This window comes from Myotis nattereri, assembly GCF_964212035.1.
Source record: "Myotis nattereri genome assembly, chromosome: 16".
Classification (NCBI taxonomy): domain Eukaryota; kingdom Metazoa; phylum Chordata; class Mammalia; order Chiroptera; family Vespertilionidae; genus Myotis; species Myotis nattereri.
This window is the reverse complement of record NC_138091.1, coordinates 11069528-11357885: the sequence shown is the minus strand read 5'-3', so window position 1 is coordinate 11357885 and position 288358 is coordinate 11069528. Positions and strand designations below refer to the sequence as shown.

Here is a 288358-nt window from a genome sequence, read left to right as displayed (position 1 = left end):
CTTATATTTTTGATATTTATTTTATATATTTAAATGCCATTTAACAAAGAAAAATCAACCAAAAAAATGAGTTCACGTGTCACCTCTGACACGCGTGTCATAGGTTCGCCATCACTGCCATAGAGAGACCTGCAGAGAGAAAGCTGGGCAGTGGTCCAGATGGGAGGGAGGTGGCCACCTGGGGCAGGTGGGACAGTGAGGAAAGAGAGGAATGATGGGACCACAGTGCATCTTCAGTGTGGACTGTGATGATGGAAGGTGGGGCTGGGGAAGAGGGAAGAACTGAAAGCAGGGACTAGAACAGGTATTTGTAACCTCTTTATAGCAGCATCATTCACAGTAGCCAAGGATAGAAACAATCCAAACATCAATCAATGGGTGAAGAAATTAAAAAAAAATATTATATATTCATACAGTGGAATATTATTCAGCCTTAAAAAGCAAGGTAACTTTGATACAATGCTATTAAATGGATAAGCCTTGAAGATGTGCCAAGTGAAATAAGCCCATCACAAAAGGACTAATAGTGTATGATTCCACTTATATGACATATAGAGTCATCATATTCATAGAGACAGAAAGTAAAATGGTGATTACCAGGGGCTGGAGGGAGGAGGGGTAACTAGTTACTGTTTAATGGGTGTAGAGGTTCAGTCTGGGATGATAAAATGTTGGGAAATGGATGGTGATCATGATTGCACAACAGTGTAAATGTACTAATGCCGCTGAACTGTACACTTAAAACAGTTAAGATTGTAAATTTTGTTATATATGTTTTACAATTATTTTTTAAAAAAATAGAGGTGAGTCAAGGATCCAACCCTGCCTTCTGGCTTCCAACCATAGAAGAAGAGAGCAGTGTTCTTGATGGACCACAAGCCTCCTGATCACTGCTGCTCGAGGTGGTGTCGCTGCCATGGCCATGTCACCAGCTGCCCCGTCTGTCTCAGCAAACTGTCAACTTGTTTGACTGAGTGAACTCCATGGATAGACTGTTTGTTAGTGTTTAGACAAAGCTAATCCTACAGAAATAATGAGAGTGGCCTGGCGTGGAAATGTCAGATCATGAATCACTAAAGTTAAAGTTCTCTTCAGTCTGTGGCCAAAACACCACTGTCTGGAGTAAAAGGAAGAAACTCCTGATAAACACAAGGACATGGATAGGTCTTAGATGCAGTAGGCTGCATGAAGAAGTCAGATGCTGGAGCCCTTATGCGAGGATCACATCACATGAAACTCAGGAACTTGTGAAGTTAATCTGCGGTGAAACATTAGAACAGTGGTTGTTGGGAACAGGACTTGGAAGAGAACATGGACTAGCTGGAAGGACCATGAAAAAACTTTCAGAGGTAATGGAATGTGTTATACCTTGACTAGAGGCCCAGTGCACAAGATTCATGCACTGGGGAGTAGGGGGATTCTCTCAGCCAAGCCTACACCCTCTTGCAGTCCCAGACCCCTCAGGGGATGTCCACCTGCCAGCTTAGGCCTGCTCCGCATGGGCCTAACCTGTCAGTCGGACATCCTTAGCGCTTCTGTGGAGGCAGGAGAAGCTCCCACCACAGCCGCTGCGCTTGCCAGCCGTGAGCCCAGCTTCTGGCTGAGTGGCGCTCCCCCTGTGGAAGCACACTGACCACCAGGAGGCAGCCCCTGCATTGAGCATCTGCCCCCTGGTGGTCAGTGCACGGCATAACAACCAGTCGTTCTGCTGTTTGGTCAATTTGCGTATTAGCCTTTTATTATATAGGATAAGGGTTTGAGCTACATAAATATATTTTTAAACCTGTACAATAAATCTATTCATTCCATATATGTAGATCTGACCTCTTAGTAGTAAATAGAACTCTCTAGTGAATGCTTGCCGCACGTGCCAGAGCATCAGGGGAGAAACACACGGATGTCTGAGATTCCTTTGAAATACACTGAATATAAGGTGAGTCACTGTGTCTGGGGAGAGCAGGACAGCACATAGGAGCAAATACCAATGGTGGTAGAATCGAGGTGGCAGGGAAAGAAATGCCACAATCCTTTCGCGTTTGCTCTATGTTTAAAATCTCTCATATAAAATTATAGTTCAAACATTTTAAACCACTCACTTCTTAGAGCATTGCAGGACCAGACACTATAAGAAATGTATGGCCCCCTGATAGCACCTAGAATAGAGGTTCTTAAACTGTATTTTCAAAAAAAAAAAAAAAAAGGCTTTAGGCACCCCCTCTCCTGCAGGACAATATAACTCTTATTTAATAGGTCCTGTATCCTGGGCTTCTGTGTAAAAGTTTTCTTTGGGGAAAAAAAAAATGATCCCACAATTTCAAAATATTGGTGTTTCTCAATATGGAGTTATCAGCATTGGAGACTGCCGAGTCTTCGTTGGACTTGGGCACCCATGTCTTCAGACACTAAAGGTCAGGCACACCCCTGCCCCATTGTTGCAGCGATTTTTAATGCCCCAGATATTTCCATCTTGGAACCCACCCCCGGGACTTGCCCAACCCTTCGGAGTTAGAGACGGATCTAAGAAACCCAAGACAGCCAGTCTGCCCTGAAGTGAAGGTTCCCGCAGTGGCGCCTTGCTTCCGTTCTTCTCAGCGTTAGGCATGTCCTGGGAACGTGAGCGGCTGGCCTGAACTGTCCACGTGCAGCTCTCCTGAAAGAAGCAATCATCCTCACCTCTCAGGTCTGAGACGGGGCCCCGGTAAATGCGTGGCCACGGGTGTTTCTTGGGTACTTGTCCACAGTGACTTCAGGGAGGGAGCGGCTGTGGGAGCATGCCGACATCCGTGCAGCTGGTCTACGGGGCAATTCCACTTGCCATTGTAAGTGAAAAAATGGGAATTCTGACACCTAAAAATTAAAATTAAAAAAGACCACAGTGCTTAAAATCCCTGGCGAAACCCAATCAGGGTTATTCTTTGATCTCACGCCCTCTATCCTGGGCAATTGCCTCAGAGGACGGTGTTTAGGGAGCACCCCTTCCCTCCAACCGCTCTCACATGGTTCTCCTATAAGAGTGTGCAGATGAAAAACGAGCAGAAAGCAAGCTGGAACAGATGTCTACTATCATTAAAGCTGCCTCCAAAAGAATCCAGATCTCAGTTTGGTATATGAATGCTTTATTTATCTTTAAGAACAGATGGATATTTTTATTAGTATTACTTTGTTTATCTGGTTTCAAGAAAGGTTAGTCCAGGGGGCAGATGCCTCTGTTATGAGAGCACATTCCTGCTGAGAGAGTCGGAGCGAGGAGTAGCCTCCTCGGTAGAACTTTAATTAGAAGAGCCCACGTTACGAATGCTGGCAGCTCTCGCCTGACCTAATGAGGCCGGTTGCAACAACAAACAGAAAGCACACAGGACGTTGGCAGGCCTGTGCCTCCCCACTTCTCCTCCTCACCAACCGAAGAGGGAAGACACCGCACCCCTCACTCTCCAATGCAAGATGGACCAGGAGAGAGTCCAAACTCTCCGCAAAGGGCCACCTCGGAGCAGCTACTTATCACAGAAGAGCAGTCAGTCTGTTACTGATGTCCCAGTTATGAGCACATGGAAACTTCTAGAAGCTTCTGGTTGAAGCAATTTCTATGTGACTTATGGATTTCAAGCATTTTTTTATATGATATCCTGTGGGGAATGGCCAGTCTCTCAACAATTACTACCTCTAAGTGTGTTTTTCACTGGAGTTGATTTCTTATTAGTTTCTCTTCTTAGGGGATTTACGTGGGATTATGGACCTACATACCCAGGAAATTGCTCACTGAGATGGATTAGGAGAGCTCATTTGCTTTCTTCAGCAACAGCATAATTCTTTACTGCTCATCTTCTTCTGATGCCTTTTTCCTACCATCTCTCTATACATCAACTTGGGCCAGCGTATTAGGAGGACAGTGAAGGCTTTAAAATGCAAGGGCTGGTTCCAGAGTAAGCCTGCCTTGCACCCTGTGAGCAAGAACACTGCCACTGCTCTCTCTGTCACAGTTTTCCTACCTCTCACGTGGGAGTCCTTGCCCAACCGGCGTGGCTCAGTGGTTGAGCATCGACCTAAGAACCAGGAGGTAATGGTTGGGTTTCTGGTCAGGGCACATGCCAAGGTTGCAGGCTCCATCCCCAGTGGGGGCTGTGAAGGAGGCAGCTGATCTATGATTCTCTCTCATCATTGATGGTTCTATCGCTCCCTCCCTCTCCCTTCCTCTCTGAAACCAATACAGATATATTTAGAAAAATAAAATGGGAATCCTTGTCCCTATCCCACACACCTTCCAGAGTTGTTCTGAAGATGTCAACCTCTCTTGTTCCCTTCAAAAAAGTCACTGCTCCTCTTGGCCACCACACTGCACTCTCCTCATTGCTCATGGTCGGCTCTTAGACCCCTCTCTTCCCTCACCCCCACATCTGTGTCCTCTGCCCGCCAGCCCCGTCACCTCCTCTCTTATTTTCCATTTCTTTGGCCCAGTTGCAGTCCCGCTTCTGCTGCTACTGCGGAGGCCTCCCCTGGTCTGCCCGCAGGGGTCTCTTCCCCTGTTCACCCCGCACACCAGCCGGTGTGTCCACCTGGTCCAGAGCACGGCCTCTGTCCAGGCCGCTAAGGCTCCATTTGGAAAAGAGCTCAGTGTGGTACCCTTTGCTGGATACAAACGAAGACACAGGCATCCCAGCCCACTGGTCAAGGATCTCCTGTAGGTAGGCTCACTCCTCCTTCCCACCAGAAGTCTCCCAAACATCCCCCTTCCAAGTTCTGAATTAGCAGAGCTGACCCCTGCCCTCCCGTCTGCTCCTTCCCGAAGCTTCTCTTCTGGTTGCCTCCCATGGTGTGCACGCTGCGCTGCTGGGCTCAGTTCCCCCACAGCTTTGGGGAGCTGTCCTGTGAGGCTCCATGGAAGCGGCCGCCCCTTTCGCTCTGGTACCTGTGCTTCATCACCGCACCTCTCTCTTGCTCTCTCTTCACTTCCCTACCTCCTGCCTGTTCCCTACCTGCCTGTTTGTGCGATGAAGACCTTGAGGGCGAGGCCTGTGTCTGGTTCACTCCAGACGCCCAGTGAGTTCACCTTCGAGTCAAGATGTGCCGTCGGGAGCCTGAGCAGATGCCCGCTGCTGTGCTGCAGGCCTGGCCTGCCTGGCCGTCCCCAGGCCCAGGCGCGTGAAGACTTGGGAGTCCTCCAGAAACAGGTCGTCCTAAGGGAGACCAGGGGCCAGAAGTGCTTGGGCCCCTCCCCAAGCCTTAGTCATGTGGGCAGGGGCTGGGGTTTGGAGTAGGGCATAATGTTTGCCTTCAGCTCTGACTTCCAGCCCCAGAGCTGTGAGCTAAAACCACGTAGAAGTCACTGGGACACAAGCAGTGCCAACACGGGAGTGGAGAGGAAGCAGATATGCCTGGCCTGGGAGGGCCCCAGGGACCTGGGCTGTGACTTTGGGTCCCTAAGGATGCGGCTCAGCAAAGCCCCATGGGAGCGGCAGGAAGGAGACCTTGATAATGCAGGTGCTGCGGGAGACCTAGCCCTGCAGGGGCAGACACACTGGAGATGCAGGAGGTGCAGAGGCTGAGGCCCTGCCAGAGCAGGTGGGGTCGGGCGGGGAGGAGCAGAGAGCACAGCACCGGGGAGATAAGAGGACAGCGATGCGCAGGGAGAACTGTGAGTGCAGGGCTCCCAGGCCGCGGTTGTTATGATTCATGGGATCTGTGGGTTTCTCTGGGTTATATAAACACAGACTCGCAATCCTGAGTCTTGTCACTCTAGGATTAACCTGTCTCCCAGGACCTTTATCCCTTCTTATGCTAAATTTTTCTTTTCTTCTCTCCCCCTTCCCCCTCCCTCCCGCCCACTATGTGTTACATCTATTTGCATCATCTCTCTAAGGCTGCTGCACATAAATCTATTCAGCCATGGGGACCGGCTACCAGTCACAAGGACCTTTTGTTTGTCGTTGCAAATATTGGCTATCAGATCTGAGCAAAGAGGGGATGAAAAAGCCATGATGGATGTCCGGGAGTTTGGGAACTGGTGGAGACCAGAGGGGAGTGGGCGGGACCTGGGAAGATAGACTATGCCGCTTAACTGCTCTTCATTCCTCATGCTGATGATTATTAATTACATTTGGGCATTGATACAATTTGCTAGTTTTCTGAGTAGCCGAATTGCGCTTAGTCATCTTGGCATTTTTAAATGTAAATGAAAAATCACCCAGCACTCTGAGCCAGAAGCGAGAAAGATAAATAACCCCAGGAAGCTGGTCGCTGCCCGTCTGTCATAAAATTTCATTAGTTTTGACAGCCTGTACAACATAAGCAATGAATGAATGCTAACTACACTTCCTCATCTGTCCTCTCCCATAAGTCACTGGCTGCGCAAGCCGGGAGGTGCCACCGCCGGGTGTGGGGAGAGGACACACCAGCCTTAGCCGGGCCAGGAGGACGCACGTCTGAGCAGCTGAGGGAGATGTTTGCATTTGGTCACGGCACCCACCCTCGGTGGTGGGCTCAGCCTCCCCATCCTCACGGGACTCATTCCCTAAGCAAATGCTCCTTGATGCTCCACGTGCCAGGCAGAGCCCTGAGTGCTGGAGATGGAAGGATCCAACCAAGCAGCCGGGCCAGTGTGGCTCAGTGGTTGAGTGTTGACCTATGAACCAGAAGGTCACGGTTTGATTCCCATTCAAGGCTCGATCCCCAGTGTGGGGTGTGCAGGAGGCAGCTGATCAATGATTCTCTCTTCTCACTGATGTTCCTATCTCTATCTCCCTCTCCCTTCTTCTCTGAAATCAATATATATATATATATATATATATATATATATATATATATATATATAATTGATTTTTTACAGAGAGGAAGGGAGAGGGATAGAGAGTTAGAAGTATTGATGAGCGAGAAACATCGATCAGCTGCCTCTTGCACACCCCCTCTGGGGATGTGCCCACAAAGTACATGCCCTTGACCGGAATCGAACCCAGGACCTTTCAGTCCACAGGCTGACGCTCTATCCACTGAGCCAAACCTGTTAGGACAATAAAAATATATTTTTTTAAAGAATCCAACCAAGCAATGCAGTCAAGTGGCACTGGGGCCAGGAGGACACAGCAGAAGCGGGGAGTCCCGGCCTGTCTTGGGGAGGGCAGCAGCACAGTGTCTCCTGGACCATGGAGCCATGCAGGCGTCTGAGCCCTGGAGGTGGGGAAAGCCTTGGGGGGCCTGAGCCCCTTGCGACTCCATATGTAAACATAAAGGCACTTGTGTTTCCTTGTCCCTGCTCGTCTCTTCCCTTCCCGGAAGATGTAAAATGGGTCAGAAGGGTGGTCACCTGAGCAGGAAGGGGAGGGAGACCAGGGGCCCAGGGATGTGGGAGCAGGGTGACAAGGGCATCCCCGACAGTGGTGCCTGGCCCGGGGTCTGAGCTCAGTGCGGGCGTCGGGGACCCAGCAGGATGCGGAGGGCCTGTCGGAGTGGGGCTGCCAGCCTAGGGACCGGGGTCTGAGCAGAAAGGAGGGCTCCCTCCAGAGGGGCCGGGCACTTGGACTCAGCCCCAGCGGGGGAGGACAGCATCCACGCACAGTGTGTTTTCAGGTGTGTGTGGTTTATTGCAGGGGGAGGGGGGCAGAGCCCCAACAAGGCAAGGAGGGAGCCTGCACAAAGGGGTATCAGAGCCCAGGCAGGGGGAGGAGGGTGTCCACAGGGAGGAAGAGTCAGCTGGGGGAGAGGCAGAATGGATTACAAACCGGAGCATCAGCCAACTGAGCAAACAGATTAAGGAAATGGGTGCTGGTTTCTCACTGTCAGGGAAGGGGGTGGGTACACAGGGAGAAAGGGAGAAAAGGTTTACAAAATCCCTGGGCTGGTGGCTTGGAATTGAAGAAATCAGCATGATTTCCAGAGACAGACATACAAATAAATACAGATGTGTGTACATTACCCTGCTGTGCCCACTAAGGGCCTGAGAGCTAGGACACCCAACAGAGACAAATGCACCTTCCTTTCTCGTGGGGCGGCTGAGCTTGTAGCATAGAAGTTTAGACACGTCTGTGATTTTTCCCACCATAAGGGAGAGGATGCCTGGGAATGAAATTGGTAAAGGAGGGAGAAAGCATAGAGACAGGATCCCAACATCACTTAAACCCCTGGAGCCAGCCATGCCTGAAGCCTATTCGTCAGTGAACACATTTTTTTCCTTCCTTTGGGTAAGCCAGGGTTAGTTGAGTTATTGTCACTTGCACTGAAAAGAGTTTTGATTATTGATACCCTCAACAAATTCCTGATAATTTATTTTAATTGCTAAAAACCTCAAATGTTAGGGTCATCTTATCTTTTTAGAGGCATTTGTATATCCTTGCCATCATTCGTTTAGCAAGTGGTTGTTTTTTTCCGAAGTCGTTGATCTGTTTCATGATCTGACTGGAAAAATAGACACTCCATCAGTCCAGGGGGGATGAGGGGCCGAATCCTCCTCCTTGTGGTCACAGGCTCCAGCCCCACCCCACTTAGCAAGTATTTACTGTGTGTCTACTACGTGCCAGGTGGACATGGTGTTCTTGGGGTGCACCATGAGTAAAGGCTGAAAAGAATTCCGAAACTGTGGGATTGCCATTCCAATGGAGCCAGATGGACCATAAACAACAAGCAGTGACTACATAAATACAAGAGTACAGATGCTGTGGGAGAAATAGGAAAAGTAGAACTTGGATAGGGGGTGATGGGCATTCAGCATGGGAAGGGGGCCGTGCCATTTTAATAGGGAAGTCGGGGCAGAACACAGTGAGAACGTTACAGCTGAGCACGGCCTGCAAAATGGGGGCGTTGGAATATATTGTCAGGAAGAGCATTCCAGCCGGAGGGAACTGCCGGGGCAAAGGCCCGAGGCAGAGGCATGGCTGATGTGTTCAAGAAGCAGAAGTCGCTGTGGCCAGAGCAGCGTGGGGAGAACTGGGATTGGTGGGGTCTTCAAAGAAAAGTTGGGGGCTAGATCAGGTAAAGCTTTAAAGCATTGAAACAGTCAGCTCTGACTCCACGTGAAAGGAGCCACATCACTGTCAGCAGAGAACTGCAGTCTTGGGTGTTCAAAGGGTCACTCTGACTGTTACGCTGAGAATGGATTGAGAAGGTGGAGTGGGAAGGGTAAGAGCAGAGGGAACAGGTCGGAGCAGCTCAGGTGAGAGACGTGTATGGCTCAGGCCGGAGGAATTTCAGTGAGGAGGCCGAAATAATTCCAGGGTTTTGTGCTTGAGCAGCTACAGTGATGAACTAAATGGGAACTGCCAACAAAGGAGAGATTTGTGGGGAAAGGAGCAGATCTAAGTGGCGAGGCTGACCAGCAGTTATATACAACAATTTGAAGTTCCAAAGATAAATTAGGATGGTTTTATTTATCCTGTGCAAACCTTTACAAAATGAGCTGATATTTAATAGTTCACTGGAGGATCACTTTCTGAGTACAATACCGTAACAATCAGGCCAAAGGGTCCCAGAGCCCTAGTCTGTCATTCCCAACACTGCTGCCTCCACTGCACCCCGCCCCCCCCCCCCACACACACACACACTCACTTGTTCTCAGAGTGTGGACTGGCCAACCCTGGGAGACCTCAATACTCCTTCAGGGTATCTGCAAGATGAAAATTACTTTCATAATAATATTAAGGCATTATTCACCTGTTTCCATTCTCATTCTCTCATGAATACACAGTAGAGTCCCCTGGAGGCTATATGACATGTTTTATCTGAATAAACTGAATGTTGAAGTGGATATGAGAATACTGCTGTCATCTATGATATTGTGATACAAGAAGAAATAGATAGTATTTGGTCTTTGTCTCTAGTTCCTGGAACAAGAGCTCTTAAAATCCTTGCCATTTTCTCAGAGGTAGGGAAGAGAGGAGCATCTTGTATGATTCGTAAGAAGCCCCTTCCAACCACACATGTCACGCTAAGGAGGTGACTGTGGGTGAGCCCCCTCCATAACTTCTGGATGGGGCCCGATTGGCAGGGGAGCCAACCATGTGATCAGAGGGCTGGAACTCTCAGGCCCACTCCCCAACCAGCAGGGAGGGGAGAGAGGCTGGAAAGTGAGCGCATGACCAATTGCCAATGATTTAATCAACTTAATGAAACCTCCATATAAACCCCTAAACCACTGGCATCAGAGAACGCTGGGGTTATTGACCACATGGAGGGGCAGGGAGGGTGGCAAGCCCTCAGAGGGCAAGGAGAGCTTTCCCATTCCCTTACCTTTCCTATGCATCTCTCCCATTTGCCTGTCCATTGGTATCCTTCATAACACAGGTAGCTGTAAGTGTTTCCCAGAGTTCTGTGAGCTGTTGCAGCAGATTCTTAAACTGAGGAGGGATTGAGGGCACTGGGACCCACCTGCGCTTGGTCAGAAGCGCGGGGAACCTGTGGGATGGAGCCGACTTGTGGGACTGAGCTGGCTACAGGTAGTCAGTGTCAGACTGAATTGGAGGGGACTTCCAGAAATGGGGAGAATGGGTTGTGGGAAAGACGCACACATTTGGTGTCAGATTTCTGTGAGTAAAATGGCACATAAGCCAACATTAAAAGAGATTTGCACCCTAGCCGGTTTGGCTCAGTGGCTAGAGTGCCAGCCCTCAGACTGAAGGGTTCTGGGTTTGATTCCAGTTAAGGGCCTGTACCTTGGTTGCAGGCTAATTCATGGCCCCGGTCAGGGCACGTGAGGGAGACAACCAATCGATGTGTCTCTCTCGCATCGATGTTTCTCTCTCTTTGTCTCTCCCCCTCCCTTCCACTCTCTCTAAAAATCAATGGAAAATGTCCTCAGGTGAAGATTAACAACAACATAATGGAAATTTGCAAAACTGTAAAACAATGCTACTCTCCTCACTAAAAACTTTTGATTTGGTAAATAAAGTTACCAAAAATAACAAAACACATCATGCTCACATGTGATGTGTTTTGTTACTTTTAAATTGATTAGTTCGTACCTAATACAATCAAAGTCAATAGATTGAACCTGCGGAAATGAGAGTCTTGGGGCGCTCCGTGACCTTCAGGAGAGGAAGTGGGTCCTGACACCAAAGGCTTGAGAGCCATGCTGTTCTCTATCGACCACCTTCGGGGTTCTCCGCGGGGCAAAGGCCTCCTGGCCCAGGTGGTGCCTGGTCCCCTCCACCTCTCCCTGAGCCCCTGCTCCCTCAGCAAGCTCCCTTTGTGGACACGCAGCCATCTGCAGCCTAAAAGAAGTTTAAAAATAGAGCTGACCTCCTTTCTCTGCCACAATCTCTAGTTTGGGGTGAAATGAAAAGTTGGTCCTCACCAAAACCTTTCCCTCACAACAAGGAATTTAGGAAAATTAATCAGGTCTCCTTCACAGCTGGCTCCCCAGATGGCTGAGAGCAATTGCCCCACTGCCCCTCAAACTCTCCTTCATCAAAATAAATTTGAGGATGGAAATAATGCTCACAAATGCCAACATCCAAAATATAAGAATTATATTTAATTCTTCAAAAAATCCAAAAGGAATCGAGCATGCTAATTTTTAAAGCTACATCAAAAATTATATTGATACACAGCAAATAGATTTATATCCTGAGCAATTCTTGGGTTCCATGCAGTATTTACAGGCTTTTCCTGTTGGTTTGAGAATATTTGTGGCTCTTTTTAATTACACATGTTTTCTATTTCTACAGCGTTCTAACCCAGTATACTTTAGCAGTTCTTAACTGACATGGACTAGAACCCACAGCCTAAGCAAACTGTTCCTCCCAAATTCCTTTCCACGAAAGTGATAAAGTGATGCAGCGATTTTAAAAATCACCCACCTCCCTCATAGGACTAATGTATACACCATACGCACACTCCTTGGTTTACTTCTTAAAAGTATGCCTTACATATAACAAAGTTTGCTTTAGATATAGGGGCTTTTTGGTTCAGAAATCACATTATGGTAACACATGAGGCAGGCTTTTGGAATTTTTAGCTAAAATGTAAAGAAAGAAACATTTTAAAGGAAAACCCATACCTTGTTCAGTAAGAGTCAGACACAGAACCTAATGTAAGAATCCAGTAAAAAGCATTTGCTACAAAACAAACAAAACGGATAAGGGTTTTACCTTACATGTTGCTTTCTGAAGTAGAGATCACATAAAAAAACAAATATAAATTATAACTATAAATGTAAATGGTTTAAAAATATAAAAACCAATCGTAGAGATGCAAATAACTTGCTGTGGCCCTGAAAAGAAAGTAGATTGTAAAGGCTGAGCAACAGAAAGCAGTGGTCTCCCAACGAGTACAGTCAAGATTTCTGCATGAACCATACTCCACTCTACTCATCAGAGCGTACATGATGCAGCCTCCCAGGCATGCAGTTTAGCAAAATGCATCCACAGTGCCTTAGTATTTGATATACATGGTGACCCATTTCACTCTAAGAGTTTTTCCTATGTTCATATTCAAAAATTTTTCATATTTATAAGAAAATACAAGGGAGAAGATTTTCCTAGAGTTGTGCATCATGGCATCCTTTACAAAGCCCTCTGGAGGCCAGGGGTGTGGCCTGCCCAGCTGATTAGGAGCCCCTTTGTGGCACAGGAGGAAGTCCTGCCCCTCCAGGCCTGTCCCAGAGAGAGCCTCCTCCTTCCCCGCCATTCATGGGAAATTGGGAAATGACCTTCTATGTTCACCCCAAGCGTTGTCCATACCAGTGTAAGCCTATCACTATGAGAGTGTTGTCTTGCTTCCTCTCCAGAATTTTCCACATGTATACTAATCATTTTTGTAAATTGTCAAGTATTTCCAGTGCGCGCGCGCACACACACACACACACACACACACACACTCACGCACACACACAGCTAGAGAGAAGGGAAAAGAGGTCCACATATAAAATCAAAGAATTTAAGAAAAATAGTAATACTAACCTTGAACGTGAACCTTCAGTACTGTATGAGCCTGAACTATGTAGGTATTTTCTAGTTCTGTTCCCTGAGAGGAACGAGATACAGCCGTGGGCAAACTACGGCCTGCTGGCCGGATCCGGCCCATTTGAAATGAATAAAACTAAAAAAAAAAAAAAAAAAAAAGACCGTACCCTTTTATGTAACGATGTTTACTTTGAATTTATATTAGTTCACACAAACACTCCATCCATGCTTTTGTTCCGGCCCTCCGGTCCAGTTTAAGAACCCATTGTGGCCCTCGAGTCAAAAAGTTTGCCCACCCCTGAACTAGAAGCACTAGCACCTCAAACCCAAAGCTCATGGGGTGCCCAGACCTTGATTTCTATTATTTGCTGATAGAGTCAGGACTCCTTGGAGAAACAGGCAGGGCAGGGAGCCTCCAAGGTGAGCCTGAAAACTCCTTCCATGTCAGAAAGCAAAGAAGGGTGCGGGTGACAGGTATGTGTGAGAAGTCACAAGAACCGCTTGAAGACATTCCCACTGGCCATTTTAGGATGATTTGAGCATCAAAAAGAATAATTATTGCACTTGAATAAATAAAAATCTATAATTCCATTCTGATAATAACAAAGAAAATAAAAATATTTTTAGCTTAGATTATAAAAATATGACAAAAATGGTTTTGCTAAAAGGGGAGGGAGTTGATTAGTGGTTAATACAACTCACTCTATTGACATTTTTATGGAAGTTTCTGTATACATATATTATTTTTAATAAGTGAGTAAAATACAAACAAAAAAGCCTAATGCCTTAAATCTGCCACGAAATGAATAGTCCATTAAAAAAAAAAAAGAGGCTAGAAAGGTGAAAGATCAAAATTAGTTGCCTATACTTGATGGAATTATAGGTGATTTTAAATTATCTTCCTTTTGCCTTTCTTCTTTTTCTAATTTCTGCTGTAAGTATATATTACCCTAGTGACACAAAGAAAATAGACTATAATATAACCACCCACACTTAAAATGAGCACAATGCAGGTTGAACCATCATGGAGGGTATCTATTACTCTTTTATGATTTGATCACAGGTGCCCCTATTTTTGTTACATAGATATTTTACATTTCTTTTCTTTCTTTTATTTTTAAAGAGATACTTTGGAAGAAGAAATTTATAAGAGCATAGATTAGATGCAACTCTTTTTTAATGCCCTTGGAATATTTTATATAATCTGAGTTTCATCTCTTAAAAAATATAAGAGTAGAAGATATGAAAATGTGTAAGAATAGACTGCAAAATAATAAGACATGATTTGTTTTCAATATCAAAATGTATCTGGAACTCGAGTTCTTCAGAGTCAAAGTTGTATTTCTTACAGGGTTTCAATAACACAAATCTTTTACTTTAAGGGTGAATTTTATTTTTGGAAACAACCAAAAGTCATCCAAAGCCAATGTGATCAAGCAGGAAACTACTCGTTGGTTAAAAATGAGGTGCAATTGTAGAGTGATGAGACAGGAAATATAAACTAGCTAATAAGTCATTCCAAAGTGGAATTCGTTGGGAATTTTGAGACACTTTTATGAGAAAAAAGTAGAGCCTCACCAAAAGAATACCCGTTCATCATCATCGATCACCAAACAAGGGCATCACAGTCTCAGACTCCATATATTCTGAGCTCATCACTAATCCCACTAAGGGGACACTTTCACTCAGCATAACTCTATGCCTTCTCCTAGAAAATGGTTTAAAATTCTGTCCTCTCTTCAAGAAATTGAGTTCAATCACTCTTAAATGGTCAGCTCCCCCACATTTCACTTAAATTTTGGGATGAGCATGCTGATCTCTCTGGGTAAGATTATTAGTTATTCTAACTCCTTCCATAATCAGAATCCCTGTCTCAGCAACCAATGAGTTGGATACTCTGGAGGTGCAGTTATTTCTTGTTAACTAAAACCAATCAAAGGGCTGGTAAGCCTCTGGGTAGGTTCACCGCTTTCTAGGATGCATTTTTGCTTTGTGAGTTATCTTTCACCAGCCAGCACCACTCATGTCAGAAAATGCCTCTTCTAGATTTTGACTCAGTAGATTTTCTGAATCAAAAATTCAGCCCTCTAGTGTCTCCCGGTAACCTTTCCAACAAGGTGCTCTAAGGCAGCAGGGAGCCAGCAGCTGTGGTCCCACAGTCCTCTGGACTCTTGCTAATTAAGTCAACTAGGGTTTTGGAGTGTGGCTGAGCTGAACAGGATCAGATCAAACTAAGTCCCAAGACTCCATCACCTCCAATAAACTTTTCAAAAAAAATGTCATCATGATAACAGCAAGTTGACACACAAAAAACTCAATCTCAGCCTAAAAAACCTAGTCAAGCTTTGAAAAATTTAAGTTCAAGTTTCAAAAATAAAAAGGAATGAGTGAGGAGTATAAGATGGTTGAAAGCCACGTTGACTGCACTTTTCCTTAACCAGACTCAGTATGCTCTGTTGATTGAACTTGGTTCTAATTTCAGCAAACAATATTCACTTCAAAGACTCCCTATTTTGTCAAACTGAGTTTATAAACACAGCTAATAATTTGCTAATAAACAAGACCTATAAATCTCATTACTCTACAAACAGAGTTGCTCTTTCTTTGTCCAGGCTGAGGGGCGGGGATATCAGGGGATACCCAGAGAAAAGCCTTGAAGGAACATCACACAGACTCTCCTCAACCACTCAGGCCTTCAGCAAACCTCCAGTGGCCCATTTCTGCTCAAGATCCATCCAGTTCTTCTATTTATTCAACAAATTTATTTCTAATCTCTTGGATATCCACCATGCACAAGGTGCTAGGTGAATATAGTCAGGTCACATAAATTAATAGAATAAGGTCATTGTCTTCAATGACCGCAAGTACACGAGGCACAAACAGTTCTCACTGTGGTAGGGTTTGAGAAGTATGGTGCAGAAGATGTCAAAAAGTCACGCTTTGTGGGGGATGAGATCCATCTCTCCAGTGATGAGATGGACAGAAGGCTTTGAAGAAGCTGACTTTTGAGTTGATCCTGGAAGGACGGTTATTATTTTGAAAAAGAGAAAAAACTTGGTAGTCATTCCAAGAAGAGCAAGCACCATGAGTGCAGCTAGGGAGCAAGGGGAGTGAATGCATATGTATTAAGAACCTAATGTGTATGGGGTACTCTGCTACCCCTACAGGCAAAAAATTAATAAAAACATAAAGCAAGTTTGATCATAGCAGGTTGTATGCTTATTTAAAAGGGGAAATGGAGGTTCATAAATTCAAATAGCAGTGCTACAAAAATTGCATACAGCAGGAAAGAGTATAAGATAGCTTGATAACTGTATTACATACCATTTAAGAGACTGTAGGACCATCCGAAGCATTATCTGTGGTCTGTGATCCAAAATGTAGAAGTAGAGTGAGAAATGAGGCTGGAAATGTAGTTCGAAATAATTATATGAAGTATCTTAAATGCCCAAATTCAAAATTTATAGTTTGGTTTGAACACATTGGGAGTCATTAAGTGTTTGAGGGTGGGCATATCTCTATATGATGTTTCAGACATGGGTTTTTATTTAAAAGCATATGTACCAGTACTTTTTGGTTTATTTCAATTTACTTTCAATTCCATAGAAAATTCTATTTTTGCAATGCTTGCTTCATTTCATCATTTGTCAGCAGTCAGTTCATTTTCATGTGCCTTATTTCCCACCCGTCTTTCTATCTTATAATTTATTTCTGTATCTCATGAGGATGACTGTTCTCAGCTCTTCACATGTATGGACTAACTTCATAGGAGCCCTCTGCGGAAGGTAACTGTTCTCCAATGCTTAGAGCAATGCTTCAGCACCTAAAACAGCCTATTACATTGTAGGTGCCTAATAATTACATCTTGTTAAGCAAATCCCCATCTTACAGATGACAAAATAGAGCACGTAGAGGTTCAATGAGCTGCTCAAGGTCACAAAACCCTGAAGTTCTGAAGCTGGGCTTCCAACTCAGAAGGAAGATTCACAATTGTTACTGCAGTTCTTTATCTGTTTCAAAGATGTTCTTATTCTCCTTCTTCTGTGCAACATCTCTCTTTTTTTATTTATTAAATCTCGTCATTGGCCTAGCTTGGCATTTACCACTTTCTATCAGTTTATGAATCAAATTATCCAAAAATGTCTCAATTGTTTCCATAGCTCAGTGATGTAAAATATCTCCCTTCTCTTGGGCTTCATGCCTCCTTTTCTCTGGACCTTTATCTCTGGGTTTCTGGTTGTTACACCTGGAGTTATGAGAATCAGAAAATCATTCACTGAAACACAAATACCAGATGGGTCAGATCATAAAAAAGGTGAGTTATAGGAAATTGGTTAGAATTCCAGTTCCTGTGTGTGCACACACGCGCGCGCGCACACACACACACACACACACACACACACTCAGCCAACCTGTGCCAGCAATTAGTCTTTTGGTATTGCCTTTATGATAAACCATCTGTTTCCTTATCCCTGGCTGTATGCTTAGCAGTTCTGAAACCTTAAGAATAGGACTGATTTCATTAATGCATATGTTTTTTAAGTTTCTAGAGTGTTCCTGGCAATTTTATGCATTTAGATATTTGATAATTAATCCTCCCCAATAGATGGTACAATCTTTGAAGATGAGAATCAGATTTATTCCATATAGCAATTTCTCTTCCACTTCCCTCCATATAGGAGATGCTGCATAAATTCTCCATGTACACATATGCACATACAATCACACACACACACACACACACACACATATACACTTGCACACATGCACACACATGGTAGTGACTTGCTCTCTTTCAAACACCAGTCATCTAAATTGTACTTGGAACGAGGTGTTCTCCATTCTTGACTGACTCTCTTGTAAAAGTTCATTGAAAGAAAAACAAGTGCCTTAATTTCCTATTTAATTTCATATTCTGCAATAAGCAGGGTTTTTGTTTCTAGCATATTTGAATGAAGGCTCACATATGCCAGGACCTTTTGCACAATTTTAAAAAATGCATTAGACAGTCTCATAGCAAGCAAGATTATAATTTCCTGTATTAATCCTAAGTATAGAGATTGAGCATCTAGGGTACACTGGATTATGTAGGTCCTCCAGATAAATATCACATACAGTCCTTTAGCCTTAAAAAAAACTCTCGGATTTCTTCGAGAAAAAAATAATAATAACCCTAAAATTAATTAAAATTTATTATAAGGGACAAATAGGCAGTTTGCAAACAGCATGATAAAAGGCCTACCAGGGCTCCAATGCAAAGAGCAGCCAAAATAAGATTGTCTGATAGTAAAATGAACAAGGGGTATAAACAGGAAATTCAAAAACTATAAAACCAAAATATCAAATAAGCATATGAAAACACACACAATCTCATTGGTTATCAAAGAAATGTGAATGGAAATGATTAGCATAAAACTCACATTTAAAATGGAACAAAAACGTTTAAGATGATAAAGCCCAGAACTGCTATTTCTAAAATTCAGCACTATTTCTGGGGGAAAATATTTATCAAATCCATAATAATCTATATTATCATTTGACTCAGCAATTCTACACATAGAATTTATCTTAGAAAATAATTAGGCAAAATTAAGTTTCAGAAATGTGAATCTTAGGATTGTTTATAAAAGTGAAAAATTAAAAACTGCATAACTGTCACAATGGGCAATTAGTTTAATGGGCTATGTGTGCTCATGCAATCGAGTAAGTACTGTGCATCCATTAAGTGGATGCTTTAGGCATCAAAGATGTTCAGGACGCACCGTTTAGTATAAAAAAGCCTCTTACAAAACAGTGTGTGTGGCATGATCCCAATTTCATAAAGACAAAACAAAACTCTAAGAGGGGGAATGTAAAATAAAGGAGCAATTGTTTCAATGCTAAATGTGTCTCCGCTGTGAATAACATCTGCATGCCATAAGAATGCCAACTGAACACTGATATCAGCAAAAAGAGTGATATAAAGGTACTGCAGACAATGGGAGGGGCTGTGTATGTGTGACCAGTGCCTAAGCTAGATTCCCTTCTCCTGCAGAAGAAAGTCAACAGATAACATCTTACCTAATAATAGACAAACATGTAAATTGACCATATTTTTTCTACACTAACCAGCCAATCAGGAGAGTATGCAAATTAACCCAACAAAGATGGTGGTTAATTTGCATATGTAGGCTCCAAGCGGCAGAGTGAAGCCTGACGACCCTGGGGCCGGCTCTGGCCAGAGCCCGGCCAGAGCGAAGGCCTGGGTCCCGGGTGCCAGAGGCAAATCGGTGCCAGTAGCCAAGGGAACGGAAGGCCTATTGCATGAATCTCTTTGTGCAACAGGCCTCTAGTCTAAAATAAAAGTCAGTAAGTAACAGTAGAAGGATAATATGTAGAAATATATGCCACAATCCTATATAATAAAAGGGTAATACCCAAATTGTCCCCTCAACCGGGTGTTCGACCAGGAGGCAGGCCAGCCCACCAACTGCCCATAGCTCCTCCCTCCTGCCGGCTGGACCCCACCCATGCATGAATTCGTGCACCAGGCCTCTAGTGAATAATAAAAAGATTGAAAGCAAGTAATACACCAGGTTTTACTCTACATCAATAAAAAAAAATCTGCTTCTAATTTAATTGCATTGCTTCAAACAAAGGTTAGGGTTCTTTCTTATTTACTGTCTCAGTCCATTCTGGCTGCCATGTCAGAATACCATAGATTGTGGGGCTTATAAACAACAGACTTTTTTTCTCACTGTTCTGGGGGCTGGGAAGTTCAAGATCAAGGAGCCAGCATAGTCACAGCCTGATGAAGGCCCTCTTCCTGGTTCTTAGCCCTGTTTCCTCTCTGTGTACTCAATTGTGGGAGGGACTAGGGAGCTCTCAGAGCCTCTTTCTTTTTATCCTCACATTACCCCTCATCCCCGCACTCATGCCCTCACTCCCTGTTGTCTGTGTCCTTTGGTTAGGCCTATATGATTGCATATAAGTCCTTTGGTTGATCTCTCCCCCTTACCCCCACCCCCCTACCTCCCTCTGAGGTTTGACAGTCTGATCAATGCTTCTCTGTCTTTGTGGAGCCTCTTTTATAGGCACTAACCCTATTCATGAGGGCTCTACCTTCGAACTTAAGCATCTCCTAAGGGCCCCACCTACAATACCAGAACATCAGGCATAAAGAGCTCAGCATAAAACTCTGGGAAGACATAAAACATTCAGTCCTGGTAGGTATTTCCTCTTATGCCTTTTTGGAACTGCTCCAGCTTCTTATATCTCAGAATTGGTATTTTTCATCAATTCTGTTCATTTTAAAATGTATTAAAATATAGTTGGCATCCAATATTGTTAATTTCAGGTGTACAACATTAACTTGCCATTTATACACCATATGATGTGATCACCATAGGTCTAGTACCCATATGTCGCCATGCAAAGTTATGGTATTATTGACTATATTCCCTGTGCTGTACACTACTTCCCTGTGACTTATTTATTTTATGGCTAGAAGTTTGTATCTCTTATTCCCCTTCACCTTTTACACCCATTCTCCCACCCACTTCCCATCACCCACTCCAGCAACCATCAGTTCCTTCTCTGTATCAATGAGTCTGTTTTTGTTGTATTTGTTTGTTTTATTTTATTAGGTTCCACATATAAGTGAAATCATATGGTATTTGTTTTTCTCTGCCTAACTTATTTCATTTAGCATAATACCTTCATAATACCAAGTTCATATCTACCACATATCCATCTAAATATTGACTCTTCCAACTACAATGAGGTATCACCTCATAGTTGCCAGAATGGCTACCATCAACAAATCAACAAACAATAAGTACTGGCAAGGATGTGGAGAAGAGGGAACCCTCATGCACTGCTGGGGTGAATGCAGACTGGTGCAGCCACTGTGGAAAACAGTATGGATTTTCCCAAAAAAAATAAAAATGGAACTCCCTTTTTTTATTTTTCTTATATTTTATTGGTTTTTTACAGAGAGGAAGGGAAAGGGATAGAGAGTCAGAAACACCAATGAGAGAGAAACATCGATCAGCTGCCTCCTGCACATCTCCTACTGGGGATATGCCCGCAACCCAGGTACATGCCCTTGACCGGAATCGAACCTGGGACCCTTCAGTCTTCAGGCCTACACTCTATCTGCTGAGCCAAACCGGTCAGGGCAATGGAACTCCCTTTTGACCCAGCAGTCCCACTTCTGGGTCCCAAAACACCAATCAGAAAGAATATATGCACCCCTATGTTCATTGAAGCATTACTTACCATTGCCAGGATCTGGAAACAGTCAAAGTGTGGATCAGCAGAGAGGGGACAAAAAATCTGTGGTACATTTACACCATGGAATACTATGCAGCTGTATAAAAGAAGGAACTCTTACCCTTTGCAACAGCATGGAAGGACCTGAAGATTATTATGTTAGTCAAAATAAGCCAGTCAGAGAGAGACAAATACCATATAATCTCATTTATATGTGGAAACTAATGAGCAAAGTAGAACCAGAGTCATGGATACGTGGAACAGACTGACACATGTCAGAGGAAAGGGCAAAGGTGGGGACTAGATTAAAGAAGGTGAAGAGATTAGCCAAAGAACATATATGCATAGCCCATGGACTCAGACCATAGAGCGGTGAGGCCAGGGGAGGGGTGGCAGAGGCTGGGTGGAGGTGGGCAAAGGGGGAGGGGAAGAATGACAAACATCAATAATAGTATCAACAATTTAAAAAGAAAATAACTGTGTGTGTGTGTGTGTGTGTGTGTGTGTGTGTGTGTGTTGGCTCTTCCCCCTCCTTCTTCATTCTCTCCTCCCCTTCTGGAACTCTGATTAAGTATTTTCATCTCTTTTTTACCTCTCTACTGTAGTCTAGTATTTATTTATATCTGTTGCCTAGCTTACCAATTCTCTCTTCCACTAGGTCTTATCTGTCATTAAACTCATACAGAGAGTTTTTAAATTACATTATATTTATTATTTTACTTCTTAAAAAATCTGATTGTTTCATAACCTCTTGTACTTTGCTCATAAATTTAGTCTCTTCTTTATTTCTTTAGGTGTGTCCGTTTTGTAATGTCTGACAATTCCTGTCTCTGAAATCTTTCCATGTTTGATTCCGGTGTTTATAGTTCCTGCTGCCTCTCACTCATGGTGACTTGCTCCACTGTTATTTTGGCATCTGCTATATAATAGTTTTGGAAGTTTGCTTAGGAATTTTTTGAGACGTAATTTAAAAGTGGGTTCCTTCAGAGAAGTCCTCCGAAGAGGCTTTGTGTTTGTGTCTGCCAGGTGCCAGAGGTTATGCCCAACCCATCATTACTTAGAATCAAATTCTAAGATTGGGGATTTTTCATAGATGCCAGTTGGCATAAATGTGAGCTGAAACATGGTGGGAGGAATGCATGGGTACAGACGTGCACTCAAAGGGAAAATGTTTTCTTCACTCAGGATGCAGTTCCAGGGGAGGAAATTCTCCTTGGTGCCCCTTGAGTGTCAAGATAATTTCTAATTTAATTTTACATGGGTAGCCTTTAGGAGGGGGATCCCAGCGCTAGTGATGGGGTCTCCTGCTAAATAGTGCATCTTGGTCAGCCATAAGCAATACCTTCTGCTCCTTGAAACTGTCAAACAATACCTTAAGGTAATCACGATTCAGCAAATACCTTTTAGTACTCTGCTTATCCCAGTGGGGTTTTATTTTTTTTTAATATACTTTATTGATTTTTTACAGAGAGGAAGGGAGAGAGATAAAGTTAGAAACATCAATGAGAGAGAAACATTGATCAGCTGCCTCCTGCACACCTTCTACTGGGGATGTGCCCGCAACCAAGGTACATGCCCTTGACCGGAATCGAACCTGGGACCTTTCAGTCCGCAGGCCGACGCTCTATCCACTGAGCCAAACCGGTTATGGCAAGTTGGGTTCTATTTTTACTTAATTTCAGCCTCTAAGGAATATAACAGCTTCTTCGTACAGGCTTTGAAAAATGTTATTGCATTTTAGTTGTTTTCAGAGGAACAATAGCTCGGAGCCTCATGTCTGCCCAGTCAGAAAAATAAGTATAAAATTCATGTTTTTCACCACTGCCCCCTGGATACTGAGCCCTGTGGACAAGAGACCATGTCTTCTTTATCCATCACCTGCTGCAGTGTGAGGAGCTCAGTAAGAGTTTGCTGATTAAGATTGTGAATGAATACAATTTTTATTAAAGCAACCATTCAAAGGGAGACAATTTTATTTTCTCTGAGAACTAGAAATTTAATAAAAGAGTAGTGTTCTTGATTTTTTTTGTGTGTGTATGTTGTTGTTGTTGTTGTTTTATTAGCCAAGAATGCCTTTCTCTGCAACTTGCCCACCCTTTTCTCTGGAAGAGGAAACTTTTTAAAGGTAAGATGGCAGTAAGTTCAAGAAACACTGTGAAGAAAAGAGGATATTGTAGAAGAATTTACCATGTTCAGAGAAATTCACTGAAGTTAAAAAGCTCCAGAAAAAGAACTGGAGCTCATTTACCTCATAAAGGAGGCTTAGAAAACCCATGGATAGAAACACACCTGGAATGGACACATAACTTAAGTGGATAAAACAACCCTGAGCCTTGTGATAAAATATCTTTTTACATGGTAACAACCCAAAACACTTAAAGTGAAAGAAAACCCCTTCACAGCAGTGGTTCTCTCAGACAGAGGTACTTTCCGAATTATCAAGAGGAGTCACCACCACTGCACCCAGTTCCACCAGCCACACCCATTCTTTGAAACGTATGGAGAGAAAGGGAAGTGAGTATATATATATAATTTTTTTCACCTGAGCAGACCCATATTAGTTTAGCTATTCTGGAATGCCTATCTGGGACCTGAAATAGTCACAGAAAGATCTTGGTAAGAAAAAAAAAGAAACTATATGAAAACAAAAAGTGATATCAGCTACAGCGTTTGGGGAAGATAGCAGACTAGGCTACCATGCATAGCCCACCACTAATAACATATGGAAATGCAGGTTAAGATATTGCAGCTCTTTAAACATCTATGGCTGTTGCTATGGAAAATGGTGTGGCAATTCGTCAAAAAATTAAACATAGAATTACCATATGATCCAGCACTTCACTTCTCGATATATATACATATATATATACATGTGTGTGTGTGTGTGTATATATACACATATATACATATATACAGATATATAAATATATACACATATATACATATACATATACATACACATATACATATACACATACACATATATATATTTGATAATCTATATATATAAAACCTTAATATGCAAATAGACCAAACAACAGAACAACCAAACAACCAGTCGCTATGATGTACGCTGACCACCAGGGGGTGCACACGGAACATGCCAGGCACTGGCAGCAGTTGGCAGAGCGTGGAACATGGCAGGCATCAGCTGTGGTGGAATGGTGGAGAAGATGAGTGGGGGTGCCAGACCAAGGTGGGGCACCGGTCGCTGTCATCGGGGCAAGCCTCTGGTGGTTACTGAAAATTCTTTGCTCCTGCGCACCATGGTCCCGCCAGGCACTCACACTTGCTACTGGAGCCAGCCCCTCTCGCACCTGATGCCGGTGCCAGAGCCACTGCTTGCACCCGCTGCTGGCGCCCAGTTCCAGTCCTGATTTCTCAGCGCCATCAGCAGGTACACGCGGGGCTAGTGCTGTCCGTGCATGGGAATGGCTGCGGCTGGAGCAAGGCTGCTGGCAGACGGGATCAGGGGCCACAGTGGGAGTGGCTGAGCAGGGGTGCAAAGGATGGGAAGAGATCCGCCCCTGTGCCTACCACAGCCTCACAGCCCACAGTTCCTTTCAAGGTGCACAAATTGATTTGTGCACCGGGCCCCTAGCATATATATATATATATATATATATATATATATATATATATATCAATAAATCAATTTGTGCACTCGGGGGGGAGGGGAGGGTCGCTCAGCCCAGCCTGTGCCCTCTCACAGTCTGGGACCCCTCAGGGGATGACCACCTGTGCTGGCTTAGGCCTGCTCCCCGGGGGATTGGGCCTAAGATGGCAATCAGACATCCATCTGGCAGCCCGGTAGCCCTCGGGGGATGTCCACTTGCCAGTGGGGAGCAGGCCTAAGCTGCAGTCGGACATCCTTAGCGCTGCTGAGGAGGCAGGAGAGGCTCCCACCACACCGCTGTACTGGCAGCCATCAGCCTGGCTTGTGGCTGAGCAGAGCTCCTCCCATGTGAGAGTGCTCTGACCACCAGAGGGCAGCTCCTGCATTGAGCATCTGCCCCCTGGTGGTCAGTGTGTGTCATAGTGACCAGTCATTCCCAGTCCTTCTGCTGTTAGGGTCATTTTGCATATTACCCTTTTACTATATAGGATAGAGGCCTGGTGCATGGGTGGAGGCCTGCTGGTTTGCCCTGAAGGGTGTCCCGGATCAGGGTGGGGGTCCCTCTTGAGTGCCTGGCAAGCCTGGGTGAGGGGATGATGGCTGTTTTCAGCTGGTCACACCCCTTCAGGGTGGGTGTCCCCACTGGGGTGCCTGGCCAGTCTGGGTGAGGGGCTGAGGGCCGTTTTCAGGCTGGCGGGTGACTGAAGCCCCCAACCTCTCCTTTTTTTTTTTTTTTATTCTGGGATTTATTTACCTTCTATGACTGTCACTGGAACTGAGAGCTGGCTTTAGCTCTGAGGCTCAGCTCCAGCTCTGAGACCTCGGCTGCTGAAAGCAGGTATCTGGGTTTGTTTGGTTTCTATAATTGAAACACTGTTGCAGCTCCAGCTCTGTGGCCAGCTGGCTGAAAGCAGGTTTCTGGGGTTTGTTTAGCGTCTATATTTGCAACATTGTTTCTTAGAGTGCAGCTCAGAGGCCGGCAGCGGCAGGTGGGGAACCTTGGCTTCCTCCATCACTGGAGCAAACAAGACTCCTGTTCGCTTAAGCTGCCTGGCTACCGGCCACCATCTTGGTTGGCAGTTAATTTGCATATCACATTGATTAGCCAATGGTAAGGGTAGCGAAGTTATGGTTAATTACCATGTTTCTCTATTATTAGATAGGATATATATATATATATATATATATATATATATATATATATAGAGAGAGAGAGAGAGAGAGAGAGAGAGAGAGAGAGAGAAAGAGAATTAAAAGCAGGGACTTAAACAGATATTTGTACACCCATGTTCATAGCAGCATTATTCACAATAATAGCCAAAAAGTGGCAGCAGCCCGAGTGTCTGTCAATGGATGAATGGATAGACAAAACATGGTATATACATATACTGGAATATTATTCAACCTGATAAAGGAAGAGAATTCTGACACATGCTGCAACATAGATGAACCTTTAGGACATCATGCTAAGTGAAATAATCAGGGTACCAACGGACAAATACTGTATGATTCTTCTTCTGTGAGATTCCTAAAGGAGGCAGGTTCATAGAGACAGGAAGTAGAATGGTGGTTCTGGGCTCTGGGGGTGGTGGGAAGAGGAAGGGAGGAGGAAAAGGAGGAGTTAGTATTTAATGGATAGGAGTTTCCTTTTGTGAAGATGGAGAAAGTTCTGGAGATGGAAAGTATTAATAGCTGCACAGCATTGTGTATGAACTTATGCCACTTATGCTTAAAATGGTTTAAATGCTAAATTATATGTTATGAATATTTTATCTTAATAAAAAATGTATGGCTGTGGTCAAGAGAAGAAAGGGAAAACTCCCATGTTGGAAGCCAGGAGACAGCTGAGGGACACCTAGGTAGGTAAATGAGCTGATGCGTTAGCCATTGAGGGAGTTACCTAATCCAGTTAGGTAGGAATTTTACCCTTGATGAATTACTAACCAGGACTAATAACCTCTGCCCACTCCTCCAGAGAGATAATGTGGAATTTGTCTCAGCACTAACTCTGACAGGGAAATGAGAGAACTAAATCAATAAATAATTCTCCCATGAAATCTCCAGATCCTAGACCTGTTTGTCTAGAATTTGGTCTACACGACATTCATGATGTGAGAAATCCTTGAGCTGAAAAAAAATGTAAAACTGCTCTTGGTTTGGCTCAGTGGTTAGAGTGTTAGCCCATAGACTGAAGGGTCTTGGTTTCAATTCCAGTCAAGGGCACCTACCTTAGCTGCAGGCTTGATCCCAGGCCCTGGTCAGGGCACAAGTGGAGGCAACTAATCAATGTGTGTCTCTCACATCCTTGTCTCTCTCTCTCTCTCTCTCTCTCTCTCTCTCTCTCTCTCTCTCTCTCTCTCTCATCCCCTCCCTTTCACTCTCTCGAAAATCAATGGGGAAAAAAATCCTTGTGTGAGGATTAAAAAAAAAAATCTCTCTTGGGCTGCTGTTGGCTCCATGGTTGTTCAGAGGAAGCAAAAAAAAATGCACTGGAGAGATTTCTTGACAATTCAGACTTTCCAGATCCCCAAAGGGAAAAAAAAGTCCCTCTTATCATGCCATATTGCAAACATACACAAGGAAATTTTTCATTGGGAATGAAAGTCAACAGAAATTTCATTAAAACTATAATTATTTTATATAATTTAAAATAAAGTAATTTTAAAATAATCTGAAAAAGAATATGATGTGACATGAATAAATAGAAGTACTAAATAGCACAGAAATAATAGCAAGGAAAGAGAATTAATGAACTGGAAACCCAACCTGGCTATATTACCTAGAATCCAGATTAGAAGATATCAGAAGACAGGAAATGTAAAAGAGAAGTTAAAAGACGTGGAATATAGATTGAAAATATCCAACATGTATCTAATAGGAATTCCAGAAAGAGAAAATAAAGATAATGGAGAAGAAACAGTGTTCATAATGATAATAGTTGAGAATTATCCAAACTTGATTTTAAAAATGACTCTTCAGATTAAAGAAGCACAGTGAGTCTAAGCATAATATATACAAATAAATTCCCCTTGGATTCATTGAAGTGAAATTATATAAAATCTAAGGAAACCAAAATATCCAGAAAGAAAAAAATAAATTATCCATAATAGGGAAGCAACATAAATAGCAACAGAATTTCTGACAGAAATATTAGAAGCTGGAAGGCGTGGAATAACACCCTCAAAGTCTTGAGGGAAAATAACTGGCAACTTAGAATTCTATTATCAGCTAAATTATAATGGAAGAGTCAGGGTGGAGTAAAGTCATTGTCAGAAAGCGCCTATTAAGGTTTGCCACTGGAAAAGCAGAGATAATATGCTCACAATTGGGCAAACAATGCAGCTGGTAAACCTATAGGTAAAGCTAAATAAGCATTGGCTTAAACTACCAACAGTAGAAACAATGAACAATGCGGAGGATATTATTCAAAAATGAACTACTGGACAACAATACTATGCAAGTCGGACGGGCGAGAGAGGTTGGAATCACAGCACTCGGAGGTCCTCCCAGACATGGATGCAGGTTCACAAGCTGCTGGCTGCCACTGTGAGAAATAGGAACCAAACTTGTAATTTCCAACGAGAAGATAAAAAATATGGGAATAAAGTAATATTTCCACGAAAAAAAAAAGTTTTGAAACAAATGTGGTGGGGTGTCACAGTTCTATCTAGCTGGGTACTAGATACATGGAGTTCATTTTACCTATACTCATCTCTATTCTTATTTGCATGTATAGAATATTTCATATAAACAAATAGAAAACTCATCATCAAGCCAGGAGAAGGCGCAAAGTTAGAGTGAGTGTAAAAAACCTGATCAACCACAATAAATGTAAAGAGGTTGTCTTATTAATTAAAATATAAAAAAACATAGAAAAGAAACTTAACTTTATGCTTTTTTGAAGAAACATATCTAAAATATATTGAAAAAGTGAATTATAAAGGATGGAAAGATATATACCAGGTAAATATTAACTAAAAAAAAAAAAGCCACGGTGCTGACATAAGTATTAGATAAAATAATAAGACACTTATTAAAATAATAAAGGACACTTAAGGATAAAGAGGACACTATATATTAATGGAAGGAAAAATTTATCAGAAAGATGTAATAATCGTATATATACCTAACAATTTAGCCTCAAAATATATAAATCAATAATTCATGGAAAATAAACATAAATTTACAAATCAACACAGTAGGTTATAATATTTCTTTCTTAAAATTGACAGATTAAACAAACAAAAAATTTGTATTGATAGAGACAATTTGGGTAACATGATTAACAAGTTGAACAAAGGGACATATGTAGAACCCTGAGAACTAAAGAATGCACATTTTCAAGTGTACATGAACTCTTTTAAATAAATTGACCATATAGTATGCACCAACCAAGCCCAAACAAATACCAAAGAATTGATATTCTACAGACTACACCACAATAAAATCAAAAACAACAAAAATGACTTAATATGCTTGGAAATTTAAAAATAATATTTCTAAGCAATCAAATATTAAAGAACAAATAAAAGAGTTTTAGAACCAAATCATAATACAAACACCAAATCTGGAAGACAACCGGCAGCGTGTTGGTCAATGTTTTCCATTGGGCTCTCTGTGGGGATGTGAATATTGTGTGAGAGCATTTGCCAGGGTCCCTAGCATCAATATCCCACCAGGTCTATTTCAAGCTACCAACATAAAATGTGGAATTGGCAAGAAATACACAAAATTAGCTCTCACAAGCCAGTAGGACGTGGCTATAGTTGGCTCTGGCACACCACTGAAAACAATTGAAATGTACCTTTAAAACCAGAAAGGTTAAAAATGATGGTAGTATCTAAATCAAAGGTTAACAAAGAAGAGCATAGCAAATGAATTAGAAGGAAGGAAATAATAAAGATAAGAGCAGCAGATAATAACATTACAGACACAGACATAGCCAAGAAGGTTCACATGGGGAAAAATGGCTCTTTTAGAAGCAAATGAAATAGGCAAACATCTGGCTAACATATCAAAGGAAGAGAAATTAAAAATAAACAACACTCTGAATAGAAAGAACATTGAGATGCACTAGGAAAATAAAGGGAAAACTTATAAACAATGCGAATAATTTGAAAACAGATTAAAAGGGCAATTTTTTGGAAAAAATGTAACAATAAAACTGGCTTAGGAAGAAATATAAAATGTGAGCATACATATTACTGTCAGCGAAACTACCGGACCTCTGGGCCTCCTGCTGCTGCCCTCCCTCCACACACACACACACACACACACACACACACACACACACACACGATGGCCAAGCCTCGCTGATTTTACAGGTAAGTTCTGCCTTCAAGAAATTGCTTTAGAAAGAGAAAAAGGAAGAAAGCTAGTCAGCTCATTTTATGAGGCCATAAAACCTTGCAACAAAACTGGAAAGAAAAACTGTAAGCCACTTTCATACATGAACAAAGAGACACATGTATTAAATACTACATTATTTTTTAAATCCAGCCATGTAATTTCTTTTTTTTTTTAAATATCTTTTATTGATTTTTTTTTTTTACAGAGAGAAAGGGAGAGGGTTAGAGAGTTAGAAACATTGATGAGAGAGAAACATCAATTCAGCTGCCTCCTGCACACTCCCTCCTGAGGATGTGTCCACAACCAAGGTATATGCCCTTGACCGGAATCGAACCTGGGACCCTTCAGTCCGCAGGCCGACGCTCTATCCACTGAGCCAAACCAGTTAGGGCTTAATTTCTTAACTCATTGCTAATCACGATCCAAGAATGTAAAAATGGCTTAGATCAATGAATATAATCATTACATTAACATATTAAATGAGAAAATTTATTTCAATAGATGCAGAAAAGGCGTTTAATACAATTCAATGATCAATCTTGATTAAACAAATATACCTTCCCCCAAATAAATCCTGTTAAGCAAACTGGGAATCAATGGAACTCTGTTAACTTAATAAAGTATTTTTTCAACCCAGCTGGTGTGGCTCAGTGGTTGAGCATCAACCCATGAACCAGGAGGTCACAGTTGGATTCCAGGTCAGGGCACATTCCTGGGTTGCAGGCTTGGTCCCCAGAGGGGGCGTGCAGGAGGCAGCAGATCAGTGATTCTCTCTCACCACTGATGTTTCTAATCTCTCTTCCTCTCCTATCCTCTCTGAAATCAATAAAAATATATATATTTAAAAAGCATTGCAAATATTGAAATGAACAATGTTAAAAACATAAGGATACCCTCATCATTCTACTCTCATTGTTTTACTATAGGTCCTTGTCAGCATAATGAGGAAATAAAAAGAAACAGTTGAAAGGTTGAAATGTTGATAGCAGCCTTATTCATAATAGTCAAAAATTCAAATTAGCCTACATATGTGTCAACAGGAGAATGGATAAACAAACCGATGAATACTATTCAGTCACACAAGAATGGAGTACTAATACAGACCACAACATAAATGAATCTTAAAATGACACTGTACTAGGCAAAAACAGCGTCCCAAAGTAAAATATACTGTAGGGCTCTATTTGCATGAAGTTCAAGAATAGGAAACACTAACTGATAGCCACAGAAAGCAGAGAGCTGTTTGTCTAGGGTTCGGAGGTAGGAACTGACTGTAGGGAAGCAGGAGGGAACCTTTTGGAGAGATGAAAGTGTTCTGTATCTTACTCAAGGTGTTAATTTACACAAGTGTATACAGTTGTCAGATCTAATTGAACTAAATAATTATAACCTGTGAATTTTATTATGCGGGAATTATATCTCAATTTTTAAAAGCACAATAGACACACTCAAAAATTAAAGATGGGGAAAAGAGAGTAATGTAATTATACATAAAATATATGCTTAGATAGAATATCCAAGAGAATCTACAAATAAATATTAGTGCTTATAAGAAAGTTCAGCAAGTTTGCTAGAAATCAATATACAAAAATCAATAGTTTTGTTCAAGGACATCATTAACCACAGCAGCAAAAGCTTTTAAAGTGCCCAGAAATAAATCTGACAAATGGTGTGTAAGCTTTTTATGGAGAAAGCAACAAAACCTTATTGAAGGGGGAAGAAACAAGGATTCACTATATTCATGGATGGGCTGGTGCAATATTTTAAAGATTGCAATTTTCCCCAATTTACTTATAAATTCAGTATGATCTCAATAGAAATCCCAGTAGCGTTTTTCAAAGAACTTGACAAAAATAAGCTTAAAAATTGCAAAAGAAAAGGAGGCAGCAAGGAGGCTTCAGAAGGAAGAGGAGGGGAAAAACAGGGGGGAGGGCTTATCCTTTTGAATATTGGCACTCGTTATAAAGCCACAGTAATTTAAACAGTGCGATACTGCCACAGGGATGGAGGGCTTAGAAATAGAAGCACTTAGATATGGAAATTTGCAATATGACAGAGGTAGCATTGCAAATCGCTGGGCACAGAGTAAGAGCATTCAATAAATGATGCTGGGCCACCCTCCTATAGAAAAAGACAGGTCCTGCTATTCACATAAAAACAGGTAAAATTGGATATCTACCTCATATCATACACACAATCACCTAAATGTGAAAAGAAAATTTTATAAAAGAAAATATAGAAAAATATCTTGATAATGTCTAAGTACTGCCATATTATTTATGATGCCAAAAGCGTAAATCATATTGAGAAAATAGCTATATGGCACGCAGAACTTCTGTGGATCAGGAGGACACCAACAAGAAAGTCAATATCTACCATGGGAAGGGATTTACAAACCATATAACTGGCTTTATATAATCGTAATATATTAGAATTCCTTAGAAACCAGGCAAGGTCATTAATCCAAGAGAAAAGAAAGCACAAATAAACATATATAAAGATGTTTCCACCTCTCTAGTAATCAAAGAAAAATGCAAAGTAGAACAACAATTGAACACCACCCTATATCTAGCAACTGACAAAAATCAATCATTGATATCCAATACTATATCCAATAACACCAAGAATGGGTGGGGCTACTGGGAAATGAATAGTTGTACGTTGCCAGCATGGCTGGAAACGGGTATACCTACTTTGAAGGAGAATTTTGGAATAACAGAAACAAAGGCTGATAATGTGCATCATCTACCAGCCAGAGATTGAGCTCCAGGAGCTTGCCAGGAGCTGCACCTGCCCGGGAAACATGTGCCAGGCTGTCCGTTGCAACAGGGACCGGAATCAGAAAAACTAGGGGTAAACAGAAATGTTATCAAATAATATAAGTTTAAAAAATATACAAATAACCCCTATGTATATTTATTATTGGTGCATATATATTGAGAGAAAGTATATCATGATACACAGCAATGTGGGTACAGGCAAACTTGGACTCCTGGTTCCTCTGATTGCCAGCTGTGTGGCCTTGGACAATTTATTTAACTAGTCTTTCCTCAGCCCCTCCTTTATAAAACAGGGGACAACATCTACTGTGGGCATTAAAGGAGCTGATGTATATAAAGAGCTCAGAATAATGGCCCTCATACAGTGGATATGCTGTTTTTATTACCATCGTTATCATCATCGTCATCATTGTGATCATTACTGTCATCATCAAGACAACGGTTACCTCTGGGAAAAGCGGGGAAGAGATGGAGAGAAATTTATAGCTTTTTCTTTAAGGAAATGTGGCTACATGCTAGCATATGTTCAGCCTGAGTTGAAGGTGAGTATGTGGCCAGGGGTACATCAGCATTTGTCATATAAATTTTTGGACTTCACTGTGTATTTCAAATAGTTTATATATTAAAAGGCTTTTTGAATAAAAAGAAACATAGTCTGTGCAATATTGAATGACTGTGGGAAGGCACTGTAAAAACATTTTCAGATAGATGCCTACAGCTAGCTAACTGCTAGCAACAGCAAGTTGCCAGCTAACAGTTGAAGAAGAAAAAGGCAGAGCGCTAAAACTAATTCTTTCCAGGAACATCCAAGGTCCCAAAGCAGCAGAAAAATGTGCAGAAATGCAGTTTCTAGTGAGGACACAAGCACAGAGCTCCTAGTTGTGCCAAAGAAATACTGTTAGTTGATATAAGTGTCCAAAAATAATATGTTCCCTGAGAAAATTATTATAGTAACCTGTAGAACATTTATTCATTTTTAAATGAATATTTATTGAGTTTCAATTATGTATACATATGTGTTCTCTGTTTCTTTTTGCCTGAGACAGACTTCAGCTATTATTTAAAAAGAAAAAAAGAAAACCACTCTTGCACTTATTTATGCAGATATGTCACAATAAAAGGCTTTGAGGTTATATTCCTAGAAAGAAGATTACCTGTCAGGATGGTTTCAGCAGCAAGTAGCAGAGCCATCTAAAAATAGCCATCTCCATCTTTTAACGTGGGTTTGCTGCTATCCCCCGGGGAGAAGGCTGGAGGTAAGCAGTCCCAGGGTTGAGGCAATTAATTGCTCAATGACATTCACAGGACGCAGGCGCTTTCTCCTCTGCTCTGCCAACCTGTGTGTTAGGCATGTTTCCACTGAAGGTCTTGAGGCGACTGCAGCAACCCTGAACGTCGCGTCTTCACACAACCAAGCTCCAAGGCCAAGAGCAAGTCGGGAGCAGACCCCTTGCTCATCTCCCATTGCATGGGGTAGAAAAATATTTCCCAGAAACCCCTCAAGAGAATGTGTCTTCCATCTCAGTGACCAGAACTGGGTCACATGGACACTCCTAAACCATTCGCTGGTCAATGGAACAGATTACATCACTGTTAGGCTCATCACCGGTTCCTCGCCGAGGGCTGGGACCATCTTCCTTCAGCAGGTTACCCCGGTATCTGAACGAAACCTGAGTTAGGTTACCAAGGAGGAAAGCCACCAGGAGGACATGGGCCACACTCCCCTACTGGAGAGGACCCAGGCAAACAACAGAAAGCGCAGAGTTACATGGTACCTATGCTTTTCCCTAGGAAGTTGTGTGCTTGCAGCAGACACCGCTGTCTTCCCCAGCAGTTATCACCCACCTCTTCCTCGAGGGAGAACCGGTTTTGCTTGTGTTGGAGCAGCCAAATGTTTCCAGAGACCCGGCCCCTTATGGCCCGAGGGGGATCTTCGTGGGTCTGCACGCAGGGTGAATCCATTCTCCTTGCAGTGAGCAGAGAGGAATGGGAAGGAGCTATGAGGGAGGTCCTCTGGGGAGCTTTTGGGAAGGCAGAGAAGAAAGGAGGCCCCCCTCTGGTCTTAGAGCACAGCTGTGCCAAAATACCTCGGGGGCAACGGCTGCACCAGCTTGCAAGCCTGAAGGATGAGGGTCTGCCACAGTGAAAATGGGTCCTGGGTGTCACAGTCGACGTTCTAAGTCAATCAGCCTTTTAACCACTCAGCCCCCAAACGTCCTGAAATGTGAGATAACACATCTTCTTCCTTGTTCAGGCCCTTTTCATTTGATTATTTGTTACTTGCAGTCCAATCATCCTGATACTACACTGACGCTGACAACTGTAAAGCCAACAATTTAACGAGAGGTTTAAACACCTGGGTAGATAAGAAACTAACAAGAGCACATCTGGCTGCTTTCAGCTGGCTTCAATCCACATGGTCAGGATAATCACGTCTGATAATATTTACGGAAAATTATACTAAGCATTTCCTACGTGTAAGGCATATTATTCACGAGCCCCATCGTGAAGCAGCAACTGAGAGAGTGGGTTAGGGACATGAAACACAGAAGATGCATGATCCTTAAATTCAAGGAGCTTATTATACAAACGGGGAGAAAGTTCAGTTTGACAGTAAAAATTTAAATCATATGCCAGTTTGAAAGAAGTGATTCCATTATGGTCAAGAATGGTACCTATGATCAACCAAGTCATAAAGTGTACCGTCACACCATGACATATCAAATCTCAAAATTCCTTACCACAGAAAAGCCTCTAAATCCTAAAGCAGATTATACAACTCACTAATTTCATAAGATCAATCCTTCTTTTGAAATAGCAACTGACATCGGAATAGATTTACTTTACCCCCGAGCAAACTGAAAAAAGACATAATGTCTTCTTTTTTTTTTTTACTTTAAGCATTTTACCATTCATGAATAATCATTACAGACTTGGAATTAGTGAGCCTAGATTAATGAGTCTTCACTGTAGTGGAGTACAGTAATTTCTGATCTGCTAGTTTACCTTTAAATTTACTGATAAAAATAAAGCTACCACTGAGACGGTGGAGAGCAAGTAGGCCTGCTCACACTTGGGTGATGGCATTTGTTATGTGTGGAGAGAGTGCCCAAGGCGAGCAGGGTTCTGAGCAGTGACAAGTGTGCATTCTGCCTCGTGGGGACTGCGAGGAAGATGGAGAGCGCTAAGCCTTGGCAGGAAGGCAGCAGCCCAGCTATAAAACACTGGGCTCTGAATGTGTCTACCAGAGCATACATTTATTAAAACCCCATTTTAGACCATAAAGCAACTGCACCAATAAAGCAGCAGCTCCCACTAGCTAAGTCAGCTTTGTTTTGTGTTTTGTTGCAGTGTGTTTTTTTCAAATAAAAGTGGGTGGTTGGCATTAAAAGAAGTATCTTAAAGGTAGGGGTGGGAGGGGAGTGATATAACCGGGGAACTTATATGCATAACCCAGACAATAGAGTGGTGAAGGCCCTGGAGGGGTGGGTATGGGGTAGAGGGGGCCAATGGGGGGAAAAAACCATAGATAAGCAAAGGGGACATCGGTAATAATTTCAGCAATAAAGATGATTTTTTAAAGAAGTATCTCAAGCCCCAGCCCCATGGTCGGCTGTGGTAGAGTTAGTGGGCTGCTAGATGCAGAATGGCCAAATAGTGGCCTTCTCCATAGAGCCATCTGCAAGCCCTTTACTACGGCTGTGTGTTGTGTTTTCCTTTTCAAAGCTAGCAAGTACCAACGTGGCCTCTAAACAGAAACTCTTCATCAGTAGAGGATTGTTGTTTCGGCTGAATCCTAAATGGAAGACCTTAATTGGGTTGGAAAGAAGAAGGGAAGCAGGTGGAGGGTGAAAGAAGCTTCAAGAACAAGGGAATGCTTCAGCTTTTAAAACTTCATCAGACCAAGTACTGCTGTAAGGACTATCTGCACCCCACTTTCCACGGTCTACTTCAACCCTGGGGGAGGGTATGATGCACTGATTTTTAAATGTGTGCATTTCAGTGTCAAGCTCAGGAACATCAAGGGAAGATGGAGAAGCTGTCACATCCTAGAGGATACTGAGAAGATGTGAAAACTAGATGCAGTGTGGGGTCCTGGATTGAACCCTAGATTTAAAAAAAAAGAAGACATTAGTGGAAAAACTGAGAAAATCCAAGTAAAATGTATAGCTCAGTTAATAGCATTGTGCCATGTTAATTTCTGAGCTTTGATGAATGCATCATGGTTTTATAAGATGTTATGGTATAGTGTATAGGATAGAGAAACATTCTGTGTAGATTTATAGTACACTGGAGGCCCAGTGCACGAATTTGTGCATGGGTGGGGTCTCTTGGGGTGGCCTGCAGGGATTGGGCCAAAACCCATAGTCCAATACCACCTGCCCCTCCTGCCTGCTGCCCCTGCTCATCCCGGCCCCGGTGCACCTACCGCAGATCCCGCCTAGTCAGTCCCGATTTGGAGAGGCTCGTGCTGCCGTCACAGTAGCGCTCACCAGCCATGAGCCCTGCATCTGGCGCCTGCCCAAGGGGGAGTAGTGGTGGGGAGGGAGTCTGTATGCGATCAGCCCTCCAGGCGGGTGGTGGCCCTTGGGCCAGTTGTCAGGAGCCACCTGGGGGCCGCTTTTATATTGTTTCATCTTTGTGGAGTATCTAGGGAGGGGAAGCAGCCACGGTGCCTGAGGCCAACTTCCAGGAGGCCAGCAGTGCTGTCGGGATCCTGCCGGCGGCACTGGTTCATTGGTGCTTGGCCTGTTCTCTGGAGATTGGACCTGCAGGTCTACTGTGGGAGTGAGTGGCTGCCACCGAGCTGGTGGGCCTCCAGAGGGTCAGTCAGCCAAGCAGCGCTCCCACTGTAGGAGGGCACTGACCACCAGGGGGCAGCTCCTATGTTTAGTGTCTGCCCTCTGGTGGTCAGTGCACATCATAGCGACCGGTCGACCGGTCGACTGGTCCACTGGTCAGCCAGTCGTTCAGTCACTTAGGCTTTTGTATATATAGATGGTTATTTTTTTCTGGACACTGAAATTAACTACCTAAGGCCAAATTTTAAAGTAAAACATGTTCAAATTATTGCCTGCATGACAGAAATTCAATATGTTTTTCTCCAGTGAAAATGGTGGTGGCAAAATGATTATCACCTTTAGAACATGATGTCAATTACTTTAAAGAAATCCTTGGAACTCCCTTGACTGTACTTGATGGTTAATATGAAAAAATGTCCAGTACCGGGCTATGTGCTCACTGTCTCTTGAAGGAGATCAGTGGGGTGAAGAGAAAGTTAAAGTATATACCTGGCAATGCTATTCCTCATTACCACTTCCCACATGTCTGTCTACTTACCAGCAACATTCTTTGAGAGAACCAGAGTTTGGGGAAGTCAAGAGGCAGGGATCCCAGCCTTATACATACAAGAAGAACCGTTCTTCAACCTATACTTTGTAGAATGAGTTTCCACACCAGATTTTATTGGTTAAAAAAAAAAAAAAAAGTTATATTGCATGAATTTAGCCAAGAAGACAGGGAAACACTATTTTTAACTTTTATTATGGAAAATCATAAACACTAAAATACAGACAGTCCTTGGGTTACATTGGACTCGAAATATGTCGTTTTGTGGTTACATCACCATCTCCCATTTATTTATTAAAAAAAAAAAAAAGTTCCGTCATTTCGACATATGTACATATGTGCTTTATGTTTTTTATTATTTATTTACCACAAGTAAAGGTCAGGAATTGTTATCTTTCTTTTAATTTTTTTTTACTGCTTCACTTCATTACTGCTGTGTATGTGCTCCCTGTGAGTGACATAGATGCTTACGTAAGTGGGTTCTGACTCACGGCGAAAATCGCATTACATCACGCCATGAGAACAGATCTCCGATGTAACCTGAGGACCTACCGTAGAGAGAACGGTTCAGTGAGTCCCCATGTACCCATCATCCGGGTTCAACAATGATCAACTCCTTACCATTCTTGTTTCATCTATACCTTAATCATTCCTCCACTCTCTATTCCTCCAGATTATTTTACATTAAATGCAAGATATCACATTACTTTATCTGTCAGTATTTCTATATGTATCTCTAAATTTTTTTATAAAACATAACCACATTATGCTAAGTGAAATCACAAGAAAGTCATGAAAAGACAAATACTGTATGATTTCACTTCATGAGATATTTTCACAAGTCAAAGCCATAGAGACAGTGAGAAGTACGGTGGCTGCCAGTGGCTGGGGGAATGAGGAAATAGGAGGTTAGTGTTTAATGTTCATAGTTTCAGTTTTACAAGATGAAAGAGCTATGAAGATGAATGATGGTGATGGTGGCCCAACATATGAATGTATTTAATGCCACTGAAGTATACACTAAAAATGATTGAGGTGGTAAATTTTGTTATGTTTATTTTACCACAATAAAAAAAAATAGAACAAAAAAACTATAAAAAATAACTGCACTGGTTCTATCATACTGAAAAAATTAACAGTAACCCCCCCCCCCCCCCCCCCACACACACACACACACACACACATTAAATATCCCGGAAGTGTTTAAATCTCCCCAATTACTCATAATTGTTTTTATAGTTAGTGCATATAAATGAGATCCACACTTCACATTTTATTTTTACGCCTCTTAATTCTTGTATAAGCTTAAGGTCTGCAGAATTTTCCCTTTTCTGAGTTTCATTGATTACATCCTCATGGTGTCATTCAGCATATTCTTTGGGCTATAGGCTTCTCTTCTGCTGACTGTTCCTTGAAGATGTCCTTCTGTTCTGGGTTCTGGTAGGCTGAGCACTCCCCAGAAGCAATCTCATTTATTGTGGTGGCTTTATTCCAGCCCACTTGAGAGCTACACACTCAGCTGCCTGGTGAACATCTTGACTTCCAATGGCAACAAGTATGTCTACAACAGAATTCCCTGTCTTCTCTCCCTTCTTCTACCTCCCTATGCTCCCTTCTCTTCTGTGACTAGAACCACAATCTGCCATATTGGCCTCCCCATTCCCCTTCTCCTCCTCCACTCCATCCATTCCAAGCCCATCAATTCTACCTAAACCGTCTACTGCATTCTCCTCTGTCCATCTCCAGTGCCAACACCTTAGATAATACCACTGGTATCTCTTCTCTGGATTGCTTTAATAGTCTCCTAACGAGTTTTGCTGTCACATTTTCATCATATTTCAAATTATTTTTCATTCCACATTTAGAATTGCCGTTGTAAAACAAATCTGATCACATTTGCTGTGCTGCTTTGAACCCGTTATCTTATATAATAAAAGCCTATGTGGTCATCATGCCCTCATGCCATGACGCCCTCAAGCAGTAATGAGTGATCACGAGGAGGCTGTGTGTGCAGTGGTTATGCGTGGGTGGGCGGGGTCTGACACTGGGGGCTTGACACTGGGTGCACGGCGTGGAGACGGGTCCCGCGGCTCTGGTCTACCTCTTTGGGACAACCCATTGAGGAGCCCCAGATGGCTTGGCGGGGCCTACCTCTTTGGGGTGATCGATCGCAGGGCTCCCGCACTGTGAGAGGGCACAGGCCAGGAGGGGGAACCCCCCCTGAGTGCACAAATTTCGTGAACCAGGCCTCTAGTTTAAAGATAAAATCCAAACAGTTAAACATGGAAAGCCCTTCAGAAACTGGACCAGCCATGGGCAAACTACGGCCCACGGGCCGGATCCGGCCCGTTTGAAATGAATAAAACTAAAAAAAAAAAAAAAGACCGTACCCTTTTATGTAATGATGTTTACTTTGAATTTATATTAGTTCACACAAACACTCCATCCATGCTTTTGTTCCTGCCCTCCGGTCCAGTTTAAGAACCCATTGTGGCCCTCAAGTCAAAAAGTTTGCCCACCCCTGACCTGGACCCTTCTTAACTTTTGAGACACTTCTCCCCTACTTCCTCCACACCCCTCACATTGCACCCCTGCCAGCAAGGGCTCTTCCTTTAGACATGCCTCCAGCTCGCTGCCTCTCCCCACTGGCCCCCACCCTCTCCCTTCACCTGTTGAAACCCTACTTGTGCTTAGAACCCTGCTGCTATGTTCCTTCAGTTCCCTTCACTGTAGTCCAGCTCCCCACCCAGGGATGGTGCTACTGTTCCTTTCAGTGCTTTCATGGTCTCTGGATTTATCCCTAACAGCACTGCCTGTATCCCCGAATACACAATTTCTTTAAATGCACAGGACCTGACAACAGCCTAGCACATAGTAGGCATTTAATCAATTGACTGAATTGATAAAGGCGTGATTTAATAAATGAATGACTTGATCAATGAGTAAAAATGCTCATGTAAATGGTCTAACCATTCCAAGAGCAAGCTAGATAGTTCTGATTTTCAAAAACGTGTATCGATGAAAATCTTTAAATCTAAATTATACAGACTCATCTAGTACCAATCCTTTATTCACTTTATCTTGCATGATAGGGCTCTTTTTTTTAATGTGGCAAAGGAAAATTATCTTCAAAGCATTTCCCACATAAATGATGAGGTGTAGAATTTTATGATAAAGCTAATGGTTAACATGCTTTGAATACTTGATAACTCACCGTAACTGGTTTGGCTCGATGGATAGAGCATTGGCCTGTGAACTGAAGAGTCTCGGGTTTGATTCTGCTCAAGGGCACATGCTCAGGTTGCGAGCTCAATCCCCAGTGGAGGACATGCAGGCGGCAGTCAATCAATGACTCTCTCTCATCAATGATGTTTCTATCTCTCTCTCTCCCTCTCCCTTCCTCTCTGAAATCAATAAAAACAAATTTAAATACTTGATAACTCTTTTGTGAGTACAGAAGATGAAAGATCGTGAGGACCCTCTGGAAACAATTTCTATTTTTAAAAAAATCACATGTAGTAGTATATTATTTTCTCTCAAAATGACAAAAGTGTTCAACACTCCCCTTTGTAGGATATTCCTACTGATGTGATGTTTCCATGACTCTTTATAAGGCATTTCTCTACATAAAAGGAAACATGCCCCAACTCTTTTAAAACTAGTAATTAGTGCACCTAGCAAATATTTGTATTCCTAAAGAAGTCCATACTCCTACGTTCTCTTTTAACAGACAGGCTCGGATCCTTTTCTGACTTGTCAGTAATGCAGCCATGAAAGGTTGGTTCTTGGAGACTGACTGACAGTGAGTCCTGCCCCATGCCCCCTGTGGCCTCAGCACTCAATGTGACACACAAGAGAGATGGGGCTGGCCTGCAGAGCTTAGAGACTGGGAGAGTCTGATGTGCTTTTTAACACCAGTTCTAAGGAATAAACATGGAAAGATTACTGATGTTATTTATTCCCGTCAACAGCGCCTCCCTCACTATCCCCTGTCCCTACCCTCACAAGGCCCCTTCCCTAAGGATGCTCTGGGGAAACCAGGACAGCAAACCTGCAAATCCCACATGAAATCCCAGTTCCTAGTAGTCTGTCCAAGTAGTATTTCTTTTTTGCAGAAATATTTGTAACTTATACTTTCCAGTTTCACAAGGGAAAAGTGCACATTTTTACACACACAATTGAATTTTGTCACTTGGGCACACGTCTTCAGAACATTCACGCCACAGTCACCTGAAACTGCGCAGGCGGTAGAGCACGCAAATACCAAAATGTATTTTTTAACCAAGTGGTGGCCGAAGGCCCTGCCTCAGCTAGACAATTCATATAGATGTGTGCCTACACATACATAATTTATTCTTACCCTCTAGACCTAACAGCAGCTTTTTAAGAGAAAAGAAGGATGAGAAAAACATATCTTTCTCCTTTAAACTGCCTGAAGCGTGTCACTTCTGTGTGCATTTCAGTGTGTTCCATGCTGTCCTCAGGGCAACCTGATGCGTACAGTGTCACACTGACCGTCACAGCGTATCCACAGGCATCCCACCCGGTGACGTCAGAGCCCCCAGGGCGCTTTGGCCAGTTAGCAACTTAAACACCACCATCTGGGTCAGTGGTCGGCAAACTCATTAGTCAACAGAGCCAAATAGCAACAGTACAACGATTGAAATTTCTTTTGAGAGCCAAATTTTTTAAACTTAAACTATGTAGGTAGGTACACTGTTATTAACTTAATTAGGGTACTCCTAAGCTGGCCTTTGCTAAAAACGTCCTCAATCCAATTGAGGTACGTTCGCTGAGGTCAACCCCTTCCAACTCTCCCATCCTCAACCCGTGCATGAATCGCAGGCGCCTCCCCCTGCACTGCGTATCCATATCCCAGGGTCCATCTGTGCTGCGTCTCCCGTCGCCCGACTGACCACCACCCCCCACTTCTTCTAACGCCACTTCTTCAAAATAGACTCGCCCAGGCCAAAAACCGACTTCTGCGCATGGGCCACGAAGTTTCAATCGCAGTGTACATGGGCTCCTGCACGTGGTATTTTATGGAAGAGCCACACTCAAGGGGCCAAAGAGCTGCATGTGGCTCACGAGCCTTGGTTTGCCGACCACTGATCTAGGTGGTTCTCCCAGGTTTCAGAAGCGCCGTGATCCCTTCCAGATACTGCAGGAGCAATAAGAAGAGTCACACACGTCCTGTCCTAGCATCCATGAGAAAGGCCAGCAGCAAATAAGAGGTGAAAGGCTGCTCGCATTCGTTGGTCACAGCCAAGTCCACGGCCACGCCTGAAAGCAACTGAAAATATAAGCTGAGTTAAAATCTTAGTCCAGTTATCCTCATTATACTTAAGGTGATGAAGTTATCTGTGAGTGCAGCTTAGTCCGCATCTTATTCATTGTGATGTGTCATTTGTAAATTGCCATTATTTGCTAAGTGCTCCAGAATTGCTGCTTGGATTCTGCCCTTGCCCCGGGTTATTCAGAAAGTTTGAAATTGCCAAGAAGTTTTATTTTTGTGTATTTATACTTGCATTAAAATTTTAAGTTTCGTTGCATTTTGTGTCTCTGTAACTCTTATGATTTGGAATTTATAAAAAATGCATGGCCTGTAACATAACCAATATTTGTAAATATTACATAACATATTATGTAATTTCTTTCAATATTTCATTTTTTTGTTTTTATTCCTTCTTGACCATAATAGCAACCATAACTTCAGTTGTACTTTCATTATGTTTCACCATTTCTTTTGTGCAATAGTTTCTTATTCTTGAATTCTTTATTATAAGTTATTAATTGTATCATTTTCCATACAAACAACTGTAAAACTACTTTTGCCCTTGCTATAGTTAGTTTTGTGTGAAACTATCAAACTGTCTTCCAAAGTGGTTGTCCCATTTTGCATTCCCAACAGCAATGATTAGAGTTCTTGGCGCTCCACGTTCTCACCAGCGCTTGATGTTGTGGTGGGTTTTACCTTCACCGTTGTAACAGTTAGGTGGTGGTGACGCCTTGTTTCAGCTGACATTTTCCTGGTGACGTCCGATGGTGAGCATTGTTTCCTATGCTTATTTGCCATCCACACAACTTCATTATGGAGGTGTCTGTTCAGATCTTTGTCCATTTTTAAGAGGTCTTTTATCTCATTTTTTAGTTGTATGAGTTCCATATATATTTTGGATATCGGTTATTGATCTATGTTCTGCAAAGATTTTCTTCCAGTCTGTGGCTTGTCCTTTTGTTCTCTTAACAGTGTCTTTTCTTCAGAACAGAAGTTTTTCAACGGTGTTTTATCTAAGAAATCACAGCCAAACCCAAGGTCACTTATATTTTTCCTATGTTATCTGCCAAGAGTTTTATAGTTCTGTATTTTATGTTTAGGGCTGTGATCCATTTTGAGTTGATTTTTGTGAAAGGTGTAAAGGCTGTGTCTAGAATCTTATCTTTTCCTTTTTCTTTTCTTTTCTTTTTTTTAATGTGGATGTTCAGGTGTATTAGCACTATTTCTTATTACTTTCTAAATATTTTTTTTTAGAATTTATCCTGTCTATGAGTTTTTTCTCAGGTCACTGATTTAATATTCTATACCCTCCAGTCTTCTGTTCCACTTGTGTTGGCTTTTATTGATCATTCCTAATTCACTGTTGGCTTTTTATCTGATTCTTTCCTTACTTCAGATTGTTTTGGATGACGAAACAACAATCTCTCCAATTTTCTTTGAGAATGAGTCGGGTGTTTTTTCCTGAACAGGATGCGAGGGTGGTTTCTTTCCCAGGTTCTTGTCCAGGTGGATTCAAAGAATGAAGCCACAGACAAAAGGTGGTAGATGAGAAGAGTGGACATTTATTGGAAACAAGTACAGGCTCCCACGTAGTGAGGGGGTCCCAAGGGGGTGACCCACTACCCCCTTTTTCTAAGGTTTATAAAGGCTGCAGCTCTTTGTTTCTTGATTCTGCCTTCCAATTGGTAGAATATCAACTTCAAAGCTCAAATCCCACATGGTGTCCTCCTCTCGCTCTCCCCCTTCAGTGGTAGAATTCTCTGTCTCCTGTGAAAATCTCTTTTCCTCTTTCTCCCATTTGTCAGCATCTCTCTATCCCCTGTGAAAGTGTTTCCTCTTCCTTCCCATGCCCTGTCCCTATCTTCTGTGAGCGGATGTCTCCCTCTCCCCTTATCCTGTGGCACCTTTTTTCTCCCTCTGTGAATGTATGCCTTTGGCAGCTCCAAGGCCCCACCAACTATGCCTTCCTCCTCCATGGACCCCCTAATTCCTAAAACTCCCTAAACCTGCCTGTTTTACCGCTAAGAACTCCTTTCAAGAATATGAACCAGAGATTTTTTTAACTTAAACATCTACATGTAAATTAGGGGAGCATGCAACCTATTGAGAGAGTGTTCATACCTGTTGTCCTGCCATAGTTATTAATAACTAAATGTAGAATTTTTAATGTTCAAAAGTGTTCCAGTTTGGACAATAAATTGTATGGTTACTCTCTACATAAAAGTTATGTTTCCTCAAGTTTTAACTGAGCCTTGTTTTTATCATGCATCTCTTCAGAGTTCTTATTAGCTAAAATAAATGTCACCTTCATTTTTCTACTCATTTCACACATGATGTTATTTAAACCTCATAACAACCCTATGAGTTAGAACTATCGTCTCCATGAGGAAACTGATACTCAGCGTTTGGGGCAGGGGGCGGAGGAGAGTTCTGTGCTTTTCTTAACTTTCCCTCCGTGAGCAAGCCCGAAGATAGGAGGTAGGAGAGGGAAGGGAGATAGGAGACAGGAGGTAGGAGAGGGAAGGGAGATAGGAGATAGGAGGTAGGAGAGGGAAGGGAAATAGGAGATAGGAGGTAGGAGAGGGAAGGGAGATAGGAGACAGGAGGTAGGAGAGGGAAGGGAGATAGGAGATAGGAGGTAGGAGAGGGAAGGGAGATAGGAGACAGGAGGTAGGAGAGGGAAGGGAGATAGGAGATAGGAGGTAGGAGAGGGAAGGGAGATAGGAGACAGGAGGTAGGAGAGGGAAGGGAGATAGGAGACAGGAGGTAGGAGAGGGAAGGGAGATAGGAGACAGGAGGTAGGAGAGGGAAGGGAGATAGGAGATAGGAGGTAGGAGAGGGAAGGGAGATAGGAGATAGGAGGTAGGAGAGGGAAGGGAGATAGGAGACAAGAGGTAGGAGAGGGAAGGGAGATAGGAGACAGGAGGTAGGAGAGGGAAGGGAGATAGGAGATAGGAGGTAGGAGAGGGAAGGGAAATAGGAGATAGGAGGTAGGAGAGGGAAGGGAGATAGGAGATAGGAGGTAGGAGAGGGAAGGGAGATAGGAGATAGGAGGTAGGAGAGGGAAGGGAGATAGGAGACAGGAGGTAGGAGAGGGAAGGGAGATAGGAGATAGGAGGTAGGAGAGGGAAGGGAGATAGGAGACAGGAGGTAGGAGAGGGAAGGGAGATAGGAGACAGGAGGTAGGAGAGGGAAGGGAGATAGGAGATAGGAGGTAGGAGAGGGGAGGGAGATAGGAGATACGAGGTAGAAGAGGGAGGTTGCTTCATTGGTCGGCTTGTTCCATGGGGAGTGAAGGGGAGCCCTGTGAGCCAGGCGGTCTCTGCAGGAGCTCTTTCTCCAGGCTCCCTGGAGGGCACTCTCCATGTGGGGAATCTCCAGGTGGCAATGGGGTTAGGAATGAGGAGGAGCAGAGGCCCAACCCCCTTTTAACAGGCTGAGGATGACTCCCATTGCAGGGCAAGTGGCCAACCTAGAAAGATCATTCGAGGGCTTTAGAAATCTGACCTGCCTGCAGAGCATACCCCTGGCTGCTGTCCTGACTTGGAGGGCCACCCAAATGGCCCTCGCTGGGGCTCTGGCGTGGTGTCAGAAAAATACAAAGGCCAAAACCTTCACCTGCCCAGGTGGACCGAACGCTCTAGACACACGGATAGCCCAGATGTACTAAGCAGTCAGCAGACTGAGGACATTTTGATCCTGCCAGGTACACAGCCCAGCCCCGACAGATTTCCCATCCAATCACAGCCCAAACTGTGTCCTCAGGAAGTAATCGCCTGCAACCGCATCCTGGCCCTGTGGGAGGCGCCGCCCGCTGGAAACAGGGTGGGGATGAGAGGAAGGAGGCCGCCCTGGGGCTCCCTGGAGTCTCCAGCAGAGCGCCTTTGATCTTGTGGCCATCTGCAACCCTGCTGCCTCAACTGTGGTCCCTGGACCAGGGGTCTGGGCATCACCTGGGCGTCTGCTAGGAAGGCAGGCATTTGGGCCCCACCCAGACCTGCTGAATCAGGATCTGCATTTAACAAGTTTCCCAGGTGGCTCCTATGCACTTAAAGAACGAGAAGCACTGACACAAATACTTAAGTATGCTTCCAGAATTTCGAGCTGGCCATAAATTTTATGGGATCACTGCAGCTAAGGACATGCATTCATCACTCATATGAAAACATGCCTGATAACTCACCAATGTTATGGACAGATGACATAGCAAGTAGATGGTGATGATTAACAGGGAGTATATGTTTTGAAAACTTTATTTTCTTAATCTTTGAAAAAATAATCTCAGGATAGCTACACATTTCTTTACCTAACCCAGTGCTGAGCAGGTTTATTTAAAATACATATGCTGTTAAGTCTGTGACAGGAATAAACTTTCAGCAGATTTGAATCTTCCCTTCAAAATCTGAATATAATCACAGTCAGGTACTCATTCCTCTCTCACTGGACTCAAGAGCAAGATTATGAATTACAATAAAATAGACAAAAAATGGCTGAAATGTATTGCAATTTTACGAACTACTTCCCGAAAACCTGTTGGAATGGCTTCAGTTTCCTTGTGCACCTCGTTCCTCACAGGCACCCATTCCCCCAGGAAATGTCTGTGCTGGCTGCGTAGCCTGGTTCCCTAATTTTGAACTTCTGTGTGTGTGCTGATGTTTGAATTGTTGTGTGTGTGTGATGTTTGAGCTGCTGTGTGTGTGCTGATTTTGAGCTGTGTGTGTGCTGATTTTGAGCTGCTGTGTGTGTGCTGATTTTGAGCTGCTGTGTGTGTGCTGATGTTTCTGTTTGCTCCTCCCAGCGCAGGGAGTGCGTTTGCCTTGCATTGAAAGCTGAGATGGGCTCTGTCCGAATTGTTTACATTCCCTTTCAAACTTTTCAGTCCCAGATGAAGGGAGAAGATAAAAGTTTCTATTTTGTCCTTTTTCTTCTCCAGATTAGAATTCCAAATGCCTGGAAAGATGAGGACATCAGCGGTCACCCCTTCTCCAGCCACCCCTGGGACACACACATTGCAGCGGCAGCCAGGCAGCTCTGGGCGACTTGCCTCAGAGAAGTGATGTTACGAGAAAAAAGAAAAAGAAAAAGGAATCTCTCTCTGGGTGTCGAGCTTCAAATGCCCACATTCCAAAAACATAGCTTTTGGAAAATTTTCTTCCTTGTGATCAGAGAAGCAGTGAGCTCTCAGGTGAGCAACGCCAGTGCCGCCTCCACCTCCACCTCCCACCCCTCCAGCAAGAGAAGGACACGTGTTTCTCTACCAGAAGGTTCCACTCGCGGAGCGGTGACCCTGCCTGGCTCTTCCCAAGCACAGGGCTCACTGTTTCTACTCGGCCCTCAGAGGGAGGGCCCCTTTATGATCTTATGATCTGCACAAGGTCAACACATGTGCTCGAAGAGAACTGGGGGAGGGGGCGGGAGGGCTGCGAAGGGGGCCCTGTTTCCTGCCCCAGAGGAGGTAAGGAGGGCATGTGGGTTTGTGTGATGTGGGTTACATTTTCCACGTAGATTCCTGGGGAGACAGGAAGACCCTGGAGAAGAAACTGCTGTGGGACATTTAGACGGGGGGCCTCACCTCATGCAGTTGCTGTGCCCACGCAGAGAAACTGCTGCACCGGGTGGGGCTAACGGGACAGGGGCACACCGCAGCTGTGAACTTCACAACCAAGAAACTGGAGGAAGGAGAGGGCAAGGACAGAAGAAGCTGGGTGGAGGGAAAAGTCATAACCCATGCTGCTCCCTGGCTCCCCACCCCTCCTGATTATATATATATATATATATATATATATATATATATATATATATGATAATATGCTAATTGGACTGGACAGCCAAATGACCTTCCAGATGCCCTTCCAGACAACCTTCCTGACGAAGCTGCAGCTGCGAGGGCCAAGCCCCTTGCACAAATTTTGTGCATCAGGCCTCTGACATATATATATGTCAGAGAGGAAGGAAGAAGGAGAGAGAGATAGAAACATCAATGATGAGAGAGAATCATTGATTGGCTGCCTCGGCTGCCTCCTGCACACCCCACATTGGGGATTGAGCTCACAACCTGGGCATGTGCTGTGACCTCCTGGTTCAGAGGTCGATGCTCAACCACTGAGACATACCAGCTGGGCTAAATGCCCACCTTCTTGCCAAATATGCTTAACAGCATTTAGGAGGTCAGGGGACAGCAGAAGGGGCCGTGGGCCAGCAACTGACTAAATTGGCTATGTTTCCTCTATCATGATAGAATAGATAGAAGCTTAGGTTAGAAAATAGGCTGTTCCTGGGAAAAACAAAATCCTACCTAATAAAAGCCTAATATGCAAATTGTTCGACTGGGAGTTCGACCAGGAGTTTGACCACTTGCTATGACATGCACTGACCACCAGGGGGAAGCCCAGAACATGGCAGACGAAGCAGTCCTGGCAGTGGTGCTGGCAGTGGGCAGCAGTGGAGGTGCTGCAGGTCCTGATGGGCCCCAACAAGAGCGGGATGGCATTGGTATGGTGGAGCAGGTGAGCAGATGGCACCAGGCCAATGTGGGTGCAAGCGGGGGCCTGATCGCCCCACTAATCCTCTGGCAGACAGTGACCAGCAGCGGCAGCAGCAGGGGGTGAGGGGGGTGGGGGGAGAGGCAGGACTGAAACCCGGCTCCCAGGTGCTGAGGGAGCTGGGCAGGGGGCCTGGCCTCAATCAATTGCCCTGCAGGCGGGATGGTGGAGCAGGTGAGAGGGTTGGCACCAGGCCACAGTAGGGTGCCAGGCGGGGCTGTAGGGCTTCGAGCCTGGGGTCATGAGCTAGGGCCCGATCCCCACAGGCTACCCCAAGGGAACTCAACCATGCATGAATTTGTGCACTGGGCCTCTCGTAAAATCATAAAGAAATGTGTCTTGCCTCCCTGTCATTGTGCCCAGAGAGGCAGACCTGCTGCAGTTTCTTCTGCTGCCCAAGTTGTACTAGAATGTTTCTGTGTTTAAGACAATTTATCTTTGAGACAGGGTTTCTAACTAAACCATGCTTCTAATCAGGACTCAGTGGCTACTTTTTAACTCTCCAAATGGAACCATTTCATCCGAAATGGGGTTTTTTTGTTTCTTCTTTTCGATAGCATAATTCTCAGAAACAACCTGTAAGAAGTTCTTGAGAAAAGTCAAACTTTCCTGATACTAGATAACCAAGATATCCTGAATGCTTACATTCTGACCATAGTTTTCTAATAGTTTAAATATTTCATCATTTATTGATAAAACCATAAATTGTATTAAGCACTGATTCTTCTTTCAATGTTCAAAACACCTTAAGCTAGCGAAGTTCAGTGTGCTTGTCTTCTCATGTTTAGGGGACATGTTAGTTTTGGGTCTAAATGAAGAGGTATTTGAAATTGTATGAAAAGGGTGTTTAAAACAAAATAGGACATTTAGTCCCTTTTTGAAAGCATCAACCCAGTAAATAAATACAGGCTCGGTAAATAAAGCTCTCTGGCTATCTTCTCCATGAAGCAATGGTTGGAAGAGTTGAATAAAAAATGCTTTTAATACAGTAATTTTCCTACCTGGCTCCTTCTCTGAACTCTCTTCGGCTCTCAGAATTCATTACCGGGTTTGCCCTTGTTTGAAGGGCACAGTCATGGAAAAGTCCTGAGAAGTTTTAGAAAGTTTGTTACCGAAAGAAGATAAAATTTATTTCTAATGGGCATTTTTAATGTTTTCCGTATTTAAACGCCTCTGCTATACAAACAGAAACCACCTCTCTGGTTTACAGGTAAAAAGCAAGGACACATTATTTAGTTTTCTCTCCCAAAAATGCACACCTCCTGTGCACACAGGCTGACATACACTCTGAACCCTAAAGTAAAGTCAAACGGTGGTCGTTAGTCACTGTCATTAGCACCAATTTGTAACCTACTTCAAGTCAGACGTGGTGCAGTTTTACTTTTGCTCTTTTAGTTCTCCCACCTCTCACTCCGCCGTACTCTTGTAATTCCCTACATTCTTTCCATTAGGCCGCATCCTTCGCCTTCTTGGAACTGGAGTGGGAACAGCCGCTTCCAGAAAACCTTCCCGGGAAACGTATATCACCCCCCTGACACAAACTCAGCACAAGTTACTTCTCGCCTCCCACATGATTCTTCGGCATTTACCTTCAATTGCTCACTTATAGGAACCACGTGATGCCCGCTGTTCTATATTCAGTTCCATGGTCTTTCAAGGCACGGATGTAGCTCAGACTTCAGGACTCACGTCCTCACATTTAGGGCTTCACTACCTCCCAGACTTCATTTCTCCTTTTCTCGGTAACAGAATCCCCTGAAGTAATGAGCTTCACTCCATTGCTCCGCCTTTCCTGAAGTGGGTAGATGGGATGGATGCCAGGGCAGAGTGGACGGGGCTTCGGGGGAAGCGTCCTCTTGTGGCTTTCTGCCTCCCCCCATTTCTGCTGGGAACAGGACCCGAGAACTGGAGTGTGATGGACGCACCTGCTGGCCGTGAGGGGGGAGCTCTGTAATAGGGGGGACTGAGCTGAACGGCAGGGGGCTGGGTCCCTAAGGACTGGATGGGACTGCGTTCTTTTTTTTTTTTTTAAATATATTTTATTGATTTTTCACAGAGAGGAAGGGAGAGAGATAGAGAGCCAGAAACATCGATGAGAGAGAAACATCGATCAGCTGCCTCCTGCACATCTCCCACCGGGGATATGCCCGCAACCCAGGCACATGCCCTTGACCGGAATCGAACCCGGGACCCCCCAGTCCGCAGGCCGACGCTCCATCCACCGAGCCAAACCGGTTTCGGCGGGACTGCGTTCTAAAGCTGTATTGTCTATTTCTGTGTATCAGTAAGGCCCCATGTGTGTGAGTGTGTGTGTGAGTGAGTGTGTGCCTGAGTGGGTGGAAGTGTGTGCATGTGTGTGAGTGTGTGTGAATGAGTATGTGTGTGATTGTGCTGTGTGTATGCACGAGTATGCATGAGTGTGTGTACGTAAATATGTGTGAGTGAGCATGTTGAGTGTGTGTGAGTGTGCGTTTGTGAATGTGTGTCTGTGTGTGAGTGACCATTGTGAACATGTGTGTGTGAGCATGTGTGAGTGTGTGTGTGAGAGAGTGTGAGTGTATGTGTGAGCAGGTGTGTGTGAGTGGGTGTGAGCATGTGTGTGAGTGTGTGTGTGTATGTGTGCCCTGTTAAAGGGACAGACCTTACACAATTGCGGGAGCTGATGAAGCAGCATGGATAAGGAAGCCCGTTGTTTTTGCACCTGGTGCTGGAAGCTGCGGACATTTGAGAAGGAAAGATGGGTGTCAGATGGAGGAGAAGCACAAGCTAGAGGCCTTGGGGACAGACCGAACCCCAGTCTGTCAGGTCTTACTGACTCTGACATTAGTGGTGTGATATCCTTTAGACTGAAGCTGAGGGCCTACATCACAGAGCTGAGTACATACACCCAGCCCAGCATAAGAGCCCCTGAGGCATATCCAAGAAAAGGGGGAGCAGTGTGGGCCCAGGTGCTGCCTCCCACTGATGAGGTGGCTCAGCAGGTAAGTGATCACACACGTGAGCTACAGAATGGCTGCTGTGAACCTTCCAACCCCCCAATCTCCCAGGGAGCCTCTGTGTGACCCACTCTGGCTGAGACACAGGAGAGCATCCTGGGATGTGTAGTTTAACAGAGTCTGGTGGATCTCTTACGAAGCCATCACATTCTGGATTTCTTTAACTTTCTCCCGCTTAAACTACTCTTTTGGGGGATGCTATTAATAGCAATCAAACATAATCGCTAACTGGTATTGGGCCCTATAAACAAATGCTGACTAACAACTGAACTACATAATGAATGATGTGTAGGTCAGATAAAACATACACAGAGACTTTTCTTGATAATATATAAAGTATCAGTTTTTAAAAACTCTTTGAAAACCTTCAAGAAAAGCAAATTTGATGCCCAACCAGCATGGATCAGTGGTTGAGCATCAACCTATGAACCAGGAGGAGGTCACGGTTCGATTCCTGGTCAGAGCACGTGCCCAGGTTGAGGGCTGGATCCCTAGTGTGTGGTTTGCAGGAGGCAGCCAATCAATGATTCTCTCTCATCATTGATGTTTCTATCTCTCTCTCCCTTTTCCTTCTCTGAAATCAATAAAAATATGTATTTTTTTAAGGAAAAGCAAAATTGAGAAAGAAAAGTTAAAAGGTCAAGGAATTGATAGAGAGAAGCAGAATGAAAGAATCATATTCTTCATTCCAGAAAGAAGGCTGGAAGGGACACGATCGTTGTCTAATTGGTCACAAAAAGCATGGCGAAGGTAAAAATGGGCTTGTACAAAATTCTGAAGTGTTAGTTCCAGGATGACATAATAGTATCAAAATGCCAAGTGTTGTTTTTTTAAATATGCCTATTTTTGTACATGGCATAAACTTTTGCAATGTAAGCATCATCTATGATTGAAGTATGCTGCCATCTTGTTCATTGTAGTTCCTTGTAATTTCTGGAGTGTTTCCACAAGCAGGTGTCAATGCCACGTGTGCCCGGTGGGTCCCCTGGGACCGAGTCAGGGCGACAGCAGGCTGTTGGGAGAGGTGGGATGCCTGTGAGCACTAGAAGGGGAAGGAGACGGAACTGAGCAGAGAAAGCAAAGTCCACACCTGGGAGGGAAGAAGGAAGCGGGATTCTCAAGGAGCGCCTGCCCCAGATCGCAATGAGATTGGAGAAGGTTTAGGCTCATTCAGCGAGGAGCCCTGGGAGAGGCCCACAGTGGGTGGACATGGCCAAGCCCTAGTTTGGTGTCATGTTCAGCCACTGGTTGGGCCTTTTCTAGGAAGAATAGGGTCTCATCTCAAAAGCTGAGGATGTGAAGGTGCTGGCATTGGAGGTTGTCAAAGTGCCCTCCTTGCAGACGAGCAGCAGGTCACCTGGTGGCGACCGGAGCAGCAGCTTCTGTGGGTGCCACAGCACCTCTGCTCATCCACACACCCTCTCTGTACCACAGGCAGACCACGTCTCAAAGCCAAGGCGACAAGGAGAACCTGAGTAGAGCAGAGTGACTTGCCTCAGGTCAGAAAGCAGTGGGGAAGAGCGATGAAGAAATTCATAGACCTCGTCCAAAATATATTACTCTTGATTCTGAGCTGGAAGCCTTTGCTGAATTAACACAGACCCCAAATCAGATGGGAACACGTGTTGACATTTATCCATGGAGTCCTCAGTCCCACGTTCAGTGACTTTTCTTCCTTCGCAGCTCACACCATTCAGGTGGACCCTGCTCTCATACTCTTCCCCCCACCTCCACCATCCCCGCTCAGGCTACCTCATTTCACTCTGTAGGTCAAACCACCCTGAGAAGTAGTTCCTCAGGCCTCATATCTTCCCTGACACCCCAGCTGCCATCAAATGTACCTGCTCTGGTTTCCACTTCCTTGGTAGAAGGATAATAACTTAGGCTGTGAGACTGATAGGAGCTCAACCATCTCCTTATTTGCGTGTGTAGAATTTAAACCCAAACAAATGGCTCGCTAATGGGGGCATCTTCCCAAAAAATTTGCTCGGGCCAATGTTGGTGAAGTTTTGGACAATGTTGGTATGTATTCGCCCTTTACACTGGGAAGGTAACAGCTCACACTGACTATAATGGGCAGTTGTTTATTTTACTCATTCCTGACTAATGACCTCGGCAAATGGGTAACAATGACTTGTCACCCTACTTGGAAGTTTTAACATCACGGAGGACTTTCCATGTTTTAGATTTTATGCTCTAGATCGAGAAGTAGAAATAGTCATAAAATAACAATTAAGTAAGTAGAATAACAAAGAATGCTAGACACAAAGAATGGTGCGTGGTACTTAAAGTGTATGATGAGTATAATTTAGTTTTCCTATAAATTACCTCTTATTATTCCATTTTACAGATGAGGGCCACAATGGTTAAGTGGCATAAGATCAATCAACCAGCAAATTGTGTGGGTTGAGCCTGAGAAAGGTCAGGTCTATCTGGCTCCCTAGCCTTTTGCTCTGTCTGGCTCATCCTACAATTCACAATTACATATTAGAGCCGAAGACTTTCAACTTGAACTCCACATCTGCAGAATTAGTAGTGTCTAATAGTGTGGGATGGTGGTTGGTATTATAAAGAAAATAAAATTTATACCTACCCATATTTGGGGAGGGGCATCATATAAATCTCTCTGCTTTTTATATACTTGAGAATGTCCATAATAAAAAGAGGTGTATAGGGATTTTTACATCCCATAAGGCATTCAGTAGCTACGAATGGCTCAGCACCTCACTAGGACATTATAAAGTTTCCCTCTAACACCAACTGGACACACACACACACACTCATACACAAGTGAAAACAACTTCTAGCATAAACAAAGCAGATATTAATTAGTTGTAATGGTGCAAAAAAGAAGTGAAGAGATCTTAGCATTTCCAACATATATCAGCATCAGCAAATGTTCCCTTTCCATGTATGAATCCGAACATTCAGCTCCATTCACTGTCTTATGTTCCTTTTTGTTTGCACAAGTCCAGCCAAACCAAACCAGGCGTCACCAGTGGAGAGAACTGCAAATGTTTGCACACGGTGAGCAAATTAGGAGAAAGTTCTCGATTTAGAGAGACGTGAATTATTGTGTGCAGATATAAATAAACATTGTTCTCAGCTCAGGTTCTGTCAACACCTCAACGCTCCCTGCAACTCATGTAAAGATCAATGGGCTAGTGTTACTCATACCTGAGGAGCTCCCAAAACCACCTGAAGGGGCACACGCTGTACTTTGCTAAGCTTGTTTGCAAACTCAGCCCTTGGAACACAAAGCGACCACAAAGTATGCAGCCAACTCTGAAATACGTGTGTTTTCAGCAGCTGCAAGGCCAAAACAGACCTTCTCCTTTGTTGGCCGATGCTTCAGATCTTGGCGTGGGCACTCCGGGCGGCCCACAGTCTTCTTCCCCCCACCTTCACCGTTTCTTAATTAAGACATGCTTATTGTATAGTATTTTTAAAATGCAGACAATCAAAAAGAAGATTAAAAATTGCCTTAATTCTACCAGCCAGAGGCAACCGCTGTTCATTTTGAATATGACTGTAGAATTTTTATTTTTATTGAATTTATTGGTTGATAAAATTATATGTTTCAGGTGGACCATGCTATGCTAAATCATCTATATATTGTATTGTGTGCTCACCGCCCCAAGTCAAGTCTCCTTCCATCACAATTTATTCCTTTTATACTCTTCCGGCTTCCCCGGTCCCCTTTCCCTCTGGTCATCACCATACTGTTGTCTGTGTCTATGATGTTTATTTTTGCTTTTTGTTTTGTTTTGTTTGCTTAATCCCTTTACCTTTTTCACCCAGCTTCACAAACCCCTCCCCTCTGACAGCTGTCAGTCTGTTTTGTGTATCTATGGGTCTGTTTGCATTTTGTTTGTTAGTTTATTGTGTTCATGAGATTCCATATGTAAGTGAAATCATATGGTACTTGTCTTTCTCTGACTGGTTTATTTCCCTTAGCATAATACTCTCCAGGTCCATCCATGCTGTCTCAAGAAGTAAGATATCCTTCCTTTTTACTCTGAGTAGTATTCCATTATGTAAATGTACCATTCCTTTTTTATCTACTCATCTACTGATGGACATTTGGGCTGCTTCCAAATATTGGCTATTGTAAATAATGCTGCAATGAACATAGGGGTGATATCTTCTTGTGGTTTTAATTTGCATTTGTCTGGTAATTAAGAGCATCTTTTCATATGTCCATTGGCCATCTGTATGTCCTCTTTGGAGAAGTGTCTAATCAGTCAATTCAAGTTGTCTGTCAATGTTTTAATTGGATTGTTTGTGGGTTTTTTTAGTGTTTAGTTTTTGAGTTCTTTGTAAATTTTGTATATTAACCGCTGATCCCATATATTATTGACAAATACGTTCTCCCATTCAGTGGGTTGTCTTTTCATTTTGTTGATAGTTTCCTTTGCTGTGCAAAAGCTTTTTAGTTTGATGTAGTCCATTTGTTTATTTTTTTCCTTTGGTTTTCCCTGCATGAGAAGATATATCAGGAAAAATATTGCAAAGAGAAATAGTCAAGATTTTACTGCCTACATTTTCTTCTAGGATTTGTAAGGTTTTCAGTCTAACAGTTAAGTCTTTAATCTATTTGAGTGCATTCTTGTTAACGGTGTAAAAAGGTGGCCTAGCTTTAGTTTTTATTTTTTGTACATATCTGTCCAATTTTTTCAACACTATTTATTGAATAAACTATCTTTAAACCATTGTATGTTCTTGCCTCCTTTCTCAAATATTAATTGACCATAAAGGCATGGGTTGACTTTTAGGCTCTCTAACTGTTCTATTGATCTATATTTCTCTTTTTATGTCAGTTTCATGATTTTTTTTATTACTATGTCCTTGTAGTACAGTTTGATGTTAGGTAGTATGATTCCTCCAACTTTGTTCTTCTCTCTCAAGATTGCTATGGCTATTTGGTATCTTTTGAGATTCCATATAAATTTTTGGAATATTTATTTGTTCTATTTCTATGAAATATGCCAGCAGTGCCTTGATAGGAAGTGCATTAAATCTATAAACTGCATTGGGTAGAATGGACATTTTAATTATTGTAATTCTTCCTATTTATGAACACAGTATATGCTTCCACTTATTTGTATCTTTTTCAATTTATTTCTTTAGTTTTTTATCACTTTCTGAGCATAGGTCTTTTACATTCTTGGTTATATTTATTCCTAGGTGTTGTGCTGTTGTTGTTGTTGTTGATGCAATGGTAAATGGGATAGTTTCCTTAGTTTCCCTTTCTGATAGTTCATAATTGGTGTATAAAAATGCAATCAATTTCTGGATATTTATTTTGTCTCCTGCTACTTTACTGAATTCATTTATCAGTTCTAGTAGCTTTTTGGTGGGATCTTTAGGGTTCTCCATATACAGTATTATGTCATCTGCAAATAATAATAGTTTACTTCTTCCTTTTCAGTCTGGATGCCTTTTATCTCTTCTTGTCTGGTCACTGTGGCTAGGTGTTCCAGCACTATGTTGAAAAAGAGTAGTAAAAGTTGATATCCTTGTCTTGTTCCAGATCTTAAGGGAAATGCTTGTAGTTTTTGCCCATTGAGTATGATGTTTGCTGTGGGTTTGTCATATATGGCCTTTAGTACACTGAGGTATGCTCCATTTCCACTTTGCTAAGAGTTTTTATCCAAATGGCTGTCTGGTTTTATGAATGTATTGATATGATCCTTCATTTTGTTTATGTGATCTATCACATTCATTGATTTGCAGATATTGTACCAATTTTCCATCTCCGGATTCGCCACCATCTTGGATCACTGATTGTAGAATTTTTAATGTATATAATACTCTTCAAAATTAAAATAGGAGCATACTATAGGTAACTGGTTTTGTTTATTTAAGTATAGTCTATGAACATTTTAATACCTATAAACAACCTTACCTTTACAAAATGTTTACAAGGTGGACTTAAAGCAATTTATTCAGTCAAGACATATCATTTTGTATTTACCAAGAATTGTTACTGGACATTTAGGAGGTTGTTTTCAAAATTTGCTCTAATGAGCTAATAGATAATTATTTTTAAAAATCTATTATTATTTCCTTAGGATAAAATCTTTGAAGTAGAATGCACAGATATGAACTTTTTGAGGCTTTTAATACAAACTTCCTTCCAGAGAGCATAAAAAAAGTTACACCCTCTCATTCTGCACCCTAACAGCACTGAGTTCATTCTGTCCCTGTAATTTTGTACATTTATTATTAATTTTGCATTTTAAGAGTGGTACTCCGTTGTCTATCATATGTGATAAAATTCCTTACTCATTTTTTATTGCCTTCTAACTTGGTTAGTTGCCTTTTAATTTGATTAGTTGTCTTTTAACTTGATTAGTTGTTTTGGACACAAAAAAGTTCTAAATTTTTAGGTTAAAATGTAGGTATCTTTATTTTTCTGTATTCTATTATTTAAGACATGCTTACATTTATCCTTCCCAAGCTTATATTTTCTTCTATTAATGCATTTAAAAATTTTAATCCTCCTGAAATAAATTTTGGGAAATTGTGAGGTATAGACATAACATTTTTTCTCCCAAGTGAGATTTTCCATACTGATTTTGCATGCCACCCTTAGCTAAATGGGCCAAATACTTATATTTTCTTTGGTCTATTGTTGGACTTTTATCCTGTTTCAAGTGATCTTACTATCTACTCTTGGGCAAGTACCACCAAGATATTTTAGCTGTTGGAGCTTTAGAGCACAATTTAACACCTTAGCAGAGAGACCTACCTTATTCTGTTTTATTTTTGAACTTTTTTTGGCTATTCTTGTTCATTTATTATTCCTGAAAAATTTTGGAATCATTTTATTAGGTACTGTGACTGGGATTATGTTATAGCCATAGATTAAATTAGAGAGAATTAACATCATTACATATCTCTCCTAATATCTTTCATTTTCTTCTTCTTCTTCTTTTATGTTCCTGTGGTAGAGTAGTACTTGTATATTTCACTGCTCACCTACAGTTCAGAGACACCCTTACATTGCAGTTATATCGGTGCCATTTGATTGGTTCTGACTGATGGGCTGGAAATATAACAGACATTTGCCATTTGTGATCAGGGAATTCAGAGTAAGGTGAGTCCTTCACACTCCCTCTCCCTCTAAGGTAGTGACCGCAGAGGACACATATTGGAATGCAGGGTCATAGGAGGGAAGCTACCTGGATCTACCAGCTGTTGCTGGGAGGATGGCCATGTTGAGCATCACACAGCCCTCATCAAGCTTTAAGTGAACAAGAGGTAAAGCTTGTGTGTGTCATGTCATGTAGATTTGAGGATTTATTTGTCACCATGGTAGATTCTTTCAGTAAACGTTGCAAATTTCTTATTCAGTTCATGTCTAAATGTTGATATCTTTGATGTTCCTATGACAGGGGACATCACAGTTTGACTTGCCATATTACTGCTTTCTAGCGATAGGCGAGGAAGGGAATAGATAGGAGCTAGGGACTTCCCGGCTGTGCCTCGCAGCTTCTATTTCTGGCTGTAGTTCCAGCTCACGCTCAGCCAGGGCTCGGGGCACTGCTCCAAGGGAGTGCTTCCCCACTGGAACCCGCTTCCTCAGTTGGGAGCCAGCTTCGCAGCTGCCCTGCGTTACTGAGCCTGGGAACTCCTTCCAAGTCTGAATGATTGAACACTTCAAGCAGCCGCTGTGTCTGTACCTGAGACACTCACTCCCAGGTTCTGTTTGTCCTGGCGCCCAGCCCCTCTCGCTCCAAGTTCGAGGAGGGAAGTATTGATTGAATTTTGCTGACTTGCGGGCCCCTCTCTTTCTCCATACAAGAGTCTCATCCTTTATATGCCATGAATCATGGATGGATGGGTTTTTTTCTCAATCTGGCCTCACCTAAACTCTAATTTGCAGAAATTTTTAGAAATTACAGCCAAATGGGTGCTACCCCTGGTTTCAAATGCAGGCGTTCTTCTCAGAGAGAATTTGAGAGGGAGAATTAATGACATGTGCAAACATCCTTTTAAACGAGTGGTCCTTTCACGGATATTTTCAGGAGAACTTGGAAAAGACTGAATGGAAACCCAGATGTCGGTTGAGGGAACAAGTTATCTTCTCTCTCCCCTCCTCCAACCTCCGCATGTGGCAGGGAGTAGCACTACAGAGATTTATTTTCCCACTGAAACTTTCCCCAGAAAATGGAAATGATTACAGTCAGTTTCAAATAATATTTTTCCCTCGGTTGCATAAATCACGAATGCTAGCCAGTCACTTTCAGTGGATGTCGTCCTTGTGTCTCTGTCGGTTCTTGGTTTCCAAACACCCGTTCACGGATGAGATCTTATCTATGGAAAAAGTTTTTCACTCTTCTGGGGTGAAATATATTAAACACAAATTTTTTTTTGAAAACTAAACTATTCAATTTAAACAGCTATCAGATTATGTCCTTTTAATATTTTTGGCATTAACATTATCTTTTCTGAAGTGATTATATGTACACCACACATGGTAGTGTGATTTGTTTTAAACCCCTTTATAAAGTTAAAAGTTGGCACTCCTATGTTGGTTTCTAAATTATTCTTGAATTTTTTTCTGGTCTATATAATCCCAAACCCTGTGAACCACTGGAATGTATCTTCAAATAGATTTTCAACAAGTGGAATATTTTCTGAGCCCTTGCATTTCTGAGGATGCCTGCCTGGCCCACTGAAAGACAAATTGCTGGGTATAAAGTTCTTAGCTCATAACTTTCCCCTCAAAACCCTGTGGAGTCATTTGGCATCTAACTGTTGCAGAGGAAATATCTGAGACCAACCCAAGGCTTTGTGCTCTTGTAAATAATTTTCTAATGGATTGTTTCAAGATTATTTTTTATGTATTATACCTTCCCCTTTCTCAAGGCATTGCGATACAATTTCCTCAAGCGCAGTCCACTGAGATAGGATGTGTGGTGTCTGGTGACCAAGGGGCCAGATTCTAGCATCGCCTAAGTTCAAATCTAATTCCACACTTTACTAGCCATTGTATCCTTGGATAGTGTTATGGGATAAATTTCGCCCCCTCCCCCACAAAGGAAAAAAAAAAGATATGTTGACATCTTTACCCCAGTACACAGTACACATGAATGTGACCTTAGTTAGAAACAGGATCTTTGCAGATGTAATAAAAATTAAGATGAGGTCCTTAGGGTGAGCCCTAACCCAATAGAACTCAAGTCCTTATGACAGGGAAATGTGGACACACACACACACACACACACACACACACACACACACACACGATGCCTTGTGAAGACAGAGACTAGAAGAAAGCCATGTGAAGACAGAGACAGAGGTTCGAGTTTGCTACCACAAGCCCAGGAGGCTACAGGAAGCAGGAAGAAGCAAGGAAGATCCCCCCCTGCCTCCCCCCCCCCCGCCAGGGGCTTTTGAGGGAGTATGGGGCCGCCCATTCCTTAACGGGAGGCAAGACACATCTGCTGTTTTAAGCCACCTGGTTTCTGGTATTTTGTTACGGTGGCCCTAGGAAACTAATAGTTTTCTCAAAGACCTTGAGCTTCAATTAGTTGACCTAAAAATGTGAAGAATGTGTTAGTTATACGGCTGAAAGGTTAAATGTGATTAAATGAGATGAGATCTGTAAATTCTGGCAGGTAGGGAATATCTAATAAAGAGAATGGTTGTTATTAATATTGTCTCCACCACCATCACCTTCCTTGAGTAGCCTTCTCTCCTGGAAATGCTTGCTTTCTTTTTCTTTACTCTTGACATTTTTATGCAAAGCTTATGTGATTTTTATAAAATAATATTGTTTCTTAACTACATTCCAAGCCCACCCCCAAAGACTTTGATTCAGAAGGCTTGGGTAGGTCTCTGGAATGAGTATTATGTGAAGGTGTCCAGGAATGAACTCTCATTAAGTATTGAAAGTACAACATAATTTAAGTCATAGACCTGTTCTATTACATTGATATTGGTACTCCTGTTCTACAAATACGGAAACTGAGGTCAAAGGAAATTGAACCCAAGTCAGAAAAGGTAAAATCAAGTAATTTTTTGAGGCTGAACTTCAATAACTTTACTAGTTTGATGAAATGTGAAACTCTAGACTCATATGAAAAAATGCCAGATAATGAGGACTCTATAATACATAAAATATGGGAGACCGTCCAGTGTTAGGATTGAGAACACATGCTCTGGAATCAGACAGGATTCCATTCTAGCTGCAGCACTCACTTTCTACCGATGCAAACATTATTTAACCTTTTAAGGCCTCGAGTTCTTCATCTGAAAATGGGAATAGCTTGCCTCAGGGTTGTTGTGAGAAGTGAATGAGATATCACGATAAAGCATTTCCTACACCGTAGGTGCTAAAGAAATGGTCTATTTGCAAATATGCATTGACATTTATAAGAAAGAAATCAACATCTTCACGTTCTGCTCATCTTAAATATACAAATGCAGAGAGAAAGAGCAGCCATAGATGAGAGGTAGTCCCGAATGTTAAAAAAGATGTGCTGCCCATGCTTTCCCAGGAGCTTATGGTTTGGACAGTCACTTTCCTGGAATTCTCTTATTAATTTGCCTTTAGTAAGTCTTCTTGTATTTTGGAATTCTCCATTTTGGTAATATTGATGGGTCATTTACCAGAATATGTAAGACCCATTTTTAAGAGTTCCTGGTAGCTAAATATAAACTGTGTATTTAAGGATATTTATGGGTTATGATTTCCTCCACCTAGTGCCCAGTAGGACCTGTTACCTGCTCCCCTTGGAACATGTCACCATATCCTTCACGGGGCTCTAAGATGCTGAGGAGGGAACCAGGAAAGGGATGTGGGAAAGCGGGACATTTTGACATCATCAAGGGAGTTGGGCACAGCAAAGAACAAAGGAACAAGACAGGCAATGAATCTGCACAAAATTGCTTCTTTTATTTTTGTGTTATTTAAATCACTGTGTATCCTATCATATTGGAAACAGGCACCATATTCAGATTTCCTTTACTTTTGTGAGACAGGACATGCTTCCTAGCTATCTAACATGTCTGCAGTTGTGTCTTCATGTCCTCTGCCTCAGCGAGCTTGAGGCCAGGCTCTCAGCAATCCTGTCCTGGAGGGATGGATGGCCAGGAAGCAGTGAACAGGAAACCAAACGGTAGCCGGAGCGTAACTATATGCTGGTAGCAGTAAGCCTGCAGATGGATGTCCCGGACCTGGGCAGTGGCCCAGCCATTTCATCAGGACCGGCTCTGTTTTCCACGGTGCCATCTCAGCGTGCTTGCTGTCCTCATGCTTGTCACTCAGAGTTCAAGGTGGCTACCTCAGTGTATGAAATTATACTCTCAGCCCTGCTTCCTGAGAATAAAGGGGGAAAGCATGCCTGCTGTTTACGCAGTAAACAAATTACCCCCAGAAGCCTTGCCAGCAGGTTTCTCCTCCTAGCTCTCTAGGCAAAATTGAATAATGTGGCCACCCAAGCTGTAAAAGAACTCGGGGAGAGAATGAGGCACATGTGAACCAGATTACTCTGACGTAGAGCAATGACTCAGCTCCTGGAATTGGATGACTTCAGCATCCCTGGACGGCACTTCTCCCTTTTGGTACCCTAAGTCAAGAAGTGAGCCCTGGGATGGAGACCTAGCGGCAGGTTACAGCTGAGGTGCAATGTCTCATTGGAGTGATCGTGGACGAGTGCCGGGGTCCAACCCCAGCAGGTCCAGGGGTTCCCAAAGGCATAGACGGAGTCGGCGAAGAAGGAATGACACGGAGACAGCGTTCAGTTGATCAGCAGCCTAGCCAGGATCTCCAGCCAAGTTCTGGTCTCGATCTCCAGAGAGGTTCTGCTTAGGATCTCCAGAGAGGTTCTGTGTCCATGTTCTCTTGCTAGGTTCTCCAGGTTCTCCAGCCAGGTTCTGTAGCCATGTTCCCTCGCTAGGTTCTCCAGCCAGGTTCTGTCCAGGTTCTCCAGCCAGGTTCAGTCACCAGGTTCTAGTCAGGTTCTCTTGCCAATTTCTGTAGTCAGGTTCAGTCCAGGATCTTTTGCCATGTTCTCTCGCTAGGTTCTGTCTCTAGGTTCTGAGGCCAGTTTCTGTCCAGGATCTTTTGCCATGTTCTCTCCAGCGAAGCTCTTCTGTCTCTAGAGAATGTTCTGTGTAGGTTCTGTGCCAATTTCTGTCTCTCTCCTTGTTTCTGTCTTCTTCTAAGTTTCTGACTTGTTACATCTGTATTTATACCAGTTGATTCAATCCTATCAATCTCTATTACAAAGGTTAGGGCGTTTCTTATCTCCATTCCAGGGAGTAAAGATTATGTAGCTTAAGCATGATTGTTCATAGTTAAAGTGATTAATTACCCGCCTGGCACTTAGTTAAGAGGTTTTATTCCCTCCCTAACTTCAGGGGAAAATCCCTACCTGGGGAAACAACCTTTCTCAGAGACCTTGGTTAAAACACATAGTGCCAAGAAGGTGAGCAAACATATTAAGAACAGTATGCCATATATGCCAGGTCCCTTGAAACAGCAAGTATGGACCGGCTCCCGGCAGACGAAGATCCTATCCTGTTGTTATCGGTCACCTTAGAATTGTTACAAGATCCCAGGCACCGATTTAAGCTATTCAAGCTCAGAGGAGGCTGATTTTAAGCTTTAATCTGTACACTTAGAGTGAAACATCGATTCAAATAAGAACTCCACGGGGTTACCTGCTCTGGCTCTGAAGCCACCCTTCTACTGCATCTGGTGGTGCTGAAGCTTCCGGTCTGCACATCACACTCCTGAAAGCTCACTGTTCGCTCTGCAGATAAGGGCAGCAATGGTGCAAGGCTGGGCCATGGAGTAGGAGCTTCCTCCCCCTGCCTGCTTCCTGTCTGCTTGCAGTTCCTGTGCAGCTTCACTCCAGTAGCCATAGCTGAGCCCAGGGGACAGTTTTTCTAAAATAGAGAGAACCAGCTTGGCCAGGTCTCCCCCAAAGACCCCAGCACCAGCAGCACCTGCCCTGCTCCTGTTTCTCAACTGTAATGCTCCTGACTTCGTTTTCGTTCCCCCGGCTGCAGAAGTGGTAGCTGCTTCCCGTAGTTGTACATCTGTGACACCAGTTTTCTTTTTACCCTTCCAGTTATTTAGGTATCAACTTCTTGTGTGCTAATCTTTATGCTAAATTCTCTGTTCAGGTAATTGGTGTGATTTCTGTCTTCTGATTGGACTTGACTCAGTAGCGTTGTCATGAAGACAGACAGCCAAAGGCAGTCCTTATGAAATAAACTCTGTGCTTCCCTACCCCTAACCTGCCTCGTGTAGCAGAAGACACCTTGCCATGCCTCTAAAGGACCAGAAGGGCAGATCCCGTCTGACTAGGAGGAGCCTGAGCATCACGTTTTTCCAGGGCCCCCTTTCAAAGCAGGGGACCTCTCTCAAGCGAGAAGCATACCCAGGCCTAACTATCACCACCCACTCCCAAAAGCATGGCACCAGGGGAAGAACCATTAAAAGTCACGGGTGGGGCCCTGGCTGGGTGGCTAAGTTGGTTGGAGCATCGTCCTGTACACTGAAAGGTTGTGGGTTTGATCCTTAGTCCAGGCCCATACAGGAGGAAACAGATCAATATTTCTCTCTCTCTAAAATCAATAAAAACATATCCTCGGGTGAGGATTAAAAAAAACACAAAGTGGTGGGTAGGCGTGAGGAATATATTTCAAGGGAGGAATATCTAAAGGTCAGGAATCTCAAGAGACTAAATCCAGATGTGAAATCAAAACCCAATATATTAATCCCTTTGACCTCTCTCCAAAAGCTTCACTCTTCGTAACATGCCCATAATATCCTCGTACTTCATCAGTTAGGTCTCTTTTTTAAGGATGGGGTACCCTCATCCTGAAGAATGTCTGCTCTGCAGCAAAAGCTACTGGTGAGAAACAAGTGTGGTGACCACCAGAGTGAGGGAAGCCGGATGATCTTTAGCAGCAATCTCCACATCACAAATCTTGTGTCTAACAAATTGGGGCCTGTGGTGTAAACTCATGTGCCCTCATTCCTAAATAGCATAGAAAGAACATACAAATCCTTATTTTTTTTTAAAAAGAAAAGCTTTTATTTTTCTAGATTCTGAGATCCATAAGCTTCATCAAGCTGTTTTATTACAACACATTTTTAAATAGCACAATCCCAAATTTCCCTCTCAAAGTATTTCTTAGAAAATACTAACATTTTATTTTTGCTTTTTGAAGCATATAGGGAATCATTTAATGGTGAGAGCTATCATTTTTTGAGCTGACCATGAGTCAGGCATATTAGTTCAAAAAACCTAAAGAAACAGTGTGTTCACAAGTGAGAGTTTTATTTTTCCTCATGTAATCAGCCCAGGGCTAGTAAGGCAGCTCCATATCAAGCAAGGAGAGACTTGCTCTCCACTGTTAAGGAAACGTAGAAGTTAAACATATCACTTCTGCTTATATCCCATTGATCAGAATTAGTCACAAAGTCACACTAAGCTGCAAGGTAGGCTGGGAATGTAGTCTTTAGTCTGGACTTTGAAAGGGTTAGCATCTATCTACTCAGAAGTCCTGTCATATGGTATAAAATTTAGTACATGTAGAAAGACTCTCAAGAAGAAATTTTATTTCAAATTTTGCAACAAATCCATTACAGAACAAAGTTGGGTTCAAGAACAGCTTGGTTTTTAAATAAGTGCTGAAACATTAAAGGAAAATAAGAGGAGCCATTATCTAGGTAAAGTTTGATAACATCAATTTTTAAAAGATAAGATACAAAGCTTTATAATGATTATTTAGAATCATGTTTAAACATACATAAGCAGACCTAGCTGGTTTGGCTCAGTGGATAGAGTGTCGGCCCACGGACAGAAGGGTCCTGGGTTCCATTCTGGTCAAGGGCACAGACTTGGGTTGTAGGCTCCATCCCAGGCCCAGGTCAGGGTGTGTGTGGGAAGCAACCAATCAATGTGTCTCTCTCACATTAATGTTTCTCTCTCTCTCCCCCTCCCTTCCACTTTCTCTAAAAAAAAGTAAATGAAAAAAATTATCCTGGGGGTGGGGGAGAGGCGGAATTAACCAAAAAATAAAATAAAATACATAAGCAAGTGATCATTGTAGTAAATGACCACATTAACATAAAATTGAATGCTACAACTCAACTTTCAACAATTATAATTAAAATTATGCTGTCAGCTAAAAATGTTTTTAATTCTTATAATGTATCTCTTTTCATAGCAATACTAACAAAGTATTTTTAACAGATAGTTAAAAACATAATCTACACAATATATTTTACTTGAAATGTACATATCCAAAAATCCAAGTTAAATAAAGATGTGTAATTGTGAGACTGTACATCATTTCATTAGTGAAAATGTTACGGGTAGAATGAGGAACAATAAAGACAATGAGATGGAAAAATGCTGGCACGGATGTCAGTTTTATCACTTAGAGGAAATTACCTACCTGTCTGGGCCTCACTTTCTAAATCTTTATGAACGGAGAAGTTTGAGCTTATGGATATCAAGCCCTATTATGAGGCAGAGCTTATTTAAGGAATTTTCTAAGGGAACTTGTCCAGGAAAAGTTAGTCTAATGAAGCAAGATCGTTTGAAACCAGGAAATCTGATTCACCTTAGAATAAAAATTGTCCTTACAAATATAGTCCAACCTCCAAAATTGTTAGTTCATGTGTGTTTGTGTGTGTGCGCGCATAAGACTAGTATTTCCCAAGTTTTCACGGTCCTCAGAACAGCAACATGTCTAGGCCCCCAGTGATGGCCGGTGACTGGCCCAGGGAATCACTGCACTCCTCGTTTCCGCAGTCTCCCTGCAGATATGTGCGGTCATAGCAATGTACGTGACCATGAACCCTCTCCTTTCCAGAAGTATCTTCAGGGATTACTTTTCAGGAGAGTCTGCTTTGGTACTATTGACTCACGCTAACTACAAATATTATACAGATGAATGCATTTTCTGACCAATCAAGCCAGAATGCACTCATCTTTTAGGCATTTCTCCCATAAAACATTTACTCTGGTTCCTCTCGATAAATAATAACCCATGCATTCATTTGTGTATTTAATCAGACCATGGCCCCGTGTTTAGAAAGGATTTTAAATGAAGGAAAACTATGTTGGCCAAGGAGGAACAATGTCTATTAAACCCCTTGTCTATCTTAAGACTAGAGAATTTGGGAATTCATGATTTCTGAGTACATGCAATAAAATATTCATGTAAATCAACATTTTAGACATAACTGTGTTGTCAAGTTAATTAAAAAAAAAAAATCTGAACTCCAGTAATTCTCAGTTATGTGCCCAAATACTTGTGGTACTTTAAAAAGAAAAGTGCAAGTCCCTTCCATCCATTCCACACCCCTTCTGATTTAATAGGTCCGGAGGTGGCTCAGACATCTGTAATTTTTAAAGCCCTGTATGTGATTGTGACAAGCAGCCACGACTGAAATCCTGTGCTTTATAAATCACAGAAGCTGTGACCCTTCAGCATGCTTGGGTGCATAGGGCTGCATGGCATGGTGGAAGTGATGCTGTCACAAGCAGCTGGGTAATTCTGGACGGATCAATTAAGCCTCTTTGAGCCTTAACGTGCTGTTCACAAAGAGGATAATGTCTGCGGCAGATATAAACATCACATGTTCATAAAAACACACGGAAAATTAGGAGTTTCAAAACTTTTAACATAGTATCTAATGCTTTCTTTCTCCCCATGGAGTGCCTTCTCCCTTCCTTGCATGTAAGACAAAATCTCCTGTTCCTCCAACTGAGTGCCAAGTTTAAATCTCTGAGGCCTTGCTTGCCCCAGCTCCCCGCGACTGCGGTCTCGTCCCATCACACTCCCCACCTGACAGGCCCCTCCACCTGCTGGTCCTCTGCGAGCTCCTGCAGAATCAGGGCAACCTTGCGTTTTGTTGATCACCGTGAGCCAAAGTACCATCACTTCAGCCTTGAAGACAGACAGAAGTTGCCCTTACAAATCCCAGTTACCTGTTTCTTCTTTTTCAAAGGCTGCATCTTTTTTTCTTCCGTGTACTTTAGCTGTGGAACTCACACAGGAGAACAGAGGGGGGAGGGCTGCTGAGATCTGCCCCGTAATCACTACACGAGTGCCCATTTATTAGGTCTTATATGTGCAGGCCCCTGGAGGGACACGATTTCATTCTCTCAACCATCCACAACACAGAGTATCATTATCCCCGGTGGACAGCTATTCGGTCCAGAGGACTCGAGCAATTAGCCCGGGCAGGTCAAGGTCAGGGGGTGGAGCCAGGACTCCAGTGCGATCTCACTCCAGGGCCCCAAATCTGAACCTCTGGGCGCACCCGCGTCATTTGAAGAGGCTCAGACCACTGCCGTCCCGGGGTGTGCCAGGAGCACGCAACCTGCAGGACGTCGGTCCTCCCACCTGACGGCGAACACAGTACAGCGGGAACTGCGATCAGACAGGAGGGCGGACGCTCCGTCCCAAGAACCACCTCCTCTTGGCGATTCGGGCACCAACATGAATCCCAAAGTACCTCTGAACCGCCCGCGGGCATTCCGCAGCCGGCCCGGCCCGGCCAAGCTCTCCCGCCGCGGCCCGAGGACACCTGCCAGCCTCGGGGCGGAGGCGCGGGCCCGCCGTCCGCTACTGTCCCTTCCGGAGGCCGCAGCCGCCCGAGCGTCTAGCGTCTCCCGAAAGTCCCTCTGGCCTCCGACTTTCCGTCCTGCGGTCTCGCGCGGGTCCCAGTCTCCGCGTCTCCAAGCGCAGCCCTTGACTTCCGCGTCCCACTCCGGAAGTGACGCACCGGAAGCCCGTTTCGCGTACGGGGCGGGGAAGGAAGATGGCGGCGCCCAGCAGCCGGTGAGGAGAGAGGACACGGGGTCCCCGGAGAGCGGCCGGGCTCGTGCGTGATGGCCACCTCCCCGCACACTCTCTCCTCACGCCTCCTAACAGGTACTGCACCGCCCTCGGGCACGGCTTGGGGAAAATTCCCCTGTTTTTGGCACGTACTCTATGTGGTTGGGGCTGGCTGCAACCTTGGGAGCCCGTGGCGAGGTCGGCTGAGGTCGGTGGGGGTGTGACCTTTGGCGGAGCCTGAAGCGGAGGGACCGCGGAGCTGGGGTCCGGACTCGGTCTGCGGTGCAGGTGGCGCCCCGCGCCCCGTCCCGCCCCGAGGGCCGCTGTCTCTGCTCCTGTTGGTTTGCACCGCGTGGAGGCTGGAGCGGACACCGCGGAACCTTCGCGCTCCCCGGGCCCCCTGGCGCCCCGTGCCTGGCCGCCGGCAGTCCGGACGCGGGAGCGCTGTGCCCCGCTCGCAGCCTTCCTGCGATGTGGAGGGTCGCGGTGCTGCGACGATCATGAAAACGGCGATGACAGCTGCGGGCAGCGGGCCGCCGCTTGACTCCCAGCTTCGTGCCATTCGGCGTGGCCCCTGTTGCAACCCTCCCGCTTGAAAAGCCTGTAACAGCCTCATGTTGACGGCGGAGTGCGCCTTCTTGGTTGGCCCTTGGCGAGGTCTCAGCGCAGGTGTCGCCAGTTCAGAGGCGCCTGCCCCGCCTGCAGCAGAGCGCCTGCCCCTCTCCTCACTGGGCCTCTTCTCGCCGGGTGGCCAGCGCAGGCTCCCATTGTTGACTTATGGGCCGTTTATCGCATGCTCCTCCCAGCCAGAATGTGAACACTGGGAGGGGAGGGGCCGTTCTCCGGTCCCCCTCTTTGGCCCCAGTGCCCAGAACGGTACCTGGTGTGCGTTGTTGGCTCTCAGTCATTCCTTGGGAATGAATGACATTTGCCCCGTGGAGGTATTAGAGGGGAGTTGAGAGTTATTTTCCCCCCAGTAGTTCAGTGATAACTAATGGCTAGGTGAGGAACGTGTTGCCGCTGGTCCATAATGGGGTCGGTAGAATCCCAGGACTCCGTTCTCTTACAAATCCCAGAAACTATTTCAGGCCCCATGCCTCACCCGCTCTCTGCGGCGCCTGGCAGAATCCATCACGGTGAGTCTGACATGCCTCTTTCCTCGTGGCATTGTTATATTATGGGTCTTCTCTGGTGTGTGTGTGATCTCAGAGCAAACCATCTGACTTTTCTGGAAGTGAAGTTACTCATCTATAAAATGAAGCAATTTCATGAGATGGTTTCAAAGGTCCCTTTTGGTTCAAAAGTGGGGAAGAGGGTGGGAAGTAGGAGGGAGTGTAAAAGAGACAAGCTTGGCCTTGGTTGGTAATTGTTGAAGCTGAGGGGAAAGTAACGGGGGCTCATTGTATTCTGCTTTTGTATGTGACTGAGGTTTCCCATAATGAAAAGTGTTTTGTTTTTTAAAGTCTGTGATTCTTTCTGAATTACTTGCAACCTTCTGCCATCCTTGACTGAGTGTTCTTTGATCCTGACTATACACACTCATTCTCAGAGAACTCAGCCTTTCTTGTTGCTTGAATTATCTATCACCTCTGCATGGAGGGTCCAGTTCGGATTCCTCGCACCAGCTGGTTTTCTGCCTTTCAGTTCTGTACTTTCGGTTTTCCATAGGACAGTTCCACTGGGCAGCTCAGAATCCCCCAGGTCTCGGAAGTGGGCTTCATGCACATGTGGTCCGCATGGCTTGTAGCTGGATCAGTCTTTTAGTGTGGGAAAGGAGGAAATAACAGACAGCTTAGCTTCTTGAAGCTGTGCATATAATGGCCACAAAGATCTGTGTGACCTACTCTGATCCACTTGGAAGATCCGCCACGAGAGCTCGATATGGAAGCAGCGTGGTGAAAGGGTGGCAGGGAGGTCATCTGGGGCTATATTAGGTAGCTACTGGTCATGTCTGATTTTGCTTTTAAAAATTGGAGTATTTTATAGTCATTAAAAGAAAATTCAAGACCTTCAGTTACCTGTCTACTCACCTAATTTAAAACCCCTACAATCATGACTCATTATTGATGGTGAATAGTGGATGTGGCCACATATTTGCAGATTTTTAATGTATCTGTGGTAATGTATCTATTATATCCTGTGTATCTTTTAACCTAAGCTTGCTTACAGAGAGCTGAAATGTCGTTGACATTCTAGGCACCGATTCATACAAATGTAACATGTTTTGACTAAATGAAGTATTTTCAAAATTTAAAAGTACAGTTTCCTAGATGTGGGTGTTTTTGTTTTGTTTTTTCTTACTGCCATTCTGTAAAATCTCACTTCATCTACCTATTCATGAGAGAGAGTTTGCCAGGTGATTCTTTCCTTCCCAGCAACATGCATTTCTCACTGGACCTGAGGAACTAAAACTTGATTTTGAAATTTAAGGCCCATACAATAAAACCTTAAATGTCTTCTAGACACAATTATTTAATATTGAGGTCCTATTACCTTAAAGAACAATATTAAGGGTAAGAAGGGGAAATGTACACCATTAAATTATAAATAAAACTGAAATATTAAAGGATTGATTTTAAGAAATTTTCCCCTAAAAAACACTGCTATCCCTTTATGTATATATGTCCAGGTAAACACACGTTCACCTATGTGGAAAATAAGCATTTTATAACTAACAGGGCTGAGAATCTGATTTCAGTCAAGAAGTGACTTATCAGCAGCCTAAGATAATTGCCATGTATTCCAAAGGGCAGTGCTAGGGCCTCCCCCAGTCCACGTAGCTGTGGGCCGATACAGTCATCAACTGTTGTTTCATTGTTCTATGGAAGCACTCTGCTGTGTTATAGCAAAGTGAGTCTCAAGGAACTAAAAACAGTGGAAACAATTTGTATTTAAAAACTATAGAAAAGTGTGAAGTGATAGAATAGTTGGATGAGACTGAAAATTTGACAGGTGAGGCAGGAAGCTGTAAGCAGGCGAAGGACATAAAGGGGAACCAGTGTGGAGTGCGATGAGGAGACAGCGTGGCTGCAGTGAGGTATATTTACATGTTTGGGTGGGTAATTATGTATGTTGGGCTTCAGGAAGAAAACCGTTTGCTCTATGGAACTTAAGTTGGACAGGGAAGGAAATTACTGAAGTAGAGATGACTGTCTTGAATCCTACAACTATTACAGTAGTGCAAATGTAAGATAAGAGAATGGAATGGAAAATAGGAATGGGAAGAAGTAGACAGATTTGACATATCTTTCATAGTTGACTGGACTTGATGGTTATTAAATGATGAAGGAAGAATTCAGGCTGTTCATGAGGGAATGGTTTTCTCTTCAATGGGGACAGAGTAGAGATATGGGTGAGGATAAAGTGTTCTTAGAGGCCTATTACAACCCATCCATGATACTAAGAGAGCAGTTGGAAATAGGCATAATGACTCTAGAGATGTGTTGAAGATTTAAGTTTTGCCTGTAATTGCAATTGCTCAGGGATTAATGTGGCAGGCACAGCAAGAGGAGACACGATAGGAAACTGAGAAGTGATGAGCAGAGGTAGAGAAAGCCAGGAGCCTTTGGTGTCATGGAAGCCACGGGAGGAGGGACTCAGAAAGGGAGAGTCTGGGCCATTATACTGTGGAAGGTCTGCCTGGGAGAGACCTTGTACAGAAGCGTTGGATTTGTTGGTATTTGAAAGAAGGTTTAAAAGAATGATTAAAAGCCAAAGGCCTATACTACAAAAATAGTTTCTTCCCAACAAGATTGATAAACTCATACTTTATTGAGAACTGTTTCCTCACCCCTTACTTGGCTTACCCGACATGGCCAAAATAGTAACCGGAAATATATCTTCCAGTTTACAGTTACTTATTGAGAAAAATTATGCTTCTCATTTTATACTTTTAAAGAAGTGATTGAAATGATTGTTTTATATTTCTTCTTAAAAATATCTATAGTGTGGTCATTTTGGCATTTAATATAACAAAAGCATAATGATCCTGAGCTGAAAGATTTCCCTAGCCTGTGAAGAATTTTGCAGATTTATCAGTAAGGCTCATAAGTTGTGTTTATTTACAAATCCGGACTAGATCATTTCAAACTTATAACCCATCTCATAGGCATTGCTTACCATGGTTCAAGCATTGCTCCTGGGTAGGCGCAGTCATCCCTGCTGAGAGGCATTAATCACTTTAACATTGTTCTCCCTTCTGCTCTGTTACAGGAGGGGTAGGAGGATGTGTCTGGTATCTAGAAAGAAGAGCTGTGCAGGCATCCCCTCACAAGTTTATGCATCTTTTTAGGAACGCCAGCAAGCAGTGGGTTACATTTCAGCACTTCGCCTTCCTCAAGCGCATGGTATGTTCAGAAGACCATCCTTGCTCTGTTGCTTCAACCTTTCCTTTTCAGTTTGCGGGAATTTCAGAAATTCGCGTTACAAGAGGAGTACGAAGAAGTACTGTTTAAAAAGGACTTTTAGTGTCCTCTTCAGTTTATTCAGAACTTAAATCCCTCGCTTTATTCTTAACTGAAACCAGGATAATTTTGGTGTTTGAGCTTAAAAGTATGATCTTGAACTTACTGATTAAGTTTGGAGAAATATTGAAAATTTCTGGCGTGGTTTTACTAGGTTAAAATTAGAGAAAGCTGCACTGTTATAATACTTTATAAATTCTTTAAAATTCTGTGAATACAACAGTAATACAGAAATAATTGCTCTAATAGTGGCCCTCCTGTTTTTTTACATTAGCAGTGCATTCAGATGCATGTCTGAATCAAACAAATTGAGGTTTTAGTAGTTTGCTCAGCATTTTGTAGTGGGCATTGATAATATATTTCAGTCCTCTTGTAGGCCTGTGTCTAGTTCGGGTTCATGATATTATGGGCAACATAGTAATTTGCTCTGAATTACCAATGAGGGCATTTGACATTTTCTCAAGTAGAAAGTATCATAGAATGGAGAAATCTTAGCTAACAAATTCTTGCAAGCATGAAATAATACCAAATTCATAATCTAAAATCCTCTTTTAAATTTCTCTCATCTTTTTTTTAACTTAAAATTTAAAGTCTTATAAAAACTTACTATTCTGGTAAGAGATTGAAATTTCTAGTAATGTTCAGATTTTTTAACTTGGAGGTTTAAGGATAATGGATATTTAGAAGAGAAACTCAAATATATATTATGCCATTTTTATGTAAACAGAACTTTGGATTCATTCATGAGTTAGTAATTCCTAAGACTAGTATATGTAATGGAAAAGTCTCTTAACTAGTTATCAGGTTAGTGGTTCCATGTCCAGGGTCACCTGTAACTAACTGGTTGTTGATTCTAGGCTCTGTCAGTTTATTCCTCAGCCTTGATTTCCTCATCTGCAAATTAAAGAGAGAGATACTAATAATGACCCATCTTCTTTAACAACTTTTGCAAAGCTTACATGAGATATGTATATTATATAAACTACGACAATATGCATTCTATTGAACTTTGAAGTGCCTCATGAATGCTAGTAGTAATTACTTTTTGCAAGTAAGTAGTGGAGAGTGTGTAGCTCTAAAGCCCATGTTCTTTCCTCATGCACACTGCTGTAAGTCACTTAGGCCTGGGAGGTGCACGTCCGCTGAGCCCCGCTGCACTGTTGGCCTGGGAACATGGCACTCAACAGGTGTTTGGGCTCTTGATTATAGAAAACTTCTTCATTGTACTTGAATGTTAAACCACCAGTTTCTGGTACTATATTAGGGGACCTTCTGGAAGAGATGAACAAGAAATAAAAATATCTTCTTTCAAGGAACTTAAATTCCTAGGAATTTCTAGAAATTTGAAAACTATTGCAGAGGAATTCATTGTGTTCTCCTTATGGCTTAGTCTAGTGCAGCGGTTCTCAACCTGTGGGTCGCGACCCCTTTGGGGGTCAAACGACCCTTTCACAGGGGTCGCCTAAGACTATCCTGCATATCAGATATTTACATTACGATTCATAACAGTAGCAACATTACAGTTATGAAGTAGCAATGAAAATAATTTGATGGTTGGGTCACAATATGAGGAACTGTATTTAAAGGGCCAGAAGGTTGAGAACCACTGGTAGTGACTTCCATGGAATAAGCACTTTAGTATTAGTGCATGTGCCTGTGTTTTATAAAGTTAGAGGAAAATCTTTTAAGTACCATAAAAGTCGGACCGATAGAAGGTGTAACTAAACAACCATTTAAGAGCATTTTGGCTTTGTATACTGACATGTACTTTTTAAATTTAGTATGTCACACAGTTGAACAGAAGCCTCCGCCAGCAAATAAAGCCAAAGTCAGAGCCAGTGGCCTCTCCTTTCCTTGAGAAATCGTCTTCGAGTCAAGCCAAAGCGGAAGTATATGAGATGAAGCCTTTTGCACCCTCTACCCTATCTTTGCCCAGAAAGCCTAATGAAACCGAATTGATAGAACTAGAGTCTGCCTCAATAATTGAAGGCTCAGTAGATGTGGGAAAAGAGACAAAAGATGAAAAGCAGTGGAAAGAGATGAAGCTGCGTGTGGACGATTTGCCAGGAATTTTGGCTCGACTGTCCAAAATCAAGCTCACAGGTACTTTGTCTTTCTGGTACGGTTAGAGTCTTCCTTGCAACTTCATTTTTAGTTAAACAAAAAGCTGATTTCATTTACTCCTCCAACGGGAATATATTGAAACTGCAGATTCTCTCTAACTGAGATCTGAAGTCAAATTTCCTGAATTCTATTTACTCAGAATTGTAAATAGTATTGTATTAAACATGTACTAGAATATCCTCATTTATTTACAATTAAAGTAGAATACTTATCCTGCTTATTTCTGACTTTTGTTGTTTGCATCTGCTGTCCTTTAAAGATGCAGTGCGGTAATGAGTCTGTCTGTCTGAGTTCCGCAGCAGGACGGACGGCACTGCTGTGCGTGGTGTGCAGTGGAACCACAGTGGCCACTGGGACTCCCACTCACTGATGTTTGCCTCTTGTAGGACCTCTGGGATTTTCCCAGGTATGAAGGGGTTTTGAGTGCTTTTCTGAAAGGAGGTTTAGAACCAGATTTTTTGCCTAATTGTAGCAAACTGCACCAAAACAATTGCATGCATTTAGGTGTTAACCCATAATAATGTCATTTGGCTGCTACAGCCACGCTATGAGTCAGGAGAAGCTTATCATCCCATCTCATAGCTAACCTTAGAAGTAGCTTATTCTGAGCTCATGCTGTTTGGACTATATGTCCTGGGTCATCCTGCAGACGGAAGACCTGGTCTCTCCGTTTCTTCTGGATGAGAATAAGGAGAAGAAATGGGTAAACAGTAAAGTTGTATTTGGTACTCTGCGGACAGAAAGTGGTAAATAATACTGTTGAGTCAAAATCGGCAAGTGAACAGATGAGGCAGAGAGGCTTTGAGAGTAGAGAATAGAGACAAAGAAGGAATGGTTTCTGTTTATTTGTTTGTCTTTCAAGAGAGTTGAACCTGAAATCCAGGGGAAAAGGAGACAAATCAGACACATCTTGTTCCTCAGTGACCGAGTTCACTTACAGAAAACCTTTTAGGGAGGATGGCACTTGGACATAGGGAACTTGACGGAGAATCGTAGTAAAATGTACACCGTGCAGCTCTACAGCGGTGAGGCTGATTTCGGGTGGTATCTTTGAAGTTATGTCTCATGCTGGTTTGAGTGTCATGTTGACATGTGAGAAGGACTGTAGAGAAGGTGTGATTCTAGGATGTCACCCAGAAAACAAGGCCTCTCCCTCTGGGCGCCAGGAGTGAGCTCTGCCATGAGCAGGAGTTTCTCAGTGTGCACTCTGCAGATTCAGTCTGTCATGTCCCATTTCTGTCAGCAAAGCCAATATTCTTCCCCTCTCCTCGAGGAGAAATCTTAGCACACTCTTAGCTTTCCATTCTCCCCTTCAGTCTAACCGCCAGCTGCACCAGTAGGCCCCTTTGTGGTGCCTCTGTGGTTTTTCATCCCCATTTCTGAAGCTACCATCCTTGTTCGGGTCCAGACATGAGGACTATTATTGCTCCAGCTCCTAACTGTTCTTTCTGCCTCATTCTCCTTCCACTGCAATATATGCCACCCAGGGCTGCCGGAGGAATTTCCTAAGGCATTGCTTTCAGTGTTCCTGACCTGCCCAAGCGTCTGCAGGTCCTCTGTATTGCCTGCTGCCTCGACTCTGCCTGACTTTAAAGGGACATTATAATCGGAAATGGTTAGAGTCTTCCACAGAAACATTTGTGTTCCACCCCACCGTACTCCTTCCTCCAGGGAGACCAGTCACATCCTTTCAAGGCTTCTCCACTAAGTCCTCTTTTGCTGCGCCCAGCCCAAGTCTCCCTCCTCAACACTCAGAATGTGGCTGGGAAGTCAAGCAGACTTGAGTTCAGATCCTGGCTGTGACATTTACTAGCCTTGACCTTGCTAAGACAATTCCCTCATCTATAAAATAGAAATAACAATAAATCACTTAAGAATTTAATCATATAATGCACGTGAAGTACCCAGCAACATGACTGGCACATGGGGGGAGACCTTCAGAGGTTAGTTTTCAAATAATTACAGGTAAACACTTGATTATTCAATATAGGTTGTATTTTCCAAAGAATTTCAGGGCAGAAATCATGCCATATACTTGTTGAGCACTTCTAGCTCTCTGGGTACAGTGCTCCTCACTTGGTAGGGACTTGCTTTTTTTTTTTTTTTTTTTAATATATTGTTATTGATTTCAGAGAGGAAGGGAGAGGGAGAGAGAAATAGAAATGTCAACGATGAGAGAGAATCATTGATGACTGCCTCCTGCACACCGACCACCGGGGATGGAGCCCCCAACCTGGGCGTGTGCCGTGACCTGCAATCGAACTGTGACCTCCTGGCTCATAGGTTGACGCTCAACCACTGAGCCACACCAGCTGGGCAGGACTCGCTTTGGAGAGGGAACTGACAGACTGAAGTCCCCCAGAGGAGGGCAGCCATAAGGAAGAGGGGATGTGGAAACCTTGTCACTTGGGGGATGAGAGTGTTCTGCTAAGAAAAGAGAAGGGAGGAGGGATAAAGTGAGGGAAAGGAGAAAGACATAATAGCCATTTTTAGACATCTGTAGTTCCATTGATTTAAAGGAACAATGCTGCTCACTTATAGTCCAGAAGACAAAACTAGGAGATTGCACATGCTAACAGAGTGGCCGATTCTCTCAGTGTGAAAGAGAGTTCTTAGGAGAACTATTTAGGTGCGAAATGGGCTGCCTTGTAAGGCGACGTTCCCTGTCATTGGAACTATCTAAATGGAAACAGATCATCTTTGAGGGAAGTTGATTCCTGCATTGTGTAGTGGGTGGGACTAGATGATGACAATTAAGACCCTTTTCCATACTCAGAGACTGCCTGCCTTCAGTATTTATTGGTGTTTACCACATATCCCTTGGTGCTGGTTACTGGAGATACAGAGATTAACAATAAGTTCTAATGGGGAGATTTTGTACGCATGTACATATATAAAAATAGAACAGCTGTGGTCCGATACATCTGTGTTTCAAACCCAGTACTCTTTCCTAATACCTGTGTGATCTTGAGCAATTTCTTAACCTTAGAGTGTCTTATTTTCTTTACCTGTAAAGTAGAGATAGTGGCACTTACTTCATAGCCTCATTGTGAGGATTAAATGAGATAATGCAGGTAAAACACCTGCATTAAGTGTCTACCCAGCACTATTATGCACTTAATAAGCTATAATCAATACTATTATCATTGCTATATGCATCATTAGGGAAATTAGTGTTATAGGAATTATAAGGGATGTGTGCATGAGGCAGAGGGGGAACCCAGAGAAGGGAGTGTTCTTTTGCCTGTGGAAGGAATTGAAGTGAATGAGTGTTTACTGGGCAGAAAAGGCAAGGATTGCAAGCAGAGACATCTGGCATATTCAGAGCTGAAGTGTGCTGAGTAGTGCAGTGTGACTGGAGTGCTGGAGAGGCACTTCCTGGGTGAATATTGAAGCAGGCCATGCTGTCACTGTGGCACAGGTTTTCCACCCCAGCAAGGGAAAGACCTGGGGGAACACAGTCACTTTGTACATATTTTGTCTTATTTATTTATCTTTTAAGCAGATTTTAAATACTACTGAATTAATATAAATTTATTGTAAGAAAAAGAAATTCAAATAATACAGAAACAGAGGATCTTAAACTGGAAAAGTACCTTTTCATCCATTTTAGATGAAACTCCTACTTAAAATGTAGCCATATATATGCAGATATAAAGATATAGATAAAGTTTTATATATACATATATTTTTATTGGTTTCAGAGAGGAAGTGAGAGGGAAAGATAGAAACATCAGTGATGAGAGAGAATTGATTGGCTGCCTTCTACACCACCCCCACTAGGGATCGAGCCTGCAACCCAGTTATATGTCTCAACCAGGAATCAAACTGGCAAGCAAACCATGACCTCCTGGTTCATAGGTCAACATTCAACCACTGAACCACACCAGCCAGTCCAGAATTGCTTTTAATAGCAAAAAAACTGGAAACACCCTAAATGTTTACCTGTAGAGGATTAGTTAAGTAAATAATGGCAGTTCCATATAATGAAATGGTAGGCCACTAGTAAATACTGTCAGTGAAAGCTACACTGTTAAGAGAAAATGACAAGTTGTAGAACTGTGTACGCATGTGTGTATAATGATCCTATTTCTATTAAAATATAAAGCCTCGCCTGAACGGGGTGTCTCAGTGGTTGAGTGTCGACCTGTGAACCAAGAGGTCATGGTTCGATTCCCGGTCAGAGCACATGTCCAGGTCCCAGGCTTGATCCCCTTTGTGGGGTGTGCAGAAGGTGGCCGATCAGTAATTCTCTCTCATTGTTATTTCTCTCTCTCCCTCTTCCTTCCTCTCTGAAATCAATAAAAATATATTAGATAAATAAAAGCAATTCTGTTAACTTTTATGTATATAAATCTTTGTATACTTATGTGAGTACTTGTGTAGGATAAGTGTTTAGAAATGTAATTGCTAGCTTTAAATATTGTAATTTTGATAGACTGACCGGTTTGTGCCTAAAAAAGATAGTTTAATTTACATTCCCTCCAACGGCATGTGGGAATCTGACTCCTTCTGTACTCCATGCTTGTGAATTAGTTGTCTTTACCAGTGTTGCCTATTTGAAAACTGAAAAGATTTTTGTGTGTTCGTTTTTATTTTCTCAGTTTTGGTGGGATTTAGCATCTTTTTCTCTATTGACCATTTCTATATTTCCTTTTATTTACCTCATATCCTTGGTCATTTCTTAATGATGTTTTTAGAGCTCTCTTTAGCATTTTATCCATCATATGCATTAATTTTTTAAAATATTTTCTTTTTCCTTTATTTTACTTGTGATATTTCACTGTTTTATTTTGCCCTGCTGAGATTTTTCAAATTTGTTAGTTTTTGTTTTTTGTGTTGTTTTTTTTTGTGTGCTTAGAAATATTTTTACTGCCCTATGGTTATAAAAGCATTCACTGTGGGCGGTTCTTTTTTTTAATACTTTATTATCTTTATTATATTCTCTAAGGTGTGGAGACCATGCGGAATGTCTTTCAATATAAGGAGTAGGATGGATTAAGAAGACTGCAGAGGCAGTACTATTGAGAAAGGGTTGCCTGTTTTTGTGAAGAAAGTTTTATTGGAACACAGCCATGCCAATTTGTTCTATGCTGTTATCATGCTATGTTGGCAGAATTGAGTAATTATAGAGAAAATTTATGGCTTGGAAAGCCTGAGTATTTTCCCTCTGGCTCTTTATAGAAAAAGTTTTCTGGCCCCAGCTAAAGAGCATTGACTATTGAGACTCAAGAATGATGGTAAATAAATCATTGGTAACCAATTGAGAAATGACTTGGGCTGAACTAAGGCTGTGGTGGGGAAGGAGAAAAGGGGAGAGAAGATATAGGAAAATATGAAGGAAATAGAATTAACGGAACGGTAGAAGTGGTGGAGTGCTGAGGAGATTTGGGACCTGGAGTTGCAAAGACCTTGACTGTCATTAGGGAAAGCAAGCCTTCTCCAGTTCTTTGAGCCCTGTGCTCCTTAACTGTTCTGTACTCTAACCAGTTCTCTGGCAGAGTCCCTGCATTCATTCCTGGCTCTTACTAACTGAGAGGCCTTGAACAGTTTCCATAATCTCTCTATGCCTCAGTTTCCCCATTTGTAAAGTAGGGATAATAATAATACCTATTTCAGAGGGTTGTTCTGAGTATTAAATAAGTTAACCTTTGCAAACCACATAGAAATGACTGTGTTAAGAGCTGTGGACTTGTTCCTTAAGTTAAAAAATGCCTGGGTGCCCTCACAGGCATTTGAGTTTGCTGCCCCTACCCTAGAAAAACATCCAGCCTTCTGATATGGAAGACTGGATGAGTGGTGGTGTTGAGCCTTAAGAATGTGAATTCTGAAGAAAGAAACTGGTTGGGGGATAATGATGAGCGGAGTTTTGCACACATGGAATTTGAGTTGTCACTGGCATATCCACTGAAGAGGTTCAGTGGGCAGGGGCAGTTGGCTGTGAAGGACAGGAGCTCAGGCGAACTCTGGGCCAGAAGAAAGAGGGATCTTTAGCATGGAGTTGGCTGCAAGCCATGGTGGTGATCAAGGTTGCCAAAGGTCAGTGTGTAGAGGGAGCAAAGCAGAAGGCCAGGGACAGGACCTTGGGGTGCATCCCTTTTAAAAATTAGGTAGAGTGTATTAGGAGACTGCAAGGGAATAATATGACCAGAGAAAGGAAAACGGAAGTGCTTTGTCACAGAAACTAGAAGAGACGTTTCATAAAGGAAGTGATGCACACTTCCAGATGCTAGAGTCTAAGGTGCTTGCTAGGAAGAGGTGTTTTATTTGGCAGTTAGGAAGTCAGTGCTGATTGACTGCCAAATCGGGAAATAATTATCCATGTTTCCTCTTTTTAGAGTCTTAAAAGAGCTACTTTAAATAATTAATGTAAAGTCACTTTTTAAAGTTAATTCTCAATGCTTATTTCTTTAGGAACAGAGGAAAGTGTGATAATTAGGACATCTTACCTTCAGACTAGCTGTTGTATTGGTTTTTCGTCTATATACCTCATATTGTTGTATATCCAAGTAGGCAGATGTAGAGTTTGATATTTCAAACATGGTGTCTAAAATCTAGAGCAGTGACTGCATTACTCCTTTAATGGAACATACCATGCTGCGTGGTGCCCATTGGCTTACTGTTTCCCATATGTGAGTATGCATGCAAAGGAGCATGCACAGCACGTGGGTTCAGACAGTGCTTTCTGGCCACTGTCCCCAGGGATTCAGATCCTGTAGGCCGGGACAGGACCCAGAGATCTGCATTTTTGACAAGCATGCCGGAAGACCTGATGCTAGGTGGTCCTGGACCACCCTTTGAGAAAGTGAAGTAAGTGTTGTGCAGGCAGAGTGCCGGCCCCAGGCCCACTGGTCTGGCTGGATGCAGAGAACTCGTCCAGTGAGAGCCAGAGCAGTCCTCCCCAGCGGGCAGCAGGAAAAGCAGCTGGGCAGGACCTGGACCACACAGAGCTGTGCAAAAGCAGGATGCACCGGAGAAAGAGAGCGGCAGCCGCCCCTGTTGCTACAGATACAGAAGTCCCAGGCAATAAATTCCTCCAGCACCATTTTATATATTCCATGCCCCAGGTTTCTAGATGAGCTAATTGAATTAAAGTCATTTCCTTCTGCTCATTCCATTTATAGAGGCAGCACCCTTCGGATGACCTCTACCCTTTTATTTGACCTTTTCCCTCCCTATTTAGTTTATTACTTGAATTTACACGTCTTGGAGTCAGCAGGATTATTTTCTTTATCAGTTGATTTCTTTTGTACTCTTCAGGGCAATTCATTTATTGCTAATGATAGCCGAGGCAGAAATACTTGGGAATGAGCGATCTCTTTGATAGAACTAGTCTTTCTTTCTGGGCCTCTTTTGTTGATAGTTGTGATAAACTGAGGAAAATTAACTAGAGAAGGTGGACGGCCATATAGTGGCCATTTGCGGGACAGTAGGATAGCAGTAGCCTGCTGCCTTGGCATCGATGCCAGGATCTGGGCCAGATGTGTGCTGGTGCTAATGTCATTTAAAGACTTTTCTTCTATGAAAGGAAGTAAGATTGAGTTCATAAAGAAATAATATGTCCCCCTTGATTTTCTGTTGCCAACTGAGCTATTTACAATGTGTTTTTGGACTTTGTTGCAAGGACCACACTGGGGTAAAGAAATGTTGGATGAGGATCATAAGAGGCTTTAGTGACCAAACGGAATTTATACTTAATATAGGTCAATAAAAAGCAGAATTTTTTTCCTAAATAACATCTGTGCAGAAAAGCTACAACACATTTTCTGAGACCAGAACAATAAAATAGATTGCTTACTGGAACCAATAGGTTATGCGGTTGATGGAACTGATGTCAAGTCTGTCAGTGTATAGATGTTTACCCCCGAGGGCCCAGAATGTTGCTTTTTATTAAAAGAAAAAAGAAACAGGAGTAGAGGATACAATCTTACTTTAGATTGCTTCATAGTTTTGAGTAGATTGCAGCTATCAGATACTATACAAGAGATTTTCCACATTTTCATAAAAATATTGAGTAGAATTCTTGAAATTTAATTTATATTTTGAAATAATTACCTTGATAATTATATGCTTATTAAATGTGAAAGTAGAGTTTTTATTATATTACATGTTTACCTTAGAAAAAATAAGAAGTACAGATAAGCAAAAGTGAGAAGAGTTCGATCCTCTCAAAATAATAACCATTTTCATCATTTTGGTGTATTCTAAAATTTTTTCTGTACAACTCATTCATATAGTTTTGCTTTTTAAATAAACGTAAGCTCAAAATGTAAATATTTTGTGTATTTTTTAAAGTATTCTGTGTTAATATGTTTACCTTCTTTTGGTGACTTTAAAAAAATTTTTAAGGTCGTGTTTTCTTAAGACAGAACAAACATACAAAAAGTCCCCTCCAGGCTGTGCAGTTACCAATCTTTTGAATACAGTTTTTCAGCGTTTTCTGCCTACAGTCTGAGTTGTAACGTTAGTATTAATGGCAGCGCCACTGGAGTTAGACTGGCAGGGCTGGAATCTCTGGTCTACCACTTATTACTTTGTGAGGATGTCACACGTTTTCAAATATCTAAGCCTCGGCTGCTTCATCTGTAAACGGAGGCTACCTCTAGGATTGTTGTGAAGGTTGTAGAGGTAATGCAAAAATAATTTAGTGCCAAACCCAGCACATATTAAAGGTTCAAGGAAGGTTAATTATACCAGTATATTTCATATCATATTAATTATATTCTATTAATGAATATATATAGTTCTGTTGGGTTTGTGCTATAAAAATGGGGTCATAATATACATTTTGTTCAGTTGTTTGCTTTTGCTCTTAAATAGGCATGCTTTCTCATCAGTGTAATTAAAACGACTTCCTTTTTTGCCCTGGCCAGTGTGGCTTAGTTGGTTGGGCATTGTTGTGTGCACAGAAAGGTCAGGGCACAGGCCCAGGTTGCGGGTTAGATCCTTGATCTGAGTGTGTACGGGAGGCAACCAACCAGACACTGTTTACATTGATGTTTCTCTCCCTTCTTCTCTCTCTAAAACAATAAAATAAAATCCATAAAAAAACTACCTCCTTTTGGCCCTGGCTGGGTGGCTCACTTGGAAAGACCTCCAGTGCACTGGAAGGTTGAGGGTTAGACTCCCTGTCAGGGCACATACACAGGTTGCGGGTTCAATCTCCATATGGAAGACAACTAATTGATGTAGTTCTCACATCCATGTTTCTCTCTCTTTGACTTAACTATCTTTGAAGTTAAAGTTATGGTGATTTTCCTAGGATAAGTGCATCTGAGTGGCCTTCTTGGCTCAAAGGTATGCATACTCTGAAAACGGATTTTCACTGACAAATCCCCCTGGAGAGAGGTTTTACCTGTGTATGCTATTACCGGAGTGACCACCAACTCATCATCTTTCACCAATAAATGATAGATAATCATATATTTTTCTAAATAACTACCAATCTGATGGGTAAAAAGTGGCATTTAAGGTTTTAAGTCTGTGTTTAAATTGGTGGTGAGGTGTTATATTTTCCACATGTTAGTTGGTGACTTGTATTTCTTTTGTGAATGGCCTTCTGTTTACCTTCTATCCTTTCCTGTCTTCAGCATTTGTCTTTATTCATTGTCTATAAGAGTTCTTTGTATAGTAAAGATTTGAACCCATTCTATATACCTATTGTAGATGTCTTATCCTTATATGTTGTTTGTTTCCTTTTTTATTTATGATTATTTTATGTGCAAATGTTTATGTAACAAAATCTATCAATATTTTTTTCCTTGTGGTTTCTGGTTTGTGCATAGTTATTAGGCTCTCCCACACAGAAGGGAGAGATAAATATTATTGAAATTTTAATCTTATCCTATATATTAAAGAGCTAATATGCTAATTAGACCAAACAGCAGGACCATCTGGACGAACCAGGGCTGTGAGGGCCAAGGCAGCCAGGGCTGCAAGAGCCCTAGCCCCTTGCACAAATTTCACGCATCGGGCCTCTCATTTTTATAATTTTATATTTTACATTTAAAATTTTTGTTTCTAGAAAATGGTGTAAGGTGGACATATATCCAGTTTTTAATAAGTCATTTACCAGTGGTGAATGTCACACACATTTTTAATGGTTTGTGACGCTCTATCCCTGGACAAATCTTAATCACCTTCAACTCCCTAAAATTATATTAGTTTTTTAATTGGAATTTCAACATATTTATATATTAACTTGCGTGGGGAGGATTGAGATCTTTACCATATTCATTATCCTCATTTATTCAAGAGTTCTTTTATGCCTCTTAAATTTTATAGTTTTTTCAAGTAGATTATATACATTTATTGATCAGTTAATTTGGGGTATTTGAAAAATTGTTTTTTTCAGTTGACTCTTTTATGAGTTTTTTGGATAGCCAATCAAATAATGGTCAGGGTATCTCCCTTTTCATATTTGTACCAATTATTTAATTTTGCTGTATGATTACCTCTCTGTTAGACTCTCTCCATCTGCTTTTCTCACCATAATTTTTTGCTTCACTCTGAAGGATCCTCTGAGATGTGTTATGTACAGCGCTGATTTTGTTTTACGCCATAATACTTTTTATTCTCATGACTTTTAACATTCTACTATGGCAGTGCTTGCTTCTGTACATTAGATAGGGGTGTCTTTTTTCTACTTATTCTACTCACTCACCTGCTATTCATTGAGTCCCTGCTGTGTACCAACTGTACCCTTCCAACTGGGTAGAATGGGGTGAGTGCAGTGAGTAGAACAGGCAGAATGGGGTAACTGTGAGTCTCTGCCACATGGGTCTTACTCTTAATGAGGAGCTCAGAGTCTAGTACTGTGGTGCATCTTTGTTATAAATATATTCAACCTCTTTTTCTTCCATGTTCCTTTATTTTTTTAAATGTTGTAGAATCTTTCTTATAAGTCTTAGATTTATCTTTGTCCATTCCCGGGTGAAGAGAAAGTTCCAGATGGTAGTAAGTCCTCCAGAAGAGTATAAGCTCTACGAGGGCAGGGCGATTGTCTGTTTGCACTGTTCTGTCTATACTTGATGCAGTGCCTTGCACATAGTAGCTGCTCATTGAATGAATGCATGGTACGATTTTTCTTCATCACCTAACGGTTTAACTTGAAGATGGAAGCTATCAGTTTATGTTACTGATGTAACATTCCTATGGCCTGAAGGAGATGAAGCTGCGGCTACCAGCAGGGCAACGTTTTCTCTACAAGGTATTTTCAAGGTTTTTGAAACCACACATGCCAGTGTTCTACTTTCCACATCTCATTTTTAGTGTAGTCTGTCTATGCTCTCAGAATATAATGTGTCTCTGCCTAGCCTTTTCTCTGTGCTACTTCCTGCCGAGCTGGAAAGATACCCTGTCGTGCCAGCATAGTCAGTGGTGGCTTGCTGCAGGGGAAGGGGATGCAGAACTGCCTCTCGTTGTCTCAGTGAGTTATGTCAGGGCCAGGACCTGCTCTCTTTCTGAGGTGACTGCTTTTCCATCCCCTGAGCTGTGCTGTAGCTTCCACAGGAGGGGACTTTTCATACAGCGGGCCCTCACACCCATGGCCCACCCAGCCTCTGTTCCTGACCCTCACCTCTCACAGCAGGAAGGAGGGGCGGGTGCTGTCACATAGCCTTTATTTCTCTTGTCTATCCATTTCCTTGTTAGGTGATACTTAGGCAGTCTGCTTTTTTGGCTATTTAAGTAATGAAAGTAATAAGTCAGCTCTCAGCAACCATCTACAATTTAATGTCACCTGTACCATATTTGACAAGCATTACTTGGGAGTTTTAGTATCAACTCTCTACTTAATTTATGCTGATACAGGTTTTTCTCTGATTTTTATTTTCATTCCTTCATTCCAGTTGGTTTCTGGTAGGAGAGGGCTGTGAAGATGCGTGAGCCAGTTTTCTGAGTTAGATGAAAAATACATTTTTCTAGGGCCCAGTGGTCGGCAAACTGCGGCTCGGCAAACCACAGCTCGTGAGCCACATGCGACTCTTTGGCCCCTTGAGTGTGGCTCTTCTACAAAATACCTACTTCTGCGCATGGGCCATGAAGTTTCAGTCGCCCTATACATGCGCGCCCGCACGTGGTATTTTGTGGAAGAGCCACACTCAAGGGACCAAAGAGCCGCATATGGCTCGCGAGCCGCGGTTTGCCGACCACGGATCTAGGCTGTTCTGTTTTCTAATGATCTAATTGTTTTAAGTTCCATTTGATGTTAATTGAATTGATTGTAAGTGTAAAATGCTACAATAGGGACATGTAAAGGAATGCAAAGGTAAATTTCACGAGGATGATGATCTCAAAAAATATTGACACCTTTAAAAAAGAGAGAGGAAAAGCTGTGAGTTGAAAATGGGCTCAGCTGTACGTGACTGAAATTGAAGAACAGTGATGCAGACAGATTAAGGGTTTGTTTTTCTCTTACATCAAGGAGTCTGAAATAGGAATGAAGAACTGGTGCTAAAGGATGTTGTCAACATACCTGGTTCCTTCTCTCTGTTCTGTAATTATTAGCTTGTGGCTTCTGTGCTCAAGACCATAGGATGGCTGCCGCTGCCCCGCCATCATGCTGTCCTCCAGGCAGAAAGGATGAAGAAGGGGGCAGTGTGAAACGTCAGAAACCTCTTCACAAGAATTTGCCTTTTTATTTGGGAAGGAAAGCTCTTGATAGGAACTTCTTCTATTTCACTGGCCAATACTGTACAACATGGTCACCTCTAGCTACAAGGGAGGTTGTAAGATAGGGCATAATTCTTACCTCTGTCATTTTAAAAGCCAGAGCAGCAAAGTCCAGCCGAGTCAACATTTCTGTGTCCTCATGGCACCCACGAGGCTACCTCATTATGCAGTGCACTTCCTTCTAGGAAAGGGAGGTGAGCCTGCCCACCTCTCCACCAGCTGGCTTCCCCAGGAAATAGATCACCACCCCTCAGTCTGCTCGGCCACAGTCTCACATGTGCACTTCAGGTGCAGTGTATTGAAATGAAGACTAATTCCCAGCCCCACATTGACTTCCAGGAGTGGTTGTAGACGTGCACTGCTCTGTTAGTCATTTTCCCTACCATCTTAGTCATCAAACACACATTTTGAGACTCCTAGTTTATGTTGGGAACTGTTAGTACTGGATTATACAGCAGAGGAGAGCCAACTAGCCCATCATGCATCTGCACTGGAAAGTTTAGGTGCTGGTGAAGCTTCAGCCGAGCAAGGAAACGAGCAGGTGGTGCCATGCAGCCGTCCTCTCCGGCTTTGATGCGCTCCGGCAGTCACCAGGGCTTTGGCGTCTTGCTTCCGGTTTTCTTCTTCACCCGTTCCCACCATCAGCACAGAACGTCACTTTCTTCAATGACTATAAAACTTCACTTGCCATCTGAGATACTTGGCATGCTTGTTGTAATGCAAATTTCTGGGCCCCATCTCTACAAACTACTTTGCTTTAGGTCTGGGGTGGGCCTAGAAAGGCCTGTTAGGAATGGTCCCAGAACATACTTGGAGAAACTCTTCTAATCTGAAAAGTTCATTCAACACCCTCTCCCCTACCCGCTCTTCTCTCATCTCCTGGAAACTGTAACATTAAGCAAAACAACATAACAAAACCAATTTTACTGTAGGCTAATTGATATAAATAAAAATTAAATTCTGGTCGTAGAAATCACCAAACTTCTAAATGAAAACCCAAAACACTTCTAATATTAAACTTTGAAATAAATGTGAGCTATACATACATGTAAGCATATATACTAGCTATATTAATAAATATTAATTAAAATAAAATTAATTCTTTAACTTTAAAAGAAAATAATCATTTTTCGACTTGCTTATTCCAGTTCAGGGTCAGTGGTCGGAGCATAAAGCTCAGGGCACAAAGCAGGAGCCCACCTTGGAACGGATTCCTTTTCCTTGCAGGGTCACTCAAAACACACACACACACACACACACACTCACGCTCACGCTCACGCTCGCACTCAGATTGGGGCAGGTTAGACACATCAGTTTACTCGTGTACATTTTTCACACACACACACACACACACACACACACACACAGACTGGGGCAGTATAGACACTTCAATTCACTTACACCATCTTTCACACACACACACACACACACACACACACTCAGACTGGGCAGTATAGATACTTCAATTCACTTACGCCATCTTTCACACACACACACACACACACTCACACTCACACTCACACTCAGATTGGGGCAGGTTAGACACATCAGTTTACTCGTGTACATCTTACACACACACACACACACACACACACGCACTCAGACTGGAGCAGGTTGACACAGCAGTTCACTCCACCCATCTTTGGCATGTGGGCGGAAACTGGATTCCCTAGGGAAGACCCTGCATACAGGGAAGAACGTGCAGACTCCGCACAGACAGTGTTCCTGCTTGAACTGATTTTTTATTTTTTCTGACCATCATTTTAAGGAAAGGGCATTGAATGAAATGACCTTGTTCAAAGACCTGCTGTATTTTGCTGTCTTTAACATTGAATGCTATGGCGGCTGAGAAGTGTGTTCCAGGTGACTTCAGGCTGCTGTGCTGTGGTTCCTCTGTCTGCTTTTTAAGGTGCTGCTTTCACCTGTTGTTGTTGTATCCTGAAGTTTTTATCCGATACCTTGTTTTGTACTCAGCATAACTGTGGGGAACTGAAATGGCCCTATCGTGTTTCTCTACAAGTTATTTGAATTTGTGAAAGTTATACCCCTGGAAGCTCAGAGGGATCCTCAAAGACTTGACTTTGTTTTATTCAAAATGATCTGGTCCTCAGCCAGGAGACTTAGTGAACGTGAACATTATCAATGAATTGTCTATTAGGGTTGGCAAATGGTGATTATTGATTGTCAGTTTCTCTTAAAGAGACTTCGACACCATTCAGGGAATTCTTCCCATTATTCATCATCTTAAAAGTCCTTAAAAGATTTCTCTTGCTAAAAAATTATCTTGGATGCCTAGAATAATAACATAGCCAATATTGCATGACTATTTAGTTACCAGGAATAAGTGAAAGTATTCAGTGAAAAAGAAAATAATGATACAGTAACATATGTATGTAGTTATGTCCAAATAAGAACAAGTGAGAGGTTCATTTTACTGACCTGTTATATGTCTTGTGTAAAATAATCAAATGTAGGTAAATACTAAATACTGTCAAAATCAGAATAATAATTTAAATATATGCTTAATATTAATTTGTTATTTTAAGTGTATATCACAAAATATCTGTTCTCTGGATAGTGACACAATTTTGATACAGAACTGAGAAAAGGCCTCATTATTTTAGTGAAAACTGCCTAACTTACAGTTCCTTTTTGCCAAATGCATTTTTCAAAAGAGGTGTTTCCTCTTTAAAGTTTGGTAGGCCCTAACTGGTTGGCTCAGTGGAGAGAGCATCGGGCTGGGAACTGAAGAGTTCCAGGTTCGATTCTAGTCAAGGGCACATGCCCGGGTTGTGGGCTTGATCCCCAGTGCGGGGCGTGCAGGAGGCAGCCAATCAATGATTCTCTGTCATCATTGATGTTTCTGTCTCTCTCCCTCTTCATTCCTCTCTGAACTCAATAAAAATACATTTTTTTAAAAAATTTTGGTAGGCATCAGTTTTATGGAAAAGTTTCTTAGCTGATTACGAAGTATATTGAGAAGAAATGTTTCTTTATTGAGAAGAGAAAAAAAGAACTAAAAATAGGATGACAAAGTAGCAAAGCTTAAAAGCAATGGAAAAACATTGAAAGGACCATCTGAGGATCTCCCTCAGTGCTGCATAATTAACCTTCCTAAACCGCTTTTATTTACATGTTTACTTAAACAGGTCTGATAGCTATTTTATCTCCCTTTTCTGAATGCTGACTATAAATGCAAACCAAATGCTTCCTGGTTGACTGCCTTGATCATACTGAAATGTTTCCCTTGGTAACAGTGTTACTCAGTGCATTTGAAGTGATGAGTTTTAATTTGGTCCCAGGATTTTTCAGACTAGCTTTGGTCATTAACTATATAAGAAGAAGAAAGAGGAAAACAGGAAGGCACCATAAGTTCCTAGTTTTGCAGCTGTGTTGTTAAAAATCTCTATAACGTCTTATCTTTTAACCAGAAGTGGTTATGGTTTGTAATCAGTTACCTCTGATTGATATTCTTTAATGTGGCTGAGGAAAAAATACCGTGTCTCTCATCAATCGACTTTTCATCTGAACTTAACAATAGGCATAAGAATTACCACCTTCTTTGATATGGGTGCTGGTAAGATGACTGTGTCAGGAGGTTCACAGAGCACTGCTAAGCCACGAAGCCTAAAAAACTCAAATTAGAAATAGAACCATTTGAAGCTTAAGGTGTTAATAGAAATGGAGAGAGAGGAGGAAATCACAAGTACAGCTAGGAAGTAATAATGCATGCTCATGTGAAAATCAGAAGAGACTTAATTCCTGCCTCTTAATTAACATATAATTTTGAACTTTAAGATCAACCAAAAAAACTTATTCCATAGCTGGGACACACACATAAACCAAACCACATACAAATTTATTAACTGTCTGTTCTCTGTCTGCTTTGTGCACAAAAGAGCCTTAAAGAGAATACATCTTGGGTTTGTAGTATTTGGAATACAATGTTACATAGTATCCACTATCGAGGATAATGAGATATAATAGATCACAAGGGTAATTTAAAATCTATAGAGAACCTCAAACCCATTTAACCAGTGGTTTTAATCTTTCTGCCAAATCTTTTATCAGAGTTGATAATTACCCAAATTGATTTATTGGAGTTTTGTTTTTCACTTAATTCTTTTGAGGCCAGTGCTAAAAAATAGTGAGGCATGAAAAGACAGTTTTATAAAAGCAGGACGTAGATGACCAGTTTTTAAAATATAATCCTTATAGTTCTTTTTAATTGGTGATCTCAGAAAGGAAATAAAGTGCCTTCATTATGCTTAGGCTCAGAGACAAATAATGCTCAAAGTGTGGAGTATTTAAAAAAAACACACAGAACTTATTCTTGATAAGCTGCTTCTTCAAAAAAGCCTCTTGCATACTGGAGAAGGCAGACCCTTCCAGATGGCTGCCTGCTTCCCGGAGAGCGCACTGCACTGCGATGTTGGAACTGGGAGGCTGGCGCACCTGCCCTCCGGCCCGCGGAGCCTGTTGGTGGTGACCAGGGCCTCTGCTGCAGAAGGGTGGCAGGTGCAGTGAGGCTCCTCCCACTCACCCAGCTCTCTGCGGGGAGGGTGACACTGCAGTCCCACGGAGCCTGCGGTGCAGGCACCGGCGGCCCCATGGGTCCTGTGTAGGCACACAGAGTTAGCACTCAGCAGCCTGGGTGGTGATTGTGTGAATGTGTGCGCCTTTCTGTATTTTCCCTTCATTGCATTGAATTTTCTTCTGAAAATGAGTCTTTCGAGTACCTGTTCAAGAATATCTGTAAAGCAGAGAGCCCAGGACTGCACGCAGACTGTGTACCCTTAGCTCCTCCATGGCACTCACTGCCGCGGCGGGTCTGCATGTGGGTCTCCTGTAGAAAATCAAATGTTAAGACCTGCCATCGCTTGTCTTGCTGTTTATTTTAGAGCACGTTCTCTAAAGTTTGTTAGCCATGTTCTTTATCAGTAAAAAATTTCAAGTGCGCACATATATATATATGTATATATATATATATATATATATATACATATATATATATTTGTAATATTTACATTATTATATGTCTTACATAAGATAAAATGTACAGTTATTTTTAAATAAAATTCATGAACTGGTACACCAATGAATTATATTCATTTTAAGATATGCCAAATAAAGTGCTTTTAAAGAAAGAATTAAAAAGTGAAATATAAGTGAAAGTTTTCACATTTTCTTCTCATACCCTGAAGTCTCCACACTGTTTTGAAGCCACAGTGTTTCTGAGATTTACATGAATGTAAAAACACAGACATTGTATAATGCTTCACAAATGTGTGTTTTGTTTTTATCATTGTCATTTATAGTCCATCTTATTAAGAACTACTTTCCACTCACGCCCTAGGGCAGTGATGGCGAACCTTTTGAGCTCGGCGTGTCAGCATTTTGAAAAACCCTAACTTAACTCTGGTGCCGTGCCACATATAGAAATTTTTTGATATTTGCAACCATAGTAAAACAAAGACATATTTTTGATATTTATTTTATATATTTAAATGCCATTTAACAAAGAAAAATCAACCCAAAAAATGAGTTCACGTGTCATAGGTTCACCATCACTGCCCTAAGGGTGACAAAGAAGTAACTTAGATCATAAGACAGGTGTGTGGCGCTTTTATGAAATGTCTTGTTAGTTTCTCAAACTTCCTTTATACACTGCTTTTATATCTAAGCTTAGTAGCCAGAGAAATATGTCATGTAGAATTCTAGGAACCACATTTTAATAGTTACCAAGAATGCCACTTAATAAGCCTTATTATCTGCAGGCACTGTGCCAGGTGCTTTTGTTATAGTGAAAAACTAGCATGTCTAAAAGGTGTCACCGCGTGCACAGGGGTGTGAAAGTCAGGGGTGGGTGGTCATCGGGGACACAGCTCGGAAAAGCATGGACGTGGGGCTGTTTCTTCTGCATGATGGGAGGGTGGTACTAAGAGGAAGCTGTTGCTCCACCCACAGAAGTTACAGCCGTAGGTAGGGATTCCCAGGAAGTTGATCTGACTTGGTTTGAGGGAGAGCTGCCCAGCAGCTAGCGCTCCTCTCTACAGAAGAGGTGCCCAGGGAGAAGTCCGTTCCCGTCACCAGATTTGGAGATGGCAGTCATTGGGAATGCTGTGGGAGCGATTCTTAGGACCGAGATTAGACTAGTAGGTACTGAATTATGTTTAGCTCCTTTGCTGTGGTCACATATATTCATTCTGTAAAGTGCAGCCTCCTTCCAAGCACAGACCTACCCTCTGTTGCACTGTTGCCCTCCTTCCAGGCCCTCAGCACTCCCGCCTTGCCCTGCAGTGGCCTCCATCCACTCCAGTCAGTCTGTCCTCTGTTGTTGGTAGACTCGCCGTTCCTAAATGCCTCCCTTGTTACAGTAGGTATTAGTGTTCTCTTGCTGCAAAACAAGTTACCGCAAGCTTAGCAGTTTAAAACAACACAAAGTGACTATTTCAGAAGTCCAGGCACGGACGGCTGGATTCTCTGCTGAGGGTCTCACCAGCCTGGAGTCAGTGTGCTTGTTCAGGGCTGTGGTTCTCCTGGGGCCCGGCGTCCTCTTCCAGGCCCTCTGGTTGTTGACAGAATTCATTTCTGCGCCTCTCTTGGACTGAGGCCTGTTTCCCTTCCAGCGTCAACTGTGGCCTGCTCTGCTCCGAGGCCACCCATAGTTCACACCAGGGATGCTGGCTTTCTTCCAGGCCGGACGGACTTGCCTAATTGTGACTATTTCAAAATAATTTTGTTTTAATTACGGAGAGCATATGTAAGAACTCCTTGGAGAAAGCGGGCAGACAAGAGACCGTTTCTGTTGAATCCTGTTGATGATGGGATGGGTCAGAAGAGATTGACTGGAGAGGTTGAGTTGTGAAAAACTTGGGCCTGATAGTACTGCCTTTCACTGAGCACCCCGAAGGCTGTTAGTGAATCTTTGCATGGGGGCACTTGTGGTTCCCTGGCTGGACACCGCCAGGAGCGAGGGCGGGATGAGGCAGGCTGCACGGGGCTGGGAAGGCTCCTCCTCCTTGGGCCTCCAGCGCCATCCTCGGGCCTCGGAGCAGTCCTCCGGGCCTCCGTCAGACGGGCCATGCTTCGTGGGCAGCATTGATTTTATGTTTACTTGCGAAGGGACAGAATATGAGATTACCAAATAAAATATAATTTCAAATGTTATTAATGAAAGAATGTATTACATTCACTTTTAATGAGATCCGGGTGTTGTAAAATGATTCCCTGTAATGAATCCCAGGAAATCAATGAGGAGCTTAATTACAGTTGTGGCAGTGCCGTATGAGAGTATTGCTTTGGTCAGTTCTCCTTGCACAATTTATCAATCCTCCGCCCTTCTCTTTCTTTAACTTAATTGCTTTGATGCAGTAAGTATAATACATTCTTTGTTAGCTTTTGATCTTTTATTGGAAATGTTCTACAAAATTCCAGTTTCCTTGGCTGTAATAATCATCCTTATAATTTTGTAATGTATATTACCATTCACAATTTGTACATTTTAAAATTAGGCAGTTATTTCTGTTTTTTAAATTTATGATCATGTCAGTTTTTTGTAAACCACTTTCTATCTCTCAACTTATCGGTTGAACCCATTAGTTAAAATTTGATGTGCTTTGTATATTATTCATCACTCATTTAAACCCTAAGGTGAATGTAAAAGAAACAATGAAGAGTTTCGCTTTCATGTAACTCCATATTCTTTTTTTTATTTTAAAGTGAATTTTCTTCTTACAGCATTTTTATTTTGACAGCTTAATGATTATGGTGCTCTCTTGTCCACTAGGTGTTAATTGATTTTTCTTATTTGTTTATAAAACACTATATAAAATGTAATTTGGATATTTAGAGGTATTCTTTATTTGGATGTTTAGAGGTTCTTTATTTTGGTGACTCTAGCTTTTGCTAATTACATATCAAAAAAGGATTTTCTATGCTCTATAAGGTAGGCTGCTTATAAGGTGTTTATTTTATAAGCAGTCTACTTCTGATGTAAGGTTCAAGGCCTTAATATAGTCATGAATTATTTTGACTGACTTATTCTGTGGATAAAAGCAATTTACTTAGTTCATTTTGAAAGGGAATGCCATGCAGCCTCTTTCCTCTCAAAGTCTCCCATTGACACCATCAGCCTTTCTTGGGCAGCAGCATTTGTCTGTACAGCTGAGGGGTGGTCTAGGTGTTAAGGATGTTTCTTTCAGCCCTGGCTTGTCACACACGCAGGGCAGCGCGTGCGGAGTCGCCAGCCACCGGGAGGCCGTGGAGTGGTGCAGAGGATGCCGCAATGTGGCACACAGCCTGTCCCTGAGGCTTTGCGCTGACGGTGTGCTATCAGAGAACGGAGCTGTTTGAGTATCCTGAAAGGACTTTTGTTTGCTCTTTTAAAAATGCTGTTTTCTTGGTGCTCACTAAATGTGTGCAGGTCTGGCTGTTCCATGACAGGCTGTTCTTGTCCTGTCTCACCTGCATAAGATATCCTTTATATGCCCTCAACTACTGTTTCCAAAGCTGGAATCACTGTGGCTTTCTTTTTTTGGGCCTAACTCGTTAGAGAATTAGAGAGCTAAACGTTTCTTCAGAATGTTTCCTTTGAAATCGTGTTTAGTCTTGGATTGCTGCCCTGGGTCCATGGGGCTTTCGCTGCTGTTCTGTACGGAGGTGAGAGGGTTGTGTTCTGACTTGTAGTGCGGCGTGTGGGCCAGGCAGAGCGGAGAAGGGGGTACAGCCTGAGCCAGCTGCTCTTCTCCTGCGTGTGCCTCTGTGACTTCCAGTAAGCCCCCTGTTTGCCTATAGCTGCTCGTCTTCTGTTTGTCTCCCCACCTTTATCCAAACCTGTTTGTCTTTCCTGGGCCTTGTTCTGCAGTCTATCTGCTCAAGCCTGTACCTCTGTCCTCTTTTCTGGAGGCAACACCTCCCCGGGAGGCTCAGGTACACATCCTGTGTGGGACCACCAAGGTAAAGGAAGGACCCCTTTGCCAAATACACGCTGTCTAGGAACTTCTGGTTCCACACATGCATGTAAGTCACCTTTGCAAATTATATTGATCCCAATCAAATAAATAGAAATATGAAGAAGCCTGTGCCTGGCCTAAGTGTTAGGCACAAGGCATGTCCAATGGCAGGACTATAAAGACCCAAATATTCTTTGTCTGGGTCTGTCAGGATTCCTTTACTCCCAAAGGTAAAATTCTGATGTTTCTGATACACTCCTTTTCACTATCTTTGCTGGCTGTTCTCTGGGGCTCAGCCATGGTCTGTGGGTGCAGGATTCAGAGCATTGGGCCTCCCACCTTCTCCATCTCTTTCCTGGGCTCCAGTGTAATGTTCTGTACGCTTCTACCTGAATGGCCTGCAGTTCCTCAAAGGCAGCGCCTTTTACTGAGCCCAGCCAGCTGGATCACCTTCCCCCGATTTCCTTATTTCTGTCACTGTGGTCCTTCTTCATGCACCCAGGTGCAGCCCTTTACCTTTTTTCTTTTGTGCTGTTACTTTATCTTCCACCTTTCACAGTGAAGAAGTCCTAACAGTTGTTCCATCAAAATACCCTTTACATCTGTCTGGTTCCCACTGTTACTACGTTTATGCAGAGTGGGTTAATGGCACAGACTCTCACATTGTTTCTCTGCACAACTGTGCCTGTTGTAAGTCCTGGTGCCCATTGCTACCAGGCTAAACTTGCAGTTTTGGGTCACTTTCTTCATTAGACTGTCTCTACTGCCCATCAAATGAAATGCCAACTCCTCAACTTGATATTCTGCCATCTGACAGCCGCCACCCTTCCTCCTCTTCCTCTGGGAAATTCTGCTCTGTGCTTGGCCTAGTGGTAACCCTGCAAGTATGACAGACAACCAGGTCGGGGCTCCCGCCTTCCAGGGACCCATGTTCCATGCGGGGCCACCGCATGATGAGTGCTGTGTGATAATGAAGGACGCTGTGAGGGAGGAGTCGCTGGGAGGGCCACTGCAGACATGAGGATCAGAGTTCTCTCTACGAGGTAATACTTACGATGAGACCTGGAGGATGAGGAGTTGATGGTGAGAGAGGCAGAGGAGGTGGAAGTGCACGGACCCAGAGGCAAGAAGGATCTTGGCTTAAAAACAGAAGGTCCTGTCAGGGGAGACGAGTCAGTGAGCGAGAGAGGCACCAGTGCACTTGTGTGGCTGGGGAGAGAGCTTGCATCTCATTCCAGGGGTAGGGTCAAAGGATTTCCTATGCAGCAGATCTGTGTACATTTTAAAATATCATCCGTGCTGGACCAAGGTTGAAGAAAGAGGAGACCAATAAGGAACGAGGCCCTTCCAGTTTTCCAGGCAAGATAATAGCTTGGGCTAGATGACATGTTTCTCAGTGTCAGCATATGACATTTGGGTCCAGAAAGTTCTTTTTGGGGGGCTGTTTTATAAGATGTCTATAAGCATCCCTGGCGCCCACCCACTGGAGCACAGCAGTATCCATCCCCTCTAGTCGTGACAACCACGCTGTCTCCAGGCATTGCTGACTGTCCCTGTGGCGGCACCACCCCGGCTGTGAGCTGTGGGACGAGATGATGGCAGCAGAGGTGTGTTTGAAATGCGTTGTGGAGGAGAACAGACTGACTTTGCAATGGGTGGGATGTAGAGAAGGGAGAGAAAGGAGAGGTTCAAAAATGCTTCCTAGCTGTTTGGTTTGACAAGCTAGGCAGATGTCACAGGTGCTTTAGAGTCTTGACAGTGATCTCTTGCCCCTGTGCTGGTTCTTGGAATTATCCAGCCACCTGTAATGTTGCCCATCCCACTACTCTCCTGTTTCTACATCCCACTGAAGGCCCCGTTTAAATGCCATCTTCTTGAAGTCTTCTTCTCCAGTTAATTCACTAACAGTGATCATTTTTTCAGTTTCTGCAGCCCTGTGTCAGTACCACTCTCAGACACTTCTTGGCTCTGTAGCTTCTGCAGACCCCCAGGAAAAAAGGACCAGGGCTTAGAAAAAGGGGCAGTCACTGTGGATGCTCACATTGCATGGCTTTGCTTCTGCATCGTGCCTCTTCTCTTTCTTTCTGTTGGTGGCTGTAGTCATCCTCTTGTCATCTTCTGGGCCCTGGGGCCACCATCTGTTACAGGCAAGCCCTCTGCTCAGGTAGAATTAAGACCCACAGAGCAGGGCCTTGCTCTTTCCTGCCTTGTGTTATACAGTTATGACTCTCTGTCTGTCATCTCCCCGTCAAATAAATTCTGAGCGCAGGAATGAGACCTTGTTCAACCCTTCATCCCACATAGTGCTTAATGCCCAGCATAGTACTGGTTGTGAAGGAGGTATTCAATAAATGTGTGTTGAGTGAATAATAGAGTGGTTCAATCTAAAACATCCACCTTATTTTTTCTCTCGTGTATAATGGAATTAAAGGAAAAGAAGCATTTTTCTGTGATGAGCACACATAATGTTTATAGTGGGAAAAATGTGTGTTTTTCAGTGGAAGGTTAGACTTGGTTGGGTTCCCTGGAAGATGGCTTGTCTGCCGTTTGCAGTGTGGGGCCTGTGTTGGTAACGAGATGTCTGCTCTGCTTCTGTTTCAGCTCTAGTTGTCAGCACCACTTCAGCGGGATTCGCATTGGCCCCAGGGCCCTTCGACTTGTCCTGTTTTCTGCTCACTTCTGTGGGAACAGGCCTGGCATCCTGTGCTGCCAACTCCATCAATCAGGTGGGTTTATCGCCTTCCAGGTAGATCATGATACTGTGACTCATTCCCAGCTTGTGGTATTACCACGTTTTTAAAAAAACTTCCAAAGTCACATATGCATGAAGAGTTACTGTGAACTTGTAACAATGCACCCAAGGTGTCTTTTCTTTTGAGGTGAATGATTTTCAGTCATGTTCTGGTGAGAAAATAATAGCATATCTGCTTCAAGTAACCAGCATGCCTTGTGTTATAAAGTACTTTAAAGCTGTCAAACTTTTCCATTCTTGTCCATTTCCGGTACATTTCCCTGAGCTCATCATTGTGTGCTCCTCTTTCTTTCCTTTGATTTTGCATTTTAAGTCACTAGTATACAAAAAAGAATGCATATCCAACTTTTAAAAAATATTAGTAACTCAGTATTTAGTAAACCTGGTGTCTGGCATCAGATTATATCAAAATTAGCATTTTATTAATTAGCTAATTGTATTTAACATGTTATTTATTTAGCATATTATTTTCAATTAGCATGTTATTTCATTAGCATCTTATGTTTAATGCATCTTCCGCCCCCTCCCCCCATTATTTTAAACATCAAAATAATTCTCTAAAAGATTTTTTTCTCCTGTCTGTCATTGTGGTGTGCCCCCACGTTGTGGCTTTTTCATAAGATAACTATGTGAAGGAGCCGGGCTAAAACTTAGGGAAAGCCGCTTGCTTTCATCACAAGAACACCCAAGAGGAACTGGCACAGCTTTAAAACAGGAACTCAAGTCAGCAGCAGGAAAACAGCTGGACTGAGTGGATATATGAGTTGGTAGTCCATAAAATATGGGAATTTTAGTGTTATAATGACTACATTCATTGTGTTTTTATAAAGTCTTATCAGTTACTTGGAGGAGTATGAATCTATTTCAAGTAAGATTTATTTTTTTGTTATTATTTTTAAAGTCAAAACAGTCTATATTGAGTTCAGATAGCCCTCCCACTTCACAGCAGTATTGTCGACGCCTGTGGCCTGTGATGCCACCTCTTCCAAGTCGCTCCTTCCTTTTGCTACCCTCCCATAATTCTTGGCTAAGAGAATAATAATGGTTTCACAATAAACATGTTTTTAATGAAAATTTGAGTGAAAAGCAATATAAGCTAAATGGATTTATATGGCTGTTTTGGGTCTTTTACGAAAAAACTTTAAATTTTTACCTTTGTTTAGTTATAAATCTAGGCCATAAGATTCAGCCAGGAACTTAGTCTAGTTTCCAGGCTTGTGTGTAAAATTGAAGAGCTGTGTTTACCCTTGAGGTACTAACTGCTGTCTCCTGTTTGAATTACATAGATTTAAATGAAAGGTTTAAAATAAAAGGTTTAAAATGAATTCAGGAAAAAAAAAACAAAAAACTGTAACAACAACAAACGAATAAACATCAAATGGTTAGCAGAAATGCCAGGATTTTATAAAAGACTCGAGGCCCAGTGCACAAATTCATGCACCAGTGGGGTCCCTCGGCCTGGCTTGAGGGATCAGGCTGAAACCTGCTCTCCAACATCCCCTGAGGTGTCCCGGATTGCAAGAGGGCACAGGCCAGGCTGGGGTACCCCACAAGTGCACGAGCGGGGCCAGGGAGAGACATGGGAGGTTGGCCAGCCAGGGAGGAACCACAAGAGGACTCCAGGGCGTGTCCGGCCCGTCTCCCTCAGTGCCGCTCAGTGTCGCTCAGTGCCGATCAGCCAGGCCCCAGCAGCAAGCTAACATACCGGTCGAAGCATCTGCCCCCTGGTAGTCAGTGCATGTCATAGCGACTGATAAACCTGTCGACTGCCCCCTGGTGGTCAGTGCACATCATAGCGAGCGGTTGAGCGGCCTTAGCATTTATTAACATATTACACTTTGATTGGTTGATTGGACGACCGGACACTTAGCATTTTAGGCTTTTATAGGATAATACGGAGCCACCTTGAGTTGAAGCTGTGACACCCCCAACCTGCCGCTGCCCTAAAAAAGGCAGTTCAAAGAATTTATCATGGAAAAAAAATAAAAAACCTCTCAGTTGTAGCAAGACAGTATCTGGAGGAAAGAAATGGAGTGATTTACATTTAATCAGTAATTTACAGAAACTGAATATAGACCTAGGTTTTAGAAACTTGAAGAAGACTATGAGTTTATGTGGCACTTTATTTCAGAGTCTGTAGGATGTTTATTCACAGTAGAAAGTGGGTGGGTCTGTGGATTTTAAACGGTTCCTGAGGAAAGCCTCAGGGTACATGATGGGATTCCTCCTGGTGCTGAGTGTTTCCTGCCTCCGTGGGCTGTCCAGCCCTGCCCTGCTGCGCACCTAGCGCCTCCCTGCTCTTCCTTTGGACCACTTTCCCCTCCTTCCGCCCACAGCCCTCTCCATTATCGGGCGTGTTGTCACCTTGATTGGTGCTTGTTGGGTACATGAATAATGGCTTCATCTTCTTGTATTCAACATATTGCTTTCTTCCACTTTTCTTGGGCTCTAATTTCAGTTGGAAGCTTCACAATTGTTTAAAATTTTTGCTAATTCCCATAACTGTACAATTCTGTTGTTATTATGTTATTGATCAGCTTCCCAAATTATGATATTCTGTAAATAACATGTTGGAAATGTTTTAGTTCTAGTGTTGGTAGGCATTCTTATAAAATCAAGTTAAAGGAAGGTGAAGAGATTTTCATTAGTGCCTTTAATTAGTGTAATACTAGACAACAAGGGTTTAGCTGAGTTTTTGAATACCAGATAAAGACGTAGTCTTTGGGGAAATGGAAGCACTTACTACTTTTTTTAGGGAGCTGGTGTTCACTCAAGAATGCATATATGTGGTGGTAGGTGTAAGAGTTCTTCAGCTTCTAATAGAGATCCATGGGAGAAAAAATTCCTACTGGCCGTGTTTATAAAGGAATTCCAATCCAGTTCACATTTCTAAATACTTTTTTTTAGCTCTTATTAATTTAGTTCTGAGTGACTCTTCTTTGTACCCTACTTCTGTGATCTCTCTGTGAAAATAGGAAAAATAAAGCCTTGGAAAACGATTCTTACATTTGTTTTAAGGAGAGAAAATGAGATTCAGCTTTTGATTTATGAAGTAGTGACTAGTACATAAAGATATGTATATGAAACCACTAACATTAAACTGTAGAAAGGAATTACATGGTTTGTAAAATATACATGTGCTTAATTTGACACTATAATGTGGCTTTAAAGCAGGTATGCCTTCAAAGGATGAAAGCCATCCATAAAATGTTTTTAATTTAGCCACTAAAAGATAAAATATTGTTGATGGCTTTGACTGATTGAATCTTGAGAAACAAATGACTAAAAGTGAAAAGCTGAATAAATTCAAGTAGAATGAATGAAGAAATTTAAAAAGGTAAAAATTACTATAATTACTTTGAATATTTGACTTCATAGATGCTATAATAAACTGTATTGAGGATTATTTTACTTATGTTACATATATGAATTTTTTAAAGAGGTTAAGAGTATATGTCAATAAATACATTTCTACAGGACACATTTTAATTGTGACATACTATTCCATTTCATGGATGCGCCAGTTCTCAACCAGTTCTCTATTATTGCAAATTTTCGCTTCTAAGGTAACACAAAGTACCGGAAGTGAAACTGCTGAGAGGAAGGCTACCAGCCAAAGTGTATATGAAATTGGTTTAACTTTGAAATATATGATCTTAACAAAATAACTCATTTCTGACATCTATGCAGTGCTTCCGAGTTTACAAGGAATATTTACATAAATTATTATTTAAACCTGTGGCCCTGTGAAGTAGGTGGCATTTCCATTTCTATTTGTAAAAAAATTAGTTTAGCTGTTGAATTATTCTTTTTAAGGCAACATTTTAAAAATGTACTATGCAAATTATTTATTTATTGCAGAACAGTGAGAAAATGGAGATAAGCAAAAAGAACAAGTTTTTGTTTTATTTTTCCATTATGCCAGACACTGTTGTGTGTTAGAGCTATAGCAGAAAGCAAACCAGATTCCTGCCCTCATAGTGCTTACACGATCCCTTGTTAGCACTTGAAACCTCTATGATCTTATTAACCAGTGTCACCCTAGTGCATATATAGACTTCTTTAACATACAGGCACACATCTTCCGATATAATTTTTCTCATGAAAATGAATTATATACTATGTGTAATTTGTATATTTTTCTATAAATAGTATATCAAATAGTATATCAGAAACATCCTTCCAGGTTAGTATTTGTTATAACATGATTTTAAGAGTTATATATAAATACACCGTGATTTGTTTAATCAGTTTCTTCTTCTTGGACATTTTAGAGATCTCCAGTCTTTTGTTCAACATAAACGATGCTGAACTGCAATTCCTGTAGCTAAGTTGTTGAACATGTCCTTAACTGTGTCTTTCAATAGATTTACAAAATCATGTGGTGTGTTAAAAGATGTGTAGTTTTCAAAATAAAAACTTAAAATTTAAAAAATATGTATATTTAAAATTGATTTTAGAGAGAGGATGGAAGAGAGAGAGAGAGAAACATCAGTGTACAAGGGAAACATTGATCAGTTGCCTCCCTTATGCATCCAGACTGGGGATCGAGCCCGCAACCTGAGTATGTGCCCTGACCAGGAATCGAACCTGCCACCTTCTGGTGTGTGGGACTATGCTCCCACCACTGAGCCGCACCAGCTAAGGCAAAAAGATATGTATCTTAAGTACAGCTAAATTTCTTCTCAGAAGGCCTTTAGTTTGTTTCGTATCAACTTAAACTTCCATTTGACAGTGTGTGAGAGTGGTCGTCATCAACACTGCATGTTAGAAAGTCTATGGCAGGTTTATAGGTAACATTAGATGTGCCCTTTTGAATTAAGTTGTATTGATTATTTAGGAGGTAGAGTTAGTTTTTGTTTGGGGGATTTTTTTAATGCTTTTTGGTCAATTTATGTTTACCAGTGAGTTTTATCCATTTTGCTATTAGGCACTCACTTTTGTCCATCAGGTCTTAGCGTAGGGTATGTAGATTGGATTATTAACTATCATTAGGACTTACATATTTTCTGCAGTTTTGGGGGTGTTTTTTTGTTTGTTTGTTTGTTTTTCTTAATCCTCACCCACGGATATTTTTCCATTGATTTTTAGAGAGAGTGGAAGGGAGGAGGAGAGACACATCAATTGGTTGCCTCCTACACACACCCCCACTGGGACTGGGGACCAGGATTGAGCCTGCAAGCTAGGTATAGACCCTTGACCCTGGGGCCCTTCCGTCTGTGGGCCAGTGCTTTATCCACAAGGCCAAACCCACTGGGCATTTTCTGCAGTTTTTAGGGTTTTTTAAGTGCAGATGTTTCGAATGTTCAAACAGCCAGATCCTTTAATTTTTAAAACAGGGTTTCTCAACCTCTAAACTCTTGACAGTTTGGGCTGGATAACCTTGTTGTGGGGATCTGTCCTGTGCTTTGTAGCAAGAAGTGTTAATAATAACAACAATTGCAGCTAACACTTATTTCGTACTTGCTATATGCCAAGTAATGTTCTAAGCATTTTACATACATTAGCTCATTTGTTTAAGTCTAGGTTCATGGGATTTCAAAAATGGCTCTTTTGAAAGATCAAATACATGATGAATGAATTTATAACCTAGACTTAGTTTTAAGAAGAACCATTGATGTTCTGAGAGACTTTATTTTGGAGAAAATTACAAGAAAGGCACAAAACATAAGCAGAATTTCGCATCAGAGAGGTAGGTTATAATTAGAAAGGTAAAGCTGATAAGGTATGTTATTTTTAGGATCTAGAGTATCTTTGAATTAAGAATTTTTACGGAAGGAAATAAAATACAGGGTCAAGAAGAGACATGTTTCTTGTTTCATACTGACAATACTTGAGAGAATTTTCATGGCTGAAATAAGGTAAAAAGGAAGGGCTTTGGATAAAGAGCTCTGAATTATAGGGTGGGTTGAGCAAAATAAATTTACAGCCTTTAAAACTCTGAAGGAGAAACAGATAAAGATTTTTCAGTTTTCTCCTGAATATGAGGTTAATATCTAATGCATCTTTCTCCATTTTCCCTTTCTCTGATGTTTCTTTTGTTTTGACTCTGCAGTCTGCCTTGAGCAATAGGAATTGACTTTCATCTTTCATGTTGAACAAAAGTGGTTATTAAATGTGGTGTTGTATTCTAGGAGAATAGAACTGAAGTTAGCAAATGCCAGTGATGCCGTTTATTGAACATCATTTGAGTAAGAAAAATCAGTATGAGAAATATATTTTTCTTCTGAGTGTTGTGATTTGTTGGACTTTGATGTTTTAACTGGGGGACAACTTGCATTCCTCCAATGGCCTCTGAGGTCCGTAACTGTGGCCTTTTGATGATTTAGATTAGCTACTGCACTGGATCAGGTTGCATAGAGTCTCTGAATAGTATTCGGGAAAGACTCTCCAACTAAATATGTTCTTTGTAAAAGGAAAATCATGAGCATGACTGAACGTCAAAAGGAAAATGCATTTTAAATGCAGTCTCTTTTCCTGAATATATAACCCCAAATAGTTCCTAAATTACATTTGATTCACTCTCCGGAATGATCCATCTAAGCAGAGTGGGTTTGGCATAGATATTTATAACTAAAATAACTCTAGATGAAGTTTTGCCAGCAAATGCAGAGATGATAATTTGAACATATTTTTGTAGATAGTATTTTATAAATTACATACCATATTAACTGGTTATTATTTTATTTGCTTCTTACAGTAATTTGGTGGGTGGGGTGGTATTATTCCAGTGTTTGTGGAAGATTGAGATGAAGCTTAGTGATGTCACTGATGACATATCTGAAAATGGTCAAATTGGGAGCAGAACTTGTAGACCATGGGCTCCTCGTTTACCGCTTTTTTTCTCTCAGCCGAAATGTCCTGGTCCAGGCACCACCCTGGAATAAGGCTGTTTCCATTAGTGACTTTCTTCCACCAAATTACCTGCTGGCATTCTTGCTGCTAAGTACTGGAGGTGAACGTACCATAGTGTATGTTTCTGTAATGAGATTGGGAGGAATTAAAGCGCTTATACTCTACATGCTAAGTGCTTAGTGAATGTTAGCCTTTATTGTTGTTGTTAATATAAAAGTTTGGTCTGTTTTTGCCACACATCCCCCATGCTTTCAGAATCTTATTTTCTTCCAATTACCTTCGGTGCGAGTCTAGCAGAAGCCAAGCTGAGTTTCTTGCCAGATTATCTTCTTTTGTCAATCTTCAGTGTGTTTGGCCTTTCCCAATAGTTTGTTCTTCTGAATCCCATTCGCCGCTTGTTCTCTGCTCTAACCCCAGACCCCCTCGCTGTTTTCTAGGTGAGGTGACTCTAGGCTGACTGCTGGCACTGATGTGGGAACTATGTGGCTGATCGCTGAGGACTGTGTGCTTCCTTATCTCCTATTCCCCCTTTTTGCCCCAGTGACAAACTGCTTTTAAGGTTCAATACATTAAAAATTCCTATTCCTTGATATTTATGCTTTAAAATCAGGATAATTTGATCATTTTGATTTCCATACTGAGTTCCCAGACACTGGGTAGGAGCCAGAATTGGGGTGGAGGGTTAGGGGTGGTGAGACATTGGAGCAGTTTGTTACACCTACACTCCTTTAACCCAGATCAACTTCTGATCATTCTTTGTCTGGTGCTATTTTTACCAGTAATGGAGCTCCAAACTTCTTTAGGCAAGCTTTTGACCTTAAAATCTATGTGTAAATGGTTAAGCAAATTCTAAAACATTTTCATGACCACCTAGTCCTTTGCGAAGGTTTAGAAAGTATCGTTTGGCAGAAAGGGAAGTGACTTACCTATGTGATTAATCTTAAGGAAAACTTCACTCTGGCATTTCCCTCAGATCCTATGCCAGATGTCTCCTGGAAGCAGTGATCACAGGGAACAAAGAAACTAAGGATTTGAATGATGGCATGGAGAGATAGCGGGCAACAAAAGAGAAATTTCGTAGTTAGTAAGATTTATGTAATGTAACCTAGAGTATCCTTATGCCTTAAAATATACTTTGTAACCTTAAAATACTAATATGCAGTTTTAACTTTTATTCCAACTGAGGTTTCTTTAGTCCTGGAAAATATTTACCTGCTAGCTTATAAGAAAAGAAAAATATCACTGAAATAAAAGTCTGATGTAATATCCTAATGTTTTCATTAACATATGTTAGTAAAAGTATGACTATTCTGGTATTGCTTCTAGCATAAGTATAGTTGATCTAGAACGTACCATTGCTTATATTGCTGCTGTTAGGTGTACTTAACAAGGATTACACCGTGCTGTGGATCATTGCCTTAAACAGCTGCCTGAAACTATGTGGATAAAGACCCCTCTCTCAAAGTCCCTGATGTTATTTCCTAATATGAAATAACGCGAATTAAATGTAACGTCTGGCTTTAAGGATATAAAGAGATCTTTAGACCAGATTCCCAATACATACAGAAGTATTCGGGGGCTTGTGAATTAGGGTATTGGTAAAGGACACTGTTTTCTGAGCCTGGATTCCCTCCATGATTTTCACTTGGGTTGAGTGAGTGACTGACCGAACAGCAAAATAGGCTTGTTTAAATAAGCATGCGGTCAACCTTGAACATAGATGTGGACAGTCCCCTAATTAAAAAATCTAACGTGTTTTCCCATAAAAAGAAAACTAGTGTGTACATTTTTCAACAGATACTCAGTCATTCTGAATACTTCTGGCTTGCCTATATAAAAACTGACCCTTTTCATGGGTACTAGGTGAACATTCTGGCTCTAAGACTCTGCTTCAATGCCAGTGAAGGACAGGAAAATGTGTCTGAACTAGGTCTCTCTTGCACAGAATTTTGTTTATTCTGCTTAATTCAGGTTAAAATTATTGAAGTGGGGGAGGCTGTTGAAATCCTCTTGATTTTCACGTGCCCTTTGGAGAGTGATCCTGAGTTCCCAGCACTAGAAAGCAAGATGCTCGTAAGTATAGAAGGTGCTGATACTACACTGGGGCCATTTCTTACTTTCAGAAAGGATCCTTACACATTTATTGATTACTTTTGTTAGTGATGTAATGATTGGCCCCTACTCTGAAGTAGCTCGAGGTATGATAGAGAAAGACAGATGTGTAAAGTACAATAAAACAATAAAATATGTTGATATTGGTGTGGAATGTAGGCAGTTCCTTAGGTGTAAGCAGTGCAAGATGTGGGGAGCAATCATTTCTACCTTTGGAGGTCAGGGACGCTTCTCAGAGAAGTGACCGGGCTATCAGGTAGTTACGTGGGTATCTACCAGGTAGATGCGTGTGAGAGGGGAACTTTCCAGACAGAGAACATCATGAGTAACAACACAGAAATGTGAACTCTTGTACACAGGAGATCACTCGGAGCCTGCAAACACTGCGGCACAGCAGAAACATCCCAAGGCGGGGAGGGCGCTGTGAGGCCTGGCTGAGGCAGTTAGCAGGGGAGGTCAGCAGGGGCCCCACATGCCTGCTAAAGCTATGAGGCCTACCTTGTAGGTGTCGGGCAACCACTGATTGTTGCTGATAAGGCGATACCACAAGTAATGGCTTTCTAATACTCTAATGATAGAGAAGAGAATCCTAACTTTGACCCTACAGTTTCTGTATGGTCTGTTTCTTCTCCAGCCTCCTCTCCCTCCACTATCCTCATCTGAGACCACAGGGCTGCCTAGATCCAAGCACCTGTTATGTGCTGGAAAGTGATTATAGACACATAGCCTCAGAAATAGCATTTTTTAAAAGCTATTCTCTGTTTACAAGACACTCACCTTAGTTACCCTCAGTGATGTTTTCCATTTCAGAGGCCAATGCTCTTGGGTCCCTTCCTTCCATGTTCTACTTGCTGTTTTAGGGCTGGTGGTGATTCTGAGTTGGCGCATGCATGTGTTGGCCAGGTGAGCAGCTATTGTCATTGGCCTAGAAAAATGCAGGCCGTGTTGCTAGAACCTCCAAGTTTTCAGTATAAGCTAGATACTTAGATTTTGAGATGAAATTTCCTGAATGTTAAATGGAAAATGTTGGCTCCTTTTTTTTTTTTTTTTAATTCTGTGCATACCAAACAAAACCTGTCAGTAGGTTAAATTTGCCTTGTGCCCCCCCAACCCCACCACCACCACCACTTACCACCACCACCTCAGTTCTGGCCTTTGAAATAAAGCAAATATTTTAATGTAGCATCATTTACCAAAATTTTTAAAAAAATATTTCTGAAGAAAAGAAAATGCTTTCTATGAAAACAGAATTCTTTACAACTAAAACGAGGGGTATAGTTTTCTGTACTTATTTTCATCATGCTGAGAAAAGTGAAGCACAAAAACTCTCAGCCACTTCCATAGACTCAAGTCGTGGTGCTGAATCTTTGCTCTTAGGTGAGACTGCTGGCTTGGGGGCATGGGTATCTTCTTGAACTATATTATAGAAGAGCTCATTATTTAAAATTTAAAAGGGGGGATAGTACTGTTCTAGCATCCAAAAGGTAAAGTCAAGAAAGGTCAAATGTAAATTGCTTCAAGAAACACCTGGATATTTCAAATGTGTTCACAATTATTTCTCTACTGAGGCGTTATGTTTCAGAAAGTGCCATTAATTGTAATAGAGTAACACACAGCTCTTTGTGAAATTTAAGTCCATTGAATATCAGCCCCTTCAAAGACAATAAAAATTCCAGCCTGCATTTACCTATACCCTGGTGAGGAGTTACTGCAATGCACATTATATATTCTATGTGAAATTCTTTGACTTAATCATCCCTCATTTATTTGCAGTTGTCTGAGGTCAGTTTCCCATTTTGCAGTTGTCAAATTAAAACACTAGCTCCTAAAGTTTATTTGCATTTCGTGCCATTCCATAATAGTACATTTTTTAGCTTAATTTTCAATAGTTGTTCATATTTCTTAATCATCCCTTCTCTCATTAGTCCATTTCTTTTTCACAAATGTCCACACAGATATTAATATGATACTGTAAATTTCTGTTATTTTGTAAGCATAGTTTTAAAAAATTTACATGATTTTAAAAAATCATTTGAATTAGACAGCCAATTCATCCCACTGTTTAAATTTAGTTTTTATTGTCATGCTTATTTTTATCCTTAATTTTATTTCTATCAAGTTGAAATCTAAATAGTGGTTGAACATTGAGTTCTCATTTGCTTTTTAAATGTCCGTATAGGATGGTGTGATAGTAAAGAATCCATTTATTTTTAATAATTCATTGATCAAAGAAATATTTCTGGATATGTCATTGGTGTTTTACTTCCAAGTATCTCAGGCTGCCAGCAGGTGACTTTAACATTACAGTCTTCTGTAAAAAAGGTATTGAAAGATAAACTGAGGCATCTTAACATTTTTAAGAGTTTATTTGAGCAAAAAATGATTCAAGTTGGGCAGCACCAAACTGGAAGTGGAAAGGAGAGGCGCTGGGAAAGGCTTTCAGTGAAGATGCCATCCCAGAGCTGGGAACGTATTTGATTGACTGAAGCTTAAGCAGTGCTTTATTTGGGAAAACCTCAGTGGCTGTTTGTGGTTGACTGTCCTCAGGTTTGATTTCTTAACCAAGGCACTATAGGCTTAGGTGTTAAAAGGTTTGTTTATGGAGGCTGCCAAGGTATTGAAGCCAGCCAGCTCAGTCTCATTTAACAGCAAGTCCACTCTTAGGTGGTTGATGAATACTTTAGAGCAGCCGTCGCCAACCCTTTGGACCTCACGGACCACCAGTGGTCCACGGACCGCCGGTTGGCGCTGCTACTCCAAAGGTTTCCTTAAACCAGTGGTCGCCAACCTTTCGGACCTCACGGACCACCAGTGGTTCGCAGACCAACGGTTGGCGACCGGTGCTTTAGAGATAAGTCATTTGGCGAAAGAACTATGGTCATACTCACATGTAATTGTTAGTTATGAGAGGACACCTACAATGGATATTCTTAAGCATGGTCATTAGAAGTTAGTATATGGTAGCAGAAAAATAGTCTCAGGCTCATTGTAGTTAATCTTTCCCACTAAGGTCACTTTAATCAGTATTTGTTTTGTACTTGTTTTCCCCAAAATGTGTATGTTAGGGTTTAATTTAACCTTGTCTGGATTTTGACACCTTCAACATTGTCCTCATAACTCCTTGTGTATTTATTTCTGAGTTGCCCCTTTCTTACATTGAACTTCAATTTTGTTTTTACATGCCTGAATGTTCCACTCGTCTGGGGGCCCTTCTTGGTTGCAGAGGTGTATTTTATTTATCTGCATCCCTGGTACTTGGCAAATAGGGCTGATAGGCAGTCAGTGGATGACTACTGAATAAATGAGAAAATGAGTAAGCAAATGAGAACATTTAAGTTCATGCTTAAAAGAGCCTGAATAAACAGTGCTACATTGTTCCTTTGTTATTCTAACTTGATCAAAGCTATTATTTAAAATGAAATTACATTTTATAGGGTAGAGAGGAATATAATTTTGTGTATAAGTTTTCTTGGAAAATCATTAATTATTTTTGAAAGGATTAGCATTGAGATTGTAATAAATCAAGTTGAATTAAAATTGGGTAATACTAAGGTAAACTCAAGCTAAAGTTAATGAAAATATAAAAGTTATTTATAGAAGCAAACTAAGATTTTCATACAGTACTAAATGAAATTATGTATTAATTTTATCTTCTCTGTTATTAGAAGGCTTTTAAAAATTAGTCTTCATTAACTGGTATTCCAAAGCGACTTGGAGGTATTGTTATGAGTTATGTGTTCTCTGTGCTTATAACCAAATAGCTATTAGTGAAAATGTATTCTAACGATACATTTCCTCATCAGAAGCTTCATTACCAGAGGGGAGAAATAGGAGGTACAGAAACCCAGCTCTCCACGTATCCTGCTGCCTCCTCCACAGCTCCACTTGGATTTCTGCAAGATACCAGAAATGTGTCTAAAACTGAACTTTCTGATCTTTTCCCTCAATCCTGCTCTGACTGCCCTTCGTACATGCTGTCATTCAATCTGATATGATAGTTACTCAGGCCAGAGACTTTGAAGCCGTTTATGTCTCTGGTTTCTCTCAAACTCCACATTCAGGTCATCGGAAATTAAGCGTGTGCAAGAGTGCATGTGCACACACACACATACTCTGTCTCTCTCTCTCTCTCTCTCACTCACACACACACACACACACACACACACACACACATACAGAGGCTGTGAAGAATGCCTGGAGGATGGTTTCTTTTCTAGACTATGTGATAACATCCTAATTGATGTTGCTGCTTCCACCTTGCCCTTCCCTAGGCTGTTCTGAACACAGTGCCCAGAGTGCCCTGAAACATGAGTGAGATATTCCCTCCCCTGCTTAAATCCTCCAGAGGTTCCTGGAGCCCTGTGACATCATGCCACCCACCCCACATTCTGCTTCTTTACACTGTCAAACGCATTCTTCTATTCTTACTTATCCTCAGTCTTGAGAAAAGGAAAATGTTTTTAAGTGTATAATGCATTGATTGTAAGGATTTATTAGTCATTCCATTTTCTTCTTTGTTAGTTGCCACAATTCTGTCATGTCTCTTATCCATTTTAGCATGAAAATATTTTCCTTTTAAGTGACATCTAAGAACTTTTTATTTACTAGGGGCCCAGTGCACAAATTTGTGCACCTTGAAAGGAACTGTGGGCCTCGAGAGGCTGCGGTAGGCAGAGGGTCGGGTCTTGGCCCATTTTCCGCGCCCCCGCCTGGTCCCACCCGGCAGTGGGTGTTAGCAGTGGCTGCTGCCCCGCTCACCCCTCAGGAGCAGGGGGAGGTGGAGAAACCCTCAGGGGCGATCTGGGCCAGAAGCTGCCACTTGCATCTACTGATGGCACCAAGTGATTGAGACCAGTGCCAAGCACCACCAGGGGTTGTGAACAGCAGTTCCAGCGCCGGCTGTGGGTGTCAGCGGGGCTGGCGCTGGCAGCAGGTGTGAGCACCGGGTGGGACCGTGGTGGGTAGGAGCAAAGAATTTTCAGTAACCACCAGAGGCAGAGGCGTGCCCCAATGACAGTGACTGGCGCCCCGCCTTGGTCTGTCGCCCCTGCTCACCTGCTCCACCATCCCACTGCAGCCGATGCCCACCATGTTCCACGCACACCCCCCAGGTGGTCAGTGCATGTCATAGCAACCAGTTCAGTTGCTCTGCCATTCGGTCTATTTGCATATTAGCCTTTTATTATATAGGAAGGATGAGCTATGTAATAATTTGTTGCAAATATTTCTTTCTAGCCTGTCCTTGATGTGGCCCTTTATGTTTATGTTGAGTTGGACTATATGGAGGTCTTACATTATCAAATATCAAATTTGTCATTTTATAATAAATAGCTTTTTCCTTGAGAAGGATAATTGCAAAGGCCTTATTTTACTACTAGAAGGCCTGGTGCACAAATTTGTGTACCAGTGGGGTCCCTTGGCTTGGCCTGTGGGATCGGGCCAAAACCGGCTCCCCAACATCCCCCGAGGGGTCCCGGATTGTGAGAGGGCACAGGCCAGGCTGAGGTACACCACTGGTGCACAACTGGGGCTGGGGAAGGACACGGGAGGTTGGCTAGCCGGGGAGGGACCACAGGAGGGCTCCAGGGCGTGTCCGGCCCATCTCACTCAGTCCTGATCAGCCGGACCCCAGCAGCAAGCTAATCTACCAGTCGGAGTGTCTGTCCCCTGGTGGTCAGTGCACGTCATAGCAAGTGGTTAACTGTCTGCCCCCTGGTGGTCAGTGCACATAATAGCAACTGGTCAACCCCTCGACTACCCCCTGGTGGTCAGTGCACATCATAGTGAGCAGTTGAGCGACCTTAGCATATCATTAGCATATTACACTTTGAGTGGTTGACCAGATGACCGCACACTTAGCGTATTAGGCTTTTATTATATAGGATGTGGATTTTTTTTTTTAATAGATTGTGAGGTGGTTTTTAGGCTTAATTTGTTAGCTTGCTCTCTCAGGATTATTTTGAAATGCCACTCTTATAATCACTACATTCTGTTATACTGTTATAAATCTATACTTTACATTTATTTCTGTATTTATTCTGTTTACAGAACCACACACCCCCCCCCCTTTTTTAATATATTTTATTGGTTTTTACAGAGAGGAAGGGAGAGGGATAGAGAGTTAGAAACATCGAAGCGAGAGAAACATCAATCAGCTGCCTCCTGCACACTCCCTACTGGGGATGTGCCTGCAACCAAGGTACATGCCCTTGACCGGAATCGAACCTGGGACCCTTGAATCCGCAGGCTGACGCTCTGTCCACTGAGCCAGACCGGTTAGGGCAGAACCATACCCTTTTAAATACTGTATCTCCATTATATAATTTAATGTCTGAGAAGGCAAGTCTTCCCTCAGTGCACTTCTTCTTCGTGAGGTTTTAGGTTTTAGATGAAGATGAGAGTCATTATTTTGAAGTTATTTAAAACAACCCTTTGAGATTTTAATTAGAACTACATTGTGCATGTACATTTATTTGGGCAAAGTAGACATCTTTGCACTATTTAGTCTTCTTATCTAAAAGTAATTATTAGACTCTATGACCACTGATGAGCACATGAGAGCAGGGGGTGTCAGTAGAATACTAGACAGCATTGCACTTCCCAGTCAGCCTACGCAGGGAGCCCAGTCAGAAATGTTACAGTGTGCGGCAGAAAAGCACAGGTGGGAATTGAAGCAATAGGCTTTCCCCGATTGCTCACACTTTATATTCTTAGTAAATGTCATTTCTAAAATGTAGGTCTTATACTTTATATAAGTGTTCATTTCTCGGTTTTATTAGTCAGCTCTTAGATTTTTAGTTTCTTTAAAATAGTTCAATTTCTTGCCTATTTTTCTTTTTATATGTGCCTGTACTCATATATTTTTGTTCCATTCACATAGTTATCATATCTTCCTTCACTTATTTTATTATGGTTGCCAAAATTTACTTTTATTTTTCCCTGGTTAGATTTTTTTCTAACATACGTTCTACTGCCTGTAGGTACAGTTTTGCACTTTTTATGTTGGGAGGTTTGGCAGCCCCACTGTTGTAATTCCCCCCTGTTTATTCACCAATGAGCTAAGAGAGGTATGTTCAGTCAGAGGATTTGCCCTTATGCAGCGTGTGTAGTGTTTACTTGAAACTGCAGGGCTTGACATTATAGGCCTCTTCCCTGTGATTTGCTGTCATGGATGCATGTCTCCCTCACCTACCTCATGTTTATGGAGTGTTCATCTGCGCTGAGCTGATATTTCCTGGTCCCGCTTCCTATATTTTGTGGAAGTTGGTAATGATACCTTTATTGAAGCAGTTGGTTTATGTGTTCAACTCATGTTCAACTATTGTATCTTCAACTAAATGTGTATTATATATACTAGTCACTAGGCACCGGAGACAAGAAACAGACATCTTTGCTCTCACTGGACCTAATGCCTAATGGCAGGAGAGGAGGCAGACATAATCACACATTTTATTTGGGAAGTATTGCTTTAGTCGGTGCTACAAATGAGAGGTACCTGGTATTATTTGCGTTTGTAAAGGGATGGAAGTGGCACTTGAGCTGAGATTGTAAAGTGAGTGGGAGTTCACTAGGCAAATAGGGGAGGGGAGTGAACATTCTAGACCAGGGGTTCTCAACCTGTGGGTTGCGACCCCTTTGGGGGTCGAATGACCCTTTCACAGGGGTCGCCTAAGACCATCGGAAAACACATATATAATTACACATTGTTTTTGTGATTAATCACTATGCTTTAATTATGTTCAATTTGTAACAATGAAAATATATCCTTCATATCAGATATTTACATTACAATTCATAACTAGCAAAATTACAGTTATGAATTAGCAACGAAAATAATTTTATGGTTGGGGGTCACCACAACATGAGGAACTGTATTAAAAGGTCACGGCAGTAGGAAGGTTGAGAACCACTGCTCTACAGAGTAAGTAGTGCTAGTATGTGCCCAAGCCCATAGCTGGAGGAACATAGTTTAGAAAATCTGAGAGCACTGGCACTGGACAGAGCAGCAAAGAGGAGTGTGGAGTGAGATGAGGCTGCGTAGGAGGGCAGCCAGCAGACCATGTATATGTCCCTAAAGGTTATGTTCCGACTTTTCTTAAAGAGCATCTGGAAGCAATGGTCATGCTTTAGCAGAGAGGGATAGCTGGGTCAGGTTTGTTATTTGAGCCAAGTGGATCCAGAGAACAATCAAGAGGCTTTTCCATACGCTCAGCGAAAGGTGAAGCTGGCTTACGCCAGGGTGATGCTTGAGGAGACAATTGTGAGAAATATTTAAGAGATAAAGTTAACAGTTCTTAGGACTGATTGGTGCAAAGAGGAAGAGAAGTTGTCAAGGGTAGCACCCAGAACGTGACTTGTAAAATGAGGCAGATGGTGATAATCATTAACTTCCCAGGGAAGACCAGGTTTGGTGGAAGGATCATGAGTTCAATTTTGGACTTAACTGAGTTTGAGGTGTCTTTAGTGTAGCAAAGAGAAAATGCCAGGTAGACAGATGAGTATATGGGTCTGGAGGTCAGAATATGGGGATGTGATGCAGATGAAAATTTGAGAGTCATCTTCATACAGTTGGTAATTAGAGTTCTGGACACAAATGAGATTAAATGGCCAAGGACCAGCCTTGAGGAGCTACACTATTTAATGGCATGAGGAGAACAGTGACTGTTCAGTGGACGCTAAGAAGAAGAAAAGAAAACCACGGTATCAAGGAAGCAGGAGGGCATAGTTAAGAAGCAAGGAGTGGCCAGTCATGTGGAAAGCTGCCAAGAACTTATGTGAGCTGAAGACCAAGAAAGTCTATTGGTGATAATGATGAGGAGATCCCTGCTGACCTTAGAAAGGCTGTTTTGGTGGTCTGTTGGGAGGCGAAGCCACAAACCCAAGGTGAGGCAGAATTCCAGAGGTGTCATTCACATGGAATAAAAATGAATGGTACTTCCAGGAGTTGTGCGGCACAGTGGCCTTGGGAAGCCAGAGTGGAAAGAGGAATAGAAGAAGATGATGAAATGGAGGCAGTGAGTACAGGAAACTTCACATGAAAATGGTGAGTGGAAAGTGCACCGGAGTATAATGTCCTTAGGCTTGTCCAAGCTTGGCCTCTCCAGCTGATGGCTTTGTACCTTTGAAGCTTAGATCCTTACAAATACAGGAACTATGACGTGGAGGATCTGTATCTTTGTAACACTGTGTCTTCCCATTCAGGCATTAGTTTTCCTTCTCCATTGTCTGTCTCCCATACCATCAATTTCCTTTCTTGACATTTTCATCTTTGTTCTTTTCTCCTGTAATCTGGGTGAATGTATCATGCTCATTCTGCCTGTGACTGCCTTAATTTTCATCAGGGTGGATTTTGTTCTTTTTTATTTCTAGTGCTGATTTTAATTCTATAATTAATATTAAATTTATTTATGCCTGTTTTCCAACTCATATCTTGTCGGCCTCAGCCAGCTGTATTTTACCTCACCTTTGATTTCAAGCTTTATTATCTGAATTTTACTGTAAATAAGAAGTAAATGTCCATTTTTAAAATTATGTATTTATCCCCAGGCACTTTTTAAGAACAGTGGCAAGCAAAAAAAAATAACTGAAAAAGTTAGAAGTAAGGTTAATGCTTAGACATGTATGTCTATTATCCTGCTGCTATAGTAGCTACAACTTAGCCACTTAAGCTTTTAGCAACCTGGTAATCAAAGAGAACAGGAAAATAATCGTAAGTGCCAACAGTTGCAGTGCCCTGATAGGCAACAGGCATGATAGTTTAGAGCATGGGTTTGAATCCTGGCTGATAATAGTTGTGGGACAGGAGGCAAAATCCTTAACCTTTATATGTTTTGATTTCTTCATCTGTAAAATGGAGAACAGCAATAATAGTATCTACCTGTACCATGTAGTGACTTTGGAGACAGAGAAACTAAACATTATTTCTGCTCTCACAGCCTAGTGGGAAGTATAAGATATAAACATAGATAACTGCAGTTGAGGGTAGAAAATGAATAAGAAATAAAGTATAGGATGTGATAGAGCAGTAATGGCGAACCTTTTGAGCTCGGCCTGTCAGCATTTTGAAAAAACCTTAACTCTGGTGCCATGTCACATATAGAAATTGTTTGATATTTGCAACCATAGTAAAACAAAGACTTATATTTTTTATATTTATTTTATATACTTAAATGCCATTTAACAAAGAAAAATCAACCAAAAAATGAGTTCGCGTGTCACCTCATTTTAGCTTGGTAGAGTGTGCATGATTTGAAGATGAGAAGATGGTTCCAGTCAGAAGAAATAACCTGAGCCAAAGCAGGGAGCTGGAAAGCATGCGTGCATACGTGTGTGTGTGTGTGTGTGTGTGTGTGGTGTATGGTGTGTGGAGGGGCTGGAATGTCAGATTACAGAAAGGAAGTAGTTGGCCATAAAACTAAGGCCATATTGTTTAGTGTCAAAATTGCAAGGCAAAAGAATTTAGATTTCATTCAATGGGAAATTAAGAGCCATTGGCATGGAAAAAGCCTACAGGCATGTTGACCAGTTAGGATATTACTACAGCCCCAGCAACTATGGGCAATGTGAATTCAGAAATGATGGTAATAATACAGAATAGAAAATGGATCTGAGGAAGGAAAAGGTGCTTTTTTCTGAGAATTATTTACTTCGAGTTATGACTTTATAGTGTGCAGATGCACACATGGCTTGGTGGCGGACACTGCTTTGTGATTCAAGTCCTCTTCCTCATAGAAGCTGAAGAACATTCACATGCTTTGGCCATCACTGTCCGCCAAGTGAAGTGAAGTCACTGTCCACCAAGTGAAGTTTCTATCCACCAAGTAAAGTGAAATCTCTGTCCACCAATGAAGTGAAATTTCTGTCTGCCAAGTGAAGTTTCTGTCTTCCAAGTGAAGTCACTGTCCACCAGTCAAACATGTTGGTGTTCAGCTGTGCTCTTTCCAAACCCTTTGTTGCCTACTTCTCATAGTTTATCATAGTTTCTTTGGTGAAATTAAATAGTGACAATCAAGAGAAGTTTAATATAATTGTAAATAAGACTATGATGAGAGAGAAAAAATATTTTTTATTTATTTTTATTTGCAAATAAATGATTGGCAGTGCTTTTTCATGAAATTGGGGAAAAAACTTTTAAGAAATGCCAGCCTTTTTATTTAAATCTTTAGTTCTCGCTTATTTCTTCAGTTAATTCCCTAACTTTTGCTACATGGAATATTTCAAGAATGTTAAAATTTGGTTGTATTATAAGTGAAACAGACTTGTCTGGCTAAAAATCATTTCTTATAAATTCTTATTCTTATTTGAAGCTATAAGAGGGCTATTAGGGCACCATGAACGGTTGCTGACCTGAGGACTGTGGGCCATATCAGTGGAGAGTCAGCCTAACTGCTGCTTCCCTGTTTGGATTTAGTTCTTTCTGTACATGATTTTTATTTGCACTTGTCCAAATTTGTGAGGATGGGATAGGGTGAGGTCTGTCCCTTGTAAGAGGAAATTTGTGTGATTGTGAGTATCCTTGAGCTATTATGAAAACTAATCTCCCAGTAGGAATCTTGCCTTTGTCAGTGTAAATGTAGGGCTGAAATTTAACTGCTAGAGGCTGCTCCTGTTCTCAATCCGCTTCTGATCCACACCCTGCATTCCACACCCTGCATTCCCAATAATCTGCTCTCATCTCTCTCTAATCTGTTAGTAGAATGAGTTTATTGGGTTGGTTCCTGCCTCTACTGGAACCATATTAATGCTATAGGCCAGTGATGGCGAACCTATGACACGCGTGCCAGCGGTGACACGCGAACTCATTTTTTTGGTTGATTTTTCTTTGTTAAATGGCATTTAAATATATAAAATAAATATCAAAAATATAAGTCTTTGTTTTACTATGTTTGCAAATATCAAAAAATTTCTATATGTGACATGGCACCAGAGTTAAGTTAGGGTTTTTCAAAATGCTGACACGCCGAGCTCAAAAGGTTCGCCATCACTGCTATAGGCCATCACCAGAATTCTACATCTGCCCACTGGCTGGTGGCCCTCTACCCCTAAATTCCTGTGTCTCCTGGTTATACTTTGAACTTCCCATTTTGCTCTGCGGGAAGTATGCAAGCCCTCTAGGCCTGTGCCTTGGCTTCCTCTGTCTGTAGCTTGGCTACTCTGCAAATAGCCTTAATCATGATGATGATGACAGTGATAATAATAATAGCATTACTTTAGCTCTCCAGGCACTTTACACACATCACTTGATTTTATCTTCATAGCAACCCTGTAAACCTGGGATTGTTGTTAGCACCTGACAGGTAAGAAAATGGATGCTCAGAGAAGTTAAGCGATATGCCTGAGGTTATTGGCCCAATGACAGCTAGGAGTCATGCCAGTTTTACCTTGGCTCCTGAGCTCTTTATGTCTTGAGGCTGATTGCTAACTTTGCTTTGACCAAACATCAACGTACAGTGCACCTCTTCCAGGTTTTTACCTTCCTTTTGCCAGCAGCAGATTTCTGGATCTGACCTGCTCAGGTGATGTGTTCTCCTTGGTGACTGAAGCTGTGCCTTACCTCTCTCTGCTCCAGCCCCTCACCCAGCTGTCTGATGTTTGCTAGGTGCAGGGCTGACTGTTGGTGGCCATGATGGTTGGGAATCTCTGAGGGGAAAATGCCCTTGACTGACTGAACGATGCCCTCCAGTTGGCACATGGTTGGCAGATGGTGCTGTGATCTCAGGCCTGGCCTCCTCACTGCCACAAAATACACCTCACTGTCTCCCAGGCATCACGAAAGCCAAGGTACTAAACCGTTCTTTGGCTAAAACACCATTACTTCATTAAACCGCATCCATGTCTTTCATAATCATGCATCAGCCAGAAACCAGGTAGTCCTGCCTGTACCCAAAATACTGAGATGGTGTTTCCAGTGCGTGCCTTTGGAGAGTGGCCTCTGCATGTCACCTGCCTCTTCAAAAAGGGTGAGAGCAGAAGCCAAGGCCATTGAGCACTAGAACCAAAGAGCAGCGGAGAGAATGTGCCAGTTGGATGTCGTAAGAGGGCTAGAAGCGAGAATGGTGCTGTGGTGCCTTCATGTTTAGAGCAGCACCTTACAGTTCATGGAGCTGTTTCATAGGCCAGATCTTCCCCGCAATTCTTTGAGGCACATGGAAGAGGGGTCACTATATGACTACAGGTTGGGAAACTGAGGCTCAGAGTTAAACTCCCTTGCCTTGAGTGCCAAAGTTCAAACTCAAAGTTCCACTTTCTTCTATCCCTAAGCTGGAGTTCTGCCAACTCCTGCATCAGCTTTTGACCTGGGAATGTGATTGCTTCAGAATTTTCCTTTAAGCTGCAGATTCACAGTACATCGTACTGAATCTGGGTCCCAGAATCTTGAATTGCTTCTCACCAGCATTAACTCAGTAGCTTTCTGAAGACTACTTGAATAGAATAGACTTACATAGGCACATTATCGATGCATGAGCTGTGAAAGTTAAAACTCTTTTACAAATTCAGGATTCTTCCCAGCGTGGATAAAGTAGCCTAGAGCATGATGGAAACACATGAAACTAATTTGTCTGATTAAAAAGGAAAATGTATACAAATCATAAAATTAGAAAGGCAGTTTATAATGAAAGGCATTAAATAGAGAATGTAAATGTTATTTCTGTGGCCTATTCAGTATTACATTTTAATGTAAATAATGTATCCCAAAGAATCTGTGAAATTGATTAATAAATCCACTCTCCTCCCGTGTTAGGCAACATGAGATGGAGGAGCAGGGGCTTTCTGTCCACGAGCAGCTTTCTCATGCTCACAGGGGCGTGGAAGGGCTACCAATCTGAGAACAACAGGTGCATGCAATTTATGTTCAAGAGTAGTTTAAGCATCTTTAATCAGTCCATTTTAAGTCAAACCATATGATGTTCAAACACAGACTTTTTTCTTTCAGTATCAAGTACTTTTCCCTTCTCTTGGTGCTCCATATTAGTAGTATCCAGCTGTGAAACTAGGCTTGCCTTTTGTTACTTAAAAGCAGATAAAATGTTTACAACAGTTACAGTTGATTGCATGGTGGTTAGTTTCACATTTCTCACTCCTGTCAGTGTGACAGTGGGTCTCTAAAGAATAAATCAGCTACCTGATTCTTGTTTTCTGCTCAGCTCGGCTATAAATAGGTTAGTTGTTGCATCAAATATTGCAGGGCGACCACTCTGTTAGATGTGTACAACTCTTTTCTGGTGATGGAAAGAAGCAGTTCATCTCTTTAACTTGGCACAACACTTGTGAATGGTTAACAACCATTTTGGAGAGATTTGTAGTTAGAGTTTATGCACTCTGTTGCCATTTCATCGAAGATAGAGAAGTAGGGGGTTTTAGTGAAATTAATCCATATTTGGCTGTTTCCTAATTCCCATTACATAAAATTAAGAAGTTAAAATTTCCACAGAACAATTCAAAGTTGTTTTTTCTTACTCCATTCACAGTGTTCGAGTTTGATCTTGCTATTGCTAGTCCCACTGTCCTTTGTTGATGCATATTTGTCCTCACAGTTCACGCTGCACATGTCATTTGCTAATGGGCCTCTTGATAATTATGATGGTATTTTCATTTCATAACACCCGGTTGTTAGGTGATTACTTGTGGGAATTACATTAAGCAAGGAAAAATGACCTGTCCTGTTCTTGCCTTTGGTGATCCGGTGCAGAGAACCCTCTGCCTCAGCACACCCGCTCGCTCTCCGCCCGCTCTGCACTTCAGCTTCTCTGTCTGTCTTCCTTCGCACTGTACGGAACACTTGGGCCGGGGTGCTTTAATGCATGTGAATGTGGCAGACGTTGCGTATTATTTGTTTAATGTTGGGTCACAGCCATTTTATAAGTTATTTTTCAAACAAATGGTCTCCAATTTTAGAAGTTATTTTTGTGTGTAAAATTATTTAAATCTTATTCTCCTTTTGTATTGCATTATCAGCTTTCACTTTGGGTTGAAATCCAGTAGAAAAGGGCCAGTGAAAGCAGGTGACAAACTGATTTATGAGATGCGGGTTGGGTTTTCCTCCCTGAAATGTGAACTTCGTCTTTAAATGTATTTACACAGGTTGTCACTGATGAATGCACATCGGTAAAGTAACTGCGAGAATGTTTTGATCCTGTCACCTCCAGTTGAAACGTTTCATGGAGGCTGCGGTTTTCAGCGTGCCCTGAAAATAGGAGGCTGCCTCCTGTAGCTGATAGGAAGTGACAGCGTGCATTTCTTGCACAACACTGTCATCTTATTAATAAAAATGTAACAGTCCTGCGGCCTCTAGAATGGAAGTTTAGGTGTTATTTCTCATTTTTGCAGTGTTACATTCATTCTTTGCTGAGTTAGCCTTGTATCAAGGGGCTTCATTGCCACTGAGAGGGAAAAAAATGTGGGCTATTGAAAAATAAATTTTTACTTAAATACCAAAAACCACATTGTAAAATTTAAAACATATTCAGAGGCCAGTGTTCAGAGCCAGACGATGAAATGCAGCTCTTTGGGGAGGCCAATAAATTTGTGAGTGGATTACAAAGGGAAATGCCTATGAGTTTTAAGAACTAAAGCAGACTCCTACAAGTATTAGTAGTTGAGGCATGTGTGCATTCATCTTTATTGTATGTTCCCTGAGAAGACTTCACAGCTAATGTTCTGGGTAGTAGAAGGCATCCAATTCACTTTCAGTCTTTAAAATACATGTCAGGACTTAAGTAGGGTAGACAGCAGCACTAATCATATTAAGCACAGTGTCTGAACTCACAGTGAATGCATAATTAATGTATTGTTTTAGAGGACCTAGTATGTTAGTCAGGGCAGGAGCTTCGTGCATACTTTGTTCTGTGAGGGAGGAGAATTATTCCACGGTGCCATTTGTACCACCATGGCTAGCCCTGCTCACTAAATCTATTTTGCTACACCTCTAATACAGCCAAAGCCATCAGACAACCTCCATTAAAGTGTTTGCCATGGAGAATTCTCTCTGGGGTAGTAAATGCTAATTCAGTGTCAATTAGAAAAATGCTTCTAACAAAACACTGCGATTAATAAGGGGTACTTGTGTTGATTCATTGCTGGGATTTTTTTTTCTCTCTAATTCCTTATAAGGATACATCTTTCATTACTTTCTATTTATTATTTTAAATATGTTTAGTTTGAAAGCACTTTACCATTTCATCTTTATTTTAAAATGTACCCAAATGTTTACTTCTCCATCAATATCCATTTAAACTTAAACCATTTGGGTCTCACTAATTTAAATTCTTTTAGGCAAACCATTGAATAAAAGGTTCAGTATAAACTCTTGAATTACTGCATTCAAACACACTTTTAAAAGTTTCTGATTTCTTTAATCCTCTTCTTAGTTTTGAAGATATATAATGTATTTTTTAAATAAGTCCAGCTTCAATAAACATCCTGTTACCATAGCTAATTAACTGAAACTAGAACTCATTTTCTCTTTGCAATTTTCAGACTTTATATAGTTGTCTTTATAACTTTCTACATTTCAATATGATATTTTTTACTTTTATGTTTATTCATTTTTTAAACCATCTAATAGAACTGTGTTTGTTTAATAGTGGCAGTAGTCACAATTCTGTTTTTCTTATTTGGATGAAAATAATCTTTGGGAACTCATTGATCTAAGAGTGTTGGGGTGTCTGTTGGTGAGACATGCAGTGGAGCATAATGTAATGGGAGGACTTGGTGCTGTGCTTTTGCTAACTTGGTGTTTTATTTAATTCTCTCAAGCGCTTGCAATATTACAATCTATTTATTTTTTGCTCCATGAAATGTTTTATTGGTGTTTAGGCATTGTGGAGAAATACTTTAAGTATCAATCAGTGTGAAAATTATTGAAATATGCTAAATTATATCGATTTGGTCTCTGATTTGTTTTTAACTTTAGAAAAAATAGATTGTTAAAAACTATAATTCATGCTTCTTTGAATAACAGAATCATAGATTTGGTGCAGAGAACTGAAAGTCCTAGGCTTCATAGTTAAATCTTTGAAATATAATCTTGAAAGAAAAGAGCTTAATTTGACCAAGATTGTGGTACAACATTTGAATTAACGTTAGCTCTTTTAAAGAGAGTTAATTTTAAGGCAGATTATGGAGCAGTGTGTAAATTTATGCTATGTACTTTCTTTACTAAACCAACTTCACTATAGTTGTATGTTTGTTTGTTTTTAATTTAATGTTTTGAATAGATTATTTATTGAAGAATATTTTTCCTGTGTCTACTTTCTTGGTGCTACTACCAAGTAAAGTTATGCACTGAGAAATTCTGACGGGGTTGGTGACAGCTGCACCATAATAAGCATATTTCAGTCCTTTATTATTCTTACCTCAGCTTCCTCATACATTTACATGCTGGCGGCAGGGGAGTGGAGGTAAGAGACATCCTCATGTGAAGTCTCAGTGTTTATAAATAAACATTTTCTGTACCTATAGGAAGTTTTAAGATCACTTCCAAGAATTCAAATGTAATAAATTCATTCTGCTTATAATGTTTATATATGTCAAAACCAAGAAATAATATTGCACTAGTGAGTTCTGTTAAATAAAAACTTTACATAGGATGTCCCCAAAAATGTATGCACATACTTTGAATAATTTATAAAGGCAGTGTTTATTAAAATACATTTCATTTTCAAAATTGAGCTATCAGCTGTTAAAGTGTATATACACTCTTTTTGGACATTCTGCATACGTATGTGAATATGTTGCATTGAGGATTTATATATTTTGCCCTGTTAAATATTAATATTATTACTCTGTTGTTCTATATTTAAAAATAAAAAGTAGTATTTTTTGCACGCTAAGATGTTCTTCTATTAATTACATGCCACTGAGAAGTGATTATTTTCCCCTCAAGTACCAAAGCAGTCTGGCAACATGGCCACATCAGAGTTAGAACCACCTTCAGAAGTGTTTTTAGTTTCGTCAAAAGTTGCATTTTTAATAGTAATTTGAATCTGTGTGTGTGTGTGTGTGTGTGTGTGTGTGTGTGGTTTCTAAATTACAGCATAGAACCTTGAAGGCTTGGCCAGTACCTCAAATTTGTTGCAGATGCTGTATATGAATCTGATTTATCTTTTTTACAGTATAGACATTTTACATTTAATTTTACTTTTTATTGGAACCTCTAACAATTTAATAAGCAAATTTCACTGAACTGAATTTGTATTTTTTAAAAAATGTAAACTACCTTATGCTTATAGATTTTAAATCACAGGGATTATAGAATTATGTCTTTTATCTACAGCTCAATGGTAGATAAACTGAGCATTTGCATTTTCAACTGTAACCTGTTGTGTTTTATGTTGTCATGTACTTATGAGATAAAGAATGCTAGTTCTGAACCTTACAAGGAGCCATAGGTATATACCAAAGGCTATCCCAGCATTGGCCGAAAATGCTAACTATCAGATATGTAAGTTCTTAGTTATGACTTGATATCTGTGTTATTTGTAGTCTATTTTATATTTCTGGACAGAAAGTAACTTTTTTAATATTCATTTGGTCATAATAAACTATCAAAATTTAGTGACTTATGGTGCAAATTATCCAGATTTCTCCTAATAGAGTAGGGGTTCTCTGCTATGTTTTTTTGCATGCATGAATTCTTGTAAAAATGATTCCACCTCAAATATTTAGGTAATTAAATAAAAAGGGTATTGAAGGAGGGAGCGGGAAGCTTTGAGATGGGGAATGAAATGTGTTATGGGTGGACTTGTGATTGTACAGCTGCACTGAGTTACAGCGGAAGACAGAACCTAAACAAAGTGTTTCACTTTAAGAGAGCATACCTCAAGGTACATTTCTAAAACCTCTATTTCTACATTTATTTTTTTTAGACATCCGTTTTGCATTAGTGAAAATAAATCTTTTTCTTTCTGTTTAGGATACTGCTAGGTACATTATGTTTTAATTTTTGTTTGCAGAAATGAAATTTCTTCTCTTTGATGAAATAGCACTTTATATTTCTACATCAATGTCTAAATAATGTAAACTTTCCTCAGCTGATGAGCCCCTTGCCACTAAGAACTATTGACTCAAGTTTAGTTTCTCCTACCTGAGCCCCATCGTTTGGTTTTAGTAATATGCATACTGACTGGAGCAGCTTCACACTTCTTGTGGTGTGTACCTCTTCCCCATCTTCACCAGGACGTTGTGCTGAGTGCTTATGCAGGAGAGCTGTTTTTATTTCATGTTATATGGGAAAACCAGCTCTTTATCCTTCTCTAATTTTGCTGTTTTCACTGTGTCTTGAAGGCCCCTTGAGAAAACTCATAATCACCCTGATTTTCATCATGCACTGTAAGCACTGCAACCCATGTGTCCCTCTGACAAAAGGTGTGAAGCTGCAGGCTCTTTGTGCTCAAGGAAACCAGACCTCTTTACTTGGAAAAGTATGCCTGTCAAAGTCAGCGTTTGCAGAGGGAGGCTAGCAAAAGACAGGACACTCGGGGTGAATATGTCCAAATCTGGTTGGTGGTTTTTTTATTTATTGAAAAATCAAGATTGCAAGCCTGCGTCTCCTCTTTCAGCCTCTGCATCAGCTTGTCTGGGAAACACTACAGCCACATATTAAGAAACACATAAATTAGCTTGTGACACTCCTTAATGGCAGCCTAGTGTACCTGTGAGCCCCACCATCTTCCCACGTGTCCTCTTCTGGGAGAATGTGGAAAAGCTGGAGTCTGCAGTGCCAGTCTGGAGTTGCAACAAGTCAAGGAAATGAAATCCTTGGGACATAAATGCTGAGTTTTTTATCCCCAGTTAAATGACACTAGAGAACTAAGTACCCTGGGGGTGAGTGTATCTTGTGTCCCTCAGAATAACTCCTCCCTCCCTAGAAAACATTGTTCCCATATTTGTAATATATTTTAACAGGTAAAGGCACTGGATTGTTTTGAGTAATTTTACTACAGTGGGGCCTTGACTTAAGAGTTTAATTCGTTCCATGACAGAGCTCGTAACTCAAATTACTCGTATGTCAAATCAAAAAGTGAACAAGTGAGACACGTGATGCTGGGCTGATGTGGCGTTCACTGTGACGTTCGTTGCGCCAACTAGCAGTGGGGTATCTGAAGCTGGCTCGTAACCCGAATTTTAGCTCACAACTCAAAGCAAAAAATCGGCTGAGAGCCGGCTCGTATCTCGAAAAACTCGTTAGTCGGGACATTTGTAAGTCAAGGCCCCACTGTACTTTAAGGTAAAATCTGTGCAATGACTGGAAGATTTGAAGTCTAATTACTGCCTCTGAAATGCAGCTTCATAGGCAGTTAAAATTTACTAAGAACTTCTGATCCAGTATCTATAATAGATAGGAATCTATATAATTATGTCTGTTTAAGATTCCAGATTGGGAGTCTAACAGGCCTAGCATTGATTCTAGCTCCATTTTCTAGGTGTGTTGAGTATGTAACCACTTACTCTCATTGAACCACCGCTTTTTCATATAGAAACTGCGGCCTACAACACCTATCCCATAGAATTTTTGTGTGTAAGAATTAAATTAGGTCTGTTCATTTTAAAACTTTCTCCTTTGGCATTGCCTTTGTTTCCTGGCTGTCATCCTGTGGTCACCACTGCCTTTGCCATGACCCATCCTCATAAGCATCTTCCTCTTTGTCATCCTCATCTGGTTTTCTCTCTCTTCTGTGCTTTACTTCTTACCAATCTTCCTGTTCCCATCTCTCCCTTCCCTTTGCTCCTCCTCTTCCCCACAGAGCAGCCCAGCAGCCCCTGTAATACAAGAGCTTCAGGAACTTGCCAGAACCTTGGGCCTCTCCAAATACTCCTGGGAAACCCGAGTCGGGCTGTACTATGACTGTGTCCTCGTTATGTAGCAGCACCGCAGGGTCAGGCTCCTCCTTCTCTGTTGTGTCTCCAGCAGCACATAGTAGAGGCTTAATACCATTTTTCTTAAATGAGTAATTGAATTTTTGTTGTGATATGTAATTTGGATACATTCAAGTAATATAAATGAATGGCCAACTGGTCATTGGTGTCTGGACTTCTTAAAAGGACAGTTTATTAAAGAGAAAGTCAAAGAGCATTTCTTAAATAGTTACTATAACTTAGAAGAATAAACACAAAGCAGCTTAAGGAAAACCAAAACGAGATTGTTTAAGTACATTTTGATGTGTCCATTGAAGGAAGTACTCTGCAGCCATTGCAGGTGCTGGAGCAGGCCTGTGTGTGTCTGTCTGTCTGTCTGTCTGTCCCTATTTTTAGCACAAATGATGTTCACTGTATGTCAGTAAGTAAAAGGGAATGTTACAAAGCAATATATATATATAAAGATGTAGATAAAAATATTAACCTTTTATATATATGGGTATTGATACTATGGCTTATCTGTTATTCTATACCTGCTGATTTTATAGTCATCAAACAAAGAGTGAAACTCTTCTAAAGCATAAGAAAACTGTTTCATATATCAAATAATATGTAAACAGATTGACTTGCCTATTGTTAGAGGGGTTATGAATATACCCATCAAGCTTAAAATTATCATTTGTTTTAGTTTCTAATTAAACACAATCTTTAGTGATCCATTTGTAGAAATTTTCTCTCAGTGCTTTAAAATTTTAAGTACGTATCTCCTTCACTATGGAGTAGACCATCTCTCAGCTCATCCCCTAAGTGATGCTGAAAGGTGCACACTTCAGACACGGGCCTTCCTTCTCAGTGCTCTGATGCCTAGTATTAGTGCTTGTGTTGTTTTATTTTCTACTCATCTTGTAAACATAGGAGAAGATTCAATACAGTTTTTAATTCCACTAATATTACTGTTGAAACAAAAACAGCAGTTCTGTAAAACTTAAATGTGACGAGGTAGAAACCCTACTTTGTAACTGCTCGGATTTCTAAATTGTCAGCTGATGTACAAGTCAGAACTCATATCACAAGAGACCATTTTAGGGGTATTTATTTATTTATTTATTTATTTATTTTTAATCCTCACCAAAGGTGGTTGATTTTAGAAGGGAGAGAGAGAAACATCAATCAGTTGCCTTCCATACATATGCACCGACCGGGGATCAAATCACAACCTAGGTATGTGCCCTGACTGGGAATTGAATCCACAACTCTTTTGACAATGCTCCAACCAACTGAACTATCCAGCCAGAGCCATTTTAGAGATATTTACAAGTAAAATGTACAATGTACAAGACGGAAGATATAGAAGTTGAGGACTATGTGTATGAAATTTAAAGAATGAGTTCTTAGATGTGACCCATTCTCACATCTCTTCTGTACAGTGAAATAGTTCAATTTAAACACGGGGACAAAAAGCTCTGGGCAGGGCTGATAGTCAGCAGTGACTGGTTGTTAAAATATGAGTTGGTCAATAACTGCTACCCCTAGGCAGTCCAACCCCCTTGTCCCCAGGATTCCCTAGACTTCCCGAACAGCGGTGATGGCAAGGTGTCAGTACCCCTTTGGATTGGTCCCATGTCCATGCTTTATTCGTTGTTAAATTTTGAATCGTCCATGCTATGTATCACGTACATGTTGTAGTTAAAAGATTGCGTCAACAATCATTTTAGCAAAAAAAAAAGACTTCAGTTTTAAGCAGTTAAATCTTAGCCCAAGAGAAAATCTAGAAGCAACTAAATGGTAATATACACAGAAACAAGTGGCACAGCCCTACCCCTCTCATTTTACCTGAGGTTTTACAAAAATATGTCTATGAGAAAACACTTTCAAGTGAAACAATATATGTGAAAATATCATGTAGCTTGTGAAATGCTATTTAAGGGTAATTTATTAAGTCTGTGAGGCTGAAAGATTTAAAATGTTCCATTACAATAGGTTGATTGCAACTAAAAAACTGTTGGTGATTACAGGATGGTAATAAATAAGAAAGCAATCTTTCATTGAGCACTTAGTATGTGCGAGATTTAGATGATTTACTTACTGGGTTCTTTAATCCTTATAACAACTTTGGGAGGCAGGTATGATAATCCTGTTACAGACTCTGAAACAATTAGAGGAAACACACAAAACACCCGCCTTAGCTTGTTTCCTCTGTTCCCTGGTGGATTCTTATACACAAAGGGGCTTCTGCCTCTGACTTTTCTCCTCTTTGAGGACACTGGGATGATAGGATGTTAAGCTACCTCCATGTCTGCCAAGGCCCCTTAGCAAAAACCCAGGAGTGGGAAGGGAAAGTTCTGATTCTCAACTTATTTTCACTGTGGAAGGTAAGGCGCCCATGAGGGGATTTGTTCTGGCCTGGGCTTTGCCGGGTGAAGTAGTTTTAGATAGCTGAATGTGATCAGCTGATCACTGTACCATAAAATATACTGGATAGAGCAAATAAGACAGACAAAACATGCCATTTCAAGTATTCTAATGGCAATAATTTAGAAAGCACTTCAAAAATATTATAAAAATATTTCCCTTTAAATAAATTATTATACTACAGCCAATATTGTTACCATGTGTTAGTAGCAAATGTATAGGAGTATGATGAGACCAACTCAGTGTAATAATGAATGTTGATATGGATGTCACCATACTGACGTTCATCATACATGGAGATTCTGAAACCTCAAGTCAGTAGCTTTTTGACAAAATTCTTTACATTTAGAGCAGTGGTTCTCAACCTGTGGGTCGCGACCCCTTTGGCGGTCAAAGGACCCTTTCACAGGGGTCGCCTAAGACCATCCTGCATATCAGATGTTTACATTACAGTTATGAAGTAGCAATGAAAATGATTTTATGGTTGGGTCACAACATGAGGAACTGTATTTAAAGGGCCAGTAGGTTGAGAAGCACTGATATAGAAGATTTTCTGACTTAACAAAATTTAAGGATTAAATTATAAAATGATGAACAACTGGTTGTTTATGGAATGATTTCCTGCTAACTAGACATCTCCTTAATAATATGTGCATTTTAATTATGTTAAAAATACTTAAATTTGCTTTTGTTTGGGTTTCATTTTCCACAATACTTATACATTCTGTTAGAATTTAATCATAACAAAATGCCACATCATTCCTTATCCGACATCATGAAATCATTGCAGATGAGGTGAGGAGATAAAGTAATTGGATTAGAAATGGGTGGTTTAAATTTACACCATTTTATTATATCAGGAATTTTTGATACTTGAGACGTAGATTTCCACAGCTGTGCGATCACTTGTCCGAGGATATGTATGTGAAACCAGGTTCTGCAGTTTTGTTATTTTTAAGTTCTGAAGGAGGGTAAGCGTAGATGGTCAAATCTGTTACCTAAAATAATTTCATCTGAACAACTGGTATATCCATTGTTACAACATGAGGTATGATGCTTTTATTGCTAAATATTTCTTCCCTTGATTCTCTGTTTTTTATCAATTTAATGAATGGCAATTTAATGAATGGTGGGATAGCAGTATGTGATCACAATAATTTGTGTTTTTATATTTTCTATCCATTTTTCCCCTAATCTTAAAAAATAAAATTGTATGTATTTTTCAGTATTAACAAACATATTGGCCTGTTGCAGAATGTTTTTATAAAGTGTTAACTTTTCCATAAAACATATATAATAGTTTGACCTACTAAATTATTTGAGGAGAAAAAGAAATGTTTGTTGTATTAAGAAACATCTATACCAGAGAATAATGCAGTTATGTTTTGTGTTTATAATGATAACTATATCATTGCATAAGCAATATTTAGGTAGAATTAGAGAAAAATTATGCGTTGTTACTGTAGAATTTTAACCTAGTAAATCATTATTGAAAGAATTGTATAATTAGAACTTTAGTGGTTCTTATTTTAAGTTTAGCTCATGTTAGATTTATTTAATTCGTAAATGAAACAGTACAACAATCAATATGGAGAGTTTGTTGAAACTTTAAATTAAAAATTTGTAATGTAACCTTTGTAGCTTATTTATAGAGATGATGTACAGTGTTTGTAAAGTTCTTTACAAAGTAACTAAGAAGGCATAGTGTTTAATAAAATTCCCTAGAATTTCCTTGGAATTTATGGAAAATAAGTCATTTAGTCAATAGGGGGTTTTGTTTGTTTTTTTAGAAATTATTTAGTAAAACTTTGACACTTTGTCTTTTAGCTATTAGACTTTGTATTTTAATTGGATTGGGCTGAAGTTTACTTTTGCACTTTTTATGAAAACAACAAGTAGTAACTGTTTGTAGTTTATTGAATGTATTTTTTAATAATTGAATGTATTTTAGAAATGCATATTTACATCTAAACAGGAGAATTGCTAATGAATACTTTTGTAAATCAGACATTGAAGAAAGCATTGAGGGAACATCTGGTTATCTATTCATCTGTATTATTGTAGCTAAAGTTAATTTACACTAATTTGTACTCTGTATTATTGTAGCTAAAGTTAAATTACACTAATTTGTACTAACTGGATTTGGGAAAGGTTCAAATTATGGAATATTTCTGAAGAAATCCAATATTGTTATTTTTCCTATTAAATTAGGATAATAAAGTCCTTGAAGGGTTTCCTAGTCTTAAGAGTAATCTTTGAGTGCGGTTATTGTATCTGCTTTTGTGTGCCCCATAGGAGCTAATAGTATAATTCATGGAATTAACAAACATTATTTGTAATTATACTCAGTGTGTGACATAAAATACTTGATTAAATATGCGTGAAAACAAACAGTTGGTTATCAAGCATTTTAAATGCCTGCTGTCACTAGCAGTACCTAACCAAATAGCAAGTAGTGTTAAAACTATGGAATGACACCGTGTACAATGAAAAGGTTTCCTGAATGGAGATCATTTATTTCATCCTGATTCCAATATGGTCGATGGAAAAAAAACAAAAGACTGATTAATAAAGTTTAAATTCATGAAACTTTTATCATACCAGTAAATGAAATTAAGAAACATTCTTTTTTAAAATTAGTTTTTAATTCTAGATTTTTATTAGTTCTATTGTAATCTTAAGTAGTGAAGTCTTAGGGCACAAGCGAGACTATATGTTACCATGAGAAATCCTTTTTCTCTTTTGGTAAAATACGTATAATAACATCAATGCTGAATGGCCTGACTTTTACCGAGGGGAGCCTGGTCCTCATAGCAGTTCCTTGAGTCAGTGTTTCCAAACTCTCTTTGGTTCTTCTTTGTTTTGGTGTTAAAGAATTTCTTTTTACCCCATAAATATTATTAATAGTTTTTCGGTTACTTGTAATTATAAGGTTTTGTGATATAGATTTCATAATATCTTTAGATTTAACAAATGTTAGTGCAGGAAAGAAAAAGCAATGATTCTTCATAATCCATCATAGATAGATCTTTAAAGAATATAGTTTTCCACATTTCATCAAGTTGTCTCTGACACTCATGACCTTTAGGAATATTATTAATGATGCACTTCCATGCTTGTTAACATATTCTTAAGGAATCTGAAGAGATAGAAACACACAGATGCCTTCTCTGTTTCCTGTAGTAAACAACTTATATGTTAGAAAATGTTTGTTTTCTGGAAAAAATTAACTGGGTCTTAGAACTACCTTAATGGTTGCTCATAGCGGAAGATGAAAGCATCTGCCTTTGCCAGATAGTGTTTCAGAGAGCACGGAGTAAAGACTGTTAAGATGCCTAATTTTGCTTTGAATGTGGGACACAGATGTTTTCACCTCCAAAAAGGGATAGCAAGCACGTAAAAAGAAGATTAAACCTGCTCCCCAAAAAACGTGTATTGTAGTACACTATGGGATAGGATTTTGAAATCAAGAAGCTTAATAATCTAAAAAAACCAACAAACAGCAATGCCATTTAACTTCATAGCAGAAAGTATGCCTTCCAAAGTAGTACTTCCTTTACTGGACCTGGCTAAATCAAATGTTCTTGGTGTGTTTTTAATTAAACTCTTTATTTTGACATCATCGTGGGTTTACATGCAGTTCTGAGAAAAAATTCAGAGAGATCCCATGTTCCCTATTCTTTACCCAGTTTCCTCCAGTGATAACATCTTACAGAATTATGGTCTAGCCTCACAGCCAGAATGTTGACTCTCCTTCATGTTTAAAAAATGCTTTTTGAGTCTTTCACATGGCCAAAGTATAGCACTATACTATATTCTCTCTTATTCTGTTTAATAAAGGACAACGGTGCATACCTGTACATTATATTTAAAGTTTCACACTTGAAATATATGATGAGATTTCTTTTATTACTGTGTGGGCACAAAGATTCATACTATGAAGATGTTAATTTTTGAATAGTTGGATCTTAATAAATTTTATGTGGACTTTTTTTGTTTTTCTATGCAGTTTAATGTATTCATTTCATTGCCAAATTTTGTTTTGATTTTTTTTTTATTAGAGTACATAGTATACAGATTATGCTAAGTGGAAATCTTTGGATAATTTTGATAATCGGAATAACATTTCCTTGGAGTTACTGAAACTATTTCAGTGGAACAAAAATGTGTTAGTATGTAGCAAGCACACCACTGATTTTATTAGATATTGAGGCTATCCAGCATTATACTGTAGAATCAAAAGAGTGTTTATAATTTTCTCTAAGTGTGTATAAAGGACATTGTTCTTATTTTCCAGATTTTTATACAAATGTGGAATTACTGTTTTTTATAGCCTTATTACTTAAGCTCTTAGAATTTTTACATTTTAGCATTGCAATTCAGTAACGCCTCTGTCCTCCAATTCAGATCTTTTTCAAAAGTATGGCCAGGAACTCAAGGGAAGCAAAGGCATTGGCATAGTAGAGAGAAGACCTTGGGAGAGAGGTCGAGAATCACCCTAAAAGCGCTGCCTCCCTTTAGGTTGGTTGGGTTTTACCTTTCCATCAAGCTTTTTAAGTAATGACAAAAAACTAAAAGTAATAAGCTGAAAATTAGAGATGAAGGTAGAGAGGAAGAAGACATTGGCAAAGAACAAAGTAAAGGAAATGAAAAGGAGATTTATTTTTAAAAGCTGAGGAGTTAGAGCAGTCTAATGTGAAGGCAGACTTCCCATCCCAGTCATCGAAAACAAGGTGAAATGGTGCTCAGTAAATTCTTTTGAAAATTGAGAAATAGAAATTTGAAAACATTTTCATCAAAAACTGATCTGAATTTTACAAATATGTTTATTCAAAGTGGAAAATAACTTCGTTAATCTAGAAAACTCACTTGTGTGCAGCTTTTTATTATTCGCTTGACTTCTGAATAATAGGCATTTCTAAGAAAAAGATGGGTGATTATATATACCTTTTTTAAAAGACTTTTATCTTGCTATTAACAAAGAAGTCGACATTTGCTTTTGCTTATTTCCAGTCAGCTTAACCTTTTACATTTGCTTTGGCTGTGACATCCTGAGGTTTCAGGAAGTTCTCACTATAAAGCACAGCTGAGACACTGATTACTTGGGTTCTCTGCTTATTTGTTTTCTTGATATGCACATGTCAGAACTTACAGGGTCTCTTACCTCAAAATACATTTTTCTGTTAGGGTATTTCTTTTTAAATTACCTTATTTATGAGATTAGCAGAACAAGAACAGCCCGACTCTCGGTGTTAGAAAATACAGCAAAAAGAAACAGGAAAAGACATGAGTGATTTCAGTTTGTTCATATGTGTGCTCATTGCTTTATTTTAAAAAACAACACTTTATTCACCTAAAGGTTTTTATAAAGTTGTAGGGTTTAGTCTATATCCTATGTTGGGATCTTTTTGCTTGTTTGTTGATATTTTTCACTTAAATGGTTTGAACTTCACGTTTACTTAGAGTATCCTAAGAATTTTGTTTTCTGTTTTTGTTTTTTTTTGCTGTTAAATCAATAAGAAGGCTAGATGAAGTTTTGTAAGATGATGAGCAATTAGATGGGTAAAGAAGTTTTTAGGTTCTCTCCCGTTTTTTTTTTTTTGTTTTTTTTTTAGTTGTTGTACCTAAAGTTAGTGAGGATGTATATTGGAACAATATTTCTTAAGGGAAATTTTGGAAGTGTAGTGTAAAATTCTTAAAAATGTATGTCCCCTTCAACCCAGCGTACTATTTCTAGAAATTTTTTTTCTATATAAGTTATCAAAATATATGGAAATATTTTATATATTATAAATACATGAAGTATAATTTCAACATACAAACTCAGTTAAAAAAATTGTTTTATCCATATAATGGAATACTGTACAGTATCATAAAAATCACATTTCCAAATAATAATGACACAAGTTTGTGAGTGTTAAATGAGAATATATCAAATTATAATAGTGTATATAATACATATATGTCTAATTGGTAGATCCAAAACTATTTATACCTTTTAAACCAGCGATTCTCCTTTTGGAAATCAGTGTATCTAAAGTGAAAGTAAATAACTATTTATACTGCTTTTTTAAACACTCAATAAAGATGAGGAGAGTAAAAATAATTCTCCCTGTGAGAATTATTATATATTTAATGTTTTAATACTGAAACTTTTAAGGATAGTGTTAAATGTGTATGGTTTGGCATTCCAGTTCATGTTTACGGACTAGAAGAACGTTCTAAACAAATCATTTAAAATAACAAATGAGTGAATGGAGGAAAAATAAATAGCACTAATGTCAACTAGAAAGGCTACTATATTGGGTGTCAAAAGGATGGAAGGATCTGAGTGCTAACATTTTGGGGGGCAAAAATATCTTCACTTCAGTATTGGGGAAATCGTTGCTGTTTTCAGTTGTCAAGTGCAATTAATTTATAAGTATAGATTAATCGGCATGTCCTTGAACACATTGCCTGTATTCCTGGTTTTTTCTATGTGGATTCAGTTTTGTGATTCGTTCAGACCTCTTTAATTCCAAAATGTTCCTTAATGGCAGAGCCAATTCAATACATGTCTTTAACATTTCCACAACCTAGCAATCTTGCTACTTTAAAATAAACTAAGTATTGGTTCTCTTCCTTTCAACCATTTCATAAAGTGGTAATGGGACACACATGAATAAAATTTCCTTAAGAGGAATAGCTCTTGTCCAATCTTTTGCAATACACACACACACACACAAATAGGCATTGTACTATACATCACATAGTATAATATGACTTTTTTATCTTCATAGGAAGTCATGAACTTCCCAGGTTACTAAATATTATTTGCTTTTAAAGAGCTTTTAAAATTTTGAATATTTTGCCATTAAGTTCATATTGTTGGGCATTGGAATTAGGTGTAATGATTTATAAGTTTTTCCACCACAGGTAATCATACCGGTGGTTCTTTTTGAAAATAATAAAATCATTTGAAACATAGTCTTCATATTACCCTCCTAATGATAATTGCTGCATTGGTGGCAAAACTTGTATTTTAAGTTCACAATTCTTCTTGTGAAGGGTTCCCCCAACCAGGTCTTGAATAGCTGCAGAAGTAAAGGTAGACTTTTGCTAAAAGTTCTCAAGTGCCTGGTGGGCCAAATTTGGGGTGTATCGGTATTGAGAGTCATAACCTGTCCTTCCTCTGAACTTATTGGCAGTTATTATTTGCATTTCTGTGAATCTTATCATACTGCCTCTTTTTATAAGTACAATGGGGCCTTGACTTCCGAGTGTCCCGACTAACGAGTTTTTTGAGATACCAGCTGTCTCTTCGCTGATTTTTTGCATTGAGTTGACAGAGTAATTTGAGGTAATGAGCTCCTTAACGAGCTCAGTCTCGGAACGAATTAAACTCGTAAATCAAAGCCCAAGGATGGACCCGCTCCCGGCACACTGGATTATCACCTGAGCTAGACTGTGAACTGGAGCCAGGGTCTTCATCTCGCTCTGCCTCGTCATATTCTCATCCTAGCCTAGTCTCTTGTTGGAGCTGTGTGGTGTATGGGGCAGTGATGAAGCACACGGACTCTGAAATCAAACAGCCTGGGTTCAAATCCAAGCCTTACAACCTTGGTTAATGACATTTCCAGGTCTCAGTTTCCTCATCTTTCAAGTGAAGGTAATGATGATACGTACCTAATGGAGCTATGGTGAGGATTACTCAGCGAGATAATGCTTAATGCCCACACAGCCCAGCTTGGCAACAGTAAACTTTCAGTTGCTAAGCCTTCAGTCACAAGGACCTTGTTCCTGGTTTTTTAAAAAGAAATCACTGCATTGCTATAGTCTTTCCAGTATTAAAAAAGGCACTGTCCCACGGTGTTCTATTTTCTGCTTGTCTATTATATTCATTCAGTTACTAGACTAACTATAGATTTTCACCTGCTTTGATAAAGTTGTGAATGGTTGTCACGAGAGACTCCCATTTTAACAAATCCTCACAACACTAGCCAGGATCTGTCAGTTACCTATTCATAACAAATTTTGCTTCACCTCCTAGGAAATATATTCTCTTAATTCCTAAAGCTACAGCTAAGAACATGGACAAGTGGAAAGCCGATCAAAGTAAACGGTTTTTTAATTTTATTACTGAAGTTTTCATTAGGAAATTTCAAATGAAGCAACCTAGCTAAAAGATTTTTGTTATTGCTTTTGCCTGGGTAAGTAAATGGGATTTTTTGGCGATAAAATGAAATTGCATGATGATTGCACACTTAGGTATTTTGTTCGACATGGTAGCTCAAAGTGGAAAGCTGCAGGTGTGCATATCTGAGTCTTTATACCTAGGAGGATCCTTCTGTTGCTTCCAGAACTTAGTGTCAAATGGTCTCAGCTTGTAGTTACTGGATCGCCACCTCGCTTGCCGGAGGAATGCCTGTGAGTGCTTGAGCAAATTAGAGTATGCTAGAATAATAGTCCCAGAGAAGAAAAATCCTGAGAAACCTGGGCTTAGCGAGCTGCCGCTCGGCATAAACAAATAAAGCTGTGGAAAATAGCATTTTGAAAAGAGTTCTTCTTAAAAGTGAAGAAGCCTTTTCTAAAAGGAGCTTCTTCTATAAGTCTGTTTGACCTGCCATCTTCAAAAGGGCTTCCCTCCCTCAGACTAACCTTCAGAAACATTGATGATGAAAAACTTACATTTCTAATGTGTTTTAGAAAACCTAAAAGTTTTAATGTGGTTTGGAAAATGTGATGTAACATTTAATTTTTAAAATATTTGCAAACTGGGTGCAAATCGTTTATAAAGAATGTAGTAGCCACATCTATCTGTATAATTTATACTTTTTGTTTATTTTTCTTATTATTATTACAATAAAATAAAATTCTGAAAAGATTAAAAAAACATAGACCCACTACTCTTAAACAAACAAATTACAATATTAGTGTTTGAAGCATTTTCCATATTTTTAGTCTATTTTTTTAAATATATTTGTATTGATTTCAGAGTGGAAGAGAGAGGGAGAGAGACATAGAAACATCAATGATGAGAATCATTGATCAGCTGCCTCCTGCACACCCCTAAATGGGATCGAGCCCGCAACCCAAGCATGTGCCCTTGACCAGAATCGAACCTGGGACCCTTCAGTCCACAGGCCCAACACTCTATCCACTGAGCCAAACCAGCTAGGGCTAGTCTTCTATTTTTAATGACTGCCTGATATTCCCTCAAGGTGTTTTGCCACATTTTAGCCATTCCTCTTAACCATTCCGCTGGTGCTCCTTCCAGTTTTTATCTTTTTAAAAGCAGCGCTATAGCAGGTCTGTTTCTTATTTTCAGCTTGTCGTTTTTCCTTCTACTTATGGATTATTTCCTTAATATGTAGTTTCAGAAGTGGAATTTATTAAAAATGAACTAAACCCATTAAATTTAGAGTTCCTTATTGTTCTTTATAAGACCATTTTCTGCCCTACCGGTTTGGCTCAGTGGATAGAGCATCAGCCTGCAGACTGAGGGGTCCCAGGTTCCATTCTAGTCAAGGGCACATACCTGGTTGCAGGCTCAATCCCCAGTAGGAGGTGTGCAGGAGGCAGCTGATCAATGATTCTCTCTCATCATTGATGTTTCTATCTTTCTCTTCCTCTCCCTTCCTCTCTGAAATCAATAAAAACAATTTTTTTTTAAAAAAAAGAACATTTTCCCACTTTATTTGTAAATGATATTGAAATACTGTATTCTATTTTCATGGTCTTTATGTTTTTGTGTTTAATTTTAAGCATTTTACATTCTTAATGGTAATCCCATTGATTATGAGGCAGTGAAAAATTTAGATTATTAAATATCATGTAATGTTTGTGATTAATATTATTCCGTGAGCCTGTTCTTCATTAATCGCAGTGTTATATCTGATTTCTTGGTTGCATAGCTTTCAAAATCTTGACTAGTGGTGGTAATTTTTTAAAAAAATACTTTTAATCAAATTAATTTTTAAGTCATCACATTATGATAAATGAAGGAAATGATGCCTCAAATATACTTAATTATTAAAGCTATCATTTTGAAAAATTATATTGACATAAATTAGATGCTGCTTTATTGCTGTTCCTCTTGCAAAAATTTATACACGGATAATGTCTAGGATTTCTAAGCCTAACTATAAATTAAAGTGCTAATTTATTTGTCTGTTTAAAATCAGTTGAAAAAAAATCCCAATCACTTTCCCCAATGTGACTTGTCTTATTAATTTGCATTGTACCTATAAAGACTGCCTTTTGTAAAATGGGGACTATTTTAGACTATTCTTATTATGGAATAAAAGTAACTGTGAAGTGGATAGGCTAAAATAAATGTAGTAATAGTGAGCATTGCAGACTGTTTTCTTGGTTTTTTTTTAATCCTCACCTGAGGATATTCTTCCATTAATTTTTAAAGAGAGTGGAAGGGGGGGGGCGGGGGGGAGAGAGAAACATCGATGTGAAAGAGATACGGCGATTGGTTGCCTTCCCACATGCCCCGACAAGGGCCGGGGATCCTGCCTACAACCAAGTAACATGCCCTTGACCGGAATTGAACCCAGGACCCGGTACCCTTCAGTCCACAGGCCGACGCTCTTTCCACTGAGCCAAACCGGCTAGGGCCAGATTATTTTCTTATAAAGACATTTATTATCTAGCATTGTTTTATATTAGTACAGATTTAATTATAAAAGGTCTGTTTACCTTTTTATTTGTTATGGATTTGTGGGTGTGGAAATGGTTCGTATTACTTTGTGTTTTATGCTGCTACATGTAATTTTGAATTTTTCTGCCTCACATAAGAGAAGGAGCACATGATCTGGGAGATATTTTAAATAGATGATTATGTTAAATTGAGAATTGTGAGCCATTTGACATTTATGAAGTAAAATATCTGATTAGAAATACACTCAAATAAGTTTTTTTAATGTTTTGTATGAAAAATCTGACTTTGTGTTGTTTGGAATTTAGTCTGGCACCAGCTTGTCATCATTTGTTATTTTACCAAACCCATGACTAATATCAGCCCTTCGCTCTCCTGTGCTTTTACTTTACTCTACTCTTCTGTGCGTTTACTGTTTCCCTTTAACGAAAGTAAGAAAGGAAGTGAGGGGCTCGCTGAGAAGACCTGCCCTTCCTTCCACTAGCCTGTATTTAAAAAGAAGCTCAAAAGAAATGTAGTCAGTACAATTAAAGCCTTTTTTTTTTTCTGGAAGTACTTCATTGAGACATTAACACTCTTAACTCATATCTGTCAGGAAACTACATTGCTACTTTACATGGATAACTTGTGGAAACATAGAAAATCATAAATACATAATTAAGACATATATTCTAACAAAGGGCCCATTTCCTCTCAGTTTGCTCTCGACAGGACTGAAAAGATTGTGTGTATGGGTTGCCCACTGTGTTCCATACAGGCTGTTCTGGAAGGTGGGCGAGTGCGCGTCCTGCCCTCAGCACACAGTGGCTGTGTTCAGAGCACACTCCAGGGTGTGGTTGGGATTCTCAGGAAGAAGCGTAAACCTTTTTTTTTAAAAAAAAAATATATTTTATTGATTTTTTTTTACAGAGAGGAAGGGAGAGGGATAGAGAGTTAGAAACATTGATGAGAGAGAAACATCGATCAGCTGCCTCCTGCACATTCCCTACTGGGGATGTGCCCGCAACCAAGGTACATGCCCTTGACCGGAATCGAACCTGGGACCCTTGAGTCCGCAGGCTGACCCTCTATCCACTGAGCCAAACCGGTTAGGGCAGAAGCGTAAACCTTTGAGGTTGCTGGGAAATTACCCGATATCCTATCTATTGTGCATGACCAGTGTCTTGCCCTACTAAAAGAATTTTCAGCTGTTTCTTACCTTTAAGCAAAGGAGCTGTAGGCCCTCCTCTTGTGGATGGCCCAACTCTGTGCTTAGATACATATTCTGAATGTAGCAGACACAGGAATAAGGCATTCTTAGTAAGCAAGGTGAAAGGAAAGCATTGGGGATATAGGAACAGAAACAATTGTAAAAAGCTGTGAAAAGTACTCCAATTAACGTCTACTGTCTAGCACCTGTGTTTCCTTCTGACTCTTTAAAAATGTCCCAATACAGTATATTTCTGTGCTATTTTTATCCTTTGATGCAAGTATTATTCTTTCTATTATTATGTATTCATTGTTGTTTCATGTAATAGTCATTGTTTTCATTTACATTCCATTTTTTCCACTTAAATTCATAAAGAACATTTTGTAATAGACTATTTGCTTTAAACATGGAGATTGTCATAAAGTTATCTTAAAATAATTTTAGGGAATCAAGAAGAGAGTATATTAGGATTGTGGGGGAAGTGGGCAACAGAGAAAATTTAACTAAAGTTGAAACACACATAATTGTACCCCCATCACAGAAACTCAGGTTCATTAAGGGGAGGTTGCAAATCACTTTGCTAAGACAATATAGTAGAAAGTTGGTGTTTCTTAATAAATCTAATCTTATTTTCCTTTCGATTGTTGGTATCTGAAGTTCAAATATTAATCTTTTAATATTAAAGGCCTACAGAAAGCATGTGTAACTTTATTTTTTTAAACTTTATTGATGAAAGTATTACACATGTAACTTTATTTTAAGTGTATATTCTCTGATAGACAAAATGAATGAGACTTATTTTTTCCCGGTTCCTTCCGGCCGCCTCCTCATTGCTCCCCTCTCTGTTTCTCTCTGCTGTGTAGAGAAATGTGTTGATTAAAGCAACAGGTGCCCGGAGTGCTGGAGCGAGCTGGCTGCGTGCCACGGGGGGCGGCAGCGGCGATACTGTGTCACTCAGCCTGGTGGATTGCTGTGTCCTCACAGGGAGGGGCGCCCAGTGAAACACACACTGCAGCTCCTGAGGGATTAAGTGTGTTTCCTTTGCTTTATAGTTCAGAATTTTACAGTTTCTTTGTTTGGGAGTTCTCAGATTGCTTAATGATTTTCGAGCCTCTACCCCCACTGCATCGGGACCAGATGTATGTAATAGCAGCATTTGAACCTCTCGATTTGCCAGTTTTACTGCTCAACATATGGCATAACCTTTTCTTTATGAGTGTCGGGTCCCTCTTCTGCCGTGGAGGCCTAGACAGGGATGATCTTACTTATTTCTTGCTTTTTACAAATGTTGATGTTCTGATTTTTTTTCCCAATAGTGGCATTTAAACTCTTTGTAGTATTTTAGGGAACTGTTTCAGAGTGAGACTGTTGTCATTATTTTATCACTGTAAATGTTGTCAGCCAGCATGCCTGTTTGTTTTATAGTTGTGGAGGGACCCACAAGAATTTATGTGTATGATGGTCTTGTGTCCACATTATATTATGATGACAGAGCACTAGTTGAAGAAAGATTCTCTAATTTTTTAAGCCCTAGTTTAAAAGATCTTTTCTATTTTGCAATTTAAAAAGTCTGTTTATATGAGTACCCTTTAATGGGCTTTAATGCATTTATGTGTTCTTAAAAGTGGCCTTCAGAATTAACCTTTTAAAATACTGTTTGCAAAAATGGAAGTATAGCCCTTGGCAGCTGTTAGAGAGGAAATTCCCTTGAGCTTATTTGGAAATTTTCAGAAGGCTCTTAACTTTACCTTGGACACCCTGTTTTACTGAACATGCTGGCTAAGATGTGGGCCCCAAACTTCATGTATATTAAGAGACGCAGCTGTTTTCTCTCTTTTGCAAATGCTCACCTTATGCTAAAGTTAGATAAGGACATTGGGAGCTGTGTGGGGTTTGGGAGAGGGGTTGGGATGGGGAAAATTAAGCATGCGTGGTTATAGATGGGAATAATCCAGCTAAAAGACACAGGCTGAATATGCTGTGTAGAGAAAGGGGTAATTGGTGGAACTGTAGGATGGGGAGGGAACAGGATCGCCAACGAAGGGGAGGGTCTAAGTAGTCCTGGGCAGGAGAGAAGGAGTGTTTTGTTAGAGGACTTTTGTGTTTAGTAAAGTAGAAGTCCATGTCTTGTATGGAAGGGAGGGTGTGGAAATAGAGGAGAAGTCAGATGCTCGCACATGGACCAGATGTGAATCCTCCGTGTGGAGAGGAGCAGAACAGGTCCAGTTGACTGGAGAGGTACAGTAAGATTGCAGGGACTGGTAAGAACTCATTTGAAGTTGGATATAGTCCTGAGATCATTACTACGTGGCAAGGGGTAGGGTATGTGAAGAACTGCCAGCGTGTCCTTGAGCTGAGAGGTCGTTCAGAGTGCTTAGAGAGGAGCATGAAAGCAGGCCGAGCAGCAGAGAGCCTGGAGAGGTGGAAGGGGCCAGGCTTTTGTGAAGAGCTTTACCGGCCACAGTAGAGCATGAACTGTATTCCGGGGGCAGTGGGCCGCCCAGCGAGTCTTACGCCGGACAGTGATGTGATCAGGGTTGCATCTGCAAAGATCACTCGGGCTACTGTGTGAACATTGGTGGGAGGTAGGAAGTGGGTAGGAGGCTGTGCTCATCTGGGCAAAATAAAACAGCAGCCTGAAGGAAGGAGCTGGCACTGAGCATGCTCAGAGGGAAAAGGGAAGTATTCCAGAAATACTTAGCATCATTTTGTCTCTCTGTGGCTTTTTCTGGGGGCAGAAAGGTTCTAACTGGCTCGGCCTTCATTAATGTTGCTTTTATACTAGGTCAGTTTAGTAATTCCCAATTAGTTACCTAAAAAGTGTTTGTCTGGATTCTGTGTTTGTATCCTTTAGGCCAGCGGTTCTCAACCTGTGGGTCGCGACCCCTTTGGCAGTCGAACGACCCTTTCACAGGGGTCGCCAAGACCATCCTGCATATCAGATATTTACATTACGATTCATAACAGTAGCAACATTAAAGTTATGAAGTAGCAATGAAAATAATTTTATGGTTGGGTCACAACATGAGGAACTGTATTTAAAGGGCCAGAAGGTTGAGAACCACTGCTTTAGGTAGACTTTCTTCCCTTTCTTCCCTAAGTATAAAATACATTGACTTTATAGACAATTGAAAAATACAGTAGGTAAGGAATAACAGATCATCCCACACTCTCTACCCAGGGACAAATATTATAAGCATTTTCATGTGTTTCTCTTTATCTCCTTCGGAAAGCAGAATTACTAATTGAGATCTTCCTGGAAGAGAAAGGGTAACCACATGGCGCCCTTTTTGATGCTGGTCCAAACCAGTGTGACTTTCTGAGTGTATCACTTACCGGGCGTGGCACTTTGGCCTCCGCTAAGTGCTTGGTGACCTTTGATGCCTTTTATTATCTTCCTTTAAGGCAGGGGTCCTCAAACTACGGCCCGCGGGCCACATGCAAATACAAATATTGTATTTGTTCCCATTTTGTTTTTTTACTTCAAAATAAGATATGTGCTGTGTGCATAGGATTTGTTCATAGTTTTTTTTTTAAACTATAGTCCGGCCCTCCAACGGTCTCAGGGACAGTGAACTGGCCCCCTGTCTAAAAAGTTTGAGGACCCTTGCTTTAAGGGGAAACTTTTAAATGCAGCTTAGTGAGAGGTGGCTGAGTAGGTTAAGGGAGAATGTTGCTGCAGCCCCCACGTAAGGGAAAGCCACTCTGAGGATGCCAGAGGTCACGTGCACTCGCATTCCAAATGCTCCAGGGAAAATCCACGGGACCAGTGAGTCTAGTTAATTTGTTTACTCTAGGCATGGGAGTAAAACACTGGTGACAAGGACAAAGTAATGGCTGACCAGGTATGTAACTGATGTGTACACTGAAATGTGTTGTGCGAGGCCTGCTGGGAACGGTGTCTCTTCCTGCTTATTTATTTATTCTGTTCAGCGTCCCTTTAACTTGGTCTGAGATTGATTGAGACATTGTCTTGGACTTGGAAGATGGGAGACACGTTGGAATGACAGACACATGATGGATGGAACAACAAACTCTGACAAGGTTCAGTGTTTGGTTTTCTGTTCAGTATTTAGAAAGAATGTTGCTGTCGTTGTTTAGCATAGGGAAAGAAAAAGTTTCACCTCAGTATCAAATTAAATATTTTCGGAGCCTGCCAAACATCTCTAGACTACATCTGCTTTTTCAGAGAGTATAATTAATCAAAGTAGGGACAGAAAGTTCATCCCTTGGGCCAAGTTACATTCCTGCCCACTTTAGGTATCTGTCATTTTAGCTTACAAAATGTGATAGTATCATAAGTGTATATTGTCTTTTAGAAGGGTTTATATGCATATGCTATAGCTGAGCATCATCTCTTTGGAGTAATAATAATTACCTACTAATCCAAAACCACAGTATAATAGAAAGCAAAAATATTATAATAGGTATCTAATAAATATATATCCATTGATATTAATAGTGTCCTATGTCTTAATCATGTGACTGTAAGGGGGGGGGGATGATCCATTTAGTACTCTGTTAAGTAGGACTGTTAAACTGCCTTAGCTGGTTTGGCTTACTGGATAGAGCGTCGGCCTACAGACAGAGGGGTCTCAGGTTCAATTCTGATCAAGGGCACATGCTTGGGTTGCGGACTTGATCCCCAGTAAAGGGCGAGCAGGAGGCAGCTGATCAATGATTCTCTCTCATCATTGATGTTCCTATCTCTCTCCTTTCCTCTCTAAAATCAATAAAATATATTTTTTGAAAAATCACTGTAAACATAATTTATATTAACCTCTCTCATAAGGCTGTTTACAGTGATTAATGCCTTACAGGTACTTAAACTAAGAATACTCCCACGATAGGCAAGCTATTTTATAGGTGTGACACATAAGAAATGAATTGACTTGGGGCTGTCAGCTTTACTCTGAGTTTTAAATAATTTCACTACTGTCTGCTTGATATCTTCCCACTTCTGGTAATAGAACTTTTCTTTTCTATAGAAAAAATAACACTTGTGGCTTTAGTGGGAACCGTGTCATTGTATCTTTCCATCCACACCCTTCCGTGCACACTGGACCGCCACTGGTGCCCTGGCCAGGATGGTGTGTGCCCGGGGTGGCTCTGGACTTCTCTTTTGGAGCCATCGGGAGCCAACCCCTCTGCTCGGATTGCTCGAGGAAGGGCCTGGGCCTGCCTACGACATCTCTCCTGCTTCATGGAAAGAGCCTGCGTACAGGAATACACCGTGCAGATTCAGGCCTGGAAGGAGAATCCAGTCGTTTCTAAAGCCGGACAGCCTGTTGTAAGAGATGTAGCCCCAGTTTAATTTGAGCTAGTTTGGGTTGTTTTCTGTTTGTGTGTGTGTTTATTTGTTTTTGCTGTTTGCAACCCAAGAGCCTGAGTAATAGATGTTAGGATTGCTGGAAGGCAAGAAATGTGAAGGATTATCTCACTGATTGGAAGGAAGATGGTGAGGCAGTGAAATTGAATAAAAAATGAAAAGAATTCAAAAAGATTGATGGATTTTTATGAAGAAAGAGATGTGGAGAAAAACTTTTTCTTTTGAAAATGTAACATAGAAAATAAGTTGTGTGCTGACGGGATGGAGAAAGCATGCTGTTCATTTCTGTGCAGTATGGTGCTCAGATGTTTGAAATTTTAGTCTTCACGTATTAGGACTTTGGAGGCAAGAAGTGTAGACCCATATAGGGTTGACGTAAACTGGAAAAGGCAGAGGTGGAGCCATGGACCTAACTTGACCCAAGGAATCAATGTTGGGTCTCACCTCCACTTCTTTTGTATCCTAAGAGAAGAGTCCTGGGCTTTCGTGTGTAAAATCCCCAGGAAGGACTCTCATTGGCCCAGGTTGAATCAGATACCTACTTGGTAAACCAATCACTGTATCAGGGGAAGGGGACGCAGAGAAACAGTACCAGGCAGTAGGCCATTGGGATCCAATGAGCAGAGCCTCTAAAACAGTGGTTCTCAACCTTCCTAATGCCGCGACCCTTTAATACAGTTCCTCATGTGGTGACCCCCAACCATAAAATTATTTTCGTTGCTACTTCATAACTGTAATGTTGCTACTGTTATGGATCATAATGTAAATATCTGATATGCAGGATGTATTTTCATTGTTACAAATTGAACATTAATTAAAGCATAGTGATTAATCACAAGAACAATATGTAATATTATATATGTGTTTTCCGATGGTCTTAGGTGACCCCTGTGAAAGGGTCGTTCGACCCCCAAAGGGGTCTCGATCCACAGGTTGGCGACCCACAGGTTGAGAACCGCTGCTCTAAAAGAAGGCAGACCAAGCACACGCTCGGCCCTGACCAGTGTGGTGTGAGCACTGTCCAGGTGGGCTCACACAACATGTTACCTCTGATACCATGCGAAGTCGTGGGGAAATAGTAAAAGGGAAAGAACAGTATATTAAATTCTAAGGGTTGGTAATAGTGCACTTGTATTTTATTTTCAACACATATAAAAGGAGTTTTACTTCGCTCCTTTTATGGAAGTAGTTGTATCCAACTGAAATAATAATCGCATTATTATAAAGCACAGGAAAAAAATGTGAATATCCCAAAGCAAACTATAGGTTCTAAAGTGCTTAAATTTCTCATCTAATATATTATGTTTGTGTTTTAGAGGTGTGGTTTAAATATCCAAACCAAAGCAGTAAACTAACCGTTAGAAGGCATTACAGAGAACACCTGAGAGACAGATGCAGTAACGTGGCGAGCTCTGGCCCCTCAGTGCCAGGAAGCACTGCCCAGCCCTCGCTGGAATGAGTCCTCAGTCTCGGTTGCGTGGTCTTTCTGCCCCGAGGTTGCTTGTCCGAATAAATGTAAGAATTCGTGGAGTCAGAAGCGGCTGCCAAGTGATGGGCCCTGCAGGTCGGTTGACACAGTCGAGCCCTCAGTTCCCATCTTTGGGTGGCTGATTTGCCAGAAATGTAGAAAAAAATAATATATTTCTTCATCCAGATGAAATAATTCATTAGAATTCCTGAACTAGGAACTTGCATGTACACACACACACACACTGACTTGAGAATTGCCAAGATAGTTATTAATACAAGAGTTTCTGTGTTATATAAGTAACATCTTACCAGCATTTAAATAATGTTATTTTTCATTGCAATCCTCATTAGTTCTGTGAAATTGAGTTAATGTTCAGGAAGGAAAGATTATTTGAAATACCTATAGAATGTGTTTGAATATTGGGAAGGGAGGGAGTGTCAACAGACAGAACATTTTAATTACGTGTAACTTGAACTAATTCAGTAAGGAATAAATATTCTTACAGGCAAAGAATGTTTTAACACATAAATTATGTATTATTTTTAAATGAATGTAAGGCGATTTGCAAACATACATATTTTTGCACTGATGATTTATTTAACGAATTTCTTCTTGAGTAACTATTTGCATAGCTCTCTTTAACAAGAATATATAAATTCAACCCGACTGGCGTGGCTCAGTGGTTGAGCATTGACCTATGAACCAGGAGGCCATGATTCGATTCCTGGTCAGGATACATGCCCAGGTTACAGGCTCAATCCCCAGTCAGGGGGTGTGCAGGAAGCAGCCAATCAATGATTCTCTCTCATCATTGATATTTCTATCTCTCCCTTTCTTTCTCTGAAGTCAATAAAAACATATATTTTTTAAAAAAGAATATAAATTCATATATCTCAGGAAGCCTGCCATTTAGATCATTATATAAGATGAACATATTGAGAAGTTAAATATGTTTAAATAGTGGCCTTATTGAAAGTATGGGAAGAAGCCTGTATCAGTTAGGGTTTGATGAGAGCATCAGGACCACGAGGAGTGATGTGAGGAATGTGGTCCTGGGAGGTGGGCGGTCTCTGCAATGTTGTTGGACCTGTACCTGGTGCTGGTCTGACGTCAGCAGAGCCATCATCAGGAAAGCAGAGGAAAGCGAGAGCGACTGCAGTCTGCAAGGGTGAGCTGAAACTCGTGAGAACAAATGGAACCGTGTGTCTCAAGCTTTCAAGCCTGCAACTTGGATGATACAGGGACTGCAGAAAAGCTGGTGCACTTCATGGAGCAGCACGGGGACTCGTCCCAAGATAGGGAGACGTGGACGAGCAGGGATTGTTGGAAGCCTGAGATCTGGCCAGAGCTGGGAAGGCTGCAGCCTCCGTGCTGCAGGCAACACAGCAGACCCACGCGTGTGTGTGAACTGCTATAGTGCCTGACCTTACCCCAGTTTCCCTGCGTAAACACGGCTGCCGCTTGCTTTCCACCTGCCAGGTCTCATGCAGCATCCCCTGTGGCTGTCCCTGAGCTACAGGTAAACAGGAACGGGCATTCTGGGCAGCGTAGTCCGGCTTAGCTAACCTGACAAAACGTGGCCATCATGGTTCACCCGTGTAGGCTTGGCACTTGGATACATCTTTCAGTCATATTTAACTTCCACATAGAGCAGTAGCAAAACCGTGCTTGTGTCAAACAGATTCAAGTATCCCTCTCCCAACCTGAAACAGTGGCTTTAAGGCATGCAACTGTATGTTTACATGGTTTCAAAGTAAATAACCGAGGACCTGTGTGTATTCCTGACAATTAATGCAGATAATGTTTACATGCATCTCTTCAGGAACTTTTCCTCCAAACAGTACCAAGAGGGTTAATGTGTCCCATCAAAGTTAAGTGGAATTCACTGTGGATATTTACTGTGGGAAATTTATAGAACTAAAGCAAAAGAGAATTGTTTCACTTTATAGTTAATACTTTTTATCTTTTTTCAACTTCTTTGCAGTTTTTTGAGGTGCCGTTTGATTCAAACATGAATAGGACAAAGAACAGACCTCTGGTTCGTGGGCAGATCAGGTAAAATCATGAATACAAGTCTCACATTGCAGAATATCCCTTTGCTTATTCATCCAAAATCATTCCCCGGTCTTTGCCTTGAGTCGTGAATTGAAAATAACACACCCCAAAGGGACATACGGGTTTGGATACATAGTACTCTTAACTCTAACCAAAATGTGTACAGAGCACTTAGAGGGGATCTAAGCTTTACAGTTTTGTTGTGGGGGTAACTCATGCAGTAGACTTCTTATTCAGTTCAAATTTGAGACATGAACTGCTTTCACTTATAGTGGCTGTAAGTAAAATCATTCCGTTAACACAAGTGATTTCCAACACATCCATATGGGGTCACACAAGAAAGTAATGTCTGAAGCCTTATGTTTTCACATAAACAGATAATGCTGTTACATACCAAGTAAATTACTGCCTCCATTACTCTCCTTTTCACTGAATTCAATTACGTAGAACTAAAAGGCATATAAATATTTTAATATCACTAATGATTAATAATTAAATCCTTTACTTTCTGGAGGCCTTGAAACTGGTATTTAAAATATTTTTAATCTAATGCCAAAACCGGTTTGGCTCAGTGGATAGAGCGTCGGCCTGCGGACTGAAGGGTCCCAGGTTCGATTCCGGTCAAGGGCATGTACCTGGGTTGCGGGCACATCTCCCATGGGAGATGTGCAGAAGGCAGCTGATCGATGTTTCTCTCTCATCAATGTTTCTAACTCTCTCTTTCCCTTCCTCTCTGTAAAAAATCAATAAAAAATATTTTAAAAAAAAATATTTTTAATCTAATAGATTATCATAAGCTGAGAAGAATAAAAAGAGCTAAGTGGTTTATACTAAGTCAGTGAGGCCTCTCTTCCTGTGTCCAGGCAATGCCCTCATGGAGTGTCCCATCTATTGGGGATCAAACAATCACACATGTTAACTAACACAATACAGGAAACAAATGCAGGTATAGTCAGTAAGTCTGTAAAAAAGGTTCTTAATATTAACTGTTTTTAGCCATACAGTTCTTTTTTTTTTTTTTTGCATATACCATGCTCATTGTTAAAAAGAATTAACATAATTAAAATGTCTATACTACTTAAAGCAACCTACAAATTCATGCAATTCCTATCAAAATACCAATGTTGTATTTTATAGAACCAGAACAAATAATTTAAAAATTTATATGGAACCACATAAGACCCCAAATAGCCACAGCAATCTTGAGAAAGAAGAACAAAGTTGGAGATATCAAACTATACTACAAGGCCACAGTAATCAAAACAGCATAGTACTGGCATAAATGCAAACACATAAATCAAGGGAATTTAAGATACCATTTTATTGAAAAGAGCAATAAAGCCAGATGAAAATATGTAAGAACAGAAATCTCATCTACTTATGTTTTATTTCCCTTTCGGAATATAAATAACGCTTCCTCCTGTGACTATAGTTAGAAAATGCCACAGTACTTTTATTTGAGACAAGTTGTTTTAGGTGGGAGAATGCAAATTCTGTAACCCATCTCAAATGCCAAACGCTGCTCTCGCCACAGGTTAAGTCACGAGTAGGTTCTTACTACTTTGGAAATTCTTTTCAGTCACTTTTCCTCAGTCACATTGTCCTCTTCTTTAGAACCAGTGGGATGACGGGATAGACCCAGCAAGAGGTCCATAGGCATATAGCATGATCAGATGAAAGCCAGCCGTACTCCTAGGAGCTCACCTTACTTTGCCCAGTGTGGTCCTTTCCTGCCCACAGGAGAGCAGAGTGCACAGCACTTCCAGGGCAGCGCGTGGCCTGGGGATGGTCAAAGACGAGGCTACGGTACAATTGTTAGTCTCCTAACTTCACCTTTTTGTTTGCATAATAACCTTAATTGCTGTTTCATAGAGCAAACTATAGGCCTGGGAAACAGACTCAAACTTACTTTTATATGTAGGATGTATTTTATTAAATGTGTACAAGGAGATGTTAAGAGTCTGGGGCAGAAGTCTTACACTAACTGAAGACTTTATATCGTGTCAGTGTGTATTATAAAACAGTGAATTACTGTCACTACACAGAGTAGATGGCTGTAGGGGTGCACTAGAAAGTCTTACAGACTATCCATTAACATTTATTTCTCAGTTTCGGTGGCTCTCACATTCACAGTGGCTATTGAACATTTAAGCTCACAGGATAGCCAGTTTGTTTTCAATTTTTTTTTTTTTTTGGTGTTTTTGGCCCCATTTCACTTGGGCTGGTATGCCTATTGAATCTATACAACTTCGCAGACGTCATTTACAATCTGGCATGTAAAATGTGAGTCCCTGTCATTGTTGATGGGCAGTAGTATAGTAGGTCTGGGAAAGAAATCTTTGAAAGTCTTTTGCCATTGAAAACTATTTCAGCCTTTGTACGTAGCTTGGTTTCTATTCATTCTAAAGACATTTATAAACATTTATGGAGAAAATATATTTCATTAACTTTTTCAAGTGATTGCAATTTACTTTGAAAATTTTTATTTAAGAAACATGTGCCTGGACTAGTTGGTCTGAGATTTCCTGAGGCCCCGGGGAAATGCCCCTTTGCGCATGTGGACCCATCTGGCACGTCCCTTCTCTGAGCTCTCAGTCCTCTCTTCTGGAAAGACGTGGCACGTGGGCACACACTGAACGCCTTCCAGAGCTGACACAGAAGTCAGTGCTTTTGTTTGCTTGTTTAGTTTATTCTTTACTCCAGAAAGGATTTGGGGGATCATAGCACTGTAATAGTTAAATAGAGAAGTAGGCAATAAGGGATACAAAACATAGAATTTGGGATAAATGATAAGGTCACAATAAAAGCTTATCAAATGCATATATATATATATATATATATATATACACACACACACACACACACACACACACACATATATATGTATATATACCTAATATGCAAATTGTCCGGGAGTTTGATAGCTCGCTATGAAGTGCGCTGACCATCAGGCGGCAGCGTGGAATGAAGGGAGGCCCTGGCCGGCAGCCAGCAGCCGGGGAATGGAGGCCCTGGCTGGCAGCCAGAAGGAAGTCCCTGGTCAGCAGCCAGAAAACCTTGATTGGCCCTTATCACTGGGCAGGCCTAGGGACCCTACCCGTGCATGAATCTCGTGCACCGGGCCTCTAATAGTTAATAAGGTTGGACTGTCCATTTCATTGTGCATTTCCTGGTAACATCACAGCTACATACAGCCTATTGCTAATCCTAAGATAGATGATGTTCAATTTCCCCCAATATTCAAGTGAGAAAACTGCGGGTCCAAGAATTATGAATAACTGACAGAACAAAAATTTGGCCTATCCATTTGACTGCTCACCCTGAGTTCCTAATGACTACACAAAACTTTCTCTAAAAGTGTCTTGTCCCTGAGAAGAAAACAGCATTCAAGGGAGACCCAACTTCTACCTCTTCTTAAAAATAAGGGACACTTGGTGAGGATATTAGAAGAATGTCCTCCTGAATTCCGTAGACCAATGAAATAGCAGATTTCTAAGCCATCCTGGTGCAAGCCAGAGACAAACTATCAAAGAGCAAACAGCTCCTAGTGAGAACCATCGATGGCCCTGAAGCAGTGGAGGAATAGGAGGTCCTTGGCCAAGCACAGCAGCCCAAGAATGCATCTCTAGCAGCTGGTCCCAGGTCAAAGTGAGGCAGTGGAAGGAAGAGGCGGTGCAGTGTTACGTGTGCATCAGGTGACGGCTGGAGTCTAAGAGACGATGTAGGATGAGTGCTGTGCCACATGATGTGATTGTAAAATGTGCTCAGTCTATTGGCCATACACTTGCATTCGCTCAGGGGAGTCCTGGTTTACACCTGTTGTCCCAGCAGAATTATTATTATTTTTTAACATTTTTATTGATTTCAGAGAAGATGGGAGAGAGAGAAAACAGACAGATAAACAGAAACATCAATGATGAGAGAGAGTCATTGATCGGCTGCCTCCTGCACACCCTACAGCGGGGATCAAGTCCACAACCTGGGCATGTGCCCTGACCAGGAATCGAACAGTGACCTCCTGGTTCATAGGTCGACACTCATCCACTGAGCCACACCAGCCGGGCCCAGCAGAACTATTGATAGCGCCCCCCCTCCCTCTCAGCAGTGTCCAGTTTGGATAATAACTATATGCCATCTGATGGTGATGATTATAATCACAGAATTTCTTATTTTTAAGGCTTTTTCATACAAACTCCAATTGCTTATTTTGCACAAAAGAGGAAGAAATACATAAATGGAAAGTATGATGTATCTAAATCAGTTTGTTGGTAGACAATGCAATGCAGACGTCTTTAAATTGCTTTTTAAAAGTGACACTCAATAAATATCTTTATGTTTTCTTATAAATTGGAAAAGATGAATAAGATCAACTGACTTGTTTGGACGTTTCTGGCAAAAGTGTCATGGCTTTGAATGATTGTTTTGAGAAAAATTGGGCTTAGAGCTCCCTTTTATTCTCTGGCAAAGAACACGCCTGAGATTGCTTATGTCACATATCGGGAACTTACATTGAAGGTGAGGAACCCACTGAAGAAATCGTATTCGCGTAATGTAATGAGGATGAATATCAGAGAAGCTCACCTTCTTATCAGACAGTCAGATTTGGTGTAATCCAATTTTAACTTGGTGCCTGGAGGAAGTTAATTAGGGACTTTTAAAAATGTATGTACTAGGAAACATCTCAGTCTTCAGATATTCTTCATATTGTAACTAAAAATGTTATGTGACTCTAAGCATGGGCAAGCCATTGAATTAATCTTTCCACACCACCACTTTCTCACACATAGGGGTCAAAATTCCAACCATGTTCCTCTCATACATAACATTATTATAGGGATAACAGTAAGAGCAGTAAAATCCTGTAAATAAAAGTTCATTGTTGAAGAATGGGTTTCAAACTCCAGAGAAATGTAGCGTTTGCAGAACCGTTATCTGTTTTCAAAATTTTCTTTAAAATAAGTATTTCCATGTTTATCAGGCAATTCAGATTAGTTTCAAGGGAGAGGGGGAAGAAAGCAAAACACTTGGCAAACCAGAGAGCTTGGAGAGGAAAAGTTCCATGTTTGCATTGTCATGCTTGAGTGGGCCCAGCCACGCAGGGGCAAGTAGGCGGTTCCTGAGTCTTCATTCCTGCTGTCCTCATCGGGCGCTTACGGAGGGTGTTGTCCCTGTAGAGATGTGTGCTAGTTGCTAAGCTTCCTCAGAGGTAAAGGAGACGGTCTCCATCCTCTTGGCATTACCTGAGGAGGCGGCAGTGCGCATGCTTGAGGACCCTGAGTGCCTGCAAAAGTTCCTCCACTCAGTGCGTGTTTTTAGTGCGCCTGCCAGCCAGGCTTGCGGGAGACACCAGCGGTGCAGTGGTGAATACCAGGATAGAGGCGTGCCAAGTGACGGGGGCACAGATGGAGAACTTAACCCAGACTGAGGAGTCGGGTAGCTGGGAGGGCGTGACGTCTTAAAACTTGAACCAAAGGATGAGGAAGAATGAGCCGCCCTGGCCATGCCTTCCCAGACTCCTTTCTGTTCCTCCGCTTCCTGCTCCTTTGCTGGTGGTCCTCGACCTCCTCCCCATCTCCCTCCCTCCAGACACTACATTCTGTCTGCTGAACCTCCAGCCCAGACTGCCCGGACCCTGTGAAAATCTCTTTTGGGGAAGGAAGCCCCTGTCGGCATCTCAGATTCCATGATATAGATCCCAATTCATCATGTTCTCTCCCAGACTTTTTCCTTATATTCTTGTTAATTTACATTAGAAAGTCGAGTGCCTGTAAGTCATTCTGGGTGTTCTTTTCTGTTTATTCCCTTCACCTGATTATCCTACAGCCATGTCTTTTCAGCCCCTGTCACCCGCAGTCTGCTCCCCGGCCGGTGCTGCCGTCTCGGACCGTCAGCAGTTCTCTGCTGGTTGTTACAACAGCATCCCAGCCGGGCCTCTCCTTCTCTCGAACCCTTCTCCTCCCTCCCACTCAGCTGGCAGATAGGGGTTCCTTAAACGATCACATTTCTGTCTTAAAAGTTTTGAGGGCCGAAACCAGTTTGGCTCAGTGGATAGAGCGTCGGCCTGCGGACTGAAAGGTCCCGGGTTCGATTCCGGTCAAGGGCATGTACCTTGGTTGCGGGCACATCCCCAGTGGGAGATGTGCAAGAGGCAGCTGGTCGATGTTTCTCTCTCATCGATGTTTCTAACTCTCTATCTCTCTCTCTTCCTCTCTGTGAAAAATCAATAAAATATATTTAAAAAAAAAAAAAAAACTTTTGAGGTTTCCTAAATATATTTAAGAAAAATACTTACTTTAAATTCTTCACCGTATCATAGCAGGCCTCCTTCCCATCCTTCCCACCTCATCCCCACTCTGCTCACCTTTCTCATTCATTCTCTTCCTTACTTTGTGACTGAGTGGAACTGCTGGTGTTGTCACTGAAGGGCCATGCTTTCTCTCGTCTCCGCCAGGTTTGCTCACCTGCCCTTTCACTGCCTGGCTGGGTTTTATGCCGAGTGCTCCTTCCTCTGAAAGGACAGCTGTCTCCATACTTGGGTGAGGTGGTGGTTTGTCTCTGTTCCTTGAGCGCCCTGTCGGAGCACCCCTGAGCACGCTGGTTCCGTCTGTGTCTTCTGCTCTGATCACCACACTGCAGGAGCTCTGCCAAGGCAGAGAGCGCGTATTCTGCACCAGGGACTGCGGGGCCCCAGGAGTGAGCAGAGACCTGCCTTGGGTCCAGCGGGAGCTCATGACAGCTTGGACCAGGTGGACTCGGTGGAGGTGAAGTCTTGCAGTCCCTCAGTTCAGAACTGAGGCTGGCCCCTGTTGCCTACAAGTTCAGTTAAATTGTGTCTGCTTTCCAACACCTTCCCCATGGATCACCAGTCTCCACAAATGAACTCTGCCCCTCCCCCCCAGCCTCTGCCTTTTCCCTCCTCTGCAACATTTGTTCCTTAGAGAGTATTTCTGTACCGTCTGCATGTATGTCCACCTTCCTTAAATTCTGCAGCTCTTTATATAGGGACCACAAAATTCATCATAAGGCAGAACAGCAAAGGGGACATGAGAAACTGACCCCTAGGAGACGCAGCCCAAGCCAGTCGAATCCTCACAACCAACGCAGCAGAAGTACTCGAGGTTAATCAGGCAGAATGGCGAGAACCCTGCAGGGATGCACCCTTTAGAATTCTCCATCTCCTCCCGAGAGTCAGGCCAACGGCAGGAGCTGTGAATGCCCAGCCACTAAATATAGACTTTCCTTTTGTTCCCCCTATTTACGTAACTCAGTGATTCTCAAACTTTAGTGGATGCAGTTATTTTTTTTTCTTCCTTTCTGGAATTGTATACACATAACCTTATGTGTCCTTTATGAATGACTTCGGGAGACTTTGTAGGAAATGTTGAGTATAATACACATCCACCTTAGAACCGACCTAAACAAACTCCGTGGACTGCAGCTCTTCAGAAGATGCATGTGCATCCAGCCCATTGCGTTTGATTGCCAGTCTTGGGCTGCCTGCCTCTCCTTAGATGGGGCTGCTGCCATTTGTCTATATTGTTTCAGATGATGGAGAAACTGACATTGAATATCCTATATAATAAAAAGGTAATATGCAATAGACCGAATGGCAGATGCTCTGACCGGTAGGTTAGCTTGCTGTTGGGGTCTGGCCGATTGGGACTGAACGAGATGGGCCGGATACGCCTGGAGCCCTCCCTCGGTCCCTCCCCAACCCAGTTGTGCACCGGTAGGGTCCCTCAGTCAGGCCTGTACCCTCTCGCAATCTGGGACCCCTGAGGGGATGTCAGAGAGCCGGTTTCAGCCCGATCCCACAGGCTACATCCCTTGGGATGGCACCAGACGTAGGGCTCATGGCTGGCGAGAGCTTCTGTGGCAGCGTGAGCCTCTCCCGATCGGGACTGATTGGGCGTGAGCCTGCGGCAGGCACAGTGGGCTGGGATGAGCAGGAGCGGCAGTTAGGAGCTGCAGGTGGCATTGGGCAGCGGGTTTCGGCCTGATCCCTACAGGCCACCCAGAGAGACCCCACCCATGCACGAATTCCTGCACCGGGCCTCTAGTCCTATCTAATAAAAGACAAAAAGGGTAATTGACCATACCTTTGCTACGCTTCCCATTGGCTAATCAGGATGATATGCAAATTAACCGCCAACAAAGATCGTGGCCGGCAGCCACGCAGCTGAAGCGAGCAGGAGGTGTGCTTGCTCCAGTGATGGAGGAATCCAAGGTTCCCCGCCTGCCGCGGCCTGGCTCTGAGCTCCGAAAGCAACAAAGTTTCAATTATAGAAGCTAAACAAACCCCAGATACCTGCTTTTAGCAAGCCATGGCCTCAGAGCTGGAGCGAGCAAGAGCCAGCTCTCAGCTCCAGTGACGGCAACAAAGTTTCAATTATAGAAAGTAAATAAATCCCATAACAAAAAAGAAAGAAAGAAAAAAAAGAAGAGGCTGGGAGCTTCAGTCGCTGGCCAGCCCTCAGCCCCTCACCCAGACTGACCAGGCACCCCAGTGGGAACCACCACCCTAAAGGGGGTGTGGCCAGCCTGAAAACAGCCATCAGCCCCTCATCCAGGCTGGCCAGCACCCCAGTGGGGACCCCCACCCTGAAGGGGGTGTGACCAGCTGCAGACAGCCATCAGCCCTCACCCAGGCTGGCCAGACACCCAAGCAGGACCCCCACCCTGATCCAGGACACCAGGGCAAACCATCCGTCCCCCACCTGTGCACCAGGCCTCTATCCTATATAGTAAAAGGGTAATATGCAAACTGACCCTAACAGCAGAAAGACTGGGAATGACTGGTCACTATGGCACACACCACCAGGGGGCAGATGCTCAATTCAGGAGCTGCCCCCTGGTGGTCAGTGCACTCCCACAGGGGGACCTCTGCTCAGCCACAAGCCAGGCTGATGGCTGCCAATACAGCGGTGGTGGTGGGAGCCTCTCCTGACTCCTCAGCAGTGCTAAGGATGTCTGACTGCAGCTTAGGCCTGCTCCCTGCTGGCAAGTGGACATCCCCCGAGGGCTGCCGGGCTGCCAGAGGGATGTCTGAGTGCCAGCTTAGGCCCAGTTCCCCAGGGAGCAGGCCTAAGCCAGCAGGTGGTCATCCCCTGAGGGATCCCAGACTGCAAGAGGGCACAGGGGCTGAGGTACTCCCTCTCCCCTGAGTGCACAAATTTTTGTGCACCAGGCCTCTAGTATATAATAAAGGAATAGTAAGGTCATTGACTGTTTTTGAAATAACCAATTACAATATAAACATACCTTTTATATTTAGGCAACATAAATTTTTACAACTAAAATGCCATTTAATGAGAATAAAATCTATGAAATTACATTGTAATTTGTTTCATTTTCCCAAGGAGAATTCAGAGGGCAGTACTTTATATCTTTATTGCCTACATAAAATGCCAATTCTGTATGTCTAAAGTATCACAGTAGCCCGGCTTGCATGGCTCAGTGGTTGAGTGTCTACCTATGAACCAGGAGATCACAGTGATTCCCAGTCAGGGCACAAGTCCCGGTTGTGGGCTCTATTCCCAGTGTGGGGCATGCAGCAGGCAGCCAATTAATGATTCTCTCTCATCATTGATGTTTCTATCTCTCTCTCCCTCTCCCTTCCTCTCTGAAATCAATAAAAATATATTTTAAAAAAATAAAGTATCACAGAGTAAGGAAAATAGAAGGAAAGGAAGGGAGGGAGGGAGGGAGGGAGGGAAGGAGAGAGGGAGGGAGGGAGGAAAAAATTGTCTCCTTTATCAACTACCTGGGGAAATACTGCTTTTTCAGATTTTAACTCATCCTGATTTTGCAGGGACATGAAGTTATCAGTTACTCTGTCTAGTCTAGGGTTTTACTATGCGTGCAGGTGGTTAATAGAAACATCCTTCTGCAGCTTCCATTTAGCAAATGGGATTCCTATGGAAACACTTGACCCCATGGCTTTCTGCTTTTTACGTCGGCTCTGGGCCTGGGTGGTAGAATTATTTATCAGCCTTTAATGGCTTGGGCCACTTGGTGGATTGGAGCTCATGCCCCTCACATCGCTCCGGAAGCCCCCGGGTGCACGGGGAGAAGCTCGGAGCCAGTCAGGCACATTCGGCACCACTAGCTCCAGCGTCTGCAGCTGAGGACGTCTGGAGAGAAGGGCCCCAGAGAGTCAGGGTGGCGCTGCCCTGCCTCTGGTCTGGCTCCTCACCCCAGGCCTGCTACTGTACACTTGGAGCCAAACCACTGCCAGGGCCCTGCAGCTAAGCATAAGCACCACAGCAGCCTAGCCGGAGGGCCCCACTGCTGGCAGAATGGACGTGTGCATGGTTGGTAGTAGGACTAGTCACGGGCAAATCCAGATGTGGTTTGTCTGACACCTCACATTTCTCTGCCGTTTGTACATCCTCACCAGTAACTTCCTTCCTTTCACCCTGTGTATCATGCCGGCATCCGATTCCTCCAACTGCTCCACCTCAGGAAGCTCTGTGGTAATTGCAGCTTTGGCTAATGGGATAAGAAGGATTTAGTAGTTTTAGGGTGGCCCTGGGGACGGGTAAGAGCGAGGTGTAGGTGCAAGTGAATGTCCCCACTAGTTCTCCCTAAGATTATAGCTGCAAGATTCTAACACCTGTTTTGGAAGTTGTGGGGGCCCATGGGCCTATGGGGCCCATTTTTGCGTTACGTTCTGTGTGCCTGAGACCTGGGCCCAGCTTGTCTGGAGCAGGTGTACAGCTCAGCCTCACCCTGGGGTCTCTCGGTGCCTCTTTAGCCCCAGTGGGTCCTTTTCTTCAGACAGTACTTGAACAAGTGGTCCCCTGTCCTGAGAAACGTCTACTAATTAGCTTTCTCCTGTTCTCTCTTTGTAGGCAGGCTGCTGGAAGGAGTGGTCCACGCACCATTCCTTGATTTCAGTTTAGCCTCCCACTCACTGTGCACCTCTGCTTCTCTCTGTACTTGCCCTTCATTCTTCTCTCTCTGACTGGCTCTTCTGACCCACTTTCACTTAAACTGACGCATCATCAACATGGTGGCCTCGGCCATAGCCCCAAGGTCTTCCAGCTGAGTCCTCTGTCCCGTTCCAAAGCCTCTGAGAGAAAATAGGATGGCTCGGGCTCGGGCCAGACATTTCATCCCGGTGCAGTCAGTCCCTGTGGCAGTGGAAAGGGTGTGGGGACAGAGTACCCAAGGCTGCCCCTGCCCCTGCCAGGGCTGCTTCTGGGGAGGGGAGCCCGCCCTCAGCCAGGTGTGGACTCAGGCCCTGACTCACTTACTTATCCCCATATTTCCAGCTACGATCCAGCTTCCACCCCAGTATACACACTTTACATCCAGTTCTTCCGTGGTTTGCAGTCAAAGGTAGAAATTCTTAAATTAACTGAGTCCTCTTTTGCCTCAGACATACAGAAGTATGTGTCCTCTCTCAAGCCTTCCCTGCAATTTGTGGGAAATTTGGACTCTGTCCTGGTTCTTTCAAAGTGGAAATTTTCTGTTTTGTGTCTCTGTTTTTGGTCTGTCATCTTTATCTAAATTGAAGTCCCTCAGACTTAAATTTGTAATGTATTTTACACATGTATTTTTTTTAAGTAATAACCTTTTTTCTGGTCTAGCCTAATTAATATTAATCTTTCTTAAGAATGTCAAGGCTTAATGTCTCCTATATATTTTAGAATTAATAATTCCCTTGTCTAATTCAATTCATTAAAAATGTATTGATTACCTATAATGTTACCAGCACTGTCAGTTCTGTTTTTATAATGCTCAGAAGGCTCATAATCGCAGTGAAAAAATTAGCCAGATGCATAAAATGCTTAGCAGACAGGACAGAGGAGCCCATAAACACGTAGTGAATGAAATGAATGAGTTGGCACAAACACGGAGTTCTCTGCGAGGTCAGAAAGAGACGGCAGGCCTGGACAGCCTGGACAGGGAAAGCTTCCCGAGGAGGGGCCTGCGCTGGGCCATCTTCCTTGTTATTTTAAAACATCTTTATTTTGATTACGTCTCCTTTGATTAGCTATTTTTCAGCCTGGTGATGTTGACAGGGAAATAATACATGTCAGCATTAGTTTTTCCAACTTAATGGATCAGATGGGAGTGATGCATAACTTCTGAGCTTTGGGTGTGGGCTGTAAGCAGGAGATAGAGCGATAAGGCAGAGTGAAAGGTTACTTACAGGAGAAATTTAAACACTTGGAATTGGGGTCGGCCACTACCTGGAGTTCCAATGAGTGACGAAGATTGAGTTTTCAGAATGAAATGGATTATTTAGCTGGCATTATTAACGCAAAGCACAGGGTTTAGTCTAAGTATTATAGGGATTTGCAGGAGACATTTTTCAAATTTACTGAAGGTTTTACCAGTAAGCACTTAAGCAAATGTAAACGTTTTGCGGGCTGCAGGGGAGCCGTGAACATTAGTCATCGGCAGTCACACTGGCCTCGCAGACGTGCTGGGCCAGGCTGCCGCTCGGCACCGCTCCTGAGGTTGTTGTGATTAGACTCCTGGTGTGGATATGTTGCAAATGTAATAAGAACATAAACATTTTATAAGTATAGGAATTTCTGTTTTTACTGGTAGCCAGTCATTTGAAGTGTCAGGAAGAACAAATTTGATCTCGACTTAAATCATAGTGGTGCTGGCATAGAGAACTTTGTCCTTAAAGTGAAATCTTTCAAGGCTATGAACCACAATATGAAGAGCCAACAAGAAGGTTTTGTGCATGTCAGCCGGGCCTAGTTGTCATAGGGGGTGAAGGAGAGGAGCACCGAAAGGCATCTCCCTCTCAGATCAGAGAGGAGAGAGCATGTGTGATTATTCTGAAGCATCGTGACTTGTGAGATGGAGGTTCTTCAATTCTCATGACCCTTTTTATAACCATAAAATAGTCAGGTATTTTAATAAATATAAAGAATTACCTATCATATCATAGTAACTAAATTGATCATTTGTAACCACTTGAGAAACAAGTTGTAGCAGAAATACCTTTTACTAATCCGGAGCTATTTGGTCTAATGTCCTATCACTTTAGTTCCTTCTCTTTTCAGTAACATGATGATCAAATGCTCTTCTCATTGACCGGTGTTATGTGAGCTGGTGAGTCTGAAGACAGTGCTCTCGTTTGCATGGTTGGTTAAGGTTTGTTTCAGCAACATTCCAGGCCCATCTTGGGTACAGGGACTGAGAGATGTGCACAGTAGAGGCGCTGAAGAGGTTGGGTGTGGAGGGCAGGGAGGAGAATGGCCCAGGGGAAACATTCTGAGAGGTCTTGTTTGGATACCTGGGCTGATTCTTAGAGGATGAGGGGGAAATGCTCCCAGGAAAGACAGGGGACTGTTGGGGGGGTGAGGTGGGAAGGCTGCGTGAGTTCTGGGGCAGAGGGGCTGGTGCAGGGCGCAGGGAGCTCTGGCACCTGGACCAGGGCTGCAGGGCGCAGCAGCAGGCCAAGTCCTGAAGAGGCACTTTTTGTTTGGCCTGCTGTGCTGTTCTACATTTGCCAACATTTAAAAATAGAAAAGTTTAACATAAAACCCCAGATTTCTGGGTTTCTTGGCACATTCCTCCATGGTATCTGCCAGCCAAACCTGAATAGCAGTTCCCACAGTCCTCACCATTCTAATTTTTTTCAGTAGGCCCACTTTTTACTCCTTTCTATCGCCAGCCTGGGCCCTGTGGTGTCTGCGTTTGCACACGTTGCCCTACACCAAGGCCCAGTCCTGAGTGGGTGCAGGAGATGGAGTTACTGTACCTACATTTTATGTAGGTGAACTGAGCGGCTCTTTTTTTTTTACGTAGAATCTTGTAAATTAAAAGGGAGAGAGCTAGAGAATTAAACCATCTGGCTCAGCGCGCCAGGAAACGGAAACGAACGTGCTTCCCTGCGGCAGGTGTCACGGAGCTGGGCCAGTAGAGGCCTCCGGAGGTGGGCCCGAGCAAGTGCCAGGCGCTGGGAGGAATCCTTGAGACCGGACCGCTGGCTGGAGACAGCTGTCATGGGTGGATTGAATGATGGGAGTCCCCTCTGAGAATCCCAGAGTCTTTGTGCATCGCTGACCCAAAATTTAAACTGAATTGATGTCATAGACGTCAAGAGTCACCATCGCTTCCTCCTGAATTAGAAGGCTGGACCTCAGAGGTCAGCAGTGGGGTGTCATCATAGCTATTTTTTTTTACCTCCCTCTTAGATTAATAAGATGCTTGTAATTTAAAAAAAAACTCATCAGCTCAGATCTGCTTTGTTTTTTTCCTTGAAGAAAGTTTTTCTAATATAATACACAGTCCCCATGTTCTGAATATAATCATGCCCAAAATACTTCCTTATTCTTGGATTTCTTTTTAACATGTTTAGACGTTTAATTTAATTTCTAAGCAGGTTGCCATCATTTTTTATATAATTGATATCTTTTCAAGCATTGCTGTAATCAATTTTCTTTTAAAATATATTTCATGTCCTCTCTTTCTTCCTACATTCCTTAAATTACAAATATCCATCAGTCCTCTGCTGCCTGCAGTACCTATCACTTGAGTCGTCTTCAGAAATAGAAGATTCCTAAGTAAGAGTCTGGGGAGATGTTTTTAGAATAGGTATCTCTAGAGACTTTCCCCAAAAACTCAAGCCAAAACTCAAATGTCAAATTTACACATGAAATTAAAGTTCAGTTAGCTCGGTTTGATTAAGGTTTGGGGTTTTCTTTTGTTTTTGAAGAAAGGAAATTTTATTTTGTAATTAAAAAATCATTTGTGCTGAAATAATGAGCCAGAAGTATGAGATTAATTTTTGTGTAAACCAATTACCTGCAGAGCTGCTTACAATATAAAGCTTTATTGATTGAACATAACATTTCCTAGCCCTCTCTGACACGTTGCTTAAACAGAAAGGCCATATTTCCCCAGCAAGTTATTTTAAAAGTCAGGTAATTTAAATTACATTTATTAAGTGCAATAAATAGAAATCAAATTTAAAAACTTGTATGTTTATTCTCATTTGTTCCTAATTTTTATAGAAAATTCCACTTTGATCAGGCTACTAAGGATTGGTGTTTAGTAAGCAAAGAAATATTATGTTTTAAAAGAGGAATAAATAATTCATAGAAATGTGTTGACAAATTTCTCCTCCCTCATAGTCTATTAGTTTCTTTCCCGCAGTCGCCTTGGGCAGGAAAGGCGGACGGGGAAGGATCTTGGGCATTGATGCTCAGTGGGAAGATACGCAATTTAAAAAGTAATTCCGTTTTGGATATGAGTTGGAAATAGGTCATCACTCAACCCTCAGCATGAGCCATAAACCTATTTGCATGAGTGACTGAATGAATATAAATTGTTTTTTTACTTCAAGAAAATTATTAGATTTTTTTTCTGCCACCATTTCCCACCCCCCCCCCCCACCAAATAGAACTGTTTTCTTCATTCACACATTTATTCTATTTTATTAAAAATTAGAATATTTTTGCAATGTCATCATGCCCCATTCACCTGCTTTTCTGATCTTTCCTCTATACATTTCTTCCAGTGGAACTCCAGGGAGAACCACTCAGAGACATTAACTTCTCTGTTCTTAATGAAGCCATCGCAGCAACTGCTGCAGGGACGCAGGAGCAGCCGTGTTCTCAACAACAGTTTGCATGTGACAGTCTATCTGTTCTCATGCTGATTTATTTTTCTGTAACTTGATATAATAAAATTAAATTCTTAATTTAAAGTTATAATAGAAAATAAAAATAGTTTTGCCACTTTAATTCACAGCCATCATTTATAATTTATAACTGAGAAATTACATTCTTGAGTGTATATATATTTTTTCATATTCTAATATAGATTCATAAGTCTTTTTGAGTTTAAAAAAATATATCAGTGGAAACAATTTATTTCAAGTTTGTCTGCCCCTACTTCCTTCCAATTTTAAATAGGCCCACCTTATTTAAATACATAATTCTGTATTATTTCACCTGTTCTTTTTCTTATAGATGAGTTTATCATTTGAGAGTTTGTAGTACTTGTGTTTATTTGTTTAATGTCTATCTTCCTTTCTAGACTAAACTTTGCTTCTGTCTTGTTCTCAGCTGTATACCCACACTTAGCGTTATGGCTAACTACTAGTATATAAGCAATGAGGAATTCGAAGGAATTAACAAATGGACACTACGTAGCTTTATTTACATTATTGTATTTGATTTTTAGCTATGTAGTAAGTTGTTCCTATTTTACAAATAAAGAAACTAACACCAACTTGTTAACATTAAACAGCTAAATAGGGGAGAACCCCGCCTCCCCTGTGATCCTGTCACCGAGTTGTTTGTGTAAGCCAGTTTGATTTGGGGTTCAGTCTTGACAAATAGCAGAGCCCTAATATATCCCTTACTTTTTAATTGAGGAACCCGAGAGTCAGAGAGGTTCGGTAAGTGGCCCAGTTCTACATTCCCAGCTCACACCAGAGTCAGAACGTGGCCCCAGCAACCTGCTTCCTATTCAGCATGCTTATTCAGGCTACTGCGTGCCAACCCCAGCATAGCAATGCTAATGAAGAACATGAAAGCATTTCGGAATGTTGTTGTTATGAAAGTGTTCCAGGAGACACATGGTGACCGTAGTACAATGAACACCATATCCCACCACCCAGGGTCTGCAGTTGTCAACGGTTTGCCACACTTGTTTCATCTCACCCTTGAATGGCCCAAGCACTTTGAGCTATATGGCCACATTAAATTAGGGCAGATGAAGCAGAGAAGTGGGGGGACATACCTGTTGTCCCTCAGCTGATAACAGAACTAGTTTGCTGCCCTGTGTTCTTCCCACGTGGAATATGTCAAAAGACAACTGAAAGTGGGTGACCTACCAGGCCAGCCATAGTCAGCAGTGAAGTGGAGTGACAGTGGAGGGCTCAGCTCATCGGAAGTGGCAGCTGAAACCAGCCTCACACTGGCAATGGGGTGCAGTGGGTCTCCGACTTCAGCAAGCCTCAACATCGCCTGGATTCCTAGCAGGTTCCCAGGCGATGCTACACTGTGGGTCCAGGGACCACACTTAGCTAGAACCATGGATTCTTCCAGGAAGTTTGTGCTCAGTCCTCTCCCCACAGCCCAGGAAACACAGGTAGCCTGCTTAGCCTGCCTTCATGTCCTGCTCTAGAAATCAGACCTTTGAGTAGCATCTGAAAAGGGAAGTGAATTTACATGGTAAAAGAAGCAAAAGGAATTAAAATGGTAAAAGGAACAAAAAGGCTAATGAAAAAGAATTTTTTTTTTAATTTTAAATGAAGAATAAATGCCATAGCCGGTGTGGCCGAGTGGTTGGAGCGTCAGCCCAAGCACCAAAGGGGTTCGATTCCCAGTCAAGGGCACATACCTGGGTTGCCCCCTGCCCCCAGTGGGGGCACGTGCTGGAAGCAACCAGTTGCTGTGTGTCTTTCACATCTATGTTTCTCTCCCTCCCTCCACCCTCTGAAAAGCAATTGGGAAAAAATCCTCATGTGAGAAATTAAAAAAATAAATAAATGGAGAAATAACTGGGTAAGTCTGTCTGTCAGTCTGTCTTCCTCTATTTCTCCGCAGGTTTGGGATACTTTCCTTACCCATTTAGGAGCAGAGGAGCAGATGCGTTTTTGATCAAGGGCTGAGCGGTGTGACTGGGAAGAAGGATGCATGTTGGGCAGTTGAGCTAAAATACCACATCAGTCACTGATGAAATCGCCGTCAGTCCCTTGCGCTCTGTCCCTGGCTTTGGTGAGTCAGTTGTGTTGGACTCAGTTGAGGGAAGAAATGAGCTTCTCTCATTCATCTCTGTATCAGGAATAGATTTCTTTTAAAACAGTGAAACTTAACTTTAATCGCCACCTTATTCAAAGATTTCATTGTAAATCCAACTTGAAAAAATAATCCACTCTATATCATTTCTCTTTGTCCCAGAACCATTATTTCTGCAAGTCCTCCTCCTACTTAGAGTTTCACAAAGAATTTGCTTCTATTACTGACGTATTTTCATTATGTACAAATCCTGCCATTTATCAAGATAAGCCCTTTGTTTAACTCTTGTACTCTACCTTATTTTAGACAGAGCTTCAGTTAACTTGTAAAGCTATGTGAAATATGACAAAATTGGTCAAAAGCCCAGCAGACGTGGCTCAGTGGTTGAGTGTTGACCTATGAACCAGGAAATCACAGTTCAGTTCCCAGTCAGGGCATATACTGGGGTTGCAGACTCAATCCCCAGTGTGGGGTGTGCAGGAGGCAGCCAATGAATGATTCTCATCACTGATGTTTCTCTCTCTCTCTCTCTCTCTCTCTCTCTCTCTCTCTCTCACCCCTCCCCCCCCTTCCTCTCTGAAATCAATTAAAAATATATGGTGTTTTCTTTAAAACCACCTCATAAAAAGACTTGGGAGAGATAAAATAGAGCCAAAAATAATCAATCTAAAAATGCAAACCATGGCCACCACCTGTGATTCTACCGAAGCGCCTCCGGGGAAGGGCGCCTGCTCTTTGCTGCCTTGCTCTGCACCACCAGCAGATTTGGGAATATCAGATGGCAGATCAGAGAGCTGGCTAGGCGAATTCTGTTCCTTTCAGCTAGCATTTGATAAACATTGCGTGGCAGTGTGTCCATGATTCTCCTCAAAATGTCTGACGTGATTTCCCTTGTGAGGCGGACGATGCATGTCCATCGCTGGCCGTGCTGGCAGGTGGAGCGATCCTTCTGAAAAGCAGGTGTGCTCTTTTCTGCCCCTAGTTAAAACTGCTGGCTCTGCCTGTGCCCAGAGGCAATGTTAGGTGTCTGACCTGGCCTTCCTGACCTCTGCTCTCTGCCTCTCCCCACCCCACACTGCACTCCAGGCGGTGGCCCCTGCCCTGCTGGCTCCCTGCCTGGACCCCGCCTCTCCGCCCTTGTTGCCCATCTCCCGCCCACCCATCCGCTAGGTCACAGTTTGCAGGTCAGCTTCCTGGAACCCTTCCCTGTGCACCCTCCGCCCACTCTGTCCATCGGTCTCCCAGGCTGCCGTGTCCTCTGCTGACACTCCCGACTGTGGCTGCCTGCTACCTCTGCCAGCTCCCATATTCTCTCCGGGCTTTTTTAGTGCTTTCCAATCATTTTTGTCTCAGGGAGTGCAGTAGAAAGTCAGGCTATCGGTACAGTGGGGTGAACTGAAGGAACTTTTCTTTTGAACATATTTTTATTGATTTTAGAGAAGAAGGGAGAGGGAGAGAGAGAGAAACATCAATGATGAGAGAGAATCATTGATCGGCTGCCTCTTGCACATCCTGCAAGAGCCTGCAACCCAGGCATGTACCCTTGACCAGAATCAAACCTGGGACGCTTCAGTCTGCAGGCCGACGCTCTATCCACTGAGCTGAACCAGCTAGTGCTGAAGGAACCTTCAAACCCAACAGGAGTCTCCTCCCAGCTAAAGGAAGCTGCCTGAAGGTCCCAGCTTGCAGCAGACCCAAGAAATAAGTGAATCAGCAAGTCCTGTTGCACCAGTGCCCGCCTCCCCCCCCCCCCCCCAGACTGTGGGAGCTCTGGACCAAATGAGGGAGCCAGCAAGTCCTGTTGCACCAGTGCCCCCCACTGGGGGAGCTTGGACAGAATGAGGGAGCCAGCGAGTGACCTGAGCCCAGGTCCTGCTCCTGAGCTATTCCTTAGTGAGTCTCAGTGTCTCATCTGTAAAATGAGGGCAAGATTGTCTCAATACACAGGCTTCACTTGGTTCATTTTTGTTTTGTGTTTAATGCCATTCCCAGTGTTGACACGGGTCCTGGAAACAGGCTCCTTGTGATGCCGCCCGTGGAGTATAAACCAGTGTACACTCCGGAGTATAGATGGGTGGTGCAAGTCCGAACCCCTAAAACGTGCAAAATGCCTAAAGTCTGGCTTAACAATCGCACATCTAGAAACTTACCCTCAGAATGTATCCTGATCGGCTCTGTGAATAGCAGTCTGTCTGTAAGGTATTCCTCCCAACATTTTTTCTATGTAAAGAAATGGAAAAATACCAAGTATCCAAACAGAGTCTAGAGATGGAATTAATTGTGGTATAGCCATAGAATAGGCCACTGTGTAACTAATGATGATGATGTAAAAGAATTCTTAATGGCATGGGGAAATTATTAAGATATATTGAAATTAAGTAAGTAACAAAACCACAATTCAGTATGTTCTCGGTTATGTTTTAGGTAGATATGTTATTAAGAAAAGGCTAGAAAGAAAGAAACCAATATGTTTCCCTGAATAACCAATTTAGAATTTCTTCTTTGTGATTTTTTATAGTTGCAGTGTTTCCAAGATGAACATATATTGCTTTTAGAATACATGTTTTAGGAAAAATAAAGCATCATGAAAATAAACTTCACAGAGTTTGAACTGGCGCACCTTTGCCCATAGCGTGCGGAAGCCCTGAGGTTCCAGGGTCAGGCCGGCCGGGGGCGGCGGTCTGTGAGGGCTGGCGCTGGAGCGACCTGCTCCCCGGGAGGTGTGCTCGTGCCTCCGCAGGCCTCGCCAGCCTCCTCTGTTCGTACTCGTGTCCCTGGGCGCGCTGGTTCGCTCACCAAAAGTAAGCCCATGGTTTCCTGTGATGTCCGGGAGGGTCAGAAATTAAGCTTCCACATACAGTTGCCCATCACGATAAATTAGATTCAGGCATGCTTTTCTAAGGGTGCTTTTCACAATTCGAATACAACTGGCTCCCACAGACCTTGGAGAAAGAAGGAACAACCTTTTTTTCACACAAGGTCCAACTGAGGAAAAATAAAAATGTTTATGAGCCACATTTTTCTCCCACCCAAAATAAAACTTGCTTTGTAGAATCCCATAGGAAGGGGGAAATCTGTCCTTATAAGCTATAAAACACATTATGAAAGAATAACAGTTATAATATTTGCACTGCTTTTTAGCCATCTCCGTCTGGGCACACGGGGTGGAACAACACAGGCACTGTCCTAAACTTGACTCTGAGAAATTATGTCACCCACCATATCTGAAAACCAAGTGAGAAGTCGTTTCAGGGGGTGGGAGAGGAGGGGTGCGGGCAGGTAGGAAGCCAGGCTGGAGACATGAGCCCTGTGCAGTCGCTTCATCAGCATGTGTGGGTTTGAAGAGGTACAGTAAGAACTTTGGGGGAAATATGAACAAAGTAATTGTTCAGAGGATGCAAAAGGCCAATAGTGGAGATAGAAGATAAAGACAGGTTTGGGAGGAGATTAAATTAGAGCAAAAGTAGAGTTTATCTTTAAAAATGGAGATGGTGTCCCCTCCTCCCCAAAATGGAAGAAGGGTCAGGCAGTAAAGATGAGGATATTTGCCACTGCCGAGGGCATTAGGGGCCAGGGTGAATCTGGAGACTTGAGAAAGGGGAGAGGAATTGGTCGGTTATAGGGTTTTCTCTAGCAGGAGTGGAGACAGTGGGCCAGAAGGCGGATTCAGAAATGGCACCCAGAGTGGGAGTGGTTTTGGGGGGTGGGGAACAGAATAAAGACTGAGGGTGCCGAGCGAGGGCTGAGGAAGTAGCTGACAAGATTTAGGAGTGGTGGCCGGGACAGAGGAAGTTCTCCCTCCGACTGCATGTGCCGTGGAGTCTCGGGGTAGCTCACGGGCCTTCCATCTCAAGCATCTGGACAGCAGCGCATCCCTGGTCGGCTCTCCGCTCCATCCGGACTCCCATCTGCTGGGAGCTGCCTCCAGGCCCAGCGCTCAGCACACCAGTGGAAGCTGGACTTCTCCAAGCCCCTCCCAGCTCTCGGTTCTGCTTCCCTGACTCACCGGGCATTCCAGCTGGCGCTCTCCTCACTCCCAACCCCCTTCCCAGTCCTGACTTGTCATAGTCTTTCCTCAAGGGGCAGGGTTGGGAGCACAGGGCTTCCCTCCGGCCATGGGAACCTGCAGCCCTGGGAATGGAGAGTGCTGCCTCCCGTAGGGGGAAGGTTCTTCCTGGGGAACTGGCCGTTGCCAGACCTGAGCCCCCGAGAAGCTGCACACCCGTGACTCCCGCCTCCCAGGGGGCGCAGTGTGGGGCCTGCCGGGTGGTTTCCTCAGAGGCCCCGGCCTGACTTCTGTAGGGAGAGGGCGCAGTGGAGTGACCTCAGGTTTCTTAAAGAATAAATGAACATGCATGTTATCAGAAACTAGTACGTCCCATTTATGTTCACTTCAAAGTCTTCCACAAGGTTCTGCACAAAGTGTACTCTGAAAAAGTAGACTGTTGAGAATGAGGCTTGCGGTCACCATTGCCATTGCAGTTTTCCTTACATTTCCCAGTTTCGTGAAGAAGATGCCCAGACAGGAAGGAGCCAGCCCTGCTCCCAGCTGGCTTCCTCGGATGGGTGGGTGCTGCTCGTCAGCTCCGATCCCTGCCGGGTTCACGCTGCAAGTGACCGCTATGCTCTGCTCTCTTGCAGCCCGCTGCTCGCTGTGACCTTTGCCGCTTGCTGTGCCGTCCCAGGAGTCGCCCTTCTGACCTGGGGGGTGAACCCCCTCACAGGAGCCCTGGGGCTCTTCAACATTTTCCTGTACACCTGCTGCTACACCCCGCTGAAGAGGGTCAGCATTGCCAACACGTGGGTCGGAGCCGTGGTGGGCGCCATCCCCCCCGTCATGGGCTGGACAGCAGCTACTGGCAGCCTAGATGCTGGTGAGTGTGTCCCGCCCGCGCAGCGGGCACGTGGACAGGTGCGGGGGCCGGCGCTCAGGCTCTCCCCGCAGCATGAGCACGCACTGGTCAGAGGCTCTTCCTGGCCCAGGCAGCAGGACGTGGTGTTCGAGTCCATTTCACTGGGCCCTGTGGGCAGTGCGCGCAGGGGCAGGCTGAAATAGTGTGCGCACAGCTCACGGAGGCTGCCCTGGCTTCTCTGTCAACTGGAAGAGGGGGATGGAAACCAGAGGCGAGCACCTCCGCCTGTGGCAGCAAGTGCCATGGAAAGAAAGTGCCCACGGAGCACGAGTCGGGTTGGCCCGGGGACTCACTGGGGGCGTCCTACCAGGAGGTGCCTGGCAGGCCTGGCTCGCTGGGACCGCCGCCCCTCGCTGGCAGGCCTGAGGCACTAGCTCCTTCCTCCCACAGACCCGGTGTTTCCCCTCTGAAAGAACAGACTATTTCCATTAGTTTCTCATTTATTTTTATATGGTTTGCTTAAATTGTTCATGCTGTCTACAGTAAAACCATTGAGACATTTCCACATTTTTTTGGTGGTATGTCACAACTAAATTTGTGGGGTGAATAGCCCATTTTTACCATCTGTAAGGGAAGTTTCATAGTCTAATTAGTCAAGTAATTAGTGTTTTTGCCCGACACTTAGGAAGTGGTGAGGTTTCCTGCAATATATGTAAGTACATATTTTTCACATGAGAGATCAAAAGGCAATTGACCATAAACCGTTGCCCCATAAGCCACATTTCTGAAACTTTATAAAAGCTCTGAGGCTCGGATTTGGCAAGCTTACAATGATGCTTACACCTTTGCCATGATTGTCTCTTAGGATGGTTTTAATATCCTGTAGATGTCGGGCTTCCATGAATCTACAAATGCAGCATTCCAAGAGGCACATGCTTGTTTGGTCTGTGTGGAGCCGGCCAGTCTCCTCCCCACAGAGCACCGTGCCTAGAGCGGGGTGCCGGGGGGAGCCCAGCTCCACCTGACACTGGTCCCTCAGAACGTACTTGACCCCTTTATGCCGGTGTCTCCTCATCTCCCCACATGGGGCCAATAATGGTCCCTTCTCATCGCGTTGTGAGGATTAAATGAATTATGTTTGTGTTCCTCATTCATACAATGGGCAGGTTCATACAGACCAAGAAAGGTCATGAGATCTTATTGGGATGCAAGCGGAGCAACCGTTGTCACCTGGCTGTTGTTTGAAGCCTGCAAGGGGCTCCTGGCTTGGTGGGGTGCATCGTCATATCTGCCTGGGTGAGGCGGGCAAGGGGAGACCTCATGGACTAGATGACAATGTAAATTTAAAGGGTAGCCTGCATACACCAAACTCCTGGTCAGATTCTTCCTCCTCAGTTCTTCCTGGAGTCTCAACCTTGACTTGGTCCAGACTTCCTCGGCCCCCTAACCCAGCTCCCCTCCTGTGCCCTCCATACCTTTCAAGTGGTTTCCCAGTCATGCCAGGTGGGGCCGGAAAAGAAAGTCAGCAACTCGCAGGCTCTCAGCCTTCCGTGCCACCCCATCCACACCAGGCAGTGCTGCTTGCCACTTAGATGCCCGGCGCCAAGCCACCTGCCTGGCCATCCAGGGATGCCAGGCCCTCCTCAGTTTCCTCTCACCTGCACGAAGGAGCAAGCCACCTACAGCTGCCTTTTCCGTCTTGGAAATCCCAGGTCAGGCGGCACCAGGGTCAGGTATGACAGCTGCAGGACAGGTATCATTGGAGACGGGAAGCAGTCGAATCCAGGTCAGGAGAACTGGGTCACTCGGTTGTGTGGGGTCTTGGACCCAGGTTCTTGCTGAGGGCTCGGTGCCCCTGTCACACTCCCAGGCAGCTTCCTGTGAGAGTGGGAGCCTCAGCAGAGTCGGCCAGAGAGAGAGAGCTTTGCAAAAGCCCTCCCTCCCGCTTCAGTACACACCTTCCGCAGGAGCCCTTGTTCAGGGACGGTCTGGACTTGGCTAAGCTGCTAATAGACATATTTTAAATAAAACTTGGGGTATGGTCTTTCTGTGACCCAGATTTAATCATTTACATACAAACTCATTAATGAGGGGCAGCTAAGAGCCAGGCTATGCCTTGTTTCAAGTAGCAAGATGAAAATGCATATTTCTCTTGAAAAAGGAGACCCTTCATCTACCTGAAGTGATCCCGGCATGCCTGAGAGGGCTGTGCAGCCACAGAGCGATTCCTCAGCAGCGTGTGAGGTTGACGTCTGTCACCCTTTTTCTATAATTCTTAATGATGCGTGCGGATCCCGCCGCACTGCGGGGCTTACTGCCCCCAGTTCTAATGCACCAGGGGTCACACTGTGCACCTAAAGCCTATCAAGTTGGCACAGAAAGAATAATGCTACTTTACATTATGCTTCAAACAGCTTCAGAAAGTGTTTCAAAGCACTACATTGATAGAGAAACTTGAGATAAGCAGGGACCTTTGAATGAATGAATCGGTGCGTAAATGCCTTCTGTTTAACAGATGACAAAACTAGGTTAACCCACAGGCAATTGCCAATATTTACTGAGCATGAGCTGTGTAAAGGCACCACACAGGAGGAAGCGATATGAAGAAGTAGGCATCGAGGGATCTAATTTAAAGATCTTTGTTGCTAGGATTTTAGGAATGAGGTGGAATGCGATTTTCAGGTCGTTTTGCCATCTTCTAGGACTGCACTGTCTAATATGGCATCCACTAGCCACATGTGCTCTTTACTTTTCAATTTAAACGTGAGAAGTTCGTTTAGTCCCTTTGTCCGTTCCAAACGCCCACAGCCACGGTGGCTGACAGCTGCCGTGTGACAGCGCAGGCCTGGAGCATGCTCACCCTCCGGACAGTTCTGCCCGGAAGGACAGATGGATGTCCTGTGAACCTGCGCTCCGTTCCTCAGACGAGTTTGCACTGTAATAATAGGCACTGTGGGGTCTGTACTGTGGTCTCGCCAAAGTCAAACACAGCGGTCCTCACACCTCAGTGCCCGGGGAACCCCTGGAGGGTTTGCTGAGATGCCTGGATCAGGACTTCCCATTCGGGTCCGGGGCCTGGGAATGTGCATTTCTAACAAGTCCCCAGGTGGTGCTGCTGCTGGTGCCCCATGCGGAGACCACACTGAGACAGGACCCAGAGGGCTCCAGCTGGCAGAATACCTGGAAATACCCAGGCGTTAGGCAGAGGGCATGGGCAGATGGCATTGAGATGCACCAGTGGTGTCATTTGTATTAAGCCACAGAGGTTACATCTCTCATCTGAGTTCCTATCTTAGGGGACTTGTTTGCTTGAAAAAGCCCTTCTTCAGTGGTATCTCCAAGCCTTGTTATCTTTGAACCTCCCAAGACAAATCACTTAGGAGAAGCCTGTGAAGAATACTGTGTTGAGCTACCCTGATAGTGAGGAAGAGGAGGGTGAGGAGTGTGTGAGGAGGCTGGGTGATCACCTCTCAGTGGACTAGCGTGGGCTAGGAATTGTTGGGGCCTCCCCCTTCTTATGCAGCTTCATTGTGCAGGGATCAGTTGAGGACCTACTGTGTGCTGGGCACTGAGAGACACAAATATTACTACAATCCAGTCCTCACAGAAACCATGCCTCACTCCATCCTCAGGGCGAGGCAGGCAGGTAATCAGACAGTTGAGCGAAGGCGTAGCAGGAAAGGGGTCTGCAGAGGGCTGCGAGCTGGTCTGAGGCAGCCTTGGAGCACAGCGGGTTCTGGATTAAGTCATGATGAGCTCACCTGCGAAGGAGACGTGCTTTCCAAGGAGAGGGAAGAGCATGTAGCCATGGGAACCAGAGCAAGCAGGGACATGATCTGAGGAGCTGATATGTTATCAGAAGGAGGTAGAGAATCCCTGGAGGCTTTCCCAGGAAGCAGCGGGTTTCCACTGGAGGGTTAGTTCACCGTGTGCAGCAGCTGGTTCTCCATGGGGTTGGGCATCTGTCCCTGAAGCCTGTCACTGAAGTTGCATCTTCTCCTGCCCCTGCCCGCTCCTCCCCTCTCCAATAGGGTTCCACGTATTCGAGGCTGCCCCATCCTCGTGAGGCCTCAACCTGGCCGCTGAAAGAGCAGCTGGCGAACACCAGTGAATGCACAGGTGGGAGGGAAGGATAAATGAAGGACAGCGATTCCCTGAACACGTCCCATTCCTTTGCCCTGTTTCCCTGGCTCTCAGCCAGGGCATCAGAGGCCCAGCACCGTCGCTTTTGCCACTTGGTCACGTGGGCCTGCAGAAGCCCTCTCCCAGGGTCAGCAGACGGCGGCAGGATGGGGAGGAGGCAGCCCAGCCCTCCTGTGGACGGTCCTCCTTGCAGAGCTGACTATCCAATTGGCAGAGATAAACTGGAGGTCAATCGCTGTAGAAAACGGTGCACCCAGGGGTTTGTGGAGCAAGGAAGTGGGTGCTCAAAGGCACCTTCCCCGACGTGGTGGCTAGATCTGTGGGTTGTGGTGGCTGCTGGGCCAGTGAAGCTGCAGAGCACTGAGCACTGAAGGGCCTGCTGCCTCCATAAAACACCAGTGAGGCCGGATGGTCCTTCGGGCCCTGATTTTTCCCCACAGCTACCTCATTGCTTTTGTTTGTTTCCCTGTCAGACAGTGAAAGACGGTCTCTCCTTGTTTTAGATGCCCAAGTGATGTGGGTCCAGAGCCTGTGCTCCCTGGGTCTTCCCGGCAGGGCGTCCAGCTCAGGGGGAGCAAGGCAGTTACGGCTGGCGTGGGAATGGTAGGAATGGATAAATGTTAGTGGCTCTTGGTATTTGCTACTTAATAGCTGCTCAGGAGCCATGAGCACTGCTTTCCCTCCCAGGTGCAGCACAGACAGCTGTCCGTGGAGTTGGATTGGAGAGGGCTACGTTGTCAGGTACCGGCCTAGCCCAGGGAGCGCTCTCTGTGGCTATCCTGTCGGTCAAGGTCATTGTTAGAATAGGTCAAGGTCATCATTAGATTGGTATTCTACCTGCGTCCCTTTCCCTCCAAGGCTCGGCCTTGGCCTCCCACTTGCCTAATTGCTTTGCATTTTATATATATATATTTTTTTTAAATATATTTTATTGATTTTTTACAGAGAGGAAGAGAGAGAGATAGAGTTAGAAACATCGATGAGAGAGAAACATCGACCAGCTGCCTCCTGCACATCCCCCACTGGGGAAGTGCCCACAACCCAGGTACATGCCCCTGACCGGAATCGAACCCGGGACCTTTCAGTCCACAGGCCGACGCTCTATCCACTGAGCCAAACCGGTTTTGGCGCGTTTTATATTTTTAACTTAAACTGCTGTTACTAGAAAATATTAAAAATGCTTACCAAGTAAAACTCAGGAAGGCCACCGCAGGGGACTGTTCTGGTCCCTGGTCCCTGGTCTGGCCAGCTGGTGCCTTAGGGGTGGAGGTACTGGGTTTGATTCTGCTCTCAGTGGACAACAGAGAAGGGAGTGGCCTACCAGGGCCCTAGCAAAGGAACTGTGAGGGGTGGGGGGCACTGCAGACAAGTGCGGGCAGCGGGCAGCCCAGTTCCCCGCGGGCCTGGACCACGTGCGGCAGGCCTCTCCATGGGGTTTATCTGGAGAGGCTGTCTAGTTCCCCGTGGCTTCAGGTTAAAATCTCATCCCTCCTCCTTGCCAAGCCTACCTCTCCTTCCATCACCCCCATTTCTTAAAAAGGCTCAGATTCTATTTTATAATTTTCCTGAATTTGAGTAAATCCCAGTCTTGGGCTTTTATGGCGTGGGCCTGGGTGACAGTCTTGTGGAGCTAATTCCTAAATTGCCTTTGGTTTGTCACTCAGATGTTGTGTGGTAAACATTATGTCAGACAACATTCAGTCACAAATGAGGACTTAGGTGTGGGCGCTTATCAGGAGATGATATTTCACAGATGGATGGTTTTAGAACAAAAAGAGAATGAGTGTTTTTAGTCTCAGCTGGTAAACTACAAAATGTTCAGTCCTGTTTCATTTTATTTACCTCCTTCCCTCCAGGATAAGGAAATAGAATGGAGAGAATTTATTCACTCATTCTCCCAGCAAATACTTGCGGGCTTACCAGGCACTGTTGAACCCAAGCACTTTTAAAGATTTTCTTTAAAATAACTGCCTGTTAAAATCAAACTCAGAAATGAGTGTGTTCATTTTGTGTGAGAAATTTTTCGTAACTAGCCTTAGAGCTCAGATTAATGAAGACGAATGATATTTTAAAGACAGAGGGAACAAGGGATGTTTTCATGGGAGTGTTAGCACAGCAAACAGTGTTCAGAGCCCTGTTCTCAAAGGCGAAAGCAGAGGCTGAAAAGGGCGTTTTGGAATGCGTTGCTGGAGCCCAGGCTGGCGGTGTAAGGAGGCCGGCTTGGGGCGAAGGTGTGCTGGTCTTGTCAGTAGACGGAGCGTTTAGGGGGAGCGTTCAGGGCGCAGGGCCGGTGCCTCCTGAAGGAAGTGTCAGCGGGTGCCTGGTGGCCGTGGCCGCGCAGCTCAGGAGCAGGCTAGTGGTGTCCCTCGGGACCACCTGAGTGTGTTGGACCCACAGGTGCTCGAAACTGCCCTCCGGGGGTAAGATGGAGAAGGAGAGGAGCACTTCGTTCAGAGTCAGAGCTTGGTGGTTCCCTTACTCTCCTCTTTCCCTTCAAAGGAAACCGGTGCCCGCTGGGCATAAGCTGTGCAGTAGGCGAGGCCCCTCCGGGGCCTGGGCAGCTTCCCAGGAGCCGTGGGAGGGAGCAGGCCCTGCGAACTGTTTCCATCGCAGAGGACGGGCGGCCTTGCCTAGTGGCTGCGCAGCTGATAAGCCGGCCCACGTCCTCTCCCCTTTACCTGCGCGCCTGCCCTCCCACCTGATGTAGGACTGAGGCCTCTTTCAGGGCCCCTTCGTGCTCCCCTCAGAGGAAAGGCTTCCAGATCCCTGAGCACCAAGCTCTGGGTATGGCGCTGCTTCCCAGCTGCCCCTCCCCCATTTACATGACCACACCCAGGTAGCCAGTCATGGACCAGAGGCTGTGAGGGCCATGGGGAGAGGGAGCCTACTGTATGGAAGGGAAGTCCCCCGAACCCAGCACCAGACTCGCTGGAGCCCCATCCTTTAGCCTCTTCAAGGCCATGCTCCCACAGTGAGTGACAGTGGCCTGGGGGGAAGGGTGAGTGTAAGCCCCCAGGCAGCAGAGAGTAGAGCCGAAGCTGCCAGAGGAACGCTTCTGGGAAGAACGAGTTGGAGCTCCATTCTCTTAGGAAAGAGTCAGCTGGGTTGCCTGGGCCTGTCTGCCAGCAGAATGCCAGGAGCACACCCAGCAGCATTCCAGGTTGGAGCAGAGGTGGCCACGGAGGTTCTCCCGGCAGAGTGGGGACGTGACTGACAGGTGCTCAGAGTTCAGAAGGCCGTGTATGTTCAGTCACCAGGAAGACGCTCTGAGCCTTGTCCCCTGGTCAGAGCCGGGTGCCCGAGGTCAGGGTCCCCCAGCGGCTGACCACAGCCCTGCAGGCGTGCTCCTGAGTCCGCTCAGTGTGGAGGGCAGTGAGCATGCCCGCACTCCCGCATCGTCTCTGGTGTGGCCTGTGGCTGGGACTCTGGCACCGTGGTCTCAGGAAGCTGCTTCCTTGGGAGAACCTTAGCCACAGACGTGCCACCATTTCGGATTCTCAGTATTTTATGTATTCACAGACCAGCAAATACCCGATTAAAATGAAGGAAGCAGACTTTTCTTCCAGATACGGTTAAAGCAAGTATGTACAAAGATTCCGCAGTTAGATAGGAAGACGAGAAAATACATTTAATAGTTGCAGAAGACACACAGTGTGTGTGAATGCATTGAGCCTCCAAGACCATCCTCAGGTCCGCTGTACACATTGCTTCTTCCAGGAAGCCTTCCCTGACCTCTCCCAGGCTGACCTTGGTCGTCCTCCCGGGTGCTCGCCACAGCACCGCCTCTGGGCTGTAATCCCTTGTGTTGTCTCCCGCACCAGCGGAGGCCTTGGGGACAGACTGCACCTAAGGCGTAGTGGGCGCACATGAATATTTGTTGCTACAGCAGATCGGCCCCATAAAACCAGACCCCTCTGTGGGCGTGAGGCTGAGGGGAGGCCTTTGAATTAGTAACTGAGTGCTTTGTGTTCACCGCACAGCGAAGGTGGGTCCCCACAGCCCCCGACTAATTCAAGTCTTCCGGTTGCAGCTCCTTATCTTGATGAGAGGAATTTGTCTTCCGTCCTGTGGATGAGCAGCGGCAGTTGCGGCCGAGGAGAACTGTGGGGGCGGTGGTTTTCTGATTAGTCCATTAAGGCTGCGCTGTGATTTCTAAAGCGCTTTCATTTGTGACATGAGCCAAACCCATACCCATTTCCTCTCACATAGAAAGCAGCGAGCTACTCTTAGGAAAATGATTTTTTAAGTTGTTATTTTAAGGAGAAGCATAACTGAGAAGTGTGTATTGAGCACAGCAGAATCCTGCAGTTGGCACACTACGAAGGGGGCTTTGGAGAACGAGGAGAGAAATCCATCTGGATCTGATTTTAACCCTTTCGGGTCTGGTTTCCAGACGGAGTTGCCCTTTCTTGGCCACAGATAAACAGATCCTGGGCTCTGACTTCTGTTCCCTCCTGGCTTCTAAGCCATCGCTGACGTTCTGTCCCCTGTGCATGGCTGTGTAGCTGCACACCGTCCTGCGCTCAGACCTCCTGGCCAGAGGCTGCACAGACGCTGGGATGGCCAGTCCACGGACTTCATGCTCAGAAGCCTCCAAGTGGCCCGGCCCTGAGAACCGCTGAGAGCACTTTCTCTTCACTGGTCCCTTTAAAGCCCAGAGATCATTCTGTTTTCCCATCAAACTGCAAAAGGTCTTCTTCTCTCCCCCTGTGTCTGACTCAGTTGTACCTGGACGATCCAACCTGCCCTTCTGTGCCTCCTGATTCCCCAAAGGTCCTCACTGTCCACAGCAATACTTTAGTCTGTTGAACGCCCATTGGCATTATGTCTACAAAGCAATGCACATCCCTTCTTTTAAAGATGCTCTATTGGCCAGCGTGTGGGCACAGCCGGGAGCCCAGCACAGAGCGCCCAGGGGCAGCCCCTCCCAAGGCGTTTGCTTGTGCTGTAGGGGCTTCTCTTGTGGGAGAGGTAGAAGAGGGGGGGCAGGAGCCTCAAAGTGTGTCACTCTAAGCCCTGCAGCCGGGCACCCCGCCCCCCAGTGCCAGCGCCCTGCCCACCCAGATGAGAGCTGGGGCGGGGAGGTTGTGGAGAGCAGGCTGGGCGGGCTGAGCGGAGGTGAGACCCAGGCTGGCAGGGCCTGGGGCCCCGTGAAGGTGGAATCGGGCAGAGCCCCTTGGGGCCGGAGGCCTTCGGGTGGGAGGTGGTGCCTGGTAAAATCCCGACGTTCTCTGCTTCCCTGTCTCCACAGGAGCCTTTCTTCTGGGCGGAATCCTCTACTCCTGGCAGTTCCCGCACTTCAACGCGCTGAGCTGGGGCCTTCGGGAGGACTACTCCCGCGGGGGCTACTGCATGATGTCGGTCACGCACCCCGCCCTGTGCCGGCGGGTCGCCCTGCGCCACTGCCTGGCGCTGCTCGCGCTGTCCGCCGCAGCCCCCGCCCTGGGGGTCACCACATGGACCTTCCCCGTCATCGCGCTCCCCATCAACCTGTACATTTCCTACCTCGGCTTCCGGTTCTACAGGGACGCGGACAGGAAGAGCTCCAGGAAGCTGTTCTTCTGCAGCCTCTGGCACCTGCCCTTGCTCCTGCTGCTCATGCTCACCTGCAAGCGGCGGGGCGTGGACAGGGACAGCGGGGAGCCTCAGAGCTGAAATCACACTGGCCTGTGGGAAGCACAACAGGGAGCACACACGTTTTTCCCTCTGCTGTGAGGCAAGAGTCGTTCGGGATTCCGGAGGAGGAGAAAAGAAGGCACTGGGCTCAGTACAAGGTGCAAAGCGATTTGGTGCTTCATGATCCTGCAACAAAATTTTGAGTGATATACAAAACCCTCCCAAATAAGAATTGGGCTGGCTCAGTAGGTTAATACAAAGAAAGACTATTTCCCTTCGAGGGCCTTTACATATCTCTTCCTGCACCTCCACCCCATTCTGTCCTTCCTCACTTCCATGAGCAGGTGCGCCTCTTCCGCCACCCCCACCTTCTCTGCCCATCCATCCCCACCTTCTCTGCCCATCCACTCAGCCGCATAGTCCCTCCAGCGACACTGACACGAGGAAGAATCCCAAACGGTTGCCTGGGGTCCCAGACTGGACTGCCAGCCCCGCCCTCCCCACAGCAGCACCTCAGCATTTCCAAAACCCAGGAATCCAAGGCCTCCTTACTGCAGGGTCGGAGCATTTCCTTCTGGAAGGGCAGCGCTAGGCTTAACACCCAAACCCCCCGCTCGCTCCACGCGCCCCTCAGCCAGTGTGCACAGCCCCCCCCCCCCCCTTTGCTGGGGGCCCGCTCAGGCCCGTAGGGAAGGAATCAGAAGGAGTGAGCTGAGGACTCTGGCTTGTCCTTCTGCTCACGTTCTTGGTCCCCTCAACGAGAAACACATTTCCGTCCTCCTTCCGAATTCAGAAATTACCCCACACATTCATGGGCTTTGGGAGCTGAGTCGGAATCCGGGGCGCTGCTTCCGGTTCGGGGCGCCGGGTGGGTTTCCCTGTAGCCAGGTGTGACCTCATCACCTGTGGGCTCACAGTCCTTCCCGTGCGCCCCCTTCCCCTGTCCAGTTCCATTTGCCTGAAGGTCTTGAAGCTTAACGGTGTTTTAATTGCCCAGTGTCCAGGGCAAGGATTCATGTGGAAAGTTTAAACGGCATTTACTTATTTTTTTAAATACATTTTTATTGATTTCAGACAGGAAGGGAGAGAGAGAAACATCAATGATTAGAGAATCATTGATCTGCTGCCTCCAACACGCCCCCACTGGGGATCGAAACCACACCCCAAGCGTGTGCCCTGACCAGGAATCGAACCTCAACCTCCTGGTTCATAGGTCGATGCTCAACAACTGAGCCACCTCCGCAAGGCCCAGTGGCATGGAAACAGCCGTTGCAATAGGCCTGTTCTCCGAGATTTCTAAAGCGGTTACACTCAGCGTCTGGCCCTGTCTCTGTGCATCTGAAATGTTCCCTCCTGGCCGCAGCCAGGTCACCTGTGGGGGACGTGGCCCAGGGGTGACTGGGAAGAAAACCTGTTGCAGCCCTGAAATGTGTAAAATGCCTCGGTTCTCCTTCCTGCTGAGTAAACGAGTATGAGAACGGGAGCTGTGCTGCTTTTATTTGTCATCCTGGGCTGAGTGTGGACGGTTTCTGGTAGAATTGATAGCATTTGACTCATTTTCATGAGCGAGCAGAGCAGAGGTGGACACATGGGCAGTTCTCTGCAGGGAGGGAAGGAGCCCCCTGTGCACCCAAAAGAATAGTAACAAAAGGCCGTGACCCGCTGCCCCGTCCCACCTTCTCGGACTCATCGCGTCTTCCCTTCTCCTTCCTTCCAATCCATCGCCGAAGAAACCCCCCTTGGGGACTCTGGCTTGTCCTTCTGCTCAGGAAATTCCCGGGGCTGCTGTCCCCCAACATCGGAGGACTGCGCCTCCTGGCCCTCAGACCCAACACCCCGATTTCTCTCGGGGACACTGCAAGGTGAGGCCCTTCACACCTTATCGCTGCTTCCCATGCTCCCTGACCCCCGTCCTCTGTGTCCCAGGATGGACCCCAACAGCCCCAGCAAGGACAGTCGCTCGATCCCCCAGACCCGCCTAAAGGCTCTACTTTGACCGCCTTTCCCACGGACCCCATGCCCATCAGCATTCCCATGGGGTGAGCATCTTCCGGAGACGTTCGCTGCCACTGCTCTCGGGGGATCGCTAGGCACAGGTCCATAGTAAGGCCTTAGTCTCAAGGTTAGAAATAGGAAATCTGAGTTTGCTCACCTTGGAGTTCCCAGACCTGCCAGCCCCTCCCCATGCAATAGATGGAGTTGTTGGTCGGAGCACAGCCTGGGATGCTGTCCGCACCTCCTCTCCCTCCCCAGCTTGCTCGGTCCTCCGGCCTCTGGGCTGTGAGTGCAGACGCGGCCTGGAGGCCCGGCTCTGTGGGGGCCACGCCTGCAGGAAAAGGGCTTAAGCTTTGGAACAGGACTCGCTCGGAGTTTGGTTATTCTAAATAAACCAGCTAAGGAACAGGAAGAGGGACACGTCTGGGCCCTTAGCTCCTTTAAAACATGGATTTTAACCTTGAATTCCTCTGATGCTGGGAATACTCTACCAGCTCCCTTTACATTCAGTGAAGCCACTGGGTCAGGAAAGGATAAAAGCACACGTCCCCACAGAGCTGTCTGTGCTGCCCTGTGGGAGCGTGGCAAGCCTGCCGGGACGGCCCGCCCCAGCGCGGGAGGGGGGGTGGTGGGGGGGGGGAAACACTGGCAGCCGCTTTGCTCTGGGTTTGTGCAGGGTGGGGTTTCCCTCTGAAGCGCATTCTCCACGGTCCGTCCTGCCCGGCACCCTCCCTGGCCCTTTGCTACAGGAGCAGCTGGGACTCAGCACGGGTGCCCGGTGGCAGTGCCAGGCGCAGAGCAAAGCTTGTTCTGCTCGCCGACTCTGGTGCAGGGACACTCCTGAGTTCAGCGGAGCGAGGGTCTCTGTCCGTCCGCCTCCCTGCCCTCCCCTTCCCAACATGCTCCAAGTGGTGGGCTGTATGGAGCTGAGCAGGACTCGACGGGAGGGCTTGGCAATGCCCACTCGACCCCTAATCCTGCTCACTGCCAGGGGAGCACCTCATCTGATGGGGTGAGGAGTCAGATGGGGTGTGGCCTTGGTCTTTCCCTGGAATCAGAGCCCAGGTGTGGCCACCACAAAGCTCCTCACCCTGCCCTAGGCTCAGTGGTGTCAGCCACCCAGGCAACCAAAGGGAAGGCAAATGGACGACAAAGGGTCCGGCAATCCGCTTGGGTGTTCCCATGCTGCCTGTGGTCAACCCATCAGCTGTCCAGCTTCCCAGATAAGAGTATATCTACTAATGTGGCTGGAGAGGAGCTACGCGGGCGCACTCTACCGGCTGCTCTGTTGGAAATCCAAGTGTAGCGTCCCTCACGCTGGGCAGAGTGCAGTTCCCAGCGTCTTTTGGCCCCAATTTCTAACCAAATATAACATGTAAAGAGATGTTCTGGGTCAAAGAGCCCTGGACCTCACTTCCTAATTCTGGTTCCTAGTTCCAACCACTCAGCTGCTGGGCCTCGCCCTGCACGTCCCAGTCCGTCCGGAGGCCCGGCATCTGGCAGCATCCGGCCACCCGGGCCTGCACCCTGACAGGCTCAGCCTGGGCCCCACTCACTCTGCATCCACCACCGAGGCCACCAGGTGGAGCCCCATCCGACCCCGCCCACCTGGTCCGCTGCCACCAGCGAGGTTTAACCACCCATCTCCCTGGCCCACAAGTGTCATTTACCCCACTTGTTCCCCTGCCCCTGTCTGTTCCTCACACAGTAGCAGCGGGATCCTCCTAGGGTACCAGGCAGACCCTGAGATCCCTGTGCTCCACCCGCCAGCGCTTCCTGTCACACCAGAACACCACGCAAAGTCCCCAGGAGGCCTCACCCCACCCCACTGTCCTGCCCTCAGGTCTCCTGGCTTTCCCCCACACTGGAAGTACCCCCCACGGGGAGCCTGCCCACCTCTTGTTTCCTCTGCCCGGCGTCCTCTCCCATCTCCTCAAGGATCCCCTTCTAGCTCCACTCCATGACACTATTAGCCCTTCAATGTGCATCCATGTTTATCTCATCACCTATTTATTACCCATCTCCCCATAGATATAAGCTCCATGAAGACAAGGACTTCATCTTTGCATCACTTTATCCCCAGTGTCTACAACAAAGCTTGGCAAGCGTAGGCCTTCAACAAGTCACACCGCCTGGGCCGTGTGCGTCCCTGTGGTCAGAGTGACAGGGCCTGCTGGCCCGCAGTCAGGAATGAGCTGACTTGGAACGGCGTTTATGAGGTGGTTACCTGAGAAACAATGGCCTTGAAGCCATTCTCCTGCGGCTGGTACAGTCCGAGTTCCTGGGCTGCACCATCCAGAAGGCACTTCCGGCCTAGACTTGCTTCTGGGGTTTGCCTTCTCTTTCTTCAAAACCACCACCCCCACCCCGTGCCTGCATTCCTGCCATGGCAGCCATCAACGTACAGCCTGTCCAATGACTGTTTCCCTGCTCCCCGCCCCCACCCTTAGAAACAGACTCATGAGGCAGTCTGCTTCTCACTGGGTCCCAGGCGCCTAGAACAGAAGGCGCTCAGGAAGCGCCAGGGTAGATGCTCCCTCAGAGGAAGCAGGAAGGGAGGAAGGGAGGGAGGGAGGGAGGGAAGGAGGGAGGGAGGGAGAGAGGGAGGGAGGGAGGGAGGGAGGGAAGGGGGGAGGGATGGAGGGAGGGAAGGGGGGAGGGAGGGAGGGAGGGAGGGAAGGGGGGAGGGAGGGAGGGAGGGAAGGGGGGAGGGAGGGAGGGAGGGAGGGAAGGGGGGAGGGAGGGAGGGAGGGAGGGAGGGAGGGAGGGAGGGAGAGTTGGCTGCCGGACTAGATCAGCACTTGAGTGGGGGTCGGGGGGATTGCACACCCCTGTGACTGCATCCAGGTTAGATGTAGCTCTTGGCCTATTTTGTGAAGAAAATGGCCAGAGTTGAGTCAAGATGAGTTACTATTATTTCTTCCTGATTCGGCTAGCTTGGCTCAACTACTGAGCAGCAAAGAGTCCTTAGTCAGGCTGGCTTCCTGGCCAACATTCCTCTCGCCACCCCTTTCCCTCGCTTCTTTTTCTAATGCATAAGCAGAAAATCTAGCACCGAGCTCATCATCTCCCAAGCTCATCATGTTCCACTAGGTCCTTGTGTTGACTCATTCCCCGCAGACGGGAGCCCAGCTCTTGCCTCGGGGTGTGAGAGCCAGCATGTATCAAGCTCAGCTTAAATGAGTGGCCCCCAACCTGGTCTATAAATCAGGTCTGCCGAGGAAGCGGAAGCCCAGAGAACGGGGCCCCCAGTGCCGAGAAGGTCAAGAAGGCAGATCAGCCAGATTGGGTGGGTGAAGGTGGGGTCCAGGGTCTTGGTAAAAGCCTGGCTGATCACCTCCCACTCGATGCCTGCAGGGAGGAAGAGAGAGGGAAAGAGAGATAGAAACACTGGGGATCAAGACCTTGGCATGTGCCCTGACCGAGAATCGAACCATGACCTGGTTTATAGGTCGATGCTCAACCACTGAGCCACACTGGCCATCCTCGTTTCTCTGAGGAGCAGCCTTGTGTCTACATCAGCTCCACTGAGTTCTGTGTTCAAAAGAAAGAATTCATTACAGGCCATTGGTCATCAGGCCAAACGAGGGAGAAGGGGGTAGCGGGAAGGAGGTGTCGTAGGCAGAGGGCCTGGGGGCGGGGGGCAAAAGTCCCTGTGAAATGGCATGGAGAGGCTGGGGGTGCAGACGCAGTTGTTCGGTGCTCGAGGATGGAGCAAGGAGGGACGGGGCTGGGGCTGAGGCTGAGGACAGGAGCCCAGGGACCGGATGTGGCCGCTGCACACCCGCCTGAGTGAGCAGTGTGTGCTCTACCCTCGCGGCGTGGGCAGTGCTGAGGACCAACGGGAGAGCAGCGTGAGCAGGTTTGTGCTTCAGCAAGAAACTGCAGGCATCGAGTGGGAGGTGATCAGGAAAAGTGGGAGCCCAGGTGAGATGCAGGGTCTGAATCCAAGCTGAGGAGGGAGAGGGAGGGAGAGGCCGAGGGAAGCCATAGGCCTGGCAGGTGACTGACAGAGAAAGCCCTGGCATCTTCCAGGGTCCAGGCCTGGAGACAAGGTGGCACCGAGTCCGGCTTCCCCAGACTGTGCTGCCTGGAACCGCCCCCCCCCCCCCCATGCCCACCGGTCCAGGCCGCAGTCACATGACCTGGCGAGGTGCCCTGAGCTCTAGGAGCCAGCTTGCTCAAGACCATGTACATTGCCTTTGGTGACAGTATGGCCCCAGGGCCCCCTCTGTCCGGTGCCTGTGCCCAAAAGGCTCTGAGCAGGGACTTACTCTCACCCTCCTGTCCTGCTCCCCCCTGACCCGAGCCTCTCCAGTATGAATAACGCATCGACCCATTCCACTCGCCTAATCAGAATGGGATCCTTTACCCTAAACCCACCCGCATGGTGGCGGACATGCATGCTGTCCCTTCAGGGTGCCACTTGCACTTCATCTCTAACATGTAGGTGATCTCCCCAGGACGGGGCTAGGAGAGAAAGTCACCGCTGGTCTCATGGCAGAGTATCCTCATTAGTGAGCCACTAACCAACCTCCTGGGTCCGTTAGGACTCATAATTGCAAGAGACGGGAAACTCAACTGAAACTGGAATCATCAAGAGAAGAAACGTATTGGTTCATGTAGTGGGAAGGTCCAGGCATGGCTCGATCCAGCAGGCAGGTTGCTCTCTCCACCTATTGTTGGCACCATTCTTGGCAGGCTCTCTGCCCTTATGATGTAGAAATCCTCTTAAACAATTACTTATTTTTATTCCCAAATATTTATTGACTACCTGTGCGAAGCAAGTGCCGGGCCAGGTGCTGGGGCTGCGGCGGGGAGCTGAGCACTCCAGCACCCCTGCCCTCATGCCTAGAATGTCCCAGCAGAAAATGTAAAATCCTGGCAGCTTTGGTGGCTTCTGCAGTGGGGAGCTGGGTGGCTGGGAGGGAGCTTCTCATTCCAGCCTCGTAAGAAGGAAAGTCTTGGAGTGGACATGCGCCCCAGTGTCCTGAGTTAGGGGGCACCCACTCCTGAGCACCCCAGCCTGGCCCAGGTGATCCACGTGCAGGGGGCAGGAAATGTGGTAGGAGGTGGGTAGACGGAGGGAAACCCCTCTAGTTTGGTCCTCAGAGAGGCTTTGAAGTCAGGTCTGAAAAAGGGGGCCCTCAGCTGGAGCCCCGGGCCTTGGGGAAGGGCCCCAGCAAAGGTAGAGCCCAACTGCTCTGTAGACCCGCAGACCCTCCCACCCGAGACTCAGATGGCAGCCGGAGGTCTGGCCCCGGCAAGGTTGTCCTGACCATATTACACCCACGGTCCCCAACCCATTGTCAACAAAGACCACATTGACACACAGGCCCGGGTGAAGATCAGCTCCTCACAAGGCCGTCGACAGAAGGAAGTCAGGGTGTTCCCTCCTGCTCTTTAGACACCATGTCAGCCTCGTGCCTGGCATTCCTTTCCCAGCCGGCACCTCTTCGGGAAGGCAGGGCCCCCTAAGCCAAAGTCAGTCCCCGGAAAGCATGGGAGCCAGACCCTTGAACTCCAGCAGCCTCCTTCTCCCAATCAAATGCTTCTTGGAGGACACTCCCATTTTCGTAGGATCATCTGGGGGAAACGCTCCTGGATTGAAGAGCCGAGATGAGCCGGCGGGTCGGTCATCGTTCACAGTGGCCCCGACCCCAGTGCTCCACCCGGGCCGGGGTCCCCTCCCGGGAACTGTCCCTGCCCCGCATCTGGAAAGGGACACGGCGTTCTCTGCCAGGGGCTTTAATGCTGATCTGTTTAGTCACAAAGAGGAGCCCAAACAGGCCTGGACCACTTGTGGGGGTGTAAGTGCTCTGGCTGAACTTCTCGTTTGACTAATGATTTTCCTGAATTGCCCGACTGTGTTGGCCTCATGTAGACACAGCCGACAGCTGTGAGGTAGAACAAGACGGAGAACAAAGTCCTAACACCTTCAAGTGCAGGCGTAGGCAGGTGTAGGCAGTGTCGGGCCGGGATCCTGTGTGCTCTGCGCTCTCATTCTCCCACCTGGTCCTTCTGGTTCCCCGAGGCGCTCAGTTCATGATCCGCACCCTCCCCCCCCTCCTCACACACATACACACACTGTTCCTCTCTTCACACAGCAGTGCCTCCTACGGAGCCCCAAATCTCCTCGCCCTTTCTCCCAGTGTGCACTGCGGCATTCAGTGCATCCTGTTTGTGTCCTGTTTTCCAGGGTGAGCATTTGCATATGAGGGCCCACAGGGCTGCATAGCATGGTTACCCAACTGAATCCTCTCGCCCCAGCTTCCCTCCCCTCTGCTCATCCCCAACTTCTCCTGTGGCTCCTCCTGCAGGTACCTCCCCAGCCTTGCTTCCCCTTCCCCTTGTGGATTAGTGTCCTCGGGCTGCTGTGACCAATGACACAGACTGAGGGCTCAAACAACCCAGATTTGTTCTCTCAAGGTCAGAAGGTCAGAGGTCTGCAGCTGGTGTCAGTCACTGGGCGGAAATGAAGGTCCTTCCTGCTCCGTCAGCCGCTGCCATCCTTGCTCTATGGCTCGTGGCCAGGTCACCCGAACGCTGCCTGCTCTGGCCCATTGCCTTCGTGTGTGTGTGTGTGTGTGTGTGTGTGTGTGGCCTTCCCCTCCACCTCTCTCATATTCTCTCATATAAGGAACCCACAGGGATATCCAAGGTAACCTCCATCTCAGAATGCTCCATCTAATCCCATCTTCTGCTATCTAAGGGCATCATGACAGTTTCTGGGGGCGGGGCCTGCGGAGGGCCAGGCTGCGCTTCTAGTTCCTCTGTGATGAGCCAACCTTTGTTTCTGACCCTGGACATCGGAGAGGTTAGGGCTTGCGTCCTTACAAGGGGAAAATCCCACCATGTTTAGAGTCTAAGTCGGCTGCTGTTCTCGGCCACCATTAGGCCCCCGACCCTGATCCCCTCTCCCCTCCTGGCAGCCTGCGGAGCCCAGTTCTGCCCAGGCATCTCCTCTCCTACCCTCCCTACCTCAGACCAGGTGTCACCCTAACGGAGACCGCAGGGCTTCTCTTCACAGTCACACTGACGCCCTCTCCCTTCCCCACGTGCGGGTCAGTCACTCTCCTGTTCCCCCAATTACCACCTGACACACAGGACACCCCGCTGCTCCGTCCTCACCGCCATCACTGCCGCAGCCCCTTAGCACAGAGCTCACCTCCCCCTGAGCCGTCTGCACTGTGTTTATCCATGTAGCCTGCTGCTTCTCTCCACCCCCTGCCACAGCCCTCCTTGACAACAGCCTCCATTTTTAATGGACAGAACTCCCCCTGATCTCCTCCCAGCTCCCAGCGCCCTGAGATCCAGCTCTGCTCCCACCTGCCACCACCAGCAGGGCTGCCCCAGATCTCGCTGCTCCCTGCTCTCAGGTCTGCAAGGGGAGTGTGTTCTACACAAGGTTCCCTCACCTCAAGTTCCCTCAACTGCCCTCTCTCCCTCTCTTTGTGGACAGCCCCACCCATGCCTCCCCACCCCTTGTGGTAGATTCCTAGGCCTGCGCACAAATTGCCTCCATCCTGGTGGCTTAGAATAAGGTTTCTTCTCTCACAGCTGCATAAGGCCTGGGAAATCAAAGTGTGGGCAGGGCCTACAGGGAGGCTGGGGGGACCCCTTCCTGGCCTCTAGGGGGGATTGTTCCTGGCCTCTGAGGGGATGGGGGGAATCCCCTCCTGGCCTCCAGCAGGAGCTGGGAGGATCTGTTCCTGGCCTCCAGCGTGGGGGATCCCTTCCTGGCCTCTAGGGGGGGCTGGGAGGATCCATTCCTAGCCTCTAGAAGGGATGGGGAGATCCGTTTCAGTCCTCTAGGGCAGTGGTTCTCAACCTTCCTAATGCCGAGACCCTTTAATACAGTTCCTCATGCTGTGGTGCCCCCCCAATTTCATTGTTACAAATTGAACATAATTAAAGCATAGTGATAAATCACAAAAACAATATGTAATTATATATGTGTTTTCCGATGGTCTTAGGCGACCCCTGTGAAAGGTTCGTTTGACCCCCAAAGGGGTCTCGACCCACAGGTTGAGAACCGCTGCTCTAGGGGTATTGTTCTGGCCTCTGGGGGAGCTGGGGGAATCTATTCCTGGCCTCTAGAAGGGACGGTGGGGGGGGGGGGATCTTTTCCTGTCCTCTAGGGGTATTGTTCTGGCCTCTGGGGGAGCTGGGGGATCCATTCCTAGCCTCTAGAAGGGATGGGCGGGGGGGATCTTTTCCTGTCCTCTAGGGGGAGTGTTCTGGCCTCTGGGGGAGTTGGGGGGAATCCATTCCTGGCCTCTAGAAGGGATGGGGGGATCTTTTCCTGTCCTCTAGGGGGAGTGTTCTGGCCTCTGGGGGAGCTGGGGGAATTCATTCCTGGCCTCTAGTGGGGATCCGTTCCCGGCCTCCTTTAGCTTCTGGTGGCTCCAGGCGGCCCTTGGCTTGCGGCCTCATCACTCCAGTCTGTCTGACTTCACATGGGTCCCCTCTGTGTATAACATAAAAGCTCTGCTCCTATATAGCTCCTTCTCCTCCTCTTTACGGTATGTTATTGATGCTACATTTTTATACATTGTGGGTCCAACAACATAGCTTTAAGTATTTGTGTTTTAAATCATGGAGAAAATAAAAATAACAATACTGGCTTTTATATTTGCTCAAGTATTTACATTTACTGAAGATCTTTATTTGTTTATACACATTCATGTTGCTGGAGCATCCTGTCATTTCGATCTGAAAGACTCCCTTGAGCATTTCTTTTAGGGCAAATCTAGTAACAAGCTACCTCAGCTTTTGTTATTTGGGAATGTTTTTATTTCTTCCTCCTTTTTGAAGGAAGTCTTGCCAAATATGGAATTATTTTCTCTTTCAGCACTTTATTTTTTTAAAAATATTTTTATTGATTTCAGAGAGGAAGGGAGAAAGAGAGAGAAACATCAATGATGAGAGAGAATCATTGATCAGCTGCCTCCTGCACGCCCCACACTGGGGATCAAACCCGTAACCTGGGCATGTGCCTTGACTAGAAATTGAACCTTGACCTCCTGGTTCATGAGTCAACGCTCAACCACTGAACCACACCAGCCAGGCTCTTTCAGCACTTTAAACATACTGTCACCCTGCCTCTGGCCTCCACACTTTCTGATGAGAAATCAGATCATGATCTCATTGTGGATCTCTCATATGAGTTGAGTCACTTCTCTCTTTCTGCTTTCAAGATTCTCTCTTTGTCTTTTGCCCACTTAATTATAATATGTCTTTGTCTGGTCCCTTTGAGTTTATCTTACTTGGAGTTTATTTGGCTTCTTGGATTTCTATGTTCAAATCTTTTATCAAACTTGGCCTGGTTTATTTGGCTTTTATTTCTTTAAATAATCTTTCTGCCCCTTTCTTTTTCTCCTCTCATTCTTCAGCTCCCATAATGTGATGTTGGTTCATTCACTTTATGTCCCGCTGGTTTCTTAGGTTCTAGTCACTCTTCATTCTTTTTATTTCTGCTTCATACTTGAGAATTTCAATTGTCCTATCCTCAAGTTCACTGATTATTTTTACTTTTTTAGCTCTAGAAGTTCTGTTTGATCTTTTTTTTTTATAATTTCTGTCTCTTTAGTGATAATCTCATTTTGTTCATACACCATTTTCTTGATTCCTTTATTTTTTTTCCATTTTTCCTTTAACTCATTGAGCATGTTTAAGATAGTTATTTTAAAGTTTTTCCCTAGGAAGTCTGGTGTCTGGCATTCATCAGGGACAGTTTCTATCCACTCACTTTGTTCCTTTGAGTGGGCCATCCTTTTTTTTTTTATTTGCCTGGTAATTTTGTTGTTGAAAACTGAAATTTTGACTCTCAAGATCATATTCTGTCTCTTCCCTAGAGCTTTCTACGGACTTCCCAACCAAGTCCCCTGCTTCACCAGAGCTGTGGTGTGGGGAAGATGTGGCAGGACAACCTGCGGGACTGACCGGGCCGATGAGGTGGGCGTAAGGACTCAGGGATAACGCCTCGTTTTCTGTAGGTGATGAATGGATGATGGTGCCATTTACCGTGGTGGAGGAATGAAGAAAGTGTTGGTTTACTTTGAAATCTCTATAGGATCTCCAAGTGGGAATATTGAGTAGAGCGCAGGCCATGTGAAACTGTGATTCAGAGAGGACAGGACTGGGCTGGAGATGTAAAATTTAGAATCATCAAAGCATAGATGATGTTCAAATCCATGGGAATCGGCGCAGCCACATACAGAAAGCATGGAGAGAGGAAGGAGGGAGAACTCAAACCTAACATTTAAAGACCAAGCAGACGAGGCGAACCAGTAAAGACACTGTCTGATGTTAGCCGGACTATGGGGTGTTCACATCAGGCCCCTCCCCACAAACCTGGGGTCGCCAAACAAGCTTTCTCTGGCATCACCATGGGGTCTAATTGCTCGAATCACTCCTTAGGAAGTACCTGGTTCAGACCCAGGTGTCCTTGAAGCCAAAGACAGATGGAAGGCCATGAAATGCTGCGCTAAAAGGCCGGCAAATTCTTCCTGGATGGGCGGAGGGGTCCCCCAGCCTCTCCCAGATCTGTGCTCCTGTAACACTAACTTGCTGTGCAGAAATTGCACAGGTGTCCGCAGTGCCTTTAGGAAAAACTGTGTTTCTGAGCCACCAAAATGGGATAGGAGCCTGGGGGAGGTGGGGAGGGGGGTGTGGAAGCGATTCCTGACATACAACTCTTCCAGTTCCCACCTGCATTTCCCTTTTGTATAAATGTATTAAATTAGCATGTCTTTTCACTTTTATAATGGACAGATGCCTCCTACACTTCGTTTTGTCAAGATTGTTCTGCAGATGGTGAGCTGTAGAAAGGCTTGGGCTGTGTTTTTGTTGCTAACACAGCACCTGGCCCTAGAGGTAGCGCAAGAAGCTGAACAAATGAATGAGTGATGCCTACTCATGAGAACCGGGCTTACTGCAGGGAAAGTGCCAGGTGAACACGTTTCACAATTCAGGAGGGATGGCAGGGATGCACCAGTGGGTTGGTTGGAATAATCCCTGTGTGATGTTAGCAAGTCTGTGGCTGTTACCAACAAACACTGTGGCCAATAACTTCTTGCTGCTTTCAGAGGAATAGGGCCGAAATCGCTGTTAAATATCCGCAGCCTTTGGGAGGCCACCAGTTCAGGAGCACAGCAGCGCGACTGGCCCCCTAGAAGGGATGTAAAAAGAGGTCACACCCCAGGGGCCAGCTGCAGGAACAATAGGCCCTACTCCGTGGAACCTGGAACCTCAGCGGCAGGTGGACTGAGGAAGGAGGAGAGAGGTTAGGACACTGGAGTGCAGTGCCAGGCCAGTGGGTTTTTTAAAAATATGATTTGATCTAAAAATTTAGTAGACGAAGGAGAAAATGGACACTTGTGAATTCCAAACAAGTTGCTTAGACGATCAAATGAAAGAAATAGCTCAAGAATTAAAGCAAAAATCCAAAGAAAAAGAAAATAAGAAAGAAAAAAATAGGAGACTTGAAGTTTGATCCAGGAGTCCGGAGGGGGTAAAATAAACAGAAAGAGTTGTAATAATAAACAGAAGGAGAGAGGAGTCCAGAGCCCCAGAAATAAAGACAAAGACCTACACGTTTCTAGACAACATGCTTGCATGAAAGGACAAAAAACGTCAGAATGGCACATCGCCAAACGATTGCGAAAATCACCTACAGACAGCTGACCTTCTGAAAACATTAGGCGTTTCTTGCACATGGACATAGCAAGTTCACAGCTATCTATGGTTCCTGTCATCAGGTGCTACATAGCAAACCAGCTCAAAAGCTAAAGACACTTAAAGTGACGTTTTACTATTTCTTGTGAATCTGTTGATGACCTGTAGTTTCTTTCCTCATTGAGCGTAGATGACTTGTGTTACCTAGACGTTGACCCTTGAACAGCATGTGTTTGACCTGCACATGTTCACTTATATGTGGATTTTTTTCAATAAATACTGTAAATGGTTTATCTTTATGATTTTCTTAATAACATTTTCCCTCTAGCTTACTTTATAGTAAGAATACCGTATGTAACACATGTGACATAAAAATATGTATCAATCAATGGTTTACTAGTATGTTATTGGTAAGGCTTCTGGTCAACAGTAGGCTGTAGCAGTGAAGTTTTTGGAGAGTCAAAAGTTATGTGTGGGTTTCAACTATGGGGGTTGGGTGTGCCCCTACCCCATACACTGTTCAAGAGTCTTTCTGTGTTCTTGCTGCTCTGGCAGCAGGGCCTCCCTAAGCGGAGGGGGAAGAGAGATCTCCTCTGTGAGTAGCCAGCTCTTGGAAAGAAAACATAATTTGCCCCGGAGGGTGCCCTTCCTATGCAAACCAACCGATCTGAGCACCAACTCCTGGCCACCTCCCCTGACCGGCTCTCACACTCTGGGAGGCAATATTCCTCTGTCCGCATCGCCACACGGGGGACTAGACAGCTAGAGACAGTCCCTGTGCCCAGAGCCCACTGAGCTTTTCAGCTGGGTGTTCCTAACCCTGCTCACCTGCCGCGCATGGCTTCCCGTGGAAACCAATGCAAGCTCTTGCCTGTGCCTTCCCTTCGCTCCCCCTACGGTCTGGCCAGCCCTGGTGCTTCCCATGTGGCCTGCGTGGTGGCCATGCCTGCCTTGTCTAGGGAACTGAACTGTGAGCCAATTGTTTCCTCCTGGCGGCCATGTCCATTCTGCATGTCCTACCACACCTGGTGAAAATAAATACGCTTTAAAACATGGCTGAGCTGAGCTGAGTCCCAGGCAGATGGGATTGTTGGATCTCCCCTGTGTGTGATCCTTCATCCCAAAGGTGATGCCAACACAACCTATAATGTGACTGCTCCCGAAACCTCTGCTCGTCATGTTTGCTGATGTCTCGCTAGTCAGAACAAGTCGCGTGGCCAAACACAGCATCCGTATAGGAAAGACTGTTCAAGGAAGGGGTTTCAGGTGGATGTTTCCTGAGGACCATCATTGTGACAGGCAACCCAAACCACTGAAAGAACATAAGGGGAGCATATCCATACAGTGGGACAGTGTTCAGTCATAAGATAGAATGAAGCACTGAAACATGTGACAACATCAAAGCACCTCAAAAACATGCCAAGTGAAAGAAGCAGGACATAAAAGGACAAATATTGTATGATGCCACTTTCATGAATATCTAGGATAGATACACCAACAAAAGCATTAATGTAATTACTCGTTGACAGGGGATTTGGGAAAGGAATGGGAGGAACAGCCAACGTATATGGCGTTTATTTTTGTGGTGATGGAAATGTTCCAGAATAAGATATTTGTGATGGTTATAAAACATTGTGAATATGAAAAACCACTGATTGAACACTTTAAAAAAGGTGAATTTTATTTTATGTGAATTATATCTCAATTAAAAATATTGCAAAGGAAAAATGAATATAAGAATATATGTTCAATCTATAATATCCAAATCAGTAAAGGATAAGGAAGGAAGGACATATCAAAAACCCAGTCCAACAGAAGATAGTAAATGAGGTAAAAAAAAAAAAAAAAAAGTCTAACTGTATCATTAATTAAAAGGGAAGGCTCATCCCACAGCCAATTGGCCTGGAGGTCAATTCCTCCCAGTGATCCTACATCAACCAAGGCACCAAGAGTGCACCAAGAGTGTCCACCCCAGGTAACTGGGGAGGCTGAGCCACTGGGCCCTACAGGACACCTGGTGCGCAGGGCCACTCTATCAACACAGGGAAGCAGCCAAAATGCGGAGACAGAGAAACAGGTCACAATTGTCAGAAACGGAGGAGGACAGACGACTGGATATAGAGTTCAAGGCCACGTTTATAAGGTTTGTCAAGAATTTTATGGAAACCGCCGATAAATTTAATGAATCCCTCAAGGAGTATAGTGAGACCATGGAGGACATGAAAAAGGACCAACTAGAAATTAAGCATACACTGACTGAAATAAAGAATATTTTACAGAGATCCAACAGCAGACAAGAGGATCCCAAGAATCAAGTCAAAGATTTGAAATACAAAGAAACAAAATATACCCAACCGAAAAAGAAAAAAGAAAAGAGATTCAAAAAGTATGAAGATAGTGTAAGGAACCTCTGGGACAACTTCAAGCGTACCAACATCAGAATTATAGGGGTACCAGAAGGAGAGAGAGGGCAAGATATTGAAAACCTTTTTGAAGAAATAATGACAGAAAACTTCCCCCACCTGGTGAAAGAAATGGACTTACAAGTCCAGGAAGCGCAGAGAACCCCAAACAAAAGGAATCCAAAGAGGACCACACCAAGACACGTCATAATTAAAATGCCAAGAGCAAAAGATAAAGAGAGAATCTTAAAAGCAGCAAGAGAAAGACAGTCAGTTACCTACAAGGGAGTACCCATCCGACTGTCAGCTGATTTCTCAACAGAAACCATGCAGGCCAGAAGAGAGTGGCAAGAAATATTCAAAGAGATGAATAGCAAGAGCTTGCAACCAAGATTACTTTATCCAGCAAAGCTATCATTCAGAATGTAAGGTCAGATAAAGAGCTTCACGGATAAGAAAAAGCTAAAGGAGTTCATCACCACCAAACCAGCATTATATGAAATGCTGAAAGGTATTCTTTAAGAAGAGGAAGAAGAAAAAGGAACTCTTACCATTTGCCACAGCATCGATGGAACTGGAGAGCGGATAAATACCACAAGATCTCACTTATTTGTGGAATATAATGAACAACATAAACTGATGAACAAGGACTGATCCAGAGACGGAGAGGCTTTGATTGGACTGTCGGGCCTTGGAGGGAAGGTAGGGGAGGGTGGGGGCAAGGAGGAAGGATCAACCAAAGGACTTATATGCAAGCATATAGGCCTAACCAATGGACACGGACAACGGGGGGGTGAGGGGATGAGCGGGGGGGGGGGGGGTAGAGGGTACACATATGTAATATTTTAATCAATAAAAAATATTTAAAAAAAAGGGAAGGCTCAGTTATCTCTGTAATATTTTATTTAAAAAAATAAGTTATATGTTTTTATCTCCTCTCTCCCTAACTCTCTGAAATAAATCAATTTACATATATGATTTGATCTAAAAATTTAGTAGATGAATTAATTAATATTTTATATTAAATTAATATAAAATAAATTATGCTAAAATGTATAATGGAGTCATAGATGTTTCTCATTTTCTTTGCTTTTTTATACATTTGAGACATTTCCTAATTTTAAAATATATGTTTAAAGGAAAGTAAAAGAAAAAACTATACCTCAGAGGAGGAACTTTAAAAATGTTGTTAAGAAATGAGAGGTAGATAACATCAGGTGCTGGCAAGATGGTGAGCAGTGGGAATTCCCAGTCATCGCTGGTGGAAATACAAAATGGTGCAACCACTTTGGACGACAGAATGCAGTGTCTTACAAAATAGACATATTCTTGCAAAATAGGCACACTCCCGAAATTGCACTGCTTGGTATTCACCAAATTGCAAAGTGAAGTCCACACAAAAACCTGGACACAAATGTTTGTAGCAGTTTTATTTCTAATTGCCAAACCTGTAATTAACCAAGGTGTCCTTCAGTAAGTGAATGGATAAACAAACTGTGATACATCCAGACGATAGATTATTATTCAGCATAAAAAGAACTAAACTGTCAAGCAACTGAAAGTGGAAGGAACTTAAATGCATATTATAAAGTGAAAGAAGCCAAGCTAACCAGGATATACACTGTGATTTCAACCACAGGCTTCCCCGCCACCCGAAAGTAGAGCATTCCTATGACTTTCCAAAGGGGGAAAAGGGAAGAATTAATACCATTCATTTGTAAGTCTTTATTTTGCTGACCACGATGGAAACAATTACGTCCAGTTTTATGCTAAGTGTATACATCCTTTCGACTCTTTTTGGCTTTTCTGATACCTTAGGACAGTGATGGTGAACCTTTTGAGCTCGGCGTGTCAGCATTTTGAAAAACCCCAACTTAACTCTGGTGCCGTGTCACATATAGAAATTTTTTGATATTTGCAACCATAGTAAAACAAAGACTTATATTTTTGATATTTATTTTATATATGTAAATGCCATTTAACAAAGAAAAATGAACCAAAAAATGAGTTCGTGTGTCAGCTCTGACACATGTGTCATAGGTTCGCCATCACTGCCTTAGGACACCTTGCTAACTGATGAGCAAAATAAATCAGGATAAAGAGGGTGCTCACAGACGCAGTTCAAAGCCGGAGGCTTGGTGCTGAGCTGCTGGGCGAGGTGCCTCAAGGTGCGCTGCTTCTGCAGCTCCAGCCGAAACAAACGCTAAATGTGGTTTTCGCTTGTTGCCATTTTTTCATAAAAGTAAAAATCCTCTTCAGATGTCTTTTTCAGTTAGTGAAAACAGATGCTAATTAATTTAAGTCCTTTGTTAAAGTAAAGCGGCATGAGGCTAACTTTCAAAAAATGGGGGATGCCTACACAGAGGTGGGCAAAAGGAAGTCCACAGTCGTTCTTTAAATTACCAGTCATTACCTAAAAGAAACATCATAAGTAAGGACATGAAATGATAACAACAATAATAAGACAAATATTACCAATGATGCAGCAATTACATAAATAATAATACAAGAATAAACTCTGTATTTCATGTACTCGCAACTGTAAGCCTACAGTTGCCCATGCCAGTATATGACATTCTTGAAAATGTAAAACCATGAAACAATAAAAAGATTAGATCAGTGGTTGCCAGGTGCTTGGGAGGAGAGGAGAGTGAATAGATGGATATGTTTAGGGCAGTGAAACTATAATGTGTGGTATTGTAATGGCTACATGTCATTATGCATTTGTCAAAACTCACTGAATGTGAAACACAGAGTGAACCCTAATGTAAATTATGGACTTTAGTTAATAATAACCTATATATATAAAAGCCTAAGCGACCAGACAACCGGACAACCAGACGACCAACTGGTAGCTATGACATGCACTGACCACCAGGGGGAAGACGCTCAACGCAGGTGGTCAGTGTCTCCCACAGCAGGAGCGCTGCTCAGTGGACAGACGGGCATTGCTTACAGCTGGCGAGCACAGCTGCTGCAGCGCAAGCCTCTCCCGCAAACACTCGCTGAGTGGTACAACTGGGCGGGATGAGCGGGAGCAGCACGGTGCCTAACTTAATGCTGTGCGGGATCGACGCAGACAGTGGGTTGGAGCCCAATGAGCAGGCAGCACAGAGGTCCACTGATCCCCACAGACCAGGCTGAGGGACCCCACCGGTGCACGAATCGGTGCACTGGGCCTCTAGTATATTAATATTGGCTCATCTATTGTAACAAATGTACTATATTGATACAAGGTGTTAATGATTGGGGGACCTGTTTATGGAGGTGATAGTGACAGGATATATAGATCTCTCTGTATTTCTACCCAATTTTTCTATAAACCCAAACCTTATCTGAAATAGTAAAGCCAATTAACTTAAAAAATGAGGAATAAGAATAATAATTCTCTGGGGGGATGGAAGGACAATGGGGGGATAAGGATACATTTGTAATACCTTAATCAATAAAGGGAAAAAAATTTAAAAAGAATAATAATTCTCTAAACTATTAAAGAATTACAACTAATACAATCCTTCTAAAGAACAAATGAGTTCCAAAAATAGATTGAATGTGTCAAATAAAATGCCTTAAAAAATAGAAGAAAAAGAAAAGCAGGCTGCTAATAGAGATCAGAAAAAGGTAGAAGAGAGAACAAAATAAAGAAATAACAAGAAATGAAAAAAATTGAATTTAATTTCAAAGATCTAGCAGACAGGCTAAAGTAAATTATACACTCATGAAACTTGGAAAATAAGATTTAAAAACATTATAGAGAAAAGTGTACTTATGAAAAACAAAGGAGATATAATGTACTGTATACACAATCAGTATTGTTTAAAAATAGAATAAAACATTGGAATAAAAAGAATGCTCAATGTTACAAAATAAAAATATGTTCCTGAAAAGGTGAAATAAACCATAAAGCTGGAAACATGTTATGTTTCAATTAAAATTGATACAGCAAGGCCCATATTGAGATCTAAGCCAGTGAAGTTTTTCAACTTTAAAAATAGTGAATAGCCCTAGCTGGTTTGGCTCAGTGGATAGAGTGTCGGCCTGTGGACTGAAGGGTCCCAGGTTCAATTCCAGTCAAGGGCATGTACCTTGGTTGCAGGCACATCCCCAGTAGGGGGTGTGCAGGAGGCAGCTGATCAATGTTTCCTCTCTCATCGATGCTTCTAACTCTCTATCGCTCTCCCTTTCTCTCTGTAAAAAATCAATAAAATATATTTTTAAAATGGTGAATAATTTGAGTCAACATTTTAGATAAGCATGTGATGTATGCAGACTCCCCCTTGAATCCAGTCCTGAGGACACCACAGAAGCAGGAGACTGCAGCGCACAGGGTGGAGGAAGCCTGAGGAAGCGGGAAGGCTCTTCTGTTTCATGGTGGGGGAGGAAAGTGAGAGCCGAGGTGGAGGAGGGACAGGTGCGACAAATGGAAAATCGGCTGGGGAGGCCCTTCTTCCCTTGCGTCTGTCTTCTACCACCGCCATTCACATAAAGTACAGCACGTAAAATAACAGTGTCCTGAGCTACCCTGAGAGGTGGGGTCAACTGAAGTTGGGAGGGCAAGAGGCTAAACAGGCAGTAGTCAAACCCCGTTTGTAACGCCAGAGAGTCTTCCCACCCTGAAAAACACATGGAGGAGCACAGGGCGGGGCCTGTCTTGTCCTCCCCAGCTACATATGATCAGCTGATAGCATGTGCTCACTGAGAAAAATCATACAATTGAGGCGTGCAAATAGGCAGTTAAAAAAAAGAGAGAGATGCCTGATGTAACATACACAATGGTTGAAAAAATGTACAGTTAACCCATGAACAATGTGGGGTTAGGGACACTGACCCCTGCAGTGAAAAATCCACCCATAATTTAATTTAACTACTTAACCCCAGAATTTAAATACTAAAGGCCTTCTGTTGACTAGAAGCCTTACCTATAACATAAACAGTTGATTAACACATATTTTATGTAATATGTATTATATACTGTATTCATACGATAAAGTAAGCTAGAGAAAAGAAAATCATAAGGAAGAGAAAATACATTCATAGTATTTATTGGGAAAAAAATCCACATATAAATGGGCCGGCACAATTCAAACTCATATTGTTTAAGGGTCAACTACACTCAGTAAATGTGTTGAACTGCAGAATGGATACCACCAACGAATAACTAGCACCATTCTAGGCCAGTGGAAAGCAGAACACGTTTCACAAAATTCTAATTGGAAAAATTTAGTATAACCCAAGAATTTTATACCCAGCCAAATTTTTCTTCAAGTCTAAAATGACAATAGACAGATATTCTCAAAAATTCAACAGCTATAGCATCCAGAAACATTTCTCAAAGCATCAACAATAATCATTTATGACTTCCAGCTAACAACATTATGTATAAAAAATGAAGCTCTCACATTTCTTGGCCTTCTTGAGTCACATAAAACTAAGAGTAAACAACTTATGCAATTGTGTTAAGAGTGTAAGTAAAACCCTGATGAAGTGAAATAAAATATATACTAGTTAATTTTTTTAAGCTAGCGGGGTGAAAAGAAGTATAAAAAATGTGCTAATTTATCCATTTTTCAAACAAAAACTTAATAAATACTGCCAAAAAGTAAAAATATGTAGTTTTTAAAGAAAGAATGATTCCAACACTTTAAAATTGAAGTACTTTATAGTTGGTAATTTTAGAAGCACACACACATACCGATTGATATGCAATGATCACCCATTTCATGATAGAAGACTACTATTTAGTGCGCCCATTTGAAAAAAAAAATTAAGAAGCAGGGTAATATATACTGTTCGCTTATATTTTCATAAAACATTTATCAAAAGTGTTTACCTCTGAAGAGACACTTGGGTTTGGGGTCAGAGAGTCTTATTTACTCCACTTCTTACAAATTTGATTTTTTTTCAGAGTTTGTCCGAATGCTTCCATCCTTAAAGAAAATGAAGAAAAACCTAGCATAATAAAGAGGAAGTAAGAGTGAGGAAGAAGAAACTGTGCATGTAGTTGACGATTAAGAGGAACAGAAAACTGTTGGAAGTTTATGTGAATCATCCCAGAGAGAGAGAGACACACGGGGCGGGGGCCCTGGAGAGTGAGCAGAATGTTCATTAGGAAGTGCCCTTGGGACCAGCACCTGTAGGAAGAGGAGGCGGAGGAGGAGGCCGCCTTGGGCAGAGGAGAAGCACAACTGTGAGACAGGCCCACCACCCTGTGCCAAGCCCACAGGAAGCTCTGGAGTGGCTTGCCCTGCAGGGATGTCTGCAGTTGGCTGGGATGACCAGGCCTCTCCCCTGCATCTGCCAGTGGCTGGGGGCCACTTGGGGAAGGCGCGAGCTGCCAGCCCCGCAGTCCAGAAGGGCTGACAGCTGGCAGCTGTGTGCGGACAGACCGTGTCCCTCGCGGAAGGGGTCTGGGTGTCACAGCATTGTCCATACAGGGAGAGAGCATGGCACAGAGCTAAGCAGGTGGGAACAGAGATGTACTTGAGGCGAGAACGGCTGAAATCCCTAGTGCCAATGGGGCCACTGTGTGTCCAGCTGGCCTGCAGCTGCCTGCAGGTGACAGGAGGGCGGGAGGAGGGAGCTGGGGGTGCAGGCAGCATGGAGGTGGGAGGAGGGAAGGTGCAGACAATCCCCTGGCAGCATCTGTTCTCCGACAGCTTTGAGAAGTGCCCTCTCTTGCGGGAGAGCAGGTACGAAATACTTGTCTCTGGGACTGGGAAGTGGGCCTCCCGGAGACATTTCAGAGTCCAGGCACTGATGGATTTGCCTACAGGAAGTCTGTGTGGAAATGAAAGCAGGCAGTCTCTGTGGCAGAATTTCCTCAGCGCAGCGCCCAAGGCTAGGAAGGTTGAAGACAGGATTGGCCTTGGGAGATGTCCACTTGGGGGGAGAGTAAAGGACGAAAGGGGGGCTGAAGCCCTGGCAGGAGCGGGTACAGTGACAGGCAGTGGGACTGAGGCTCAGAGGGTGTGCAACTGGCTCAATGTTGCCCTGCCGGTGAGTGGTGGGAACCAGCTGCGGAAAAGCAATGCAGCCCTGGTGGCGCCCGTGCCTGGGTCCTGGCAGGAAAGACGGCACACCGGGACTTGGTCATCTGACGGCACACCGGGACTGGGTGACCTGACGGCACACCGGGACTGGGTCATCTGACGGCACACCGGGACTGGGTGACCTGACGGCACACCGGGACTGGGTCATCTGACGGCACACCGGGACTGGGTGACCTGACGGCACACCGGGACTGGGTCATCTGACGGCACACCGGGACTGGGTGATCTGACGGCACACCGGGACTGGGTCATCTGACGGCACACCGGGACTGGGTGATCTGACGGCACACCGGGACTGGGTGACCTGACGGCACACCGGGACTGGGTCATCTGACGGCACACCGGGACTGGGTGACCTGACGGCACACCGGGACTGGGTGACCTGACGGCACACCGGGACTGGGTGACCTGACGGCACACCGGGACTGGGTGACCTGAGGAGTGTGTGTAACAGCAGTCTGCTCACACAGCTGCTGTGGGGGAGAACCGACATCATGGTGCCTGGATGCTGGTAGGGCAGCTGTCCTTACCATCTCAGGCCTGAAGAGTGAGGGGACAGCCGTTGGGAACCTGGTGATAGCAAGGCCTCCAGCCTTGACGCCTCAGCCAGGAGGGAGCCTGGGCATACATTCTTCTCCCTCGCCCCCCGCCCCCCGCCCCTCCTCATTTCCCAGGGGCTAAGGAACCTCTGGCCCAGAGCAGGGTGCCCTGTGGAGGAGCAATCGACCCTCCCCTGAGATTTGCAGAGGGCTCCTCAAGCATGGCCATGGTGGTGCTTACTGCAGTGATGTGCTACACATGCTAAACATGCACGGGCGGGGCGGGGGGGGGAGCCGGGGGAGGTGCTGGGGTGCGCCTGAGGCTGGCGGTCCTCACCTCCTGGCGCAGCTGGGGCTCAGCGCTGGGAAGCGTCTTTCCTCCAGGCGGAGGCCTCCAGCCACTCTCCAGGGAACTTCTGAACCCCACGGTGTGTTGCCCAGGAGTGGCAGCCTCCGGGCTGGCAAACGCCCAGCTCCTGCCGGGAGCTCCCTGCGCAGTGAGTGGCTCCCTCGCTGCCACCAGGCATCCTGGAGACTTGGGCAGCCATCGGGGTTCTGGGACGGACGGGGGTGGGAGGCGCCACCGAAGCCCAAGCCGCGGGGGGCGGGGGGCGTCAAGTCTCCTCCTCGCGTTGCGGTGAACTGCTGGCTGTGTCAGCCCCCATCTGCGGCTCCCGCCACCCCGCAGCTCTCAGAGCGCCCCCTTGCGGGCGGGCGCGGAGCCGCGGCCCGAGGGCGCAGCCAACTAGCGGCAGCTAACCCTCAGGGGCCGGCCGCCCGGCTGGCTGCAGGGGTTGGGGTGGGGAGGTTGTTCGGTTCTGGTGACAGGACCTGGCGCACCAGCCCACCGGCTCGGCAGCCGCAGGAAATGAGGCCATGGCAGAGGGTAGCGGGGGGGACACGGACCAGGGACGCAGAGGTCGCCCAGGCGGAGCGGGCGGGGGACGCGAGCATCTGCGGGCGCCTCGCCCCAGCCCTGAATCAGAAACTCCAGGCGTTGGTTATCGCGGGGGCCCTTTGGCTCCAGTCTCCTATTTTACACGTGGGGAGGGGGTAGGATCAGAGAGTGGCGCAGGGGGAGCGTGGGAGTGGACGCCCCGCCGGGCAGCCCGGGCCTCCCCAGAGGGGCTGCCTGCGGGAGCGGGACCCTCACAGGCCCAGGGCAGCAACCCCATCAGCTAGTCCCAAACAATCCAACCGAACTCAAACGTGGGCCGCGCAGGTGGGCTGGGCCTGGATTTGCTCCTTTCTGGGTTTTCCGCGGGCGAACACGCTCACTAAGCTTAGCAGGTGAACCTTGCCCCGGGGCTGGGCGGCGGCGCTTTCCTGCCGGCCCGGCTCCGGGCAGAGACGCAAACTGTCCACTTCAGCTTCGCCTCGGCTCCGTCCAGGGTTGGGCCCCGATTCCGCATCTGCAAGAATGGGACGACGGGACCGCGGGTTTTGCCAGGGCAGGGCCCGCAGCGGCAGCCTCGCGTGGGGATTTCGAGGCTCAACCTGGGACTGGGCAGCTCAGCGGGCGGCCCAGCCAAGGCGACTGATGGGCCACAGCATCCGGTAGCGGCCCGGGTCCTGCTCCGCTGCCGCTCCACACTCCGCCGCCGGGAGCCACTCTGACCCAGACGAACCGCCGACCCAGGTCCGCAGAAGCCCCGGGGCGCGCTGAGCACCGCGCACCCGCCCTGTGCGCCCCGGCGGGGGGACTGCGCGCTGTGTGTGTGTGTGGGGGGGGGGGAGGGGGGGGAGGGGTGACTGCGCGCCGGCGGGGGGACTGCGCGCTGTGTGTGTGTGTGTGTGTGTGTGTGTGTGTGTGTGGCGGCGGGGGCGAGGGGGGGACTGCGCGCCGGCTGGGGGACTGCGCGCTGCGTGTGTGCGTGTGTGTGTGTGTGTGGGGGGGGGGGGGTGACTGCGCGCTGTGTGTGTGTGTGTGTGTGTGTGTGTGTATGTGTGTGGCGGGGGGTGGGGGGGTGGTGACTGCGCGCCGTCGGGGGGACTGCGCGCTGCGTGGACGCCCGGGCGGCGGGGCTCCGGCGCTCAGCTCCGCTGGACTCTCCCGGCCGTTTCCGACGCCCACGTCCCTGATTCCATTCCTTCCCTCCCCGCACCCGGAGAGAAAGACCCTAAACAGATCCGGTGGCCTCCATGTGTAACTGCCTACACCCCCTCCCCGCTTTACACTAGACTTCGCTAACCCCCAGACGGAGACCATTTTTATTAGGGTTATCAAAATATTTTTTAAAACTACGATTCACACCCACCCGGGCCTGAAGTTAGGCACATGGAAGCTACGACTCTCCCGAACACAAGACAAATCAGAAGCCACTACGGCCCTCCTCTCCAAACCCACGGAAGTCGGCAACTCGGGCCGCCCGACGACGGAAGACAGTAACTTCATACCCCCCAGAAATAACGTGATCTGAAGACACACTCTCTGGAGACACTAACAATTCCCTCTCCTATTTCCAAAATAAAGAGTCGGGCTAATGCTCAGAAACATTCTCATGTTTCAGAAGTTATAAATACACACACACACACACACACACACACGCGCACGCACGCAAAAAAGGGGGTGGTAAATTACTTCTTCCAAAGAACAAACACATCATCCCAGCGATGGGAAAAGAAAAGCTGGGGGAAAATTCCCCCTGCGAATGTAAAAGGGGGAGGAAAATCTTTTATCTGAATTATTTCTCCCTCAACAATTTTGTAGAAAGTATCTGGGGCTCAAAGTTGTTGCAAAAAGGTCGCGCGGAGCACAGCCGGGGAGGGGGCGGGGGGAGGCGGTCCCACAGGTTGACCGCTGGGTTATCGGAACCTCCCAGGTCATGGTCGCCGCCTTGGGGCACGTTTGCGAACCTGAGGTGCTATTGGCCGACGTCCCGGCTTTCTCCGTGTGCTCCCCGCTGAGCAGGGCGTCGGGGACTTCGGACACTGGGAGACATTTACTAAAAAGAAAAAGCAGGAGTGTTCGGGCTGGCGGCCGAGGCCAGGCGCGGGCAGCGGGCAGCGGGCCCAGGGCTCAGGTCGGTTCCGCCGTGCGGTGTCCGTATCCGCCGCGGACGGTGAACTGCAACGTGGGCGGCGGCTCGGGGTGAGTAGCCTCGTGGGCGACACTGCACCCGGGCTGCCGCTGGTGGGAGTCGGAGGAACGCTCGGTCCCGTCCCGGAACAGCCGTCGCCCGCCGACCCGCGGGCCAGGTTGCAGGCATCTGAACTTCCTGAACAGCAAGGGGTGGACTTGCGCATCCCGAGCCTCCGCATTCCGAGCGCAGGGTTGAGAACGCAGCGGGGTGCTGCGCCCCTTGCCGCGCTCCCCGCGCCAGCTCCAGCCCCTGCGCCCCTGCCCGCGCTCCCCGCGCCAGCTCCTGCGCCCCTGCCCGCGCTCCCCAGCTCCTGCCCCTGCGCCCCTACCCGCGCTCCCCGCGCCAGCTCCTGCGCCCCTGCCCGCGCTCCCCGCGCCAGCCCCTGCGCCCCTGCCCGCGCTCCCCGCGCCAGCTCCTGCGCCCCTGCCCGCGCTCCCTGCGCCAGCTCCTGCGCCCCTGCCCGCGCTCCCCGCGCCAGCTCCAGCCCCTGCGCCCCTGCCCCGCCCCCGTCCCGAGGGTATTTTTCCGGAAGAGACCGGGAGAGCGGTCTCGAGTGGACTCTATGCAACTCAGTGGTCGGTGTTTAAAGTTTGACATAAATTGGTGAGAACACAACAACACCTAATAATTAGTGTAACAGGTCAGCAAACCAAACTGTCTTCTCAATGAAGGTGAACGGGCTTTATTATTTACTCAGGGAAAAGGGAGGATTGAACATTTTCTTCAAATTAATGTCCCCAAGAAACTCGTATCCCGACAAAAGTTTCTACACGTGACTTTCACACTCACTTTTGCACCAGGAAACATTTTACCAGCCTTTATCTCCCTGTTATGCTTTCCACTTGAACTTCATAAACCGCCTACCCTCTCTTCCCCCTCCCAGCCCATGAGTGGTTTGGGGTCTGCATGTCCCTCCTGACTATTGCTTTTCCAACCTCCCTACTGCGCAACGCGCGCGCACACACACACACACACACACACACACACACACACGCCGGGAGCCGCCCACGAAACAACTGGATGGGACTGCGTCCCGACACATGGGCAACTACAGCCAAGGCTTCCGCTCGGGGAGCGAGTGCGGAAATGCGCGCGGGTGCCGAAGTGCACCACTCGGTGGGGTCTGTCCTCTTCCAGCGCCGGGTTATGCCAGCATCCTTCTTCCCTCGGCTCCTGTCACCAGTCCCTGACTCCGCCCTTCTGATCCTGCAGCCAATAGAAACCCCCGGAAGCTTTCCTCCGCCCCAAACCCTTTCCACACCCCCACTTTCCGGGAGCTGGTTGGCTGCTGCAGCCTCAGCGAAGCTGCTGTATTTGCATGGTGGTCCTGGTTTCTGGTAGGTGGAGCGGCCTGTCCCTCGGGTGGCCGGGCCCGCCCACTCCACCTCGGTCTCTACTCTTCCTGCGCAGTTCTCCTTCGCAGCCTCAGCGAGGAAGTGCCGGGGCTGCTCTCAGGAGCAGTTCGCAGGGCAGCGAGGAGACAGCCCCGGGCAGCGGCCGTACGCACCGTCCGAGCGGCCAGGACGCGGGAGCGCAGCGTTCTCCTGCCCCAGAGCGGGCCGTCGCGCCGACAGAGCCGTCCCCAGGCCAGCAGTTGCCGCCACCCGACTTTCGTTCCAGTTGCGGCTCCTCCCGGGCAACATGTCAAAAGCCGCGGCCGCTACAGCTGCTGCCGCCACCTGGGGAAGAGCAGCAGGAGCAGCAGCGGTGGCCCCGGGCGCACGGGTGCAGTAAACCCACCCACCGGGCGTCCGGAGAGCCAAGGAACCCTCTCCGCGCTCACGGCTCCGGCGGGACCAGTGCCATGTGCTGAGCCATGCCCCTCGCCGCGCCCGCGGGCAGCGCATGGGGCAGCGCCTGAGCGGCAGCCGATCCTGCCTCCATGTCCCCAGCTGGCTTCTGCCCCAGCCGCAGGCGCCCCCGCCACCGGTGAGGAGGAAGCTCGCGCTGCTCTTCGCCATGCTTTGCGTCTGGCTCTACATGTTCTTGTACTCGTGCGCCGGCTCGTGCACCGCCGCGCCGGGGCTGCTGCTGCTGGGCTCGGGGTCCCGCGCCGTCCACGACCCGCCAGCCCTGGCCACGGGTCCCGACCGGGCTTTCCCCAGGCTGCTGTTCCAGACAGTACCAGCCACCCCGTTGGCTGCGGCCCAGGAGAAGGCCGAGGGCGCCACGAGCCAAGAGGAGCAGAGTCCCGAGGCGCCGGACTCCCCCAGCCCCATCTCCAGCTTCTTTAGTGGGTCGGGGAGCAAGCAGCTGCCGCAGGCCATCATCATCGGCGTGAAGAAGGGCGGCACGCGGGCGCTGCTCGAGTTCCTGCGCGTGCACCCCGACGTGCGCGCCGTGGGCGCCGAGCCCCACTTCTTCGACCGCAGCTACGACAAGGGCCTCGCTTGGTACCGGTGAGTTTCCCCGACAGGGCCAGGGCCAGAAGCGCCAGCTGCTACCCAGAACGGGGGAGGAGGGAGACGTGGCTGGTGCTGGGGGAGTGACAGGGGTACCGTCTTGAACCACCGAACCCCTGGGGGCGAAGAGGGGCAGAGAACGAATGGGCGGTGCTGGCCCGCCCCACCCCAGCGCGGTACCGAGTGTTTGGAGGGATCGGGGAGATTCTTGCCACAACCCATAGAAACTTCTCGAGGAGCTCTGGCAGCTCAGTGGCCCACGGTACCCTAGAAATAATCAGGAGAGCTCTCCGCAAAGGAGGGGTACAGCGACTGAGATGGCGCTTCGGGAAGCTCGCAGCCCTCTAACGGTGGCACCCCGCGTCCCGAAGGAATCAATGCAGTGTTGCTGGCGTTTGCTTCTGGAGCTCGGGACGTGCTGCGCCCCGCCGGCCGCGGCCTCCGCCCTAGACCAACTTCTCAGCAGCCCCTGCTCCCGTTATGGGGCCGTGGGGTGGGAGGGACGGCGTCCCGCTCAGGCCGCGGGGAGTCTGGTCGCGTTTTGATTACAGTCCTCCCTGCCGGAATCCGAACCCCAAGAGGGTCAAACTCGCTTCTCTGGAGAGCAGCTCGGGCTGGGCGGGTGAGCGGCGGGCGGATCGTGGAGCGGTGCTGGTCCCTGTCGGGCAAAGGCGCGCACTGCAGCGGCCGGAGGGAGCGGCGCGCGTCTGGGCAGGCATCCGGGCGCCCCCGGCACGGCCGCCGGTTTCCGCCTTCCCGGCCTGGGTGCTGGACTCCATCGGCCCTTTACACGTCGGGGTGCGAAGAATATTGGGGGTCCATTGAATAAGAAATGTGGGTTGCCCGGAGATCGGGGTTTCCGGAAACTCGGCTCTTGAGTTGGGTCATGGGTCTGGTTCCAAAGGGACGGGTAACCAGGACCTCCGCCAACGCCTCCCGCCGCTGCCCGCTTTTGGGGTGAGCGGTTGGGTCGGTCCAGCTTCCGGTGAGACACGGGAGAACCGAGGGTCCAGACTCCCTCCTTCCTTCGGAAACTTCTTCGCCAGCCATCCTCTTCCCCCACCTCTTCCCCCACCCGTCACAGGCAAGACTCAGTCGTATCCCAGGCAGCCCTCCAGGCCGGAGGAGCCTCCTAGAGGCTCGGGACTCAGAAAACCAAAGGGGAGAATCAAACCGAACTCCACTCCCGGCCCCCAACCCCCTTTCGGCCCCTGGAGAGGATGGGAGATAAAAGGGGGCTGACCCAGGGGATTAAAGCCGCAGTTCCCACCCTCGTCCCCTGCCCTCCACCCCCCACTCCCTTTTGTCCTGGATGTTTTCATTGTCCGCAGTTGCCCCAGTCCCGAGGTTTAGCCAGCCCGGCGGTCACCCTTCCCACCGTCCCCATCCTGGGCACCGGCTGTTCAGAAGGACGCCCGGAGTCCCGTCTGGCTCCGGCCGCTGGCTAAGTCGGGCCGAGCCTCAGCGCTCCCCGAGGCGCCGCGGGGGCGTGCGGTTTTCCGCGGAGCGGAGCGCAGAGGCGGGTGCGCTGGGGCGGGCAGGTGCTGGCTGGCACGTGGGGCCGCTCGGGCTGTTAGCTATTGTCATCGATCCTATTGTTATTCTTCCGCCGCCGCTCCACTCCGGGTGCCGACCCCGGGCCGGCGGCCGGGGATCGCTGGTGCCCTTCCAGCCGGAACCCGCCGGAGGCCGGAGGCGCCCGGAGTGCGCTGAGATCAGACACGCGGGCGCGGGGCCGGGCCGGGCCGGGCCGGGAGGACGGGCAGGAACCTACAATCTTCCACGTCAGCCGGCTTTGAAAGCACCTGGCCGGCTGTGGAAATCCCCACAGGAAGATTCAGTCTCTTAGGCTGCTGCCCGCCACCTGCTCCGCTCCTTTTGATTGACTCAAAACCGCGGAATAAAGAACGAAGTCGCTCTGGAAACCCGAGCGCAGCCGGGAGTCGGGCGGGACGGGTGTCCCGGGCCGCGGAGTGAGCGAGGCCGCCGGGGCGTGGGGGTCGCAAGGGCTGGGGCCGGGACGCCGGAGGCGGGAAGTCCCTCAGCACCCCCCCTCCCACCCCTCAGTAGCTACCTAAACCGATGAGCCGGGCTGGACGGTCCAGGAGGCCCGCGGCCCGCGGCTGCGACCCCTGGCCCGCGCGGCGGGAGGCGCGCCCTGGAAGCGCCGCGGTTCCCCTCCAGCCCCGCGCTCAGGGCGGCGCCAGCACACGCCGGCCTCTGGGCTAGTGGGTGTTTTTAAGGAAAAAGAAAAAACTATTTTAAGTGCCTTGTTTAATGAACACATTTTAATTAATGAAGAATTTTCGGGATGTCTGAGCAAATGTGTAGACTTACAATTATTTTGAAAGCGGCCGTTTTAAGTTTCTGTAACTACACCGGAGGAGACGTCTGACCCAGACGCTTTTGCTCAACCCGGTGCCAGGGCGCACCCTGCGCCCTCCCGGCTGGGCAAGCCCTGGTGCTCGCCAGAGGTGCGTGTCCTGGTATCTCCCCGCGGTCCCTACAGGCGGGCAGCAGATTGGAGACGAGCACAAATAATAATTAACCTGAGAGGTGCAGTCAGACACGTGGTTCAAACAAGTCCTCACAGCTAGAAAATAGGAGAGGGGGAAACGTTTTGAAAGCATTTCGGCATTTCGAAGGCGTGATAAAACTACGGGCATGGATGGCTGAACCCGAGTGTCGGCATCATAATGGGCTGGAGGAGCAGATCTTGGCTCTGCCTGTGCCAAGTCCTGTATGGGTTTCATCGATTGGTGCCCAGTCCTTCCTGTGGCCTCGCCAGCAGCCTGGGCCTGCGCGGATTTGCCTAAAGTCTCCGAAACTGACTGTAGTTCCTTCCTCGGCCAGAACTGTTGTGGGATTGACGGTTGTGGGATGGAGGCGACCTTGGTCACAGCGACGCGGAGCTGACCTCGCCACCAGCCTGAGAGCAGCAGCTTTCTGCCGCTGCCCTACCTACTTACAAGTCGGTGCGCCCTTCCCCTGGCCCATCTGCCCCGGAACCTGAGTATGTCTTAATCGGGGCTAAGACTCATGGGGGTTTGCTTCTCCAGCTTACGATCCAGCTCTCTTCCTCACTCAGGCCTCTCAGACTCGGCATGTGCGGGTGAGCACCGGGTGGGGTGAGGTAGAGGCCTGCCCCTTCCCTGGCAGGCTGTGGTGGTGGCTGAGAGCTCTGGGGCTGTGAGCCTCCCAGATGGCAGGGAGGAGAAAGCACACACCTGACATTTAGGCTCTGAATATTGACTTACACTTAAATAGATACATACTTTAATATCTCTCCTTTGGACTTGGTGTAAGTTTGGTAGCAGTTTGGGAATTAAGTTAGCCAAATAGTGTGATTATTAATTTTTACCTAGAAATGTGCCTTAAACTTTCCAGAGCAGAAACTCATTCCCCGTCTTGACTCTTCTTTTCATTTTTGGTTGCACAAAATAACCTGACACTAATAATGTGGCCACGTTAAAAAAAAAAAAAAAAGTGTGTGTGTGTGTGTGTGTGTGTGTGTGTGTGTTTATAATGCTGGTAGGTAACATTCCTGAATGTTTTCCCAATGTGCCAGGTATTGTTTCAAATTTTACAGAATTAGCACATGTATTCCTTAGTACAATCCTATGAAGTAGGTACTTTCATAGATGAAAACACACAGGCACCGAGAAGTTAAGCAACTTGCCCAAGTTGTCCCAGCTAGCACATGGCTAGCTAACATACTAACCTCGGCAGTTCTGCTCCCTCACTTACGTGAGCAAAAACATGATGGTGGTGACATATGACATATGACATATGACAAGCTCAAAACTGGGTTTGCTGTAAAAGAGCTTGAGCTGCCCAATGGACTCCGTGACCTCAGTGTGCATTGCTCACTTTGTCATTCACTTTAAAAAAATATCAGCTTCAGAAGAGGCTCCTTGCTTGACCAGAGTGGGTTTATGACTAGAGTGAGGGTAATTACATCACCATGGCAGTTTCTTTTCTCTGCCTGGACTGGACAGTTAGAGTCAAAGGAGTCATTAAAATGACAAAAATATCCCTCAAGTGTAAAGGCTGAGAAAACAACATAGGTACCTCCTGAGAATAGATTTATTCTCTTCCATTTGCCCCCTTGTAAGGCTGGGAGGTGTGGAGGACATGGGGTCAAAAGAGATGCTCTAAAACTTCTGGGAGTGAATTTATTCATTTAAAAGAAATACAGTGCCACGAGTCAAGACAAAACTTACATTTAACTAGGAAACAACTGTAACCAAACTTTGAGTAGATTTCTTTAGACTTAGACTTTGAAACCCAGTAACTTCAGAAAAACTCCCTCCTGAAAGCTAATAGCTGGAAGTAGCAAGTTTTCCTACCGTTTTAATTTAATAAATGCTGAGAAATCTAACTTCTTCCCCATTTTCCTAGTCTGTTTCTAACAACTTGGTGGCAAAGACTGTTTTCCTCTCCATGAAGGGATATTTGAGATAAGATCTGATTGGGGATAATCCTTTTTGAAGTAATTGTATTTTCAGTCCTGGAGCTTAAACCAAGTATGTAACTCACTTCAGGCTCCTGGGTGAAGATCAAAATTCTACATTTATATGCAACAATTTGAAATATGAACCATCATGTTACAAAGCTGTCAGGATTTATTAGCAAGACGGTGTAGCATGTGTTGAACTCTGTTTTTAATTAGGCACCTAAATTAGACCATAAAATGGTTGATTAATCTTTTACAAGTTGAGGGGAAAATATAACATAAATTAACCTAATCATAAGTGTTTTCCCAGATGTGCTCAGTTAATAAAATAGTCAATATTTAATGGCAACCTATTTGTTTTAAATAAATAAAATGCTGAAATGTGTGAATTTAAATTACACGTATTATTTTCCAAATGATATGTTATTATTGAACAGGTTTCTAAAAATTAGGTTGTTCCCATGTCTTAAAAACTATTAAAAGAGAGTGCTACAAATTGACTAAGCTGACAAGGGTAAATTTTGCCTTTTTAAATGGAGCCTGATTATTGAAAATTTACAATTTAATAGAGACTAATATTTACAAAAGACATTTCCAGTTAAAGTTTTTTTATTTGAAATTGTAAAGTGACCTGTCACAGCTTCTGTTTTTCTAGTTTGGTGTTTTATTTTTGTTTGCAGGAAAACTTTGAGCTAATTTGAAAAACCAGTATGTCACAAAACCTCATTCCAAATTTGTATGCTGGTGTACCTTTTTGTTTAAAACACGTGGGACATAAGGTTTTCTGGTTCTATAAGAATCAATAAAACTCTTTAGAATTAAAAGTGCACCAAAAATTTTAAAGCAAACCCATCCGTCAGTCAGTGCTATGAATCAGGGAAGTGGCATTTATTTAAAGCTCAGAACTGAAATGCTACTTGACTAGACTGCTTGTCTGCTGTGTTCTGTCAGTAGTTGCTGAATACTTTATGTTCTCACTCTATGAACATGGAAATTAAGTTGACTGACAGAAGCACAAAATGTCCACTTTACAGGCAGAGCATAATGAACATTTCTTTTGCTGTGAATAGAGTTAGTTTCCAAAAAGGGTGCTATCTCTCTCACTTAACAGTCTGTGGTTTCAGACAGTAAGGGACATTTCATCTGCGGCTGTTGGGATAGCCAGGAATCCCAGCAAGATGAATTCCCCAAGTACGTGGCACGTTTTCAAGGGTAATGAATACAAGATGCTGCCTACCTCAAATGAAAACACTTCCCATGCTGGAAAAGAAATGAGATACTGATATCTTCGAAAACTACTTGTAAGTAGAGCATGAAACTTTAAAAAATATTTTAAACATTACCTGCTTGAACTCTCATGTTCTTCTGAAATCTAACAACAAATAAAACAGATGTTAGTGTTTCTTGAATTTTCTTTCTGATTTTAAATTTGGGGAAGAGTTCAGGAAGTGAGGAGCAATTACTAGCTTAATAATATGATGATAAATAATTTTCATTGCAGTCAGAGGCTCTGTGTTAAAACACTGCCAAATGCTAATAGACCCCCTCATTAATTTTCTTTGTAGAGATACAAGTGCTGGTAATTTCCTATAAGCTATATCTGTATTTTAAATTCTTCCTTTAAATGCCCACTTCTGTGACTTCACATATTAAAAAATAGCATACGTTACTGGGTCATTAAACATTTTACGCCAGTGTGTCATGGATGAAACATGTTTAAATAGTAAAGCTGTACTGACAAAATTTGTTTGCCTCCTGAAGAAAGCTACTTTTAAAATTATTTGTGTAGATCTGTGCAGAGTTGGTTAAAGAGTTTTTGCCAGGGAGGAATTCCTATCTTTAACAGTCGTTATAAAATTATGTGTATATACACCACATGTATTCACCGTGGCTGTAAGTTGATAAATTAGTTACAGAACAGATGAGCTCTTGGGATAAAATATTTTTCTTCTAAATACAGCAAATGTGTTAAAATAAGTCTCCGGTTTAACATCAAATTGATTGTATGTAAGCCGAAGCTGGACTGTTTCTTGAGGCGAGATCAGCACTTTTAAACGCTTTTGGCCAGAATGTGAATTGTTGCACGTGCCTTCGCCAAGCAGCTTGGGGGCCGATGATGCAGAATAGCTGTTTCCTCCCAATGGTTGGCCCGGACTTCAGAACAAGGCCACCCTGGCTTAGAAACCCATCAGATGCCGGAAGGTTCTTCTGGGCCCCGCGGGGCTTGGGAAGCAAATGGAGAGTGAAAACGTGGGGAAGGGACCGAGAAGCAGCATTGTCACGCGCACTCTTCAATGAATGGGGCCGAGAAAGGCGTGGGGACCAAGTGGCCAGCATGGCCCCAGCAGGCCCGGCGCGGCCACGTGTCTGGGGCTCTCCTGCCGCGGGAGGGAGTTCGCTTTCACCGGCTCCGGAGGTGGCCGAGCCCGCGGCAGAGAAAATGGCTCCGCGGCCCCGGCCCCGGCCCCGGATCAGGCTGCACAGCCCTGTCGCGTGGGGCCGCGGCATCTGGTCGCGGCTGCGCCCGGGAGACAGATGGTCGCGCCGCCGGGCGTTGGGGGCGGGGCCCGAGACCTGGCCTGGGGCTGCCCTGGGTCCCGGTCGCCGGCCGCGGCCACGTGACCAGCCCGAGACGCGCTCTGGCCTCACCTGTTGGGCTGAGCCGGGTGTAGCGGCCCGCGCTTGCGGTGGGCGGGGCCCAAGGGCCATGCCCTGCACCGATTGGCTCTAGGGGCTGCGGGAAACCAATGGTGTCCCGCCTGCGCGATAGCCCCGCCCCGGCCAGAAAGGACTTCCCTGCTGCACGGCCTCCGGTTCTCGGAGCTGAATTGGCCCTGCACCGCCCTCGCCTTCCGAGCGGAGCTTATCCCCAGATCTGTTGTGCTTCCTTCCTTCCTCCCTTCCTTTCCTCTCGGCCTCTTCTAACCCCCTGCACAAATGCCCCTGCCTCGTGGAGGGGCGGTGCTGCTGGTCTGAAGTTTGCTCCTGTTGGGCAGAGCAGTGAGGACTCACGTTCCCTTCCGATTCTGGAATCTCCGCTGTGGCTCAGGTGCCATTTCTCCTCCCAGCACGTCTAGTCTGCATCCCTAGAACCCCTGGGACACACACTCCCTGGTCACTCTCCTTTCCTCAGCCCTCGGCCCACAGCCTGAAGCTGCCCCCTCCTCAGGGGCATGGATGGCTCCCCTTTGGACAACATAGAAGCCCCTTTCTGCACCCTGGGCCTCCAGGGTGGGCTGGAAGCGCTCTCTGGGTACTGAGGAGCTCACCTTCTCCAGTCCTGTCCAGGAGGAAGGACAGCCTGAATAAACGCCTCCAGCCAGGAGGGGAGTTACGGCTGGCCCTGGGAATTGATTCTGTTGTGGATTTGCAGGAGACAGCCTTGCTTTCTGGAAGGTTTGCAGCGGTGCAGGAGGTGGCCTGTGTTAAAGGGCAGGAAGCTCACACGGGACATCGCTCATTACTGCAGGAGCTGTTGAGACAATGCAGGATTTGGTCCACACATCCATTAAAGTAGCTCCCCCCAGGAGACGACACACTGAGCCTACAATTAGAGAACAGTAATTCCCCGCCAGAGCACTCCTGGTGCCTTCCCTGGCTGAAAGGACTCCTCCCCCCTCCTGTCTCTCTGGCTGCAAACTCATCCTGGTTCAGCCAGCCATTCCTCTGATGTGTGCTGTTCACTGGGTCCCTGGTGCCCTCCTGTCTGATTGTTTCAGAGTCTCCAGGCACTTAGCATATGCTAGTGCTGCCAGTTAACACAGATGCACAAAAAAGTAAACATCCTGTCCCCAGCCAAGAGCTTTTTACAGAAGACCCAAGCAAGGGAGTGGGTGTGTGTGTGTGTGTGTGTGTGGGGGGGGGGGGGGGTTAGCTCATCATTTATGTCATTGACCTGAAATGCTTAATGGAGGAAGCGAAAGGTGACCATTTGAAGTCTTTTTCTATAGTCAATAAATAATACATTCTTACACATCATGTTGACCTACTTTTTCACTTATCTAACAAAGACTTATAATAGTTCTTACTTTAAAAAACATACAGACTTTATTTTTTAGAGTAGTTTTAAGTTCACAGCAAAATTGAGTGAAAAGACAGCTCCCATATACGCTCTGCCTTGCATAAGCACAGCCTCCCCCACTATCAACATGCAGGATCAGAGGGGAACATCTGTTACTATCGATAAACTGACGGGGACATGTCATCATCATCTGAAGTCCATAGCTTACATTAGGGTTCACTCTTGGTGCTGCACATGTTACTGCTTTTGACAAACGTATGATGGCAAGTATCCATCATTATAGGCTCATACAGAATAGTTTCATGTTCTAAACATGCCCTGTTTGAGCACTTTCACCATGTGCTATACCGGGCAGCACTTGAGATGCTAAGGAAGTACAAGACATGAACTTGTCCTTCAGGGGCCTGCTAGTCCATGAACTAAAATCTACAGGCTCAAAGCAATGTAAGAACTGACTTAAAAAAAAATCATTAGTCCTGCCGAATCCCTAATAAATCTAACGATGGAGAAGAGGAAGCATGCGATAAAATGATGCAACAGTACAAATAAGAAATGTGACTTTATATTTTAATTTTCCAGGAGCTTCCAAAGAGAGCTAAGGAGGTAAGGAGAAGGAGAGAGGATACCGGTTACTCTGATGTGGTAGATGAGTGAGCACCTGCTGTGTGCAGGCCAGTGGCTGGTGCTCATGGCATCTCAGCAGTGGTCCTTTCTGTGCGATTTCCCCCCTTTTGCAGAGCAGCCAAGGGAAGCTCACAGAGGTTGCCTAGGGTCATCAGCTGTCTCCATAGGTGGCTCAGCCTCTTGAAGCTACTACATCCCTGAGGGCCCTTCTAACTCCACAATTCAATATAAAAGTATGCCCAAGATCATGTATTTTCTCTCTTTTTTGTCATTTCCTTTAGTTCTCCACACTCAGTCCTCAGCCCCCTCTGTTGCTACAACATCTGCATTGATGATGCAGCCTTCATGATGTCATCCATGCACCAGCCTGCCACTGTGGCATCTTCCCTGTTGCCCCTGCTCCAACGACAAAATCTGTACATTTGATGCCCCTTGGTGACCAAAGCCTCCTTCCATTTCCTCACTTGCCAGCCCATCTCTTCTCTCTCACCTGTTTCTTGAAGCTGCCCACCATGCCCACACCCTCCCCATCATGCCCACACCACCCAGATCTCCGGATCACACTGAAACCCTCAGCACTCACCCCAGTGGGTCTGGGTCATTGCTTCCTTAGCTGACACCTGAACACCCTTGCCCCGCCCTCTGGAGACATCCTATTTTGTCCCAGTTGTGTAGAAGGTCTGGTCATAGAGTACAGCTGGCCCACTCCAAATTGTGTCCTTGTCCAAGAACTTGGGCCTTGCTCTGCAACTTGGCCCATGCCAGGCCCCACGATGTACACTGGCCCTTCTGGTGGCATACTGTGCCTTCAAGCACTGGTCCATAGCGCTCCCTTCACACAGGGTGAAACTCCAGCAAGATCCGGCATTTGTAAGGATGCCGCTCTCTTAACTACGTCTCAATGTGGCCTTATTTCTACTTTTCCCAAGACTTCCTCCACCATTTCTAAAAAGTATCGTGTTCTCTCTTTTCTTTATTATTTAAAGAAAATCCGACATCAAATTTTACTTAAAAATATGGCGTGTGGGTTTTTTAGTCAAATTTGTATGCACATAACTGTAAAAAGTGTGCAACTCAGAAGTGTGCAACCTGGTGAATTTCACAAAGTAAACACACCCGTGTAAGAGCCATTCAAGAACCCCAAGGCCACCCTCATATTCCCTTCCTGTCGCTGTCCCTGTTCCAGGGATAACCACTATCCTACCTTTTACCACCACAGATGAGTTATGACTGTTTGGACTTATTGTAAAGGAAATCCGAGAGTGAATATTTGTATGTTTTTAAAAACATGTAAATTCATCACCAATATTGACAGATTCAGAGATTTCACAACAAGCAGCTTTTCTGCTTCTTTTATTAAGGCAGCAACTGGCTGGACCTGAAGAGCAGCAGCAGTGACTGGGAATGGGGTGCGTTCTCTTCTGTTTGCTAGAGTCCCCACTGATCCTTATTGTCTCACACATAGCGAGCTTCACTTCCTTGTTACTTGGCTACTCCCAGGAGGTCTGGGTCCATGCCAGACAGTGTGGGAGTTACAGACTGGTTCCCTCCCACCCCCTTTCTTTAGGCATGCACTATTTGAGGATTCAATTTCCATTTATGATGGACTTTTTTGTTAGATTTTGGAATGAAGTTTTTTGTTTGTTTTTTCCTATTTGACTAAGTTTTTACTTTACAACTCTGTAGCGATCCTGGGAGAGGCTGCATAGAGGTCGGCTAGTTGGATGCCAGTTAAAATTAGAATCACCATCTTAAAATCATTTTCAATGACATGCTTCTCCTGTCTTTAATTTTATGTTTGTTTGTGCTTTTTAATTGGCTCTTCTCCCATGTGGCCCCCAAATGGGCTCGGCCTTTGGCTGTGGATGCTTTGTGACCTTGGGCAAGTCCCTCTATCTCTTTGGTGTCAACATCCTCAAGTGTTCAGTGGGGATGGCCCACCAGTGCTTCCTGAACTGGCACTCAGCAAACCCGGGCACAGGACTACCTTTCCCCACTCACTGTGGACGATATGCTGTCCTGCTGCGGGTGACTCCACGCACCCTGTGCCCTTTACCTCCTGCCACAAATGTGTGTCACCACACTCCTCTGTGCCCTCCAGGGAGTTCATTGATAAGAGCCTGGATGTTGGAACGCTGTCGGTCACTTATGGTGGCTTTAAACACCTCCTCTGCCTTCTTGAAGACAATGTGGGCAGACCACACTTTGAGAAGCACTATCTCAAGTTTCTTCAGGGAACAAAATGTCCTAAAAAATGTATAAGTGATTTGTAAAAAATATATATCTAAATCGTTCCATGTTAGCATAGTAAAGGCCCTTAGAAGCACTATAGCTCAAAACAAAACACACAAAAACCTGATTAATTTTGTCAAAGTTTCCTTGAGTACCATCCCTTGTCATTCAGTACCTGCCGGTAACCGGAGGAGGCTGCTGGGTAGCGGCCACCTGGGGCGGTTAGCAGAGCAGGTCTCCAGGGTTTCCTGCCCTGTGCCCTTTCTGTCCAGCCTGGGAACAGGATTAGACTCCATAGTCTCCCTGAGACATCATCTCACACCCATGTGTCCGCACCCCGCACCCACACCCGCACCCGAACCCGGGGGGATTGTGCGAATGGAGTAAAGGGAGGAGATCGGGGTTGCAGTAGATCAGGGGCTCTGGGCAGGGGGTGCAAGGCCAGGCCTGCCGTGGGTCTCAGGCGGCTCCCACCTGCTGCCCTGCCCGGGCCGGCTAATTGCGGTTCCGCTTTCCTCTGAGGAGCCGAGCTGGTGCCCTTTCTCTAAGGTAAGGGCTCCTCTCCGAGCTGTTTACAGAGCAGGCCGTCTGCTGTGTTGGAAGAGGCGAAGCTTTGATCCCCGCCTGCGGGCACAGCCTGTGGTCTGTGTGCGTTTTATGGCAGCACCAGCGGGACTGCTCACGGGCCTGATGCAGAGGCCCCCCCCCCCCCCCCCCCGCACACACAGCCTGAGCCTGGAGCTGTGCACCCAGACAGTCGCCTTATTTTTTCAACATGCACTTTCCCTTTTTGTGTCTGGGGCCAAGGGCAGCTATGAAAGTGCTCCTTAGTCACACCGGAAGCGAAGGAAACTTTCCCATTAGGTGTCACTGGAAAAGGCGAGTGGAACCTTTTACAGAGAGATAGGGATTCATTTACCTATTTGCACAAAACTTAAGTTACAGCAGCGTCTGGGTTTCCCTCCCGAGCACTCTGCACTGGCCACAACGATCTTGTTATCTCCTGATAACTTCCCAGGACTCCTCGTATCTGGCGAAATTCTAACGTGTGTTCCGATGGCCCCTCTCCTGGGCCCCGGCCCCCTCACGGCCAGGTGCTGGCCAGGGCGTGCCACACGGTGCGGAGAGGAACAGTTTCACACCACAGCAGGGTCTTCGGTTGCCTGGACCCGACTAGCTTTTCTTTCTTATCACACTTCCCTTCCTATAAAGTTACGGCCCTTTTAACGGGACATTTAATACCCACTCTCTCTTTCTCTGGCCCTTGTGAAAATCAGGCAATAATGCACAGCCTTGTTGCCAAGTCATGGCCAGAGCATCCGGTGGTGCTATTCACGGAATAACGCAGCGTCTGCCATTCATTCATTCACGATGTGATTTCATCTCCCAGGGTTGGAACACCTAGAATGGGTCAGAGGGTGTGAAAGTACTTGGGAAATAGGATGTTAAGCACTTGTTAGACGCCTTGAGGAGATCACTTTCTTGGTCAAGAGGCCATCGTGAGAAATAATATAGAACAAAGTGAGAAACTGTGGGAGCCAAGAGGAGGGAACTCAAAGGAGACACAACCATTGAGCTGGGCTTTGAAGTATGGGTAGGAGTTTGTCAGCCAATTGTCCCAGAAAGCAAATAAGGGTGTTCAGGGCAGCACTGTGGGGAAGGCCTAGAGAGAGGCATAGCAGAGACCTGGCGGTTGGAGGAGGAGAGGAAGGAAGTGTTGGGGATTAAGAGAAACTGGGCCCGGAGGCTGGCTCAGAGGTGCAGTGTTCTGTGGAGGGCAGGGCCTTCATCTCCCCGGCGAAGGGGTTTTCTTGGCCCAGCACTGACTCCTGGACCAAAGAAATTCAGAGACTTTACACAAATTATGCATTGGAATTATTTTCATGTATTGTTGAGAAAAGTGAAATAATTTGGTGTTCAAGGTAGAGAAAGCAAGAAAACATGCAGGTGGTTTCTGAGGGTACGACACAGCCCTGCTGGGTGCTTTGTGCGCGGCTCTCAGTTCTAGAGCCAGTGTTTGTCCAGACGGTGCTCTCGAGAAGGGATGGACACGCTTCCTCTCTCATCACAGCACCCACTCGGCCCTTTCCTGTTGTCTCTTTGGTAACTTGGATGGCACCCCAAACACAGACTGTCCCTCTCAGGGTTGAAGTTTTGGGCGAGAGAGAGCCATTCTTCTCCAACTGCCAACTAGGCTCCAAACGCCAGCTTCCCAGCCCAACACCAGGAGGAAACAGCTGGCGAAGCCTGTGGGCCTCCTGACCCCCATCCCCACTGGGGGAGGAACCCTACCATTCCTGGGAGGGGCTTCTGAGCAAGCCCTTACTGCAAGGTGGAGAGGGGACCCCACGGGCCACCATTCTCTGGCCAGGGGACAGGCCTCCCCGTCCTGTCTCAGAACCCTGCGAGTAGAGAGAAGCCATGTTTGTGGTGGTCCGAGTCTTCCCAAAGTGAGCCTGTTTCTCGCCACCGTTCACTGTGGAGGAACTCGGGTAAGTTGGGGAGCATTCCACGTGAGCGTGTAACAGCGACTGCGCTCCCCAAGGAAGTGTGGCTGAGCCCTGCATCCCCTGGTCCAGAGCCACTTCTTTTTAGAAGAGGGAGACCAGAGGCCAAGGGTGTTGGGCTCCGGAGGGAACAGCCAGGGGCTCCTGGTTGGGGGGCAGCCCCTGCGCGGGGCAGACCCTGAGCATGGCAGCCTCCTCCTCATCGGTCTCCTCTGGTGGGACATCCAGTCAGGCACAGGGGTTTTCAGGGTTGTGTTTTCTTTCAGTCTCAGCTGGAAGGAGAAGTAGAGACAGGCTCGCGGCTCTTGTGTTCTGTCAAAGGAGCATTTGCTGAGGGCACACATGCCAGCTCCCCCAGACTTAAGCTTTCATTCATTCCGAGGACTTTCATCAGAGCCACCTCATCTTACCTGAATGGTGTCTTTTGGGGACATCAATTTGGGGGATGGGACGCACAAAGGCATGCCACCTATTGGTGGGTTGCTCAGCCCCCAGGTGGGGCAAATAGGTCACAGGTCCCAGAAGCTCAAGGTGGGGACCCAGCTCAGAAGCCCCTCCCAGGAATGGTAGGGTTCAGGAATGGTAGGGTTCCTCCCCCAGCGGGTCTGGGCTGCAGGGAAAGGCACTTCCCAAGTGACCACACCAGTCAAATTCGGAGTTGGGTTTAGGTCCTAAAGGTCGGACCTAAACTCATGTTTAACACGTGAGCCCCATAAAGAATTTCCCAGCCCCTGGTTGCTTGTCAGTTATATTCGATTTTGGATTTGGTGCGTTTTGCTTCCATTGTGAGATTATTTGGCTTCTCTCTACTCAGTGGAGTGTGTTGAGAAGACAATCTGGAGGGGACCGGCATTGGGGACCTTGAGGATTAGACTGTCTGTCCATTGGGATTCAGCAATAGGGACAGAGCACTGGGGAGGAATCCAGTCAATTTTGCGTAGCTCTTAGTGTCCCTGTATTTGTATGTCCACTAGTATCAGTGTTATTTCTTATGGTTGCATATTGATTTTATTAATTTTTTGAGCATCTATTCTATTCCAGGCTCTGCAGATGCAAAGCTTTATTCATTTCATGAATTTTATTGCCTGTTTTATTGGCACTGACCCTGCCCTCATGCTTCTGACATTCTATTGGAGAGATGGTCAGGAAACAAATAAACAAGTAAACTAATAAAAACGGAAGGTCTCACCCAGTGATGGAGCCATGACAAGAAATAAAACAGAGGAAGGGGATAGAGTTATGGCAAAGAGGGTGGCAGGAGAAAAGGACTGTTAGCAGGAGGTCTTGTCAAAGAGAGGATGTTGAGCGGAAGCCTGAGTAAGAGGATATATATGGGCCTGTGAGATGACACTGTGACCAGAATGAAGACGTCACAGGAAGAAGGAGGATCAGAGAGGCAGTTCTGTGTGTTCTTGGAGTGAAGGGGCACCAGTGGGGACTCTGCCTTGTGGAGACTGACTCTGGAGAGTGAGAGTGAAGGCAGGTAGAGACGCCTAAGTACAGTAGGGCATGGCACACACAAAAACAGGGAGTTCCAGGCATAGAAACACTGCGGGAGGAGTGATTAAATGTCTAGGTGGGGGAGGGTCCCCCTGGGAAGGCTTAAGAGAGGAGGTGACAACCGAAGCAAGGTTCTGACAAATAAATAAGAGTTCATGTGGAAATCAAGTGGGGAAGGGGTCTTCTTGGCAGAGGGAACCCGAGGGAAATGGCAGAGAGGTTGACATGAAAAAGTGTGTTGGATGCCGGGAAGGACCCTCAAAGGAAAAATGCAGGTGAGGGTGGACAGCATCGCGGGATTGATGTCTTGTGAGTGCTTGCCATCATGGGGTAACAGTTTATCCTGCGCCTTTTTCTCTCTCGAGTATTTCAACTTGGAAGTGGGATTTGTAAGATGCCGTTGAGTAGCGTTCAACAGGAATTGCTTTTGCTGGTGATCAGAGGAGGTGCCACTCAGAAAAAAGGCAAGTGCTGGGATCCTCTCAGGATGTTCCGGGGCCCACGTCCTCAAGCTGGTTGCTGTTTGCCTGCCCGGACGGAGCCTCTCATTAGGGTACAGCCTAAAGCCATGTAATTAGAAATTCCACTTCGCAGCTCCTCGGACCTACGCAGGGAGCAGCCCTGTGGACGCTCCGTTTCAGCATTCTTAGAGGCTGAGAGGGCCCGGCTGCCAGTGCCAAGATGCCAAACCTGGTAATTAAGTGGTGGCTCTGCAGGCACACACCTGTTCTGAATGTGCAATTAGTGCCTGCTGCCCTTGTTACGGCGGCTTAGCCCTCTGTGCAGGCCATTCGCAGGGATGGCGTGTGTGCAAGCATGAGTGTGTGCGTCCGTTAGTGTGTGTGTCTGTATGTGTGCACATGCATGAGTGCGTGTGTGTGTGTGTGTGTGTGTGTCCCTCCCCTTTCTCTTCCTTATTGTTCAGAAGAGAAAATGCAAAGGAGGAGCCGTGTGGAGGCCTGGAGGATGCTGCTGGGAGGGTGCGCGGGTGCTCCCGGGACTGCTCTTCAGACACTTAGCGCTCTGGTTCCTGGTTGGCAGCCAGGCTACCTTAATGCCCAGCTGCACGGCTGCTCCCGCGTGACGCGGAGCGCAAACGGTTAATGAGCTGGAAGGGGAGCTGCCTCCTGGCTGGGCTCCCGGCTAGCTCAGTGGCTTCACAGTGCCAGTGGGGCAGCCTGCTTGTTTCTTGGTTGGAGAGGCTTGTTTGGCCTGGCACACCTTCGGGAAACTCCCCGCTTCTAAAGATTGAGCTGTGACTTCCGGCCTCTGACATGGAGAACCAGCTCGCTTTTCCCTTCACACACCTGGATGCTGGGAAGGGAAGAGGGAGAGGGAAGAGGGGGCAGCCGTGTGTCAGCCGTGTGTCAGCCATGTGCCCATACCTGTATGCAGGGTGGAAAGCCCGCGCCTCCCACCCCTCCCCTCCGGCTGGGTGTGTGTCACCAGCGGCTGCCCGCTGGGCATGCTGTGTGGCAGCCCAGGGTGGGGTAGGGGCCGTGCTCCCTCCTGCAGGAGCCTGGCCCAGTGGAAAAGGGCGGACTCAGCGAGCAGCAGAGAACGGGAATAGGGACAGGCCTCGGGGAGGTGGGGAGGGCCACTCTGATGATTTCCGTGTTGTGAGGGTTGGTTGCAGGGGGCTGAGTGAAATGAAGCCTGAGGGCAGAGGGGCCGAGAACAGAGGTTTAGTTCCCATGTTCGAAGGTCATCTCTCTCTGTACATGTTTATATGATATTTACCTAAGTGTATTTCCATGCAAGTATATACAGCCCATATAATCCCCCAAATTAATTAAACCAAACCTTTTTCATTGTCAGAAGGGAGGGAAGGCGAAGGTCTCCTTAGAAAGGAAGCGGGTGAGAGGGCGGGGCTGGTGGGGTGGCTATTGTACTTGAGCATTTTATCTTGGTTCTCACAAGTGTTGAGAAGCAGGATGACATGGGACTCTGAGTTGAACATTCTGAGTCCCTGCTGCGCCATTGCCTGATCTTTGATTTGGGGCAGCTCCGTCTAGCCTCAGCCTCCCTCTCCCCATCTTTGAATCAGAGCAACATGCCTGGAGAAGGTGGGTCAGTGAGCCAGCGAGGCCTGGGCGTTCGGTACTTTCTCGTGGATAAAGTGTTAGGAAGGTCTTCGAGTTGACCCCGTGGCCAAGGAAGAGAGAGGACCTTGGGTTTTTCCCAGAGGCACACCTGTTCTGTTGCATGAGCTTGGCGTGTGCGGCGTGGTGTCTGTGGCTTCCCAAAACCACCTTTAGACCCTTCCCCTGCCGGCTCCCTGTCTCAGTGCTCACCGAGCTCTGAGGGTAGCTCGGGCAGAGCCTCGGAGGTGAGCAAGGCTCATGGCCTCAGTGCGGCGCTGCCCTCCTCTGTGATGGAGAATGCGTGTCCGCCCTGCTCTGACCTCCTGAGGACCTTCTCGGCCAGGCCTCAGGCCTCAGGCCAGGACAGCCTGGTGCCTGGTGGCGGCTAGTGCCCGGTGGTGGCCGGTGCCCGGTGGTGGCCGGTGCCCAGTGGTGGGCGGGGCCAGATGGTGGCGGTGCCAGGTGGTGGCCAGGGCCAGGTGGTGGTGGTGCCAGGTGGTGGCCATACTAGGTGGTGGCCAGGGCCTGGTGGTGGCCAGGGCCAGGTGGTGGCCAGGGCCTGGTGGTGACCATACCAGGTGGTGGCCAGGGCCTGGTGGTGGCCGGGGCCAGGTGGTGGGCAGGGCCAGGTGGTGGCCGGAGCTTCTGGGCTGTGTGCACCTTTGCTGCACCCAGGGGCCATCCCCTTCTCAGACACCACAGTCCCTAAAAGCTGAGGGGTGCTGCGCTGTGGGATTTCATGCTTGTTTTGCAGTTGGCGAGGGTAACAGTCTTTTGTGATATTTAATAAGCTCCATTTCTGTTCTGAATATGAAGAGAACCGTCTCTCACCAGAGAAGGAGGGGCCCAGGGAAGGGTCTTTCCTTGGACGGATGCATTTGTGTCACAGGGAGAAATCCGGATGAATTCATGGGACACCCTGAGATCCCTGGGACACAGCCTACAGCATCTCGCACAGCCCTGACCCCTTCCTCAGTGTGTCACCTGGTATCCTGCCGCCTCCCAGCACAGTTTAATCTGTGCAGTTAGCTCGCCCAGGAAAACTGTCCTGCAGGGTCCGAGCTGATGTCCCCAACAAGCTAATGGGGCAGCAGAGGCACCTCCTGTTCTCTCCTTAGAGGCTGTTTGCGTAGGGGCTTAGTGCTGTGTGTTCCCAGCCCCAGGGCTGGGCGTGGACTCATTTGGGAAAGTAGCAGCTTAAGATCTTTATTTGGCTTTGTCAGCGCAGGGAGAATGCCCCTGAGCAGCTCAGAGAGGCAGCCATTCTTCCTGGCACCTGCCTCCGGTGGTCCCCACCCAACCCCACCCCACCCAGGCTGTCCGGAGCTGGCTTTTCCAGCCCAGGGAGCCTCTCTCACCCAGGATCTGGGGCTCCCCTCCCCTCAGCTTCTGTTTTCACACGTGGACAGGAAAACCACAATCTTCATTTGTTTATAACAGCTCTTGGGTGAGCACCCCGAGTCTGCGCTGACCCCCACCCTGTGGAAAGCTCCTGGAATTCACGTGGCTGATTTCAGAGCCCTTTAGTGTCACCTTTGCTTAGAAGCAGAAGGCGGTCCTTGCTCCTACTCTTTCCTCACATCTAACCTGTCACTAGCGGTACTTTCTTCCTTCAAAATGTGTTTGAAATGAGCTGCTCGGTCATTGTCACTCCCCCTCCTGGTCACATCTCCAGAATGGCATTGATTTGTACCCACCTTTTTGAAAAGGTACTTAGGGTGGCCTTTAAATGAGACCTAAATGTGAGCGTCAAAGAAGACAAGGAAGACCTGAACCATAATATGGAGCCAGGAGTTGGCCTAAGAAATGGCTCTCAGATGGCTGGCCACGATCCTCAGCTTCCTGTCAGCCTTCGCCCAGAGGCCAGCCTCAGTCACACAGCACAGAGAGAGCAGGACTGCCCTGGGGTCCCAGAGAGAGGGTGGGCGGCCATGCCCCGGCGTGGAGAGCACGCTTCTAGGAAACGCACGGTTAATCCAGCCTTTTTGGTAAAGAACCCTTTTCTAAAAACAAAAGGTAAAATTATGACTCTCATCCAGATATAATGGTAAGGATTACATCTCCTTAATGATCATTTCACTCATTGTTAATGAGAGAACCTTTGGTTCAAAGGAGAAGTGAAAAGAACGCAAGTTTACTTGGAATAAAGGGATGTCGAGATGAATATAAAAATAGGTAGGGCCCTACCCCATTTGGCTCAGTATGTAGAGCGCTGGCCTGAGGATTAAAGGGTCCCGGGTTCCATCCCGGTCAAGGGCACATGCCCGGGTTGCAGACTCCATCCCCAGGGGGGCGGTGTGCAGGAGGCAGCCAATCAATCATTGATGTTTCTATCTCTCTCTCCCTCCCTCTATCTTCCTCTCTGAAACCAATTTTAAAAAATTAAAAACAAAAATAGGCAGGAAGTATGTGATGGAAGATGGAGAACCAAAGCTCCAGAATCTCCACCCAAAAGCATGTATTCTCATGCCCATGGTCAAGAATGTTATTGCACTGCTACCTTATCTATAATTTACAGAGTTGCAAAATATCTCAGAGGCGATAAAAGGCTGGAGTCAGGTAGCCAGCAGTGCACGGCTTCTGCTGGAGACACCTAGTAAAATGTCTTTATATTTCCTTGTATCAGTCTTCAGTAGGCTCAGGAAGTTTATCACCAGCTAAGAGCCCAAATGGGCTTCATCTGTGCTGCTGGGAGCCCTGCCTCCCGCTCCTAATACATTTGCATGCCACTCATCTCCATTCACATGTGGCTTCTCATGGCCTCTGAGACCAAATTCAAATTCTTGCTTCATTATTCGTTCACCCTTTATTCACCTAACAATCATTTGTTTTTGCCACAATGCAAATAAGACACAATCCAGTCCTCAAAGCTTCCAGGACTGTAACAGCAGATAGATAAAGGTTGTGCTAACTGTGTGAGTGTGTGGCGCAGGGAGAATGTTGAGGGTGGTGGTCGGGAGAAGGAAGCAAGGACTGCTAACCCAGATTGAGAAAGGGATGAGTCTCATCGAAATGTATTAGACCAGTGGTCGGCAAACCGCGGCTCGCTAGCCACATGCGGCTCTTTGGCCCCTTGAGTGTGGCTCTTCCACAAAATACCACGTGCGGATGCGCACGTACAGTGCGATTGAAACTTCCTGGCCCATGCGCAGAAGTCGGTTTTCGGCCTGGGAGAGTCTATTTTGAAGAAGAGTGTGGATGGGAGAGTTGGAAGGGGTCGACCTCAGCGAACGTACCTCAATCAGATTGAGGACGTTTTTAGCAAAGGCCAGCTTAGGAGTACCCTAATTAAGTTAATAACAATGTACCTACCTATATAGTTTAAGTTTAAAAAATGGCTCTCAAAAGAAATTTCAATCGTACTGTTGATATTTGGCTCTGTTGACAAATGAGTTGGCCGACCACTGTATTAGACGAAGGAGGGCTGGAAAGAATGCTCTCGGAGGAGGGAAGTCTATGGGGAGGACAGGTAGGGAACTTCAGGACCCACTTGAGGAATCATAGGGCCTTGTCTATAGCTGGGGTGAAGCAGAGTTGGGTGCAATGGTGAGAAAGGAAGTGGGGAGCGCAGAATTCACTTCAATGGTAGGCTCAATATTCTGAGAGGTGGTGCCGATTTGGCTTCTGGGTTTTGCTTTTGGAATGATGTCTGTGAGTGGAAGCTGTGTAGATATAGGGCAACCCAGCTTGTTTTCCAGTCTTCCCAGTATTGCCCACCATTCCTAAAAACACAAATACAGACAAAAATCTCCAGTCCAAGCTAAATGGCTCAATTACTGCCGTATAGTCCTAGACTGAGGTATATTTTGTCCTTGACTTCTTCATTTCCACCTTACCTTTAGGACCAGCTCAAGGAAGCTTCAGTTGTCTCAAAGGACACAAATTCTGGGTACTGCTTTCCCACAGATCTCATTTTGGACCAAGTAAAAAATACCTATGGGTAAACTTCCTTGGTGTGGAATCTCTTTCTAAATACACAGTATGTCCCAGGAGGGCAAGAATTATCCCTATAACCATACACACCTGCCTTGTCACTGATTCCCTGACCACCCCTGAGAGAGATTACATTTACATTTTTAGTCGGCTTTCTTCCTGCTCCCTGTGAGAGGCGTTGGGGTATCTTACTCCATCATCACTTGATGGACACCTGGGAATCAAGACAGAATTTAATATTCATTAAATCAAAATAATAAGTAGAATAATAATTAATATAAGTCAGCTAATTAGAGTCATTTTCTCATCATTATTAACTGCAACCACTTATTAGTTTGAATAGGGAAGATGGTTTATTACCCGCCACCAGAGGTGGGGCATTCAAGGTTTGTGAGTGAGATATGTCACAGCTTGCTTCTGTCCCACAGGAGACATAAGGAGCACTGGTCTCATGCCATGCTTATTCTTTGCTTGAGCTTCTAATTCAGGTTCAAGACCTTCTTTATGGGAAGGGCCTCTTAATGTAATTGTGTCACTTAATGTAATAGGTCTGATGACACATAAATGTTGCTCTAGAATTAACTTTGGGCGTTGGGATACTGAGATCATCACCATTTTCAAACCTGGCCCAAATGGCAATTTATTATTCCAGGTTGCCCCCAATTCTCTTTACATAGTTACACTCTGACCCCTAGTCATTAGCTTCACACATTGCTCACTCATTCCCTTCATTCAACAAATATTTTTAAGTGTGTCCTATGCCTGGTGTTTTACTGTTTTTCTCGTATTCCTTTTGAAGATAAAAATCTTTAAGATTCACAGTGCCAACAGATAACAAAAAAAAACATAGATGGCAATACATTTCAACCAAACATTTTTTTCTTATAAATAGTCATTAGGCCAACCAGTAAGAATAGTTACAGGGTTAGTTATTCATTCAGGCTAATGCAGGGTAAAAGGCTAATCTTACTTGCAATTCTTCACAGCTCTCTCACTAACCATTTAGTTATTTGATCTCCTTGGTGCTTACAGTTTTGTCCCCTTGTGGGAGTAGTGGGGTGGGGAGGGAGCGCTCCGTCTAAAGTATATCATCTGCCAAAGCGTTCTCATAGCATGTACGGCATAAAGAAGGGATGTCCTCAAGTAACAGTATTTAATCATTGCTTCAGCCTCCAACACGTCCATCTTCTCTTCTTAGACATGAAACACACAAGGCAAGCAGTTCTCTGTATAATAGTCTGTTGCAAATTTATAAGAAATGGTTGACCATACAATGAATGAGTGAGGATTTGGGGAAGACAGTCTTCCTTTTCTCCTACTGAAAGTGGACTCTGAGAAACTTCCATTACTTCCCCAGCCGAGAATTCCAAAAAGGGTCTGCGAGGGGGGCTTTGATGGATGTCCTTGGAAGACCCATTGGCATTGCCGTGTCACTGATTTTCTTTGGACACCTTTTGGTCGGCTTCAAACACTGGGTCAAGCCAACTGGCAAGAGGAAGTACTGAGGATGAAGAGGAGGGCGAGATAAGAAACAGCAGCTTTTTCTTTGTCAGCAGATCCTCCAAGTTCACAAATCCCTTGGATGTTCTCTCCTGGTAGAAAGTACTTCTTTTCTCCTCTAAAATGTTCTTGAAGTATTTAAAGCCTGTGATAAGAAAAGTTTATTTGCACTCATTTCCCTTTGTTTTAGCTTAACTCAAACTTCTGTCTCAAGATTTTTATTGACCTAATTTACTTTATACTGTTTTCAGTTGATAACCATAAAATGGGGTTGTTTGTCGAAGGAGGAGGGAAGCGGGGAGCAGGACGGAGCCATTATCTTGGACTTAAGTCAAGAGTTGATGGGTTTTTCTTTTCCCAAACTCCTCCCGGCCCCACGGTGAGGAGGCAGGAAGGCGAGTGATTCTATCAGGCCTTGCCGGTGGGTCCGGTTTCAGCTCTTGGGCTGTTTCTTTTCATCAGCCTAGACGGACCTCTTCCCCCTAAACTGTGGGGGGTTTGCTCCTTGTAAACCCCGTTCTCTGCCATGTTATAAAAAGGAAGAGTCCTCCAAAGTGGGCTGTGTTTGTATGAAAGATCGCCTCCTTTCCCACTCCTCTTCAGCTTGTAAAGGGGACCACAGTTTTGTGACCCCAAAACGATACCTGTTGGGGTATTGATTTTTATGCTGGTTGTTAAGACACAAAACACTCAGTAAGAACCGTTAACCCTCCCCCTTTCCTGCCTAAGGGATTCATAGGGAAAGGCCTGCTCCGGGAGGGAATCTGGCCGCATGCACCTTAGAGGTAAGTAGGGAGGCTCCAGGCAGGTCTGGTAGCAGGATTTCCTTCACCCCTCTCACCCCCTCCAACCTCCCCCCACCTAATCCCATCCCCCCCCACCTAACCCCCCACCCACTGTGCCCCATTGTTTCTGGGCTGCTGAGCAAGAATTTGCCTGCCACGGTGTGCTGTTCTTTTTAGCTACCTGTACATTGCCTGTTCTTCCTTCCGAAATTCCGTCACTGTCCCCTTTTCCTTTGTCCATAAGGGCATATTCAACCTCAACTGCCCAGTGCCTCTGTGGGTCTCATACCTTTAGCACCCCTGGCATGTGCATCTGTAGTAAACTTTGTACATTTCCTCAGTCCTCTGTCTGTTCATTTCCTAGCCCAGCCAGAACTGGAAGGTGGGAGGAGAGTATTTTTTCAGTCCCCACAAGGGGACCATCCCATTCATCAGTGACAGGGATCCAGGAGAGAAACTGGGTCTTTGTCTTCAGGGTCCTACTGGGTCCTAAGAACAGTCCAAATAGGGGGTTCTCCATAGAGCAAGTGGTGAATTTCAGGAAACGAAGACTCTTTCAGATACTGGTTTTTGCACGAGACTTTGGGTTTAAGAACCAATTTAGTGTTTCTTTTTCTTTAGCAGTATTTCCCTTAGATATATGCCTGGTATTTGGAGCCATATATCAAAGGAGATAATAGAGGGGATATAAATGGATTCATTCCACCTTACTCATGGGTAGGGTTTTGTGCTGTAAAAGCATATTCATCTACAAATTACATTTGAGTTTCAGTGTGTGTGTGTGTGTGTGTGTGTGTGTGTAAAATAGGACAAATATTTCCATTTTACAGATGAGGAAAGACAGCTCAAAAGTGTTAGGAAACCTACCCAAGGCCACACAGCCTGGCCTACCCACTTTTCTTTCTACTCCACCCAGCACCAGGCTACTTAACAAATGGGTGTATGGTTTAGGGTACACTTGGCATTGATCTGTATCTGAATTATGCTCTGGGGTTGGTCTATACCAGTGGTGGGCAAACTCATTAGTCAACAGAGACAAATATCAACAGTACAACGATTGAAATTTCTTTTGAGAGCCACATTTTTTAAACTTAAACTATATAGGTAGGTACATTGTTATTAACTTAATTAGGGTACTCCTAAGGCTTAGGAAGAGCCACACTCAAGAGGCCAAAGAGCCACATGTGGCTCGCGAACCGCAGTTTGCCGACCACGGGTCTATACTAATGCCCCCGAGATACACATACAAATTCAGTCATCAAGTATTTATAGAGGTTCTCCTTTAACTCTGCCAACTTGTGTCAAACTGCTGCTGGCTGAAGGAGGAGGTGGAACAGTGATGATGGGAGAGTGGAGATGGTAGAGGTCATCCTAGAGAATTGTAGAGCTGAAGAACACCCTTTTAAACCAGTGCACTGATTTTTACACACAGGGAAACTGAGTTCAAAGCTTGAAGTTTTGGTCCAGGTCAGGCTCCTGGCAGGGGCAGGTCAGGCCAGGAGCCCACAATTTCTGGTGCCCAGTGCCCTGCGCTGTCGCTGAAGGTCTGGAAGCAACCCTCCCCCCTCCCCCCCCCCCGCCCCCTGCAGTGTTTTCAGTCACTCTGGGTTGGCTGGCGGTGCTCAGTGGTTGGAAGCTCCTGGGTGAAGGTCTTACAAACATCCGCACTGAGTGCCCAGAGCTGTTCGGGGTGCAGCAGGAGCTGGGAGAACCTGCGGGAGCACGGGAAACACCGGGTGCCGCTGTGCAGGCGGAGGGCTGACCCTTTGTTGCAGGGAAGGAACCTACACAGAGCCCGGCTCCCACCATCCCCGGGGACAAGGCGCCGGTTCCAGACAGAGCCAGCACTGAGCAGCCCGAGGGGAGGCGGGTCCCCGCGGCGGGGGGCCTGGCTGAAGGCTGCCCTGGGGCCTGGTGCCCCTTCTCCTTATTCCTGGGCCCTCTGCTCCCCTCTGCCCAGTGGCAGCGCTGATTCCACTGTCTAAAGTCTGCTTCTCAGAACACTTTTTTCTTCCTTTCTTTCTCTTTTTCTAATGATCAAAACAACAACAAGATTTTTTTTTCTTTCAGGAAACGGACGCATTACTCTGATTTCACTGATTTGTCCCGGCACAGTGATATGCAATAAACATGAGCGATGCCCCGGAGAGCTCCCACACAAAAGGCTATTAGCTTTTAATTGAAGCCCGCCCCCCATCCTGCCTCCCTGCCCCCCCCCTTTCCCCACCCCAGGAACAGGAACCAGGCCTTTGTGCAGCGGGTCTATAAGGGAGGATTCTGCCCAAATGAAAGGAGTCTTGAGTTGACCCAGAGGAGCGAGATGCTCTTTTGTGCCCCACCCCCTTATGGCATTCACAGGCCTTTCATTTTCTGAGCAGTATTGAAAGTCTGGGACAATGGAGGCCAAATCCTGGTGCTGGAGGTTGGGGGCTGGGAGTGGAGAAGAAGGGAGGGCTGGAAGGGGAGGAGGAGGGCTGGGGGATCCCATCCTTTGTTATTTTTCTTCTTTCCTACCCATTACCTTAGAAAAGGGGGGGGGGGAGGGCTGGAAAGTTTTAATGAATGATGACATCACTTCCGGCAGCCCACTGCTGGGCTTCAAGACCCAAGAGGCATTGGGAACAGACTATTTACAATTTCATTTTAAATGATTTTAAACCCTCCCAAAGGAGTTCTTTGATATGCAAACATCTCCCCCAAATGGAGATAATTATTGATGGAGAGTAGCCCTTTGAAGAGGAGCTCAGAACTGGTGGGCTGAGTCTTCCCACCCAAGGAAGGAGGTTCCCCATGAGAAGGGACTGTGCTGAGACACGTTATCCTCCCGCCGCCTCCTGCCTCCGGGGAAGAAAGCTGCTTTCAAGAAGAAGCTTCCCAGGGTCCCAGCTCACAGCTGCAGTGCCGACTCAGGAGCAGGCTCCTGCCGTGCTCTGCATCAGGTGTTCAGGGAAGAGGGTCGGTCTTGTCCCTGTGTCTCATCTGGGAGGAGAGAGAATAGGCTGTAGTGTTTGTATTTCCCGCTGTGATGAATAAGGCCAGGAGGTGGAAAGACACCCAGCAGTGTTTGGGGTGCCGATTGCGGTGGATACTTAGGGCTGGTACTTGGCTTCCACAGAAGATGAGGATAGGCTGGCCCACACTTGTCACCAGAGAAACTCCTGTGAGTGGACCTGAAATGACCGTGCACCCTCTCTCTCTCTTCCCCGGGCTTTTCCTTTGAAAAACCTCTGGCCTGGAGTTCCAAGTGCCCCCTCCCACACCTCTAGGCCTCTCCCCTCCAGGGCCTGCCCCTCTAGGACTTGCACCCCTAGGACTTGTCTGGCAGCTTGGAGTTCACCTCTTGGAAACATCACCTCCCTCCATGTCACACATCACCTTCCCTCTAAGTCACCTTTCCATGCCCAGCTGTCCCCCCTCCTGTTCAAGTGGCCATATAAAAAATGTCCAAATCTGTAGAGAATTTCCATGAGTTTATTTGAGCCAAGCTGACGACAGTTGCCAGGAAGCAAAATCCCAATGGGTTGAGAAAATGCTCCTGAGAATGTCAGTTTTGCAGCTTATTTTATAAATTGCAATCAAAGGAGAGGCATGGGGACAGTTACATGAAACCCACTGGTGGTAGTTTGAGGAGGTGGGAGAGAGCAAAGGGGGAAATCTCTGTGATTGGATAAAGAGTAAAAGGAGAGACACACACTTCCCTCACGTTGGTGGGTACAGCATAGTTAATACAGCTCATAGGGACGGTATGTGGGGAGCAGGATAACAATGAGGGGCTCTGTGGGCTCCTGCTCTGTGGGAGGTGGTGCCTTGAAGGGTCTGGAAAAGGGGTTACCCTGACATTCCAAAGGTATGCTATCCTAGATGCAAAAAGACAGTAGACAGACTCAGTTAAGGTAAAGACTGACCTTTGTCAAGGAAGAAACTGGCCTAGGACATAACCACCCCCCTGACTTGCTTTTAGTCAGGAAGTTTTCATTTCAGACCTCCTGTATGGTTCCTTTAGGTCTCTAGTTTGTAAGGCCACCATGCAGGCCTCCCCTGAGCTTCTCAGGTTTAGTATGTGGCCTGTTTTTCGTCCACACGAGTCAGCCAGCTGAGTGGGTTTCCTGACCTCCCTGTGCTGGGGAGACTGAGGCACTCAGCTAAGGTTGAGCCCAAAACAAAGCCCTGGCTTCTCTCTGGTCCCAGTCCCTCACTTCCTCCCCGGGGACTCCCAGGGTGGCTCCTGAGGCCTCTGGGTCCTGGAAGGGAGGGGTTTGGGCCCCAATTCTGCCAGGTAGTCAGAAAGCTCCCTAACCCAAGGGCATCCTTTCATCAAATAAGACTTTTAAAAATTTTCAAAACAGAAAGTTTGATTTTTTTGTCCTTTGTCCTGCATATCTTAGGTTAAGACATGCTACCTTATACAAATCTCATTTTTACCTGGGAGTGAAGGTTTTCTTTCTTCCCAGTGGTTGGGGGAAAGGGCCAGTGGGTTAGGCAGAGCAGGCGATCTGAGCCCAGGCTGTGGAGGAAGCTGAGTCTGGGGAGAGGATGGGATGAGATTGTGCACTGCTGGTGGTGGCGGGGCTAAGGGCGCGAGGGCATGAGGCCTGTTCTTCCCCAGAGAAAACCAGAGTTCATAGAAGAGATTGTGTTTTCAGAGTAGTTTTAGGTTCACAGCAAAGTCAAGCAGAAAGTTCAGAGGTTTCCCACATGCCCTCTGCCCTGCACCAGCACAGCCTCCCCTACATCCTCCTCCCCAAGCGGTCCGTCGCTGTAATGCCTGCACTGCAGTCCACTGTGGGTGCATCATGCCACTCACAGTCCACGGTGCACGTCAGGGCTCACTCCTGCTGCTGTGCACTCCGTGGACTTAGACCAATGTGTGAGGGCGTGTCACCATCGTAGCCCCCTGCAGACGGTTCCCTGCCCTCAGTCCCCTGTGCTCTGCCTGCTCTGCCCCTCTCTCCGAGCCCCTGGGCATTCCAGTGCTTTTGAGTTTTGCTGCTGATATTTAAGAGGCTTACAGGATCCTCAAAAAAATGGCACTTTCTTTATTTTGCCCTTTTTAGGGGGTGTGCTTATTTCCTAGCCCGCTTGGGACTGTGGATGTGAGGAGCGAGCTTGGTGGCTTGGTTGGGTTGTTAGTTTTTGCGGGGGAGAGGGATGTAACCCTGGGCTCCCCATTCTGCTGTCGGTGGAGACTTTCCTTGTTGCACTTTGGTTTTGGGAAATCTTGGCGGCTGGACTAGGGCTCTGCAGAAGCTAAAGCTGAGCCGAGGGCCGTCGCCAGGCCAGCTCCTCAGAATGGGTCCGCCCTGCGCAGTTCCAGGCCCGGCCTCTGAGGCCTGGAGAGGCTGAGGGGCCAGGGACACGCCCAGGAGAAGCAGAACTCCAAGTCCTTCCGTTTCACCAGCAGTAAATAACTCCATGTCAACACTTCTAAGTCTCTATTGATTATTTTTCTCATTTCAATCAATATTTTTCTCAAAACTTTATGGAAAGGAGGCCTTGGCCGCCCTGACTATGGGTGTGGTGCCTGTCCTGAGGAGCAGCTGCTGCTCGGCCTTTGCCCAGAGAGCACATGGCAGAGGCTGCGGACAGTGGACCTGCCTCCCGATGGTGGGGGTGCTGCTACACAGCCCTGTGCGTTCGTCAAAATTCACAGAATTGGATTCCAAAAATGATTATTTACTATAGGGTAGTATAGGAGGTTAAAAAGTTGATTTAAAAAAAGAAAAATACATCTTTGTAACCCAGAACATATGGGGTTTTTCTGCAACCAAGCAAAGAAGTCATCTCCCAAAGCAGGAGGGGAAAGGGGCGCCCAGTGTCCCTCGGCATGACCCCCCCTTCCGCCCCCAGCATGGCAGTGGTGTGCCTCCCCTCTGAGGTTCATCCCCTCTGACATCTGTTTTGTGTGAATGTCTCTGCATCTCTTTGGCTGTGGCGAGGTGGGTTCCAGCCATTTCAGCCTTCTCCCCTTTTCCTTTGCAGTTTGCCACTTGCCTAAATCCAGGTGCTGACTGGGCGCAGGCATGTGGCCCCAGGAAAGAAAAAGAGAATTAGGGCAACGTTTGCTGCCGAGAGCATCTGCATCACAGGGCTTTTTACGTCGGTTCATGTGAATTTCCTCCTCACTGAGGCCTGGGGCTTGTTTAAAATATTCTGCTTCCCGTGGTCACACACAGGCCCCGGGGACCTGGGAGGTTCCGTGTAAACTGCTTCTGGGAAGCCCCCTGACAGCCAGTCCTGGTGAGAATTCCCCTCCCATCCCGGCCCTGCTGCCTGGCGGCCTCTCCAGCCTGGCACCCCGGGAAAACCCGCTCTGGGACTGAGGCTGGAGATTCCCACCCTGACTCTGGCTGCCATCTCCTTAACTCACCCGCCTGGAGAGAAGAGAAGGGGAGAAGGGCGCCATGGGCATATTTGACATCAATTCATGTTCGTTTCATGGGCTCTTTTTTAAAATGAATTGGGTTGCATTGTAAGCCACAGACCCTGGCAAAGCAGATGTCAGAGAGTCCGGGGCTGGCCCTGCTCTTCGTTGGGGAGCACTCCTGTTGGTGTTGGTGTCTAACTTTTGATGATGAAAGAATTAGATGGATCTGTGAGCCTTTCACTATCACGGAAGTACAGATGGCCGTACCTTCCTTCAGGTTCCTTCAGTTTGCCCCCTGTGTTTTGCTGGTAGCTCCATTTGTATTTGATCACTGTGTGTGTGTGTGTGTGTGTGTGTGTGTGTGTGTGGCGCCTGCATTCGGCTTGTTCTGGCTATTTGTCCTCTGCAGTTTGTGGACCACCGACCAGGTATCCCCTCACTCCCTCTGGGACCTGGTCCGCTGTCAGCTGAGAGAGTATGACCTTCACTCTCTAGATTTAACTCTAGTCCTTTGATTCAGTAAGTCTTGGATTAGCTGAACAACATTAAGTTTCATTCACAATATTGTTTTCTCAATTCCCCCACCCGCTGCGATGGTGTCTCCTCTGAGTGGCCATGGGTATCAGCGGAACAAACGACCGAGAGACAGGGCAGACACCGCAGAATACTGACCTCACGCCCTGCTGCGCGCCATCCTCTCAGAGAATCTGTGTGGGGCCTCGCCACACGGGCCTGACTCAGGTGGTCTGGGGCCAGGCCCAGGCCCAGGCATCTAGTTCAAATGCCCTGAGATTCAGGGTGCAAGCAGGGGTGAGACTGGCTGCCACAGAGGGCCCGTCACTTTCCCGTGAATATCCTGGAACACACTGACCGCCTTCACACCCCTGTCAACCTTCCCGGTTCTCTGCTCCTAGGCTCTGAGATCCAGTGTTCCTGGGCGTTCCCTGGGCTTGTCATCCCCAGGCCCAGGCGGGAGGACCAGCCTGCTCACCCGCAGGTCTTCCTGAAGCAGTGGGAGCTCCTCTGCTCTCCGTCCTGGGTGTCACCTGCATCGCTGCCTAGCATCTTGTGGGGAGCACTAGAGACACTGTGCAGCCCCCTCGGCTTCACCAGCACCCAGTGGTCCTATGTGCCAGGTGCCAGAGAGGTGTCCCACTTGGTAACGAGGGAGGAGGCCGCGCAGGGGCGTGGGGGGAGGGCTGGGCAATGACTGCTGAGAGTCCAGGCCCCACAGAACGCAGGAGTACGTGAACCTCAGAGGTCTGTTGTTCCAAAGTCTGGCTCATTTCTGAACAATTATGATTGCAGTCATCTGATTCTAGCACTGAAACACCTATTATTAAGATCCTAATCTATGAACAAGAGAAAAAATAGGTATTTAAAGGGAGGACAGGTGTGCGGTGCTGTGTGCTCCTCATCGTATTAAGAAGAAAAGCACGGGAGGTTGAGAGGAGAGGGTCATGGCAAAAGGAAGGGGACGCCTCCCGTGGGCTGACGCTAGGTCCCAGCTCCTGCCGCGCAGGCCAGTGACCCCCCCTCTAAGCAAGTCACTCTCTCTTCTTTAGCCGCAGTTTCTTCAGGAGCAAGTTGGGGACTGCAGTACCCACCTCAAAGGCTTGTTGTGCTCGGTTAAATCAGATAACGTGTGAAAAGTCCTCTGCGAGCTCCAAGCACTAGCTAATTACTAGGTATGGCTATCAGTTTGAGAAATTGGCTTTCATAATGAGCAGCTCAATTAACCTGCAACCTCCCTGCTGGCTTGCTCTGGAGGCTTCGCTGAGGCCGGACCGCTGCTGGGATGGGCGTGTGAGGGCCCACGTGATGGGCTCACCCTTGGCCACCGCCTCAGGCTTCTTCTCTGAGTCACTGTTGTGCTCAGAGCAGCTTTGAGTCTGAGGGCCTGCGAGTGAGGCCAGTGGAAGGAGGGGAAAGGGAAGCGAGTAAAAAGGAGTTTGCTCCAGGACCAAAAGATGGGTGGTGGGAGAAGAGCGGCTGAGGGGAGAAGGGGCTTGCGGAGATTGTCCGCAGGTTCTGTGCCAGGAGCAGTCCCCACACTGCTCAGTCCGCTCTGGGTTCCCCGGTGTGGGGGCGGGGAAGGGGAGGGGGGCTGAGACACCAGCTCCGTGGGAGCCCAGCACCTGTGTACAGGAGGAGAAATAATTCCCCTCCACCCTTCTGAGCTCTTGGCTGAGATCTTTTCTAAGAAAGGACAGATTAACAGGAGAAAAACAAACAGAAGCTTATTAACATGTATACCTCCTGCACATATGGGAGAGACCCAGGAACACTTATTAACATGTATGCCTGCTGTACACATGGGAGAGTCCCAGGAACACTCATTTACATGTATACCTGCTATACACATGGGAGAGTCCCAGGAACACTCATTTACATGTATACCTGCTATACACATGGGAGAGTCCCAGGAACACTCATTTACATGTATACCTGCTGTACACATGGGAGAGTCCCAGGAACACTCATTTACATGTATACCTGCTGTACACATGGGAGAGTCCCAGGAACACTTATTAACATGTATACCTGCTGCACACATGGGAGAGACCCAGGAACACTTATTAACATGTATACCTGCTATACACATGGGAGAGTCCCAGCAACACTCATTTACATGTATACCTGCTATACACATGGGAGAGTCCCAGGAACACTCATTTACATGTATACCTGCTGTACACATGGGAGAGTCCCAGGAACACTCATTAACATGTATACCTCCTGCACATATGGGAGAGTCCCAGGAACACCTATTAACATGTATACCTGCTGCACACATGGGAGAGACCCAGGAACACCTATTAACATGTATATCTGCTGTACACTGAGCAAATCCCCCAAATGGCCTAAACCACCAAGTTAAATGCCCTCTCCAGCTAAGACAGAAGATGTTGGGGAGGGGCAGTCAGTTACGGAGGTGAGGGGAAAAACAGGAAACAAGGCTAAGGTTGCTCTGCAGGTTGCAGTCCTGCCTTCTCCATTTAGGGGATTTCTGCAGATTTACTTGTGTCTTCTTCCTGCTACAGAGAGGACACCCTCACTAACGGACATTTCCCTTGTAAATGTGAATTTCTCCTACGAAACAACTTCTACTTGGTTTTCAGAGCTTCTCCGTGTCTGCTGTGTCTTACACACAACCAACCTCAACTGATCCTCGTGCCAAAGACACACATTTTGGGGTGGCGTGTCTGTTCCTTTCACCTGCCTGGAAGCGTCCGGGAAGCCAGCAAGGGGGCATGGGAGGCATTTGCGGAAATGATGGGAACCTAGCTGTGCTTCTCACCCATCAGCCACTCGTTGGCTGCCACCAAGCATGCCGAGGGGACGGACAGTAGGGCCTCAGGTGGACCAGGCTGAGAGTTGGTGTCACAGCCATGGTTCCCTGGCTGTTAGTGTGATGATGAAGGAAAGCCCTGAGGGTCCCTGAGCTTTTGGATCTATGTGGACAAACGCAGACCCTCCTGGGGAGAGGGGTCCCCTGGAGCTGGGAACCAGGATGGCTTGGGTGGCTGCAGGCAGTCAGGCACAGGTGGTCTGCCCACGGCTCAGAGAGGCTGGTTAATGGCTGAGGAGGCTTTGCCTTTGGACTGGCGGCCAGGGAGGCTCTCCCGTGTCCTTTGCACCAATCCTTGGGTGTGGTTTTTATTCCCAGCTGCCTGGGTAGCCATGGTGTGCACACCTGCCAGGCTTTTCCTTGACGCTGCAGGAACGCAGGCGGCGAAGGTTCTGTGGTTGTTCTGGAGCCCGGGCCGGCTGAGGGCAGAGCCCGCTGTCCCACATCTTTGCCTCCACGGGAGCCGAGCCTCCCCATTGCCCATCTGTGAGGATGGACCGTGTGAGGGACCAGTGCATGAACCTTGCCTCCTTACTTCCTTGCCCAGATCCTGCCAACAAGAGACCACTGAGTACATTTTCTAGCACCACCTAGCTACCAGGCCTGGTACCAAGGCTAGGCTCACAGTCGTCTTGAAAACAGTAATTGGTGGAAACTATTGTGTTTCTCATATTTCTGATGAGAAAGCTGATGTATGGACAGGTTAATGACCTATGACCTATGCAGGGCCACACGCCTGAATCAGGGGATGCTGAGGGTCCAACCAGTGGCCTGGCTTCAGAAGCTCACGCTGGTCAGATGGACTCTCTGAGGACAGAGCCAACCCCCCCACCCCCACCCCCCCCCATCCCTGGCATGGCTCTGAACAACTTTGGGGGTTAGGCTTCCTTCAAGGAGGTGTTAGCACTTTAATTCTGACTATTAGCCTCTTGTAGGCTGTCCAGTTGCAGAGGCTTAACATGGCGAAAAACTTGGACTTTATCTGAATCGCCCTGCTTTGGAGTGAAATGCAAAATAAGTTGAGAGTCGGATTCTCTAATCCTCCATCACATTAGCTGCTGACATGGCTGCATTAATCTAAGTGATTAATGGGCAAAGTGGGTCAATCAGCTTAAGCTAAAGCCAGGGCTGCACGGCAGGCAGAGCTCCAGGGCTAGCGCCTCCTCTGCTGGGGGTGGGTGGGGAGGAGGGAGTCCCCTAGCTGGCAGTGAGAGTGAGTTTATACCATTATTTCCGTAAATGTGTGTACTATCTGAGTTGGGTCTCAGTAGATTAGGAGTGGCTTGAAGCTGGAAGTTTAGAATGTCCTGCTGAGAGGTAAATATTTGCTCAAAAATGATGTGGAAATTGTCTTTTTTTCTCTTTTTTTTAAAAAATTCCTGGGCTCAGATAGGAATCAATCAATGGGGAAAAAAGAGGGCATATTAATATTTTCAACAATAAAGATTTTTTTAAATTGTTGCTTAAAAAAGAAATCTCTGTCTCATAGGTAATGGAAAATTGTACATTTGTGACCAAAATCGAGTACCCACTTAGTTAACATCTCCTTTGGATGAGCCTGTTCACCCCACATGCTCAACTTTGCTCCTATCATGTGCAAGAAACTGTGTGTTGAACACTATAATGATGATTATATATCAAGTATATACCATATGTCAGGCATGTTCAAAACATGTTATGATCATTAATTGTTTTGATTTTAATTAAACTCACCTGAGGTAGGCATTAAGGCATCAGCATCTTCATTTTTACGGAGGAGGAAAAGAAGCCCAGAACGGTTGAGTAAGTTGTTCAAGGTAACACAGCTTATAAGTGACAGGGCTGGGATTTGAACCCAGGCGTCTGATTGCCAAGCCCGCATTCCTTAACTGTTAAGCCAAACTGCTTTGGTTTTATAAATCTCATAACCACTGAATAAAGTAGGTGGAATTATTCCCATTTCATATATTAGGAAGCAGAGGCTCAGAGAGCAAATAAAATACAGTCTTCCATCCTTGAGCCTTTATTTATTTATTTATTTATTTATTTATTTATTTATTTATTTATTTTAGTGTTAATTGCTACCGTAAAGCTGGATTTTGGCCCAGTTGTCATGGCCTGCATCTATTGCAGGTTGTAACAATTTGTCTACACATTTTTGCTTAAATTAGTGCTGCATTTGGATATCACACAAGTCCCTGTTTAAAAAATGGAATCTATAGTGTTTTTGGAATTTCTTGGCAAGTTTGCACAGTTTATGCTTCCGCTGATTGCACCCAGTGTTTTGGCTGCTGTGCCTAGCTGCCTTCAGGGATACATTTCCGGGGAAGGGGGTTTTGTCTGGTCCCTGTGATGAAGCCGGTGCAGCCTGGCAGGTGAGGGGGACATGTCCCCGCAGCTCATTGGCCCAGGCTTGGTGAGCCCCTGGAGGCGGGCCAGTGAGGGCTGTGGACAGAGGAATCTTGGGGCCCCGGGTGCTACTGTTTAGGAAAGGCACATACCCAGAGGCCCTTGGTTCTGACATCAGAGTTTGGGACCAGGTAAAAGCAGGGTACCCTGGGAAATGAGGGGGAGGTGATAGCAGGAGGGGACCTTAGAGAGATGGGTATCTTACTGCCCATCTCCTAGAACAGCAGTTCTCAACCTGTGGGTCGCGACCCCTTTGGTGGTCGAAGGACCCTTTCACAGGGGTCGCCAAGACCATCCTGCATATCAGATATTTACATTACGATTCATAACAGTAGCAACATTACAGTTATGAAGTAGCAACGATAATAATTTTATGGTTGGGTCACCACATGAGGAACTGTATTTAAAGGGCCAGAAGGTTGAGAACCACTGTCCTAGAAGGTGTCTTTCTGTTTCAGGACATAGTGTCTGGCCTCCAAACTTCAGGTGGGACAGTAATGTATCTTTCAGCTCAAAAATTCTGCTTGCAATTTTTTCGTATTTCTACAGCTGTTCCCAATGAGGAGGGAGCCGGGGTTAGAAGACATTGAGAGGTGAGGCCAAAGAGGTTCACCTTCTGACTTGCCTTCGGTCTGTTCTCTTTCCTCAGGGACCTGATGCCCAGAACCCTGGACGGGCAGATCACCATGGAGAAGACGCCCAGCTACTTCGTCACCCGCGAGGCCCCCGCGCGCATCTCGGCCATGTCCAAGGACACCAAGCTCATCGTGGTGGTGCGCGACCCGGTGACCAGGGCCATCTCGGACTACACGCAGACGCTCTCCAAGCGGCCCGACATCCCCACCTTCGAGAGCTTGACGTTCAAAAACAGGAGCACGGGCCTCATCGACACGTCGTGGAGCGCCATCCAGATCGGCATCTACGCCAAGCACCTGGAGCACTGGCTGCGCCACTTCCCGCTCGGCCAGATGCTCTTCGTGAGCGGCGAGCGGCTCATCAGCGACCCGGCCGGCGAGCTGGGCCGCGTGCAGGACTTCCTGGGCCTCAAGAGGATCATCACCGACAAGCACTTCTACTTCAACAAGACCAAGGGCTTCCCCTGCCTGAAGAAGGCCGAGGGCAGCAGCAAGCCCCACTGCCTGGGCAAGACCAAGGGCCGGACCCACCCCGACATCGACCCCGAGGTGGTGCGGCGGCTGCGCGAGTTCTACCGGCCCTTCAACCGCAAGTTCTACCAGATGACCGGGCACGACTTCGGCTGGGATTGAAGGCACCCGGCCCGCGTCGCTTACCACTTGGCTTATATATTGAGAGAGATTATATGTATGTAAAATGTACAGAAATATATTTTATAATAATTTATTTTTAATTCATAAGCAATTAATTCACTAAGCTGCCTAGCCACACTCTTTAGAGTTACCTTCATAATCTGTTAACATTCCAAAGTGTTTAACTCTAATATTTTGTTCTTTTTCTCACAACTGATGGTGCTTCCATTTTCCCCTCCCTGCCCATTATATTTAAAAAGAAGAAAAGCACAACTTGAGTTTTTTGTTGTTACGGGTACGCAGCCTTCGATCGCTGTCTGAATTCACTTGCCGCCTCCTGAGTGGGTCTCACATCCCAGCTTCCTGCCTGGGTACCACGCAGGAGCTGCCTCCGCAGAGCGGCACTTGGAAATCGGGGCCCCATGAAGCGGCTTCCTCTCCACGTGATGCCCTTTCCAAGGATGCAGATGCCAGGCCCTGGTGCTAGAGTTCTCCCTGCTCAGCGCATGGGGGTTACTGCCTCGGCAGGGACACCCACATCCTTAGAGCCCGAGTGCCAGGGCCCGTGTACTTCAGATTTTGAGTGTGAAGGATGGCCCTGCCTCTTCTTGTGCCCTAGTCCCTGTGTCATTAACCAGCTTGAAGTGTATGCAAATGTTAGCCTCTCTTTCCCAGGTCACGTGTGTGAGATGATCGGGTGCTGCTTTAGAAATAAAGATGGTCTCTTCTAATTTGCGTGAGCGCACTGTGCTCCATCCTCCGGGCAGACGGTTCTGCTGTGACACACCAAAGAATCCCCTAGGCGAGCAGAGCCATAGGCACAAACCCAGGGTGCCCAGTGTCGAGACCCAAAGGGCTCAGGTGCATCCCATGCCATCAGCGTCCACCAAGGTGCTGCCAGGTGCAGAGCCAGCCGAGCGGGCACATCCCAGTGGGCTGACAGCCCAGTGGAAGAAGAGAGAAGGCCCGCAGCAGGACAGGTGGCCGGCAGGGGAGGGGAAGCCTTGCCTCCTGCTTGATGTCTGGGACTCCTCTCCTGGAACTCCTAGCTCATCTCAGATTGACAATACGGTCTGTGCAGCCAACAGCGAACAGTGAGACGCAGGAGTGGCCCCTGCAAGGACGGGCTGGGAGAGTGGACCCGTGCTGCCTGATGCGTGCGCAGCTGTCCCTGTCTTAGCCGGGCCCTGGCAGGGGCTGATGGATTTGTTGCTGCTGATGCAGAATGCTCTCCCCACACCTCTCTGTTGAGAGATGCTCTCTCCACACCTCTCTGTTGAGAGAACAGTCGGGGATCTTTTATGATGACTAGTTAATGGCAATTGGGTAACCACATAGCAATATCACATAATGACATATTCACTTTATCCTCAGTTTTTGAAACCAGAATGCTTCTACCATAAAAGAATTGTTATTTGAGTTATACATTCTTCAAGGCATATGTGGAAAGATATACATATTGTCATGATAGCTGGGTTGTGATATTTACAAGGGACACTTTTTATGTTGTAAGGCATAACTTCCCCCATAGAGCAAGACAACTTATATGAAGAGAAAAACAACTCATCTTTAGAAACTGATCAGAGATGTCACTGGTCTTCAGATGATGTCTTGTTAATGACCTAGCCCTGATCTAGCGAGGTTATGCTTAACAGCAGAAGTGTTCCCACTGGGTTCTGTGTGGGAGGAAGGGAATCGGGCTCTGCATTCCTGAGCTGTTCCAGTCATTGCCCAGCTTTGTTACTGCCCCTACCAAGTAGGGCAGCACCTGTGCTTCAGGCACTGCCATCATTGCAATATGGTTCCCCCTCTTTACTGCTTGGGTACAAAGATATCTGCATAGGGTGCCAACTGGTTGTGCATCTTTCCAGTAGAAGGCACATTTGAGCCCTGGCCAGGTAACTCAGTTAGAGCATTGTCCTGGTACACCAAGGTTGCAGGTTCAATCCCCGGTCAGGGAACATACAAGAATCAACAATTGAATGAATGAATGAATGAATGAATGAATGAATAAGTGGAACAAGAAATCAATGTGTTTTTTTCTCTCCTCCTTCTATTCTTCTCTCTAAAAATCAATAATAATAATAATAATAGAAGATGGCTCACCCAGCCAGCATGACTCAGTGGTTCAGTGTCAACCTATGAGCCAGGAGGTCATGGTTCCATTCCTGGTTAGGGCACATGCCCAGGTTGCAGGCTAGATCCCCAGGGTGGGGCATGCAGGAGGCAGCGGATCAATGATTCTCTCTCATCATTGATGTTTCTATCTCTCCCTCTCTGAAATCAAATATATATATATATATATATATATATATATATATATACACACATATATATATATATATATATATATCTCATTTGAAATAAAACTGAGAACACCTTTTCAGTTACAGCATAAGGTAAAAGTCAGTCTTCACATCTTCCACTTAATTGTGTCCTGTCTTCTTTCTGGACACTCCCATGATCTTCCCTCACGATGTAGAATTCCTCCTCCTTCTAGCCCCTGCCTTCTCTCCAAGCTGGACAATTTTTGATGAAGTTGTTTGTTCCCTGCCTTAAAACTGAAACAGGAAGTTTTCAGATAGGAGGAGGGTCATTTAGTCATACACACTGAAGTGGATCAAGATTCTATTCTGGGTCAAATCCTGGAATCCCAACAGATGTCGATAATTAGCACTGAAGGACCAGAGCAAGTTTTTCTGTGTAAAACAAATAAATCAGACTTCCTGCGCATCTGCTCATAGGGTCTGCGAGCTTGCAGTTCTGACTGATCCGGACAGGGCCCTTGCCCCACAGTAACGCCCATCCTGTGAGAGCTGTCCCAGGGCCCGCACCCCCAGGTCTTCCTCCTGGAGAAGTTAGGCAACACACTGAATGAAGCCTTGGGTTCCTTCCTGTTCTAGCAACTGCAAGGCCACCAGCTTAACCTCAGCTGCCAGAAAACAAGACAAACACGCGCTCATGTTTGGCAGTTTGTCCTGGCGTGTGTCTTGTGTGCCTTCCAGTTTACAGGAAGAACTCTGATAGTCATTGGGACCCTTTATTCCTCTCAGTTTTGTTCCTTTCTCATTAAAAACAAAAATGTTAACAAAAACGGAGGATTTTGTTGTTCCTATCTTCGTGTTTGTGCAGTGGTCTGTTGACTTGGTAGGTGGCACCTGGAAAGGCATTGAGGTGTAGTGACGGAATTGGCTGATGGAGGGGGAGAAGCTGTCTTCTCCTGGGATCCTCGCAGAAGTACTTTCGAGTGACAGATAAAGGTGAGACGGTTGGAGAAACAGTCTCAGATCCTGCCAGGGTGTTTTCATAAGAAAGGAAAGCCAAGGTTCTACTTTAACATGTATCTGAAATGCTGATGCAGAAATCGCTGTCTTTTCTTTTTCTCTTCAGTTTATCAAAAAGGATGGTCAATAAAACTTAAAGGTGTGGTTAGATTTTTCTTCACTTTTGTAACATTAATTTATGACTGCGTTTCATTCAGCCTCGTAATCTGAAATACTGTGCAAATTCGAGCAGCGTCTCCTGTAACCTGGATGCTAGAGTAGCCAACATGTGCAAAAACTAAATCACGTATTTTGTCCTATGTCTAACACAATTTAATTTTACACAGAGAAAGACGTTTCTAGGAAAATGAAATTCTGGTAATTGATACTATTTCTTTGTATGAACAAATAAAATATATTTTACCAACTGGTGGGTACTTTCATGTTTTGCTTTGTGTTGCAGACCAACAAGGAAGTGACATTTTATTTAGTAAGTAATGACATGACATGCACACACACACACACACACACACACACACCACAAAAAGGCATCTGTGGGCAGGTTGTCCACCTAATTCTGTCCTGTCCTCTTTCTGGCCACTCCCATGATCTGCCCAGCTCACGAGCTAGAAAAGTTCAGAGAGGAAGGTGTGCAGCAAAGCACTTGGAAAGCATACATGGGCCCTTCCTTCTTCAAGCCCCTGCCTTCTCTCCAAGCTGGACAATTTTTGATGAGGTTGTTCCCTCCCTTAAACTGAAACAGGAAATTTTCAGATAGGAGGGTCATTTAGGGTCAAGATTCTATTCTGGGTCAAATTATAAAGGGTCCAATCCAAAATCCAAGCAATCCACAAACATCAGGGCACATTTTTGTGAATGACTGAAGGATACAGGATGGGTGAGGCCTCCTGGCCTGGGAGGAGCATAGCTCCCCCAGAGGGTGTGCTGTGCATGCGTGAGTCCAGGACACCCTGGCCACTGTGTGTGGCAGCCTTTCAGTGCTGGCTTCTGGCCGGGGTGGGCGCATGGGGGCTGCCGTGTGCGGGCATGTACGTGTCAGGCGTGATGGAAGCAGAGCACTGGTGGCTGGGGCACTGGACAGGGTGGTGTTCCCGTCTCTGGTGTCTGTTATTTAGAGACCTTCCCCTGGAGCTAGAGGACAAAAAGCCTGCAGAGCCGGGCATTTCTGGCTCAGCTGCCTCAGTGTCCCTCTGCTGTTTTCCTTTGATTTAGCACACATTCTTTATGATTACCACTCACTAGTTTAAACACTCACCCTTTCCACTTCTGGTTGAGTTTTAAAGTAGCTGACACCAAATTAACAAGATAATGCTCAACCCGAAGAGTTCTGACGCAAAAAACCACTTTACTGAGGTATGATTGGCATACAAAAATGTATATATTTCATGTACACAACTTGATGAGCTATGAAACTTTCACCATAATCAATACCATAAGCATAGTCATCACCTCCAAAAGTTTCTTCCTGCCCTCTTATTTGTTTTTGTGATAAGAATATTTAACATAAGATCCACCCTCATAGCAAGTTTTTAAGTATTCAATACAGTCTGGTTAACTACAGGCACCATGGCGCACAGTAGGCCTCTGGGACTTAATTACATAACTGGAACTTCATTTAAAAAGGAAACATTATAATCTTAGGTGAAACGCCATGATCTCTGGCCATAAAGAGCAGGTGAGCGTAAAAAATACAATGACATCAAAGCAATGAATTCATTTCTAGCCACGCCAGCCTGAGGCTCCCCGCGTAGCAATGAATTCATTTCTAGCCACGCCAGCCTGAGGCTCCCCGCGTGCCTCCGAGGTCGTCCTGGGGGCCAGCACTTACAAGAGCTGCATCCTGCCGGGAAGGTTAAAGAACTGGGGAGGGGCCGCTTGCCCAGGGCCGCTGGTGTGGTGTCGAGTCCGCCAACGCCCCAAACAGGAGCATGATCTCCAGTAGCGCCGAGGGCTTCCTCACATTTCGGGAGACCCGTCGCACTGAGAAACCCCTGGGCGAGACCAGGTTGGAAATGAGCCTGGCGTTTCGGGAACAGCCTGCAGAAGTGGAGGTCAGGTGGGAAGCAGGTCTCCGTGAACGGTTGGTTTTCGAAAGCCAGAATGATAGAGAGACTGTTCCTTCGAGCCTCGGCACAGGCCAGCAGGTGAAATATGTGTGGGCCTTGAGTGCTGACTCAACGTTGCTACCCATCCATTTGATGCTTTTTCTACAGAATGGTAATAAAACAAATGTAACCACCACTTATCAACCCAATGGCACAGGTTAGAACAGCAATTCTCAAGCTTGGCCAAACACTCAAATGGTTCAGAGAGGTCTTAAGAATGCTGAGCCCGAACACACCTCAGATAAGTGACAGTAGATCGAGGGGAGAAGCTCCCACGGTGGACCTGGAGGGCGTATGCTAAGTGAAATAAGTCAGACAGAGAAAGACAAATACTGCATGATCTCTTATATGTGGAAGCTAAATAAGACAAACTCTGAGAAACAACAGAATGGTGGTTGCCAGGGGCTGGGGGATATTGGGAGGGGAAATGGGGAGATATTGGTCAAAGGCACAAACTTTCAGCCCTAAGCTGAGCAAGTTGGGGGATCTAATGAACAGCATGGTGACTATAGCTAAGAATTCTGTATCATGTATTTGAATGTTTCGAAGAGAATAGATTTTAACTGTTCTCACCACAAAAAATAGAAATTCTGTGACAGTGATACCGTTATAATAACCTGGTTATTACTAACAGGACAGGAGGAAAGGGAAGACTAGAGAATGTAGGCATGCCATGTACACAGCTTTGCCAGGAAGCTGCAGTTAACACTCTCCAAGTCTGTTCCCCGCAGGTCGCTGGGGGAAGGGACTGGACAATAGACGCATGCCCAGTGAGGTCTGGGTGATGTGGGAAGGTGCTTACTTGTCAGTCACACTGGGAACAAACCAGTGGCCAGAATAGGCATGGCCACTGCAAGAGCACAACACCTGAATATTTAAACTCCGGGACAAAGGAACCCCCTCTCTCTCTTTCTCTCTCTCTCTCTCTCTCTCTCTCTCTCTCTCTCTCTCTCTCTCTCTCCTGCACTCCTGGGCTCATGGCCATGTGGACTCCACACATGGACTAATGGACTGTGATTAGCCTCATGCTGTACCAGACTCAGAACTACCATGAAACAGACGCTCTGGACACTGGCCCTCCTTCTGGCTCTACTGAACCCCATTTTTCAGGACTGGATTAAGAAACATGGGACTTGGCAACCGAGAAATGTAACTCCACAAAAATAAAGCCTTTTACCACATCTAATACTCCTGGGGGGGCCTCTGGAAGTGCCCATTCCAGCAGCGCCCCAAGAACCCCACTTCTGCTACCAACAGAGAAATTCAATTCTCCGCTAACAACAGGATGGGGGCGGTAGCTAGTGCAATGGGGGCCATCATTTTACAGTTCATACATATATCCAATCAACACGTTCTACACTTTAAACGTATACAATATTATGTGTCAATTATATCCCAATAATGCTGTAAACAATTTGAAAATAAAAGAAAGAGCTCCATAGTGATTTCCACGCGCAGCCACGCCTGAGAGCATGTTCTCACGGTGTGGTTTCTGGCCCACACCAGCCTCCCCTGGGCGCTTAGTAGACATGCAGATTCTCGGGCCCCGCCTCTGACCTACTGAATCAGGAACTCAGGGTTTAACAAGCATTCCAGCTGATTGTGATTCGTGCGAAAGTAAGGTGTTGATGGGCTTCATAACATTTTAAAGCTACAGAGCTTGAATTTCTAATCCAGTACATTTTCCTCTGCACTACACTCTTCAATAAAGTCAGATACCTAGCAGTCACCCCTCATCACTCCGAATCTCCCTTAAGGGAAACCCTGGCACAGTCAACCTTAGCATTTCCAACAGTGGCCACGTGCCCCGCATCCCTCACCCCTGCCCACTGGGCCCTCTTTTGTCACTCAGCCCCCAAGCCCTCATCTATAGTGTGTTCCTAGAATAATAGACTTGTGTATCATAAGCGATTTTTTTTAATAAAGAGCTAAAATCCTTTAAATCTCTAATTTTACCTCATCTTCTAGATTCAGTCTTCAACAATATATATTTTCAGCATTTTGCATATGATTGATAATTATTTGTATCTCATCCTTCACAACTAAATACATACTGACTCCCTAAAGTCTGCTGATGGGCCATTCAAGGTTAAAGATTCCATCTGGCCATCATTTTCTCAATAATAATAAGCTTATTTAAACACATAGTTCCTATCATTAGCCTCTAGTTTTATTTTTCTATTCTCATTTTTATTATTACTAGGCATGAAAGATTGTTATGTTATTGCACAAAGTCTGCTGTTGTCACATATCTGTGGGTACAAAGCTTGCATCTCCCACTTGAGAGCTTGAGATGTTTTTGTTCCCATCCAGGAGTCTATTTTCATGGGAACTAAGTGACTTAAGGACACTAGTGCCTAGTTCTTGAGGAAGGTGAATGCAAGGCGCTGAAGACCCTGCCTCTGCCTTTATACCTGTGCCAGCACCTCTGAGGCTCCTTGTGTATCCTCGTGAGGTCCCCGTGCCCCCACTCCAGTGCCCCCCTGCTATGTAGAAGCTGTTATAGTTCCTCCAGGGAATCCTGACCTCAAAACATCTAGGCCTTTTGTGCTTTCTCTTTCCATATACTTTGCAAGAGAAGAGGTAACAGAGGACACCAAACCTCCATTGGAAGCAGTAAACACCAGCAAGGCTCTGGAAGTTCTTGAGAAGGGGAGTTGTGTGACGGGAGGGATGTTCAGAGAAGTTGATTTTGGATGTGATATTCCATATGAATTGGAGCAAGAAGAGGCTACAGTCAGAGATAGGTTGAGTCATTCAATAAATATTTATTGAGTGCCTACTGTTGCTAGGGACACAATGCTAGATAAGACACATTTTCTACTTCAAGGAATTCATATTCTATGGAGGAGCTGAAGATACAACCTGAATGCTCTGAGATAGGGGCCATGACAAGGTGCGGTGGGAAACCAGGACAGCCGTACCTAACCTGATTTAGGGTAGTGTAGGGTAAAAGTAGGGTCAAACTACAAATCTGGGAGGATGTAGCCAGATGATGATTAGAGGCAGGCAGGGAGGCAGAGGGAATTATATTCAAAGATCTAGATGTGAACAAAGACAGCCTGTTGGGAACTGCCGTTCCAATGTGGATGTAGCATGGAGTGCATGGGGGAGGGGAGAGTGATGGTTCTAGAGGGATAAGTAGAAGATTGTGCTGCACACACATTATCAGTAGCCCAACTGCTTTTGAACTCAAGACTCTTCAATCCAGTTGCTACCTGACACTTCTGTTTGGATATATTTGTAAGACTCTCAAATGAAAACATGCCCCAAATTGAACTCTTGGTTCTCTTTACTAAATCTTCTCCGCTAATCTCACCTGCTCAGGAGTGTTCCAGCTAGAAAACATGGCATCCTACCTGGCCACCTCTTTCTTTTACATTTCTCATCTCCAATCCATCACTAAGTTCTATCAAGACAACTTTCAGAAAGTCTCCCAAGTTCATTCACTTCTTCCTAATTCCTCTGACACCTCTACCTGGTACAAGCTACACCCGTCTCCCTGGACTCCTGCAGTGGCTTTACCTGACCTCCCACGTAGTTCCTCCTGCTCTTTCCAATCTATTCTGCTCACAACAGTTTGGGGGATCTTTTAAAAACTCAGATTGGACTGTGCACTCCTCCAGCTAAAAGCCCTTAAGTAGCCACCGTTATGTTTCAGATAAATCCTAACTCTTTATTTGTCTTGGAAGTCCAGCCTAATTTAAGCACTAATCTCCTTGGTCCCCATGCTTTAGCCACATAGTCTTCTTTTAGCTCCTGTGAGGGGTTACATTCTCTTTGTGGATGCCTTTCTTCCAATTCCTTGCCTGGCTAACTCATACTTTTCTCTCAGATCTCAACGCCCCACCTGTATGAATTCCTCAGGGAGGTCTTCTCTAACTGCCTGTGGTGGATGGTTACACAGTGAACCACACCTCCTGGGAGTTGTACTCTTGGGCAGTCCTCTCTCACACTGACTTGATGCTGGGACTATGACTGCTTTAACTAACGGAATACAACAGAAACAAGGCTGTGGCCATTCCAGGACAAGCCCTTGATTGGCCTGGCCTCTGCTGCTTCCTCACTAAAAACATCCACTCACTCTTGGGATGCTTCCCTTTGGAACCCAGCTGTCATTCCTTAAGTAGCCCCAAACCTTTGGAGAGATCACATGATCATGTGTAGGCATTTTAGTCAACAGTCTCAGCTGAGCTCCCAGTAGACAGGTAGCCTCAATTGCCAGCCACATTAGTAGATGTCTCGGGTGTTTTAGCCACTCAAGCCCCCGGGCCGACTGCAGCTACAGTCAATATCGTATGGAACAGAAGAAATGCCTAGGTGAGCCTAGTCAACCAATAAAATTGAGAGAGATTACTAGTATAACTGCTTTTTGTTTTAAGCCACTAAGTTTTGGGGTGGTTTGATATGCAATAATAGATAATTGGAACAATCCCCAATCTAAATGAACTTTTAGCTATAGAATGCAACTTAAAAGTTCCTACTTATCTGTTGAATGAAAGAATAAGAGGCTTAGATTATATCCTGAGGGAAAAGGGATACAAAATTTAAAGAGACGTGTGATAACACATTTTTACATGATAAAAAAGGTGATATTTTAAAATCTAGCTTTTAATGAGGGCAGAAAACTTAGTTTTTGTATGGTTAAGAAACAAAGACTTTGGGTTTTGAAAAGAGAAGGCTTTGGGCTAAGTCTGGGTGAGAGAAAATGACACAAGAAAGTTTAAGTTACTGAAAAATAATGTAAAAGGTGATTTCCTTGGACAGAGAAAAAATGAGTTACAGGATTTTACTTTTTTGAAATGGGCTCTAGAGAGGCATTGAGAAGACAGAAGCCTAGAGGGGAATTCATGGAGGCAAACTTGGTCCTGAGAGTGTCCTCCAGGGGCATGGAGAGAGGCCAGGTCCCAAGAGAGAGATGTGTAGGTTCCTTATGGTGGGAGAGTGGTTAAGCCTGGGTGTTAGCTTCCTGTAGCTGCTGAAACAAAGGGCCACAAACTGGGTGCCTAAAATTCCAGAAATGTATTGTCTCACAGTTCTGGAGGTCAGCCTTCTGAAATCAGGGTGTGAGCCGCGCCATGCTCCCTCTGAAGCCTTTAGCTGAGATCCTTCCTCGCTTCCTACAGCTCTGGTAGCCCAGGCTTCCTTGGCTTGTGGCAACAAAACTTTAGTCTGTGCCTCTGCCTTCACATGGCCATCGTCTTCTGTGTCTGTCTTCCTATGGCATTCTTCTCTCTGTTTGTGTCTGACTCCAAATTTCCCTCTTCTGATGAGGACCTCAGTCATATTAGACCCACTCTAAGCGCCTCATCTTAACTTGTTTACATCTGCATGTTGTTTCCCAATATGGTTACATTCACAAGTACATTCACAAGTTAGGACATCAACCCAATTTTTGGGGGGGATACAATTCTACCCATACACTGTTACCCAATTTAAGTTGTTACTGGGAGATGCTCTAATTCCTTTCCAGTATGCAACCCCAAAGACTTTTTAACCGCTACGGGCTTCATGAACCTTTGCAATGAAATATCAGAGATCTTTGGGAATGAAGCGAGGGTTTGGGGATTGAGTAAGAGAGAGAAGGCATGTACCACAAGGCTCCCTCAGGAAATTTCTTATTTCTTATTCCTCAGAAATGAGAGTCAAGAGCCTGGACTCCTGCAGTGCTGTCCTAGTTATCTCATTTGGCTATGAAAGAAAAGCGTGAACTTGGAAGGCTATGGAACTTGGAAGAAAATCAAGTTACAATCAGATTAGCACTTTAGAAAGATGATGTTGGCTGCTGTGTGGAAAATAGATTGGAATAATGAGGAGGAGGGACCAAGGGGTCACTTGGGGCTGTTGCAGTGACTCAGATGAAAGATGATGGTAGCTGGACTAGGGTGATGGATTGGAGGTTGGGGGAAGTCATGGGAACCATGGCGGGTCGATTGAAGGTATTTAGGGGGTGAGGAGACATCAAGGATGACAAACAGGCTTATGGCTTAAACACTTGGGTGGATATTAATGCTGAAGCTTAGCTGAGAAACTAAGGAGAAACGCTTTGCTACAGTAACATGGATGTTAAGAATGAGGGCCTGGGTGAGGTGGTGGCTGGGTCAGGACTCTGGCTGGCTGACTAACTCCTGCTTTTCCAGTTGGCCTGCTTCCCCAAATGTCACAGTATGGGCACCACCAGACTGAATAAGATCCTTAAGCATCTGAGAGCACAGAAGGCTGGGCTGAACTTGGAAGCCAGAGAAAAGTCTTAGCAGAACTGGGGACTCTGGGGAATATTGCATCCTCTTATTGAGTTTTTAATCATCATTTATTGTGTATAGGATTTTTTTCAATATTATGCCAATTTAGCTTTTTTCCCCTTAATGATCCATGGGTAGAAATATATGCTCAATGGTACCAGAACATCGTCATCTTAAATGTTTGTTTTTTAAGGTTTATCAGGCTCTTAGAGATGCAGGCATTTATGCAGTATCAGCACAATATATTATGTGTGTCAAGAGACAGGTGTTTTAAATTGGTGTTTGGTGACTTAGTATAGTGTGATACATCATTAAATTAACCCTCATCACAGCATGGTAATTGTAAAGCATCTAGTTGATAACCATTAAAATCTGACAAGCTCATTCAATAAGATGGACTATCATTTATATCTATATATCCATAACTATATCTATATCTATATCTATATCTATATCTATCTATATCTATCTATATCTATATCTATATCTATATCTATATCTGTATCTGTATCTGTATCTGTATCTGTATCTATATCTATATCTATATCTATATCTATATCTATCTATATCTATATCTATCTATATCTATATCTATATCTATATCTATATCTATATCTATATCTATATCTATATCTATCTATATCTATATCTATCTATATCTATATCTATATCTATATCTATATCTATCTCTATCTCTATCTATATCTATATCTATATCTATATCTATATCTATATCTGTATCTGTATCTGTATCTGTATCTGTATCTATATCTATATCTATATCTATATCTATATCTATATCTATCTATATCTATATCTATCTATATCTATATCTATATCTATATCTATATCTATCTATATCTATATCTATCTATATCTATATCTATATCTATATCTATCTCTATCTCTATCTATATCTATATCTATATCTATATCTATATCTATATCTATATCTATATCTATCTATATCTATATCCTACATATCAAGAATAATAAGCTCTATTCAGGACCTACAAGTGCCATTTTGATTATCCTGAATGTAAAGCTCCATTTGGGTCTTTGTCTTCTGCCCAGATGGCCATTTACTCACGTCTTGTTGGGCTGTGTCGGTTCCATGGGGACCCGGGAGAAGGGGAACCTAGAGGTCTGAGGAGGGCGAGTGCTGCTCAGCCTCACAGGAGCAGTCCCTTCTTGCTTCAGTGTTCACAGCTTGAGCTTCTTACACCTTCTCTCGGCAGGCTCAGCCCGTTCCACCCCAGGTTTGGAGCTCTGTGCCACCGCGTACCATCTCTGTTTCCTTGGGGAAATTACTAAATCTCTCTGAACCCAAGATTCCTTAACAGTTGATTGGAATCCATGGTACTGACCTAACAGGTTTATAAGGATTAAAAGAGATTTTATCTGTAAAATACTTATCACACCATCTGGCACAACCAATATTTGATAAACATTGCTTTCCTTCACTCACCCCTCCTGAGTTAATGTCCATCAAGGCAGGACGAATATCTAAGTCTCAGGTTCATTTTTGGTGAATATCCCCTTTGCATAAAGCTAGGCTTTTGTATTCCAGGGGAAATCCAATAAACCCAGTGACCTCAGAGCTGTGGGAGTCCCTCCTGCCCATTGGCCTCATTTACCTGCTTTAGGATTTCATATTTGCTCTGGAGTAGAGAATGCCATGGACCCCACTGTGTTCAGGTAACACATTCAGCTCTTTCTCAAACTCTTCTATGCACTTTCCTCTCTAGCCCGGGCCTTGAGCCCAGCAGGGTGGCCAGCCTGTGCTCTGCAGTTCTCCTCCCGCTGCCTGGCAGCTTGTGGACATCTGGTTGCCACACGCAGCACCCTTCTTGGGATTAACCCCCCAGGTGAGTTCCTGAGCTCGCCCAGCCCCGACCTGGTACACCCCTTGGCACCTCCCACTCCTGCCCTGCTCCTCACCACTGACAGCCCAGGGGACACTGGCAGGAAGGTTGCACAGGCACCCACGCGTGTGAAGAGAGGATGCAAATGGTGACTCAGACTGTGCCTGTGAAAGTGGGAAGATAAGCCTTAAACTTCTGGTCACAGAGGAAAAACAATGGACTCAAGTGATGACTGAGGTATTCTAATCACTCTTCAATTGATCCCCGTACCCCCACAAGGAAATGCTTCTCATCCCCTCCTCTCACCACCTCCCTCACCTGCAATTTCTTGCCAGGCTCCCTGGAACCCTGACCATTCCCAGCCCCCTTTCTCTTGTCCCTTTCTCCCTTGCAGCAACTCAAACCCCATCTTTAAAAAATCCTTTATCAAAGGTTTAAGTGCACACAGTCATCTCCTTTCTTTGAACGTCTGCTGCCCATTTTCCCAACAATATGCGCTTTAGCACTTGGTAGTTCAGCCCACTGCCCGTCCTCTACTCATACCCGAGAGTTTATTGTCTCAGAGAAGTTCCCGTTCTGAGGGTGTCTGTAGCCCTCTCTACCACTCTGTGCCAACACCACAGCATCTCACGTGATTACGGGAAGAACCTCCGTCTAGGTGCCTGCCCCTGGTCCCACCTGCACAGCGACCACCACAGTGCACCTGGTGGGGCATTGCAGATTCTCTGGTGGTTCCCACCATTTGCAAGAACTGATCTACATTCCGTCATGGGATGGCACACACTTTGTCATAATCTGTGCCCTTCCCACCTCTTCTCCTCTTTCCTAATGACAAGAAAAAAAATTCTTTGTAGGTTGGAATTTGGGGTAAATTTCTAGGTGGCTATTTCCGTGATTATTCTAAAGCAGTGGTTCTCAACTTTCCTAATGCCTCGACCCTTTAATACAGTTCCTCATATTGTGGTGACCCCCAACCATAAAATCATTTTCGTTGCTACTTCATAACTGTAATTTTGCTACTGTTATGAATCATAATGTAAATATCTGATATGCAGGATGTATTTTCATTGTTACAAATTGAACATAATTAAAGCATAGTGATTAATCACAAAAGCAATATGCAATTATATATGTGTTTTCCGATGGTCTTAGGTGACCCCTGTGAAAGGGTCGTTTGACCCCCAAAGGGGTCTCGACCCACAGGTTGAGAACCGCTGTCTAAAGGAAGCATAGCCAGGTGCCTCCAACCCTAGGAACCTCTGTTTATTTAAACATGAGCTTTCTGGACTTGCCCACAGCTATCCAAGCGAGCAGGCACTCCTTCCTAGGACTCCAGGCCTGCCGGGAGCCAGGTCCTTCCACCCTCTCCCGCCCCCGTTGTCTGTGATAAAGACTAACCGGTCACGAGGAAAACACCGTCTGTCCCGAAGGTCTATGGGGAGAGCTAGGGCTTATGGAAGTCTCGTGGGAGCTCCACAGGAAGAGCTCTCTGCTGACAATAAAGCTCTATGGTGCTAACTTCCCCTTCCCTTGGCGTCCTCTTCCCTGAGATAAATACCAATCACCGGTCAGAGTGTGCACGTGGTTTACCATGTCTGTGCGCTGGGTGGCAACCCCTTCTTTTTCCTGAATAAATCCTTTTAGGTGAAGAAACACCCAGTAGATACTAATTTTCAGCCAACAACTGCGAATGTAAATCCTTCAGAACAGCTTATCTCTTTCTCCCCCTCCCACTCGATGTATAAACACACCCTTGCAAAACCCAGGGACAACAGGCCCGTCTTCCCTACCTAGCCACGCCACTATGAGTTAGACTCCTTGCCCAAGACCGGTCTCCCCGCCCCACCCCCCACTTCTTCTCCTTCCCCCTCCTCTTCTTTCTTCTTTGTCTTCTTCTAGCGATGGCCTGGTAAACCCTTTCTTTTCAGCCATAAAGTTATCATTTTGTTTAGCACTGTCTTCATCAGCCTGCACCTCTGTTCACAAGCTCTGCTCTGGCTACACCGAGCATTTGTTTCTAGAATAGCTCCTTGCTTTGCATGAGCAATTTCTCCTTCCTTTCTCAAATTCTTCTATGCACTTTCATTCTGAGTTCACATCTGCTTTTTCCTTTTAATACATTTTAACATTTGTGAAGTATACCTGCAGACAAATACATAAAACATCTGTGGGCAGTTTAACAGCCACCCCGTTTATATTTACTCAGATAAGGAAATAGACCATTATCAGCACCCCAGACGCCCCCTGATGTCCCTCTCTGATGGTATCCCCTCAACTCCCCCCAGAGATGACCAATATCCTAACAATTGTGATCATACTTTTTTGACTTTCTTGAGTCCTGCCCCAGTGAATATGGGTCCCTAAGCAGTAAGGATTAGTTTTGCCCACTTTTCAACTTTATGTGATTGAAACCATATTCTTTTCTATCAGCTTCCTTCACTCACCATTGTGCTGGGGAGCACCAGCTGTGTTGTGTGTGTAGCTGTGGTCCTATCTTATTCCCTCCTGCATCTATTCCATGAATATACCGTATTTGAGTCACATCCCGGTTAATGGACATTAGGGTTTTGTCCGCTTGATTTATTCTTCTTCACAGTGTTTCTCTACCACTAGCATATTACTTAAATCCCACCTTCCTCTAGTTGAATGTAAGTTGCACGGGAACAGAGACCGTTTTGTTAAATATTGGATTTCCAGAACCGACACAGAGCCTGGAACGTAGTAGGTGTTGAATGTATGAATGTTGACAAACTTCCTGTTCCTGAGAGGTGTTCCTCACGCATTTCCTCCTCTTCCAGGCCCCCATCAGCTTCTCCAGGCAGACTTGCAGCAGCAGCAGCAACAGTAACACTCTCGTGGTTGAGTGCTTACTCTGCGTTAGGCTGTGTACGAACATGATGATCTCAGTTACTGCTCCCAAACTCGCCCGAGGTAAGGCAGGCTTACCATCCCCACACTACAGAGCCAGACGCCATCATTTAAGAAAGCTGTCACGCCCCACGTCACAGAGTTTGGAAAGGAGCAGTCAAACCAGTGATTGATTTCCGAGGTGAAGTTCTTTGTTCCAAGGACACAGTGATCCCCATGAGACTAATTCTGTCCATAGATGTATTCAGCTCGGCTCACCAGGGTTTTGACATTGAAAACAAAATTTTATTTTAAAAAGTGGAGATTTTTCACAGGGTTGTAAGAAGTCTTATCACGTAGACAAAAGCTCAGAAAGGTGACACAAACATTTAAAGTAGTTACACAGCTTCCAGGTAGCTCCGCCAAGCTTACACCCGTCTACGAAGTCTGTTCTTTCCACTTGAATATTCTGCCTCAGCACTGTTAGAGCAAATGTGAGCAAGAACAGTGCACTAAGGGGACCATGAACCACTTCCTCCTCAGGGCCGTCCTCCCAGCCCTTCCCTGCTACCCTCTCCCAGGCCTTGGGGGCTGGGCCTCTCCTTTGAAGCTGTCCTACAGATTAGGAAATCTATTCAAACTCTTCATGGGCCATTAACATCTTTCTTTTGGCTTGGCCTTCTGTGAAGAGACTGCCCTGTTTCAGAGGAAAGAAACATAAATACGTCCTTGAAAAAATAAATTTTGGCCTGAAGAGTTTGTAAAATTCACTTCTTTATCATCTTGATCATCTCCAGTCCCTAAATTGGTGAAATAACATTTCAAAATGTCATAAAATAAAGTGGCCTGGATACTCAGTGATTGATTTGGGGGGCCTGACAGCTCTAGTACTTAGCTTGGAATTTATGAATCAAAAGCTTTAAAACTTAACCCAAGAAAGTTTTTTTAAGTACTGCTATTTCCACCTAATTAAGAACTGTCATACAAACATGATTTATTTACAGCTATCATTCATCCAAGTTTTTTCTTTTTTTAATTTTTAATGACTTTTGTGCATTAACTCAAAGGGCTTTTAAAATATATTATCTTTTCCTTTCTGAATAAGAAATTAATGCCTACTTATCATATAAAATTTAGAAACTATAGAAAAATATAATGAGCACATAAAAATTACTTGAATCTTACCACCTCAAGACAATCATGGTGAACACTTATATGATTATATTTTCAATTTTTTGTGTGCACAGTTATACGTAAATTTATATATGTATATTATAAAACCTGGTTAATTATATATACACTAGAGGCCCTATGCACAAAATTCATGCAAGAGTAGGCCTTCCTTCCCCCAGCTACTGGGACCAGCTTCCCTCTCGCACCTGGGACCCAGGCTTCCCTCCCAGACAGAAGCCCTGCCCACCAGCCACAGCCTGCTGGCCAGTGGTCTGGGCCTCCCTCTTTGGGGCAATTGTGGAGTCCCCCTCCCTCCTGCCCACCCCCATTGATCACCCTGCCAGCTGGTGGCCTGGGACTCCCTTGGCGGGGCGATCATGGGGCAATGACCGGGGCCCCCAACCAATCACATCGCACCAGCCTTGGTTGGCCTGGCGCCAGTGGGTGTCATAGCATGGTCCCAGATGGTTGTCCGGATGGTCATTCCACTATTTGGCCTTTTGGTCAATTTGCATATTATGCTTTTATTATATAGGATATCCTGCTTTATTTATCTCACATGACACTGTTACTCATTAAAGATACTCCCAACCATACACACTGCTAGAAAACATCATCTTGAATGACTTCAGGGTAGTCAAGCTTGTGGATTTACAAGCTTTTCTCTGTTATTGGAAATTCCATGTTTCCAATATTTTTACTATTAAAAATAATGCTTTAAGGAAAAATTTTACATAAATACTTGTCCATTTTGGATAACTTTCTTAGTCTAGATGTAAACAGCATTAGTAAGATTAATATACAATCAAAAGTTATGGCTTTTATACAGATTTCAAAGAATTGCTTTCTCTCTTTTCTGGCAATAGCTTCATGAAAAAACATTTTTTTGTATTTTCAGGTGAGATAAGCGGGGTATGAAATTGTATCTTCATTGTATCTCAATTATTTAAAACACTTTAAAAGTATCGCTATATGAGAAGGATTTATTTTAGCACTTGCCTCTAAGCCAGCGGTTCTCAACCTGTGGGTCGCGACCCCTTTGGGGGTCGAACGACCCTTTCACAGGGGTCACCTAAGACCATCGGAAAACACATATATGATTACATATTGTTTTTGTGATTAATCACTATGCTTTAATTATGTTCAATTTGTAACAATGAAATTGGGGGTCACCACAACATGAGGAACTGTATTAAAGGGTCGTGGCATTAGGAAGGTTGAGAACCACTGCTGAACGGTGAATTGCCTTTGTCCCTCCTTTAGACTTTTAAAGGTCTCTACAGTAAGGATTCCCCGAGCTGTCTCTGCTGGCCCTCATGACACATTTCAGGGGCCACCACAGCAGCAGCCTGCGCTCACTCCGTCCAGCCACTGCTTTCTCTATTTTGCGTTCTCCATTTCCTCTTTTTTTTCTTTGTTGATGTGGTTATTGCTTTTTAAGTGAAGATTATAAATGCCAGTTAATTCTTCAAGGCTTCTTACCCAGGACCCCCTGCGGCCTGCCCCTCCCACTCCTCAGGAAGTGTGCGGTTTCCACTCCTTGGGGAGATGGCTCCCATTTTATCTCCTTCAGAGTCTTCTGCTGCCAAACTACTCAGGGTCTCATGTGATTAGTGGACACACAATTGGTGCTGAATCTCAAAAAGCAAGGTTCAGGGTAAGTTACAGTGGACTTTTCCTGGGCTAGATGCTCCCAGAGTTAGTTCAACCCATGGTTAAGTACGGTCTAATTTTATTTTATTTTATTTTTTATTGTCTAAAGTTTTACATATGTCTTCTTTTTCCCCAATTGACCCCCTCCCCCAGCCATTCCCACCCCGGGTAAGCCCCCACCGCTCCAGTGTCTGTGTCCATTGGTTATGCTAATATGCATGCATACAAGAAGGATGAACAAATTTTATTTTATTATTTATTTATTTTAAAATATATTTTATTGATTTTTTTACAGAGAAGAAGGGAGAGGGATAGAGAGAGTTAGAAACATCGATGAGTGAGAAACATCGATCAGCTGCCTTCTGCACACTCCCTACTGGGGATGTACCTGCAACCAAGGTACATGCCCTTGTCTGGAATCTAACCTGGGACCCTTGAGTCCGCAGACTGACGCTCTATCTACTGAGCCAAACTGGTTAGGGCAGGACGATCAAATTTTAAAGAGAAAAGTACTGAGTTGTGTGTAAGTACAATTATAATGACTTCAATTGTATGTAGGTACTAAAGAGTTTTAAAAAAATGTTGTCCTTTAAAATGTTTTAATTGCTGTGTTTATTCAGAATATATGATTGAAGACCGGCCTAACTCCTGGGAGTGGGTTAGAGTGCAGGCTGCTACCCTGGGAGGTCAAATATTCTGTTATCCTGGGGAGCTCTCTGTGTCCCCACCTATTGCTGGTGGAAGTGGGCTTCTGGAGTGCCGTGGAGATAAGAATTTCCCGAGGTCCCCACCAGGGAAAATGTCCCCTTTCCTCTTCAGCAGGGCTGCCCAGAGCTCCCACTCCACATCTGCACAGCCCAGGCCAGCATCTGGCTGGCTTGGCTTGTGTTCTGAGCTGCAGCCCATTGCGTGTGGGGTCCGAGTGGCCATGGGCCATGTGGCTTTTAGGGCTACATGCCTATGGAGGCGCACAGGTGCATGAAAGGAAGCAGGAGTGAAACAAAAGGAACAAGAGACAGGGAATTCCTTTGTCTGCGGATTATGCATTTCCAAGTTTTTCCCGGGCTTCCATTGGAGTCCACCGTCCCAGCCAATGACCCTGTTCCCAGGTGAGACTGAAAGGCAAGCACCTTCCCTGTGTCACCCTGAGTTCACTGTGCATGCTTCTCTCTCCCCTCTGCCCCTTGTTGGACCCCTTCCCCAGTGATCTGAGGGCAATGGTGGTTCTCCGGGGAGGGTGAAGTTGCAGCTTCCTAGTGAAGCCACCCAGATGACCGTGCTCACAATGTCTGGCCTTCCCTTGCTTCCTTCCTACTATTAATATTAATAACTAGTTAATTATAAAAGTAACCACTCTAGCACCAATTCTAATTACCAAGTAATTAACTCTATTCTGACACTATCTACCGGATCCCACAGGTTAAGGACTTGGTCCTGCAGGACTGACCCTTCCCCTTCTCTGTCTTCAGGCACCAATCACAAGTCCAGTTTGCCACTTAGGCTTTTGACTGGCTGTAGGTTCTTCATTGTTAACCAACCTGGAAAAAGACGTTTTGATTGCTCTTGGTACAAAAATTCCAAGGGTTTTCAGAGCTCTGCGCCAGGAATGGGGACAAAAATCAAATACATGTTTTTATCATAAATCACAATATCACAGGAGAAAATGGACATTTGTGGCATAACCACAGTAATTACAAATAAATATGCAATTAGAACATGTGGTAAGTATTCAGAAAGAAAGCACATTGTGAATCGAGGAGCATGATTTCATCTGAGGAACTCAAGAGAAGATTGTGCGCTAGGATCTGAACAAATGAAACAGATGAAGATGATGAGGGGAGGAAAAATAGAAAATAGTGTTGCACGTGGGTGAATAATATGTGCAAAGTCCTTCATATCCAAATAACACTGCCCAACCCATGATGTACAGTGTCAGGGCTGGGGACATTTCCCTTAGCCCCTTTAATTCTTCTAGCTTGGTCAAATAATTCAAATGACACAATGGATTAACAGGAGAAAATCAGTGTTTAATATGTGTGCACAGGGAATTCACATTAGCATGAAAATCCCCAAAACAGTGAGGCAAAATGAGATACAAATGTAAAGTTGGGGGAGGTAGGCAATTCACAGGTAGAGGAGAAAGAGCAAACATTTGGTAAACAAATTGTTGTAGGGCCACCCAGAAACAGTGGGACACGGGGACTGTAGCAAGCAGATTCTTGCTGGGATGCTTATTGTTGCCCTACTCAATCCGGATGTGCTAAGGTGAGCGTGCTAGGTAGGGCTCCCTTCCTGAAGCAGGTTTTTCTATCCTTTTTTTCCTTCTTATTAAACCAGTTTTATTGTGTGTGTGTTTTTTAAATAAACTTTTTACTGTTGATAGTGTTACAGTGTCTTTCTCCCCACCCCTATCCCCTTCCCCCTACCCACCCCCATCCCCATCCTCCCAGGATCATTTTAGGCAGGCAAAAATCTCTTCCTGAGTTTGTTGGGCTTTCATTGTTTTTAGCTCAAAATAATCTGCACACCAGGGTGACACATTCCAGGGGAAACTGGCTCCTGTGTGCAAAGGAGCAACTTTGGCTGGTGGTCCCTTATCCCACAGATAAATTAGTTTGGAATATTTTTCACAAAAATAGCCATATTTTAATGGAATGTTTGAGATATGCAAGGCACACTACCTTATGTTTCTTATTAAAACCCAGCATTCTAAGCTGTATACTTCTAAAAAATAATTTTTTATTTTCAATTACAGTTGGCACGCAATATTATATTAGTTTCAGGTGTACAACCCAGTGATTAGACATCTGTAGAACTTACCAAGTGATCATCCCGGTAAATGTAGTACCCATCTGACACCGGTACATAGTTATCACAATATTATTGACTATATTCCCTATGCTGTACTTGACATTCTGTAATTGTCAGTTTGTACTTCTTAATCCCTTCACCTTTTTCACCTATACCCCTACCCTTCTCCCATCTGGCAACCGTCAAAATGTTCTCTGTATCTATGAGTCTGCTCCTGCTCTACTTGTTCGTTTATTTTGTTTTTCAAATTCCACAAATAAGTGAAATCATATGGCATTTGTCTTTCTCTGTGTCTGACTTATTTCACTCAGCACAATACCATCTAGATCATTCCATGTTGTTGCAGATGGCAAGATTTCATTTTTTTTTTTTAATGGCTGAGTCTTGTTTCATTGTACATATGCACCGCCTCTTATTTACCCATTCTGTATCCATTGATCGACACTTAGAGTTGCTTCCATGTCTTGGTTATGGTAAATAATACTACAGCGAACATAGGGTGCATATGTCTTTTTGATTTAGTGTTTTGAGATTCTTTGGATAAATACCCAGAAGTGGAATTGCTGAGTCCTTCATTGTGTCTTGTCATAGCCTTTGTTTTAAAGTCTGTTTTGTTTGGTATAAATATTTCTACCTCAGTTTTTTTTGGTTTCCATTTACATGAAATATTTTTTTTCATCCTTTTATTTTCAGTCTGTGTGTGTCTTTCAGTCTGAAGTGAATCTCTTATAGACAGAATATATAAGGGTCTTGTTTTGTTATCCATTCAGTCATTGTATGTCTTTTCAGTGGAGCATTTAATCAATTTGCATTTAAAGCAATTGTTGATAGATATGTAGTTATTACCATTTTATTATTCATATTTTTTCTTTTTCTTCTTAAAGAAGACATTTCTTGTAATACTGGTTTGGTGGTTATGAACTCCTTTAGCTTTTCCTTCTCTGTGAAGCTCTTTATCTGACCATCGCTTTTAAATGATAACTTTGCTGGATAGAGAATCTTGGTTGTAGGCCCTTGCTTTTTATTATGTTGAATACTTCTTACCAAGCTCTTCTGGCCTGCAAAGTTTGTGTTGAGACAGTCTTATGGGAACTCCCTTAAAGGTAACTAATTGCTTTTCTCTTGCTGCTTTTAAGATTCTCTCTTTGTCTTTAACCTTTGGCTTTTTAATTATGATGTATATTGATGCAGGCCCTTTTGGGTTCATCTTGTTGGGACTCTCTGCACTTTCTGGACTTGATTTTCTTCACTAGGTTACAGAAGTTTTCTGTCATTATTTTTTCAATAGGTTTTCAATTCCTTGTTCTCTCTCTTCCACTATTGGCACCCCTATAATGTGAATGTTGGTACACTTGAAGTTGTCCCAGAGACTCTTTAAACTATCCTCATTTAAAAATATTTTTTTCTTTTGATGTTCTCATTGGGTATTTTCTGCTTTCTTATTTTCCAAATTGCTGATCTGATCCTCTGCTTCATTTACTATTGATTTCCTATAATGTATTCTTCATTTCAGTTGTTGTATTCTTCATTTCTGACTGGTTCTTTTTTTATGTTTTCTTGTCTCCATATTTATGTTTCTTATCTCTTTGCTGAAATTCTCTCTAAGTCCATCCATTCTTCCCCTAAGTTCATTAAGGTATATTTTGAACTCTGCATCTGGTAGATTGCTTGTCATCATTGATACTCTCTCTCTCTCTCTCCATCTCCCTTCCTCTCTGAAATCAGTAAAAATATATTAAAAAAAGAATGATTGTTCCCCAAAGTTGCTTTCTTATATACTTAATTTCCACTCAACAAAATATTATGAACCTCTTTAATAACAATAGAATCACATTTAATGATTGCCTAGAATTCCATGGTCCCTGGTTTTACTTGACCGTCTCTCTGGTGGTGAACTTTTGATGGTTCCCAACATTTTAATAGTATAAAAATGTTGCAGTGGATATGCCTGCACATATATGTTGCATACTTTCCAATTATCTCCTTAGGGCCAATTCATCACACGGAGATCTTGATCTGTATAGTGAGTCTTCCCTGTAGAGAGGGCACACTGTTTCCCCCAAAGTGAATGGGAGAATGCCTGCTGTCTGGCATCCTTACCAGCATGCAGGGTCACCACTCTTTTAACTCTTCACCACTCTGACAGGTTAAACATGTACATGTTCACCTGCTGTCAGCCTGGTCCATATGGGAAAGGTGGCTGGCGGGAACTGGCCCTTCCCTGTGAAGATCCAGAACCACACTCTTTTCTGGGCCTCGCAGTGATCAGCTCCCAAGGGGCAGACTCTCTCCAACAGAAACGCACAGGAGCTGGAAGTGATACCAAAATGTCCATTATTCATTGTAGCTCATGTGCTGCCAAAGTGAGCACTGCCCATTATTAATTGTCCATGTAAACGACGTGTGAATATAACCAGTACATTTGGCATTGGGATGCTCAGCGTGTACTGAATGTTCACTGGAAACCTCTCTACTGGTTTTGTGTGAGAAATCACTGTAAAATCCATATTGTCAGCATATTCCTTCCACATAAGATGACTGCGTACGGGTAAAAAAGTTGTTGAACATGGAATCAGAACAACAACAAAGATAATGTTTAATGGCACCAGGGATGCCAGTGGGCTTGGCTTCCAGAAACAACAGTTGAATTCTGTTGGCATAACCTCTCACCTTCAGCTGCATCTTAAGGGCCGTCCTGCCATGGAGAGCGGGAGTATTTGCACTAGTTGGTTCCTTTGGGCAGCACTTGGATGGCATTGTCAACACTGACTTCTCAATCACCTTTTCTGTTCTTCTATTACTGACAACCCCTTCTAATAAACACACTCTTTTATTTTTTTATACTGATCTACTGAGGGGGTTGTTGTAGAATTTTCTTGGCTGCCCTGTTCCCTTCACATGACTTTGCATTGTTATCATCCGACCTGTCAAGTGTTTATTTTTATTCATCTTTTTTTTCATTCAGTAAATACAAATAGGTGAGGCCAAGAACTATGTTTATTTGCTATATTAATCCAGCCTCTAGTTACCAGCAACAGAACTCTGGCTTAACTTAGCTTAGAGAAAATCAGGTATATTTATTGGCTCAAATATCAAAATGAAGGGAATGATATAGATTGAGCTGGACTTGTGGACAACTGGAATCAGTGATACGAATGTCATCCATTCTCGTCCCATTCTTGGTTTCTCAACGTGCCGTGTAACAGATGACTTCATTCTTTTCCACTGCTGAGCTGTCCACGGAGTGAGGGTGGGCATGCATGTGTGCTGGTGGGGAGAGGATGGTATGTAGATGTGGCTGACAGAATTTACAGCTCAAGACTTTCATGACAGGAACAGAAATCAAAGATCTTCCTTGCAAGTTCCCATTAATATAAAAACTCTTGAAAAGACTCTGCTTCATTCAACTTGGGTCCCATGCTCATCCTGGTGCCGTGGGAGGTCAGCACTATAGGCCTTAGCAGTACATGGCTGGGTGGAGCATTTTCCAGTAGAATTTAGTCCCTTTCTTGTGCAGGCACAATGATACATGTCCACCATGTTTACCTTTCATTGGTCAGCAGTGGGATGGACCACCTTTTAATGACTTTATTGCCATTTCTAGTTCGTCTTTTAGGAATTCTCTATTCAGATATTGTGTTGTCTTTGAAAATGTATGTTTTTTCATAGCTAGATTTTAAACTGGCCATACATTAGCTTCCTCACAGTATCTTGCCTCATAACTTTGACACAAGGGCCAATTTTTAAACCAATGCAGTTGAACAAGGCATCCAGCTGTTTGTCAGTCTCAAGGGAATTCATACCTGACCAACCAGGAGATTATTCTGAAGGTTTCAAGGGGTAACAGTGGTGATATCGCATTACCTTCCATGTTGGTGTTTTTCTGTAGCTAACAGCAAAGAGCAAACTCCAATTGTCTAAGGAACAGACTAGAAAGAATGCACTAAACTATATGCAAAACAACTGAACAACCAAACAACCGGTTGCTATGATGTGCACTGGCCATCAGGGGGTGTATGCAAAACATGGTGGGCATCGGCTGCGGCAGGATGGTGGAGCAGGTGAGTGGGGACGCCAGACCAAAGTGAGGTGCGGGTTGCTGTCATCGGGGTAAGCCTCTGGTGGTTACTGAAAATTCTTTTGCTCCTATGTGCTGCAGTCCCGCCCTGTGCTTGCACCTGCTGCTGGTGCCTGCCCCACTCGCACCCACTGCTAGTGCCCAGTGCCAGCCCCGATTGCTTGGCACTGTCAGCAGATGGAAGCTGCAGCTGCCGGCCCCAATTGCCCCTCAGGGCTTCTCCACCTCCCCCTGTTCCTAAGGGGTGATCTGCACCTTCAGCCGGTGCCAGTGGGGCCAGTGCCATCAGTGTGTGGGAGCAGCGGCAGACAGGAGACTGGCGGGGCAGGGCTGTGGGGTGCGAGGGCTGGGCGGGGGGGTAGAGGATGGACCAAGACTCTCCCCTGTGCCCACCGCAGCCTCACGGCCCACAGTTCCTTTCAAGGTGCACGAATTCATGCACTGGTCCCCTAGTCTTTTTTTTTTTTAATATATTTTTATTGATTTTTTACAGAGAGGAAGGGAGAGGGATAGAGAGTCAGAAACATCGAGAGAGAAACATCGATCAGCTGCCTCCTGCACACCTCCTACTGGGGATGTGCCCACAACCAAGGTACATGCCCTTGACCAGAATCGAACCTGGGACCTTTCAGTCCGCAGGCCGATGCTCTATCCACTGAGCCAAACTGGTTAGGGCGGTCCCCTAGTCTTAAATAAAACTGTAGAGGGACGTGGGCTTCTGAGCTGGCTTGATATAATGGTCAGGGATATACTTATGATATGATGGCTAAAAATTCTGATGCCACCAGTTACTAGTAACATAATTTTTAGGAAATTACTTTTTAAAGCCTCAGTCTCCTCATCTGAAAAATGATAACAAACATAAGCTTAGCAGATGTATATTCATTAAGTAGTAGATAGTCTTTTTTCCTTGTTGTTGTTAATTATTATCATCTAAAGAGGGGTTGGGATTTCTATTTGAATGCTCTAAACATTTATAGCAACAAATATTTCTTTTGGAGATGATCTGTCTTCTATCATGCTGTCTCTCATTGGAATGGAATTATAAAACTTCAAAGTGCTCAGTGTGGAGACAGAGTCTTCTGTGATAACACTGGTTTGGAAAACAGTTAACTCGGAGTTAAACAGTCCCTCAAAGCTTCTACTCAGCTAATTTGTGTATAAACGCCACAACTTAGCTATGATGACATTTTTGAAACAGAAATTGGATCATGCCCCCTTTTGACTTAAAACTTTGCAATGGCTTCCATTGTACTTGGAATCAAATCTGAACCTTCACTTTCATCTCTACCGTCCTATGTAATAGGTCTCTCAGACTCTCCAGCTTTGTACTCCTCTCCACCTTGCTCACTGACCTCTTGCCACACACATTTTGATCCTTGAACAGGTCAAATCCTTTCTGCCTCTAGGATTTGCACTTCCTCTATGTTCTCTCCATCTCCTCCCATGGCAGGCACCTTCTCATTCTTTAGTTCCCAAGAATTCCCTCCCCGACCACCCCATCAGGAGGAGGCCCCTACCCATTTTATTTCCCTCAAGTGAACTCTTGGTTCACACAGTTCAAATGGGGACTTGTTGAGCACATTGGAAAGGGTAGAAATTTTGGCTTGTTTTCCAGATTTGCCTCAATTCTCTATTGTCAAAGACAATTGATCTTTATTCATCAAACAGATAATCTCATTGTATTTTCAACATAGATCAATGCAATCTAGAACTAACTGGCATGGGGGCATGCATGATGCCAGCATCAATGTTTACAGCAAAGCAAGAGAATTCGCTCAAACCCACCAGTCACGTGATTTCCATTGCATCAACTGGCTTGCTGCACCAATCCCTCCCCACCTTGAATTCACTACGTGGCACCACAGGGTCCACAGAGGGGATTTGGAATTTAATAAGAGCATCTGTTTTTCCCCTGAGTTGAAGAGTTGGAATGGGTGGAGCTGATTTGTCGCTGGCATTGTGCAGCTCCTGCTGTAGTGCTGCCCTTTGTCCAGGCTGACCTGGAACAATGCCTTCATTTAACAGTCCTTGAAAGTGCTTCCACCAGCTCCATAAGTAGACTTCTGTGCATGGGTCAACAAGTTGGTGCCATGTCCCTGGTCATCCATTCAGGTGTCTATATATTCTTCAGAGGAGCAGACAGGATAAGATGTTGGAGCTTTAGCCCTGCCTGAAAAATCCCAGCGCCCATGCTTGCTTTTGCAGCTGGAGGAGCTGAGGCCCAGAGATGCACAGGGTAGGGAGTGGGGAGTGTGATTTCAGAGCTGTTGAAACCCAGACCTCCTGACTCTTCATTTGAAGAATATTCTACTACAATAAAGAATCACAATACGAGAAATCACACCCGGTGCCGCGATGGCCAATGTCACAGGCAGACTTGATCGGTTGCCGAGCAAGAGGCACAGAGAATGAGGGCCCAGCTCACATAGCTGGGAAGATGGATTAGAAGATGGATCTTGAAGCAGAGCAGTGACAAGAAGCTAGGGCAGTACTGGTGGGAGGATCTCAGAATCTTGAAGAATAAGGGAAAAAGTGGATGCTTTTCTGATGTTCACTGATCCATCTGTTTCTGCTTCCTGTAAGATCACTACCTGCTCTGTCTCAGGTTCCACTAATGGCTTCATGATTCTTGTTCAGATCTCTCTGTCTTGGTAATGTGGTCTGTGTCTAATGCGTCGACGGACATTGCTGCCTAAGCCCCCGGTTCCCGCCCACCAAGCCTCACTCCTCAGTGTGGCTTTGGAAGCTCTTATTGAAGATGATTTCACACTTCCCCCCTCTCCTGTTGAATCCCCTTCCCTCCCCCCTTATTCTTGCTACTCCATTTTCAGATTTACCACATGACTTTGACCCCTGCTGCTGTTGCCAGATGTTTAAATCCTCAATTGCTGGGTGACTCTATGCTCTAAGTTATCTATGTTTCTTACACTGGCTGTAGGCAGTGACCATCTCTGATATTCTGGGCTGGCCGTCCTGAGCAGGAGCTACTGTCTCCATGCTTCGTCAGGCGAGGCATGTCTCCATCTGCTCCCAGGGCTTTTGCTGTGGTCGGAATGTCTGTGTCCCCAGCATTTTGTATGTAGAAATTCTAGTCCCCAGTGTGATGGGATTAGATGGGGTTTTAGGGAGATGGTGCCTTATAAGGAGATTCCACAGAGCCCTAGCCCCTTCCCCCATGTGAGGACACACAAGAAGAGGGCCCTCTTCTGACGATGCTGGCACCTGCTCTCTGAATTCCACTCTCTGAGCTGTAATAAAGGTCTGCTGTTTATAAGCTATGCTGTCTGTGGGATTTTATTATAGTAGCCTGAGCTGATTAAGACAGTTTCTACCTGGTTTCATCATTATAGACGCCCACCTGGTCCCTGTAGGCACTGAGTTTCTAAGCCTTAGTGTGAAGGCATGTGCTTAAGTATTCTTTTTTTATTTAATTGTGGGACATAAAATTGACAATTGTAACCTTTCAAGTGGCACTAATACATTCGCATTGCTGGTTATACACCACCACCATCCATCTCCAGAACTTTACATCTTTCCCAACTGAAACGCTATCCCCATTAAACACTAACTCCCCAGCCCCAGCCCCCCAACCTCTGACAACCACCCTTCTACTTTCTGTCCCTAGGGGCTTGACCACTCTAGTTACCTTATATAAGTGGAATCGTATAGTAGTTAACCTTTCGTGAGTAGCTTATTTCACTTACAATAATGTCCTCAAAGTTCATCCATGTTGTAGCATATGTCAGAATTTCCTGCCTTTTTTGGCAGAATAGTATTCCATGTATGTGTTTACCCCATTTTTAAATCCATTTATCTGTTGATGAACACATGGGTTGCTTCCATCTTTTGACTACTGTGAATAATGCTGCTATGAGCATGGTTGCACGAATATCTGTTTGAGTCCCTGCTTTCAATTCTTCTTAAAATTCTCTTGTGTGGGTCCACAGCGGGAAATTTTCCTCTGAAGGAGAGACTCACAGTCATATTGATCCTCCATCCAAATTCACAAAGTGGAGGTGGAAGGGGCCCCTCCTGGGGTGGACAGCTCCCCGGGGCTTACATGGATGTTTAGGGTTTATATGAGGGTGTTGTTTCCACCCTCACAGGTACAGGCAGCGGGAGGAGCTTTTCCTTAATGACTCTCAAGGGTGCACATTTTACAATCTACAGGGCGGTAATGGGAGCTCTGGGCTGACTGTTATGTCTGACCTCTGCCACCTCCCCCGTAAATGGTTGTAAAAATGGGGGAGTGTGTGGGTAAAGGATTACTGTTACCTTAATTATTTTTGAGTCTTGAGAAATTAATCAGTGTCCCAATGATTGTTTACATTAGACCGCACAAAAACCAATCCCAGCATAGCCAGCTCGTCCAGCTGTTCACAGATGTTGAAAGGAGCCATCATGAGAATGGAGGAGGCTTGTGAAGAGCAGAGCTGAGGGTATTTTCTTAGTGAAGGGCAACTGGTCAAAAATGAACTATTTGCTTTCAAACCCAGATTTAGTTTAATCCATGACCTTTACTTGCTCAGAGAGGAGGGAGTTAGAAAATATACTGTGGCTACTGAACCCCTTTCAAATGTGGCTTTCTCCCTGGATGAGATATTTCAATTACCTGAAAAATACCACCACGATGCAAAGACCTGGGTTTGGGGACCTGTTTTAATTAGTAATGTGAATAGGATTAAACTGTTTTATGAAAATCAGGAGATGCAAGTTTGTCCTCAGATTTATTTTTATTGATTCCTTTCACAGGCTTGTGGATACCAACAGTTTCACACTGTTTAGGAGAAGAGGCTTTGCTATACTGTTAGCCCCGGATTAGCCACAGTGAGATTTTATTCCTCATGTAGCCATTCGAACATATTTCTTGAAAACCCACTATGAGCCAGGGTCTCCATTGGGCTAACTCCAAAGCAGGCGGTGAGGCAAGGATGTGGCTGCAGTGGTTTAACTGTGAGATGGCCTAGGGCAGTGGTCAGCAAACTGCGGCTCGGCAAACCGTGGCTCTTTGGTCCCTTCAGTGTGGCTCTTCCACAAAATACCGACTTCTGTGCATGGGCCACAAAGTTGCAATTGCACTGTAAGTGCATGCCCGAACGTGGTATTTTGTGGAAGAGCCACACTCAAGGGGCCAAAGAGCCGCATGTGGCTTGCGAGCCGTGGTTTGCCAACCACGGGCCTAGGGCATTGTGGGGAGGGAGGGGGCGGTGGGGCAGGGAAGGAAGGGCTCAAGGAAGGGCCTGTTAATGAGAGCCACTCAGTCCTGCTGTGGGCACCTGAGGAACCAGGTGAACAGCTCAGAATTGTCCATGCCCAGGGCTGGGGCACTTTTTCTTCCCCTCACACTCAGGGGTTGAGGGTTACCTCTGCAGGCATTCATTTGTCTTCATAACCCTAGCAAACTGCTGAACAGCAGGAAGTCAGTCCTTGAGGTGGGGGAGCTGTCAGCTTGCAGGATCTGTGTTCTCCAACGGGGCTCAAGTGGTACGGGGCTGGGCCTGGCCACTGACCTTGGCTGCTCTCCTACCCTGGGCAGTGCTGGGGCAGTGATGCTCTGACAGATACCTCTATGCTCTGACCTATGAGGGAGGACAGACTTCACAGGAAGAAGCCCACAAGCAGTGGCTGTAATTGTGATAAATGCCATGCAGGAGAAGACCAGGGTAAACACATAATGGGAAGTCTGATGTTAAGTAAGTTTATTTTAAATTCCAAATAAATAGAGTCTTGATATGATTCATTGTAATTAATTATGTGCTGTAACTGAACTTTTACATTTAGTGTTGTGGCTAATTCTTATGAGTGTCTGTGATCACCCAAAGCCCTACCAAAGTATTAATACCAGGCAACAGGCTAATTCTGGACACTGCTGGAGGCTCTGTCATCCTGACTGGCTGGGTTGTTCTGATTGAACTGACTGAGCAGTTCTGATGGAATGGTTTACACATGGATTCATGTAAACAAGAAAGATTTATTTTCTAATTATAAAAATGATACAGACTTACTAGAGAAAATTATAAAATGCGTAATATGTAATATACACAATGATTATAATATATAGTATATATTATATTCTATTTAATACACAAATTATATAGTATAATATATACTAGAGGCCCAGTGCACAAAATTAATGCACAGGTAGGGTCCCTAGGCCTGGCCGATGATCAGGGTTGAATCGGGGCCTTCCGCTCCTGGCCGGGGAATTCTGCACCACACCCTTGTGGTCAGCACAAGTTATAGCGAGTGATCGAACTCCTGGTCTCCTTGTCGAACTCCTAAGGGGACACTTTGTATATTAGCCTTTTATATATATAGATTATAAATAATAAGTATTATATAAGCAATATAATACTTATAAATAATAAGTATTATATAAGCAATAATCACTGCAGAGAAAAATGCATAGTGTAAGGGTAATTCCCTTCCCATTTGCTTCATTCACAGTATTGCTAAGTCTTTGCTGGTCATGAATTTAATAGTCAGTCTCCCTTACCCTTGGATGATCCTGAAAATTCACTGCATGTAGTGAGTTGTGAAACTGCAGATGTGCGGATTTGAATCACACTAACTGAGTGAATGAATCCAGCCAGCTAATTAGGAGCAGGCTCATTTGGTGAGAAGAGTTCTATTCTCTGGTGGTAGCTGTAAATTTGGAGATATACAAACTTTCCAGGCCTCTTGTCCTTTGTGGATATCATAGATACATTGTCCGTGAATGTTTAGCTCACATGTATGTGGTGCGTACACTTGTGTGTGTGCATATACATATTGCCCATATTTTTGATAGAAATTACACCAGATATGCAGTACAATTTTTCATCATGATAACTTTGATGGCAGAATCATATTCTATAGCATGAATATATTATAATTTGCTTTTATGACTAATTCTATTATTGGACTGTCAGTAGCTTCCAGGTTTGTATTTGTATACACAATATTGCAGTGGATACCTTCAGCATCCAACTGTGTCTGAATTTTTGAAAATATCATGGTATAGATCTCTAAAATTGAAATTTTTGGGTCAAAGGGAATGGATGTTTTTAAGGCTTTTCATAAATGTCAAATTACTTTTCAGAAAAATTGAAGTATGGGTATATATTTTTTAGAAAACTCAATCTCTTAAATTATCAATCTGCTTTGTCAAAATAATCAATATGGCTATCTGTTCAGAGCTTATACTAGTATATGCTTTATTTGAAAAAACTCACCAAGGGCTTTATTTTAAATATAGATTTTAAAATATATAATTTTAAAGTATTTTCTGTTTCTCCTTTATTTTTCTGGTAAGTCCCATTTTTTTTTAGTTCACCAACACATAAGCTTTCTTTGGTGAGTCTATATGGTAAAGCGTGTGTATATGTGTGTGTGTGTCCAATGTAATGTTGTACATTTCTTCCATTTTTTTTGTTCTCCATCCTTGGTATATTTTTCTTTGAATCTTTTAAAAACCTCACTGAGATAATTTTGAAGACCTAATATACAACAAAAGCAGGGATGTCATATGGATAAATTTGGTGTTGTTTTTCTAAAAAGGTTTTCGGACTGTTAAGAATCCAAAGCAGATGATTTTGGCATGAGAAATTGCATTTCCTCAAAAGACTATTTTCTTTTATGAAATAAAGCCTGTCTATTGACACACCAGCTTGGAAGTTTGGTCTCTTTGGTAGCAATTCTCTCACCCTCAGATCAGAAGTAGGAGGGAGGGTGGAGGCCTTGAACCCTCCGTGTTTTCGCCTTTGTTTACTCACTTCTATCAGGCTGACCATTGGAACCAATGGGTCGATTAGGTCAAGTGGTTGACCAATGCAAGTTACACAAGTTACTTGCTTAAAAAAATAAAAGTAACCTTTTTGCTTTTTAACCTTAACTCAATTGACCAAGTGGAATTCTCTTTCCCTCTCACTCTGTTTGTGAGTTGTCGCTGGCCATTTGAGGCGGCGGGACAGAATGATGACTACGACAAAAGAGCAGATAACACTTGAGGTTTGGGCCGGCAGAGGGGTCAGAGGCCATAAAAGCAAGCGGAGATCAAGGGACTCAGATAACTGGGGCAAAGCGCATGCCAACACGGGGTCGCGGGAGAGTGGCAGGGTGAAGGGCAGCGCAGGCAGCCTGGGCCCAGGTCATCCTGCCGGAAGGAAGGCTGGGCGGAGGCAGCTGCCGGCCTGGCCCAGCTGCACTTTCTCGCCTTTCATCCTGTGAGAACCAGCCCTTCTAGAGTTCTGCCCGGAGACCTGTTGGTGCTGAAAACTGAAGGCAGCTGGCAGGTGGAAGTGGGAGGGGGTGCAGCCCTCCAGCAAAGGCAGGGCCCAGGCTCCTTCGTGAGAAAATAAGCTTTATTGCTTCTTGTCCAGGCCACACTAGGAGGGTTTTAAAAACATTATATAGATTTCAGATGTACAACATTATAATTCAACACCTGTGTACCCTAGAAAATGGTCACCCCAAAGCCTACTTACTGTCCATCATCTTACAATTGTCCCTCTCCACCTTTTTCCATCACCCCCAATCTCTTGTTCTCTTTATCTATGAATTTGTTCTTGTTTTATTTTTGTTTGTTCTTTTTAGATTCCACATGAGTGAAACCATATAATATCTGTCTACTTCCTTCAGATTTATTTCACTTAGCATGGTACATTCAAGGTTAATCCATGTTGTTGCAAATGGCAAGACTTCATTCTTTTTATGGCTGAGTAATATTCCAGTGTGTGTGTGTGTGTGTGTGTGTGTGTGTGTGTGTGTGTGTTTGTGTGTGTGTATAGTGTGGACACTTAGGTTGTTTCCATACCATGGCTATTGCAAATGATGCTGCAATAAACATAGGGGTGTATATATCTTTTTGAATTAGTGTTTTTTTTTAATTCTTCAGAGAAATCCACAGAAGTGGAAGAGTTAGATCACATGGTAGTTCTATTTTTAACTTTTAGAAACCTCCATATTGTTTTCCATAGTGGCTGCACCAATTTATCATCCCACCAACAGTGAATGAGCGTTCTCTTCTCTCTGCATCCTTATCAACACTATCATTCCTAGT

At 44.8% G+C, this 288358-nt stretch overlaps 2 protein-coding genes across 3 annotated transcripts; both read left to right on the top strand.

The window, feature by feature from the left end:
* The first annotated feature begins 70837 nt into the window (after nucleotides 1-70837).
* COX10 (cytochrome c oxidase assembly factor heme A:farnesyltransferase COX10) lies at nucleotides 70838-188572 on the top strand. Of its 2 annotated transcripts, XM_081109633.1 has the most exons (7): nucleotides 70844-70966; nucleotides 75083-75216; nucleotides 77115-77436; nucleotides 101685-101809; nucleotides 154689-154759; nucleotides 177124-177356; nucleotides 186730-188572. In XM_081109633.1, exons 1-7 carry the CDS (start codon nucleotides 70924-70926, stop codon nucleotides 187131-187133), a joined length of 1332 nt encoding a protein of 443 aa, XP_080965759.1. In that variant the 5' UTR covers nucleotides 70844-70923; the 3' UTR covers nucleotides 187134-188572. The 2 variants fall into 2 exon arrangements, with proteins under 2 accessions (XP_080965758.1, XP_080965759.1); XM_081109632.1 differs by lacking the exon at nucleotides 154689-154759 and having other exon boundaries at nucleotides 70838-70966.
* A 27114-nt stretch (nucleotides 188573-215686) lies between these two features.
* On the top strand, nucleotides 215687-253257 carry LOC308532277 (heparan sulfate glucosamine 3-O-sulfotransferase 3B1; the record flags this gene model as incomplete). The annotated part of the gene is made up of 2 exons (XM_081109634.1): nucleotides 215687-216240; nucleotides 252639-253257. The coding sequence occupies 2 exons, from the start codon at nucleotides 215687-215689 to the stop codon at nucleotides 253255-253257; spliced, it is 1173 nt and encodes a 390-aa protein (XP_080965760.1).
* Nucleotides 253258-288358: the final 35101 nt, after the last annotated feature.

Coding starts and splice junctions, on each gene's coding strand:
- COX10 (XM_081109632.1), top strand. CDS start 70,924: ATGGCCACCTCCCCGCACACTCTCTCCTCACGCCTCCTAACAG. Junction 70,967..75,082: donor CTCCTCACGCCTCCTAACAG/GTACTGCACCGC, acceptor GCTCTGTTACAG/GAGGGGTAGGAGGATGTGTC. Junction 77,437..101,684: donor GTCCAAAATCAAGCTCACAG/GTACTTTGTCTT, acceptor CTTCTGTTTCAG/CTCTAGTTGTCAGCACCACT.